Genomic DNA, 286620 nt, shown 5'->3' with positions numbered 1-286620 from the left:
GGTGGAGTAAGAAACCAGGCGCTTCAGGCTCTGGATGGCGCCGATGTCGCTGAACACCTTTAGGAAGGAGGATGGAGGAGGGTGCCTGCGGTTCCCAGCGGCCCCCAGACCTGCCCATTCCCCTCTCCTGTCTCTTCCCACCGAGGAAAGGCCCACCAACTGCCCCGGCCTTCCTCGCTAAGTCACCCCCAGTCCCCATCCCTCCTGAAGCGCATCCTCTTCTAAGCCCGTCGGCTCCCGGGATGGAGGCTGCAGTTCTCAATGTGGCCACCAGGTGGCAGCGGATCCCAGCCCCACACTCCCAGCTCCCACGTCTAGGGTGTTCTAAACCCTTAGTTCTTCAAGCCTGACCCTGGAGCCACCCTCCCCTAACCTTGGTCTTCCCCTGTAGGCTCTTGATGGCAGCCTCGGCGCACAGGTAAAAGGCCCCTATGCACTGAGCCTCCAAACGCGACGAATCGAGCAGCAGCACCAGGCTCTGCAGGTCCTCCGGGCCGCGACCCTGGCTTGTGTCGCTGGCGTCCACGAGGCAGCGAGCGAAGCGACCGGGATCAAGCGATGCCACGAGCGGCTCCACGAGCGCCAGAGTGCCGGAGTGCTCGACCTCGCGCTCCACCTCCTTGTTGGTAGCCAACACGGCCACCGCCAGGCAGGCGTGCAGCCGCAGCAGCTCGTCCTCCTTGGAGAAGGCGAGCGGGAAGAGCCACTCGGCAGCGCGCTTCTCCACCATGCACCGCTGCACCGTCTGGCCCCCGTGCAGCGCGCAGTTGGCCAGCGCCAGAGCGCAGTGGCGCAGGAGCGCCGGGTCTGTGCGGCGGCACCAGTACAGCACCGCGTCCAGGCCGCCGGCCGCCACCAGCCGCTGGCACGTCTCCTCCGAATGCTTGAACATATGCTCCAAGATGCCCGCCACGCTCCGCGCCAGCTCCACCGGCTCGCGCTCCTTCGCCAGGTTCAAGATCACGCCTAGGCCGATGCGCGCCACGCGGTCCCTGCCGAGCGACGGAAAGACAGTCTGTGGCTGCTGTCTCTGGAGAGCTTGGCTTTCTCACGGAGGCCAGGCCCGATCTCTAAACCTCACCAGTGTCGTAGAAGACACTGAAGACAGCATTATTACTCTTTCTCTTCCCACCCCTGACCCCTGTCTCTGGTTATCAGGGAGCTCCTACCTCCTCCTCGGCCTTCTCCCAAGCTGGGCTGAATGCTTTCAACTGTATGGGCCCTTGTGGGTCTTTCTTTTCTGCTTCCTAATTGCAAACATAGGACGCCTCGTTTCTCTACTTCACTTTCCTCATCTCATGAAGGGGAAAATAACGCCTGTCTTACAAAATTATTATCACGACTGACACGCTATTCCATAAAGGGGTTGGAGAGATGCTCAGCCATTCAGACTGCTTGCAACTGCTCTTCTAGAGAGGCCCAGACCTAAGTTCCCAGCACCTACATCAGGCAGAATGGCTCACAGATGCCTGTGACTCCAATTCCGGGGAACCTTTGCTCTCTTCTGGTCTTGGCGTGCACCTGAACACATCTGTACACACACAGACATCCACAGATGCATGATAAAAAAGAAAAATAAAGCCGGGTGTGGTGGCGCATGCCTGTGATCCCAGCACTCGGGAGGCAGAGGCAGATGGGTCTCTGTGAGTTTGAGGCCAGCCTGGTCTATAAAAAGAGTTCCGGGAAAGCCAGGGCTGTTACATAGAGAAACCCCGTTAGAAAAGAAAAGAAAAGAGAAGGGAAAAAGAAAAGGGAAGGGAAGGGAAGGGAAGGGAAGGGAAGGGAAGGGAAGGGAGTCCTTAAAAAGACAATTTGAAAAAGTGCTTGGCACAGAGCTGTCACATAGAACCCAGCAGATGGGAATTCTATGATGGATCATAGAAATACGGCATTCCTCCCTTCATATTCCATGACCTGTGTGTGCTTATTCATTCACTCAGTCGATACTTTTTGAGGACCTACTGTGTGGTAGGTCTAGTTGGTACTAGAGAGGCTGATGTTAGGCATTGAATAAGCCTGACAGTATCTTACTTAGCTCCAGCAAATAAGGCCAGTGAAGAAGAAGTAGTAACCAATGAACGCTCAAGTTCACAGTAGGAAAGCTCCATGCTAACGAACTGGATGATGTCATAGAGGAGGGAATGTATTTAAGGAGATTTCATCTGGGAAACAACACTGAGAAACCTGCTTGCAAACAGTTCAGAGAAGAACCTAATGAGAGAGGGAGACCAGCCAGGACAAGAGCTAGCATGTTTGAGGAAGAAAATGAAGGCCAGAGAGAAACACAGCATCTAACATCAGCCAGGAAAAAGAGAAAATCAAGAAGGGGTTTACTTAGGCATAGAGTGCATGGAAGTAAATACTCAAGCTAACAAAACGAGTCATACACAATACATAAAGGACGAAATACAAACTATTAGCAAGCATAAAGAGGCACCCCAACGTCCTGGCAGTCAGAGGAATAAACTTTGCCTGGCAGGTGGGTCAACACAGCAGGCTGCAGGGTTGTGAAGGTCCTGAGGCCCCATGACAGGGCTGCCAGCTCGGTCAGTTAATCTGGGGAGCAGGCACTCACTCCTAAAAAGAGTCCAACTGAGGGCACGTGTGCAAAGATGCTTGGCAAGGAGCTATTTGTCACACAAGGAAGTTGAAGCCATCAGTATCAGATCCCAGGGTAACTGGACAGGTACTCATTCACTGTAATGAATGATTGAGCAGATTTATAACATTGTAACATAAAAGATTCTTTTTTTTTTAATTGTTGTTTTTGTTTGTTTGTTTCCAGACAGGGTTTCTCTGTGTAGCCTTCACTGTCCTAGAACTCACTAGGTAGACCAAGCTGGCCTTGAACCCAGTATGTAACATGAAGGACCTTATAACCCTAACATGTAGTTGGAAAAAGAAACAGAATGTACTATATAACACAGCATGTTTTATGTAAATTAAAAACATCTGCACTCGAAACAAGTCTGAAGGTTTTATCATGTTTACACATTAACACATCCTCGATCTCAGCTACTCAAGAAGTTGAGAATTATGCCAGGAGTGGTGGCACACACCTTTAATCCCAGCACTCAGGAGGCAGAGGCAGGTGGATCTCTTCAGTTAGAGGCCAGCCTGGTCTACACAGAGAAACCCTGTCTCGAAAAAATTAAAACCAACCAACCAAACCAACAAACAAAAGAAGTGGAGAATTGAAAGCTCAAGGCCAGGGTTACATAGTGAGTTGTAGTCCAGTTTAGTCAACTTAGTGAGACCCTGTCTCAAACAGACAGACAGACAGACAAATGATAGACAGGCTGTGGATGCAGCTCAATAGCAATGTGCTTGTTTAACTGTGCAAGGTCCTGAATCCAACCCCTAGCACCATACGAAAAGAAGAGCTCACCAGATATATGGAATTATTTAATGGTTGCTTAGGGACTAGTTCAGAAGGATGGTTGGGACACGGGCCAGGAGAAGGGGATCTCACATTGCAATTGCAGGTGCATGCACACACAGGCTTGCAGCTTTTAGAGAGCTGGAACTGCTGGGGAGTCTACCCCACTAAAGCAGAGGGTCCAAAGAAAGAGTGGGGAAAACAGTCTTGCCGGTCTTTTTTGTCTGTCTGTTTGTTTTTGTTTTTTGAGACAGGGTTTCTCTATGTAGCCTTGGCTAGCCTAGACTTGCTGTGTAGACCAGGCTGGCCTCGAACTCAGAGATCCTTCTGCCTCCCTAAATGCTAGGCTCACAGGTGTACACCACCATGCCCAGCTGTCCTGATAATCTTTTCAGCTTCCTCAAGGCATCTGTTCTTTATCTTTGTGACAATCAGGAAGACATGGAAGAGCTTTGGGAGTTTCCAGTTCTGGTTTAGGCTTTAAGAAACCAGCCACTGCAGGGAGAATATGCCCAAGGCAGATCCTTTATGAAGACCATCAGAGAAGCAAGCAAGCTGCCACACTCCAGGCAGGGGTGAAGACTTCCTGTCTCACCTACCTTTACAAATGATAACCCCTAGTCAGGTTACTTCTAAAGACCAAACTGGCGGCAGAGTTCTTGCTCTGTGGATGCTGCTGTGACCATAGTACCTGGAATTTTGTGTACAATGCTGAATCTGGCTAAGCCGTGAACATGCTATAAGTTCAGCAAAGCTTTGCTGACCTCCCAGCTCAGCCTCTCTACAGCTCACCTCCAAAGGAACAAATGGGTCCAAAGTATCCACTCTGGAACCTGGCATTCCTTTTACCAACACAGAAAGCTCAGGCCAGAGAGAGGTCATGGCAGACCCAACGTCACAAAGTTTCTGAGAAGTGTTTGTCTCCAGAGTTCAACATCCTTCATCTTGACTTTGGATTAGCTAAACTCCTAGCCTATCAGGGCCTGAATGTGCTTTTAAAAATCATCTCAGGACTGGAGATGGCTCAGCAGTTAAGAGCACTGGCTGCTCTTCCAAAGGACCTAGTTTCAATGTCCAGAACCCACATAGTGGCTCGAAATCCTCTACAACTCCAGTTCCATGGGATCCAACATCCTCTTCTGACCTCCGTGAGGAACGGCACACAGATTACACAGATATGCATGCAGGCAAAACATTCATACACATGAAACAAAAGAAGAAGCCACTGCATCTAACACATTCTCAGAGGACTAGCCGAAGGCCCAGTGACATGACAGGCTTACTCAGCCTCATTGGACCCCGAAGTTAAAGCTGTGTGATGGTTGTGAAAACTGAATTCACTTCCCAATTCTGTTGTTTGATATTGTGGGTCTTATGGAATAAAAACGGCCACAATATTTGGAGGTACACAGGTCTAGTTTCAAATCCCAGTTCCCAAGTAAAGGACAATTATTTGTGTGTGTGTGTTTGTGTGTGTGTGTGTGTGTGTGTGTGTGTGTGTGTGTGTAAATGCTTGTGTATGTCCCATCCCCTCTGGGAGGATATACAAAAAGAAAGCTTGTTGGGTGGTTTTCCTCCACGGAAGAGCTTTTGTTGAGAACTGTTTTGTTTTGCTTTTGGAGACAAGGTTTCTCTGTGCAGCCTTGGCTGTCCTGGACTCCCTTTGTAGACCAGGCTGGCCTCACAGAGATCCGCCTGCCTCTGCCTCACAGGTATGTGCCACCTGTGCTGAGAATACAGGTCTATGCCACCCAACACGCCCACCCGGCTTGTTGAGAACTTTTAACATTGGGCAATTTTTGCACACCCTTCCATTTTTTAAATTTATGTGCAATAGTTTTCTTTCTTTATATTAAAAACATTTCCCTCTATTATTCATTCCATATTCTGTGGAAGGCCATTTAGCTTCCCCGCAAGGATATGCTCCCCTGGTGGGGTGTCCTGTGATTTTAGAGGGCTGTCAGTTAGATGCTGCCCTCACTGGACATTATGGGACCAGATAGGAAGAGCCCTACACTGTTGATAGTTCAAGGGGTAAGAGAAAGCGATCTAGGATTCTGGGAAGCGGCTGCAGCAGCACCCTGGGGAAGATCAGAGCTGATGGAATAGCAAAAAGAAGCGGTGAGGACGCTAACTGATGGAGGGAAAATAATCGTAAGCAGAAATCCTCCGAGTGTTCCCTTTCTCTCCTTCCCATTCCTGTTCCCGCTGAAAGATTGCGGAGCCCCTGGGCTTCTGGGAAGGAGCCTGAGGAGCAGCAGGACTTGTGCCCTGTCCTTGGTCCTGAAATGACTTTTGCATCTGTTTGGGGGACTTGTACACTAGATGGTGATTACTCAGCACTCTCCATAGGCGAGGACAGTCATTTTCATTTCTGAAAATATATCAGTACGTTTGCATCATGCTTCCTGCACACACTTTCCACAGGTACCACCAGTTCTAGTTTCCTGACCCACATACCACGCCCACACCAGCCACACTGGCCGCCAACACACCCAGCAAGCACCCAGCCCATTTTCCAGTTTCTCCATACTCATGGCCCGTCCCCATCAGGGCACCGGAGGTTACATGACAGAAATTAAGCAAGCAGAACCCCTACCTTGTATTGGGTCTCCCAACACAAATTGTTGTTTGTGCATTTTTACAGTTACATTATTTCCGCGTATCAAAGGTGATTGAAAACTCTAAAGAAAACACCCCTTGCTCATTCTCACAACAATTGTGAGGGCTGCGTGCTGGGAGTCACTCTTCCAAAAATTCTGAGCTGAGAACCTGAGATTTCGGCGAGGAGGATTAGAGGATTGAGAAAGTGAGCCCTCTGAGGGCTTCGTAGTTCAGAGAAGGTCCCAGGAGGTAGCCAAAGGAGAGGCAGCCAGGCTTAGCCTGCTCCCACACAGGGGAAGGGAAGGTACCTCAGTTTCCTCTGCCCCAACCCTTTCATGCCCCTCCCCCAAAGCAAAACAAAACAAAACTTTCTGTTCCTGATCAGAAGCTGCAGAATGAAGTCATGGCTGGCCTGGCGAGAGGGTAGATGTGCACCCAGATGCGGAGGAGAACTATGGGTTTGGAGGGATATCAGCAATGGGATGCTATCCCCAACCCCCTCCACTGCCCCATGCCCCACACCCCGCGGCGCTCTCCCTCACCGGTTCTCAGCCACCAGGATCTGCTCCAGCAAGCGCGCGGCCTGCACGCGGGTCTCCAGCTCCGGTGCCTGCAGCAGCCGCAGCAGCAAGTCCAGGCCCCCGTCCAGGCGGATCGCATCGCACAGACCCTGGGCCACCTCGCGGCCCACAGCGGGCAGCAGCCAGGCCTCCTCCACCAGCTGGAAGACCTCGGCGAGGCCCGCGCCCACCGCCCGCGCCGCGCTCGCCTGCTTTAACTGGGACAGCGCCTGCTGCAGCTCCGGCAGCGAACGCTCCAGGGCTCCTAGTACCTCGGTCCCCCCTGGCGACACCTCGCGGGACCCGCGGCCGCCCGCAGCCCACCAGGGGCTGGCGCCGCCACTCCGATCTGGGCCCGGCACTGTCAGCCGATCGGCGCCCGGCCGTGGGCCCGACATGGTGAAGAAGCGGCACAGTTTGTAGGCGGAGAAGAGCAGCGTCAGGACCATGGGCGCTGGGCAGCGGGGGACATGCCGTGCCTGGAGGGGCGGGGCCTGGAGGAGCGACCCTGGCCTGGGGAGGAAAAGGCAAAAATCAGGACCTGGCAAGGGCTCTGGGCCACAAGTGTAGAAGCGGAGGGAGGAGGGCGGCTCGGGGACACAGAGGCTGAGGAAGAGGATGCAAGGAGAGGGAAGGGAGAGACGCGGGTGCCCAGAACAAAGCGCAGCTCCAGCTCCAGCCTCCAGCGCCGCGGAGCTGAGATGCTCAACCGCAACCACGCCTCTGAGTAGCGGAGTCAAGGATTTATGCCCCACCTCTAGGCCACGCAGGCTCCGCCCCCGCCGCAGGCGCAAGCCCCACCCCAGGCCTCCAGCCCCGCCTCCTTTTCCTGGTCTTCTGCCCTTTGGGGTATGCAAGATGTAGTGGAAAGGGTTATGAAGAGCTGTCCTCCCTTTCCCACCGCTCGCCCGCCCGCCCGCCACCCCTCCCCACTCCGTGATGTGGAAGCAAGCTGGCTGAATGTACCTCACACGTCTGTAAGGTGTAAGATTTAGTGTTGGATTTTGTCGCTGAGGCTACTGAGGCCCATAGAGAAGGGGCACCAAAGGCACACTCCTCTGTGATTACAGAACAGAAAACTTGGGGGTTTCAGAAACATACTAGTGCCTGAAATGTGACACAAAACCTGGTGTTCTGTATCAGTGTGCATTTCCTTTTTCCATTCTTTTTTATTGAGACAGGGTTTCTCTGTGTAGCCGTGGCTGTCCTGGACTAGCTTTGTAGACCAGGATGGCCTCGAACTCACAGAGACCCACCTGCCTCTGCCTCCCCGAGTGCTGGGATTACAGAGGTGCGCCACCAAGCCCTGCTGAGCATCTTCTTCATGGAGGGATCACACATCTTATGTGAGTGCCCAATGAGTCCATTCTTTATGAAGGTGGGGCCAAGGGTGGTCCACAGAGGATCAATAGGTTAGTGGAAGCCTCAGTAATGGGACTGGAGAGATGGTTCAGCCTTTAACACTTGTTCTAGCCAGGTGTGGTGTCATACGCCTGTAATCCCAGCACTTAGGGATCAGAACTCTGTGAGTTTGAGGCCAGCCTGGTTTATAAAGCCAGTCCACAACACTCAAGGCTACACAGAGAAATCCTGTCTCAAGAAAAAAAACCAAAAACATCCAACCAACCAACCAACCAAACAAACAAAATTTGTTCTGGCAGAAGACCCAGGTTTGATTCTCGGCACCCACATTGCTGGTGATAACTGTTCAAAAGTCCAGTTCTGGGCTATCCGAAATCCTCTTCTGACCTTTACAGACAACAGGCATGCATGCGGTGCACAGACACACATGGGTGGACACTCATACACACAAAATAAAATAAACAAACCTAAAAATTACAAAAAGGAACGGACCCTGGCCCAAAGCGTTAGCAGCCACTGTTGTGACATGCTTGAGAGGACAAGGAGAGGCCAGACATGAAACTTTTTTTCTTCACGAGAAGAAAAGTTCCCCGCAGAGTGCTTGCCGGGTCTCCTCCCACCCCTCTTTCCGCTGCCTGAAACAGCCACCTGGGAATAGGGAGACGGGACAAACACCCAGCCAGAGATGTGCCTGATCGAACAATAGATCAATAACTGCTTATGGGAATGAGCTACTCCAGGCACCAAGTACTTGGTCTGTTCTAGCTCATGTAACCCCTCAACTCCTGGGGAGGCAAGGCTCCATGGTCCCATTTTATAAAAGGTAAGGGCTCAGAGAGATTAACGTAACTGGCTCAGAGGCTGACAACACGTGCTTTCTTTCTACCTTCCCAACTCACCATGCTATCCCTCCTGCCCATGACCCTACTGACTCCGGTCTTGGCGAGAGTTCTGTTTCCCAGCTCTCCTAGGGTCAGGGTTCTGGGAATGTGACCCTTTGCTACAGCTGTGTTTGGAGGAGGGGAATAGGGCTGGGCCAGAGGATGAGCAAATAAAGGCAGAAACGAAGAAAAATAGGAACTCCTCTTCAGTCTGATTCTTTTCCCAGGCAGGACAGTGAGGCTCCAGGAGCTCTGAGCCTAGCGTGCCAAGGCCCTCTCCTAGAGGCCTGCCATGGCACCTCTGAAGCCCTTTCTCATACTAGCCTTGCTGGCATGGGTTTCTCTGGCTGACCAAGGTGTGGGAGGGGGTTGGTGGACATCTAGGGCAATCCAGGGTGGGCAGGTGGCCTGGAGTGAGGTGTAAAAACTGACATTCCCTCCCGTAGAGTCATGCAAGGGCCGCTGCACCCAGGGCTTCATGGCCAGCAAGAAGTGTCAGTGTGATGAGCTCTGCACCTACTATCAGAGTTGCTGTGCTGACTACATGGAGCAGTGCAAGCCCCAAGGTGAGTTCAGAGCCCTGGCGGATGAGCCTGGGGTCACCTCAGCCGCCGGAAACTCACTACTGCCCGCTCTGCCTGCAGTGACACGGGGGGACGTGTTTACTATGCCAGAAGATGAGTACGGGACCTACGACTATCTAGAGGAGACCAAGAATGATACCAGCACCCCCCTCTCACCAGAGACCACGGCCACCTCTCTACATCCTCGACAGCAGCTCCAAACTGAAGGGACTTCAGAGACAATACCTCTGAAGGAACAGACTCCTACACTTGGGGCAGGCACCGGGGGGCCCGAAGTGGGGCACCAGGAGGTGCCTGGCACCACTGAGCAAGGGACCCCCGAGCTTCTAGAGGAAGAGCTGTGTAGTGGGAAGCCCTTTGATGCCTTCACGGACCTCAAGAACGGTTCACTCTTTGCCTTCCGAGGTGACTCTATGGACAGGTCTGGTGGGGGGGGGGAGTCTGCCCCAGGACTATTTGCTTCTCACACGGCATCCCCTGTTCTAGGGAAGTACTTCTACGAGCTAGATGAAACAGCAGTCAGGCCGGGGTACCCCAAACTCATCCAAGATGTCTGGGGCATCGAGGGCCCCATTGATGCTGCCTTCACGCGAATCAACTGCCAGGGGAAGACCTACCTTTTCAAGGTACCAGACCTAAGTCTGTGCGTCAAGGTAAAGGGTAGCATGGAAGGTGTGGGGAGCTGTGGGAACAGGGCAGTCAGGGGTTCCAGGAGCTGGTGACATAGGACATAGGACTACCTTTGTGCCTAGTGTTATGTCCTCACCCTTTCCATCTCTGTCCCTCAGGGTAGTCAGTACTGGCGCTTTGAGGATGGCGTCCTGGACCCTGATTTTCCCCGAAACATCTCTGAAGGCTTCAGTGGCATCCCAGACAATGTCGATGCCGCTCTAGCCCTTCCTGCCCACCGTTACCATGGCCGGGAAAGGGCCTACTTCTTCAAGGGTACTCAGGGTGGGAGGAGAAGGGGCAGGTGGCGGAGGAGTCCCTGTTCTCTCTTCTGCTTCCTCCCTGCCTTAGGGCTCCCCAGCCTCGGTCAGATCCACCCCCCTGATGCTAGCTGTTCTGCCCCTCAGGGAAGCAGTACTGGGAGTATGAATTCCAGCAGCAGCCCAGCCAGGAGGAATGTGAAGGAAGTTCTCCGTCGGCCGTGTTCGAACACTTTGCTTTCCTTCAGCGGGACAGCTGGGAGAACATCTTTGAGCTCCTCTTCTGGGGCAGAGGCTCTGGTATGATGGGAGGGCAAGTCTGGCTTCTTTCTCTGGAAAGTGGGTTTGGGATGGGGTAGGGCTGATAGTAGGGGCTCCAAGGGGAGGGACTGGAACTGTGGCACCATCGATCAAGAGCTGTTTGCTCTGGCTAGACTTTGCTTCTGTTGGCTTTGGGGGTGGGGCTTGGCTCCATTTGGACCCCATACCTTGGACTTTGCCTAACGCAGCAGGAGAGGCTGTGGCTGAGGGGTTTAAAAGGGGGCAGGGATACCGGGAATATAGCGGAAAGAGGACACAGGAAAAAGCATTGGGCAGGGAGTCTGAGGGCTGGGGGCTGGGTACCGAGTTGTGTGTCTTAGGCAAGACACAGCAAATGAGCTCTAAAGGTCCTACTGGAGCTGTGGTGGCAAGGCTTTTAATCCCAGCACTCTGAGGCAGAGACAAACAGATCTCTGTAAATTAAGAGGGCAGCCTGGTCTTCATAGTGAGTTCCAAGCCAGCCATGTGTACATATAGAGACCCTGTTTCAAAGAAAAGATAGATAGATAGATAGATAGATAGATAGATAGATAGATAGATAGATAGATAGATAGACAGATGATAAATGTCCTGCTGGAGAAATCCAAGCCTGAATCCTTAAAGTGCACTAACCCCCTCCCTGCTACAGATGGCGTCAGAGAACCCCAGTTCATCAGCCGGGACTGGCATGGTGTGCCAGGGAAAGTGGACGCTGCTATGGCCGGCCGCATCTATATCTCAGGCTCCACATCCCGCCCCGTCCAGTCCAAAAAGCCGAAGCGTAGGCGTGGAAGCCGAAAACGCTACCGTTCACGCAGTGGGCATTGGCGCAGCCGAAGCCAGACCCCAAGCTCCCGACGTCGTTCGCGTTCACTCTGGTTGTCTTTGTTCTCCAGTGAGGAGAGCGGGCTGGGAACCTACAACTACGATTATGATATCAACTGGCTCGTGCCTGCCACCTGCGAGCCCATTCAGAGCGTCTATTTCTTCTCCGGAGGTGGGGCCCTGCTCCCCTTTAAGCTGGTTTGCTTGTGCCTTTCCCGCAGGCCCGCGTACCCGGGTCCTGTGCGCAGCCCGTACCTGCATGGTGGACGTTCAGTTCTCTTCGGAGAGGAACCCTTGTTTCCCTCTGGGGACCAGTGGACAGGCCCAGGCAGAGTCTCACACACCTTCTTTTCTTTCTCTCTCAGACAAGTACTACCGAGTCAACCTCAGGACGCGGATGGTGGACTCCGTGCACCCTCCGTACCCGCGCTCCATCGCTCAGTACTGGCTGGGCTGCCCGGCCCCTCAGAAGTAGGCCCACACAGCAGCGCCTCCGGAACCCTGGCCTCCAGCCCTTCCTCCCAGCCCAATAAAGCCTGTTGGCCCGGAGTTTAAGGCTACTGTCCTGAATGGGGTGTTTAGGCCTGTCGCCTGGATGAAGGAGGGCAAGTGGGGCTCCCAGGACTCACTGAGGAGGGACGGGGAAGACTCACTGGGGCTCTTTCTAAACCGGAACGCCAGGGGCTTGTGAGGCTACCCTTCCTTCTAGGCTGTGTCCCCCAGTTACCCAGCCACCCCCTCCAGGTGAGGCCTCTTTGACCACGGAGTTAGACCAGGCCCTCGGAGGACACGAGGCGCAGGAGGGTAGAAGTCAACTCAGCTTTGCCGTCCACCGTTAATCTAGAACACAGTTAACTCCGGAACAACAGAGGGACAGACTCTCACAACACACACCCTAGTGGGGTCTTTTCTCTGAGGCCTCTGTCCCGGGCTTAGGTGGAGAGGGGGAGGGGAGGGCGAGAACAGGAAGAACATGGACCTTCATCTCCTCCCCCACAGTAAAGCGGCTCGGAGGACCCTCAAGGAAGGGAATGCTATAAAGTGAATGTCTTTGTGGCTCTAAGATCCTGGGTTTCAGGAAGCCTGCCTGGCCTTTCGAGGCGCCAGAACGAGTTCTATAGCGGCCCTGAGTGCAAGCTGGTGGCGGCATCTGTTCCTCAGCCCTGCTGACAGGAGGCAGCTCTGCCACAGCACCCTCATCCTAGACAGTTCACTGCCCAGTCCGCAGAGGGCGAGGCACAAATCCATTTTCTTCCCCCGGAAGGAAGCCAAGACCAGGCACGGGGGTAGGGGTAGGGGGAGAGGCAGGGATTATGGGGGCAGATGAAGCCCTGGGAGCTCTGGGAAAGTGGATTTCTGTGGTTTGAGGGAGGGATTTCACACAGCACAGGATTAAAAGCAGAGGCTGCTAGAGGCTGAGCTTTAAGGAGGGATGTGTGATCAGCTTCTTGGCCAAGCTGGGGGTGTTCATCAATTTGGCCCAACCCAGACCTCTATCAACCCCAATCTTGGCTGGGTGGAAGTTCTTGCGGGGGGGGGGGGAGGGGGGTTCCTGCTTTGATTCCCATCCTGGCCAACCGCCTGTACCAGTGGGTTGGGTCCCCATCGGAGAAAGAGGCTCACCTTCAGTGTTGGCCAGTTGCTGGAGCTGGAACGGGTATTTGCAGCTAGGCTCTATGCTGACATCAGCACCCGTGAGCACCTGGCTCAGGTAACTCACCTGCTTGAAGCCAAGATCCAGGCGAGCCATGATAACCAACTTCTGGGCTTGGCACACAGCCTCTTCTCTCTGGCAATCCTGAGCTCTGGTTTCTGTCCCAGATACCTTCATCTTCCCTATCAGGTGTGGTTCCAGAAGCGCCGAGCCAAGAGAATCAAGAACAGAAAGCGAGGAGCCCTAGACCTCAGGCTGGAGTTTTCCCCAAACTCTGGTTCTTTTCCAGACACTCCCCAGCAGCCTTGAGATCTGGAACACCAGGCCAGCCTCTACACCCCACCAGTTCAGCCCAGCATGCCCACAGATCTCCTGTGTAGCTCCCAGCTTGAGACTAGGGCAGAGCTGGACAGGGGCTAAAGCTACAGCCCCATGGGGGCCAAGTGCAGCTTCTGGGCTTCACTCTTCTTCAGAGCAAACTGCTCCTCAGACTTCACTGGGAAGCCTGTCTGACCTGATCTATACCTCAGCCATCGTCCCCAACGAGATCATTCCTGATTTAGGTATAGTACTTGTAAGACTTTTGGCTTTGGCTTGTATCCCACTCCATCTCTCAGGAGGCGGCAGGGAGGGAACCCCTGCCTCTCTCTGCACAGGGAGTGCTCTCTAAAGAGTTTAGCTCAGAAACCCCATGCCCAGCCTCCACCAGCCTAGCTGAAGATCCTGTGTAGTGACTGGAGCCTCGCTCCTATAACCTGGCACCCCTGTCCTTTTGGGGGCATATTCTCATCAGAAGGTACTGTTAGGGTAAGGAACCATGTTTTCCACCCAAGGGCCAGGCTTGGGTCCCCAACTCCTATTATCTTAGCTGATGATCTTTTTTTTTCCTCTAAAGAGGCAGCCACAGTCTAAGAGGGCCCTTGAGGACCTCACCTATGTGCCAGGAGGGAACGGCTCCTAAACTGGACTGCTGGAAGACCCACCCTTTTGTGGTTTAGGGCCCCACTGCCTGACTTCCTGCCACCTAGACAAAATTAACCAGAAATGTGGACTTGAAGAGTGATATTAACGTTTCAGAAATAGAAGCCTGGGTCTTTGGTTGATTGAATTTCCCCAAAGATCAGATTGGCTGCCCTCTGATATAAGCTGGGGGACAACCTGACAGATTTGGGGTGGGGGTGTGGTAGTCTTGGGTTTTGATATCACTGTCATGTGTAATACCAACTAATTTCCAAATAAAACAAAACTCTTTCATCTGGATTGTTGTGAGCAAATAAATGGGGAGTTTATCTCCCATCACCAAACCCCTAAGCAGGGCCGGGTACCACAGACTCCAAGCAGGAACCATGTGCAGGCTTCTGCTGGGATCAGAGGGTGCTTAATTAAAGGGCTCAGAGCTCTCATAGGCTCTGGGGACACAGGAGCTTGCTTGCACTCCAGGGTGTTCTAGTTGGCCCTACCTCTGGAGCTGCCTTGCTTTGGAGAGAAAAGCATGGAGACTGTGTGTGATCCAGACCGTGTTGGATTCGACCTTACCTCTGTTTATGTAACTAGGACTCTGAAATACCAACACTTACTTCCTGTCTCGAAAAAAATGTTAAGAACTTTATGGAATGACACAAGGTTAAAAACTCAGTAAATGCTAGTTCTGTCTGTCCCATACAGGAAGTCATAAGAAACTGGCAAGGCCCAAACTTCCTGTCCCTCTGACCACCTGCCAAGCACCTCTTGGATGCAGTGGTTTGGATAAAGTAGGGCAGAGACACAAGTGGCTGAGAGAATTCCCTTTCCTGTGTTGTGAACTGGCTACCTAATTCCCAGCACACTCTCTGCTCTGCCTGTGCACATGGAGAGGTCCCTGCAGTGTGGCTCTTTTATAATTACACAAGGCACGAGCTAGATCTCTTTACTATCTCCAGATGCTAACACAGTGCCTGGCCCACAAGACTGTTAGTAAGAGCTTGATGCCACACAAGCTTGTTGGCCTGTGTGGAGGGACTAGAATCTAGTGGACAATCCCTCCCAACAAAGACCCCAAATTTACTGTAGGATGCCCTAGGCTGGTCAAAGTCTGTTGGAAGAAATTCTGATGAAGTCAAACTTCTACATTTGGAAGGCTTTCAACCTAACTTCTGATACTTAAGGATATGTTGACAGCCTGGCATACAGAGAACAGGGAAATGGGCCACAAATCCCCCAACAAGGCTTAAAGCCAGGCTTTCCGACCGAACCGTCAACAGCCCTAGCTCTGAGACACTGTAAAATGCCACTTACATTTTCCTACACTTGACACTTCTCCCTACTAACAAGAACCGGTAAGCACAGCTGATGTCTACTGATCCAGTAAGAGTATATGAGACAAGCTGGGAAAACAGATGGTCCAGAGAGAGGGCTCACAGGTAAAAGCATCTTCTGTGCAGGCTGGATAACAGAATCCACGGAGTTGAGTATGATGGTGCATATCTACAGTTCCAGCACTTCTAGGAAGCAGACAAAAAAGGGAGCCTGGAGCAAGCAGTGCAACAGCAGAACTGAGAGCTGCCTCAACAAAAGACAAAATGGACTCTTGGAAGTTGTCCTCTGAACTCCACACGAAAACTCTGGCACACGTGTACCTGTGCTCACAAATTCAGACAAGGAATAAAATTTAAAAAGTGAAGAGAGGAAACAGTAGGGAGCACATCTAAGAAAGAGTCTATAGTTAAGAACAGAGAAGCTGGGTGTGGTGGTACACATCTTTAATCCCAGTACTCAGGAAGGCAGAGGCAGGCAGATAGCTGGGAGTTCGAGGTCCTACAAAGTGAGTCCAGGACAGCCAAGGCTACAGAGAAACCCTGCCTTGAAAAACCACAAAAACAAACAAACAAATAAAGACCTTGAAGGGCTGATGGCTCAGTGGTTAAGACCATTCATAACTCAAAGAGAACATACGTTCAGTTCCCAGCACATATAATAGCTTAACTCTAGTTCCTCCTCATACTCCTGTATACATATGGTGCGCATACATATAGTCAGATATACATTCAAAAAGAAGGAAGGCAGGCAAGCTGGCAGGCCAAAGAGACCTTGAGGACCAGACCAGCCATGGTGGCATATGCCTGAATCGTAGGACTCAGGAGGCGGAGGCAGAGATCAGCCAGAGCTGATAGCAAGACCCTGTCAAAAGCAATTCTCAGGGTTATGGAGGCTTTTGTGCTTTGTGTTCATACAGGATCTGAGATAAAAATACACTGGACACAATAAATATTTATTGGATACAAAACATCTTTCATAAAGTAAGATAATCTAACTTATCTAAGTTCTGCAAAGTGTAACATTACAAAGACAACAGAACAACTTTGCCTCCATTTGACAGAGGAGGGCCAACCTTTTCTGACTTCTGGAAAATGGCCTGATACCATTTCCTTTTCTAGAAAACCTTAGCTGCCCCGCTTCTAGTTCCACTACCCTGTATCAACTGCTTTTTCTTACTGATGCCTGCCTTCTGACTGGCTCTTCTCAGGCTCAGGCCTTCTGCTTTCTTAGTCTTCTGTTCTCCGTTTCAGGTCTTGTGCCAAAATGTGTGGATGAAGGACAGTGACTGATTTATGCACTTGGGCTAGTTCAAGGCAGTATGGCCCATTTCGGGGAAAGGCCTGGATTCTACTTTCTGATGAGAAATCAGGACTCAGCAGAGCGCGGAATGGACGGTGAGAGCAGGCGGGCATGGGTTCAGAAGTTACTTAGAGCAGTTCCTTCAGTTTGAAAGAAACATGCTGTCCCAATCTCCTCCACTCCTCCCAAGGAAACTCACAGCTGACTAAGAACTTGGCCTGGTCCTCTGACTAAGCACAAAGCTGAGTACAAAGAACATGATGGGTTGACTGAGAGTCAGTGATGGGCAATGGAGGCTCTCCAAACTTCTTCCAGACTTTGACAGTGAAGCACCAGTTACAGCTCGCCCAGTTCACCTTCCATGGCCCTCACCATGACGTACAGCTCTGCCAGACCTACCACGGAGGCGACGATCAATGCAGCCAGCACTCTCTGCAGGTGGGGAGAGCTAGGTATGAGGGATGTAGGCCAACACCTCTCATGATGATGGGGATCTCCCTACCCAAGTCTCTAAGTCAACGGTTCTCAACCTGTGGGTCACAACCTTTGTGGGTCAACAACCACTTCACAGGGGGGCGCGTATCAGATATCCTGCATATCAGACATTTATATTATAATTCATAACAGTAGCAAAATTATAGTTATGAAGTAGCAACAAAAATGATTTTATGGTTGGGGGTCAGCACAGCATGAGGAACTGTTGCAAAATTAGGAAGGTGGAGAACTACTGCCCTAAGTTATTGGGGAAAGGTGGCTCTTGGAATCGCTACCCCCTCCCATGACTATTTGGGAAGCTAAATGTGTCCCCTGTTTATTGCATAAATACATCCCACTAATTAACCTGTGCACTTTCACACACATCCTCCTTTTCCCAAGGGCACTTTGTCCTGCTGGCGCCTACTCACCGAGGCCATTTCCGTGAAAATATACTGGCTTCCTAGGTAAGTGCAGACAAAGGCAGCTGCCACTGTGACAATGAAGTTGAAGATGGTGATGACCAAAGCCTTCACTGACCTCACTTTGGAAAGCAGTTCAGAGAAGAAACATTTAGGTCAACATTTTCAGGGAGGTCCTATTACCTCATAGCTGCCTCCCACTTCTACTGGGTTCTCTTCAGAGATCAAGTTTGAACATCTTAGCCTTGATTCCATAATAGTGCAGTTGGAAGGAAGGCCATGACTAATCCCAGGGAGAGGTTTGAGCAGCCTGGGTTTCTGTCTCTCACCTTGCTTTCCCAGGTCACTGAGAGTCCCTCCACGCTGTGCATCCTAGTGGAAGAAAAACAACAAAAGCAGATGCTTTCAGAAGGAGCAGTTTAAAAATCCCCTTTTGCTAGCCTAGCCTCAGCCCTTTCTATTTCTCAGCAGATTAATTCTGCCTTTCCATGGGATTCTTTTGCCTAAGACTTATATGACACCTTCTAGATCTTAAGGAGAAAAACCCAGGCTTCCAGGACCTATATACTTTCCTATTTTATAGTTGAAACATGACAAAGGAGTCCTGTCAGGAAAAAAAAAAAAAAAAAGGCTACAGGCATACCTGTAATCCTAGCATTTGGGAGGCTGGACAAACCAGAATTCAAGGTTTACCTGGCCACAGAGACCTTACCTTGAATAAAGAGAAACGCTCCAAGGCTCATTGCCGTTTCTATGGCATTTAAGAATCAGTCACCATCTAAGCCCTGGGTCTCAGTGAATACACTGAAGATTATACTTGGTCCCTACAGAACACAGGGGTCTTATAGTTCTAGAAGAGTATATAAACTGAGTTGAAATTCCCTTTCTTTTCTTTTCTTTCTTCTCTGAGGCAGGGTCTCATCATATAGTTCTGGCTGGCCTCAAACCCAGAGATCCACTTGGCCCTGTATCATGAGTCCTGGGATTAAAGTGTGTATCACTACACTGCTTCTACTATTTTTAAAACTCTGTAGCCATTTCTGGTGCAGGTCATATACCGAGCAGTAGGCCCTTACCTGACAAGTGACATTGCGAGTGATCCGCTTATATTCCTCATTGGCTAGCTGTATCTTAATCTTCTCTAGCCGGGCGACTAGCTCTGGATTCTAAAAGCAAAAATAACCACAGGAGAAGAATGATATTCCTCTACATATTTCTTCCTACAGTATACGTCATAGTCATTGATTTCAAAGTGCACCGTACTGGCAAGGGTGCTGGGACACCCGTATAGTGTTTACGCTTCCACTGCTTTGGAAAATGGTTTACTGGATCTCAGCTTTCCAAAGTTGTTAGAGACGGTTTCCTTCCCTGATCTCAGATTCCAAAGTTACGTGTGTGCAGGGGCACAGGCACAAGCAGCATGCCCTGTGTGCGTGTCTGTGTGCTTTCCCTCCACTGTGTAGGTCCTAAGGACTGAACCCAGGTTGCCTGCCATGCTTGGCAGTAAGTGCCCCTACTCACTAAGCTATCTCACTTGAACCCCCAAATTCTATTTATCATTGGTGGTAGGAATTGAACCCAGGGCTTTGTCAAGTGATCTTGCACTGAGCCACACCCCAGCTATTCCAAAGAATTAAAATATAAGATTTCAAACCTGAAAGTTAATTAATAAAAGCCACACCCAACTCGGCACGCACCTACTCTCACGAACATATCCCTCACATACCCGGGGAGGCTTTACAACTTCTGGGAGGTAGAGCTCACTGCCTTCTAGGAGTTCATGAAGATACAGCCTGGAATCTGGGAAGAAAAAGGTTCCACATAATCACCCATGAAGCTGAGGATGGGAGACTAAGATCACAGAAATGGGTAGCCATAATTTTTATCCACATAAAACACGTCCATTCTTGTAAATTCATTCCCAGGATACACACACACACACACATATAATTTTGAGACTAGGCTTATCAGTAGATCTGGCTGACTCAGAACTCAATTGTGTAGACCAGTCTAACTTTAAGATCAAAAAGATACACCTGCCTCTCTCTTGAATTCCTTGTACCTCATCTAGACCAAAACTCACAATCCTCCTGCCTCAGCCCCTCAATCCTAGGTGTACCATGCCCAACCTCATCATTTTCTCTCTTTTTGTTTAATATATTTTTTTGACTCAAGATTAATTTTCAACTACGAAAAATCTAGGACAATTCCACGTAAGTAGTTGACTGACAGTTGACGTTAATGATCAGTCTTCAATTACCCTACCAAAAGTAGGTTATTTCTGTGAAAACAATAGATCTGTCCTAGACAGGATTCAGTCATTGATGCTAAACACTCGGAGGACACTCACTATATTAGAGGATCTTTTTCTAAGGTCCTCTCAAGTCCGAATAGTTGAGCATCTACTCTTTGCATTTCTGGCAAGGATATTTTAATTCCGGCAAGACGTGTTTCGTGCCAGTTTACCTTAATCCACCCCCTGATAGATAAGGGAACAGATCCAAAGATGAGAAATGACTTCTTTGAAAGGACTAGAACTAGATGCCACTCTCAATCCTGACCTTTCAAAACAGCTTTTGCCATTGTTTCCCAAACGGGAGCTGGGCCAGGGATCAGAATTCTATACCCTTGACTTTGAGATGGAAGGAAAATTACTTCTCAAACAGGAAGTTATACTATATGGCCCCAAAGTGGAGAAACTCAATCTGACAGGCAGTGCTGGGTTAGAATCTCGAGTTCCTAAAGACACTCAATAAAATCTGCACGAATTTTCACGGAAGATGGAAGCGGTGAACCTGGGGCTTATGGAGGAGGCTTTTGGACTGGCTAAATGAGAAGTCGGCAGGCACACGAGAGTGATAGAAAGAAAAAACAAGAGACAAAAAACTCAGGAGAGATTAGATCGGAAAATGAGGCAGCGACTCTTGATTGGGGACCCCTCACTTCTTTCTCTCAGGTGCTGATGCAGATCTCGAATCAGATGGAAGGAAACCAGGTGCTGGGGGCCGGTGGCGCTATCACCGGCCGCGCGTTTCCTCCCCAGAGCAGCCTCGAGCTGGGCACGCAGCTTCCGGGGCAGCTGCTCCCGTTCCAGGTCTCCGCCAGGCCCCAAGGCGCGAACAAGTCGTTCGCCCGCAAGCAACGTAGACGCCATTTCTATCTCACGCTCCGGTCAGGTGATCCCAAGTTCGGACTTCCGCCCACCTGAGCCGGATGTAGCTGGAGGAACCCGCGCGTCCGCGGGGGGCGGACCCGAGGGCCAGGGGCGGAGCTTAGGCGCGGGGCAGTGTGGGGCGGGGGCGGGACACCGCCCCGCCGCGGGTCGGGCCCTGTGTCAGCAGCCGAGCGGGCGCTAGGGCGGGACATGGCAGGCTGTGTGGCCCGGCGGGCCCTGGCCGTGAGCAGCCGCTGGTGGTCTCGCTCGCTGACCACGGCCCGAGGGTCGAGGCCGCTGTGTGCGGTCGGTGGAGCAGGGGTCCTTCCGCCGGTGGCCGCAGCGACGACACGAAGGCATCTGTCGTCCCGGTGAGGGACCGAGCGAGGGGGCTAGGGAGACGGGCCCAGGATCTAGGGAGCAGGTTCCTAGCCACTAACGAGGCCAGGAGGCCCGACTGTTTGTGGGCAACCGGAGTGCCACCTGAGGACGGGTCCGGAGCGGGGAGTCAACATGCGCTGCTTGGCACATGTGCCAGGAGCTGAGAGGGGAGCACGGCCCAGGGCCCTGTCAGTTCAGGGCAGCTCTGACGGAGAGCAAGTAATGCTTCTCCAGCGAATCTTGCCTCCCTGCCTGGGGTCCCCAGCACCTGTATTGGGCTGCCATTTAATACAGCTACAGGGATTTTGACTTTGATCCCAGCCTCTTTTGGGTTAATAGCTCTCAGAAGATGCTTTTAAGTGGGAAACAAATCGACTTAAATTTCTACCTTTGTGGGTCCTAGGTTCCTGGGTCTTCTTGGGGAGACTGGTTTTACCTATGTGACTTGGGAAAGAGAGTTCGAGGCTTGGGTATGGTGTAAACAAAGCCTTTAAAGGACCAGGCAGGATTGAAAAGTTGGGTGTGAAATTAACATTTCCAAAATGAAATCACAGTGCGTTGACAGGTCCATAGAAAAATTAGTCCTATTTCAAAGGGTAATTGATGGAACTGAACCCAATAGTGGCTGAGGGAGATATTTGCTATTTAAGACTTAAGTAAATCTGAAACAAACTATGTGGAGAGACCCCAGTACTAACTGTACTGTATGGTGTACTTTTGGTAATCTAGAGATGTTAAGTCCTGGGGTCAGGGTAAAGACTGTTACAGTTTACAGGGTAAATGGATTTGTAGAATTGGGAGAATCATGCTTTGTAGCCATGTTGGCCTAGAACTTGTGATCTTGTAGCTTCAGCTTCAAGAGCCCTGGGATGACAGCTGTGTGGAACCATGTTTGGTTCAGAACAGTTTTTCAAAGTAGCAAATGACAGGTTTACTGAGTAACACTGCTTGCCTCGGAACAAATACTTTTTGAGCACTTGTTACTAGGCACTATTCTCAGGGAACAAATGGTCTTTCATGGACTCAAGGCAGGGACACCAGTAGCTGAAATGCAAAGTTGGAAGGAGCGTTAACATGCTTCAAGTACCCGGGAGGGAGGGTGATGATGTACATTTAAACAGGATGTGCAGGCATGACCTTGGAAGTGCTAAGCAAATACAGGAGAAAGTAACCCTGGAAGACTGGGAAAGACTTCAGCAAGTAGGGGCCCGTGGCTGGATCTTTTCCTTCCTAAAAGAGGCAAAGCAGCATCCTTGTCCTCTGCTGTCATTTCCCTGGTGCCTCAGTACTCTGGCCCCTCAGTATGCTAGAGGGTTTTGTTTCTCTGTTTATTTGTTTGTTTCATTTGTCCTGATGGAGAAGGAATGCTGCCTTCTCAGTTCTTTACTTGCTTGTTCTTTTTCTTCCCAATCAGAAACCGTGTAGAGGGCAAAGTGCTGGAGACCGTTGGTGTATTTGAGGTGCCAAAACAAAATGGAAAATATGAGACTGGGCAGGTAGGCGCTGTGCTGGGTGGCTCTCACTCTCATGGGATGTTACATTTCTGAATGGAGCTAGATTTGGTCATAATACTGCATCTCAGTGGTTTGTTTTTGTTTTTTTTTCTTCCACATCCCCTTCCCTACCAGCCCAAGAGACAGGTGCTATGCTGCTCAATCCATCTTCATGTTTTGGATTCGTTTTGAGGCAGGGTCTTCTGTGTAGCTCAGTTTAGCCTTGAACTCATCCTATAACCCAGGCTGACCTTGAACTTCTCTTATTTCCTATGGAATACTTGGAAAACTTATGGAACACTTGGTTTACAGGTGTATGCAACTATGCTCAGCTCAGAATCACAAATTAAGAAAAAATTTTACATTGCTCTTTTTAGAGAGAGAGAGACCAAGAGAGCGTGTGTGTGTGTGTGTGTGTGTGTGTGTGTGTGCGCGCGCGCACATGTACATGGGCTCATGCATGGAGATCAAAGGACAGCTTGTAGAAAGTGGTTCTGTCTCCCACCATGTGGGTCTCAGGGATCAAACTCAGGTCATCAGGCCTGGCAGCAAGTGCCTTCACCCAGTGAACCCTCTAGCTGGCCCGAAAGGTACTTTACATTTATTTATTTCTTATGCACGCTTCTGTGTAAGTGTGTGTGCATAGCCATGTGCCATTAGAATCACACATCTTTTAAAGGCGAGACTTCTGGAGAGAGGTGTGTGGTAGCATCTACTCCCAGCGCTCCAGAAGCAGGGGCAGAAGGCTCATTTCAGTGAGGTCTGGTATGGAGATATCCTTTGATACAGAAAGAGGCCAGGGATGTGGCTTTACTGGTAGAGGCCCTCACTGAGGAAGCCCAGGAATAAGGCTGGCGGGAGGACGGATTCCAGAGCCATCCATCCTGTGACCTCCACACGCGATGGCACTTGTTCCCCATAATAATGTAAGTTTAAAGATTCTTGTTAAAAATACAAAGAGAGCCCAGAGTCTCAACAGCAGGTGTTGGGCTCTGAGGCACACCTGCAGCACCCAAATAAAACAATCATAGATGAAAAATATACACTTTCTAACATTAGAAACACGTGAAGTAAAATTTCCACATTACATATTGAAGAAAAATGTCAATGACCTTGAATTAAAATGAGGAAGGTAGAGATATGGCTCAGCAGTTAACAGCACTTGTTGCTCTTGTACAGGACCTGGGTTCAATTTTCAGTACCCACACAGTAGATCACAACCTACCTGTGACTCCAGTTCCAAAGGATCTGATGCCTTCCTATGACCTGCAGGCATCAGGCATACATGTGTACGTATGTACACACAGGCCAAACACTCATATACATAAGGTATGTTTAATTTGTATTTGAGGAAAGAGAAGGAGTAGAATAACAACAAGTTAAAGAAAAACAAAGTCTAAAATCTTAGTAATTAGAAGACTACATATATAAAGACAGACCCAAAGGGTAAGAGGAAAAGAGTACCCAACCATTTTATAAGCCTACTGAGGAAAAGAGAAATGGAAAATCTCAAAAGTGCTCAAAAATAAAACATACCAGCACTCAGAGAAACATTAAAGGAACCTTCCAGCAGAAGGAAGACGTGCCACACAGAGGCTGGGAAGAGTGAGTGCTGACAGTCCTGGCTGTGACCTGGGAATAGAGACCGGCAAAATATTCCAATGCTTTTAACCTGCCACTTACACACTGGTTAGGGAAACTGATATTTGTGGGCAATCTTCAATCATATTTTTTTTCATTGCAGTTACAGTGTTTTGAAAACCACTGCTCAGGGGCTGAGAGATGGCTCAGTGGTCAAGAGCACTGGCTCTTCTTCCAGAGGACCAGGTTCAATTTTTAGCACCCACATGGCAGTTCACAGCCACCTGTAACACTAGGATCTGACATCGACATACATGCAGGCAAAACACCAATGCACTTAACATTTTTAAAAAAATTATATGAAAAGAAAATGACTGTTCAAAGCAAGTATTAGATACAAACTATTAAAACAATATATAAATAACTGACTTACTACTTAATTCTAAGTTCTGCTGCTGACCGCACCAATTATCAAATGCGGAAGACTAATTCGTAATAGCTATTCAAGTATTAAAATACAAAGTTGAATCAGAAAAAACAAACAAACTCAAAAAACAAATCAGGTTGCTGGGCATGGTGGTGCCTGCCTTTAATCCAAGTAATTGGGAGGCAGAAGTAGGTAGATCTTTGTGAGTTCGAGGCCAGCCTGGTCTGCAGAGCGAGTCCAGGACAACCAGGGCTATATGGAGAAACCCTGTCTTGAAAACCAAACCAAAACAAAACAAAACAAAAAACAAACCCAAAAGCAAAAACCCAAATTAGGCTAGAGATGTAGTTTAGTTGGTAGAGTGGCTAGCATCCATGAGGCCCTGCTTTCCATCCTGCTGCATAAACTGAACATGGTAGCTAACTCCTATAACCTTAACACTGGGAAAATGGAGGATCGGGACTTCCAGGTCATCCTTAGCTACCTAGCAAGATTGAGGCCAGGCTGGGATCAAAAATTTCAACAACCTCTGAAACAAAAATGATGAGGTTTCCATGTTCTGGAAATGAGTGTACTTGATACGTCAGTAGGTTCTATTTCCTCGTTGCTGTGGACAGGGATTACTTAACTAACATGAGGAGAAAGCCAGACTTCTGCAGAGGCCCCTAAGATAGAAGCTGGTAGGAGACAGGAGAGGAAGCCCTTTTTTCTTTCATGATCACATTGAGAACGGTGCATCAGCTGTGGTTGTGAAGCTCTGGCTCTTTCTCAGCTTTGTTCTCAGTGCCCTGGAGTAGATTTAACCCATAGTAAATGATGGAAGCTGTTTGTTTGTATGCCTAAAATTTAACAGGTGTTGTGTGTTAGTGTTCTTTCTGTCTTGGACTTCACAGCTCCAAGAAAATGACAAAAATTTGGTCAGTAGGGGCTAAAGAGATAGCCTAGTAGTTAAGAGTACTTCCTGTTTTTCCAGAGGACCTGAATTTGTTCCCGTCATGCCTATCATGTTCACAACCGCTTACGGCTCCATCTAAGGAATCCAGTGTTTCTGACTTCCTTGGGTCCCGGCTCTCACCTGAGCACACAGTCAGATACATACACATAACTGAAAGTAAAACATCTTTTTAAAAAGACAGATATAATTAGTCACTTTATACTAGACTAAGAGTAGGGCAGGTCAAAGGAAACTAGAGGCCAAAGTTGACCTGAAGGGCGAGTGGGGTCAGCCCAGTATGAGTCCTGAGAACCCTGCGGTTGTCTGGGTTAAGTACAGAGTGCGAGGGGAAAGCTGGCAGCACTGTTGCAGCTGCCTCCGCCTGGGCGGATTTGCTACAGTGGTCTCATGGTGGTCTCTCTTTCCTCCTAGCTGTTCCTTCATAGTGTTTTTGGCTACCGAGGGGTTGTCCTGTTTCCCTGGCAGGCCAGACTGTATGACCGGGATGTGGCTTCTACAGCTCCAGAAAAGTAAGTGGTCCTTACTTTTCTGTGACTATCTCACAGTGTCCTCACGTGGCCTGGCTTGGGACAGACATACGCATTTGGGGCCTCACGGGTGAAAACAGCATTGTCTCAGGCTTTACAAATAACCCAAAGCAGCCGGGTGCTGTGGCGCACACCTGTAATCCCAGCACCCGGGGAGGCAGAGGCAGGCAGATCTCTGAGTTTGAGGCCAGCCTAGCCTACAAAGTGAGTCCAGGATACCCAAGGCTGCACAGAGAAACTCTGTCTCAAAGAACAAAAAGAAAGAAAGAAAGAGAGAAGGAGAGAGAGAGACAGAAAGAAAGAAAAGAAAAGAAAGAACAGAAAGCCTGGTGTGGCAGTATGTACACTTTTAATTCTAGTACTCGGGAGGCAGAGGCAGGATGATTTCTCTGGGTTCAAGGCCAACCTGATCTACATAACGAGTTGCAGGACAGCCAGGGCTAGGTAGAGAGACCCTGTTTAAAAAAACAAACAAAAGAAATAACCCCAGAGTATTTCTCTGGCACGCATACCAATGGAGACAAAAGTGCTTTATAGTAAGTATATATGCTCTCTTTAGGCCTCCCCAGAATACATGCCTACCCACTCTTTAGAGAACAGTTGTCTTGATTTATTTTCTTTCTTTTTCACTTCTTTTATTTTAAAAAAATATTTATTTATTTTGATTTTATATGTATGGATGTTTTGCTTGCATGTGTGTCTGTGCAGTGCTCAGGGAAGCCAGAAGAGGGCACTGGAACCTCTGGAACTAGAGTTACAGCCTGCTATGTGCCATCATACGAGGGAAACAAACCTGGGCCTCTGTTGGAGCAGATAGTGCTCTTTAACCACAGCCGTTTCCCACCCCTCCTCCTTTATTATTTATTATTATTGTTTTTGTTTTTTGATTATTTAAGTGTTTATTATTTATTTGCCATGTAGCCCTGGTTGTCCTGAACTCAGAGATTAGCTTATGTCTGCCTCTGTCAACTCAGTTCTGAGAAGAGCGTGTGCTACCACACCAGGCTCTTCTTGGTTCCTTCCTGCCTTTCCAAAGCTTTTATTTTCATATAATGTGGATGAGCATTCTGCCTGCACGCAGGCCTGTGGACCACATTCATGCGCTGCTCCTAAAGGGGAAGGATTCTTGAAACCAAGTAACAGACAGTGTGAACTTCACGTGGGTGCTGCAAACCAAACCTGGGTTCTCTGGAGGAGCAGCCAATGCTCTCAACCACTAAGCCCTTTTCTAGCCCTGTTTCTCGGTTTCTTGATGTCCAGTTGTAATCTTTCTGGTAATTGCATATCATCACTGGCGTACATTAAAAGAAGGAAGCCCCAGTGAATAGTCCCAGACAACCCTGGGGTGAAGCATGCCATCCCTGTGGCCTTGGGGATTCAGGTAGTAACTGGACTCTCTCCAGAGACTGGTAACTGCATGTTCCCCACAGGCTCAGTTGTCTGCCCTGAGTGAGCCTGGCTGGAGTGGTGCTGAGCAGCTACCAACCTGTGCCACAGCCCCTTCGGATCATGCACCAGCTTATGTGGAAGAGGAGGTGGCAGTTAGCTGGGCCAGGCACAGCCTCCACTTCTCTGGGTTGATCTGGGCTGCTTCTCACCCCACAGGGCAGAGAATCCTGCTGGTCATGGCTCTAAGGAGGTGAAAGGCAAAACTCACACTTACTATCAGGTGCTGATTGACGCCCGTGACTGCCCACATATAGTAAGTAAGCAAAGCGCATGGGCCTCAGGTCCCCTCTATGGGAAAGGATTTCACTCATTTAGGGTCAGAGAGGGGTCAGAGAGCACTCAGGTCAGCTCTGAGCCTCAAGGCCTCAGGACTGTGTGGTAGCCAAGAAACCTTTGAATCACCTTTTGCTTTAGTCTCAGAGATCTCAGACAGAAGCTGTAACCTTCTTGGCTAACCATGATGACAGCCGGGCCCTCTACGCCATCCCAGGTGAGGGGTTATCATCCAAATGGTACTTGAGGAGCAGGGGTCTGGTGTGTCCCAGGGAGAGGAATCTGACGTCCTGTCATCTGCTGGGAGGGATCATGGTCCTGAGGACTGTGGTGCCAGGGTCGCCTACCTTGGGCAAGGCCAGAAGGTATCCCTCACAGTCTATGCTCTGTGAGTCTCACCAGCTCTGCTTCTTTGTGCCAGGCTTGGACTATGTCAGCCATGAGGACATCCTCCCCTACACCTCCACGGATCAGGTTCCCATCCAACACGAGCTCTTTGAAAGGTTTCTTCTCTATGACCAGACAAAAGGTAGTCTCTCAGGAGGGGAAGACCCTTTCTTTAGAGTACCAGAAAGGATTGGGAAGGGGTTTCTGGAGAGACTGTTGGAAAGTGGGTGCTATGCCCAGGACTCTGGTCTGGGCTAACCTGTTCTCTCTTCTAGCACCCCCTTTTGTGGCTCGAGAAACCCTACGGGCCTGGCAAGAGAAGAATCATCCCTGGCTAGAGCTCTCCGATGTCCACCGTGAAACAACTGAGAATATCCGTGTCACAGTCATCCCTTTCTACATGGGCATGAGGGTATGTGCTAGCCTGGGCCAGCCTCGCCTAGCAGGACTAGGCCCCAGATTCTGTGTGGTATCCCTGATGTGACTGTTGGGGTGTGGGTGGAAGTGTATCTCTGCTTTTAAGTGCTCGTGTAGGGTGGGGTTGATACTGGCCAGCAGTATGACTTAGAGCAGGAAACCCACAGACCAGGAAGTAAGCAGTTCTCCATGCCAGCTCCTCCATCTCCCTTCTGCTAGAGAAAATCACGCAGCTCAGTGGTTAAGAACACTGCTTGTTCTTCCATAGATCTTCAGTTCAATTCCCAGCAACCATATGGTGGCTCACAACCATCTGTGATGGGATCTGATGCCCTGTTCTGGCTTGCATTAAGACGGCACTCATATACATAACATATATAAATAAATCTTACATACATATATATGTACATATATTTGCCTAAATCAGTGTGAACTGATTGTCACACTTTGTATTTAGTACTGAATATTTACTGATTTGTGTCTTTCCTCACTCTAAGCTAGGTCTGCAGATATGAGTATAAATGGAAGACTTGCTGCCTATTAGGACTCAGTCATAGGGATGTCAGCATTCCTCCAGGCACGGCAGTGAGAGTGCTGTGAGGAGGACAACAGGGGCCTAGGTGGCAGTGATGAGGTCAGGGCTGGCAGGGAGGCTGGTGAGAATGAGCCCTGTGGTGGGTTTCTGTTGGCATCCAGCTTTGTTGGTTTTGACAGGATTGTAGAGGGGGCAGAACAGGAAGGATGCAAGGAGGCTGTTGGCCATAGTTCTGTTACATTCATATTGGCTCTCAGACATTCACAGCATGATCAGTCTCTGCCGCCTTCCAGGGATATTTCATTTGAGATGTGTTGATTGGAACATACTTAGTCTCATCCTCAAACCTTTTCCCCCTCCAGGAAGCCCAGAATTCCCACGTCTATTGGGTGAGTGTCTCCCTTGGCAGGAGCTCAGAAAGGGCCTGGGGGTGGTGTAGAGGCACAGCTTTTGCCTCTTGGCCGGGGTTGATACAGCCACGCACGCTGTGGGAGCCCTGTTGCTGCTTATGGTCTGGAGTCTGGGTGGGCTGGCTCCGGGTTATTCTTCCTCAGACAGGAGCTCTTTCCTTACAGTGGCGCTACTGTATACGCTTGGAGAACCTGGACAGGGATGTGGTACAGCTCCGGGAGCGGCACTGGCGGATATTCAGTCTCTCAGGCACCTTGGAAACAGTTCGAGGACGAGGGGTGGTGGGCAGGGTGAGCATCATTGGGCCACTGTGGCCTGGTTGCTGGTCCTGTTAGCAGGCCTGGGAACTTTTGGTATGTTTTCTGTTATGGACAATGTGTTCCTTGTGTGAAAACACTGGGTTGTCTGTGGTTTGAAATCTTACAACAGCCCTGTAGGGCAGATTGTCTGTAACCTGTTTCACAGATGAGGAGTCAGACTTAGAAGCTAACTGATGAGACTGGGAATGTAGCTCGGTTGTAGAGTGTCTGCCTTGCATCATGAACTTGACCCAGCACTGCATTAACTGAGCATGGCTTTTGTGCCTATAATCTTAGCACTTGGGAAGTTTAGGGTCATCCTCGACTGCCTGGGATACATGAGTCCCTGTCTTGAAACACATACCTCTGGAAACCTGGTCCTCTGAACAAGCAGCAAGTGTTGTTAACTGCTGAGCTCTTTCCAGCCCCAAAGCTCAGGTACTTACTGTTGAGTGTGTCTTACTAATCTCTCCACCCTATTCCAACACTTGGGGTCAAACTAAGGGCTTGGTGCATGTTAGGCGAACACTCTAGCTACATCATACCGAGATGGCATGTCTTTTAAAACTGTGAATTTGTGGCAAATACAGTCAGAAGGATAAGAATTTAAGGCCATATTGGGCCACATAGAAAGTTTGAAATCAGCCAGATTACATGAGACATTATTGGAAAAAAATATGATATATATGTATACATATATATATATATATACATACATATATATACTGGCTGATAGGATGGCTCAGTGGATAAAGGTGCCAAGCCTGCTAACCTAAGTTTGGTCTCTGGAACGCACATGGTAGAAGGTGAGCACTGACTCCTTCAAGGTATCTTCTGACTTGTACACATAATAAAAGTTGCAGGTGTGTGTGCATGCGCGTGTGTGCATGCATGTGTGTGTGCGCACACAGAGGTAATTAATTACTTCTCCCAATAAGAAACAAAAGCATTCTGATTTTGGAACATGTACTTACTGTGTCATGTTTCTTTTTGCATTCATACATCTACTGGTCCTTGGAAAGATTTGATTTCATGTTCCCTGCCTCTTCTACCCTGTCTCTTGAGAGAGAAAGTCATGTAGCACCATTGTTAGAAGAGACTTGGAAAAGTAGGGCAAAAGTAAACAAGGCTTGGGCTGAGTGTATGGCATATGCCTGTAATGCAGTGCCCTGGAAACAGGCAGAATTGAATTTGAGGTCAGGTTGGGCTATGTGTTGTTTTTGAAAAAAGAAAAAAAAAAAAACAAAAACAAAAACTTAAATAGGGCTTGCCTTCAGATTTTAGCTATATACTCTATAACTCTGGATACTTTCTTTTCTTTTTCTTTTTTTTTTTTTTTTTTTTTTTTTTTTGAGAAAGGGTTTCTCTGTGTAGCCCTGGCTGTCCTAGAACTTGTTCTGTAGGCCAGGCTGGCCATGAACTCATGGAGATTCACCTGCCTCTGCCTCCCTAGTGCTGGGATCAAAAGTGTGTGCTACCATGCCTATCTTGGGCAAATTATGTAACCCAGTGTTTCTTGCTTCGAAAGTAGAGCTCACACATAGTACTCCATGGTCATCAAGAGAGTAACATCAGCAGGCAGAGGGCCTGCTGTTGTGTCTGGCACTTGTTCATGTGAGTGAATGTGGGGAGAGATGTTTCCAAAGTGTTCCCAGCGTCCTTCCCTTGGTCCCCCGTTTGTTTTTCCTAGAGACAGAACAAAAGGCTCAGGCCATTGGCCATGTTACATGAGGAAGAACTGAAAGATGGTCCCTGTAGATGTGTCTGCTGTCATGGTTGCTTGGGTGGTGGTGGTCAGCATATGGCAGTCCCAGGGTGCAGGTGGTTTCTGGGGCTTGGCCTGATCCATTTTGCCTGAATTCTTCTAGGAACCAGTGTTATCCAAGGAGCAGCCTGCATTCCAGTATAGCAGCCATGTCTCCCTGCAAGCTTCCAGTGGGCACATGTGGTGAGTGTATGCTGGAGGGCGTTGCTCAACTCCAGACAGAAAAGTGAGAGCTGAAGCTGTGTGGTGGTTGTACACCTGTAACTGCAGCACTTGGGAGAGAATTTTAGGCCAACCTGGGCCACATAGTGAGATCCTATTTCGGCTCATGCCAACTGCCCACAAGCTTAACTCGTCCTGAGATGAGCATAGATGGGTGCTAATCATTGCTGTGTGGGACTGTTTGGTTTTTATGACTTAGTTCCATACAATTTGTGGGTTAAGGACATAGGTCCCAAGACTTGGGACTGTACCAAATGGCTAGTGTAGTTGGGTTTTCCCTTAGTCTTGAGTATAGGTGAGCTGCTTATGTAGTATGTATCCAAGTGGCAGAATCTGAATAACTGTGTTTTTGTGCCCACACAAGGCTCTTGGATCTCTGGTTAACCCATCATGGGCTAGGTACATGATAATCCCAGCCTTCCCCATCTGTGGCTCTGGTCAGAGAGGACATGGGGCCACACAGATCAAGTGGGCTTTCAGTTCAAACCATACTTCCTCTAAAGCAGCTTCTCCAATCCTCAGGGGCACATTTCGTTTTGAGAGACCTGATGGCTCCCACTTCGATGTCCGGATCCCACCCTTCTCCTTGGAAAGCAATAAAGATGAGAAGACACCGCCCTCAGGCCTTCACTGGTAGGCCTTGAGTGCCTAGCCTGGGCTCTCAGAACAGCTCTTACCCATAACTGCTGCAGAACTCGAAACCTCTCCCTGTTGTGGGCCAGAATGGGTCTCTTAATTGTGGGATTCCTTTTTTTGGAGGTGGATCGTAACTTTTCTTGGAAGACCCACATAAGACTCCTCCAAGGTTGGCCTCTGCCCAGGCCCTGCCTATACCATATTCCAGCAAAACTGTTAGGGAACTGTTTCAGTTGTCACAGGCTTTCTGGAATGTGAGGTGTGGTCAATAAATCAGTGCTCACTTGGCCACCATGGCCACTTTTGTCCCCAGGGTCTCAGGTTCCCTTGCTGGCCCTGTGGGAACCTTTGGTTGCTTTCCATGCAAAGTTTCTTCTAGGGAGCTTCTGGCTCTGCTAGGGTGTGTCTTCCTCAGAGGCTGGATATCTCCTGGGGGCACTGGCTAACAGTGGACTGCACTGGACTAAGTTTTTGGTCTCTTCCTTACCCTTGGCCCAGTGCAGAGGAGGCCAGAATTTAGAGTTGGAGTGGCCTGACTGTGAACACTGATTAGCCACCAGCATCTGTAGCTTCACTAGGCCTGGAGAAGAGTGAGGCAAAACCAGTCAGTTTTCCTGGAGGTGTGGGCTTCTGAGCATTGAGCAAAAGTCTGTCAGGCATCCAGACCACAAGTGCGGGAACCCAGCCAAGAAGCAGCTTCAGTTATGGACAGTGACCAAGCCAAGCCGCTTTCTGAGCTTTGAGATCAACAGGAGTCAGAGAATTGGGCTGCATTTTGCTCCAGTTCTTAGGGTTCCTTCACCACTGTAGTCACTGTTAGAGGTTGTTCATTCTTGCATTATTAAATCTCAGTTCCAGTCCTTATGAGTGCTGTTCTTAATCTTCTGACAACAGAGGAATGAGTCTCCTGACATAACCAGAACACAAGGTCATGGAGGGAAGAGGAATATAAGAACTGAGCCGACAGCTGTGAGCTGGCCAGGCTCTACTCACTGGAAACATGGCTCAGCACTACTGCAGTGTAACACAATTTTATTACAAGTTAGTGTTTACTTCTATCATTTAGGGTAAGCAATGAAGGATTGCAGGTACGCCATAAAGGACACATTCTTTCATGCCAGAACCTGTGCTACCCTTTAGGCAGACAAGTCACACACAATCCAAGTTCAACAGAGCCCACAGCTAGTGTTTGTTAGCAGCTCCCAGTCTGACCTTCATCTGTGCTTTGTGCCTACTTCCTGGGGCTGCCTGTGATCAGAAAAACCCATCCTGCCAAAGGCCACTTTAGGATAGGACAGGGAAATCCCACAAAACCCCAAGCCACAAAGTCCAAGCAAAGAAGCTCAGATCACTTCAGTGTTAGTGTTTTCCTTAAACCAAGATGTTTTAAGTCAAGGAAGACAAATGCCCAACCTGGGACTTCTGCTACTGTGCTTTTCCAGCCCAACGACTAGATACCATTGAACAGCAGAGGACACGGATGTCAAAGCACCAAGTAGAGGCCAAAGGGGGTGTGGAGGTCAAGGAATAAACTGAAAATATGAGGACACGGATGTAAAAGCACCAAGCAGAGGCCAAAGGGGGTGTGGAGGTCAAGGAATAAACTGAAAATATGAGGACATGGATGTAAAAGCACCGAACAGGCCAATGGGGATGTAGAGGCAAAGGAACAAATGAAATATGCAGCAGGGAGCTGGGAATCTGGCTTCTCGGGGACAGCTGAGAAAATAGACTGGTGGCCTCATGCTGCAACATTCCAAAGTCTGTGGGAAAGACTCAAAGCCTAAACTCGGACAAAAATGGATTGTCATCTTATTTCCTGTGAGATCTGGAAGAACTAGTAGCTGCTGATCACCAAGGTGCCTGACTCAAGCATCTTAGAGCTATTTATACATTCAAGACTGTGATTAAGACAAAATGCTGATTGCTAAGTCACATTTCCCCTGCTCTATCACATCAAGTCAAGTCCCTGTGAGAGCCCAACCCTGGACCTGGCATCTGCCCGTAGGCTCTGAGAGGTGAGCTGTGTTTGGCAATCATAAGAGCAGTCAATGGATGCAGCTGACAACCCATGTTCCTTCCTGAGCACTGTTGATAGCCACACACTTGGTCAGCCTTGCAAACAGCTCCCTTCAGTGACTACATTCCTCTGGAAAGAGTCCAGTTAAGAGGGCCAAGCCCAATAGGGAGGGGAGGGGAGAATGGGGACCAAAGCCCAGAGGAATTCACAACCAGTCTAGACCTTGCTACCCCCATGGTCAAGTAACCCCCAAAAAATAATAATGGCCTTTCAAAGGCTTAAGTTGCCCTGGTTACTATGTATTTGGAGACTCATCACTAGGCAGAACCACCACCCAGAGCCAGCACATAAACCGAGATGTGATTGCCATAGGCTGGGCCACATCTGTGGGCACTGCTGGCAGCATGGGGCTCCAAGAGCTTGCTGTCCTTGGCTGATGGCTCCATGGCCTTCTGCTGCAGCTGGAGTTTCTGGCCTGCGTCACCGCTTTCGGCTTTATGGTTTGTGGGGACAGCGTGTCTTAGAGCTGAGCATACCCAAGTATGAGATGCAAACCAAACAATCCTGTTGCGTCTCAGTCAGTGATGTGACCCGACAATGTAGGGTGACGTCTGATCCCCATAGGACGTTACCAAAACCACAGTCTCAAACTGGGCATCCTTCTCTTGGTAGTCTTTGGGCTGGCTAGTCAAGCTGACTAGCCAAACCTGGTCAGTTTAGTTATTTTTTTTTTTTTCTTGAGACAAAGTCTCTCTATGTAGCCCTGGTTGGCCTCAAACTTGTGACCCTCCTGCCTTGGCCTTTGAGTGCTGGCATTACAGACTATGGCAGCCCACCTGGCTGTTAACTGCTTTATCCCTTCCCTCAGATTCTGCAAGAGGAGACTAGTGTCAGAAAAAACTGGGTCAAAGCAGAATAGAGTTTTCTGAATGCCAGTAATACAAAGTGCTTTAAAGATGGGACCTAGGGCATTGAAAAGGGTGGAGTATGTGTGTGGGAGTCTGCCTAGGTGGGGTCCTGGCATCCTGCAGGGGTTACAAATACTTAGTCCAAGGCTGTCCTTCATGAAACTAGAAACTAGTAATTTCTTAGATATTTTGTGTATGTGGCAGTACTGGGGATTGACTGAACCCAGGGCCTTACTCATGCTAGGTAAGTATTCTACTGAGCTATGTCACTAGCCCCCTTTTAAAATTTTTATATTGAGATAAGGCCTTGCTAAGTTATCCTGCCTCTGCCTCTCTATAGGTGGGATTATAGGTACGGCCACTATGCTAACATCTAGATTTAAAAACAAACAAAAAACCAGGTCCTACCTACGCTTGAACACTTTGGGGAAAAAAGAGGACTGTCCTTTCTTTTCAAAATTGGGTCCTAACAGCACCAGAAGCCTCCTTTCCCCTAGAACAAAGCTGTTGCTGTGGGCCTCAGCTGAGGAACTAAAGCTCTTCAGCATAAAAAAGGGGCCCTCAGCCAAGGGCCTGGGACTGTACTTGCCAGGAGCTGGGAAGTCAGCGTATTCACCCTAGAGCAGAAGTAGCTCCCTGTTGGCAGGAAGTGGGGTGGCATCTGGAAGTGCTGGGGGAGGAGGGCCAATGAGACAATGTGGCCTTTCCTCTCCCAGCCTCCCTGACCTCAGGCAGGCCTGTCAACTCTACATACTAGAGAAGGCTCCTAGCTAGCAGGAGCAGCACAGGGTGGCCAGTGGGGTGTGTACCACAGGGTGGCAGACAGGGCTTCTTGTGTCCTGACTTCCAAAGGATCTCATTAGTCTCGATGAGAGGACTGGTGGCCGAGCTGCCGGTCATCGTAAGTGCTATAGCGCTTGACATGAATGCGGCGGACACGGTCCCGAAGTTCAAAGGTATCCTCATCTTCACTGGGGGAGGCTTGGCTGCGGCTTCGGCTTGTAGCCTCAAGCAAGGAATTGTCAGGGACCCGAGGGGTCTCGTAGAGTAGGACATTGAGTGTCTCCTCATAGATACGGGCCTCCGGGAATTCCACCTGGGGAGAAGGGGACAAGATGGAGTAAGGTTACATTTAGTGCGGAAACATGTCAAGGCTCTTCACCTTGCCTCTTCCATGAAGCTTCCTAACTTAGAAGTCATGTGGCTGCCTGGCTAGCAAGGGAAGCATGAGGGAACATAAGAATACAGACTAACACCCCATGTATCCCTCAGTACCTTACAACTGAAGACTAGTACACATGGGTATGTCCAGGACAAACAACTCCATGGGCTAGGTGCCAGGTGTTGGGCCTGAGCTTTCTGGGCTGCACTTTCTATATCTGTAAAGTGATGTCAATGGCTATCTTTTGTTTGTTTTGTTTTTTTGTGCCAGGGTCTCTTTACATAAGCCCAAGCTGCCCCACACTCAGAATCCTCCAACTACCTCAGCCTTCTGAGCACTGAGATTCCAGGTACACCCACCACGCTGAGCTAACATCTCGAGAGTTATCAACATAGTAAGAAAGACATTCTTTAGCCCAGGAATAGCTGGGCTAAACAACCAAATACATAATAAAAAGCAGTTGATTAGCCGGGCTGGGTGGTGCCCATCTGTAATCCCTCCTACCTGGGAGGCTGGAGAGTTTGAAGCTGGAATACCTAGTGAAATCCTGTCTCAAGAAAGGGATGGAGGGAGCAGAGAGCTAGCTCAGCTGGTATAAGTGCTTGCCACAATCCACCAACCCTGACAGCTTGAGTTCAGTCCCAGGACCCAAAGGAGAGAACTCCAAGCTGTCCTGTCTTACACCCACCCACACAAATAGATGTGGTCCGAAAGAAGCAGATCTGATAAGCAGTGTCACTGCTCTTCTGACCTCAAAGGGCCACCCCTAGGATCAGTGGAGAGGAAAGAGAAGTTATCAAGATCCCAGAATTCTAGCAAATCTGTCACACTGAGCTGCTGCGCCTCCACCTCAGGTGGAAAGAATGGCTCCAGCTGGGCCTGTTGTGTAGCTGGGGTGTGAGGGGTTAGGAGCGCACACAGAAGGAAGGGAGGACCAAGGGAGACAGGCCCTGCCACCTCTGCTGCTGCTGGGCCCTGAATCCTGACTCCCCTGCCACAGCCCCTTAGCTAACTGCCTGTCTCCTCCCTCCCCTGTCCCTATACCCACTGCCCAAGATTGCCACCTCAAATAAGCTGCCTTTTGGACAACCCCCAGCAGCCCACTCAGCCTGAAGCAAATTTCTCAGATAATCTGCCTGGCATTCCACCCAGTAAAACCCTGCTGTGGCCAAGTATATGCTGGAGCGAGGGCACCTGCTGGCATCTGCAGACAGGGACAATCTGAGTCTACGCAAATCCTCTGGTCAAGTAGTTCACACAGCTGGTTATGCCTGTAATCCTAGCTCTAGTGGGCTGAGGCAGGAGGAATGCTGTGTGCTTGTGGCCAGCCTGGCTTATGTAGCAAACTCCTGCCTGAGCCTCAGAAACCCTGTTTCAAAAAGAAAAACTAGAAGGTGCCTTGTGTTCACCTGGCACTGTGATGTCACCCAGGCGCTCAGGAAGCCGGCTGACCACGAGCACCATGCTCGCCTGGCTGCAAGAGCAGTGTTTCAGCAGGAAGCCACACCACAGTTTCTCCTCTGAGTCGCACCTTTCCATGTATTGGCTATACTCAGATTCTCATTCTCATGTCTGCAAGAGGGGAAACTGAGACCAATGTGTTCGAGGGGGTTCCCCGAAGTCAGACACCTGAGAAGTGGCGGGACCAGAACCCGAGTTATGACAACTTCAAAGACCTGGTCCTTCCACAGTGCCATAAAGTTCCTTGCGGGTCAGTAGGTTTCTTTCTTGGCAGCTGGTAACAGTTTCTGGCCATCCTCCAACCCCTTTGTTCTTTCTCTGTCCTATCACGTTTGGGAGGACATGTGGCCCTTCTGTTGCTGCGGGAACAGTGCACTGGGGCAGCACCAGTTCTCCACCCTGGCATCTGTGTGATGTGTCCCCTGACAGAGGAGAACCCGTACATGCCTTGGTCTGCTTCTTCTCTGTGGCATACACGATGGAGGTGCAGCACACCTCTGCCAGCTTTCGACCCTGGCCATAGAAAGACCAGCAGCAGATCTCGTCGCCAATGACGTCCTTGATGAAGAGCACACGACCGTTGAAGCGCAGGGACAGCTTGTCAAACAGTTCAATGTTTTTCAGCAGGTGATCGTCAGAGTTGCTGAAAAACCACAAGGCCAGCAGGCCTGGAATGAGGGTCCAGCACAGGGGATTTTGCACTCCCTGGCCCTAGAGTGCTGAAATGAAGCCAAGGCAGAGCGATGGCCAGGAGGCAGAGAACACCCTGTGGGACTGGGGACCGTGAGGGAAAGGGGTGGAGCTGGCTCTCAGTTCCAGCAGAGAGCATCGAGGGAAAGAAGTGACCCCTTCTTAAGCCTGGAAGGAAAAGTCCCTCACTGCTACTTCAGCAGTGTTCCATCTTTGCCATGGGGTGATGCAGTGTCCACAGGGGACAGCCACCCGGGTCTGCCTAACCAGGGCCTGTTAGGAGGGCACAGTGAGAAGCACAGGCTTCAGGAGGGCTCAGCTCATGCTTCCTAGCACTCCTTTTCACCTACTAAGACAACAGGGATAGAAATCCCTGGCATGCTCCTCATATGACACAGGCATGTTTTACGTTTTAACACCCACATTCCAACCAGGCTCTGACAAATATGCCTCTCCCCTGACTTCCCTTCAGCATCCCTGTCCATCGTCCCCAGCAAAGGTGGTTCCAAAGCCCATGCTGTGTGTGTCGAGAAGCTGTGACGTGCCCGCTGCCCAGCACCCGCGCCGGCTGCTCAGCCCTTTAGCTGCTTCTGTCGCCCTCCCAGGGCCCCGGCACAGATGCCTGCCATACCTGGTGTATGAGTACTTGTTATTGCTCCTGTTGTACAGCAGCTTCACCACAGGCTGTGAGGGGAGAAAGAGTAAGGGCTAGACCAGGAGCCTGGTGTCCCCAGGCCAAGGCCCTCGGCGTGCTCAGTACCTTGGTGGAGGATTCAATGAGCCTGTCCTCCTCCCTCAGGGACGTGATGATGGGGATGTTGCACACGGGCTGGTAGGCATCCTTCTTGTCCTGGGCAACACACAGAGCACAAAGCCACCTTTAGGATTTTGCACAGGCCTTCTGCCCCAGTCACCCCTGCCTCGTAAGGAGGTACCATGACATTCTTGGTGAGACAGTCCCAGCCAGTAAGGAGCTCTCCACTGCCAGAAACCCAAAGCTCAGACATCTAGGCAAATGAACTAGATGCACAGCCTGCCTGTGCTGCCAGGCGTCACTCCCTAGCAGTAGTTTGCTGGGCCTGGGAGCTCCCCATTGTTCTGAATGGGTCTGGACTCATCAACCTCCTTTCCAACAGGAGCCAAGCCTCATGTCCCCAGAGGGACAACTCCCGACCTCATCAAACTACCCAAGTCCTCCCGTACCTGTAGGGCAGTCTGGCACATGTTTACCAGTCCTTGAATGAGGTAATATTTTGCTTCAGCCATCAACTCCTGGATTTCTTGCCGGTTTTGAGGGAGGGTGATGGTGTCATCTCGGAGGTAATTCAGGATGGTGCCAAAGTGCTTTCCACATCGGTCTATGAGGATCCAGCCTAGGGATTTAGAGGGAGCCCACAGGATTACCCTTTGCCTCCAGCTGTATCCAGCGCAGGCAAAGGCCATCTGAGAGAGGCAGGCAGCAAGACACCAGAAAAGGAACTATATGGGCAGAGTCCAGAGGCCAGGCCAGGGGTGACCAGAAGACTCTAGGCCTCAGGTCTATGCTGCTCTTGCCTGTCCTAAGTCCAGGAATTGCTGTGCACCTGAGAAAAACACAGCTCTTCAGGACTCTGGAGGATTGGATGTATAAGCTTGAGGGTACTCAGCCCACCCTGGCAATACAGAAACAGCCAGTCTCTGCTTACCTCTGCCCACTGCCAGGCTCTCCTGTGCTTGTGTCAATCTTATCCTATCTGGATACGTACTCATACATCAGCTTTTATTTGTTTGTTTGTTTGAGACAGGGTTTCTCCATATAGCCTTGGCTGTCCTGAACTTGCTTTGTGCCATCATTTTGGGATTCAAAGGTTTCATGTAGCCCAGGCTGGCCTCACGCTCACTATGTAATGGAGGCTGGCTTCAAATTTTTGACCTCCCTGTTCTCACCTCCACATGCTAGGTTTACAACGTGTCCTGCCACACCCAACCTGAATATTGTTCAAGTATGGACTTTTTCCTCGGGAGGATACATAAGCATACAAATTCTCTCAATGTACAATTTCAAGGAATTCTAAAGCTCGAAGACTTGTATGAAGTGAAGAGGAAAACATGCAGATTCTAGATCTGACAGGCTTAAGCTCTGCCCTGAAGTCATCTCAGGATGCCCCCTTCCTCCCCTCCCTTGCCAGCATGCCCGGATGTAACCGCTCACCTTCTTTGTCGGTCAGCACCTCCATGCGCCCACTGAACATGGCCTTGAGCATAGTGTCATGGCGGGTGAGGGCCCGCACTGTTGTGTAGTACAGGGAGCCGCCCACATTGAGCTGCACGTACTTGTTGCCCAGCCCACCTCCCTTGAAACCACTTATCTTGGGCTTGGCCCCTGAGGCTGGGCACAGACAGGTGTCCCCTGACATCTCCTGCTGCAGGTAGATCACCACACGGCAGGAGGTTGGCTTGGAAGGCTCTGCCGTGGTGGAAGTGGTCACAAATGAGCGGCCCGCAGAGGCCAGGGCCTCATACTCTCAGTGCTGTAAGCAAGAGGCACAGAGAACATTGAAGTCAGCAGAGAAGAGGCCACAAAGGAAGAGGGACAGCAGTAGGAACTCTGACACAGTTTACTTCCTAGATAAGCCCGTGTACTCCCAAGCAGAGGCTAAGTTCCTGGTGTGCTGGTTAGTTTTTTGTCAACTTGACACAAGCTAAAGTCATCTGTGAAGAGAACCTTGATTGAGAAAATGCCTCCATGACACTGGCCTGGAGTGGGGTCATTTCCCTGATTAATGATTGATGGGAGGCGGGTGGTGCCATCTCTGGGAAGGTGGTCCTGAGTAGTAGAAGAAAGAAGGCTGGGCAAGCTAGTTATGGCCAGCTTTCCTCTGTGGCCTTGGCTTCAGTGCCTACACTCAGGTTCCTGTCACCAGGTTCCTTCCCCTATGTCCTTCAGTGAAGACTCTGGGACGTGTAAGCCAAATAAACTCTTTCCTCCCCAAGTTGCTTTTGGCCACAGTGTTTGATCATGGCAGTAGAAAGCAAGAAGGACACTGGGCAACAGAAGAATGGCCCCCGTGCTGTTCTCAGAACATCAGGAGCCAGATCTAGGAGTGTGGCCTCCCTGCTCATCTCACCAGCTCCTCCAGGCTCAGCTCGGCTTCAGGTTGCAAGGAAAACTCTTAGCTCTAGCTAAGAACTGGATGAATAGGTTGCCCTGGGATCTACCACACTGACTTCAGAAAATGTTCTCCCAAGATTCCCAGGATTCCAGACTTCTAGACTAACTGAATTGGAATCTAGCCTGCCTAGGAGTTTCCCAGGAGCCACATGGACAGGATGCGTTTCCTGTCTCAGGGGTAGCCTGCTCCAGGACTCAGGTTAACACCAGCCAAAGAAAGTCTGGTTCCAGGAAGGAAAATGAGTGTGGTTCTAAGAGAGCTCAGGGAGGGCTGGCTTTGGAGAGGCTAGCCAGGGTGCTCAGTAAGGGGTCACGTGAGCTTCCACAGGTTTCCTGACCTTCCCCTTTCTTGGCACCAGCCTTGCCCCAAGTTCCTGTAATTGTCACCATTTTTCAAGGCAGAACACAGGATGGCTATTTTGCTGCTTTTTCCTGAGAGCGCTATCTCTCTTTTCTTCCTCCCCACCAAGAATGGGGAGAACAGACATGATGATGACTCTAAAAATGACTAACAGTTCAGTGACCTGTGACATGATTAAAGGAAAAGTTGGTTTGGCCTCCTGGTTTGCATTCTGTTTTTGTTTTGTTTTGTTTTTTTGAGACAGGATTTCTCTATGTAGTTCTGGCTGTCCTGGAACTGGAACTCACTCTAGACCAGGCTAGCCTTGAACCCAGAGATCCGACTGCCTCTGCTTCCCAGAGTGCTTAGATCAAGGTCTCATTCTGTTTTTGTTGATGCTCCTTATGTTCTAAATTCTAAAATTACAAATTGAAAGAGGTCGGAATACTAGATCCTAGCTAGGCAGTAGTGGAATACTGACACACACTTTTAATCTCAGCACTTGGACTTTCCGGATTATGTAAAGAGACCCTGTCTCAAACAAAAACAAAAAACACAGACTAGAAGACAGACTATTAAAAAAGGAACAAAGAAGCAGGCAGTTACACAGGTGATCAGTGTAACTCAGAATACAAGAATGATAGGAGAATTATCAGGTCGAAGTTTTGCCCAAGAGAAGATGACATTTCAGCTGAGGTCTGAAAAGTATATTCTAGACAGCAAGAGCAAAGCTCCTGTTTAAACAAGTTTTAGAGGCTGAAGAGATGGCTCGGTGGGTAAGAACGTGTGTGCCTCTTGCAGAAGACACAGGTACAGTTCCCAGCAGTCACATCAATAGGCTTGCAATAATCTCTAACTCCTATTTCAGGGGTCCTCCCCCTTCTGGGCTTTGCTGCCGCTGCATGCACATGGGTACACTCAGGCACACACACGTACACTTAAACAAAATTTTAAAAATAACAAATAAAAGTTTTATGGCTCTGGAGAGATGGTTCAGCAGTTAGGAACACTGGCTGGCTGCTCTTCCAGAGGACCGAGGTTCAAAGATCGAATTTCTAGATTAGCCCTCTTCTGGTCTAAGGGCACCAGGCACACACGTGGTGCACAGACACACATGCAGACAAAACTACCACACACATTCATTGCTAAAAAGGACAAGTTTTGGGAAAAGTAGTGACATAGTGGCTGCTATGCAGGTAGAAGGGGGAAGGTGGTCTGATAAAAGCCAGACAGTTAAGATCTGGGTTATCCGTGATTTGCGATACACTTTCGGAACTGACTGGAAGGCTTTAAGGAGGGGAGTGATGTGATCTGATTTATTTACAGTTTCCAAGTACACCTTGATGCTGTGTAGGACTGGCTGCAAAAGTACATGAAAGGAAGTGGGAAGAGCAGAGGAAGGAGTGGGCCAGGCAAGAGACCACAGAAGCAATTCTGGAGACAGAAGTAAACAAAAAAACACCAAAGTGGAACCAACCTCTTTAAATCCCAGAACACTGAGCGGCTTCCTGTTAGCCCTCATGTCTTACAGGTGAAACCCAGAACGATGGTCCTCAAGCATGAATGGCATATTTTTAAGTATTCAATATATATCAGCTTGTTAAGACTACAACTGTCCCTGAAAAGATTTAGGTATGTCCCTGGACTGGGTGGTAGTAGGGGTCCGGGGGGAGGGGTGCTAAGTAGCATATCCTTTTGGTGGCTTCTTATCTGCTTCAGTGGTGGAATATGGATGAAATGAGCCCCAGGAGACTGACAGTAAGTAACACTAGAATGGTAGAATGGTGAGCAATTGTCTAACCTCAAAGAAAAAAAAATCAACTCCTTAACAAGTTTTAGCAAGTTCCTCACATAGTTTGTATCCACCCTTATTTCCCTAGAATCAAGGAGGCACACGTTCTGCCAAATCAAAGAAACTCAACGACTAGACTTGCCAAGTGAGGAAGTCAAATCCGGAGCTAATCTATTCTTTTCCTACAATGCAGCCACTTTGAGTCCTAGATGACGTCAGTCCAGATTCCATCCAGTCCAATAAGTTCCAAGAGTCCAGAGGCAGGTGACGCCCTAGAAAGAAATTTCTGAGGATGAAGTTTCCACTGCTCTTCCCTCTGGACTTCGCCTGTGGATAGTAGGGTAACCCTGGGGCGGGGGACATACATGGATTCTAAGAGAACCTAGTGAGAAGCCAAGCAGAACAAAAGGCAAACGATCGCAGTAGGGTAAAGATTTGGGATCCTAAAGGAAGGACACGAGGAACGGCGAGGGGGTGGGAAGACTGATTTGGGCTAGAAACGCCAGCAATCGTGGGAGCGACGCTTAGGCTTCCCCAAAGGGCGCCCTGTGCAAACGGAAAAACATCCCACCCCTCTCGTGGCAGTGCAGGCTGCTCTCCCGCCACACCCCTCCTCTTCTGAGATAGAGATCCGCGGCGCCTCCCATCCCCAAGGGACCTGGACTCCATCCCCACGCGCTGTCCCATGCTTCTGCCCAGGACTCGGCAGCGCCTGTCCTTCCCCGGTGCACCGCACGTCCGGCTCTCACCGTCCGCGGGGGCGCTTCTCCTCTCAGCCGACAGGCAAACGGACTCCGTGCCTCCTCTGGCCTGTGGCTGCCTGCAATCTCGGCTGTGAGCTCATATCCTGCGCCGGCCAACTCCGGAGCTACAGCCTAGCCCTGCGGCTCGGGAAACAGACTACAAGACCCGGCATGCACAGCGCGCGAACAGGCCGTGGGGTCGCAAGCCCGCTGGGGTTTGGCTATTTTCCGCTTCCGGGTGTGAGAGCAAATCTACTTCCGCCGTCGTCCCCTCCGCTCCCACCCGGCGCAAAGGCTTCTGGGCTTAGTGGGCAGTTGCCGCTCCTGTTGCCTCTATTTCCCAGCAGGCACCGCGGGGTGGGCGTCTGCTAGTGCTTCTGGTGTCAGAGGGTGACGAGCTGCAAATAGGTCCTGTATCCGTGGCAACTACCGGTTGCGGTTCCTAGAGAGAAGCTTCCGCGGACAGCCGTTTGGGCCTCAGCGCGCCGGTCGGTCGGCAGGTAGGTCGTGATTTAAGGTCGGGGGATGTGGCGGACCTGGGACAAGAGGAGAGCGGCGAGGCCCGGGCGCTGAGGAGTGGCAGGCCCAGGTCGAAAGCGGCGGTTTCCCCCATTCGGAATTTTTAGGGAGCGAGTTTACAGTCAGTTCAGCCCAAGAGCGTAGCTCCCGACGATCTCACCGGGAAACCGAGGCTCGGACATTGCAGGAGGGTAAGGTTGTAAAACAGCCAGGTCCTTTGCCCAGTCCTTTCTGGGCAGCCTTCTCCACACCCCAGGGCTGCAAGTGTTCTCAGCGCCTGCGGATCTGGGAGAGCCAGGGAGAGTGGAGCCAGTCACAACCTTAGGACACTCAATCCCAGATCCCTGGGACATACTTGTCGTGGGTGTAGGTGTGGGGTGGGGTATCTGGTGAACCATTTCCCTGCAGCTCCTTACCATCTCCTTAAACTGCCCCTTTCAGCCATGAAGTGGGTTCAATCCAGATTCATGTCTGGCTCTTTTCTTCACTCCTCTCCAAAACGCTGCACTAAGCAGTCCATTACTAAATTCTCTCGACTCAGAAAACATCTCTGCTCTGAACTCGTGGTCAGCTTCAAGTCTTTTCTACTGTTCCGCCTACTGTTTCCACATTCATTCATTCCGCAGACATTACAGAGTGCCACTTACCTGCGGGCAACCTGCTTAAAGATGCTAGGCTCACAGTGAGGCGGTGCGCCTCTGTGCTGCCTTTCGCTGTCCCCTCTGGTGGGCCACGCCAGTGATCTTTCCACAGTCACTGCGGGAATCCACTGCTTGCTGTTACCATGATATCACAAGTTCATTACGCGGGCATTCGCAGCCTCTAACCATCCAGTTCAGCCAGTCCAGCCTCTTTGCTCCTTGCTGTTTTGATCACAGCAGCCTTTGTGTCAAATTCAAGCCTCGGGATCTTCCCATATGCCCTCTGCCCGAATATCCCTCTGGATTTTCTTGGATTTTTTTTGGCCATGTTGAAGTCTCAGATTGTTTTTTCTGGAGGCTTTTGCTGACCTCTCTGCCCACTGAGGTATGTTCTCCTGCAGTGTCTTCACCAAGCACTGAGCACTGTCCTTATAGTCTTAACAGTTTGTTTATATGCTCACAGTATGGGAACTTTGTGCTCACTCTGTCCCTGAGGCAGGGATTCAACTTTTGTTTTTTGTTTTTTTTAATAAATGCATGTAAATTCAGAAGGCTGTGGAAGTTCAGATAGTTTGCAACCTCATGTTACATGAACTGTTCTATAGCACCGGGTCCAATCCCTGGTAGCTCTTAAGTACTCAAACTGTCCAAACAGAACAACACAGAAAGACTTTTTTTTTTTTTTTTTTAAGACAGAGTCTTGTGTAGCATAGCCTGGAACTCAGTACCTAGCCCAGGTTGGTCCTAAACTTGTGCCAGTCCTCTTCTGACTAGTGCTAGGGTTAACTCAATTTTTAAAATTCACCCAGATGTTTTCTTTTACTTTTTTTGTGTCATTTCAGTGCATGCATTTGAAAAACCTTTTTGGGTACATAAATGGGGATTTATAACTCTGCTTACAGCTCACTGCCTAGGCCAGATGAGCCCAAGTGAATTGCAGTTTTATGTTATTTTTCCTCCTTGTTGCTCAGTGATATTTCTGTAAAAATCACTTAATGCCATGTAGTTTTTCAGGTTTACGTGTCTGTTTCCCTCCAGCCAAACTGTGCCGCTCCAGGGCAGGCACCATGCTGCACTTACCTTTACAGCCCAGCATCTAGCAGGGTCGGCATGTAGTAGGCACTCAAGAAATGTGTGTTGAATGAACGATGCCTGTGACAAGCAACTGGACTTTCTTCTTTCCTGACCCTTGCTCCTATGACATACCTCCTGACTGCCACTGTCACCCCTTCAAAGCAGCACTTCTCTAGGGAGCCCGGAAGGGAAACAGGTGAGGCTGAGAGGTGGAGGCAGAGGGAACGGGGACTCTGAGGAAGGCTCCACATTGGTATCTGGGGACTGCAGTGGGCTGGGGTGGAGCCTGGATTACGTTGGGTGTCGGGAATGCAATTCAGGTTGGGGCTGATTTCTTTGCAGCTATGGCCAAGGACATCTTAGGTGAAGCAGGGCTGCACTTTGATGAGCTGAACAAGCTGCGGGTGTTGGACCCAGAGGTTACCCAGCAGACCATAGAGCTCAAGGAAGAGTGCAAGGATTTCGTGGACAGTGAGTATCATTTGGAGATACAGCGTCATTCTGCTCAGAGCAGTTTCATCATCCCACTGCAACTCTTGTTCTTGGGTCCACCAGAATGAAGTTGCTTGCTCCCTGGGTTTTCATGTGTACCCAACCTTGTCTACTTGCCCTCTTATGCTGCCAGGGAGTCCATGTTTAGTGCCAAGCAACACACTGGACTGGGGGAGGGAGTGGGTGTTTTTAGATGGGCTGTGATTTTTTTTTCTTTTAACCTTAAAATTTGAGGTAGGAAATAGAATTATATATTCTGATTTGATTTCTTGGTAGAATAGTCATGGTGGCAGGGTCCGTGTTTGGAGTTTGAGGTGGTAATAGAGGTCTCCAGGAGCAGCGCAGCATAGTGGTGATCTTTGGGCTGCCAGTCTCCAGGAAGCCTGTTTCTAGCTGCTGAACCAGCCCAGTGCCAGCGGGAAAAAGCCAGATTAAGCAGCAGCAAGGAGCCAGGTGTTAATGGAGTTCAAGGCCAGCCTGCTTACAAAGTAAGTCCAGGACAGCCAAGGCTACACACAGAATCCCTGTCTCGAAAAACCAAAAAAAAGAAAGAAAGAAAGAAAAAAATTTGAGACAAGGTCTTATTATGTGTGTTGTATATTGGCCTCGGACTCATGATTCTCCCGACTTAGCTTCCCGAATGCTGGGTTTCCAGGCCTGTGTCCCACACTCAACCGAAGCAAGAGATTTCTGGGCCATGGTTTTGTGATGTTGCCTGTTGTCTATTCCCCGTTTAGTGGTTGCTGCCTGCTATGGCCCACTCATAAAACATAACGGGGTTCCAGCATACCAAGTGCATTGGGAAAGGGACACCAAAATGACATGGTTACAGCAGGTGTTCTCACACCACTGAAACCCAGTGTTGAGTCTGGCCGGTCCACAGGGTGTGCTTGTTTCTCAGAGTCCTTTCTGGGAGAGGTAGGGTTAGGTCCACCCTGGAGCCTATGTTCAAAGCCTGGTTCCGCCTCTTTAGGGTGGACCAAATTTTGTGATGCTTAGGTTAGTAGGCACCAGACTGCTGTAACACAGGGGCAAGAAATGAGACTGTTTCATTCTTTCTCTCAAAGAAATTGGCCAGTTTCAGAAAATAGTTGGTGGTCTAATTGAACTTGTTGATCAGCTTGCCAAAGAAGCAGAGAACGAGAAGATGAAGGTAAGATTAGCAGCTGGTCCTGACCAGGAACCCTGCAGGCCTCATCTCTCTTGTAGGGATGGTGGGGGTTAGTAACAGATGCTGGCCAGGTTAGCATGGTGACTTATAGACCAGTAGTTTAAGACTTCTATTTCATGTGAATGAATGTTTGTCTGAATGTATGTTTGCGTACATACATGTATCTAGAGGCCAGGTGTCAGATCCTCTGGAACTAAAATTAAAAATGTTTGGTTGTGAGCTGCCACAACCCAAGTCCTCTGGAAATGCAGCTAATGCTTTTAACAACTGAGCCATCTCTCCAGTATCCAAGTTTAGTTTTAAATTTACTTATGTCCATGACTATTTTGCATGCATGTATGTACAGCGTGTGTGCTTGTGCCCTTGGAGGTCAGAAGAGGGTACCGGACCCCCTGCTGATCCCCTGCTGAAGTTACAGATAGTTATGAGCCAAAACATGGGTGCCTGCAGAGCCAAACCTGGCTCCTAACCAGTCACCTCTCCAGCTACACCAGTACACGCTTGTCATTACATGGTAGTACTGTTGGGTGGTTTTCCCTCCTTTTAAAGATGAAGGCAGGAAAGATTGCCTGAGGTGACTTGGATAAAGGCACAAGGCTAAATGATGTCTCCCAATAGGCCACTGCATGCACTTGCAGGTGGACTGCTCTTGCCCTTTCCCACCAGGCACTTTGGGATCAGTAGAGTAACAGCCCTAACTAACCATTAAAACCTTGGGGCTCAGCTGGGCATGGCAGCAAATGCCTGTAATCCCAGCACTCGGGGATGCAGAGGCAGGCAGAGTTTGAGGCCAGCCTGGTCTACAAATCGAGTTTAGGACAGCCAAGGCTACCCAGAAAAATCCTGTCTTGAAAAACCCCAAAACAAACAAACATGGGGCCCTGGTCTTTTTCCCTCCCAAGTAGACTCTCCCTCTTGAAGGACTTAGGTGAGTTTGGCAATGTTTCTTAGGCCATTGGTGCTCGGAACTTGCTCAAATCCATAGCAAAGCAGAGAGAAGCCCAACAGCAGCAACTGCAGGCACTAATCGCAGAAAAGAAGATGCAGCTAGAAAGGTAAGAAGCCACACTGGGCCAGCAACTCAACTGCAGATTCTCCTCTTCCTTCTCCACCACCTTGTCTTTCCTTTTCTAATCCTTTCCCAGGTAGAGCGTTTCACTGGGCATTCTGAAGATTTTTAAAAATTTGATAGGAAGCAAGTGGGGATGTGGTTAATTCCAGATGCCCTCCTGTATTGTGAACTCTGGTTTGTTACAAGGGCTGAGGCCACTTCCTGTGTTGCCTAGGGTCAGCGGTTTCTCCTGGGTGGCTCGAAATGCAGCTGTTATTTCAATCTTGCCCCGACTCCATTCTCAACTCACCATTCTCTTGCAATTATTTAAAGCTCTATACTCTCAAAGAATTGTTTTTATTTCACTCTTTTCAGGGCTTCTAACAATTTTGTTTTTCAGGTATCGGGTTGAATATGAAGCTCTGTGTAAAGTAGAAGCAGAACAAAATGAATTTATTGACCAATTTATTTTTCAGAAATGAACTGAAATTTTCATTTTTTTTTTTATAGCACCCCAACCAAAAAACCAAAACCCCTGTACCATTCCAGTGACTTATGTATGTCATAGCAGGGTGTTGAGGCAGCAGCATTGCCAGCTGGGGCAGCTGGTAACAGCGCACAGCCACTGCTGGTGGCCAGGCAGCACAGGGCCTCACCTCTTGCATTCTCACCACTTTCTTTTTGGTAAATTCACAAAGTTCTCAAGGAAAAGCAATAAATAATTTTTTGCAAATGGTTCGGTCTCCTCTGGTGCTGTGTATTTCCAGCCCCTCTGAGAACTGAGTGTCCTACCCCATCCATGTAACAAACCAGGCAGTGATCAGCAGCTACCTTTATTTGGACCAGACACACAAGTCAGACAGTAATAACCACAGCAACATGGTTTTTTTTTTGTGAGCAAAAACAGCACTGCCTAGCAGCAGGAGAGCCAGTGGAGCAGCAGACACACACTGGGCCGGTCACACTCTTACCCCAACTCTGGACAGGAAGGGCCAGGCTGAGAAAGGACAAAGCTATCCAGAAATGCCAGAGTGGGGAAACTATGGACCAGTATCTGCAGAATTGAAAGACCAGGCAGTCTGTTAAAGATAGAAATGGAAGTGCCTTTCTTCCACCACAACCTATTTCAGCTTACACTCATGTGAGGCTATAATACACTTTTCTCCTAAGGTAGAGGTATGGGCAGGAAGATTTTAAAGAGGCCTGAAACACCTCAGTGCTCATTTGTTGACTAGAGTGTGACTTCTAGGTCAGGCGCCAAGCAGCCTCTCATCTCGTTTTTAGCAGTGCTTTGGCACCAATTTTGTTGTAACCTGGTGTGTTAAGCCCTTGGAAGGTGAAGGCTTGTCATCACTCTTGCTACTGTCTTGTTCTTGTTCTGCTGTTGGTGTGTTTCAAATGCTGCTGAAACGGGTTCAGAGCAGTTTTCTCGTCCAAAAGACAACTGTGCTGTGGGATCTTCCCAACCAGGCTAGTCCCTTATTTTTTCTTTCTTTTCTCCTCATACTTGTAGTAAGGGTTCCGCAGCATGAACAGAAGGAGTATAAGGGGGATTATTAAGTAAGGGGCATAGATGCCTATGAGGGTCAGTCGTTCGTGGAAAGTCTCAGGTCTTAGTTCTTTGAAACCAACAGCTTTGGAGAAATCCTCAAGTAGAAATGTGTAGAGGATTGGAATTAAAGTTGTTATAGTGTGAACTGCATACATGATTGCAGGGATTCGGATCCATCGGCAGTTTCCTGAAGCAGAAGAAAAGGGTGATTAGGTTAAGAGTTGGGTCTCAGACTCCAAGGGAGTCTGGGACATGCTCTGTCCTATCCCTGCTTGTTTGTTCCTTTCTGTTTAGTGGTTTTATTTCCTCTTGGTGGAAACTCACTGAGGGTGACAGTAAGCAGCAAACAGCTCAGCTGCTCTGTTCTAAACCCAGGGGAAGGTACCCTGCCTGCCCCAGCACCTGTAAAATGAGGGTGCAGTTGCAGTTTGATCCAGTGCTGCAGGATCCCAGTGGGAAATAAGTTTTTCCATTTCCACTCTGAGTTTAGTTTTCAAGGGCAGGCATGGCTACTTCATAGTCACTCATTATATGCTAACATGGAAGCATAATTTTTGTTTAAGTATTTTGCCTGCCTGTATTTTATGTGCAGTGTTCCACGAGACCAGAGAGGGTGTTAGATCCCTTGGAACTGTAGTTATGGAATGGTTGTAAGCTGCCACATGTGTACTGGAAAGCAGGTCCTGCAGAAGAGCAGCTAGTAAGGCTGGAGAGATGGCTCAACTGTTAAAGGCTAGGCTCAAACCAAAAACATAAGAGCAGACAGTGTTAACTGCTGAGCTATTTCTCCAGCCCCTGGAATAATTTTTAATTGAGAAGTTAAGCTCTTCAGGGATTTAGTTTTATACTTCCTGCTTATAAGGCAATGTACTACCCTAGCATTGTGTATAGTGGGTAATAAAAGGAAACAGCTTATTGGCCTCAGGTTTCTTATCAAGAGGAACTATAGCTGAGGCAGCCCAGCTTAGTGACATCAGCAGAGCTTCATTCAATGTTCCCCTGTGACATCTATGTTACTGGATACCAAATCCTTCAAGCTACAGGGGATCACGATTAGAGATTGTGGAGCAAAACTACACTGTACGAACCTTTGATAAAAGCATATGCTGCAATGGGAAAGAAAGGCAGCTGGAACACAAGCTCACAGAACAGGAAGGACTTGAACCACGCTGGAGGGTCCTGTATCAGAGGGTCTTTGAACTCCCTGGAGTACCACTTCAACAGACGGCTGACCTGGAAGGACAGGATCACAGTGAGTACTGCCACGTGGCCTGCACAGGCTCAGCGGCTCTAGTGTACCAAGATACCCAGAATCCTTTGCTATGCAGTTCCAGTGGCAGCATGGATACACCCAGCTGGCTCTTAGATCTACAACAGTGGTTCTCAACCTTCCTAATACTGTGACCGTTTAATACAGTTCCTCATGTTGAAGTGATCTCAAACCATAAAATTATTTTCATTGCCACTTCATAGCTGTAATTTTGCTACTGTTATGAATCACAATGTGAATATGTTTTCTGATGGTGTTAGGTGACCCCCTATAAAAGAATAGTTAAGACAGCCAAAAGCAATTGCAACGCACCAGTTGAGAACTGCTGGCCTAGATTGTCATTAACAAAAACTTACTAGCCGGGGCTGGAGAGATGACTCAGAGGCTAAGAGCACTGCCTGCTCTTCCAGAGGTCCTGGGTTCAATTCCCAGCAACCATATGATGGCTCACAACCATCTATAATGAGATCTGGTGTCACTTTCTGGCCTGCAGGCACACATGCAGGCAAGAACATTGTATACATAATAAATAAATAAAAATTTAAAAAAATTTACTAGCCATAATTCAAATGTTACCTTTTCTGCACAGCTCTTTCAATCCTGCTTTAGTGCTACTGTGCATTTGTTCGAGCTGTATCTGATAGCACAAGCCTAGGTATGTTACTGTACAGCTACAGTAGATGCCAGTAAGGAAAAGAAAACTCAGCCTGACACTTGCCCTTTCACAGCTGTACATCCACATCCAAAAGCTAGATACTTCAAATGCAGAAGCCAGTTGAATTTTCTTGGGGGGGGAGGAAGTAAATCTAACCTCTGTTACAGACTTATGGACATTTTGATCCTAACATTACAAATAAGTTTATTTGCATTCCTTATCTTCAAAAACATTTTCTTTTAAAGATCACCTGTGTACCTGTGAAGAACAAGTACACAGCATCTAGGCTGCAGATCCATGCTGACATGGTTACAGGCAGGGGAAGGCGAGAATTTGCGCTGCTCACTCTGTTCTCCAGGAGCCAGAGGTAGGGGCTGGGCGCTTCTCCTGAAGGTCTGTCAAACAGTATCCTGAAGCCAGGCTACCCTCAGCTGCATAAGGCTAACCTGGGCTACATGAGATCTTGCCTCAAAACAAACCAAAATAAAACGAACAAATAGCCTGGAGGTGGCACTACTACACCTTCAAAGCCAAGTGCGTGCCCAGACATGATTAATAAAGGCAACTCCAGGCTGCCTATCTTACAGTAGAAAACCTAGAGATGGTTTTTGTTTGTTTGTTTTCCAGACAGGTTTTCTCTGCGTAGCCTTGGCTGTCCTGAGCTCACTCTATAGAACAGGCTAGGCTTGAACTCAGAGATCCATCTGCCTCTGCCTCCCAAGTGCTGGGACTAAAGGTGTGCACCACCATGCCAGGCTTGTGTTAATTTTTAATCAAAGCATTAAAAGCTGTTAGCCCACGGTAATCCCAGCACTTGGAAGTTGGAGTTAGGAGGACTGGGAGTTCTAGTCAAGCCTAATTGGAGGCTAGGTCTGTCTCACAAATAAAAGCAAAGTAACAGCAAAGACAGAGGCTACTGTGAAGCGGAGGCCTTGTTACCAGGAGAGCTTTTAAGCAGCATCTGTTGTGCTGGGGTTACAGGCATCAAAATGCACAGCCTTTTGATGTGAAATTGAATTCTTGGCAATACCCTCTACTTCCTCTTTACATTCTTCAGGGCAGTTAGGTAGGGACAGTAAAAAGTAAGTCAGCCCTCTTCCCCATTGAGCAAGTTAGATTAAAATGTTTTCCCCCTTTGTTTTTGTTTTTGTTTTTTTTTGGGGGGGGGGGAACAGGTCTCTTGTAGCCGAAACTGGCCTTGAATTTCTGACCCTCCACTTCCTTGGTGGTGGGTTAGGCCTGTTGAAAAGGCGTTCCTGCCCATAGGAATGTCACTGTATACAATGTCTGCCTCTCAGACATGCTAAAGAGGCTGCTGCAGGGTTAGACCAGCAAAGCTGACTGTTCCACTCCAATCAATCCCGTAGGTATCTTCCTCCCACCTGCTGAACGGCCTGGACAATGAGGAGGTGGAACACAAAGATGAGGTCCCCAGCAGTAGGACAGCAGGAGCTGAAGGCCGAGGGCCTGGCTCTGGGCAAGACCCTTATCGACACCACACTATTTCTTCATCCAAAATAGTGCCGATGACCTTACTCTGTTCAGACGCAGTGAGATATATGAAGGCTCATTTGTGTGGTTAGTCCAGACCTGAAGGTGCTCCAGTTTAACATTACCAAATGCAGGCATGCAGCTGCTCATCACCTAAGCCCAGCACCCCTACCTGGAACACAGTCTTTCTGAACTAGTCTCATGAATCCTGCAGACCCTCATTTAGGGTTAGGACTGCTTTCGACCTACAGGCTGACACATTTTTCTTATTTTAACAGAAGTGTCTCTTTCAGCTGCAAGAGATACTACAAAATGTTTCCTCTTGTTTAAACCCAAATGGAAGTCTTTTAACTGTTTCACAATGGTTTTTAACCCATGTGATTTGATTCAGACAGCAAAAACTTTAGCTTGCAAAATTCTGCTCAAATGCTGAGGCTTTCCACACTTTTAGGGAAAACTCTAGATAATAGGTTTTAGCTTTTTATTGCTTTTTTTTTTGGGGGGGGGGGCATAAATTTGGGCTTTGCTATTTGTTTTATAGAGATGGTCCTGCTACATAGACAAGGCTGGCCTTGAACTTGCTGATGCTTATGTGTGCCACCAAGCCAGTTCTAAGTTCACACATCATTCAAGACAATCAGTGACTGCTTCAAGACACCGATTATTATTTTCTCCATGGAGAAACAAAGAGGGAACAGGGAATGGGTCTTCCAAGGCAGGGTGCCACAGGCACCTTCAATAATCAACAGCAACAGGACATGAAAAAGGCAGGACAAGCAAGATGGCTCTGTGGGGAAAGTGCTTGGTGCACAAACCTGATAACCACACTTCAATGTCTAGAACTCCTATAAAGGTGGAAGAAGAGAACTGAACCCACAAATCATCCTGTGACCCCACACATGCATTGTGGCATGTACTCGCACACACAATAAAACTTCAAGAAAGGAAAAAGGGGACCGAGATGAAGTGCTAGACATGAAACCCAGCACCATGTGCATGAGACACATGACCAATGCTACATTACTGGCCTGGATCCAGTATGAGATTGGGCGCTACTTGAAAACCAAAAAGAAATGGTTACGTGGTGGTCTGTATGCTGCTGGTCAGATTTTAGTTGTTTGGAGAGAGCTGAGCAAGGATGGGGACTAGCAGAAGACAAACCAGAAACTGCCAGGGAAGCAGAGGAGGCTTCTGAGACCAGCGAGACCTTATTTAAAAAAAAACAACAAAAAACAAAAAAACCATCACTCAGAACAGGTGATGCCTGTAAATCCTGTGCAGCTGAGTTGGTGAATGGTTTTGGTCTGGGGCTAGCTAGGGCTAGAGGGCTAGCCAGGGCTATCATGAGACCCTTAAAAACAACAAGGTCTGAGAACAACAGTTCAATAACCATCAAAGCCCTGGATCTTATCTCCATTTCTACCAAACCCCAAAGAATTGGTGGCTCCCTTTCTTCAGGCCAGCTAGTGCATTTTCCAGGCTCTTCTGTGGCAGCAGGCGAACAGCACTCAAAGGTATCATGTCCTAATCCATGTCCAACAGGACCGCATATGGATATAAGGGTATTCAGAGGTGAGATTTCCCGGGGTTACACGGTGGCTCCTAAAGGTGTTACAAGTGATCCTCTAAAAGGCAGAGACAGACTGAACACAGACAGAGTGACAGTATGATGAGTGACCTGCAGAGACTGGAAAGGGCCACAGCCAAAGAAAGGCCAGGAACTGTCGCTGAGTGCGCGGCAGGCTTGAGCGTGATCCTCGGCTTGGAAAGCAGGTAAGTGTCCCTTAGGGCCCTGGGACCTACCATTCTGTATTTCTAACCTCCAAGCAGCCCAAGAATAAGTTTGGGATAAAGTAAGCTACTGCGTTTGTAAACGTGTTAGAGCAGTGATGTCAGACGCATGCTGGCAAATGTTTTTACCAAGGAGCCACAGCCTTAATCCTACAATTTGTCTCTGAGGTTACAATCTAGCCTATGTCAGAGCTGTGGCTGCCAGTGGGACACACGTCACTGCCCAGCCAGCTGCCCTCTTGCAATGTACTCAACGAACTATTATTTTAAGGGGAAAAAAAAGTTGAAGCTATAGAGCCCTAAACATACCCACACACGTAGGCAGTTTTGGAAAAGCAAGTCCCCAGACCGCTTGCCACAAATGCGTAGTTTCCCGTGGAAAATAAGGTCAGAGGTCTTTCCAGTTGTGTGGCTCCACAAGCAACCCGAAAAGACTTAAGGGAATGGGGTGCGCTGCTGCTGTCCCTCCTAACCTCCTTGGGTGGGTGACACTCTTCCAGTGCCACGTCCTCTCAGACACACTACTGAGAACTGAAAATCCTCCGATTTCAGATTTAAAACTGCCTGCAAAGAAACATTTAAAGAGGATTTCAGAGGTCAAATCAATAGGTGGATGAGTCAGTCTTGCCTCCAATTCCAACCCGTAGATTGGAGAAACATGCAGAAATCCCGTGGTCCAGAAAAAGTGTGTGTGGGGGCAGGCAAAGCGGACCCTCAAGTTTGGGTCAAGGCATGCTCTCCAACGGCAGGGAACGGTAGCTCATCTCCAACCCAGTTCAGACAGCGGACTTAAAGGGCGTTCTTCAAGCTAGATCCAGACCCAGGAGGGACGCGTGAGTGCCACGCAGCACCAACCCGGGCTAACCCTTCAGGCAGCTCACTCTACTCGGGGTTTTTCTCTGGGTTAAGATCGGGCTTTCAGAGCCCATCCAAACACAACAAATTCAACAGGTGACAGACACGGGTTCATCCAGGCAACTCCCCCCAGCCGCCGACCGGAGATGGAACTGTGGGAGCGAAACACACGCAGACAAAACGTTAGCAAAGGTGTGGCGAGCACACAGGGCTCGCCCCAGGGCCTCCTAGGCATGCGTCCTACCACGGGGCTGCACCCTCCGTTCTGAAACAACAAAGCGCAGCTCAAAGGCTTGCGACACTGGGCTGGGGCCGAGCCTGGACGGCCACGTGCGGACTCCTGAGCCTCACCTCCTTCGGGTACAGTTCGGACGGCAGCACCGCCTGCAGGTCTATGAACATCGTGATGGGGATGTGCGAGACGAAGTAGAGGCCCAGCAGCCACTCGACGCAGCGCTTGGCGGCCACGGCCCCCATGTTGGCTCTCGTCAGTTGAGACGCTGCTGAAACGCCAGCGCAGGGAGCTCGCGAGGGAAGAAGCCCGGAGCCCGCGCCGTGTGCCCCGCCCCCGGCACGCAGCCCGTGCCTATTGGCCGAGGGGAAGAGAGACGCGGCGCGCGAGTGGGCGGTGGCCCTCGGGGCCCGCCCACTGCCTAGGCGGGCTGTGGGTTGAGCGACGGCCCACCAACTGTCCCCATTGGCTGCTGCGAGTGCCGCGCGACGGGGCGGGGCTCCAAGCCGTCCAGGCGGGCTGGTGCGCGAGCGGGGGCGGTCCCCGTGTCCCCTGACTTTCTTTTGCTGGCCGGTGGAGCCGGAGCGCCCCCCGCAGTGACGGTGCCGAAGCGCTGTCAGCCTTGCTGTTGTGCTGGCTCCAAAATCACTACCCAGCCCACAAATAATGATTTATTATCTGCCAGATCCTGATAGGCTTGGGACGAGATGGGGCTGCCATTCTCTGAGAAGAGGGGACACGGGAAGTGGGCTCAAGGGAGAGTAATTCAGTGTGTGCTTGCAAACAATGAGCAGGGTTAGGGCTTGGGTGCTACATATAGAGCACTCAAAAATTCCTGGGTTCCAGCTCCTTCACCATTTAAAACATACCCCCAAAGGGCCCAGCGTGTCCTCACAGGACAGCTAAGGCTAGAGAGAGCTGTCTCAAACCATGCAAAGAGACCTCAAGCAGGCTGCGGCATCTGGGTGAGCATCCCTAGCCAGCAGGTGGATGAACCTTTTCTGGATTTCTAACACAGCGTTTAAAGATGATTGAAGATTAGAGAGCAAAGAGCATTTTAGAGATCCTACAGAGGCTCCAACCTTAGAGGTCATGGGAGGAGACGGACAAGAGAATGGCAGTCACAGGGAAGAGTGCGGTAGCTGCGTTTCAGGTAACACTGAGTGGTGTCTGCCAGCACCAAAGAGTCAGAAACCATATGGCTGTAGCGCAATGAAAGGGGGAAATGGAGACAGTATAGGTCAGGAAGGGGTGCATAAAATGGATCCTGTATGTCCTTCTCTTTTGTATTTTTTGAGACAGCCTCTCACTGTGTAACCCTGTCTGGCTTTGTAGACCAGGGTCGGTAGCCTGGACCTCAGATCCATCCTGCGTCTGCCTTCTATTATGCCTAGGTCACGAGACCCCCAAGAGGCCACCAGGAGCATGAGTCCGATGCAAAACACACAAGGGTCTTTATTCAAGCTTGAGCTTGGACCGCAATCCCTCCTGCCATAGCAGGTTGGGAGAGCAACAGCCAGCTCCAGGGAACAGGGTTTTTAAAGGGAAAAACCCGCAAGCAGGGACCTCCAAGCCTTAGTGGCACAAGACTGGACAAAAGGTAAAAGAATGAAATGCATGTTGACCTAGTTGGTTATCAGTTCCTGGTCAGACCACAGAGAGGAGCAGCTTACCAAGAGGAGTGCTGTGACCCTGGGAACAACTTATGTTTTCTTAGCCAACCCTTCTTTATCGTTCTGCCTCAGTTGCTGTATCTAGCTGCAAGCTGCTGAGAACATTCTGTGTGTGTGTGTGTGTGTGTGTTTTTTTTAAAGGATTTATTTACCATGTATACAGTGTTCTTCCTGCATGTGCACCTGCACACCAGAACTCATTATAGATGGTTATGAGCCACCATATGGTTGCTGGGAATTGAACTCAGGACCTCTGGAAGAACAGCCAGTGCTCTTAACCTCTGAGCCATCTCTCCAGCCCCCTTCTGTGTTTTTTCCTCAGAACTTAAGGGTGGGAACCTAGGTACTCCAGGAACAAGCTGACCTTGGATGGAGTCTGAGAAACAACACAGAATTAGTTCTGCTAATTTAACTCTTTCATTCCCTCCTCTACTTGTAACTGTGGAGGCCAATACTGGATTCTTTAGAGATCTGATAATTGGCTATCAAGCTGTTGATATTGGGACCTCATTACCATTAACCAAATAGTTCCCAATCTCTGTCTAACAAAGGCAATCAAACTATTTAATATGCAGGAGCTGAGGGTAAGCACAAGTAATATCAGCAAGGGTTCTGTTAAGTCAGAGAACAAAATAGTAAACCACAGAGGAGCACTAAACCAAGATTCAAACCAGCTTTGAATCTTTTCATGTTTAGCCAGGTTTTCTCTAACCTTAGCCAAAGAGAACTATTTTACCAGGATTTAAACCATCCTCTGGATCCTCTCTTTCCAGTGTCTCTCCAGGCTTTTTGTTATTTTTGCTAAGGAGTTCCTAATTATCCCTGAGTGGTTTACATAAAAACAACATTTCTCTCTAAATAGGTGACTGAATTCTCAAGGCATTGAATATCTTTATCAATATCTGCCTTTAAGATGTTATAATTCCGGCTTTCTACATCCAGTGCTGCAATACCAGTTCCTGCTCCAGCTAAGCAGGTCCCCAAGATAATGGCTTATGTCAGGGACCCCCCTTTTAACTCAGCCTGTAAGGTAGGATAAAGAACGATGAATTGCTCTCTTCTGCAATTTCTTCAGGTTGACTTTGGGGTGGAGACATTGAGGACCCCGGGAAGGCTGAAAGGCTAGTCAAAGGCTAGGCAACTGGGCACCATCTAATTAGTGATCCAGTTGAAGAGACAGGGACCATCACATCGGCTAGACTGGTTTACAGCTTTCAGCAAGTCCAGATTTCAGTTTGCAGTCCATAGCTGATTCCTGAATGGAGTCTGTCAGCCAGGTGAAAATCTGCTGAGACAAATTCAGACCAGAGACAGAAGTTAAAATTTGTCTAGTAATTAGGGAAAGAGAGGAATCGCAGGACAAAGGGAAAACTTCATTTGGGGTCTGTTTGACCCACGGCAGATCCAGGTCATCGTCATCGTCTCCTCCTCCTCCTTCTCCCCCTCCTCTTCTTTTATGGCTGGAGAGACAGCCGTGGGTGCTGGGAACCAAACTCTTATATTTTGGTTGTAAGCCCAGCCTTTAATGGCTGAGCCATCTCTCCAGCCCAGATCCAGGTCTTCTGACGTTTTTGGTTTTCTGAAGCTCATATGAATTTTAGTTTACAAAAGGAAGTATATTAGCATCACCATTGTATTGAGATCCATACGTTAGAAAAACAGGTAACAGGTGTCTACAAGACAGCAGAAGTAGACTCGTGGCATTAAGATCCAGTAAAAGCTATGGCTTTTGGGTCAGATAAGCACATTAGACAGATATTTTTCGAATAATGAGGAGCACCTTTAAGTCTATCTCCAGAAGACAACCAAAGGGGAATTAAAATCTCCAGCTTGTGACTGGATAATAAGCAGTCAGTGCTCCATCAGCTTATCAGAACTCTATTGATCAATGTCAAAACTCTGAACTTCTGAAATCCTATAACAATAGCATAGAAGGAGGAGAAATCTGAACTATCTCCTATTTTTAATATGCCTTAAATTATTTTATATCATTATAATTTATATTCACATATATTAAAACATCTATTTAGACTTAGACCCTTCAATCTTTTAGATCTTTATAACTTAAACTTTCATATCCTCAGACCTTATATAAACTTTACATCTTTCTATCCAGTTATTCGCCATAAGTCACAGGCAATTAACATCAAGCTTGTGAGCAAGGCAAACCTCTTTGCCTTTCTAAATAAGATATCTAGTACCTAGTAGTTCTAACTAGCTAATAAATTGACCAACGAACTAACAGTGAATCTAAATGTCTGCTCTTTAGCTGCAAAGCAACTATTAGCTTAGCTTAGCTTAGCTTAGCTTAGCCATCAATGTGATCAGAGACTTGAGAAGGATAAATTATAAGCTAAATAAATGTACCAATCTATGTACCAATCAAAATGACAGAGATGACTAGTCAATCCACCACCTAGGCAGCTGTCCCTGGCTCTTACGGTCTTATGGCATCATGAACAGAGGCGGTTCAGCCATCAGGCACAGAGGATGAGAGACTGTTTCTGTGGAAAAGAAGAACATGAGAGACTGATCTCACTTCGCCTTCAGCAACGTGAAACAATGACTCTCCAGGGGTCCACAGCTCTGCCCAAAGTTTAGGCTGGGCCCTAGCAGTGGGCCAGCTGGGGCAGTCTTGCCCAGTGGTTAGCATACCACAATCCAGAGGTCAAAGTCACCTGTCATTGTGCTCAAATCTTCTTGGAGACCTGGGGGAGCTACTGCCAGGATTTTGGGACTCTGTCATAATAAGCTTACACATGTTAAAATGCCATATTCCACAGATCTCTGACAAGACTGAGGGCCAGCATATGAGTTACTATTTGTCTATCCTTAGTTATCTGCCCTAAACTGCATCCTGTAAAACAGAATGCTATAATCTCTGATTCTAACATATTCCTTAAATAAGTGTTTTAGAACCATATCTATTACAAGTAGATCTTACATAGACAAACTTTGTAGTTACCCATCCTAAGCTTAACCTTGAAAACATAAACAAGAGACTACGGAAAGCTCAGTCTTGTAACCAACTGCAGTCATTAGCATAACTTTAAATATATTTCGGAACTAAAGTCAAAGCAAAACTTTTAATTATACAGTTCATAGAGGGGCAAGCAAATCCTGCTGATCCTACCATATTGCATTAAGATTGAACAGCAAAAAGCTTAAAGGACAAAAGTTTCACTTAGCACTAAACAGAGAACTAAACACAGCTTGCAGCCCTCAGCAAAGATGGACCATTCTGGCCACAGCAAATCTATAGGCCAGAAAGAAACAGCATTAAATCATATATATAGGAACTGGCTGTCGGGCATCTATTTCATGTAATGGTTAACAATGACTTGAATACAACCCTGTATAATGCGGGGCTAACAGGGAGCTGCAGTCCTCTTCCCCCTTTAAAGAGCATAAGCAAACATTTTGCATTGAAGAATCACCAGCCTTTTAAATGAATAACAACATATTTTACAGTTCTTTCTCAAATCATATTTGCAGGTATGAGAAACCAAAGCAAATACAGTTCATAAGCCCTCTGTCTTTCCATTCATACTCTGACCTTCCGTAACATTCTATATACCTTCAGGTTAGGCTTTTCCTAGCTCTGCTCCTCTCATTTAATCAGACATTTTTACTTTAGATAAGCCATTCTTTCCACTATTTTTCTTTATTATCCCAGGCTCTTGCTTTCTTTCTTGCTTTTCAGACAACATAAAAACTTCATTTCTTTATTAAGTCATTCCATGGGTTTTTATCATCCTTCCGTGATACACTGTAAAAAAAAAAAAAATGCAGTTTTCCTAATTGGCTCAAACGGTATGGCTTGGTATCACTTGGAAAAATTAATAAAATAAATACCAAGGTCTTTTGACCTCCCCCAAAGGGTTGAGAAACTGTTCCAAGTTCTTTGTTAGACTGTCCAAGGTCATTATTTTAAAATACCTGATAAACTTTAAAATGTTTTATAGCCTTAAACATTTAAACATTCTCCAAAATCTGTTTTTGCAGTATTAAAATACCCAGAGTGAAATCATAGAGCATAACCATAGTTTTTAGACGTCAAAACCAAATGTTATCAGTGTAAACAATTCAGGCCTCTAAACTCAATCCCGGGTGTATTATACTAATGTTATAAACTTCGGCTGCCAGCAAGAAAAGTTCTTGTGTTCAAACACATGGAGGTGCAGCTTTAACAGCTCGTATAAACAGCATTTCAAACCTTATTTTAAAAAACAAAACAAAACAAAACAAAACAAAACTGGTTTTTAAGACGGAGAAGAAATCATGTAAAATCTTAACATACTTAATAACCAATAATCAGCAACCAAGACATACAAAACATAGTAAACTTACATATTCAAAACATACAGACAAAACTTATTTTTTACTTCTTTTAGCTGTAATTTCAAGGGAGGAACATCTTGCTACCTGTTGAATCCAATTCTTATGACCATAGAGGCTTGTAGCTTTCTTACCTGAGAAGCTGCTGTTGTCCCTTTTAAGAGCTGCACAGAAGCCTTTCTGCGGGTTGGCTGCACTCCCAAGCAACCCAACTCCAGGAAGACCTTGCCACCAGAGACCTGAGCATTGGCAGATCCAGGGCCTCCCAGAAATGGGCAGGAGTTAAGTCTAGGGAGTTTGAAGCAGTCTGTCCCATTGGGTCTGTTACAGTCCAATACAAACAAAGACACATAAACACAAGGAACAAAACAGAAATATCAAACACAAAGCAGCCGCTCTGCCACTGAAAACAGAAGTGGATCCAAAAACTCACAGACTCCTGCTGCGGAAACGGAAAGCAGCACAGAGAGGAGAGTAATTGATGGTGGGGCGCGCTCTCCTTCACCGAACCCCCCCAACTCATGGTGGGATTCCTCGTGCACCCCACAGCCAGGGACGTCTCCCTTGACCCCAGCGGCTGTAACTGTCCAGCGCGTCCTCTCTTGCCGCTTGTACAGACACTTCAAGGCTTTTCAGAATCGAGAGTAAACACAAACACAGACTCTACACAGAGACACTTACGCCCCTACTGGCCGGCACAAGACCCTCCATGTCGGGGTCCTGGAGATCTAGGGGATCCAGGATGAGACCCTAAATGTTGTGTGTAGGTCACGAGACCCCCAAGAGACAGGAACACAAGTTTGATGCAAAACACACAAGGGTCTTTATTCAAGCTCGAGCTTGGGCCGCAATCCCTCCTGCCATAGCAGGTTGGGAGAGCAACAGCCAGCTCCAAGGGAACAGGGTTTTTAAAGGGAAAAACCCGCAAGCAGGGACCTCCAAGCCTTAGTGGTACGTGACTGGACAAAAGGTAAAAGAATGAAATGCATGTTGACCTAGTTGGTTATCAGTTCCTGGTCAAACCACAGAGAGGAGCAGCTTGCCAAGAGGAGCGCTGTGACCCTGGGAACAAACCAACCCCTTCTTTATCGTTCTGCCTCAGTTGCCTGGCTTCGGCGCTTACAGGGAAGTTCTCTGGCGATTTGGTCGATGCACAGTTCCCTGAGAGGAAGGCGCGGGAGGGCAGAGTCCTGCCTTAACCACAGATGTGGCCTTGGGGAGTGGGGAGGCAGCTGACCTGGCTTCAATGAATGTGGAAAATGAACAGCTGTGCTGTGGGGAGTCTAAGCCCTGGGTAAGGCCAGGTGCCAGTTTCTGAGGTGACTGCCAAGGACTCGAAGGTCAGTGAGTAGGGAGAAGCAGCAGCAGGGGCAAAGTCTGAGTAGATGACCATTTGAGAACAGATTCCACTATCACGTTGGCTTGCCCAGGACCTCAGGGCCACAGAAGGAGTGTTCAAATTTCCAGAACCTTTTAGAGACGATCCAAAGAAAAATTTTAAAAGATTTACTTATTTATCATTTATACAGTATTTTGCCTGCATGTGTGCCAGCGGGTCAGAAGAGGACACCAGATCTCATTATAGACGGTCACGAACCACTATGTGGTAGCTGGGAATTTAACTCTAGGAAGAACGGTCAGTGCTCTTAACCTCCGAGCCATCTCTCCAGCCACAATTTTTCTTTCTTTTGTCTTTTTTTAGTGTTTCGAGACAGGATTTCTCTGTGTGTAGCCCTAGCTGTCTTGGAACTCTGCAAACCAGGCTGGCCTAGAACGCATGGAGATCCACCTGCCTCTGTCTCCTGAGTGCTGAGATTAAAGGCATGTACCACCATCTCCCGGCCAAAGTAATTTTTCTAAAAACAAACACCTCAAAAGGTAGGTGCCAAAGGCACTTCTGGCCACCTGAGGTGAGTCTGTCTGAAGTAAGGTTTGAAAGAAAAGCTGTCCCCTTGGCCCTCAGCTCAGGCCTCCAGTTCCATGTGTACAGCTTCCCTCTTTCCCATCTCTTAAACCATTCATGTGAATGTAAAATACCTGGAGGACCCAAAACTCATGAGGAAACAGGCTTGGAAGTATTTGTCTGGCTCGTGCAGCAACAAGGGAAGAGTCGCATCCTGTCATGAGCTCCAGCCTCAGACTCTTAATAATTGTGGGAGTGGTGTTTAGTTAGGTCAAGGTTAGTTAAGGACTCACAAGGTTGGCAGTCACCTCTAGACCAGGGCCCAGGAAGGCCTGGCCAGATGGGGTCACTGCAGCCATCTCTATTCAGAAAAGGGCCTGGCATAGTGGACCCTCTTCCCAGCACTTCTTCACAGATCAGCTCTGCGGAGCAGCAGTAACAGGAACTGTAGCAGGCGTGAGACCCTTGTACTCCACCCCAACTGTGGCTTCCGGCTTCGGAAGTGCATGGTCCCAGCGGGGATCTGGGAGCATGGCAAGTGTGCAGGTGTTATCTGTAGATACAGTTTCAAGGCCAAATGCTGCCCTGAAGTAGAGGAGAAGTAGAGGGCCCTTCTCTGATCTCTCCAGCTGCCGTCTTGGTTTCAACTCCTTTCAGTGGGAAATCAGATCTTTTCTCTTGTTTTTTAATTTTTGTTTGTTTTTTGAGATAGGGTCTCTCTCTGTAGTCCTGGCTGTTCCCTAGAGAGCCCCGGAGATCACTCTGTAGATCAGGCTGGCCTCCAGTTTACAGCCAGCCACCTGCTTCTCTGTCTCCCGAGTGCTGGGATTAAGAGGATGTTAGAGGTCCAGGAGGTACAGTTACAGGTGCTTGTGAGCTGCCCAGTGTGGACCCACGTGTTGTGATGCACACACAACTGTACAATGATGACTCATTACTCCCAGGTGTCACTCACACATGGCAATTAATGCAAATACAGCTCCAGCTTCCTGAAAACCTTGGGCAGGGGATAGCTGAGTAAAACAAAAGCTAGCGGAGAAGCAAACACAACTCACAGCCTTTACAGCTGATAAAACCGCAAGCCATGTTTCTTTCCACTAAATATGTCAAAAACAAACATCCCTGAAAAATATTATTTGCAGGCCAAGCATGGTGGTACATGTCTAATCGCAACATTTGAGAGACAGAGGCAGGAGGATTACGAGCTCAAGGGCATACATGCCTGGCTACGTGGCAGGTTCAAGGCCAGTCTAAACTGTATGAAATCCCACCTTTAAAAAAAGGTGGTAGCTGCCATGGACTGACCCAGTTGGGTCCCACAACCTCGGGAGAATCAGAGTTTTGGATATTCAGGAAGGCACAGTTTCGGCGATTGACAGACAGACACGACACCGAGGAGGCTTTGAATCTGCTGCAATTTTACTGAAGTCAAGCTAATAATTTTATAGTAATTACATAAGGAAACACCTTAAAGTTGGCATACTTCCCGGAACATTTAGACTTTTACCAAGAATACAAAGTTTACATTTTAACATAGGGCAGTGCCTGCAAGAAATCTTGGCCTGAGAACTTTTGATCAAAGCAGACAAAGGACAAAAAAACTTAAACTGAAGTTTCATTATTGCTAACTAGTGAAGAGGAAAGTCAGGAGCTGTAATAGTCCTCCGAGCCAGGTCGGATACCTGCCAAAATCTTTCTCTGCATCAAAGTCTAAATACACCTTTGTTAACCATCCTCCCATATGTCTTGCTAAAGATTTACAATCCTCCTTAGAGATAAGACGCCAAGGGGGACACGCTCAAGCCAGCTGTACTTTCCCATGCTATCTTTTTCTAAAGAGGAGCCCACTATTTTTTCGCTATTCTTGTAATGCTTTCTGATACTGAATCTGATTCAATACTTCTCTTAAGATTTTATTTTTCTTCCACTCTATTCTTGCTAAAGCTTTTAATAATCTATCAAAGATATGTTTCCTTGAATAGTTAATTGTGCTCTTCCAAGAGTCATAGAGAAAGAACAAAAGGCTCATTAATCCAACCCTGCAACCAAGGAAACGTAGGAATCTCAGAGTACGTCTTTTTGGCTTAGGTGGCCAGGGGCGAGCACTTTGCCAGAGACCTCCAGGAGCTTATTCCTGAGGGAAACGTATCTCCCGCCCAACAGCATGACCATTGTCATGCTACACAGATGATACTGTGGTAGATAGCCGGGCACTGCGGTGCACTCCTCTAATCCCAGAACTCTGGGAGTTAGGTGAATCTCTGAGTTCAAGGCCAGCCTGGTCTACAAAAGGGAGTCCAGGACAGCCAAGGGTACACAGAGAAACCCTGTCTCACAACAACAACACAAACAAACAAAAACAAAGAAAGAAGAAGAAAGGAGAAGAAAGAAGAAGAACGAAGGAGGAGGAGGGGAAGGAGAAGGAGGAGGATAGGTGGTGGTTGGACATGGCGAACTTAGTTGTGAGACAAACACTATCAGTGACCTCTGGTGGTAAAAAGGGAATTCTGGCATTGTAAGTACCCTAGGTGGAAGCTTGGGCTAGCTTGGCTGCCTTGCTCATTGACAAGCACAGAGCTTTCCTCTCCTCCCCACTTAACCTGCACCACCCCTCCTTGCCACCCCCAGGCTGCCTCTGCCACCTTGTGTATCCTAAGGCTTAGCTGACTGTCAGCCTTGGTGCCTCTCCTTGATGGTACCACCACCTGTAACCATGTGATACTCTGGCTCTGAGAGCTGGTCCCTGTCCACCTTGAACATGTCCGTGGTGCTTTCCACTCCCACTCGACCTTAGGTTCCTTAGAACCAGGCCGTGTCTTAGACATCTTGCCGAGTGAAGAGGAAAGTACCCCTTCTGCCATATGCAGACTGTCCCCTAGTACCACTGGGAAGGAACACGGTATAAGATTAGACTTGGCTCAAGGGGTTCCAGTGCCTTGAAAAATGGTGAGATCTGGAAAACTGGTGTGGCTCACACCAACAGATAGTCACACCTCAAAATGAAACCATGAGGCAGGCACTCACCAACCCCAAAGGACAGCCACCAGACCAAGGCTAGGCCTGTCAGTGCTGGAGGTTTGGCGTAGGGGCTGCAGGGAGACTTAGAACCATCTTCACAGCTCCATGGTTCTACCAGGCTGCTCGACCTGTGCTGCCTTGAGTAGTCACTTTTTGTGTCAAAGAACAGGCGTGTGTGTTGGGGGGGGGGGCAGAATGTCCAGAGGCTAATTATGAAAGACGAAACTATTTTGTTAGCTCTTCTGGAATTATGCTTTGAAAGTTGCACCAGCCAAGGCCTGGCGGTGCATACTTTTAATCCCAATAGTTCTAGCTCTGGAGAGGCAGAGGCCGCCTCTGGCCCATCAAACAAGCACTTTACCACTGGACACCACACTCCTATATAGCTCTGGCTGGACTGGAACTCAGTATGGAGATCAGGATGGTCCTGAACGCATAGAGATCCTGCTGCCTCCTGCATGCTGGGATTAAAGATGTGTGTCACCACACTGAGTTTCCAGCATTAGGCGTGTTTTCTTCCTTCCTTTCTATCTTTCTCTTTTGTCTCTTTCTTCCCCAGTTCTTCCAGACAGGGTTTCTCTGTGTAGCCTGGGCTGTCCTGGAACTTGCTTTGTAGACCAGGCTGGCCTTGAACTCACAGAGATCTGCCTGCCTCTGCCGCCCTGAGAGCTGGGATTCCAGGCGTGCACCACCACCACCCGACTAGGCATTTTCAAAGTAACATGTTTCAAATACACGTGGTGGTGGAGGTGAGCCACTCCTACTCCTTTATGAGCTGCCCTGCTCCCTCCCAACCTCAGGCCCCCCCCTGAATTCTAACTCTAATCAGGCCCACTGACTCTAATTTGTGATGACCATTTGCTCGTGCCTGTGTGCATCTGACCATTCGTACATACCAGGCAGGAGTCGCCCTCTTAAAGAAAGCCGACTTTCCTTCTCCCAGAAGCCACCAGCTGTCAATAGCTCCTCAGCAAGGGATGGGGGCTCATGAGTCCCTCCCCCTCCATGCTGGGAAGATGACCGTCTTGACTGTTTGCAGTCACAGCTGCACTCTGGTCTCCCCGACCTCTGGCTCATACAAGACTTCCAGCCACCTTTTCTCAATGATCCCTTGAGCTTGAAGGGATCCCTTGAAGGTGATGTGAGGGGGGAAAGGGATAATGAAGAGGGAGGTTTCATTGGGGAGGGAGATGGGAGGGTAGAGTGGAGGAGGACATTGGGAGAGGGTTAACTAATGCTAAGAGTGTTTGAAAAAACCACACAGAGCCTACTATTTTATAAGCGTCTTTTTTTTCTTTGGTTTTTTTTCAAGGCAGGGTTTATCTGTGTAGCCCTGGCTGTCCTGGATCAGACTGGCCTTGAACTCAAAGAAATCCACCTGTCTCAGCCTCCCAAGTGCTGGCATTAAAGGTGTGCACCATCACTGCCCGGCTTTAAGCTTCATAAACAAACATATATATTAAACATGGCATGCTGGCATATGCCTTCAATCCCAGCACCTGGGAGGCAAAGGCAGGTAGATCGCTATGAGACCAGCCTGGTCTACTTAGTGAACTCCAGGCCAGTCAGAGCTACAGAGTGAGACCCTGCTTCAAAATACAAATATAAATAAATAAATAAATAAGCAAGCAAGCAAGCGTACACACATTCCTAAGAGTTAAATTGCAGTTTGCACAGGGGATTAGAAGCCGTAGGTTCCCGAGTAAAAGGCCTGCTGCCAGGTGTGGGACGCCTTCCCTGGAGGCATGCCTTCAGGGGTGTCCTGAGACCTCCAAACAATACAGGCTATTTCCACTGTTCTCGGTTGCCCAGCAGAACTCGAGGGGAAGACTGCTGCTGAAGACACCACACGCGTTGGCCACAGCACATGGACTAATCACGTTGATGTGGCCGGGAAGCAGCCTCTTTACCGTCACACGACCGGAAGGTGACAGGCAGGCTCCAAGGGAGTGAAGGCGGGAGGCCATCAGCAGGCCTACCCAGCCGTGAGTCCTGTGAGCTGCAGGGATGACCAGTGCGGCAAGCTAGGTCAAGGCATACAACAGCAGCGTGCGTGTCCTGGGGTAGCTAACCCACTCCTTTCCGATTTGAGCTAAAGCCCGTTTCACAGGAAGCAGCACATCCAAGCACTGTAAACTCATTGAAGAAACCTGGTTGGGGATGCTCAGAGGCCCCAGGGGCAAACCTACTACTGTTATTCTACTAAATGGACATAGTATCAAACTGTGCTCTTCATTTGTATCACTATGCCCTGATCAGTGCAGCTCTCAGACCTCATCAGGGAAGTTTGTGTGTGTGTGTGTGTGATATTGGAAACCCTGAGGCCTCTGTATGAACAACCACGCCCAGTTTTTATTTATTCATTTTGCGTGTGCATGTGTGAAGGCTGATGCGTTCTTTCACCCACTGGACCCCGGGGATCCAAGTCAGATCATCAGGTTTGGTGGTGCATATTCTCACCCACTAACCTCTGGAAAGCTCCAGAACAGAAGTAATCCAGGATCTGTTGGACAATGTCCATCCGAGCTACTCTTCTGCACTGGGTAAATGCAGCCACAGGAGGGCCAATATGTCAATAAGGCCGTGTTCCGATGAAGCTTGATCAAAACAGTAGCCGGTTTCACCTACGGTGGCCATGTGCTCCTCGTGGCCAAAGTTCGGTGGCCATGAGGTAAAGGAAAAGAGAGCACGGAGGGGTCACATCGCAGTTCTAAGGCCTAGAAAGGGCAACACACCTCAGTCTCATTTCCTCAGAGGTTAAGATAGCTACTCACATCTTGCCACTAGGGGGCGTGAAAGTCCAGAGGAGCCGAATGCCTGCAGTCCACAAGCTCCTGGTAGGGGCAGTTTCCTATGCATAAATTTGTGTCTCTCACTATGTCCGAATCCGCTAGTTTTAGAGAAGGTGTGCAGAATGAATGACAACATTAATATAGATTATTTCCAAACCAGTAGGAAATAATGGGGCAAAGACCATCAATAGATGCTACTACTGTATGCCATTTGCTGAATAAAATGTGATCTCAAAAATTTTCTCTTTGTGGGTTTGGTACCCAGGTCTGTAATGCTAGCTCTTGGGAGGTAGAGGCTGGAAGATGATCGATTCTTGAGTGGGGCTCAGGTGTGTGCCATTTTAAGATCTTTCTAGGTGCTTCTAAAGCAAGGCCAAACTGACCTTTAACTGCAGGAACCAGGCGAAAACTTGACCATGAATTCTAAGACAGATTGTACTACATGGCAAATCTGAGTCCAGCCTGGACACAGGAGATTGTCTCAGAGAAGCCAAAACAAATTTCCTCGTTGGTTAGTTACCACAAGGGAAGAAGGGGAATGGAATAGGCAAGGAACTTGAACTTGGCTCTGGGAAGTGTTTTGATCCCAGGCTGCTCGCCCTGTACTCTGGTGTGGACGGAGATGACTTGGCCACCTGCCCAGGGGCTTCCCAGAGGCACCCTACATACCCTTCAAGCCTAGGCTGGGAACGCCACTTGAGATAGGACAAAACAGCCACCGGAAAAACCATCTCCAAGGTCTCTCAGGGAAGCCCAGACAGGTAACAGGACCTGTGCATCCACAAGGAGGCTGCTATTTTCAAGCCACTACTCGAGGCCGAGAGTTTGTCCAAAAATGTCTTAACAGGTATTTAAACCTGAGGAAACAAACTGATTATATAAATCCTTGTCTCATGACAGATGGTTCTCTGTTATTCCTTCCTTTTTCTTCAAGATTTGTTTATGTATGTATGTATGTATGTATGTGGGTGTTTTGTCTGCATGCACACCTGCACACAATGGATCCCATCGGACTTGTTACAGATGGGTGTAGCTGCCATGTGGGTGCTGGGAATCAAATGAAGAACCTCCGGGAGAGCAGCCACTACTCTCAACCACTGAGCCATCTCTCCAGCCCTGCTCTCCTCTGCCTTCCCTACTCACATTAAAAAGAAAACCAATGCAAGGTAAGACCCTTGATCCTGAATTGGGGCGGAACACCTCTGAGTGAAATTTGGAGGACAACTGGAGACTCTGAGCATGTAAGGTACTCAGTTACTGTGTTGCCTGTTAAATTTTTTACAATTGTGGAATAACCAAGGCTGGTGAGAGAGCTCAGCAGGTCAAGTGCCTCCACGCAACCCTAATGACCTAGTTTAATCCCTGGAACCCACTCTTCCTACCAGATGCAAGAGACAGGATGACCATAAGCTCAGGAAATCAGCCAGACAGGAAGAACAGCGGGATGAGGTGGTACACACCATTAGTCTCAGCACTCAGGAGGGAGGCAGAGGCAGGTGGGTCTGAGTTCCAGTCCAACTGGTCTCCATAGTGAGACTGGCTCAGACCAACAAACAAATGAAAACCAGGGTGGGGCTGGAGAGCTGGCCAGCCCTGAGCACGGACGGACGGCTCTTGCAGAGGACCTGGATTCCATTTCTAGCACCTCCCCCCATCAGCTCATACCATCTGTAACTAATTCCAAGGAAGCTGGTGCCTCCTCTGACCTCTGTAGGCACCTGGCCGGAAAGTGGTGCACAGGAATGCACACAGACAAAATGCCCCCCCCCAGGAGGAGGGTGAAAAAAGTGCCTCCATGTTGAGTACCTGCCTAACACATGTGAAGCCCTGAATGTAATCCCTAACAGAGTGAGGAAAACATGTAGAAAAAAAGTGTCCATGTGTCACCAACTCAGTTTCCTGTGTCAGCTTTCCAAGTAGGATGACAGGCACCACCCCGACTCATTAAAAAAACATTTTAAGTCAGAATCGTACTTTTTTAAAAGACAAAAAGTCTCATTACATAGATTGCATCTACCTATCTCTCTATCTCTCTATCTATCTATTGAGCCAGGGTTTCTCTGTGTGGCCCTGGCTGTCTTGGAACTTGCTCTGTAGACCAGGCTGGCCTCAAACTCAGAGATCTGCCTGCCTCTGTCTCCTGAGTGCTGGGATTAAAGGCATGAGCCATCACTGCCCAGCTGGCCTGTAAATTTTTATTTCTCGTTCTCCTCAATGCACTCTTTGTTGTTTTGTAGGGCAAGGTTTTCTAGGCCACACTGGTCTTGAACTCACTCTATGGCTTATTTCGCTTAGTGTCAAGTCTGTAAGGCCAGCCACCTCCTTGTCGCCTATCAGAATTTTTTTCCATTTTCAGCCTGAATAATACTCCTTTGTATGGATATCCCAGCTTATTTCTGTTACTGTAGGTAATGCCAGGAACCCCGTGTGCACGCGTGTACAGGTACCCTGGTTGGGTAGAGGTGTGGGATCTTTAGAGCTGGGTGGCAGGTGGTCGTGAGCTGACTGGGATGGGGGCTGGGGACTGAACTCAGGCCCTCCGCGAGAGCAGTCCTCACTCTCACCCACTGAGCTGTCTCTCTAGTTCTCACCCAGAGGTGAGCCAGCCCTGTGCTGGCTTTTTCAGGCTGCTGCACCAGCATTCCCACCAGCCATGCCAAGGCTCCCAGCTTCCTCAGATCCTTGCCAGCATTTTTTTTTTTTTGACATGTTTTAATCTTTTGCTTTAAATATATTTTGCTAGAACTTTTAGGCTGTGGATTCAGGCTATTTCTAATTATGGGAAATGTATACCAAACAAATGTAAAGTTCTCATTGGCTAGGGAGGCAATCAAAACAGATTTTCCATCTTTTGGAGGAAGTCAGCCTTCATTTCTACACACACACACACACACACACACTTTCCAGGCTTTCAGACTAAGCTGTGCCGCGCAGTCGATGCCCGAGTGGAGCTTGCTACATTTCCTCCCACTGCTCTCTTGCCTTTCTTTTTTGCAGTACTGAGGACAGAACCTAGGGCTTCGCACACACTAGGCAGGCGCTTTGCCGCTGACCCCACTGTCTTTCTTTTCCTCGTGGCCCTGAATGCTGAACCAAGGCCTCACAATGGCAGGCGACTGCTCAACCATTAAGCCCATGCTCCAGTCTATGGTCCTTAAGAACCAAACTATTCAAATTGTCCCTTATTTTGGCAACCTAGAACCTGAATATTACCCCACACATGCAAGACCTCTCTTTTTAATGTGGAAGAATGGAGATGGAGGAAAACTGCAGCAGGCTCTCCAAAGCTTGTGTTGAGGAGGGGCGGGGCAGCGGAGATGGCTCAGGGATTAAAGGTGCTTGCTGCTCCTGTGGAGGACCCAGGTTCTGCGCCCAGCGCGCACACACAGCAGTTCACAAACATCCATCACTTCTATTCCAGGGAACCCATCACTTTTTTCTGGACTCGATGAGACCCAGGCATACCATGGTGTACATACATGCGGACAAACTCGACAACACAAAACACTTCAATGAGCGAGTGTGGCTCCGCTGACAATGTGCTTGCCGAGCATACATGAAGCCCTGGGGTCAAGCACTACATAACCCAGGAGGACAGCACATGCTTGTAACTGCAGCACCCGGGAGTGGAAGAAAAGGATCAGAGGGGCAGCACTCAGTACATCCTTGGCTACATATTGGTTCAAGGCCAGCCTGGGCTACATGAGACTTTCTTAATAAAAAAAAAACAAAAAACAAAAAACAACCCACATTACCCATACCAGGTACTTCCACAGCATCTTTGTCATTAGGGTTGTTTGTGTCTTGGCTGAAATGCTACTCTGACTGTGGCAGTGCATACCTATAAATCCCAAACCTTGGGAAGTGAAGGAGGATCAGGAGTTCAAGGCTAGCCTGGGGTACGTGAGGCTCTGCCCTAAAAACAAACAAACAAACAAACAAAAAGAAGAGGATGCTGGACAGATGGCTCGGCTGTTAAGAGCACCTGCATTCCTGCAGGAGACCCAGGTTTGGGATCCTAGCATCAATAAGGTGGCTTGCCACCCTCTGTAATTTCAGTCCGAGGGGTGTCTAGTTACCTCATGATCTCCATGGGGGAACCAGATACACACGTAGCACACACACACACACACACACACACACACAAGCAGAACACTCATACACAAAACGTAAAATAAATGTCTTAAAAGGAGATAAAATAAGGGAGACGGCTCAATAGGTAAAGGTATGTACCACCGAGTCTGACATCAGGGTTTGATGTCTAAGACTCTCCACAGTAGAGGGAAGTAACAGATTCCCGCAGGCTCCTCTGACCTCTGTGTGCGCGCACACATTACTAGTCACGATACACTTCCAGACTAGCCTAACTGTCATCTCAGAGTCTTCACCCAGCAAATGATGGACACAGATGCGGAGACTCACAGTCAAACATTAGGAGGAGTTCGGAGAGTTCCATGGAGGAAGGGGATAAAGGATTGAATGGGCCAGAGAGGTCAAGGGCACTTCAAGAAAGCTCACCTGTAACAGATGTGCAGCTTTGTTTTCACGTGGGACTCCTAACAGCAGGAGCAGGGGCTGTCTCCACTCTGCTGCCTGCGTTGGGATCCCTTTCCCCTAACTGTGCTGCCTTGCCTAGCCAGAGCAGAAGATGGGTGAAGATGCTACTACAACTTGATACGCAAAGTCAGATTGATATTCATGGGAGGCCTCTTTTTTTTTTTTTTCTGAGCCTCTTCTAAGGAGAAAGGGAGGACTGGAGGATGGGTATGGGGAGGGTGGAAGGGAGGGACTGGGAGGAGAGGATGGATGTAAAATAAATAAAAAAAAGTAAAAAATAAAAATGCTGCCATTGGTCAGGTGTGGTGGTACACCCTTTAATCCCAGCACTTGAGAGCCAAAGGCAGGTAAGTCGCTGTGATTTTTAGGCCAGCCTGGCCTACACAGTGAATTCCAGGCCAACCAGCTTTTTATAACAAGATCCAGTTTCAAACTTTCGAAAGAATAATGTGCTGCTGTAATTTATCTTAGCGTCCCTACCAGTTCACTGTCCCATGCAATGTTTGCTTACTTTTTACCACTTTCCCTTGCCCCCCGCCCCCCGACAAGGTCTCTCTGTGTAGCCCTGGCTATCCTCAAATCACTCTGTAGACCAGACTGGCCTCAAACTCAAAGAGCTCCATCTGCCTCCCAGTCCTGAGCGCTGGGATTAATGGCATGTACCCGGCTGCTTCCAGTTTTCTTATATACTCATTGCTGGGCAGCTAACTTACGGCCTAGTATCTGCTAAACAAGCACTCCACCACTGAGCCACATGGCCAGGCTTTGGGTGTACCCAGTCTGGCCTTGAACTCACAATATTCTGCATCAGCTTTCCAATTGCTGATATTACAGGTACGTAACCTATCCAGGTGTTTTTCTAATTCTTCTGGCATTGGGGACTGAACCTCTGGCTTTGTGCTATCAGGGCAAACACAACCAATGATCCAGGCCCTTGTAAAAAAAAAAAAAAATTAAGTTTGACATGTGGTGACTTGGAACTCATTATATAGTCCACGCAGGCCTCTGAACATGACCCTCCTGCCTCAGCCTGCCTACTAGTTAAGAGTTAGAGGCTTGCAGCACTACACTCAGGTGCCTTTCCTCTGGAAATGATCCCATGATGGAGAATGTTAACTGTCAATTGGACAGGCTGTGAAATCTAGAAACAACCATCACAATGAAGAGGTTTTCTAGGACAGGTCAGGCTCTGGGCATGCCTGTGTGCCGAAAGACTCGCACTGAAAGTGGGCGGCACCATTCCCTAGGCTTGGGTCCTGGACTGTATAAAAAGAAAACACTGAGCACAAACACTCACTGCTCTCCTTCCTGTTGTGTGTGGCTTCAAGTTCCTGCTGCTTTGGCTTTCCAGCCACAAAGGACATAAACCTTTTCTCCCATTTGTCAGGGGATTTTTATTATAACAGGGAAAGAAATTAAGACATCCCCCTTCAGAACCACCTTGAGGGAGGCACAGTTAATACTAAAGATTTCTGCAAAATCTGTTGGCCTTAATTCAACTTTTATGCAATCTATTCTTCAATTTTTTTTAAAGACATTTCTCAGTGTATCCCTAGCTGTCCTGGAACTCACTCACTCTGTAGACCAGGCCTACAATTCATAGAGATCTACTTTCCTGTGCCTCCTGAGTGCTAGAATTAGAGACATGCGCCATTGCCCAGCTTCTTTAATGTTCTTATTACTCATTTTTATGCTGTTTGTGGGTGTCATAGATGCCCTGGAGCTGGAGCTACAGGCTCAGATTGTTAGAAGTAAGTTCTCTTAAACAGTAATCATCTCCCCATCACTGTGTAGCCCTGGCTGTCCTGGAGCTCGTTATGTAGACCAGACTGGCCTCAAACTCAGAGATCTTCCTGCCTCTGCCTCTTACTTGTTGGGATCAAAGGTGAGCACCACTGCTGCCTACTAATACCGATTGTTTTAAAATATAAAAATTAATTTCTTTTTATTTAATGGTAGGGGTGTTTTGCCTGCATACATATGTGTGTACTGTGTGTATGTGCCTGATGGCCTTAAAGGACAGAAGACGGTACTGGATCCCTTGGATCTGGAGTTACAGATGGTTGTGAGCCACCATGTGGGTCCTAGAAACCAAACCCGGGTCCTCTTCACCAGCCAGCGCTCTTCACCAGCCATCTCTCCACCCCAGAGACTTATTATCTTTAATTGTGTGTGTGTGTGTGTGTGTGTGTGTCTGTCTGTCTGTCTGTCTGTTCCTGTAAGTGCAGGCATCCACTGAGGTCAGAACCATGTGGTCCTCCTAAAGCTGGAGGTATAGGTGTTTGTAAGCCATTTCTAGTCCCTGATGTTTAATATAAACGTAACATTTTTAGTGATACACTATGGTGGAAAAATAAAAATTCCGAACAGAAGATTATCTCCAGGATCCCACACTGTCAATAACTGCAACTGATTATAGCTCTAATTGATTTGCCCATGCTCATTCTTCTAGAAGCTTTAGCAATTCCCAACTACTTTAGACAGACACCCAAAGCACAACCCTCGTGGATCAATAACCATTTCCCAGTAAAAATAAATCAATATGTTCTCTCTACTTGTCTGTGAAAAACTTTCATTTCAAATTAAATGTACATTTTAAATGCTCGTGTAGACCCCAATAGTGACAAAAGCCTTGAACCTGGTCCACTGGCCAGCCTGAGTTGGCTTCCGCACTGGCTTTTGTCACTATTGGGGACTGCCATGGTCATGCTGGTCTTGGTGTTAAATGCTCCAGGGAGGTAGCCACTGCCATCAAGGAGGCGAGCCATCACCTTGGCTGAGCTTTTCACTGTTCCTGTGTGGAGAGGCTACTGGGGGAACAGGCCACTGAGGCTCTGTGTTGGTGTCTCTCCTCGCTGCCCCCAGAGGCACCGGCATCATCTCTGCTCCTGTGCCCAAGAAGCTGCGGCTGCTTCCAGTGTTGATGACTGCTACACATCAGCCGGGGGCTGCACTGTCACCCTGAGCAACTTTGCCAAGGCCACCTTTGATGCCATCTCGAAGACCTACAGATACCTGACCCCCAAATTCCAGAAGGAGACTGTGTTCACCAAGTCTCCTTATCAGGAATTCACTGATCATCTTGTGAAAACCCACACCAGAGCCTCTGTTCAGAGGACCCAGGCTCCAGCTGTGGCATCCACAGAAGGGTTTTTATACAAGAAAAATAAAGTGAAGTAAGACTGTTAAAAAAAAAATGTTCTTGTGCAGCTGGGCTTGGTGGCTCACACCTGTTCTCTCAGCCCTTTGGAGAGAGGCAGGAGACTCTGCATGTTCGGGGAAAGTGTGGTCTCAGTGGTGAATTTCGAGTGGACCATGGCTTTAACAGAGAGACCCTATCTCAAACCAAACAAACCAAAATCAAGTATCAAGCTAGCAACAAAAGGTGAACAGCTAACTTTCCCATGTCTGGAGGAAACAAGCCCATTTGTTTTGTTTGAGCTGGGCCTGGCTTCCCAAGTCTGTAATCCAGGCTCCTGGGAAGTCGGGGAGGTCACAAATTACAGGCCAGGCTGGCAACACAGTCTCATCTCCAAATGGATGAGCCTGTACTTCTGTAGTGTGGTGCTTGCCTGACAGGCTTGAGGCTCCAGGTCTAAGCCTCAGTAGCACAATGAAAGGTGGAGGAAATACCACTTGTAAATTCAGGAACGCGTGATGGCGCGGGCTCGGAGCGTAGCACAGTTGGCGGTGGCTGACGGGCACAAAACCCTGGGTTCCACCACCAGCACTGAACTCGGGAGGCAAAGACAAGGCGGTCAGAAGTTTCAAGTAATCCTTGAATCCACACAGAGTTCAAAGCCAGCATGGGCAAAAAGAGTAATATCATATTATTTTGCCCAGCCTCACAAAGCCCGACTTCCCCTTCAGCTGAAGTGTCTAGAGCTTCTAGGGTCAGGGAGCAGAAATGAGGGAGGGTCACATGTCTTGATTAGTCCGCTTTATCCACATAAATAAGCCCACTTTTATTTCATGTGTTCAGGTGTAATATATCAGGGTGAGGACCCACATGAAAACAAGACATCCCATCGCATACACTTAGATCACCCTGTCTTTGATGCTTGTTAACTGAGCTTTTGACACATTCTTGGCAATCTTAAGTTTCTGGGAAGAATTAAAAATAAACAAGTAATTTCCTCAAAGATACGAGTGGAAATGGAAGCCCATGTCTCCAGGCTTTGACCGAGGCTGCGCTGAAGGGAAAAGCAAGGGGAGAGATGGAAATAACACAGCGACGTATCATTTTCAAATGTCACATTTAATGTTTTCACCACTGTACTTCAAATCTACATTGTACAAAGTGACCAGAAAGTGTGCCACGGTAATTGACCAACCTCTGAGATTGTACCTTTCATACCAGTGTCTTCTTGGGCTCTTTTGATACTAAACACGTTTCTCATTCAAGTGAATTGAAATGCTTCAGTTGGGTAGGTTCTCAGGAGCCTCATAAAAAAAACACAAAGACATTGCACCATCTTTGTTTAGTAATTCAATGTGTGTTTCTTTCACAGCAAATAATTACTTCATTGAAGTTAAAACTTCCAAACATAACTTAATAGTCTTCAAATTCAGCTCAGATCACTCAAGATGAAAATACTCTGCTAAATACAGATAACTTACAATAACTTTAACAGTTAATTGTCCATAACACACACCAAGCTTTTTCCTAGACCAGTTTTAAGACGATCCATTAGTACTCCTCGTACAGGTGAAAAACGCTCTTCGATTTTCTTGTCTTTTTATTTTTAATATAAAAGTTGGAAGGGACATTCAAGTTTCAAGTCTCCACATTGAACTTAAAAAAAAAAAAATAAGTCATCATCAGCGTGTGGAGGTAAACAAGCCAAGTTGTGTAACTCCAGGAGGTAGAGGCCTTCGATTGGTATTCGTATTTACATATGCACAGAAGTCAGTGTTCCAGCAGGAAAAAGAATTTGTCAAAAAGTAATAAGTTATTTACTACTGTGACATTTCAAGACTCCCACAGCTTTGCCTAAGGACACAAACACATTTGACATGATTCCCTATGTGCCTTTGTGGCTTTAGTTTTTTTTTTTTTTAATTTCTTTTTGTCTTTTATTATTTTTCACTGTCCAGTGCAGGAAAAGTCTCACAGAATTTCACAGACCTAAAATGTGCAAGCTAGTTCTCTCTATACAGCAGTGTTGGGATTCTTTTGAAATTAGCCCAGAAATGAAATTATTTACACACATGAAAGATGCATGCTTGGGTCTTTTTTTTTTCTTTATGTAAGAAAGAGCAGAAAAACTTCTAATAAAAATAGATAAATATATATATATATATATTTATACTGGGTAGGGAAAAACAGAAGGTTAGTCTCTCCTAGTCACAAACTCATTCTCTCTAAGCACAGCATTGGAGTTCAGACAGCACACACCGCCATCACAGCTCCAGTGAGGAGCCAGCGACAGGGCTTGGACATTAGGTGGCGTGCCTCCCGCCCCTCCCCCAGGCGCAGCCACCATCAGCTCACCATCAGCTCTGGATCAGTGGCTCCATGATTGGTCGCAGGCAAGCTTTCTAGATTCTTTAGGCTTAGAAAACCCCAATCTTTAGGAATGGCTCAAATATCAAAATGTATGACTGTCCTCTGTGTGCATATGTGCACATGTGAACAATCTCACTTCATTAAAAAGAAAAAAAAAAAAAGAAAAAAAAAGAAAAAAAAAAACAACCCAAAACATAAACCCCAAACGCCCAAATTTGGTTCAATTCTCGTTTCTTCTGAGGTGAGCCATGACAGCTGCACTGAATTCTTTAACCATGTGCAACTCTGGGTAAAATATTTTTTTTTTCTTCTAAAAGCACAACCACTTTACAAGATTAAAAGTCTAGTAACATTTCTAAATATTATTCATATCATACAAGTAGTGGTTGTTAATTTAAAACTTCATTAGTAAAATTACAGTACAGGCATGATTAACCCTCCAGAATTGCAAATCCCAGACTCCAGTGAAAGCTACATTACATCTTCAGTAGTACAGTCTTCCACTGTCACTCCCACACCAGAGGAGACGGCGGCATCTCAGACGGCTGAGCGACGGTGGAGCTGGAGGGAAAGGGAGAAGCCGGAATCAGTGGAATCAGAGTGGGGGCCCCGCTACCAGCCGAGAACCTCTCTCCGGAGCGGCCTGTGAAGAGCATTTGTGCTTCTACACTGAGTTGGTTGCAGATCGCTCACTTAAGCACCTGTTACCCAGAGTGAGGCAGCGTGCTTCAGTGGCCCACACAGGGATGAGAGAGGGCCGCGTTATTTAGTGGGGCGCAGGAAGATCCTATGGTCTACCTCAGGGTAGTAATGTAGAAGACAATGATATCTGTACAGTGCCCGCCACGGAGCCTGCTTCCTAAGGTCAATGGTGGCTGCCATAAACAATGGGATTCATATTCAATCAGGAAATGTCCTGAAGAAGTGGCCTCTCAAATTAGTGCCAGCAAGTGGGGACCTGTCTGAAGGGGCCTCGTGAGCATTACTGGTGCAGTATGAGGCAGGGTCCAGCACTGTTATCACAGATACGCTATACTAGGTCCCTGAGTTTAGGGTTGCTGATTAGAAGGGATGGTGGTCGCTTTCCCTCTCAGTGCCCAGGAGAACAGTGACTAGCACCTGCGCTGCAACACCTACTCGTCCCATCACCAACAAGTCAAAATGCAAGTTAATAACATCTTTCTACGTGGAAAAAAAATGGAAGAGGTGAAAGACAACTGATCTTATTAATTTCATACGCAATTCTTGATTTTGAGCCAACAGCTTCAATGCAGGGAAGGCCCTATTTCAATGTAGGGAAAGGCAAGAAACAGTAGGGAGCTGGGGAAAAGAAAAGGAGAAGGGGTGGAGCTAGCTTCACGGTCACATTGGCCAGCAGAGGGAACAGGAGGGCACTGCAGGCTGCAGCATCGGGCAGCAGCTTCCCTTCCTGCATCTGGCCCATCGTTGTCCACCCCAGCTCTTGCTAAGCTTCTCTGCGGACAGCATGCCTTTCTGATGGGCCAGTTCGGCTCACACCTTGGCACCCTTCCTGCCCGTCATGCCGTGTGCCCCTGCAGATGCAGGAGCTCTCCGAAAAGGCCCCCGGGGAGAGGCCCTCTGAGTTTACTTTCTTCCTTGTTTTTTTTTCTCTGTTGGTCCATACTGGGTTACTGCCTTTCTGCATTTGTTACTTCAAGACTGTCCCCTGCATCCGGCTCCCAAATCCACGCTCTATAGAAGTTAGACATCTCCTAGTTGACAATTCCTATCATTAAAATCTCCCTCCATTGTTGAAATGGTTTCTGTCTCCCACGTGAGGCTTGCTGGAATCCAAATAGACTCAGAGCCCCTTGGCTGCTCCTCTAGAGAGAAGTTCACAAGAGTCACTACCTCTTAGCTCCCCCTCCACAAAGATCCTGTCCCCCAAACAACCCATCCAAGCTTGCTGATCCAGAGGGCTCACGCAGAAAGATGACAAGGGGAGTGGCCTGGGCTGCATGGTTAGACCCCGTCACACAGAAACAGAAAAGAAAAATGAAACAAAACCTGTAAACATACAGTGAGCCAAGAGGGAATGAGGTGGGAGTGCAGGCCTTGATCACAGTGCTCCAGACACTGAGGCAGGAGGATCTCAAGACCAAGGCTAGCTTGGGCTTACCTAGTGAAAACCTGAACGAAGCCAACTATAATAAATAAACAATAAAAATCGAGCCCACTCCAGTGGTCTTGGCTGTGTTAGCAAGAGGGTGACTGACTGACGCTGAAGTCAAGACCCTCCACACGCCCTCGAGCAGCACAGTGGGAAAAACATAACCGTTAAGCTCACCACGGGAACCAGCCCTGGAATGAAGTTGGAGGTGTGACACTGACAGGGTCGCCTTCCTACTGAACTTTTCTTTCTTTTTTGAGGTGAGGTCTTAGCAGCCTGTGACTGAACTCGCTATGTAGACCATGCTGGCCTTGAGCTCCCTTCTTAAGTGCTAGGATGAGAGGCATGTGACCCCATGCCCAGCTTCTGTTGAGCTTTAAAAATCTGTACTGTATTATTCAAACAACAACAACAACAACAAAATAAAACAAAAACAGAAACAGGGCTGGGCAAGATGGTTCAGCAAGAAAGGGTGTTTGCCACCAAGCCTGATGACCTAGGTTTGATTCCCCAGGATACACATGGTGCAGGCAGAGAGAACTGACTCCCAGATACCCACATAGATGTAAAATAAGTAAATGAAAAGCCCCCAGAAATATGCTGCCTGACAATGACAGCCCCCTTTACTCCTGAGGTGGGGCTGCACGGAGACACGGTTACCTAATAAAGCTCTTGAAGGCCGCAGACTGCGGGTTGATGCAGAGAGGCACTCGGTTTCCCTTCTGCTGTTCCAAGATGAACTGGTGGATAATCTCTGCAGAGAAAACAAACACCATCCACTCCACTGCCCACATGCAGGCTGGCAGTGTGGGTTCCCAGCCAACGCAGCCAGCATCTGAAGACAGCTGCCTGCTGGGTTAGTTAACTCACACACACAGACCCTCTCTCAGTCCGAATCAAGGTCTACTTTTCCTGAAGCCAAAATGATGGCTGTTGCTGAAAATGGAAAAAAAAACTTCCCTGGAGATGCTACACAAGCCGAAAGCTCACCGGCGGGGAGAGGCTTCTCACCCTGAGATCCCCCCAAACCTCTACCCCAGGGAGCGATCCTCTACATAGTTTCAGAGGAAACGATCAGAATTCCCTTTTCTCATCACCAGTCTATCGGACTTTTTTTGAAAAAAATGTCATGTTATATGGAGAAGTCCAATACAGTTCATCTAATGACATTAAGTGCCTACAGATACAATATATTTTGAGTCACAGTCATTAGGAGTGTGGGCTACACTGGAGGAACAAAGATTTCACTCCTCTGGCTAATCTTCCCCTGAATTAAAGCTAAATCAACAGTCTCTCTCTCTCTCTCTTTTTTTTTTTTTCTGAGACAGGGTTTCTCGGTGTAGCCTTGGCTATCCTAGACTAGCTTTGGAGACTAAGCTGCCCTTGAACTTGCAGAGATCCGCCTGCCTCTGCCTCCCTGAGTGCTGGGATTACAGGCGTGCGCCACTGTGACCAGCTAATCGTCATTCTCTTAACACACATACACAGACACATGCACACTCGCGCACACACACAGCTGCGTGCAAAGCTGAAGTAAGGTACGGGGCAGCTTTGGCAAGCCTCTGACCTCGTGGTGACTGGGTGTCAAAAGGCACTTACCTTTAACTTGTCGGACAGAGCTGAGGTTCTTCTCAAAGGTGTCATCAAATTTGGGGTTGGTGACGGGCTCGAAGTCACTGGTGTAGACTCTCCCCGTGGAGGTGGAGAAGCAGCACTTACACATACACGTGTGGTACCGCAGCCGCCCCTCATCCAGGTAGGGGTGGGCTAAGGCATCCTTAGCGGATATTCTTTTTGACTGAAATCAAATTGTGAGACCAGCACATCAACACCACAGATAAGCACGGCTGTCCATGTAGAGTCTTTCGCAAGATTCCATTACATGGCTTATAGTTGGTATACACTTGTTATACAGAACATTCTGGGCAAAAGGGGACAACAGAATTTAGGGGGTTGGGAACAGAGAGTGGGCAGACGTTGATTACTGACTGTCACTTCGAAATGCTCTTCTATTAAACTATTAAAATTCTGCAAAGTTCCTACCTTGAGATACATGTATACAGGGACTCAAATAACAAATAGCATGACATTTATGCATGTGATGCTTTGCCTACGAGACAAAAGGCCACACTTTCTACAAGCGTGATTTAGAGGTGTAATCATGCTGGTGACTTCAGAAAGCCGCTTAAAACTGTTGTTCTCTTTGAAGAGACCGACAGGGCAAAGCACACCCCAGAACTGCAGGGGTTAGAGGAGGGAGCAGTCTGAGCGCCAGCTGAGACCAGAAGTGGTGGCTTGTCTTCAGCCTGTGGATCAGAACAGTTAACACACCAGAGTGCCAGGCTTACTGACCCATAAACTTTACACTCCAGCAAAAAACTAAAGAAAAATCACCTGTCCTCAGTGCTCAGTGGACCAAGAAGGGAAAGTAGATCTTACAGGACCCAAGGATGGGTTCAAAGGGAGGCTGCATGAAAATGACACTCTGCCCTGCCTCTAGAATGTGTGGCACTTCACACAACCTCAGGTCCTCAGGTCCCTGAGGCCACAGTTAAACCATCTCACTAGCCCACGGTCTCATGTAGGTAGGGTGGCCTCACACTCACATGTGGCTAAGAGGACCTTGAGACCCCATTTTCACCCTGCAACTGAAACTGGGTTTATGAGTACACACCATCATGCCTGGGTTGAAACCAACAACTTTTGCCCCTAACCGTTCCGTCTGTCTCTCTGACAGGGTCTTTCCACAAGGCCCTGGTTGTCCTGGAGATCACACCAGATCAGCCTTGAACTCACAGAGACCTGCCTGCCAAATGCTGGGATTAAAGGTGTATGCAACCACACCCAGCCCCCCTAATTATTCTTATGGTCCTTCTGAAGATAAGTTATGTGGATCTGAGAAAGATGTTTTTTCTCACCACAGAGCAAGGTAACCTTTCTGTCTGTAATTCTGTGGATTTTAATTCGTTAAATACCTATTGTGTTTTGTACTTAGTGATGTTTTGCATCTTGTCAAATACATTTTGTTTCTGCAGTTTTTCTGTTTGAATCTGCTTTGACAATAATTACTGGGACAGATATAAATGATGGATAATCTCTGGATAAATAAACAAATAAACAGATGCCACAGTGCAGTTTGTAGTACATGTCCAGGAGAATCAAGTCTAGAAAAAGAGGTTCAGAAAAGATACAGTCCCAGTCCAAAGAGTAAACATTTCCATATGCCATACAATGGGTAGTTTTCAAACAATCAAATTTTTTTCCCTCTTGATAAAACCTGATGTCAAACCCTTTTACAAATATCAAGATCATAAGAATGGTAACATCCTCTAGCTCTTTACCTAAGCTTTGCTTCAATCTGTGCATCAATACTCAAACATCCATGTAGCTAGATAGCATGGGGCCCACAAACCAGGAGTTGAAACCTGTCATTTCCAGTCATGAGTACATCACCAGTCTAGTCAAAGCCAGGGTGCTTCTCTTAGAATACTACTTCAAAATTTAGTTAAAAAACAAAAATAGGGGCTGGAGTGATGGCTCAGCAATTTAGAGTCCTTGTTGCTCTAACAAAGGACCAGGATGTATATCCTGGCACCAACATGGTGGCTCACAACCACCTGTAACTCCAGCTCGGGGGATCTGACCTTTCCTGACCTTTGAGAGCACCAGGCATTCACGTGGTGCACAGATATACACGTACATACAACATTCAAACACAAAATAACAGAAATAAAAACTTATATAAAAGTTAACACTACTTACTGGATCAAAGACCAACATCCTGCAAAGTAGGTGAACAGCTTCATGTGTGGCCTGACTGGACAGGGTGTAGAGTACGGGAAGAGATGGCTGTAGGAAGAGAAAAAAAAATTCAAATAGTCAAGCCTTTACTCATACTATATAGGTATTGAATTTAGTCAATTTATAGCAACAAATTTTGCCAGCTCAAAAAGATGTTGTAAGCTAGCTGTGGTGGTGTAGGCCATAATCCCAGAACTCAAGAGGTAGAGGCAAGTGGATCTCTGGGAGTTCAAGGCTAGCCTGGTGTACATGGTTAGTATCAGGCTGGTCAGGGCTACAAAGTGAGACCCTGTCTCAAACAAGCTTAAAACAAACAAACGAGTACAAATGTTTAAACTTAAAGGGAATGACTGGACAGTTCTCACCGATTTCCAGCAGTGTACCTGGTCAGAATACGTCAACAGTGCAATATATCAGATCACAAAAATCATGACAAATGAGAACGGAGACATTAAACAAGGCGGCTGCTCTGGCAAGAAGGGAAGACCAAACATGTGTAAGGGTGGAAAGAAGATTAAAAGACTTTAACCACAGGCAGAATCACGGGCGTCGAATGTGGGAAGTAACGTGGGTGTGAGTCTAAGCACAAGTCCTCATGAGTGTACTCCTGCTATGGTGGCCTTTGCCTGGCTGAACAGGTGTCCCTGGCAGGTGTTCCTTTAGTTCTCATCCAACTATCAAAAGGTTAGACTCTGGCCAGCAGCAGAGGCCCATGATTCTGTCAGCACGTTAACTGAGGGGGCAGTGTGTACCCTGGATAGCAGGATGCACTCTGGGGTCACAGTAAGGAAACCGCCACCTGAACAAACTATTACCCTCCGAGTGAGTCTGCTGAGGGTCAGACATGGTCCCTGCTGGAGACAGGACTGTCTTTACTAAGTTAAGCTTTCCTTTATCTAAGGTTCTGAGTGTTTTTGCTTGCCAAGAACCCCTGACTTACACTGAACCATTCTTCTACTCTCAAACCCAGTGGTTTGGTCGGCTTGAGTTCATTCTGCCAGTTTCACAGACAGGCACCTCACTCTGCTGAGTACCATTAGTTTTTGAGGACCAAGCCTGGCTCCAGAATAGATTATTCACAGTCTAAACCCCACAAGGGACAGGCAACGGAATGGCCAGGCCAATACACCCAACCTTTCCCCCAACCCTTACCTGACCTATTATTTAGAATAAGAAAGCTGGCTACTCGTTTTCCTCAGCCTGCTGTATCTACAAACTCTCCTGCCTCAGCCTCCAGAGTGCTGGGACTATAGATTGGCATCTCTATGCTTAGTTAACAAACGGAATTTTGTTTCTGGAGACAACGCTCAATGATAGGTGCCTAGCCCAGCTTTTCAAAAAAATGTCTACTGTCCACAAAATCCTGTGCAAGCTCAGCTTGGAAGGTGCTCACTCCACAACTCCAAATGCCTCTAGGTCAGTCAAAGCCTACATGAACTTGGAGAGGGATGCTCTGAACCTTAAGATGGTTGTCAAGACCAAATGAATGGACAAGGTCACCTTTGTCAACATTCTGACTAACCATGCAACGCGCAGAGACAGGACGCTGCCTTCATCTATCCCCACTGAAGTTAGCCTTATCTCACTACCTGGAGATGGCGATTTTGGGCCTACTGAAGACACCTGCGCAGTACGATGCTTCTGCACTGAAAGCCTCCATGAAGGGCCTGGGGACTGACTGAGGACTCCCTCATCTGCTCAAGAACCAACCAGGAGCCGCAGGAGATTAACAAACTGTATTAGGAGATATATAAGACCAATCTGGAGAAGGACATCACTTCCGGCACCTTGAGACTCCTGGAAGCTGAGGTTCGTCCTTGCCAAGGGCAGAAGAGCAGAGGATGGTTCAGTCAGTGACTGACCAGGATACCTGGGAGCTCTACTATGCTGGGGAGAAAACCGATGGAACCGATGTCTCCAAGTAGATAAGCAGCATGACTGTTGTGTACAAGAGCGATCGCCCTTACTTATGGCATGCTGGAGACCATCAAGAAGAAGGTCAGAGGAGACCTGAAAAATGTCTTCCTGAACCTGGTCCAGCGCATGCATAACAAGCCACTGTACTTTGCCGACTGGCTGTATGACTCTATGAAGGACAGGGGGCCCGAGACAAGGTCCTGATTAGAACCATGGTCTCCCAAGTGAGGTGGACATATTGACCATCAGGCTTGATTTCAAGAGGAATTACAGCAAGTCCCTGTCCACTATATCCAGCAAGACACCAAGGGTGACCGTCGGTGCTGCTCTGTGTGTGCAGGAGATGCCTGGAGGGCTCAGCATAGCGGAGTGCCCAGAAGGGCCTTACCTGTGCTCCCAACTAGCTGTCTAGAGAATCAGCTTGCCACTAATGAACCCCTGACTTTCTTCCTGTGGAGATGACAATAGAAACCCACTCCCCATCTTTGTTGGCATTTCCTTCATTCTCTCCTTTATATCAAAGAAATGAACATTCTAGGGAGTTGGACACGACATCTGTGATGAGACAATGTCATGAATAAACCATTTTTAGTTTAGAAACAAGAAAAAAAAAAGAAGAAGAAAAGGAAGAAACTTAATTTTGAAGACTGGCCTTATAACCTAAAGCGTATTACTCTTTCTTGGTAATCTTACTGCAATTTTGGTAATCCTCCATCTTCCACAGACAAAAAGGAATAATAGTAGTAATAAAAGTGCTTTTATGAGTAGAATATAAAAAGCATTTATGACAAGTCAGAACACATTCATAGCAAACTCATTACTATTAGCAATTATTACTAACAAAATAATGTTCATCGAACGTGGAGTAGTTGGATGAAAGAAGTGTGACTAAGAACTAAACAGGTTCCTGTGGTGGCTAATGTTGGCGGCCAACCTGACACACCTGGAAGGAAGCTCAAAGGAGGGACTGCCTCCACCAGACCGGCCTGTGGGCATGTTTGTGGCGCTTTGTTGACTGCTGATTGAAGTGGGAGAGCCCAGCCCACTGTGTGTGGTGACACTCCTGGGCAGGTTCTGGGTGGTATGTGATAGGTGACTGTGAGCCTGGGGGCAGGCCGGTAAACAGCATCTCTCCGTGGCATCTGCTTCAGTTCCTGCCTCTAAGCTACGGGACCCCTCGGCAATGGACTGTGTGACCTGGGAGCTGGGAGCTGAAATGTGCCCTTTCAGGTTGCCTGGTATTTACCACAGCAACAGAAAAATCAAGCTCAACAGTTTTTCTCTTCATAGGCCAAACTAAAACCCGCCTGTTGATCTGACTCTTTTTTGAGAAGCTCACCTCCATGTTCTCTGGTGTGTTTTGTCTCCTGATCCTCACACCTAACACTTAACACATTAAACTCTCTTGAATAACTTAAACACGAACAACCTGTATTGAGTTTTTAGGTATGTTCCTCAGGAGGCTGGTACCAGTGAAATGCTGGCCTTGCAAGCTTGAGGACGGGAGCTCAAACCAGAATGCTGGGTAGTGACAGGCTATGCTCTTTTAATGCTGGCACCAGAGAAGCAGAGGCAGAAGGATCCCCTCTGCATGGCAGCCAGTCCGTTTAGCCTAAGTGGTGGATTCAGGTCAATGGAAATGCTGTCTCCAATGAGGGAGACAAGAGGTTCTGAGGATAACATGTGAGGTTGTCTTCTGGCCTCTACGTGAACTCATACCCACATATACCAGCAAACACAGACCACGCACAGGCATACGAGCATTAAAAAGATATCCGAAATCTAAGTGTATTCTTCTATTAAATAACTTAGAGCAGATGTAATAAGATGCCGTTTGAAGACCTCCAGTCAGCGTAGGCAACTTCACTGAGTATAAGCATGAATCTTTTCTGAAAGTCAGCAGTGTGCATGCATTTGCCTTTATGTAACTACTGGTGTGTTCCATCTCATTCTGCCTTGTTCATTATCTTAAGGGGAATTCACCTAAAACTTCTTAGTAAACTTTTATAAAGACATTTTATTAGGTTAAGGAAAAAAAGATTGAAGCAAAGACTGTTTCTATATCAACTGAGATAACACAGCTTTCTTGTTTGTTTTTGTTTTGTTTTTTTTTTTTTGAGACAGGGTTTCTCTGTATAATAGAGCCTTGGCTGTCCTGACTTGCTTTGTAGACCAGATGGCCTTAAACTCGCAGAGATCCGTCTGCTGGGATTACAACATCTTTGTATTTCTAGTGATACTCTACTTGATCACTTTATTCCCCAAGACACTTTATTCCACCCTGTAACCTTGGCTGGCTTGGAACTTGCCATGTTAAAGGTGTGTACCTTTAACATAACCCAGCATAATACATTTGTTTGTTATTGTTTATTTATTTTTGAGATGCAGCCCAGACTGGCTTTTAACTCTTGATGTTTCTTCCTCAGCTTCCACAGTGTGGGATTATACAGACAGGCACCACTTTTTAAAGCATAGCCTTTTCCTACTATTTTTAGTGTTAATCTTTTTTCTTTTTCTTAAAAAAGGTTATTTGTCTATTTTAAATATGTGAGTGCTCTATCTGTATGTACACCTGCATGCCATAAGAGGGCAAAAGATCCCAGTATAGAAAGTTGTGAGCCATCATGTGGTTGCTGGAAATTGAACCCAGGACCTCTGGAAGAGCAAACAGTGCTCTTAACTGCTGAGCCATATCCTCCCAGCCCCTTTAGTGTTAATCTTAATAGCTAATATTTAGAGTTTCATATGTGACAGATACTGTTCTCCTTGCATGCATTGCTTCTTAAATATTATAATAATGTAAAAAGATTATTTCATTTTTTTGAGACAGGTTCTCTTTCTATAGCTCTAGCTGGTCTGGAATTTGCTATATTGACAAGGCTGGCCTCAAAGTCATAGAGAGTGCCTGCCTCTGCCTCTCGCGTGCTGGGATTTCCATACAAGCCCACAGCCAGATGACTTTATTTTGCTGTGGTTAAATGTATACGTTTGTATCTGTGTGGGCATGTGCACTTGAGGGCAAGGACACAGGGAGGCCAGAACATGGCCCTGGACTCTCTGGATCTGGAGATGCAGGTGGCTGTGAGCTGACAAGGGTGCTGCGAACCAAACTCGGGCCCTGGGCCGGGTCCGTATGTGCTCTTAACCACTGAGGCATCTCTTTAGCCCCAATTATAATAATTTAATGGTAGAAAAATAGTTTTTTTTTTGAATGACAAATGAGAAAAGCTTACTGAGAGGAAAAGTAACAGTTCCCTGCAGCCAGGAAGGTACCCAAAAATGTGGGTGGCCCTACTGAAACTAATTTTATTTTTATTACATTGTGTGTGTATGTGTGTTGGTGCCAAAGCACATGTGTAGATGTCAGAGGACAACTATTGGGCGTGAATTTTCTCTTACCACCATGTGGGTTCTGGGGACTGAAAGCGGTCCATCAGGGCTGGAGGCCATCCTACCATCCAGAGAAACTCTTTTTGTTCCCATTTTATTGAAGAATAAGTCTGAGGCTCACAGAGGTTAAATAATTTGCTCAAGGTCATACAGTAGGTTAGCAGGAGGGCTGGGATCCTTAAACGACCTGTCTATGTGGTAAGCCTGAGACAGACACCATAGCCTGCGCTCTTCATCACTACAATTCAGAGAAAAATGAGCTGAGTGTCCATACCCCGAGCCGAGCCGGGGTCAACTAAGCACCATGCGCTTTATGAAACAGCTATGACATATAAAACTACACAAGCTACGCATATCCTAGACACCAAATTAATTTTTTGAAGCAAGTACATAAACTGGGAGTAGTGGCACACACCTGTAATCGCAGTACCGGAGAGACTGAGGCAAGACAATTCACAAGAATCTATTTTAAAAACTCACAAAACAACTCAAATAACAACATAAGAAAAAAAAACAAACCACAAAACAAGAAACAAGGAACCAAAAACCAAGAACAGAAAAAAAATGTGGACGTGTCTAGTTATCTACATACCAAATAAGCTTGTGTGCAGCTGTCCCTTCTAGCCTCAGCTACAAGAAGTTAGGACCTTCCGTGAAGCTGCCAGGAGGCTAACAGGTGCCTGGATGTGGGTCATGAGACGGAGGGTGAGGGGCAGCAGGAGGGAGGAAGACTGATGGCTTACACAGGAGCTTCAAGAGCTTGTAAACTTGACTCAGAACTCAGTGATGGTGACAGCTCAACTAGCAAATGTACATCATTTAGGGGGAAAAAAAATGGAACCAATTGACTATATGCTATAGTCAACTGCCTGCAGGAGAAACAGCATATACTATGCAAACCACCCATCCAGGAGGCTGGCTGGCTCCCAGCACTGGTGAAGCCTGCCCAAAGCCTCAGCTCTAGGACCTCAAAGCGCAACTACCTCTGGGCAGCAGGATCTCTTAACTCCTCCTACCAACTCTTCCCTCAAAATTAAATATTCCGATACCAAGATTAACGTTTACTGTGATGCTCCCCTCAGACAACATAAATAGAACCTTAGACTTCAGGAGGTGCCACTCACTAAGAGGACAAGCCATGCAAAAGTGTAGAAGAAATTGATTTAACTTAAAAATTTTAATCCCCCCCCTCCATCTTTCAACTGAAAGATCTAGGTCCCTTCCCCGCTCTGCCAGGCAGGGTTTGTTGGTGTGGCCGTGGCTGTCTTGGCGCTGGCTCTGCTGACCAGGCTGGAGATCTAGGTTTTTAAAAAGTCCTTTTATGAAAGAGGGTCATGGATGGGGATCCCAGGCTAGCTGCACGCACAATCCTCTTCTCTGTTTCCTAAATGCTGGCATTACAGGACTGTGCTGCCACTGTTGAGGGCTCTAGACTTTTACAGATGCTGGGTTACACTGTTTTATGAGAAAACCGACTCACGTGTCCAGAATGGTCAAAGGAGCACACAGTGGTCTTGCTGCAGTAAGACATTTTCAAGCCATTTTAGACACGTCAGGAACACCTCAGGAAGGCCTGCCCTCTAGGCTGTTATTTAGTGACATAACACTTTGACAGAGGACTAATTAGCTGATAACTATTAGCAATAGCTAACACCTTTAGAGAAGGGAAGGTGATGCTGGAGTGTCTGATCTTCAAATTATTTCATAAACTGAATCAAATGCAACCAAAAGATACACCTTTAAGGAGGCTCTTTAAATATAAGCATGGCCAGGTGGGCCGCTGTGAGTTTGAGGCCAACTGGATCTACACAGTGAGTAAGAGATGAGCTGGGGCTACACGCTGGAGACCTACCTCAAAAATAAGCAATTATGAATTTAAAAAGCACCTACTCCTCTCTATTTATTGGCCTGATCTAGTGTTAGAGAACACTCTACTTACTGCCCATGCACCTGTGTGTGTGTGTGTTTCTTTTTCTTTTCTGAGACAGGGTTTCTCTGTGCAGCTTTGGCTGTCCTGGACTCACTTTGTAGACCAGGCTGTCCTTGAACTCACAGAGATCCACCTAACTCCGCCTTCTTGAGTGCTGGGATCACAGGTGTGCACCAAGCCCAGCTCTGTGCAGCTGTGGAAACAAGTCCTGCAGTCACTAGGACCAGAGAGAGGGATTCAGTGGACAGTGACACCTTGATCAACTGTCAGGCAGGCAATTTCAGGGGATGGGTGTCAAACTCGAGTCCAATCAGTTCACCTAAGCAATCAATCTGATCACCTAAAAGTCCAATTTAAAAGAAACTAAGGCAACGCTGGCAAAAACAGCCTTGGCTTGTCCTGCTCAAGCCTTACTGCCTCTGCTTGTTTCTTGTTCTTGGGAAAAGCATTCCCCCTCCTCACTCTTCACATCATTAAGTTTTCTGTAAAGGGGATTAGGAAGGCACTTGCAGAAAATACTGCTTAATCAAGAGAGTGGAGATGGAAAACCATCTTGGCTTCTCAGCAGTGATTTGGCTGGCTGCCAGTAATATTGATTATTAAGAATCAAGCAGCCCTTTATTCTTCTAGACACATTTTGGTCTGATTTGATGCTAGTGATAAGAGTACAACAGCAGCTACTTTATGTTTTTGTGAGGCAAAGTGGTACCAGTGATTTAGGCTCAGTATTTGGAGAGGGTATCTTGACTCAGAAGCACTGAGGTCAAAGCTTTCTCTGATAAACCAGGACACCAACAAGGGGTCACTTGTCACTCATAAGTAATGGTGCTATAAAAACATTCATTTTTCTCCTATGGGCATGGCCATATGTCATTTTCTATTACGGTCATATACAGAGAACAGGCATCTTATTTGTAGGATATGTTAGTGTACACAGACACTTAACCTATAAGCAACATCTCTGGGACAGAAATTCTTCCCTTACAGCTAGCTGCCAGAGACAGCCTGCTCCCCTCTTTACCTCTTTACCTGTTTATGAGGACCCCTGAGTATGTGTGCCTTAGCACCTTCACAAGCCGTCCTCATTGCTTCCAGCGATGGCGTGCCCAGCAGATCTGTGATCAGATCCAACTGTAAGGGAACATGAAATACAGGTTGACAGTAGCTCACAGAAACAACTTTTCATTACACTTAAGTTGAAGCCTTAGAAATGAGTGCCACACTGGGTGTGGTAGTGCAGGCCTGTAGTCCCAGCACTCGGGAAGGCAGATCTCTGTGAGATGGAGGAAAGCCTAGTCTACAAAGTGAGTCCAGGACAGCCAGGGCTACACAGAGAAACCCTGTCTTAAAATCCTCCCCCAAAAGGAATGAGTGATACCTTTTTTTTTTTTTTTTTTTTAAACCTTAGAACCACAAAACTTTCAAGTAAGCTCTGATAAGGGCCCTTTTACTTTAAGGCCTTTTTTAAAAAATCAGGTCAGGTGGTACATACCTGTAATTCTACCGCTTCGGGGCTAGGGTGGGAGGATTGTGAATGAGGCCAGTCGACTACATTCTATGGAATATGTAGTGTTCTAACACTTCCGAATCCTACCTGAATGCCCCACTGCTTTACAACTACAGCATTTATAATCTCTGCAGACAGTGGCTAATGGCTATTTTCAAACAGTTAATGAACTGATTTCAAAGGGATTCAAGCTCTTGAAGAGGCTAAACTACACATCAAATATAAGAAGCACCCGAAGAATTCACGCCTGAAATAAAAGCTAAGCACTCAGTGTTTAGACTGGCACACAGCCTTTACTGTAGAAACCTTACACCAGCAGGAACATGTGCAACAATCAAGCCCACACCTATCCATCAGCTGTAGGAGCCGGGTCTGTGGCCATGCTTCAGTGCATGCGGTCAACGCTTTCTCTACTAGGCTCCTAACTGGCAGAATGAACCTTTGCAATCTCCAACTTCACAACTTTCTGGCTTTTGAGTGAACCTAATTGACAAAAGTCAATTATGACAGTCTAATGAATAAACTCAAGATGAGTGCAAGATGATTTTCCATTCAAATCTATCGCAGGATTAAAAGCAAATAGAGCCATAAAGCAAAATCGCACCTGCTGAATGGGACTCTGTGCCTGAAACAATATTCTCCGGCCCAGTAGCTCTGCAAAGATGCACCCGACAGACCAGATGTCAATAGCGTTGCTATAATGACGGCTGCCCATCAGGATCTCTGGAGCCCGGTAATACTGAGTAACGACTTCCTGAGTCATATGACGGGATTCATCTAATTCTTCCACTCTGGCCAATCCAAAATCACAAATCTAAATAGAAAAGACAGTTAGGACATTATTATCAAGTAGACATCTACCTTCTTTTGTTCATTTTTGAGACAGCATTGCCTTAAGCTTGCTTTGTGGCTGAGGATGGCCTTGAACATTTGGAGCCTTCTGTCCTGTACTTCCCAAGTGCTGGGATCTTAGGCAGGTGCACCATGCCCAGTGTTCTGTTTAGATTTTGTCAGCTTGACACAAACGCAGACATATCTGAGAAGAGGGAAACTCGACTGAGAAAGTAGGCCCGTGAGATTGGTCTGTTGGTTGACGGTCCATGTGGAAGGGTGTCATCCAGGGTGGGCCATGCCATCCCCAGGCAGATAGGCAAGACACCAGCCCTCCTCCATGGCATCTGCTTCAGGTCTTGCCTCCAGGTTCCTGCCTGGGGCTTCTGCCTTGCTTCTGAGCTTTAATAGACTGTAATCCTGAACATGTAAACCAAATTAACCCCATCCTCCCCAAGCTGCTTTTTGTCATGGTCTTTATCATATCGTAATAACGAAATCAAATGTTGGTATAATGTTCTTGTGGAATGTGTACAACATACCCTTGTTCATTCCAATGCTGATTTCTCCCCCCACTATCTGGTTTCAATCTGGACATTGCACTGTGATGCATATTCTAAGCATCACCTGTCTCAAGTTTGTGTGCCATTTGTTCTCTGTTTATAAGTTTACAAGTTTGTGTAAACAACCAGCCACAATGCTGAGCAATGGAGAGGAGAGGGTGGGACATCCTGGTCTAGGGTGGGAGGATGAGGAAGGAAGCAGGAGAGGAGAGAAGAATAGGCAGGAGAGGTCTTGGAACCATGTGGAGAGATGGGACCGGATCAGGACCTAAGAAATGACTAAAAGCAAGTAGAATGGGTGGAATCTGAATGGTAGGAAACTATGCTGGCTTGGAGGTTTAGGATGGAGTAACTATTGCCCAGCACTAGGTTAACTAAATAAATGCTCTAGGTTAACTAAATAAATCCCAGTCTCTGTGTGGTGATTTGGGCATACGGCTGGTTTAGGACTACCCGCTGTCTAACTAAAAGATAAATAAAAGTAAATATTAATACCCACAACAGTCAAAGTAAATATTAATACCCACAACAGTCAAACCAAAAGACTAATCCAGACATGTACATTTAAAAAAAAGCAGCAGCAAAGAAATGCACATCACACACACACACAACCTTGATAGACTACTCATAAACTTTAAAAGTGTTCGCACCAAGCTCAGCCCAAATGCTCTCTTTTTGACTTAACCACTACACACGTGAACTCAGAGCAGCTATTGTCACATGCAGAAGACCTAAACTACATTAAACCGCTCAACAGAGGAGGGACTCATGAGGATGTATACTCAGAAAGGGCATTTCCTTCAGTTGCTGTTCATATAGCTACAGGTTACCACAGCACTAAAGATGATTTGGAAAATGGACTTCAGGTAATTAAAAGCACAGGCATGACAGGATCAACATAAAACTCCCCTGAAGGTTTCCAGCCAAAACACAAGTAAGAACTGGCTTAAACTCTCACAGAACTGATTAGGTATAAACAGGACAAAAAAATTCCTAATTATAAGATCTTAAAAATATTTTTTAACTAAGATGAGTTATGGGGATCCGGGTTTGGTCTTGGTCTACATAGTGAATTTCAGGCCTGTAAAGACTACACAGTGAGACTTTGCCTCCAAAGTAAATACAGTTTCCAGATCACAAGCCCTGTTGAAACATTAAGAAGCAGCAGAAGGAGGAACTCAAGTCATGCAGAAGGGACAACGGGGAAGACTCTGGGGCAATTGATTTTTCTTTAGAAAGAAGAATGAACTGTTATCAGCGACTTTCAGGGAAAACAAAAATAGCAAGTGCTTTACCCGCTGGGGTTAAATCAGGGACGGGCTCTTTGTGGATCTAATGAAGAACTTTCATTGACAGGCAGCACAGCCCACCAGCTTTTAAGGAAAATCGATCCACAGCTCAAAGAAAGCACTTAAAATAAGACAAACTTATTAATATATTTGACTTTAATATTTATTTAATGCCAACACTATGTAACACTAACAGTCTTCCTACTTTGTAAGTAGGCAACACTGAGAAGTTAGTTCTTTCCCGTTTTAACAGACCAATTGAAATGCTATGAATAATTGCTGCAGACTAGAGCACTGTATGAATTGGCCACTAGGGAAGTGAACTTATATTAGCTTACAGGAAGGTGTAATTCTAAGCCTTTGTTTCATATTCTCATTCTCTCTCTGTTGTTTGAGATAGGGTTTCCCTGTGTAGCCTTGGCTATCCTGAAACTCACTTTGTAGACCAGGCTGACCTTGAACTCAGAGAATCCACTCGTCTCTGCCTTCTGAGTGTTGGGAGTTAAAGGTATGTGCCACCACTGCCCAGCTTCTATTTTTCTTTTAAGAAATATTAAATTTTCTGTGTATGTATGTGCCCCAAATGTATACAGGACCCCATGGAGATCAGATGAGGCACGAGATCCTCTGAAACTAGAGTTATAAGCTTTCTTAACCACTGAGCCCACTCTCTAGGTCCTATCTGTAATTCCTATGAGGAGGAAAATTATGATGCACCTTCCACTGGTCGGGAGTTTGGAAAATATATTTGTGCCTTGGAGGGTTAATTACTGCCTGGCACAGGGGTCCACACCTGTAAGCCCAGCACTCAGGGGGCAGAGACAGGCGCATTGCAGCGAGCTGGAGACCAATCAGGTCTACAAAGCAAGTCCAGGACAGCCAAGGCTATACAGAGAAACCCTGTCTCGAAAAACAAAAACAAACAAACAACCCAAACAAACATTAAAAAGAGAGAGAGAGAGACAGAGACAGAGAGAGAGAGAGATGCATACTGTAGATTTTGCTATTATTGAATCTCTTTTAACTCTCAAAGGAAAATGACAAGTAGGAGCCAGAAAAAGTAGTAAAAAGGAAGTTGAGATTTGGGGGAGACTTGTTTTAGGTGTTTTTTTTTTGTTTTGTTTTGTTTTTTAACCTTCTGCCTTTATTTTTGAAATACTGGGTTCCCATCACACAAAAACACGAGCAGCTTTGTCATATTTTGCAACATGGTCTCATCCTGTTGCCTCGACTGAGATTTGGGAATTATTAAACGTAAATTTATTCTGTGGGGAGGGCTTGACTATTATGTTGGAGAAATGCGTCCACCGGGCGCACATGCCCTGTGCCGGCACTGCACCTGACTTGTAAGCCCGCCCGCGCTGCCTTCTGCCCCTGCAGCGCAACAGCGTATGTACAGCCATGCTAGCGCACAAGCGCAGGCGGATCCCTAAGCCACCCCTCGCTGTCACAGCAGCAGACATTTCCAGTCTACGCCTCCTGATAAACAATGTGAGAGGATCCGAGTTTCTGAAAGGTTGGCTGCCATTCTCTTTAGTGACATCCTAATTCTCATTCCAGGCGGGGAGGTGGCGGCCTTCACCTTAATCCCAGCACTTTGGAGGGCAGAGGCAGGCAGATCTCTGTTAGTTCAAGGCCAGCCTGGTCTACAAAGCAAGTCCAGGACAGCCAAAGCTCTACAGAGAAACCCTGTCTTGAAAACAAAAACAAACAAACAAAAAAAGATGCTCGAGTCAGACATTTGATTTTTCCCAGCTATTAAATAACTGAAAAGCTACCTTCAGAACACAGTTGCTGTTCACAAGTAGATTCCCTGGCTTAATGTCTCGATGTAAAATGCCAGCTGAATGGAGATATTTCAAACCTGAAACAAAGACATTTAATTGCAGATATTTAATTCCTTTTACTTTATTGATGATCATGAAAAATCTTAAATGAAAAAAAAAAAAAACCCAGAAGACTTAAAATCATTCCTAAACAAAGGCTAAATAGTATTATGAAAAGCTTGGCTCAGTCCCCTTCAAAACACTGTAATTTCGTTGCAGTAAAATGTCACAAGGTTTACACAAGCCGAAGACAATGTCTATAATTTAAAAGATTACATAGCTTGCAGCATAGGTAAATCTGTCAGGCCCATGAGCTAAGACTACCATGCCAGTACCCTTGAACTGCCTCTTGGCGTGGCTACTGGATGGAGTTCTGCTACTGATACTCCCCGACCTGTGACTCTGAACCTGCTCCAACAAAGACGTTTCCATTAACCTGCGGGAGGCCTTTCCTAGGATAAGCATTTCAGTGACAGGACAAAACTCAGGGACCTGCCCACATCTGCCAGCAGCACTTGCCACCACGGACAGCCCAGAGGGCACTTAATCATCTCAAAACATTTGTGACATCTGAAGACTGGTCTTCGGGACCACTGTAAGTCACAATCTTATGCGGACTCCTTTTAAAAATACAGTGTAGTAAAAATATTCCGCACAACTGTAAATGAGCCAAGAATGTTTTCCACTTCTTCCTACCACAGAATATTTACAGATCTACCACTGGCGACCTTGTTTACTGCAATAATGTTGCTTATATTGTCTTGATCCTCAGAAGATGTGGATTTTCAATTTCTTCGTAGATTTAATTCTATGAATACTGTGGAAATAAATGTATTTCACCAGACAAGAAAGCGGTTTCAGCTTTAAATAATTCTCCGTTTGCCATGGTAGCACTCTGGACACAGCTGAAGGCTAGAGGAGGAATTAATCATATTGGCCTAGATTGCTTCTCAGTCAGGTCTATTCTCTTCACAGACAGTCAGAGGTTACCTAGTTGCTGTCTCTGCTGGCCTTCTCCTAACCTTGGTTCTCCTTCTGCTCTGAACTTTAAGAGTCATTTTGAGTTGAGGGGGACTCAGCTATCTATGGAAGGCAATATTTGGACAAGCCTACCAATTATTGAAGGATGGATGTCTTCCATAGAAGACAGTCACTTTTTAATTTAGTTATCTGATGCCACACTCTGTGAAGAGCTAAAGACAGTGCAATTTTGTGGCAAACCACTGTTTACCTGCCTTCCCAGATTAATTCACTTGACTGCCTTCTGCGCCCTAATGAAAATTTAAAAAAAAATCTGGTCACTTTAAAAGCCTCTTGTTGACAAAAAAGATATGACTAACATGCTCAAGGATCCGTGACTTTAATACCTAGCACCTCTAACCCCCATGCCTCTTAACATCAAACACAAAAATAGTAAAAACAAACAAACGAAAGCCCAACTTTGGTTCAAACAAAAAGGTCTTTGGGGGGAAAAGGCTTGGGAGGCCAGGATAAAGTTCAAACGACTAACTTATACCACCACATTGTCTTTTTCTTGATAAAAAGAAATCTTACCTCGCAAAATCTGATAAAGAAAAACTTTGACATGGTCTGAGCTGAGTGGCTGAGGAGAGACGATAATTTTATGTAGGTCACTCTGCATCAATTCTGTGACAACATATCTTCAAATTGTAAGTTAAGGAGATGTCAGCGAGCTGGTCCCCAACCCCCCTCAGTGTCGTCAGAGTTAAAGACTAACTTCTGTTCTCAAGACTGGGAAGCTTGCAGACAGCTAGCTTCTAGACAGCAAGATAAAGGGGAGAATTTCACTGAGTTACTACGGGATTAAACAGTGCCTAAATTAAAAGAATTTACATGTTTAAGAGCTGAAGTAAACAGCCTCATGATCTTACAATTACCACACACAAGAGGAAAATAAAAGTAAATACTTAAAAACAAAAAAGCAGGCCACAGCAAAGTATGAAGATCTGTTAGTCTCAAGGTTTTGGTGAGTAACCAGAGTGTCCTTTAAATTCAAAAGGGGATTGGTTATCCCAAAATCTTAAACTACTAGCAATAGCAATCGCCATCCATCCATCAACTGTAGCTGGAGTACTTTACAAAGTACAGTACTGGCCAAGGCACACAACTTGGTTAATTCAAACCCAGGCTTCCGATTCAGAGCAATGTAACCTCCCACTTGGTTAACTTGGCATGATTACGAAGCCTGTTGCTGAGTGGCAAACTTGGAGTGCTCTGCATGCCGACGTGGTCTCAGGTTTTTGTTCAACTGACACATGGCAGGTGATCAAGAGCCGGGGACCGGAGAGCCACAGGGAGCTGGAATTCAGAATTTCTACCAGACACATGTCACAGACATTGAGAAATCCCTTTTTTGCTATATTTACACAAGAATAATAGGCTTATATTTTACCTGGTGTGTAGTTAAAAACTGCAACTTTTCTTTAGATAATCTTCACATACAGCTTTTAAAGCGATCAAGAAAAAACAAAATGGAAGTGGGGGAGAATCTGTGCTGACACATGACACACAGTTGAGAACTGCCCCCTTCTAGAGCTGCCTTCACCTGGCCAGGGGACACTGGGGGCTTTCCCGCTCTCACTGGCTGCTATCTCTGGCTCTTCAGTCCCTTTGCCTCTCTTCCCCTCTAAATGTTTCAACATTCCAGGCTTGGTCCTCAGCCCTTTTCTTTATCACATCCAAGCTACTCCTTTCCTTCACACCAGCAAACACAAACCTTCAGCCATCCTTGGTATCTCTCGCCCTCTTCCCACGAGAAAGCCCTGCTGGAATTTCCTGAGGTTAGCTACATTAGGCCTCTTCTGCTGCCATCACCCTGAATCGAGACCCAGATCCCTCACACAGCAGCCAGCACAAACTGTTTGTTTTCATGTACATGCTGGCACTCAGTTTACCGCACAGAAACTACCATGTCTGTTTCTGTTAGAGAACTCAAGCCCTCTCAGTAACCAGGCCTTCAGCAGAGAGGGCCGCAAGCTCGCTGGACTCCAGTGCTACCTTGCTAGGAGGTAGTGTGAGGAGTCATGGCTTAAAATCTTTTTTTGCTTCCAGAGTAATGGGGTTAACCACACCGGTGGCTTGAAGAGTGATATTAACCGAGCCCTATTCTACGCAGAGGACAACCACTGTCAAGCAGCCTGTTCCACATGCTCTCCTGACTGCGTCTGGAGAGTGCACATGATAGAAAGAGGGAAGCAAAAAGAAATGCTTAGCATAGAAGAGAATCAAGAGACTTAATAACCAAGTACAGATATGTGGGTTCCATTTAGAGCTTGGTTCAAAGAGAGGAGGCAATCACAGTAGATTGGCAGTAGAAACAAACTGATGTTGTGAGATGCCCTAATGGCGCAGACATTATGTTCTGATGAGGGTCCTCATCAGAAACGCATACTTAAGCATGTACAGGTTAAATAATGTGATGCTTGGAATCTACTTTAAAATACTTCAGCCCTCCCCTAAGGGGTGGGGCAGAAATAGACAACTGGAAAAAAAAAGATTAATTGTTGAAACTGAGCAATCCAGGAGTTACATTATCTCTACTTTTGGTGTATTTTTGAAGTTTTTTTAGATTTTTTTTCCCCTGAAAACAAAAGCAAAGCAAAAAAACAAAAACAAAACAAAACAACAACAAAAACAAATGTTCTTTGCCAAAATGAAAGATGAGCACTAACTAGGGCACTCCTCTTTGAACTAAGCCACCTTTTCTTCCTTTTAAGACAGTGGCCTTGGATTCAGCGTGTAATAGACAACCTTGAACTTCTACCTTCTAAGCATTGGGAGTACAGGTTTATGCCACTACACCCACTTCCAGAATTTTCATCTAATTAATCCATCACTGTTGAAAATCTAAGTTATCTGGGCTGGAGAGATGGCTCAGCAGTTAAGAGCATTGACTGCTCTTCCAGAGGACCTGGGTTCAATTCCCAGCACTCACATGGCAGATCACAACTGTCTGTAACTCCTGTTTCAGGTATGCAGGAAAAACACATAGAATAAAATTAAAAAAGAAAATCTAAGTTATCTTTACATTTTTTTGCTATTTTAAACAACCTTGAAATAAACATTATATACAGCTTTATGTGAATCTGATCGATTTCAAGCAGATTAGGGTACATCATTTTGAAGTTTAAAATACAACGAACAATCACACTATTCAGATCTTTTCTATTCCGTGCTTTTTACCTATTCATCTTCTATGCTGTGTCACGAGCTGCTCTTGAAGCTTATGTTCCTGCTATCAAAGGGCACCTCAATTATGTGTGGATCTCAGGTGAATTCGTTTTCCCAGAAAAGAGTCATCTTAGAAACACAGGCTGGGCTGCCAGGGTCCTGTGTGAGTGAGGCGAGGAATCAGACAGACGAGCATGCTGTGTCCAGGAAACAATCTTGTTCTCTCCTGCCGCCTAGAAGATGATGTAGTGTCCTGCTCCTTCCCCCACAGGCCTGTAATCAGTCCTTTGTGACTCATCTGCATCCCTGCTTTCTGAGGAGACACCTGATGCCTCCAGTTCTGAGCCTTTTTTTTTACATCCCATAAGAATCAACCTGTTTTGTGTTCTCACTAGAGCCAGCTTAGGTTTCTGCTCTTAGTCTGAACTTTTAATCATTTGCTAACATTTCAGTATGGCTGAAGTAAAAAATAATAGCCAACAGTTTCAGGTTGAAAACCATTTACATGTTTACTGGTCACAAGTCTGTGTGAGAGCCAATCTTGTCTTTTCCTAATTTTTCTCATAGGATCTCACACAACCCAGGCCGGCCCAATTCCATAGCTGATGGCGACCTTGGGTTCTGGTGTCCCAAACTCAGATTTTGCCTGCAGTAAACACTTTACCCTGAGCAAAAAAAAAAAAAAAAAAAAAAAAAAAATTTGGGGGGGGGCAGGCTCTCATGTCTCAAAAAGAAGAGCCCTCAACTCCCTATGAAGCGGAGGATGGAGGATGACCTTAAATTCCTGTTTTTGCCTCCATATCCTCAGTGCTGGGTAGAGGTGAGCACCATGCCTTGTCCATGGGAAGGGGCTTATACACACTAGGTGTGCTGGCTGCTTCACGTGAATTGTGGCACGAGCTTCTGAGAGGAGAGCCTCAATGGAGAAAATGCCATCGTGAGATCCGGCTGCAGCCAAGTCTGTAGGGCATCTTCCTAATTAGTGATTGATATATGTGGGTGGGGTGAGCCCACACTGGTGGCCCTAGGCTCTATAAGAAACCAGGCTGAGCAAGCCATGAGGAGCAAGCCAAGAAACAGCCCACCTCTGTGGCTTCTCCATCTGCTCCTGCCTCCAGGTTCCTGCCATGTTTGAGTTCATTCGTGAATTCCTCCCATGATGAACAGTGATGTGGAAGTGTGTAAGTCAAATAAGCCCTTTCCTCCCCACCTTGTTTCTCATCTTGGTATTTGACCACAGCAATACTAATCCTAAGACACTAGACAAAAACTCTTGCAGCTCAGCCACACAGCCAGCCCCTTTGCTATATTTTCACTTGTAAAGCTGCTTTCTATATTAAGGACATTAACCTTTGTGAATATACTAATTAATAAAAAATATTAATCACGGGACAGAAAGAGAAAAACACTGTAACTTTGCGCCAGGTTAAGCAGACACACAGAATTTTGAGACAAGGCCTCACTGTATGTAGTCCAGGCTTGCCTCCAACTTTCCTCCTGCTTCAGCCTCCCCTGTGCTGGGGTTACAAGGGTGTGTACCACAGCTCCGGGCTTCAGTCCCTAAGCAGTGCTGGATCACTAAACTCAAGGTATCAATTAAAGGATCAGTACATAGAGGAACCTGCCCAGATACCATTACTGTGTTGCAATGGTTTTAATGTTGGTGTTCCCCAAAATCTCCCATGCTGAAATCCTAACCCCAGAATACTGGAAGGGAGGGTCTTTGGGAGGTGATTAAGGTGAGGGCAGAGCCCTCATGAATGGGATCAGTGTCCCCATAAAAGAGGCCCTAGGGAGCTTATTAGTTGTTAGCAATGTAATCAGTTACAGTGAAGAAAAGACTCTGCAGCAGGAAGAAGGCCCTGGTCAGGCATTAAATCCATCAGGTGTATCTTAACTCTGAATTCCAATCTCTAGAACAGATTACTGCTTTTTATAAGCTATGCAGATTTCGGTATTCCTTATAGTGGCCCAAATGAAGTAGGACAGTTGTCAAGCTGAGGTTTTATTCAGGGAAAACAAGTCCTAAAGAAAGGATACACTGAAGCACTTATCTTTGTGGGATGTCTGCCATGTCTGCCGACTTTACTCACAGCTTCCTTCTCCAGCCCTGAGCACTCTTTTCTTGCCTAGGCGCCATCTATTTTGCCATCTGAACTACAGGACTGGCAGTCCAGCTGTGATAACAGGAACTTCAGCGTTGGTGTGACATGGTGTGCATGCAAGCAGAAGGGCAACAGCTTCATCTTCACGTTACCAGGGTGAAGGCATGGTGCCAGCACTTAGTAAATTTTCCATGAACTTAGAAAAGGAACAAACTGATACAAAAGCCAGAACAGAGAACAAGTGGGAAGGGCATTGCGTGACCACATTTTCCCAGAAAGGAGAGAAAGGAAGACACTGCTGGACCACAATCAGTTCTGCGTATTGGTGTGAAGGAGTGTCAAGTTCGTGCAGGTACTCATGGGAGCCAGAAGAGGGCAATCAGATCCCAGGGCTGGAGTTCCAAGCAACTGAACTATCAGATGCAGGTGCTCTAAACTGAACCCAGGTGCTCTTGGAGAGCAGGAAGCACCCTTGCTGAGCCATCTCTCCAGCCACAACAGATACTACATAACTAATACTCCTTATGAAAAATTTATGACACCTCATTCAGCATGACAGACCTGAGGTCAAGAGGAAGCTCACACTTAGTAGATTTGGATAAACCAGAATATTTGGCAACAAGAATTTCACACTGCCAACGATGACTTTAAACAAGTCTTCCAAACCATAATTTCATGTGCACAAGTCCTCACAAAGCATAAACCAGCAGGCACTTCTGCTAAACCCAAGCAGCTACATCACTCGGTCCCGGTCTTCAGGATCTGGGAACCTGAAGACCCTTCGAGCCAAGCTTCTAAGATGTTTAAGGAGGAATTAAAACAAATGCCTTGTTCATAAGATGACGGGCTGGGCAAATTCTAGCTAAGTAGAAATCTAGGCAAAATAACACAGTGCTCCTGTTGACTTCTGCGCTTTTCTGGTCACTTTGTGAAATGTCCTTACTCCCTTCAATTGCTTCCGAATGTCTAACACTGAAAAGCTTAAGATGAGGTTTTTAAAAATTATTAAAACAACAGAAAATGAATTTTTCTTGCTTTATGTTTAGCATAGTACATTCTAAAGAGAAACATATCTTTAGTGTATGAAGGGGGCATTCTTAAAAAAAAAAAATCAGACAAAACAATCCAACCACCAGGACAATGTTTAAATTTTTCCTTGGAAAACACAATTCCTGATTTTGAAAATTTAGCATTATACCTGCAAAAATCCAGAGGTAACACATACTTCGTTATGATAAGGTTTCTACTTTGCTCCAGCAAAATCCTCTGAAGTCTCAATCCCCAGCATAATGTTTCCCAGATGTCTAAACTAGTTGCCATGCCAACTAAAGGAGCTTAAATTAAATGAGGGCCTGAAAAGGCACCTGCATCACTCCAGGTCTGCTGCACATTAAATAAAGCTCTCTTGACAGGGCCTCAGAGGTGCCATTAACTTGAACAGCATCTATCTGATTATTGTTTGAGTAATCTAATGAGGAGCTCCACACAAGAGTAAAAACAGGGTGCTATTACCCTCTCATGGTCCTCCTAAATGGGACAGCCTCTCTGACAGCTGGTGTACCTACTGTCAATGACTTTGCTATGGTCTTTTAAGTTATCATCGGGCAAAGATGACCTGCAAACCAGAGCTTAGGCTTCCAGGAGACTATTAGCAAATTAACCATTTCCTAGATTAAAACCTGTCCTTAAAAATAAGATCATTTAAAACACTGTGCGTGGTGCACCAACCTCAGAGTGATTTGAACAGCCCTGCTATAAAATAAATTGCTGCTGATTGCAGCAATTAGTTAAGTAGTTCCATGAAATATGAATTTCAAAATGTACTGATTTGCTTCAGAAAAACGAATGACGCGAATGAACAATGACAACTGGATTTTGGAGCAGGCACTGCAGGCTTCCGGTGTGCAAGACAAAACACCAGTGCTTGGTGCTGCTAAGGAGTGCATTTCTTTTCACTCCTCTCTGCTTTCTCCCCTCTCTGTTGGGGCACCCCTCCCCCACCCTGTCTTTTTTTTTTCCTCTCCAGCTTTCATATGGGGGGGCGGGGGAGGGGAGTTAGCATTTCAGTTGGGCAGTGGTGGGGCATGCCTATAATCCCAGCACTCAGGAGGCAGAGGCAGGTGGTTCTGAGTTCGAGGCCAGCCTGGTCTACAGAATGAGTTCCAGGACAGCCAGAGCTAAAACAGAGAAACCCTGTATAGGAAAACAACAACAACAATAAAAACAACAACAAAAAACCTAAAAAAGGAAAAGTTAGCATTTCAAGCTTCTTTACTGCTTTCACAAATACTGGTTTACTGAAGACATCTTAGTAGACATACATATATGTGAGTTACTCAAGGTCACGCTTCCAGTCAAGATACATTTTTATTTTATAAGATTTATTTTTATTGCTATTTCTATTATCAAGTATTTATGTATGCAGGGTGGCAGTGGTGGTATGAGCACGTGAGCTGGAGCAGAGGTCAGATCCCACTGGAGCTGGAGTTACAGGTGGTTGGTGAGCCGCCTGGACTGGGTGCTGGGAATTGGACTCAAGCTCTCTGGAAGAGCAATATACTCGCTAAACTATTGAGCCACTGCTTCAGGCCACGATCTGAGATTTCCTGACTGCTAGCCCAGCGCTTTCTCCATACCTCACCAAGCTGCTTCCTACGGGAGCTTGCTTTTATACACCTACAACTTCACGTTGTTAATCAAGCATCGCCATGGTATGCAAAGGCTGTAGTTTGCTTTCTATTGCTGTACTAAAACCCCATGATGGCAAGCCTCCTACAGCTTACAGTCCATCATGCAGGGAAGAAAGGGCAGGATCAAAGCAGGAGCAACCCAGATGTGGGAAGTGATGCAGAAGAAATGCTGCTTACTGGCTTGCTCAACCCATTTTCTTACCAGTCCTGGGATGGCACCACCCAAAATGGGTTGAGCCTTCCATATCAACCATCAATTAAGAAAAATGGCCACCCCCACACGTTGGCCTACTGGCCAATCTTATGGAAGCATTTTCTCCTAAGGTTTCTTCTGCTCAGAAGACCCTAGTCTATGTTGACAGCTATGTTGGGTTAAAAGCCAACCCAGACTGAAATAAAACATAGCTAAATTCTGTACTTTTAGTTATAGGTTACAAGATGAAGAAAGTATTGTTATCATTTTAAAATGAAAAACTTGTATTTGCCTCTGTGTCATTTCATTTATATCTAATTTGCACTTATTCCTATTTACAAGTATAATATGCCAAGGCTGGGAGGGGGTAAGATGCCTGACACAATACTGCATTTAAATCTGTTCTAACGATGCTGAAGTCTGACTCTTTGCCTTTTCAGTGATGAGCATCAGGTTGCAAGCCAAATGATGCTACCCTTCTGCCAGTAACTGAAAAAGAACAAAGGTAAAAAAAAGTATCTCAGCAGACAAGTCTATTTCACAACTTCCTTGCCTATTTCTACCTCCTGAGTATTCAATGTCTCCAGCCTTATTCATTTGTCTTGATAGTCAAATTATAAAACAAACTCTTGACAATCCAAGAAATATTTTCTTTCCACCTATATTAATCATATGTGGTTATTTAAATCACTTCACAGTCTCTGTTACTTCTGAGAAACTAAAAGTGAGTGTGCCCTCCTCCCCCACAGATGCATGTACATATATATAAAGGACAAGGTACTCCAGGGTATTTTTAGACTGCGGTAAGACAGAGGGGCTAGTTATTGGCCCTTAATAGGAAAACAGAAAAAAAAATTATAAATTAGATCATTAGAAAGTCTAATTATAAGTTAAGCCCTTGATGAGAAGTTAAAAATTGAAAAAAATACAAGGTTGGGAATCATTAGATTTGACAAACTAAATCAAAGCAGGGTTAGGGATTTACTTTAGTAAAGAAGTGCTTGCTTAGACAGTATTAAAGCCCCAGGATTCTGTTGCCAGCAGTGGCTGGGGACAGAGAAGGATGATCACCCCTGTTAACTCTTTGGGCTGGGGATATCACTCAGTGATGACATGAGCTACTCAGGAGGTTGATGTTGTAGCAGGACCCCAACTTTGAGGCCTGCTTGTGCTACACAGTTAGTTCAGGCCCAGGCTGTATTATTCAGTGAGACTCTATCTCAAAATAGAAAGAGCTTCGGATATAGCTCAGCAGAAGAGCACATACCAGATCCTAGTCTCCAGGACCCAAACCCACCTAATCCAACAAACAGAAAGAAGGAAAAAGAAAAAAAAACAGCAAATTGCCTCTTTCATTTTCTATCAAATGAAATGTCACATTCGGAGTACTATTTGGCTACAATCTTGTATTTCTCTGCAAAAGATATTTACATATCATTTTTAAAAAAATCCCTTTATTGAAAGACAATCTTGGCATGAGAACTGGGGGCTAGAGAGATGGCTCTCCATTCCTCCATGTGTGCGTGCTCCTACACAGACGCCAAAGGAACACACAATTAAGTAAGAATCATCTTTAAAAAAATCATCAGTAATGGGTTAGAAACTCAACCCTATGACAGGACACTCCTTAGAATAATGCATGCTAGTGTGTCAGAGGCTGAGCTCTGAGTGCCCGGTGACCGAACAGCACTTCCTGCCAGGCTCCACAAAGGCTGCTTAGGACAGAATCAGAAGAAAGACCGAGTTAAGAAACCACCTGGGGACCAAGGAAATGAGGTGGGACAGAGAGGAAGAGAAAAAAGGAGGGGTGTTCAGAATTAAAAAACAGGTTTGTATAATTTTCTCTTATGTAGAAAAGATTATCAGAAGATTAGAAAACTAATCTAGAGCCTGGCAGCCCAAGACAAACACCTCAATCTTAAGCCTTCCCTGACCTCTTGCTCCAATTAAAATACATCTGAACTTTGATCAATATTTATTTAACCCAGCTCTAGGACAATACATCTGCTTCGGGAAGTAATTTAAGAATGCAGCATAATCAGCTTCATGCCAGAAATCCCGACTGCCCCAAATGTCAAAGATAATTCGGGGGGAGGGGGGAAGCGATATAATCACCACACAATAAATGCTGACATCAAAGTCTGACCTTCTATTAAGAGTAAGATGATTGAGTACTTTTCTGTTTTTAGGAAGTCATGATTACTCAAGAAGTCTCAGAGGCTGAAGGACTGATGCCAAGAGTATCTTCGTTTAACCATAATCATTGGCATCAATAAATACTGACTGGGTGTAGAGAGCATGCTAGCTCAATGATGGGACAGAGAAACAAGATGGATGAATGCAAACAATCAAGGGATTGGAGACAAACTGACATTGATATATAAAAATGAAGCAACAGGACAACAAGAAAACAGGATTTTTAGTAGCACAGACACAGATGCTTGATCAAAAGGGAAAAACAGTTGCTATATACTTGACATTTTGTTATATCTGAATTTATTTTGCTTTGTTCCCACTAACTCCAAGAAGCCAGTCCTACCATCACAATCATTACATAAAGGGGCAGGGGGGTTAGGAGGGTACATGAATGAGTCAAAGGTCATACCTAGCTCCAAGCAGACCTCTGGCACTAGAGCCCAGCCCTTGGTCTCCACCATACCCTGTTTGTGAAAAAATGAGGCAAACCCTAGAAATATAAAACCACATGACAAGTTAAGAACAAAATAATTACACTTCAGAAGAGGAAAGCCCTGGAAACTGATCTTTGAAAATGAGAAGCTAAACAGATTTAGCTAGTGGGAAGGTGATGGAACCAAAATGGTCAGGGTTACAATCTTGACTCTGCCATTTACCAGCTTGGTAACATTAGGCAAGTTACATAACTTTTCACATTTCTGTGCTTATAATATAGGTGCAATGATGTTCTTGCCAGGACTTAGGCAACTGGGTTTAGAATCACACAGTGTCTGGCACAAAGGGGAAAGGAATGAGGTGGCAGCCATCTTTCTCATTCTTACAGGGAGGAGGTAAAGAGTTTATGAAATATCAGTGCCAGGAGCTGTGCCACATGTTCTACATGCACACTCCGCCCGCCCTGTGAGGAAGAGGGCACTCTTCACGCTCATCCAGAAAAACAAGTAACCTTCTCAGGGCCAGAGGCTGGCAAGCTGGGCAGGATCAGATCCCTTGGGACCTGGGCTGTACACCATGTAGGTGGTGGGAATTGAACCTGGGTCCTCTGGAAGAACAGTAGGTACTTTTTTTCTTTTTTGGTTTTTTTTTTTTCAGGACAAGGTTTCTCTGTGTGTAGCCCTGGCTGTCTTGGAACTCTGCAGTAGCTGTATTCTTAGAGAGCTGGCTCATCTCTCTAGCGTCCGCTGTTCACATATTAATGTAGTTTCACTTAAGTTTTTCTGGTGCTGGAAAACATTATGTCTACCATAGGCATGCATATTCCTTTAGCATCCAGTCATATAGGACAAAAAGCTCTTGTGCCAGAAAAAAAGTTTTCAACAGGATGTGTCACTTTAAGAAGTAGGTCTAGATAGTTGGTTTCATACAAACTGAAAAAAGAGAATGATTCCAAGACCTAATCTCTATGAGAACTCAGGGAACTTCTTGTGTGGGTTCTGTAGCGGGTTCAAAGTGGTAACAACAGGCGGCATCTTGCAATCGAGCACCGCACACACACAAAACCAAACCCAGAGCTGGCAGAGCGGCACAGGGCGCAAAGGCGCCTGCGGCCAGGCCAACCCAATCAACTCCTGCAAGCGGTTCCTTGCCTCTGTGTGAGCACTCCTTCCCCATAAATGGATAAAAGTAATAATAATAATAATAATAATAATAATAAAAAGCTGGCCCTGAACTTTCTTTGTAGTCCAGGTAGGCCTTGAAGTTTCTCCTTCAACCTCCTAAATAGCTTTCACACCAAGCCCAGTACAACCTAATCCTATTTTCTACCATCTGGTTTTCTTGCTTCCTCTTAAGTATCAGTAAGAGGGAAAAAAAAAAAAATAAAGAGTTCCAATTAGATATGTAACATTAAACCTATGGCCAATTATGTGATCCAGGGGTATTAATATTTAACAACATGCATTGAACAAAGCATTAGAACCGGTGGCATAGAAATAAAGAGCACGCTGACAAAATACAGGCTCACGCGTGCTAGTGTGTTAGTTGGGTCTATTAGGTTTCCTGAGGTACTGCAGGAGACACAGCTGGTCTGTGAAGTAGCTGAGCACCCCACTGACTCCCCGTATCCACCGATTAGGGTGAGCCTGACGTATTTATAGTGACTCTGAAACCTCTAGGCCTCCACATAGCACATGCATCCTGGTATCTAGCAACCTTAAAAAATTAGAATGGAGTCACAACAGCAGGGGATGACAGAAAAGATCATATGCACACAATCCCGTGAGTCTCCGCAAACCCTCACACTTGAATTAAGTGCGGCAGGCAGCTCACAATCAAAGGTTAAGCAGAAGGCTAAGCAGTGTGGGAGATGAGAACCGGGTTCTCAGGCTTCTCAGAGGCTCAAATTAGGTGTGCCTTTGTAGATTTGATCCTCTAAAGTCGAGAGCCTGAGGCAGTTCATTCGCACCAGCTGGGGAGTTTTAGAGATATTTATATTTTAATAGAGAGGTGAAAAGACTAGAGTGGAGCCCCCTCCCCCCCACTTTCACCTGGAACCGAGGCGGTTCAAAGAGCTGGCATGGATATGTTGTTCCAACTATACTAAGGAGAGAAGGAAAAAAAATTCTGAGTCAGAACTTCCAAACAGCTTCCTTTAAAAATAACCTTACAATTCTGTCACAGACTAAAGCCTGGGTAGCCTTCCTGTGGACATGAAGGGCTGATAAGGGCCCTAAAGAGGATGTGACAGCTGTTAAGGTACTAGAGTTAGTCCATTCCAAATTAAGAGCTAACACCTTTAAATTTTTCTTAAAAAAACAAAAAACAAAAAAACTTTATTTTTATGACTATGGGTGTTTTGGTGCCCACAGACAACAGAAGACGGGGTTGGATCCCCTGGAACTAGTGTTATAGAATCAAACCTGAATTCTCTTGAAGAGCAGACATCGATCTTAATCACTGAGCCATCTTCCCAGCTCAAAAACTAAAAATCGTACTTTTACAAAATTCTACTCTATGGTTGGAAAGATGGCTCAGTGGTTAAGAGCACTGGCTGCTCTTCCAGAGGACCGGGTTCAATTCCTAACACCCACATGGCAGCTCATGCCTCTTTGTAACTACAGCTCACAGATATACATGCAGGTGAAACACCAATGCTCACAGAATAAAAACCAACAAGTCACTTACAAAACTTCTCCTCTGCAGCTGGGGAGATGGCTCGGTGGTTACTGCTTTTACAGAGAACCTGAGTTGATTTCAAGCACCCATACTGGCAGCTCACAACCACTCCAGGGTATCCAGTGCCCTTTTTGGCCTCCGTGGGCATTTGCATTTACATGAACATACTCTCCACATATACAGATAATTAAAAACAAACAAATAAACCAAAAACTCAGGGCTGAGATCAAGAACAATTGCTGCTATCCTAGAGGACTGAGTTTGGTTCCCAACACCTATGATGGGTTTCAGGGAGTGGGAAGCCCCTTCTGGCCTCCATGGGCACACACACAGAGACACAGGCACATAAATAAAAATAAAAACACATCTTAAAAATGAAAACTTAAAATCCTTAATACACATCTTAAAAATAAAAACTTAAAATCCCACCGTATTCAGAATAGACTTGGCATTTCCAGCCCTCTGTGAAAGACCATCCGGCACCCAAGAACCTGCAGCAGCCGTGGCTGCCTGCATGTGACCTGCACAAGATCAGGGCAGTCAGCTTTCCCGCAGAGCAGAGGAGTTATTTACAGCTGAGACTCAGCCTTCCTCGAGGATGTGGCCTCTGGTGGGTAGACTACACCCCAGTGGACGGCCCCAAACCCCTTAAATACGGGCAGCACACACTGGACTCCATGGGTCATTAAAAAAAAACATGAAAAACCTGGAGGACACAGAATTGAAAAGGAGTCGGAAGGTGGGGGTTGGCTGGGAGGAGTGGCAGGTAAATATGACCAGAATACAAATGCATTTTTAAAAAAGGAGGCCCACTTATGTCAATGCCAGACACCTGTGGGCTTCACACACCTTGCTACTTTCTTAAAGTTTCACTGAGTTCTAGCTCTTTGAGGCCTTCCCTGACGACTGTCTCAGCACTCACTGCCACACACTGTTGCAAATGCTCTCCTGCCCATCCGCCTCATTTAATCTTCAAATTAACTACTTACATTTTATTAATGAGGAAACTGAGGCACAGAGAGATTATGAAACATGCCCAAGATCTCACAAGTAGTAAGAGTAATATTCAAACCTAGGAGTCAACTCCAGAATGTCATAGCTTGTCACCAAAGTATATTTTTCTTCTTTGACCTCAAGCTGGCAGAATTCTGAATTAATCGTAAGGATTCTGAAATAAACGTAGCATGATGGTCTTATCCCTATTTCACACACGCACGCACACACTCTACCTTTGGGGGGTAGGTGTTGAACAGGGTTCATGCAGCCCACCCTGGCCTCGAAAGCACTATGCACTTATCATCTTGAACTCCTGATCCTCCTGCCTCTGTCTCCCACCGGCTGGGATCACAGGCATGCTCTGACACCAAGCTTCTGTTCCTATTTTATAATATGACAGTTACTAAACCCAGACATCTACTGTCAAGTTATAGAACTACTAAGAGAAGACAGAGTGGCAGGCAGAAAGAAAGAAGGCGATTCGGACACTGCTGTTAATGTTCTAATACCAAGGACACCCAATGGAGGCATCACCAAGAAAAGGAGATAACTGACTGGAAAGGATAGAATCAGAGTATTCTGGCCAGTAACAAAGACACATATTTTGGAGGGAGGAGGAGGAGGACTGCCATGAGTTGAAGGCAAGCCTGGGCTACACAGTGAGACATTGTCTCAAAAACAAAAACAAAAAAGGAACATTCTGGAAAGAGGGGATAAAGGAGAATTTTTCATATTCCCACATCTGGTTTGCCAGAACATCTTAGAATAAAGAGAAAACATGATCCAGGGCAGGGAAGGAGTGGAAAAGCACTTGTATGAGCATAAGGACGGGAGTTCAATCCCCAGCAGCCACAGAAAAGCTGCCTAAACATCAGTGCTAGGGAGGCAGAGACAGGAGGCTCCCTGGGACTTGCTGTCAGTCAGTCTAGCTCAGCTTCAGATTCAGTGAGGCCTGGTCTTTAAAAAACGCGGTGAAAGCCACGCGGGGTGCCAGGAGTCAAGGGCTGCTCTCTACCTTGTTCTGCTTTTTTTTTCTTTTCAGTTTTTTCAAGACAGGGTTTCTCTGTGTAAAATCCCTGGCTGTCCTAGAACTTGCTTTATAGACCAGGCTGGCCTTGAACTCAGAGATCCACCTGCCTTTGCCTCCCTGAGTGCTGGGATTACAGGCCTGTGCTACAACATCCCTCTTATTTATTGATTTTTAAAGAAGGGAAACAGATCAATCTACTTCCAGGTTATGCTGGGCATAAACCAACACTAAAACAAATTATAAGAAAGAGACCCTAGGATGTCACTTAAGTAGGCTTCACACTTTTGGCTGTTGGGTGAACTAGCAAACTTTTAGCTTTTAGACTTTTCCTTCTGGGATGTGAGCTGAGAAGGAAGGTCAGCTGGGTGCTTTTTCTCCTCTCTGAGCTAGCAGGTTTTCACCTAAGCATCTGCCTCCTGAATCTTTACTGGTAAAATGCAATGGTTGGGATTTTCACTCTTTTATAACATTTCATGTTAAGCCGGCTATAGCATTCTCAGAACTGAGAAGGCTGAGGCAGAAAAACCTCCAAGTTTGAGGCCATCCTGGGATACATAATAAAATTTCTACCTCCAAAAATCATCTTTTTCCAAATGCATACATATCTGCCTGACTCTGGGTCCCAAGTGCTAGGATTGAATTTGGTTTTTAAATGTTTTTAATAAGTCATTTATGGATTGGTCAAGAGTGAGAGTATGTGTCTGTGCGTGCATGCACATGCCACAGCTTGCCTTGGAGGTCAGAGGACAAGTTCTAGGAGTCAGTTCTCTCTTTCTACTATCGGGGCTCTGGGGATCAAGCTCAAGTTGTCAGTATTGGCTCAAGCACCTTTAGACAGTCTTTATCCTGATGTGACACATGTTGGATCAAATACGACAATCAAGTGACTTTTCCGAAGGACACAGCCAGTTCTTGATTTGCATTCTATAGTTAGTCAACCCTTCAGCCAGATTCTCCTATACAAGAATGACAGTTAGAACATGCTCTGATCCATTTAAATAGGAATTCTAAATTCTGCCATCCCTAGCTGAAAGAAAATTCCAACCATAAACACATGAGACTTAATGAATTCTTTCTTTACTTTCCCCCTTTTCAAATCAAGTCCACAGAGAAGGAGATTTCAACCTAGATTTCATCTCAAATGAAAGTGAAAGCACTAAACATATGGACAAAGAAACTCTGGTTTGTGGATATTGTCGATTTCAAATACTGCTTTCTGAAGAAAAACAGAAAGACAGCAATGTGCCAGTGTGAGCAAGAGAGCTATGTTCTCTTTTAACAAATGGTAAGCCCTAAACTCATCATCACCCCTGCAACAAAAAGCACGGTGCCTTTGCAGGCAGAGAAAAATCGGTGTGTGCTTCAATTAGAACCACTGACCTTTTCTGAAGCATGCCCGTGCTTCTCTATAGAAATCAATGGGATAAAAGGTCATTCTGTTCAAGCGTTTAAATGGCATCCCTTTCCCAGGCAAAGGCAAATTCCTTTGTCTTTTAAAGCAAACTAATTTATTGTTTGTAATGCCAGAAATAACTATCCCGATTTCAATTTAAAACTGACTTAAAAATCATGGGGCTGGAGAGATGGCTTGTTGGTTAAGAACACAGACTGCTCTTGCATAGGACCCAAATTCAGTTCCCAGCACCCACAGTAACTAAAGCTCCAGAGGAACCTCTGACCACACGCACACACACCTAAAACAAAACAAAACAAAAACCGAACTAAAAATTGATTCTACCACCAGAAAACAGCAAGGTGAAAAGCTGTCATTCTGCAGTTTGTTACAGCCCAGAAGGTTGTTGGCTGAGTCTGTCAGAATGACTACAAGCATATCTGTGAGAAGACAAGAGGACTGGGATGTGCCAGGCTGCTAACGTGCTTGCTCAGCTTGCACCACGCCTAGGCTCAGTCTCCAGCACTGCACGAAGCTGGATGCATACCCATAATTTTATCATTTGGGAGGCGGAGGGAAGAGGTCAGGATTTTAAGGCTAGCCTGGGATACACAAGGCTCTGCCTCAAAACTCAATAAAAACATAACAGGAAGAGCATCCCAGACACAGAGGAATTATTTCAAACTTCAGCCTTTACAAAGTACATTGGGGAAGACAAAAGACAGCTCTATGCCTGTCAAATGTGGATGGTGGGGTCTGATGATCACAACCATCAAAAACAAACACAGATGAATACAAATCTAGAGACTGAGAACCAAGCCTGGGTTATAGAATAAGATCTAGGATACCTTGGGCTCTCAAAAACCCTGCCTCTAAAAACAAACAAACAAACAAACAAACAAACAAACAAAAAACCAATCAACCAATCAAGAAAAGCCACAAAGACTGAAATAGGTTTTTTTGTTTGTTTGTTTGTTTTTTTAAAGGAATACAACAATTTTAAGAGCTGTAGATGCAGTGAGGTGAATGCCTGTCTAGCTTACAAGAAGCCTTAGGTTTAGCATGCCTGTATCCCAGCAACAGAGACACGAAGCCATCCTCTGCTATACAGCATGCCTGAGGCCAGCCTGGGCTACATGGGATCTGTTTCAAAATCTAAACACCTAAAAGGTGTCTTTAATGAGCCTCTATGTATACTGGGGACATTTTAGTGCTCTACAGTTTTCATTTACAAAAACTCAGTTATCTTCAATGATCTCTTAATGTATTCAGAGTCAAAAGTGAACACTACCAGTCCACAAGCTGTAAAATACATTGTGTTTTTTTTTTTTTTTTTCTCCTAATAGATATGAGGAAGACAAGTGAAAGTTTAGTAACCCGGGACCATGTTTGGTTTTGGTCATGCTCAGGCTTCTTCCCTCTTCTAATCTGAACTCCTTTACGGGGACAGACCATGCTCATAACTCTCCTCTCCAAACGAGGCACCCAGTTACATTAGAACTCTGACTCCTACCTGACCGGATTATGAATGCACACCTCTCTGAACAATAGTGTAAGTATCTCTACCCTAACAATAATCAAATTTAGCCAATTTCTATTTAAACATCTTTTCAAAGTATCTGGGTATGAAGACTAGAAAGACTAATCTGCCTGCAATGGTTTTGGGTGCATTCCCAGTAGAGCAAACTGGGTACCTAATCTGTGAGTCAAGAGAACAACCCAAACCACACCCCTTAGTAATTACTCTCCCCTCCCTACAAGCCCAATGAAAGCAACCCTCTGCCTCGAGAACTTTATTGTATGTGCCCGCTGTCTAAACAGTGTATCTCCCTCTAACCATTATTATCACTGTGCTCCGAGTACAGTCATCCTGCCCTGTTTGCATCTGTGTGAGCCCTCATTACCGGTTGTTTAGAAGGAGGTGAATAACCTGGAAACATTCAACCGAAGCCCAGAATGGACCACAGTTAGCAAGTGTAAATCTATTCTCCAAAAGCCAACAAGACCTCAAATTAGTCTGAGCAGACAACAGGTCTGAGAAATTTACTTTTGTGTCGAGCTAATTTAATTTAAAATATCATTCTGGAGGGAGGGAAGGTGGGATTGGGAGGGAATGAGGGAGCGGGATACAGCTGGGATACAGAGTTAATAAAATGTAACTGATAAGAAAAAATAAAATTAAAAAAAAATTCTGTCCAACATTTACTCCACTCTAAATTACTGTGAAACCCCATGCTGATCTTTAGCCAAACAAAGACTAAAGTTCGCTTCTGCTACTACAACTAGAATATCCACCTTCTTTAATGACACTTGTCCAAACTTCATCTTTGATGAAGATCTGAAACATTTGTTTTTTCCTGTCTGAAGCAATACCAGCTCGCCTCCCTAAAGTCTAATATCACATGTCTATTTTCCTTTAGCATATCACACTACATTCATTAGCTACTTTATTTCTTCCTTTTTAATTTTAAATTCTATGTACATGAATGTTTTGCCTGCATGTGTTTTGCATGTCTGTGTACTTCATGTGTGCCTGGTGCAGGGGGTGGGGTGTGGGGAGATTGGGGCAAAAAGAGGACATTGGGGCCCCTGGAAATGGAGTTCGCAGACACTTGTGAGTTGCCTTGTGACATTGGGGATCAAACCTGGGTCCTCTGCAAGAACAGCCAGCGCTCTTAAACACTGAGCCAAAGTACAAAACGGAAAATGTAATCCATTCAACAATAACTCATTAGTTTAGAAAAACACACAATCTTTAACAAAGTCCAATAATATAATTCCTATACTGACACTCCGTGTTAAAAACCGTGGTGCTGGTGAGGCAGCCCTGTGGGTAACCGCACATGCTGCCAGCCGGACCACCTGAGCTAGATCCCTGGAACCCACACGCTGGAAGGAGAAGGCTGATACCTGAAGGCTGTTTTTAACCTCCGTGTGTGCCGCGTGGCACGGGTGCCCTAGAGTCCACTCTCACACAATAAATAAAGTCACACTGGAAAGAACAGTAGGACTTGGTGGAACTTCCTACTCCTGCATCTGGTGTCTTCTACAGGCAGGTGTGGAAAGTTATAATCTAGTTACAGACCTATTTTTAGCTGCTTGAAGAAATAATCTCAAGATGCATACTATTTAAAAATATATAAGCAAAATTCCTGTAAGGCACCAATGTAAAAATTTTTATTAGTTTCAGTGATAAGTTTTATCAGTTTCTGGGAAAACAGATAATTAACTTTACAAAGCTATGTATTGATCCTGTAACCTGATTACATCAAAACACCCATAAAACTCGTGATATTAACTATTCAACTAGTTAATATCTTTAGAGGGAAGAGAGTGGGAGATTTGAAACAGGGTCTCATGTACTGAAGGCTGGCTTTGAACTCCTGATCCTCTACTTTTCCCTTTGCAAGTGCTAGGGTTACAGGAGTCTGCTAACAGGGCCAGCTTTCAACTAGGTTTCAAGAGATCTTCTGGTTGTAAAGGCTCATTTTTATAGGTTTTAATTACATGCCTGCATGTCTGTCTGTGCATATACAAGTGCCCATGGAGGCCACAGGAGAAGGATCTCCCTGGCAGACAGCTACACAGGTAGCTGGGACCTGAACTCAGGTCCTCTCAAAGAGCAGTGAGTGCTCGTAGCGGTAGAGCCATGTCTCCAGGGCCCCACGTTCTGGTTTTAAAATGTTTGTGTATTAAAACTGAATTATGTAATATAACACTGCAATTTTCCTGATCTTAAAAAAAAGGGTAACCACGAGGTAAATATATGTACGGTGGATTACTTCTTTCCCCTCACAACTCGGGGAACACATGTGTGAGCACATGCACAGAGATGAGGAAGATGGGGGCGGGGTCGATGAAACAAAGTTAGAGAAGCGGAGAGAGACTGACTCTAGCTATGAATGTCTTCAATTAAATACCTAACAAACAAACATTAAGTACAGCAATGCATTTAGAACTTGTCTAAAACGAGTCTCAAGTAGGCTTCAAACACGGTTTCTAACAGTTATGCCATGACCATATACAGTGTGTCCCTCAGTACCTGCATGAGGCTGTTTCCAGGTCCCTCATCAGCTACCTAAATCCTCCAAATACATGGTGTGTGCAACCTACACAGAATCTCCCATACACACTTTTCTTCAGTGCAGGGGATACTGAACCCAGGTTCTTGCCCATGCCAAAAAAAGGTTCTAAGTACTGGTCAGTATTGCCAGGTCCTCTTATTACTTTGACTTATACCTAAAATAACTTGCATATTATGTAAACAGTTGTTACACTGTTTAGGAAAACTGATAAGGAATTTGTGCACACTCATTACTGACGAATTTTTTTTTCACAAATATTTCCATCTGTGGTTGAATTTTAGTCACAGAACACACGAACTGAAGAAGGCCAACTGTACTTAACAGACAAAATATTACCCACTCTAAAATCCACAATGACATACCAACCCTCTGAAAGAGAAAAACGCCCCATTGTCTAAAATCACGTGTAATAGTATGTGTTTCTGAGATACCATACAAGGGGATGCTGACGTAGGCAAGTAATATGTTTGATTCTTATGGTAACTTGAAACCTTATTAATCTTTAATACATCTGTGTTTTAGGTAATAAGTTTTCTTATTACCCAATTGAAGAGAAAAAGAAAACAAAAAATTCTTTTGCTTTCATTTGTATTATAGAAAAACAAAAAAAAGACGACTCATTTTAGAATACTCGGAGTGTACAGAGGCAGGGTACACTGCTACCAAGGCATTTCCTTCCCATTCATCTGTCAGCTGTTCCACAGCGCAAATATTTAGTATACTGTGTTTCAAGTTAACCATGCCTTCCTGAACAATCTTCACAACTGTACAACAGTCACAGGTGTGGTCCTTCTTACAGTGAAAGCAGTGCTTTCCCAGGCAAAGGCTGGGCAATTTCCTTTGAGCTTCTGGAGTACGTCTCTGGGGCTGGTGCCACTGAACCCCTGGAGGTTTTGGCTATGCACACTAAGTTTGTGCTTACATTATGGTCCTGGCAAGCACCTGCTACCTGGCTGCGGCTTTGGGTTGAGCTGTATTCTTCTGCCTCTGGCAGGGCAGAGAAAGAAGGATGGTCTAGTGCATGGGCAGCTCCGTCCTGTGTAACTGACCCACAACACAGTCTCTCACAGCATGGCTCAGAGTGTTGTTATACATCACAGCTGCAGCAACTAAACTGAGTCCCCACGGTTCTACCGAGGGCGCACAACTGGAGCCCCTCACCCGCCTGATAAGCCTCTCCTTTGCTAATTTTATTCTGTAGTCTTTTGCTATAATACACTGTAGGCACAAGAATAACAGCTTTCCTGAGTCCTGAGTTCTTCCAGGGAGCCCACCAATCCTGAGGCTAGTCTTGGGAACCTCTGACACAAACTGCAATACAGTAAAATATATATCTGAGAGGACATTCTGATAGAAATGTTTGGTTTTAACAACTTCATTTCCAAAGAGGCAGGAATAGTACTTGAGACTGACAAAGATGCCTTGTAATATGTGGCTTTCCATCTCACCAATGAAAGGTTTAAGAAGGTAGCTCCTGGGCAAGCACAGAGGACACTTCTGCACAATATCTATCCATCCACCCGCCCACCCACTCACCCATCCATCCAAGATATAATCCAAGATATAATCTTAGGCTGGGCTCTGAATTCACAAGGTGGTCCGGGCTGACCCTTAACTCAAGAACCTGCCTCAGGCTCCTGGGTGCTGCGACTGTGGATGTGTGCTACCCCACTGGGCCAATTTTATGCTTTTGTAAAGAAGGACATGCGAGAATGACCCTCACCAACTAGGAGCTGGACAAAAGACAGCCCTTTCTTGAGAATGTGCACAGCTGAGGCACCTCAAGTGCACCAAGTTGTGCTGCAGGAAAGGATCAAGTTCATAACTGATTCATGGATTAAAATTTTGCCAAGGATTACAGCACTTAAGAGTCTGGTTTAGTTAGACTGAAACTTCCCGGCCACATGGACCACTACCAAGTCCACCACTTTTTAAGGCATCCCCATTCCCGAGCCAGCTTAACTGCTCTCACTTCCTTGGGAAGCACTTCCTCATTCCCATCTCTAAGGGAATCAGGAAAGACAACTGTCTAGGTTGGAATTACCTGCTGCTGCTCCCTGTGTAAGAGGGAAGATTTTAATTTATTTCAGTGCTGATCAGATAATTGGTTTTTTGTTCTGAGTAGCAGGCCTAAAGTAGCCACAAAACAAATCCCCTTTTTTAATAATCAATATAGTCAGGGCATCACCTAATCAGAGGTGGAATTCTCCCTCTCCACTTTAATGTGATGCTTCACTGGATTAACTGCATAATAGAAACTGGTGATACCCAGCCTTTGGCTGCCAGACGACCTTGTCTGTACCTCACTTTTCTTCATGTAGTCTCAGAAGCTGCTACATGCATTATTTTACTGCTCATTATTACTCTGCATATCTAACAAACAATCTTTAGAAAGCCTAAGTGGAGAAGAGATTCAGACAGGCAGGATTTGAGAAAATGATACTTTCCAGGCAGACTGAAGAAACATCAATCCCAACTCTTATTGGCTCTGTGAGCTTGGTCAGGTTTCTTACCTTCTGTGCCTCAAGTTCCTCATCTGTAAAAGGAGAATAAATATAGCACCTCACACAACAGATTATTATAATAAAGTAAATATTATAATAAAGCACTTAGTGTGTTTGACATCTAAATAAGTAACAGCCACCATCGCCACCATCATTTTTTTTTCATGGAACACATCGAACTTCACCCCACCCTAAGTATTAAATGCAAGGACAAGATTATCCTCTTGACAGACAGTTGCTGGATATGGCAAAGCCACCCATGGGGCTCCTGTACATCTGCAAAATGGGACAGTGATCACACAGCTCACAAGACTCCATGGCAACTAGGGATCTTCCCAGATGTCCATCTGCATCACCACACACACCGCTAATAACACTATATACCTGAGATTTCAAAATTACCTGGTTTTCATGTACCAAATCACTTCTGCAAGGATGAGGCAATACAATTCATGACATGAACCCTCAGAAGGTAGTAAAAGAACAGTTTAAACAACAATAGTTTTAATTTCCCCTTCTTTCACATTCCCTGGTTAGGATACATTTCTTCAAAATAGTCAATGTGTGGAGGTTGGAGTATGTCAAGGGCAGAGAGTACCTGAGAAAAGGAAGAAAAAAAAAAAAAAACACAAAGTCAAATTTAGAGAATGAAAAGGAAAACAAAGTTTGACACAAATGCAAGTAAATGCTGTTAACTAATGACATAAGGCTTAGTAACATCTGGCCCCTGAAATGAACTGTTTATTAGTTTAAAATAAAATAAAAGCACAATCCTTAAGACGGCGTCATAAACTTTCTCCCTAAGAGATGGTTCCAGCTGAGCTGAAATGGGTTCCATGACACACTACCAAGTGCTGCTTGGGGGAGTGGTGGAAAGAATGCCACAGTTGCTTTAGGAGCGCGCGGACCATCTCCACCTGTTCCTCTGCTCCTCTGTTCAGCAGATGCTCACTGCACCCATCCCACCTGCCGGACACCAGGGTAGGTTTTTAGGTTAGACATATGAACAAAACACACCTCTGTCTCCATGACTGGAGGAGACACACACACAAGACAAACACTTGCACAGTACAGAATCATGCCCACTATCACTATGCAGGGAAAACGTACGGAGGGCGGAGGGGAAACACCTCTCAGAAGCAACTTGAAGGGTGGATAAGAGTTGGTCAACTGATGAGCAGGCAATATGACAGTGTGGAGGCAGCTTATGGAAACAGGAAACGTGTTCAGTTATAGAACACAGTGGATCAGAGTTTCCTGATCCAGAGTGGTATGAAGCCCAAGAGGAAGGCAGAAAATCCATCATTTACAATCTCCGTAAGCTACACTAGATATGATGGGTTTTATTCAAAGTACAAGAAAAGAAGTTACTGGAGTAGGGAAACATAAGGCATCTGAAATCCCAGCACTTTATAAACCAGTAGAAAATAATATGCAGACTTGCTCCACAGCTGTCTAGCTATACCGTAAGTCCTGGCTGGGACGCCACACGTAATTTGCTAAGGAGCAATACTGGACTCAAAGGACAAGGTTTTCACGGACAGGCCTCCCCCCACCCCAACACACACAGGGCCGCACTGCGTAGCCCTGGATGGCTTGGAATTTTCTATGCGGTGATGTGCCTGCCTCTACCTCCCTGAGTGCTGGGACTGAAGGTATATGCCACCATACCAGGTCTACCAGTTTTTAAGGAATATTTTCTCTCGTGCAAAATTTGAAAATTTTAGAGGCAAAAAGAAGAATATCCATGTGGTCAGTCCACAGCCTCAGTTACTGGGAAGTTTATTCCCATCTCACCGGGAGCTCCTATACCCTCTACACTTGAAGCATCAGCTATATATGAATATTTCTATCAGAGAAAAACTACAAAAAAGCATAATTGCAGGATGTAAATATTTGATTGTTCAATTTCCACTCATTAGGTGATTTACTTATTACCATGCTGGGGTGGAGTCTAAGGTCTTATGCATAGGTTCTACCCATGTGAAAAGAACTTTAAATATTTATTTTTACTGCATAATTTAAAACATTTTAGAATGTACATTTAAAGATCTACTTCTTGTGTGTGCGCACAGGTCAGAGTACAATTTTTGGAAGTTGGCTTTCTCCTTCTATCATGTGGATCCCAGGGAATGAACTCAGATAATCACACTTGGCAGTAAGAACCTTCACCCACTGAGCTACCTTGATAGCCCCACAATGTCTTTTTAGCACTATCAAATATCTAGTAATTAATACTTTTCTTTCTTTCTTCCTTCCTACGTTCCACAACAGGCTGGCCTTCACAGATCCACCTGCCCCTGACTCCCCAGTGCTGGGATCAAAGGCATGGCTCACCACTGCTTAGCCAATTTTCTTATTTAAATAGGAAGTGTATTGTCTAACTCAGGTGCTGAAAAGACTAACAGCACAACTGAGTGTGGAAACTCACTTCTCCAATCCCAGTACTTGAGAGGCTGAGGCAGGAGGACTGTCATATGCTGGTAGTGAAACTGACCTGCAAGTCAAGTATCAGGTCAGCTGGGCCTATGGTGTGAGACCTCACAACTCACAAGAGACCCACCACCTTTGCCTCTGGGGTGCTGGGATTAAAGGATTGCTACTGTGTCCAGCTATGAGACTGTCTTAAACACACACACACACACACATCAAAAAAAAATAAACAAAACCCTCAAACAATGACTTATAAACTATGGTTTATAAGACTAAGGATTGAGCATCTTACCCAGGGGCCTCCTTATTGCTTGGCTTCTTTAGGTGTACAGATTTTAGTATGTTTATTATATTTTATATGCCTAATATCCACTTATAAGTGAGTATATACCATGTGTGTCTTTCTGCTTCTGGGATACTTCAGTCAGGATCATCTTTTCTAGTTCCCACCATTTGCCTGCAAATTTCATGATTTCCTTGTTTTTAATTGCTGAATAGCATTTCATTGTATAAATGTACCACAATTTCTGTATCCATTCTTCAGTTGAGGGACATATGGGTTGTTTCTAGATTCTGGTTATTATGAATAAAGCTGCTACAAACATGGTTTAGCAAATGTCCTCATTGTATACTTGAGCATTTTTGGATATATGCCCAGTAGTAGTATTGCTAGATCCTCATTCAGAAAGGCAAACGGGATAGACATTAGAAGATGGAGAAAACAGGGAACAGGACAGGAGCCTACCACAGAGGGCCTCTGAAAGACTCTACCCAGCAGGGTATTAAAGCAGATGTTGAAACTCACAGCCAAACTTTGGGCAGAGTGAAGGGAATCTTATGAAGGGGGAGATAATAATAAGACCTGGAGGAGACAGGAGCTCCACAAGAAGGAGAGCAACAGAACCAAAAAATCTGGGCACAGGGGTCTTTTCGAGACTGACGCTCCAACCAAGGACCATGCAGGGAGATAACCTAGAACCCCTGCACAGATGTAGCCCATGGCAGCTCAGTCTCTAAGTGGTTACCCTAGTAATGTCAACAGGGGCTGTCTCTGACATGAACTCAGTAGCTGGCTGTTTGATCACCTCCCCCATGAAGTGGGAGCCACCTTACCAGGCCACAGAGGAAGACAATGCAGCCAGTCCTGATGAGACCTGATAGACTAGTGTCAGATGGAAGGGGAGGAGGACCCCCCCCATCAGTGGACTGGGGGAGGGGCATGGGAGAAGAGGGAGGAGAATAGGACTAGGAGGAGATGAGGGAGGAGGCTACATCTGGGATACAAAGTGAATAAATTATAAGTTAAAAAATGAAAAAACAATTATGATGGACTAATGCAACCATCTACCACCTTAATTTTTTTTTAAACTTTTATCTGCATTTCTTTTATGCTGAATCTATTGCGATGCCATCAGTTTTTGTTTCTTCAGTTTCATCTATGTAACCTCCTCTTCTGGCTTTGGGACAATCTGTTCCTTTTCGGAGAGACCATTTCAGTGTGGCAGGGAGAGCTCATGTACTGGTTAATCGCCATGAGCTCTGTCAGCTCGATGATGTCTTAGGTGCCTTGTTCACCTGGGTATGTTCAATGACATCTACACCCTTGAGTTCAGCTTACTCTGCATTTTAAAGCATGTGCAGCAAAAACTCAGCACTCTTTTTTGGCCACCGACCCTGAGTCCAGTCCCACTGTTTGGCCTGGGGGCACCTCCTGACTCCAGCTTTATACCACCGGAATGGCACACACTGCTTCTTTCAGATTGAGCTTGAGATCTTTCAGATACTTGGCTTTTCAGATGTGTGTACCCTTGATGGCCTGGGCGCTTGCCCAGGTGTTCTTAAAGAGAGCTCAAAGATTTAAACCTCTTGATCTGCATGATTTTGGGAGGGTTTCTGGGTCAAGAGGGTAGCAAATGGGTCACCGCTGGCTGCTTTCAGGAAAAGCCACTTTTAAATTTTAATACAAAGATTTCTTTTTCATCCCTTTTGCAATTTACTTGTGCAAGAAACCTTGTTCACTTTAAAGATTGTCCTTTTTTCAATCATGTGTTCTTCACTTTCAAGTTGTATTAATTTTTATTTTTTTAATGATTTATTTTTATATGCACTGTTGTTTTGCTTGCATGCTGGAACTGGAGTAACAGGCAGTTGTGAGCTGCCAAGTGGGTCCTGGTAATTGAATCTGGGTCCTCTGGAAGAGCAGCTGAGCCATCTCTACAGCCCCACTTTAAAATATTAAATTAAGATTTGTTGCCAGGTAGAAGTCACACACCTTTAATCCCAGAACTTGGGAGGCAGGAGCAGCTGGATCTCTGTGACTGTGATGTTAACATGGTTTACACAAGGAGCCAGGTCTGCACAGTGAGCCCCTGTTTCAAAAAACTTGTTTTTAAGGCAGGTGAAGGTGGTTCACGCCTTTAATCCCAGCACTTGGGAGGCAGGCAGAGCATTGTGAGTTTGAGGCCAGCCTTATCTATACAGTGAGTTCTAGGAATGCTAGTACTACACAGAGAAGCCGTGTCTCAAAAAACAAAACAAATAAAAAAACAAAAACCACCAAAACAAAACAGTAAATTGTTTTCAATTAAAACCTTTTAAAATAATAATAATAATAATAATAAATAATAATAATAATAATAAAAGCCTTCCCTCAAGTTAAAGCCAGTTAAACATAGAGGCTTTTACATAGTTTGGATGTTTCTATAAAGTTTATGTATATTTTCTTTTAAATTAAAATGTTTACACTTAGAATTTTAATAAGCAGAAAACATTCTCCAGTTTCTTCAAAGTAAATTTTTATCACATGAAAATAATTATCCCATTTTTATGTATTTTTAAATTCCTTAATTAGCTAGTGTAGCAAATCTGTATAACTTCCTCACTTGTGGCTCACACACAAATTAACACGAAAGTCTCAAGCATGAGGAAGGTGATTGGAAATCAGCATGTTACTTACTAGATATCCTTTAGACTCTCAAGTCTGTACCTGAGCAAGAGACATTCTATCTTGGGGAAACAGAGGGGAAGAGTGGCAGTGTCTATTAGGCAAAACTATTTTGCACTTCAGATCTATCTGTGCTAATTAGAGGTTTCTGGTGGGAAGTGACAACCCTATTTTAAGAAGAATGATGCTTTCTTATTCCATATTTGATGCGACTCCAAGGAGAAAAGCCACAAACACTGTCAGACACTGGCCTACACCGTTTTGGCTGGTGACTGGTTTAAAGTTAATGCCTGTTGTTTTGTTTTAATCTAAGTGTTTCTCAAGCAAACAAAAGCAGTCTCAGACTAGCAGAAAGGGTCTAGGATCTCAAAAGCAACATGGATGAACCAGTGAGATGGGACACTACCAAAAACTCTCTCATTTAAACAGCCATGAGTTTCTCTTGACCCCATAATTATTCGGGGAAATCAAATAAAAATTAGCTTTTTGCTGTAAACAGAGACATTTGCAAAGATGCCTTGGAAGGAATCTAATACCGACTACCTCCCCCCGCCCCCCAAAAAAGGGGAAAAACAAAAAAGCAAGGAGCAGCCAAGAGTGGTGAGACTCAGGAAGAAACAGGCAAAGCTCTGTAAGTTCAAGGCTCAGCCTGGTCTACTTGCTCCAGGCCGGCCAGAGCTACATAATAATGCCCTGGATGAAAAACAAACAAAAGCAAAAGCCCCAAACCAAAGGCACCCCGGCATATTTGTCTACGTTTAAAAAAGGATGATCAGATGTGCGTATTCTTCAAATCTTTCGGAACTGGTGAAAACCTGTGTTCTAGGATTGTAATCTCCCAGTAGGAAGATTCAGGACAAAGTGTTTACATGGTAACCACACAGCTTAGTTTAGGCTATCCTTTTATCAGTGAAACAGTGATGGTGAATAATCTTACTTCTAAATATAAAGACAAAAATGTAAGGCTTAGCTGTGTGGCAAGCAACTGAGTAGCACATGCGAGCTACTCACGGAAGTGACAAATCTAACGGCTCACTCAGCAAACAAACAAGCGTTTCTACTCTGCCAAGGATGCAAAGGTAAGAGTAAAACACAAATAAACTAAGAGTACCTGGCATTCTGTTAAAGTAGAGAGACTACATGATTGCTATAGTTTTTGCAATGCAAAACACACAAATCCTAAGAGCATAATTTGATGAATTTTATCCACATACAGCCATGTAAACAGTGCCCAGATCAAGAAATTAATCAACATTTTAGAAAGTGCCTTCCCTCCCTTTTCATTAACAACCCTCACTTCTGTCATCACAATTCAACCTGCCTATTCTCCAATCTTAAACTGAATAAAAAAGCTGTATACTTTTTTGTGAAACTTATAAAGAAGGTATTCTGTTTTGTTTTTAACCACACTTTTAAGTTGGGTACGGTGGCACATGCCTTTAATCCAGCAGTCTGGAGGCAGAGGCAGATGAATCTGAGTTCAAGGCCAGCCTGGTCTACAGGGTGAGTGAACCAGACAGCCTGGGCTACACAGAGAAATTATGTCTCAAAAAAAAAAAAAAAAAACAAAAAAAAAAAACAAAAAAACCCAACAAAACAAAACAAAACAAAAAACAGCCCCTCCCTCCCAAATTATACTTTCGTTTATTTATTTTGTGTGTGTGTGTGGAGGGGGTGAATGTGTAGTCAGGGCATGTGTTGGGTCAGAGGTTGACTTGTGGGAATCAATCCTCTCCTACCATTCGGGGTCCAGGGCCATTAGGTGTCACAGCAGACTGACATGTTGTCTGCTGATCACACAGTTTCCTTTATTTACATATGCCTGTGAGATTTAGCCATGTTGCTAACCGGATTAGCAGTTCATTCATGTAGAATATGCCTTTGTACGAAATATACCACCGTGTACTTATTTCCAATTTCCAGCTATTCTAAGTTAAGATGTCAGGACTATTCTTGCATGAGTCTTTTGCTATTTGTCTCTTACAAGGGGCCGGGCAGCTGAGTCATCAAGTTGGGATAAGACATTTAGCTTTAGTACTATCTGCTTACCTCAAAGTCAAAGACATTTTCCTGTATTTAATTCTAAAAGTTGTTATTTAATTTTTTTACAGTTGACTCACTTCAATCAATTTATATGTATGGTGCAAAAGAGAGGTCTTAGGATGAAGGATCTTTGAGCTTGTTAAGCCTACAGGTTTCCACTTTTTCTTATTAAAACAATAGTTGGCTGCCTCCATTCACCTGAGAAGCTTGCAAATGTATGTACTGATACCTGGGCCTCAACCCTAAAGATTCCAACTTCTAAGTGTGCAGTGAGATCTGTGAGTTTGTTTACTGCATCGAGGTTTGGTTGTCCACTCTTCTGTCTATGTAGACAACATGGGCTGTCCTTCATTTAAACCCTGAAGCACACAGCCAGGCCTCCCACAGCACCTTTTCACAAAGAACATCATTCAATCACCTGAAGGTAGAGACTCCAAAGCTAACGTAGTCTAGGTACGTAGAATGTGCCCACTACATGTTTACTCAATTAGGGAAAATGGACCTATTTTTCACTCTGATCACTTAAATGACTTAGAAGATGTTAAGTCTTTGGTTTCTCTGTAAAGTGGGATTAACAGTCCTACTTCACAATATTCTTATGAGGTAAGTGAATTAGTGTACATAAGCATCTAGTATACTTCCCAACATACAGCAACAGTATGCAGAGATCCACCTGCCTCTCCCATTCTGAGTACTGAGATTGAAGGAGTGTGCTCCCACTGGGCTTTTTGCATCCTCTATGTGACCTGCTACTGCCCTTTTCCCACAGGACCAATTGTGGCTTAGCTACACCAAATACCAGTTGCCTCTGAAGTCTAGCATTCTACATATACCAAGTATGCTGGTCCTGAAGCACTCTGGAGACAGACCTGAAGCAAAGGATTAACCCTACTCACGTCCATATATGTGCCTCACTTCAAGTATTTCTACAGAAGTCACAGGCACTTTTCTGATAGAGCTCCAAAAAGTACTTGTGTATACTTGTCTGTATCATGAAAAAGCTTAATGTCTTCAAAACTCAGAGACTGTTATTTCTGCCTTTATCATGCTTAAACATTGCCCAAATTAAAGACACGTCATTAGAAAACATCAGAGGTGCAGTTGCTATCCAGCTCTGATCTTCAAGCCCCATCAGAACGGGCTGCAGAACGGGCTGGGTTTGAGCTGGGACAGTTTTCAGATGTCCATTTTCTTTCTTGTAGTACTCGATCTGGTGTGCCTTTGGAACTCAGTGACTTTATAGGAATGGGTTGTGAGCAAAGACAAACAGCAGCCTATAATACCACTGTTGCTTTAAGTCTCCTTTGGAAAAAAAATGTTTTCTTTATCATAAATACTGTCACTGGAAAGAAACACTGTGCAGCAGGTCTGTTCTATGATGCTGGAGTAGTCCTCAAGTAAATTAGGAAATAAACTAAGTAAGTATTAGATATCATTCTACATAATTTTATTCCCAAAATCTAGGAACCTTGACTTATAAAGAAAACCAGCCACCTGAATGGTATTTTGAAACTTATTCAAACTTAGAGCAGGGCTAGGCAGTCTGAAGAGACTACATGAAGCATTTCCCCCGGGATGGGGATTGATCAGCGCCTTGCCTGTGTAGGCAAGCCCTCTAGCAGGAGCCACAGACTCCTATCTAGCCCAGCAACACTTTTCGGAAAAATTTACGAAAATGTGATTCATGCCTGAAATTCTAGCCCTCAAAGGATGAGGCAGGAGGATTGTCATGAGTTTGAAGGCAGTCTATGCTAGACTAAGACCCTACCTTGAAAGAAAGAAAGGAAGGGAGGGAGAAAAGAGCAATTTCATGAAGGACAATTAATAAGTCAAAACATGTCAAGCCAAGCAACTTCCAGTGAGCCACACAATTGAGTTTATAGTCTGTTTAACCAAATAAACCTAAGCAAATTTCTTTTTTAAAGTAAGACTGGAACTTTGGCTGAAGTTATTAAGGTTTCTATGTAATCAAGCATACAGATTCTCAAGAAATCTTTTTTGATAGTTTTAATTACAGCAATTAAAATAGTTACCTACTATATGAAGAATGAGGAAACTCTTTTCACATGAAAACAAACAGTTCAATGCTAACAAAGTCCAAGCAAACTTTACATGAATCTGATGTGTAACTCAGGGTTAGCTGAGTTGTGGTCTCTCAGAATGTGGTTGAGTCTCACCTGTGAGTCTTCATATGTAAGCTGTAAGCAAACTAACTCTTTTATCCTTAAGAGTCTCCTGTCTTTATAGAAGAATTTGTTTTTCCTACATCCTAAGCTAAACATCAAAAGAACAAAACACTTAAAATCAAGAGTCAATGATTCCTTAACTTAAATTACTCATATAATTAAGCTTTATTTTTGTTTTAAACATTAACATTGTTCAACTAAAAACCAACATTTGCTTTGTTTTGCTTAATATTAATGTCAGTTTATAAATCTAGAATCCGCCTTTGTTCATTGTTCAGTCACAGAAAGGGTCTAATTTATAGTCTTAGCTATAGGTTTCTTTCGAACTTATGTTCTCCACAAATATGTTCCTGGGGGGAGGGTCTTTAAACTTATTTTTTTAAAGATTTATTTATTTATTATGTATACAGTGTTCTGCCTGCATGTACACCTGCACACCAGAACCACCATGTGGTTGCTGGGAACTGAACTCCGGATCTCTGGAAGAACAGCCAATGTTCTTAACCTCTGTGCCATCTCTCCAGCCCCCTTTAAACTTATTTAGTAGCTTAAATTTTGAATGAAAAAATGTTTTTGAATGAAAAATACATCCCAAGCTAGTTGTGGGGAGCACTTGGGAGGCAGAAGCAGGAAGACTCTCTCCATGAGTTTGAGGCCAGACTGGCTCTACAGAGTGAATTCCAGGACAGTCAGGGCTCAAGAGACAAAAACAACAAACAGTATACACTTCAGTTTCAAGCTAGCCTAGAAGTCAATGTGTGTGATATTTTCTAATTTGAGGTGAGGCCTTGTGTAAATCATTAGTAATTGTGGAGTATCATTTTCAAACCTCCAAGTAAAATTTAGCAAAAATGGACTCTGAAGTGATTAACACAATATAAAGCTCTAAACTACTGATCTCAACAGTGAAAATGTAAGACTCCTAGGAGACATAAAGGCAATCTATAAAAAAAAAAAAGCAATGAAGAAAATGTAACTTAGGATCTGTCGTTATCCCTTTGGTAAGAATGTGCAGAACAGGGCCTGCCAATGAACAGGTTTTCCCAATGTCACAGCCGCGCTGCTTTTCAGAGCTTGGCTTACACTGCAGCTGATTCCATCCCCTGTAAACTCACTGTTGTTCTCCACTAAGTCAGTGACATAGGTCTAGTAAATAGTTTCCCCCAAACACCAATTTCACTTACATTATCATGTTTAAAAAAACACAACATCTTCAATTCCCGGAAGACTCTTTTGCAAGAGACCAGATTCTGGAAGACGTTGGGCATCTTTTTGAGTGCTACTCTCTTTCCATCTCTTGGGTCTGTTACTGACCTAAAGAAGCAATATTTGGGGGAAAGGAGGGAAAAAGAGAAATCAATTCTAAACCTTATTCTCCAATGTTTCAGAGATCATGACAAATATTTTGTACCTTAAAACACTCAATATCAAATCCACATAATAATGCTAAAGGCTTCAGTGCAAAGATGTCAAAAGTACACACAAAGAGAATTCTAGCCACCCAACTCATCTGTCATGTTCTTAAAGAAAACCTTATCTGAAGCCAAATATTGTGACCCTGGTTTGTAATCCCAGAATTTAATGAGTCTGAGGCTGGAGGGTGGTGACTTTGAGGGAGACCCTGCCGCAAAGAGCTCATATAATCTTTCCCCCTCCCCCCTCCCGTCTACTTATCTACGAATGCTCTAAAAGATCACTTAATCCATCTGAGGTAGGAACATCAGTGGTAAAACTGTTTTGAAGACTTGGGGAAGCAACAGCTAGGACAACATGATAAAATAAAAATCTTGTTTCTTTTCTTTGAGAACCATTTTCAAGATTGAAAGGATGTTCAAGTATGGTTTACATGATCTGGTTTCTCATAGACCCATATCTGTAATTACTACAGTGATGCTCTCTCCTCAGACGTATGGTAGCTTGGGGGGGTCCCCTGGGCCCTGAATGGTGATGTTCTTTGCATCTACGCTCTTGCTGCATGAACTGTCTTTATGGTTACAGCCTCCTTAACAGTTCAGCATCCCCTTTCATCTCAGCCTTCTGACCACCTGCACACAAGCCCCTGCACTGCACTTCCTCATGTTGGAAACGGTTCTGTGAGGTTCCTGCCGATTCAATCTATACACATTAAACCAACTGCTTTCAGTCATTAATTGGCTATTTGGCAACAGATGTCCCATGAGCTGCAGCTCTGTCTGCCTCCACCCACCCAGGTTAGAATCCTGCTGATCACTGTCATGACCTGTGCTTTAGGCACTTCTCTTAGACTTGGGTAACTAAAAACTGAGACCCATTTGCCTTCATCCAAGTTACTAACTAAATCTCAGACCAGGACTGAGAGTTGCTGCCTATTCCTTTAGGATCTAGCACCAGAAACCATTCTTGGGACTGACAACCAATCAAAATCTTGAATACAGTTAACTGATTACTCATCCGATTGACTAAAATCACTCTAATTCCTTATCCCATTTATTCAAAAATCAAATGGCTATCAAATTCTGCCTTCCTGAAAATAAAGTACCCCACTATCTACCTACCTGAGGCTCGGACCTAACTCCTCCATCTTAGTGATCCCACTAAGTGCTCGTGAGGCTTTCAAGGGTGCGTTCTCTATCTGTAAACACAGCCACTGCTTTTGTGTCTACTGACTGAAAATTTGGTGAAACAAGCATGATCATTTTTCAGCTTCCTTTTTTCTAAACAGGGTCTCACGATGTAGGCCGGGTTGGCAGCGACCCCCCTGCCGCAGGCCCCTAAGTGCTGGGAGGACTGGTGTGTTCCACACAAAAGCTGTTTTTATCTTTCATTCCTGGAGATCAAAACCCAGGGCCCTGAGCATGCTGGGCAGGGGCCCCTCCACTAAGCTGTCTCCAGCCTGAGCTTCCAACAGCTTGAAGTGTAGCTAAATTAATCCAATCACTGAGATTGTTGCACAAATAAAAAGCAAAATCTACACCACCATTTAAAATCCATATAAAGTCTGAAAGTCAAATGGAAGAAACCAAATGTAAGTTACAGTCAGACTATTAAGTGAAAGCCATTTTCTCTGTCTCAATATAGTACTTTTATATCAAGTACAAAATGAAAATGGCAATAAATAAGAAAAGCAAATTTTGCATCAAACTTTGTACTTGAGTCTGTTCAGGTTCCTTTAGTCTAGGACAGTTAACGTCTTTGAGCTGCTGCCATTTTCAAAGACTACAGGTCAGTCACTTTGTAGACGGTCCCTCATTTTGTTTTTCTCTGGTATTTTTCCATTAGAGTCAAATTATACACTTCTGTCAAAGACGTGCCGTCAGAGGACACCGTACTGGGAGGCTGGCGGTATAGTTACTGGTGCTAACTCTTGTCACCGCAATGAGGTAGGTGTCTGCTAGGCAAAGCTCCTGTGCCTCATCAGACTTTAATAATTTTAGTATCTTCAGAAACGCAGTTCAATAAATGCTAGTTTAAAAATGACCGGCAAGGGCTTCGTATGGTCCTGCTTCCTAGCCTGACCTGTTCTACTGGACACACTCTTCTGGTAAGTAAAGCTGCTCTCAGATGAACCCATACTGTAAAACACACAGGCTCAAGCCCACTACTGTGCTTTGCATAAGTTTTAAGGTAAAATTCACAAAGCAGCATTTTACGCTATTTGTGGAGGAGTCAGTCAAGCCTGTGGCTGGTAACAACAGAACTCAGATGAATGTGAATGGCAGGGCAGGGTTCATGCCATGTTGAGTTTGTTCTCTTAACTTGGCACAGGAGATGCTTCCCTCCAGTACAAATACAGCAAAGCGCAGGTAAATGTGGAAAGACTATGTAGCAATTTTTGTATTTGCTCTGTTATTAAAGGCTTGCTGTACTTAATTTTTCTGGCAATGCCCTGGCTATTCCAGCTGCAACTGTTAATGACGCTCCACAGCTACAGAGATAACAAACACTTGGGGCACCTTTATTTTTTTTTTGCGGGGGGGGGGGAGGGAGGAGCCATTTTTAGAACTATAATTCTCTGAGTAGGCAGTCATTTTCCCTGTAAATTTCAGATGCCCTAAGTAGTGCTGGTCTGTTCACACGGCTGCCCTCCTAAAAGCATTCCTGTTATATCAGCAAGCAGACCTTCCTAAGTTTTAAATTAATATCTGATGTATTTATCCATTCATTCCTTTCTTCTCTCCCTCTCTTTCCTTCCTTCAATGGTCTTACATATCTCAGGCTAGCCTTGAGCTTGCTAAGTAGTTGATGATGACCTAGAAATTCTTTCTTCTCTACCTTCTGAGTACAGCTGTATGCCGTCATGCCTGGTCTATGTGGTTCTGAGGAACTGAACTCATGGCCTTGCACATGCTAGGCAAGCCCTCTATCAACAGAACTACATCACAAACCCAATACTTGATTTTCTAAGTACCATGATAAACATTAAAAGGTTGTGAGAAAGAATCATTCTTTGCACCTACCCAAATCGTATCAATCCTTCTCTGCACTTCTCTGCACAGGTTCAACTATTTTTAAAATATTAGAACCCACAAGTCATTCTTGAGAAACAGAGTTTGTGTTAAAAAAAAAAAAAGTACAAGCACAAAGCAGGAAGTTTCTTGGATCTGCTATGGTCACTTTGAAATAAAGTTTTCTTAATCCAGAGAACCTGGACATTGTCACACATCTGCTTCAGTGATAGACAAATGCAAAAGCTGGAATGAACCAAGATGAAACTTCTCCCTGGAGATACTCCCCCGGGTACCAAAATGCCACTTAGAACATTGTTAAACCAGGAAAACATCAGAAACTGTTGCTTAAAATTGGCACAAATCTCCAAAAATCTGTTATGCTCCTCATTCATTTTTATGTGAAGAACCTTTTTTAAAAAACAAACAAACAAAAAACATGGCACTGTTAAAGTTTATCTTTCTGATACATGTTTTTAGCTACTCAAATCAAATAATTTATAATAAAAATGCTTCAACTTGGATTAACAAAATCAAGCCCTTCTAATTCTACTCAAGCTACACTTTTATCACCAACGGACTGGTTTTTGCTACCCACACAATTATTCTGTCAACTGCACCAATACTCTACCAACAGTTTACATCCCCACAACAGAATCTTATTACCAAACTCTAAACATTTAGATTACTGCTTTCATATTGACTTTGAAATTAACTTATTTAGAGACTACTTTTACATAGAGTTGGATTAAGTCAACTTAAGAAAATAGCAAACTATGAGGCAAAATTTGACAAATCTAGAAGAGTGTATGTTTCACTTTAGTACTTGTTTTATATATTCAAGGACACAAGAAACATAAGGAGTAAAGAATTTATTCTTATGTCTCACTGTTCTTAACCAGAATTGCAACAGTTAAGTTTGTACACTCCGTACTAACGTACAGAGCTATGTGTTAGTGTGAAGACTAAACCCTTCTCAGATTCCAGAACTGTCTCCACAACAAAAAAAGACTCCACATCTCCCTGAGATAACTGGAATCTGAGTAGAAAACAACCCCTTTCCTGTTGTTAAAGGACATGTTATGATCACTTAAATTGCCAACTTATATTGCAAAGGAAAAGGCCTTCAGTGAGAGCTAAACTAAGGCAGAGAAACTGTTCATCTCCCGCCCCAACATCTTCGAGATATTACTGATTAGAAAACATCTACCTTTAAATGAGAGAGTTCAATGTGAACTTAAATATCCTCTAACTCTCTGTTTAAGTAAATGGCACTGGACCCTTCTCATCTGTGGCGAAATACCCCACCCCAGAGTACGAATAAGGAATAGGCAGGTCATCCTATTAGACTGTTATAATTATATTCAAATACTTTTACTAGTAAGACCTTTTTATGTTTTTTACTAGGAAAAAACATAAAACAAAGACCCCAACATATATAGAAGTCAGAGGACAATTTGCAGAGTCAGTTCTCTCCTTCCGCTATGTGGGTCTAGGGATCAAAGCTGGGTCTTTAGGGCTGGCCGCAATGGCCTTTACCTGCTGATCCATCCAGCTGGCCAACACCTTACTTACTGCTAATACTTCTTCAGATCCCAATCAGTAACACTGGTAAGTTAAAATACAACTAAGAACCATTTCATGTTAATTCCCATAGTCAAATATATTTGATTGTTTTTGAGCTCATAAATTACTTCCTTTCTTACTGCTTATGTACTATGTGTAGTCACTGTCAAGTCTCCGGGAGGAGTCTGTCTTGTAGCACGGAAGTAGCCACCCTGACTTTTCAATAGGAATCTCCTTGTGTCAGAGGGTAAATATGATCCAGGCCAGTCTGCCATGTCTAAGAAGTTTTCATGCCCTGTTAAGTCACTGTCCTCTCTTAGAAACAGCCCTATGAATATTACATGGGTAAGAAACCAGTTGCTGTGAAGGAAAGGTTTCTGGCAAAGCCAGAGTGGAAAATAATTCGTATCTCGAGTGCGCATTTCAACGCCTATGCGTAAGAAGGGGTCACAGCAGGCAACTAAAGTCAAAAGCGTGTCACACAAAAATGCACTGCTGTTAATCTCACAGATGGCTTCTTAAAGTTATCTGTTTAATAACAGTTTGGCATGAAAAATCCAAACAAAGAAAAAACAAAACCCTTAAAAGACTTTGCAATTTTTGTAGTATATTAGGTTTATAAAGACAGAAAATATTATAAAAAAGTCTTATTAATGCAGCAGGTTTACAACAGTATAATTTTGTAGACAACAAAAAAACTTAAAGTGGGCTGAGGATGCATTTCACTGTTAGAGTGATGACACAGGCACCTAATTGTTCAGGTGCACACAAACAAACAAATACAACAAACTTATCTCAAAATAAAAAATAGGAAAAAACTAGGGCTACAGTTCAGTAGTAGACAACTTTTCTGGCATGTATGAGGCACTAGGTTTAAGCTCTAACACCATTAAAAATTAAAAAAATAAAACATAAAAAAATATTATGAAGAATGCCCTGCTCTATACAGAGAATTATCAAGCAATAAGTTACACGGTATAATTCTGGCATAAGTATAGACCAATAAAAGCTGAAATATGACTTACAAGAGGACCCTGAGCACTTGTCAGCACTTGTAGTGGTGGTCTACCTGCAGCCCCATCACTTGAGGTGGAAGCAAACCCAGCATCAGCTACACAGTCAGCTGATGTAGCCCGAGGTTCACAAGGTGTTGTCTCAAACAACAAAGCCAGGCGGGCATCATGGCTCATGCGTGATTTCCCATCACTTAGGAGTCTGAGGCAGCAAAGCTGCAAGTCTCAGCCCAGCTACGGCTACAGTGTGAGGCTCTCACTGCAAGAAAGGCAGCTGTGCAAAGCAGGAGAGGCAAGAAGACTAGGCCAGCTGGGACTAACTATGCATACTGTACTTTGTCAGCTGGGTCAGAATCTCCATTAGGGAAGCTTTAAAGGGAGCCTGTGAGGACGGAGGAAAAAGAAACTTGGTCCTTCCACCGGCTTCCTATCTGTTTTGTTTCCTATAATGCTGTCCAGCACCTCCTTTCACTCTCAGCAGTAGTGGCTTCTGAGAGAAGCAGCTAAGTCCAGTTTACAGTTCCTGACCCTTGCCTAACTAACTTCATAACCAACTCCACTGCATCTTCCACCCCAGACAGCAGCACTACCAACTCCCTCAAACGGAAGTGCTGCTGCTGCTTGGGATTGTAAACTTTAATAATCTGAGCTCTTCCCCGTGGTTTCCGGCGTGGGAGGCAGACATTTCTGTGGTGTCTCAGTGTTCTCTTCTTGCCTGTTTAATTACCTAGTTGACAGCTTTCTAACTAATTAGCAAGTGTTCATGGGAAACTCTATTCAAATACCTTGTTTTTTGTTTCTTTCTCCTGACTAAATCCTGGCTGATGATGTACTTTGAAGACAGTGTTGGAAGTACCAACTATCTATTACTGAAAGACAAAATCAATCTCCAGCCTTAACCCAGACTACTTACATAGCTGGGCTGTATAGAAAATTACACAGCTTAAATATTTCTCAAATTTATTTAGTCTCCCCCTCCCCTGTCTGTCTCTGTCTCTCTGTCTGTGTGTCTGTGTGTGTGTGTGTGTGTGTGTGTGTGTGTGTGTGTGTGTGTGTGTATGTGTGTATAAGGTAGTTCTTTCCTTCCACCAGGTAGGTCTTCGGAATTCAACTCAGGTTGTCAGGCTTGAAGGAAAGCACCTCTACTCACTGCACACTCACACGGCTTTTAAAAGACAGCAATCTCTTCAAGATATTTGGGACAGGAAAAGAATTCTCCAATCTGATATCAAAACACTAACAATAACAACAACAAAAACCACTAACGTCTCTATCTTCTTTAAAAGTCTTTTCATGATGGACATGGTATCATATACCTTTAATCTTAGCAACCAGGAGGAAGAGACAGGAGGATCTTTGTGAGTTCAAGGTCAGGTTGGTCTACATAGAAAAGTCCTGGTCATCTGTGGCTACACAGTAAAAATCTTGTCAGAAAGAAAGGAAAAGAAGGAAGGAAAGAAGGAAAGGAGAGAGGGAAGGAGGAAGGGAGGGAGGGAGGAAAGGAGGAAGGGAGGGAGGGAGGAAAGGAGGAAGGGAGGGAGGGAGGAAAGGAGGAAGGGAGGGACGGAAGGAGGGGGGAGGGAGGGAGGGAGGGAGGAAGAAAGGAAGGAAGGAAAGAAGGAAGGAAGGAAGGAAGGAAGGAGAAAGAAAGTGGTCTTTTTGGATTGGAGAGATGGCTCGGAGGTTAAGAGCACTGGCTGCTCTTCCTAAAGATCCTCAGTTCAATTTCCAGCAACCACATGGTGGCTCACAACCATTTACAGTGAGATCTGGTGCCCTCTTTTGGTCTGCAGGTGTACAGGCAGGCAGAACACTGTATACATAATAAATAAATAAATCTTACAGAATAACAAAAAAAAAAAAAAGAAGAAGAAGAAAATGGTCTTTTCACACTAGTTCACATTAATGATAAAAATACAAGTCACAGCTGGGTGGTGGCAGCTGTGACTTCCATTTTTATATATGCCTCAGGAGGCAAAGGCAGGCAGAAAAATCTCTGCATTTGAGGCCAGTCTGGTTTACAGAATGACAGCCAAGGCTACACTGAAAAATCCTGTTAAAAAAACGAAAAGAAAAACAAGAGCAAGTCACAGGGAAGATGTACGCCACACTTAATGGAACAAACCACTCACTCAGATGTATATGAACAGGGAACTAATGAATCCTAACTTTTTAAAAAAAAAAATTATGTGTACAATGTTCTGCCTGCACGCGTGCCTACAGGCCAGAAAAGGGCACAGATCTCATTATAGATGACCATAAGGTACAATGTAGTTGCTGGGAATTGAACTCAGGACCTCTGAAAGAGAGGCCAGGGCTCTTAACCTCTGAGCCATCTTTCCAGCCCCATGAATCAACTTTTAAAAATTGGTAATACCAGCTGTTTTAATGGAGATATGTAATTGCAAATCTTACAGAAACTAGTAAGGGCATAAGTGGTAAATCATTTGGAAAGCAGTTGGTATTACCTATGGCACTGTCTACTAAAGATACATCTACTTGCTGACAATCTGATTCCTTGGTACTTAGTAAAAAGGAATGTGGACATACGCCAAAACATATAAGCATATGTTCATAGCAGCAAACTCTGTATCTTCCTTAAAAGTGAAACTAATTCAAATATCCACAAACCAATACACCAATTAAAACGAAGTACTGTTACAGGCAATAACATACATCACAAAAGATTTTGAAAGAAAGAACTGTACTGTAAAACTTCATTTCTATAATATTAAAACAAGAACAAAGTGGAACTCTTAATGCTCAGGGATGCACACTTGGGAAACAGGGCTTACGGAAGGAGTTACCACACAAGTTGGGACAGTGGTTGCTCTAGAGAGAGGCAGTGGTGAGAGGGCACAGGGGACGCTCTGATGCTGAAAAAGTCTCATTCTCACAGTGTGGGTAGCTAGAGATCTGCACTTACTACAACCTCGAGCCCAGCACTCTGTGTTACTACGCCTGTTACTATGTAACTAAAAATTAAAATTACTTTTCTTTGAGACAAGGTCTTACTATGTTGCTCTGACTGCCCTGAAACCTATGTAGAACAGGCTGGCCTTGAATTCAGAGATCTGCCTCTGCCTCCCTGGCACGGGATTAAAGGCGTGTGCCAGCACGCCCAGCCTGGTTTTCAATTCTTTGAAAAGATGTCTGAATGTTTTTCCTGCATGCGTGTGTGCACACCATGTGCATGCCCACAGAGGGCAGAAAACGGTGCTGGTCCCTTGGAGTCATGAATGGTGAAAGTTTCCATGTGGGTACTAGGAATAAAATCTGGGCCCCTGCCAGAGGACCTCTTAATTGCTGGGCCATTTCCCTTATCCTATCCCCATCCCTTTTAAAGAGACAGTCCCACTCTGTCATCCTGAACGGCCTAGAACTCACTATGTAGTTCAGGCTGGCCTCGAATGCATAGAGATCCGCCTGCTTCTGCCTCCCAAGTGCTGGGATTAAAGGCATATGCCACCATACTTGCCCAAAAAAGCTTTTGAAACAGACTGCCCAGTTTAATTTCCTAGCAAAAGAAAGCATTTTAGCTTGAAATATGCATAACGAATAATTTTTTTAAAAAGATAAGATCCATTAATTTTCTCATGTGCACATATCTACATTAGCCTGATGGATTTGTTACTTTTCTTCCTATGCTGGAGGTTCATTCTGCAGAAAGGATTAGGCTGCATCTTTTCTGAGTTTTGGTACAATTTCAAAGGAAATACTTGCTTTAAAAAAATGCTTCCTTAAAAAAAAATAAACATTTTCTTCATCATTACACAAGAACATGCTATTAGAAAGCATTCCACAGGAAAGCGCTGTCAGCAGAATTTAAGACTCCAGACCCACCCCTGATCTAATCACAATCTTCCAACTCTTCCACTGTGAAACAAAATGCTGAGGCAGCTACAACATACAGATGTGCTTCAGGTTTTTAATTAGTCTGTTAAAGATAACGGGACAAACAAAACACCACCGTAAAGACGAGAGGCAAGACCTCCAGCTGTGGCAGACTCAGAGGTCAGCATATCCTGGGCTGAGAACAAGTATAAAGCCAGAAAGCAACCTTGTCAGGGCTCTAGAAAATGGCCAGCATCAAGTGACAAATTTATAAGTATTTATGAAAAGAGACTAAATGTAAGAAAGAAAAGTGGGAGTCAGTGGCATCGCTGCATGGGGCTGCTCCGTGGCCACCCTCCCCCCAACACCCTTACAGAAGTCAGTGTGCTGTGTGAGCAGTGCAGATAGTGAAAACCAGCCTCTCTATTCAAAGGTTCTAAGGCGATTTTAAATGAAGGCTAGAAAGAGCATCAAGTGCCACTGAAGAAGGGCAGAAGGCTAACATCACTGCCAGCTCCCGGTAGCTCTTCCAACAGTTCAACCCAAACCTGGAATTTAACAAAAATAGTCTGCTTCCTTATCTACACACATCTGCGGAGGACTAGAGGCTGAGTACATGCTCAAAGGACACCAGAGAGGGCCCAAACTTTCCACAAATGCCAGGCTGACTCCAAGCTTCCTAAGTGTGAGATAAAAAAAGCAAAGTCCCAATCCCACACTCAGACCCAGAGAAAGCAGTAAACACGGGCTGGAGAGATGGCTCTGCAGTTAGCAGCACCTGTTCTTCCAGAGGATTCAGGTTCAAGTCCCAAAACCTACACGGAGGATCAGTTCCAGGGAATCTGATCCTTCTTGTGATTTCCTTGGGCACCAGGCACTCACGTAGTGCAGACATACATGCACAAAAAACACTCATACACAAAGAAATAAAAATTAAAAAGTAAGTATCAAAATAAAACCAAACAGGACAGGGCTCAGTAGCTAAGAGTACTGACTGCTCTTCCAGAGGACCCAAGTTCAATTCCCAGCACCCATATGGCAGCTCACAACTGTCTACAACTCTAAGATCTGACGTTCTCACACAGTCATACATGCAGGGCAAAAACAAACAAACAAACAAAAACAGATAAACACATAGAGGTCCACACACAGACACTACCAAGGAGGCATTATTAAGTAGCCAAGTTCTCACCAGAATCAAAGATGGCCAGATGGCAGTGATCACCTTGAGTGTCAGAAGGGACTTAGTACTCTTTACTTTTAAGCAGTGTCAAGACTGCGAGAGACTATGGGGCTTTTAAAGTTGGAGTAAATGCAGTTTGCATTATGATATGGTCACAAGCCTGTTGGGGCCGGAAAGTGGAGTGTGATGGTTTGAATGAGAATGGGCCCCATAGGCCCCCAGTCTTTTGAATACTGAAGACTAGGCCCCCAGTTGATGGAACATTTTGGGAAGATTAGGGGGTGTGGCCTTGTTGAAGAAGGGGTGTTGACAGGGTAGGCTTTGAGGTCCCAATAAGCTCTCTCTGCCTTGTGCTTATGGACAAGACGGAAGTTCTCAGCTACTCCTTTCAGCTGCTAAGCATGGAGCAGCTTTCTCCCAACCACGATGGTCGTGCACTCTGTTGGTGAGCTCCAAATAAATGTTTTCTTTATTAGTTGCCTTGGTTATGGTGTTCTGTCATGACAACAGAAAAGTAAGAAAGACAGGTTCCATCCCAATGCACAGGTGTGAATACATACTCAAAATCCACAGGTTAAAAAATATTGACAACACCCAAATAACTCTACATCTTACTACAGAGACCATATTCATTGCTATTCTATTTATAATATTTATAAATTGGAAATATCTAGATGTCCATCAATTAATAGATAATAAAATTGCATTGCATTTCATAATAAAATATTATTCATCAAAAAATAAATTATTAAATCTTCAGGTAAGTGAAAGAGCTAAAACCAACCCCAAGTGCGACATAAGACCCAAAACAATAAATTCTGCATGCTTTTTCTTGAATGTGGATGTTATATAACACCTGTGCTACAATCCAAATAAGTACAAGGTGAGGTACCTAGTAAGGGACTGGCAAGTGGGGACGGAATCTCACAAGGAAGTGGAAACAGACTATAGGTTATAGAGAAGTCAAAGGAGAATCCAGAATAGAAAGATTAAATGGGAGGAGGGATGAGAGGACAGGGTAAAGGAAGGATTATAGGAAGACATAATTAATACTACCAGCTTTAAAAAAAAAAAAGTCATATGGAAATGAGGCTTCATAAACTATAAAGGCATTTAGAGTCACCCTGTAATTTGAGAAAATAATGCCCCAACACCTTATCTAACCAAGTAAAACCTCCAGGACCAGAAATGGGTTACATCTTGCTGAGTTGCTGGCTAAAGGGGTCTAATACACTACAGTCCAAAACACTACAGGCCATTGCCAAGGCTATCAGTTACTCTCCATAACCTGATATTAAAGCCCCATTACAAAAGACTAGCATTCGTGGTGCTGGAAGGTATTTTGCACGGTATCATCCAATTCAAGGGAAGGGGGATCCTCTGTATTAATTACCATATACTGCAAGAAGCTTTTCTGATGACGGTTGAATGATGGATGCATTAACCTACAGGTACAGCAATATGTCATTAGGAATCCCTTTATTACTATGTCCTTTCTCAGGTTCTTAGCCACTTTAACAATGGGAAGGTACGCGTTTCATCTCATGAAATGGGCTTTGATTCTTTTTTTTAAGGGGTTGGTCACTCCCGTGTCATTTGTGCATTGCTGTACCAGTGTAACCTGCAGGCACGTCATTCTCATGGGTGGCAGGGTTTACTGTGTGATATTGATGATTACTTTATCCCTCTGGTAGTGTGGAAAATGCCTTCCAACATCATAAACACTAGTCAGCAAGGGTGAAGCTTCAATGATATAAGTGTTATCTTTTGGAGTTTTTACTTGGTGGCATAAGGTGCCTAGTTGGGGCAAGAGCACAACACTCTAAATGCTGAATTTCTCCAGCCCCTGAGCAAAGTAACTATTAATAGGAGACATCTAGAGATGATTAAAAATTAATACAAGCTATTAAAAAATGAAGAATAGGAAGAAAGAAAAAGTTAAAAACGGTAGAAGACAGGGCTGCAGAAATGGCTCAGAGGTTAAGAGAACAGGCTGTACTTCCAAAGGTCCTGAGTTCAATACCTGGCTGGGTATTAAATTCTGTTTATAATAAAAAGCAGGAAAAACAAATGCACTTAAATTTTAGTGAAAGATATAGCATTTATACTGCCTAGACTGGCAAAGAGAAAGGACTGGACACGCAGCTCAATGGGCAGTGCGAAGCTAGCCAAGCATATTTAAGTATGAGTAGTTAAACAGTTAATGTCTCCCGAACTGAAGTCAAGATTGAATGCAATCAAAATCCTTTGGGCTTTTTGAGGACATCAACAGTTAATTCCATATGAAAAGGCAAGGACCTAGAATAGGCAAAACAACTTTGAAGAACAAAGTTGAAGGACTTATAGAAATTCAAAACTTACTATGATAGACACACAGAGCAATACAAGGGAGTTAAGAACCTGAAAGTAGACCCACTCTTGAAATCGGCGTATTTCAAACAAGGGCGAAGGTAATTTGATGGAGAAATGACGGTTTTTTCAACCAGTGAAGCTAGACTAACAGGACGACCATGAAGGGCAAAAGAGGCATCGTCCTTGCACTACACACAAAACAGTTCAAAGTTGACTACAAACTCAAATGTAAGAGTGTAAGAGCTGCAACTATTAAATTTTCAGAAGGATGGAAAAACAAACAAACAAAAAAGCATAGATTTTTGTGACTTTAGGCTAAAGAAGTTTCTCAACCAGAATCCAAAGAGGCAAGGTGTGTAGGGGTGTGGGTGTGCGTGTGCGTGTGTGTGTGTGTGTGTGTGTGTGTGTGTGTACAAAGTGGGAGTTTTTAAGACTAAAAACTTGCTCATCCAAAGGTACTGTTAAGACAATGAAATGGCAAGCCAGGCGTGGAGGCCGATACCTACTGTAATCCCAGCACTCACGGTTGCAGAGGGAGGTGGATGGATCTCTGTGTGTCCAGCCTGGTGACAGCTAAGGCTACATAGAGAAACCATATCTAATCAAATGCTTGTATGCAGAATCACTAATATAATTTAAATGAGCAAAACTTTTGTACACATTTGTAGATGGTGAATAAACAAAGAAACAAAATCCAAATGGACTAGTCAGACAAACAAAAATTAAAACCTAGCAAGATTCTACTACATATGCACAAATTGGTAACAGTTAAAAACATTGCCTTATTTACCTCTCATCATACTATATCTGTGACTGTGGGTCCATGTTTCTCTGTTCCCAAAAGTCATGAGTTTGTACAGGGAAAAAAAAAAGACTGAAAAGTAAGTGGCAATGTGGATGTGGGGAATCTTTAACTTTCATGCATTGCTGGTGGGAATGTCAGATGTACAGACATTCTGAAATGCAGTATGGCAGTACTATACAGTGTTAAGCAAATCCATCCATGTGACCTAGCAATACAGTTCCTAGGTACTCACCCAAGAGCTATGACAACATATACCCTATAAAGACCTGTGCAAGAAAGAAGACACAAACTCAGCACAGCCCAGACACATCACGTAGCTGACAAAGTTCAGTACAACTATGTTATGGAACATAACCCAGTAACACACACAGCTGTCTTCTGTGCATGTGCATTTCTACATGACTGCAGGTGCTTTCCTGTCACTTGCATGTGGGAAGCTGGAGGACATCCTTGGCTGAAGACTTCACATCCCAACTGGTTTGAAACAGTATCTTTGCTTGCAGCAGTGAACAGCAGGCTGGCTGCTGGGCCTTGAGGGAGTCTCCTGCCTTTGGCTCCCCTCCCATCTCACTGCAGGAGTGTGGGAACTGCAGGTGTGCATTACTGTACGTGGTTTCCCTCGGATCTCAGGACCAAAACTCAATCACCTCAACTGTACCACGCATTTTAAAATGGGCCATCTCCCAGGGAGGGAGATGGCTTCCCTACCTTCCTTCTTTGTTTGCACAGGATCACACAAAGCTCAGGATGACCTTTTAACTTACTTTGCAGGCAAGAATAACCTTGAACTCCTAACCTCCCTTTCCCCCTCCTTCATGCTGAGATTACAGACCAGCTGCACAAAGACCAGGTTATACAGTGCTAGAGCTCAAACGCAGAGCCTCATTCCATGTCTTTATTGGGGTGATGACTCTACATTTATACAAAGCTACCAAAATTAATTATGCTATATACTTAAAATGAGTAAATTCTATTGTTTGTAAATAAAGGCTAATTTTTAAGAGAAGGCAAAATGAGGAAACAAAAGAAACAGTTCTCTGCTCTTTTAATAAAAGAAATAAACTGAAACTGTGAGCTATTTTCTCATAGACTTGGAAAATTTATTCTAATGATGGAAGGTGTTAATTAGCACAACATTTTTAGAGAATAATTTGGCACTGTATACCTAGATCCTTAAAAAATGAGTGGACCTTCTGACCTAGCACTTCTATTTCTGGGAATGCTAACTACAGAAACAATCAAATCAAATGAGACATCACAAAAGTGGCATTGAAAAGCTTTATCTAGTTGTGATAAACAGTTGAGAGAAAAAACCTTGCACGCCCAAATTAAATGTTTGCTTAAATAACAAGATATGTATCATCAACATCCACATGTCCTTGCTGAGGAATGAGGATGTTAAGCTTTCCTCAACTAGTACAGCAGGCCTTACAGGAAAAGAAGGAAGGAGTGGGCTCCTTATGAAATCCTAGGGAGTTTTAACCCTCGAAGAGGATCTTCAAACCCAGCACTAAAGAAGCTGGGCACAACTGCCCCTCTCCTGCATTTCTTTTCCCACTCAAGGGAGTTATAAGTAATTACTATTATAGCATACAAATTTACTATTAGAAGAAAATTCTTAATTCCTGTCACACACACACACACCCCATTAGCCTACCATGAACATACAAGGCTATAATTTCTGCTTCTTTCTTGCTTGCTTTTTTGAGACAGAGTTTCTCCATAGCCTTGGCTGTCCTGGAACTTGCTTTGTAGACCAGGCTTGCCAGAGATTTGTTTGCCTCTGCCTCCCACGTGCTGAGATTAAAGGCCTGCGCCACCATGTCCAGCTTCAGCTTATTTCTTTCGATAACTGATGGAGGGATTGTTAACCCAGGAGGCAGACTCAGGTAGATCTCTGTGAATTCCAGACCAGCCAAGTCTACATATGGAGACTCTTGTCTCAAAAACAAAAATAAAATTTAAGACTTTAGTCAAATGTCATTCAAGTGAACACGTTTGCTTTCCAGAGCACTCTGACCCACAAACTAAATTGTTTCAGTAAGTTACTCACAGTTATGAGTGAAACAAGCTGTGTATATACTTTTTACATCAGGGTTATCTGAACTGCAATTTATCTATGAAAAAAAATGTCACAGTGGTAGAACCAGTCATTTCTAGTTCTAAGGTCGATTAATTAATCTATTAAAAATCAGTGATTGTCTTTGAAAATTCTAGAAGTGAAAAATGTCAAGAACCAAATGTTGTCAACTAGCATAGCAGAGTTGTAAAACCGCTCTGTGGCTAAGGGATGGGTGGGTATAGGACCTTTATGGAAAATCTTGGTGGAAAAATATTGTTCAATTTAAATGCAGAGATCCAGTCCTTTAATCCTAGCACTGAGGAGGCAGAGGCAGGTGAATCTCTGAGTTCAAGACCAGCCTGGTCTACAGAGCAAGTTCCAGGGTGGCCAGAGCTACATAGAGAAACCCTGTCTTTAAAAAAACAAAACCCAACAAAGATAGTATTAAATGCAGAGAGCCATGGCTTACTCTGGAATCTGAGGCAAGATTAATTCTAGTTGGTTCAGGCCAGTCTAGGATACATAGTAAATTCCAGGCCAGCCAGAAAAGATAAGACAAATAAATAAAAACCCAAGTGACATTCACTATGAAACAAAAATGGAAACTCAATCTGTCAAGAAGACAGAGGCAACAGTCACAAGTGATCCAACCTCAATGGCTTCTTAGCTGCTAAAATTTAAAGTCAATTATCTTACTTGAAATACTGAAAATATGTACCTGTCATTATAACACATCAGCATCAGTGAAGATGCCAATACTTCTGTACCTTATATAATTTCAAGTAGAAAAGAAATAAAGTAGCTATTAGCTACTCTATGTAAAAACTGTCCTGCTTACTTTAAAACAGTTACCCAATACCACCAGATTCAGGATTTATATACAGTAAAGATTATTTATGTAAATGAAATACAACTGGGGTTCTATCTAACAATAACTAACCAATTTTCCCTATAACTTAGTTAAAATGACTCAATTAAGAAAATAAATATGCAAATACATATACATTTATAAGATAAAGATTTAAATTTTATTTGCCCATTGATAAGTAAACCAAGTTAGGTTATACACAAACATGAAAAGATAAAACTCATTAAGCTTTCTTAAATAAATGTATATATGTACATATATATATATATATTTAGGAACATGGCCATTTAGGAATATGGTCAATTGTAAATAGTAGTGTGGTTTAAATTTCTGCCATTACTGCATGAGCTATACGGTAAATATAACTTGTACGCTCTGTCTTGTTTCAATGTGACACGGCTTACCAGGAGCATGGGACAAGGGCAGGCCCACCCTGCTACTGTGTCTCCCTCCATAAGCAACTGCTGGCAGGAAAGATGTCTATTCTAGAACAGAAAGGACATGATTTTTCACCTGCCAGGTGGTAAGGGATTTCTTCAACCTTTGCCCTGACCACACCTGTATGTAGAAGTAGATTCATTTGTGCTCGTTTCTTTTCCTTTCAACATCGTAACTTCTTCTTGTGGGTGAGTGCACAAACACACATGCAATAGCACAGGTGAGGCCGGAGGACAGCTTGTCAAGAAGAGGCGGTTCTCTCCACCATGTGCGTTCTGGGGATCCGGGTCAGGCCATCAGGCTTGGCATCAAGTGCTTTTACTTGCTGAGCCATCTTACCAGACAGAGGCCTCGGCCTCATTTCTTTACTGAGGAAAATTAGGATGTTTCTCACACACACACACACACACACACACACACACACACACACACACCTCCCCTCTGTTGTTTGGAAATGGAAGGTGGAATAAGAAATTAGAATAGTGTCTCCTAGACCTACAAGGATTTTTTTTTCTTCTAATGTGTATTGATTGGTGTCTTCCCTGCATGGATGTCTGTGTACTGTGTGTGCGTAGCGTCTGTTGAGGCCAGAAGAGGGGGTCAGATCCCCTGCAATCTGAATTATAAAAGGCTGTAAGCGGCCGGTGGGTAACGGAAATCAAACCCTTGTCCTCAAAAAGCAGCCTACACTCTTAACCACAGAGCCACACCACAGATTTATCAACGGCTCATTAAAAGATTCCTTTTTGTTTCTTTTAGAGAGAGGGTTTCTCTGTGTAACAGCCCTGGCTGTGCCTGCCTCTGCCTCCCAAATGCTGGGATCAAAGGCATGCGCCACCACACGCAGCTGAAAGCTCCTTTTGATGCTCATCAGATTCATAACAGTAATGCTCTTCTATCCTTCTCAATCTAAATATCAATAGCAGACATTTCACCTCCTATAATATTCTTTGGATTATAACTTCCGAATTCCAGAAATCTGAGGCAATATACTGAAGGACTGAAAAATAAATTAAAAAATTTCCTTTAAAAGAAGTCCAAGTCAGCCAGGCCTGGTGGTACACGCCTGTAACCCCAGCACTCAGGAAGGTAGAGGCAGGTGGATTTCTATGAGTGCAAGGCCAGCCTGGTCTACAAACTGAGTCTAGGACAGCCAGGGAGTATCAAGTCTCTACCCTCTGCAAGGTTTTAGTCTCCTGTGTGTTCTCATGTTCTCAGCTCAATCACGGTAACCAAGACAATAGTGTGTAAAAAACTTTACACATAACAGCACGGATGTAGACACTTCCAAAATCCTCCTTAAAAACTAGTCCCTATTTCACTGACATCCACTTGCTACTTAAGGCAGATTTGCCTAAAATGTAGCCACTCAATGACTTTTCCAGAGCGAGTATGTAACTGACCTGTATAAGAACACCTGCACTGGCAGCTTCTGGAATGTCATTAGTTATTAAAGCACAGGCCACTTGGAACCCATGAATTCTCCATTCTGCGGAGAAGGGAATGCATGAAGGAGGAAGAGAGGCAGATAGGGCCTGGAGTGAATATGGCCAAAACAAGCATGTGTATATGGAAATGTCACAGGGAGGCCACTAATCTGTGTAATCAATAGAATTGAATAACTGTGATTTTAAAGCAAAATAAAACCTCATTTAATAGTCCTCAAAAAACATTCTCCATTCTGAATTTATTATTTTAACCTAAGTGCAACAGCTAGAATGCACAACCAAGATAAAAGGACAGGACTACATTTAGGCTTTTCTATTTCTGCCAGCTATTTCAGAAAATCCTAGAATACATAAAATGAGTGTCTCAATGCCATCTGGCTGTACTGTTGATGTAATTCTAAACAGCAACTTTAAAGATTTATGCAGATTTTCCTTTGTAAAAGCAGACACACTAAAGCTATGCCAGAGCCCAGGGTGGTGGCACACACATTTAATCCCAGCACCCAGGAGGCAGAAGTAGGTGGACTTCTAAGTTCCAGGCTAGCTTAGGCTACATGGCAAGAGCCTGTCTCCCATCCCACCACCAAATAAAATAAACTATGTCAGAACAATCCTGGATATGACATGCGGGGTGATCTAGCAGAACATTCATTTCAACTATATGTATTTTTTAAATTACAAGATACTATACATCTTTATCAAGAAGTGAATTCTACTCATGCCATGCTTTATTTTTTAAAATTAAAAAAAATATTATTTTAGCTAAGTATAGTAGCACATTCCTTTAATCCCAGCACTCAGGAGGCAGAGACAGGCATATTCTGTAAGTTCAAGGCCATCTTGGTCCACATAGTGATTGCTAAGATAGCCAGAGCTACACTGTAAATAAATATATAATTTCATGTGTATGGATGTTTTGCCTGCCTCTACATCTGGGTACCATCTGCATGCCTGGTGCCCACAGAGGGAAGAAAAGGGGATTGGACCCCCTGGACCTGGAATTATGGATAGCCGTGAACCTCCATGTGGGTGTTAGGAAAAGAATGCAGCCAGTGCTCTCACCCATTCAGCCAACTCTCCAGCCCTGAAACCTGCTTTATAATGAAGTCCTTGGCAATAGCAGAGTACAGTCACACTACAGTATGAAGTATTGGGAATCCTCGCCTCTATAAGCGGAAGCTAGATAGAGACATATTATCTTTTCCCATGAGATCTAAATTCCTTCTGTAACAATGTGACTTACAGTCTGAAAATTAAAAAGGGGGAGGGGCATAATACAATTCCAACTCACAAAGTGGTTAATCTTGAGTTACGAATGGAATGGACCTGACAATACTGCCAGAAAGGATTTTCAGCAACCTTTCCCCAGGGTCCAGAACACTATGCAAATCGACTTCTTCACAGCTAGAGGAGCACTGCACTGTAAAGAGGAAACGGGAGCCAAGCTGCAGCCGGAGCCACAGCAGCTACGCCGTGTGCCATCCCAGGCTCACTCCATGAAGACAGTCTCTCCCTGGCACCGATTCCCACTTCAGGTACTTGCCGCCTCTCTACTCAGGCAGTGTTCGTTCCCATTCGCTCCGCGAGCAACACTATCATATATTCCATCGCCCCTAAAAGACTACAACTACACAACAGGAGCCAGCAGGGAGGTCCTGGTCCTCTTTTGGTAAAGAAGAGTTGTGAAAATGTGTTGGAGCGCTTCTTGGTACACAGACAGTAACAAAATTAACACAGCTTGCAAATAAAGGAAACAAGAATCATGGTAATACCCAAGTTTTTGCATTTCAGTATATCTAAGGCTATATATCCACCTTCAAGTCTGATTATATGAATTAAGAGATTATGTTGCTCTTTTATAATCCAAGGACCAGCTTTTACACTCACCTTCATTTTCACCTGCACAAAAATGCTTTCTTGTCTTCATTCCCCTGCCCTCAGATTACAAACAATGAAACAAATTCTTGCTTTTAAGTTCCTAAAAAGAAAATAATCATACTCACAAACTATTTTGTTTTTCCTTAAAAATCTAAGGAATCACATAAAGTTCTGACAAAACCTTAAGTTCACCTCATATCAATAAGAACAAGGCATTTTAAATAAGAACAAGGCATTTCATTTCAATCTCTTCTTGGGGGTGTGGTGTGTGTGGTACACGTATGTAAAGGCTGGAGGAAGACTTGTCTTCATCTAGTTCGTTCTACTTTATTCCTTTGAGAGGATATCTCTCTCTGTTGGTCTCTGTCTTTCAATCCAAACTCACCATGGGTGCTAGGGATTTGAACTCAGGACTTCACAGTAATACTCACTGAAGCAACTCCTTAGCCTACAGCAAAGCATTCTGTGTTCAAAAGGTATTAAGGATCACTTGATGAAAATATAATTAGCACTGGCAAAATCTGTGAATCAATCATATGCTGGTAAGCAGCAGTCTTTTTGTTTTCCACTGCCCCTGTCATCCTCTTTTGAGAGATGCTCAGTTGAAATGCTAACATGTTACAATGCGGACCTCACCCTGATTCAGGCAGTCTGACAGCACAATGAGGCTTGACACAATGTTCATCAATTATTAACACTAGCAGAAACCATTAAGATGTCCAGCACAACACTAATAAATTTGCTGAACAAATGAAATGGATGAATAGTGAGGGCCTTGATGTGCAGTTTTCATGGCAAGGATTGTTACCTCCATTTTTCAAACTAGAAAACTGATGCACAAAGAAGTTAGCCAACTTGCCCTGGTCACAGAGAATGCCGCTGACTAGGGATTCGGTTAGTCTATGTGCCCTTTGTACTGCAGGTCAGTTTCTCTCTCTAACTGGGAAGGTCTATAGGCAGCAGTCACACAGCTTTCCAAGGACGTTCATGAGCTCTCTGACACAACCCCATTACCAGGAGTCCTCTTTTTATTGCAAGCGGTGATCCTCTTGGGGCCGGGGAGTAAGTTACAAAAATGCACAGCAAGGACATGCGGGAGAATTAATGGAGACATCCATAAAAGCTCTAGTTTTAGAAATGCCGCTAGACACAGAGCAAGCTACTTTGGAAGCATGCAATTTTGGTTTCATTCAGTATGTCTTTCCAGACAGGCATCTGATACATACTTATAATCCCAGCATTTGGGAGGTTGCAACAGGATGACCATAACTTAGAAGGCGGCTTAGGTAACACTATATAGTGGGCTATATAGTAAGACCCTGGCTGGAAGAAAAAAAAAGAAAAGAAAAGAAAGAAAGGATATATATTCTTCAGACTCAGAACTATACTTAAGAGACCCACTGTATCAATTTTTGCAACATGTGCTCACAGGAATATTTCAAAGAAAACAATCATTTCTTTTATTAAGGTACATCCTCTCCAACTCCCTTACTGGCCAGTTATTATTTATTTGTTGAGGTAGAATATTTCTCTGAAATCTAGTTTAGAAAAACTTTAAAGAAACAACAACAAAATATGCCACTTAGTTTCTCACCTGCTTCTACAAGAGGGCAGAATACAGTGTGCTTTGTCTTACTCATGAGTGCCTCCTAACCACTAATTACACAATAGTGTTTATTGAAAGGACAGCTTTAACAATTTAAGCCTAATCAGAAAACAGAAAGTTATAAAACACAGCTTACTTGGGGATGGAGGAGCCTATTAAAACTTCCTGCAACACTTTTCTAAAGATCCCACAGTTTACAAAATTAAAAATATGTATATGTGTGCTTGCTTTTGTGTGGATAGATACAGGTGAGAACTGGTACCCATGGGTGTAAAAAGTGTATGTGTATATGTGCATGTCTGTGTGCAGATAGATACATGTAAGAACTGGTTTTCATGGGTTTCTGAAGTGTCAGGTCTCCAGAAGCTGGAGTTACAGGTGATTATGAGCTTCCTGACGTGGGTGCTGGGAACTGAATACAGGCCCTCTGTAGAGACTGAACATGAGAAGCCATCTCGCCAGTCCCCAATAATGTTTTTAGAGGAAACAGAAATTCCCACCCAGGGCTTCCTAAAAGAAAAAAAACAAAATGGAAGGGCTGCCACATATTAAGTAAGTGTTCTAGATTTGTGTATGTGTGGCTTATTTATTTTGTTTTTATATTGTTAGTCTTTTTCAACTCAATCTATTTTTATTGGTTATAAAGGAATCAGTATGTTAGTACCTGCCTATAACTCGCAACTCTTAAAAAAAAAAAAAGACATAAAATCATGAGTTCAAGGTCAGCCAGATCTATACAGTAAGTTTGAGGCCAGCCTGATAAACACACTGGAACCCTGTCTTAAAAAACAAACATACAAGAACCAAAGGTGAAAGGCTGGGGATATAGCTCATGGCAGGGAATTTATCTAGCAAGTATGAGGCTCAAGGTTCAATCTCCAGAACTGCTGGAAAGGAGAAGAAAAGGCTTAGCCGAACAGTGGCATGCATCTATAGTCTTCGCACCCAGCAGGCTATCGTGGGAGACCACCCCTAATCCAACTGAGAAGGGGAGGAGGGGAAGGTTGAGATGCATGCCTACAATTCAGTGCCTGGGAGACGTAGCCAAAAGCTGGATGGAGCTGCAAAACCCAGACTCATACTAACAAAGGACAAAAAGACACACATACACACAGGCATGGGGCTGGCTTGTAGACTAGTTATGAAGCATTTGTGAACATGAGCAAGACCCTAGTTCAGTTCCCAGCACTGAAGAAAAATTTTAAAAAACGAAGGGAAAGAAATGTGTGTACATAGGTTTTCCAAAACAGCTAACATTTTAAATAATGCATTTCAATGACCTAATTTTTTTTTTGAGAAAAAATATTTTTTCTGTTTCCATATCCTCACTTAACCCTGTTCCTTTTTCCTCTGAGTAACACACTAACCTTGGTGCAGAACGGAAGACCAAACACAAGCTAGTGCCACAGGGATACTTACTCCTGCCCATTAGGAACGGAAAGAAAAGGCTAACGTGCCACATAGCAGCAATCCAAAAGGCCATGCCCTTTGGCAACACATGTAAGAAAAACCTGTATATTGTCAGCCCTAATGATTTCTGGGTCTTTTCTGATTCAACACGGGGCACCTACCTGGCAACATTTCAAAAGATGATAAAATGAAATTCAGAATACAGAAGCAAGCTGGTCATCCAAACAATAAAATAAAAATCAGATGACAGCATGACAAAGTTTTTGTCGTTTTTGTTTTGTTTTGTTTTGTTTTTGTGTTTTGGAAGGATACAGAACAAGTGTGTTAGTAAGAAGAAAGGGTTGGAGATTAAAACTGCCAGGATGATGTTTTACTTGAATTAAATGCCCTGAAAACTGCAACTTGTCTTCTGGGATACCTCAAAGTGCAATGAATGAGGGTCTCTTAACAGGAGACAGAATGGGCCCACAGAACAGTAGAACCCCCTTATCTATAGGTTGCTTTCTGATGTTTCACCTAATCATAGTGAACTGCAGTCTGAAAATATTAAGCAAACATTAATTCCAAAATTCAGCAAGTTATGTTTTAAAGGAAAGCTGCCTGAGTAGGATGATACAAACTAAGGTCTTCCCACTTGACTTCTCCTAGGACATGAACTACCCCCTCAGTCAGCACTTCACAGTTCATATACCACCCAGCCCCTTGTCAGTTTGCACATACCTGGGCCGTCAAGGCGTCACAGTGTTTGTATTCAAGAAACCTTTATTTTGCCTAAGAATGTTCCCAGAACACAAAAGTAGCGAAGGAGATGAGACAACCAGGCACAAAACTGGCAAGGACAGATAAAGTGTGGTACAATATAGCAACAGTACAGAGCACAAAGGGAAACCACAGTACATACAGTCTTCCATGGCTCCAGTACCTACTGTCGGGTGCTGGAGCATGTCACCGGAGGATAAGTGGCGGAACCATTGTACCATGAAAGCCTACAGAATGACTTTTTTAAGGAAACAGGCCTTACATTGATAGGAATTACTATTATTTGGTAGTTTACTACTGAAATGTAACTATCGGATAAAATTTATATAGGGTTATTTTATATCTAATAAAATAAAGCAGGTCATAATAACCCTTTTCTCAACTCAATGGCATATAACACTAAAGGAAGTATGTTTGAGACACATTTGCCAACAATAGAAATTAGTCATAGGCCACTGTACAGATAAGATGTTTGCCAAACCAGTATAAGACATTTTTTAAGATATTAAATGCTATCAACGTATCTATACATACCTGTTTTTGATACATAAATACATAAGAATTTAATAATAAGTGTATCTATAAGCTGAAAGAATGTTACCATATGAAACACTGGATCTTCACAAAGGAATGACAAGCACTAGAAAAAAGCATGGGAAATACTAACAATATAGTTGAATATAAACACCTTCCCCTTTATCTAAATCTTAAAAGATAGTCGGCTGAAAAAATAAAAATGTGAAACGTGTAATATGGGGCTTAAAACAAATGGAGTAAAATGTATGACACAGTGGCGGCAGCAGGACCAGGCAGATGACGGTAAAGTTTTATACTATACATAAAGGAACATAAGAGCAAGCACAGGGGCTAGAGAGACAGATCCATGGCTCAATGGGTAAAAGCGCTCACTGCCCTCATACTGTTCCCGGCACTCATATAAGCAACTACCTAGAAACATTTTTGATAGATTGGTAGTCATGAAATTTTAGAATATCTGCTCTTCAAAACAAGACAAACCACAGCTGAGCATGGACCAGAAGAGATAGTTTGAGGTTGGCCTGAACTATGGCCTGAACTACATACAGCCTGGACTGCAGAGTCCAGAAACACAAGCCACAAGCTACAAGAACTTGTTTCAAATTGTAGTTGGTTTGCAATTAAAAAAAAAAAAAATTCTGAAAGTTCTATTAACACACACACACACACACACACACATCCACTTCTTTCAAGTAGAAAAAAGACAAGTTATTTATCAAAAAAATAAAGATGGACAAATACTAATAGTAAAATCAAACCAAAACACAGTAAGATACCAACACAGGTATTAAAAATGTCTGAGTATCAAAAAAGGAAGTGCACATAAAAAGCTGAGTAAAGTTTAAAATATGTTCACTATATTTTTCAATCATCCCTCTCCTGCGTGAAATTCACGTACATGTCCATGGCTGCTTTATTAGTAAGATCCCCAAACTAGAAATGACCCAAATGTCCTTTGACAGGTGAATAAATAAAGAAAACCACGAAACAGTCCTATGAGATTACTACTAAGCAATAAAAGAAAAGGAATGACTATTCATTTTGGCAGCACCATGGATGAATCTCAAAATGAAGTGTAAAAATGAGATAATAAGAGTTCATTTTTATATAATCCCATTTATATAAAATTCTGAATAGTGCAAACTAACATACAGGGGGAAAGGCTTAGAAAAGGGGATGAGAATTGAGGAGGCACAGAAGGGAAAGATTAGGTGGGAGGATAATTTCATGTCTGTATCAAACTTATCAAACTATACAGATCAATGTGTTGTTTGCTTTATGGTAAGCCTACTTTAATAAAGCTGTTTGCACAACTAGACTTGTTTTTACTAATTCCAAGTGTGCTGCTATCATCCTGAGTGCTGTATGACCCGGGGGAGACTGATGAAGATTCACATACAGTTTTATCATCTCTGGAACCTTAAATGCCAGGGTTCCCAACATGTGAGAGAGCAGACAGTGTAATATCAGGATTTTAATCATTAACCCAAACTCAAAACACTAATATGAATTCTTGATAAAACCTTATCTTAAAAGATCTAGCCATGGAAAAGTACTAGGAACAATGACAACCCAAAAACATAAGTCCCTCTGGCGTCAAAAAGACCCTGACAGAAGTGACGGATTCCAGGTAAGAAGGCAATGTGACACACTTTGTCACATCTAGCCTTTGTATTGCTTACTAGGTTTATGACTTAAGGACTCAGGAGCCTAGGGGGCAGAAGAGTGTAATTTTCACAACAATATGAAAATAATTACAATGGAAGAAACTATCAGATGATTAAGCTTCTGTTAGGAATGTCACCAGTGGTTCCCTACCGGAGGAAGCTAGGAAATCAGCACATTTTAAGACTTATTTATTTACTGCGTGCATGTACATGCATCAGGGCTTGTATGCACAAGTCAGAGGACAACTTACTGGAGTTGGTTCTCTCCATCATGTGGTCTCCCAGGTTATTAGGCCTATGAGGAAGCGCCTTTACCAATGATCCACCTCATGGGCCCTCATTATTTTAAAACTGGAAAGTGGGAGCTGAAGAGATGACTCGGTGTTTAAGAGCACTGGCTGCTCTTCCAGAGTACTCAATTTAACTCCCAACACCCACATGGTGGCTCTCAACAATCTGTGACTCTAGTTCCGGGGCATCTGACAGTCTCCTCTGTCCTCCACGGGCACCAGGAATGCACATGGCACACTGACACGCATGCAGACAAAACACCCATGTACAAAATGTCGAGGGTAGTCATGGTGACACACGCCTTTAAGCCAGCACTCAGGGCACAGAGGCAGGAGGACCTCTGTGAGTTTGAGGCCACTCCAGTCTACAGTTCAAATTCCAGGAAGCCAGGGCTAGACAGAGAAACCCTGTCTTGAACCCCTCCCCACCAAAAATATTAAAGGCATGTGTCATCACATCCACTCTTGTTTTTTTAAAAAACAAAAATGGATAATGATTAAATAATGTACTTATTTTTTATCTTTTAAGCAAACTGTTACCTGTCAACAAATATCAAGTAGAATATGAAATAAAGTTCCACCTTATACAAGTTTCCTAGCTAATAAACATGGAATGGTATTATCACCAATGCCTACTAATATCAAACAGGAGAAACACTCCAATATTATATGCTTCTTGATTAGAGTACAGATCACTGCCTAGTGAGGTTGTGATTTCTACCCATCAAAAAACAGAGAAAGGACAACAGTAATATCCTACAAAATGTATGCAGCCAGTAAAGTCTATCTTGTGAGAAACTCAAAGAAAGAAAGAAAGAAAGAAAGAAAGAAAGAAAGAAAGAAAGAAAGAAAGAAAGAAAGAAAAGAGAAACCACCCAGATCCCACAAAATTAAACTCCATTGCTTTAAAAAGAAAAGAGTGCCGAGTGGTGGTGACATACTTTAATCCCAGCACTTGGGAGGTGGAGGCTGAGACAGGAGGACCTCTGTGAATTCAAGGCCAGCCTGGTCTACAGAGAGTTCCAGGATAGGCTAGGGATACACAGAGAAACCCTGTCATAAATTACAATTCTTAGTGCCTAAAGGAACCCTTCAGACGTCCTATCCTAATATCACCTAATACAAACTTCCTTCTTCAAAAAAAGGGAACAAAAAACCAAAAATGATAACAAGTGGCAGACATCAATCTCTGTGCGCTCCAGGCCAGCATGGTCTACATACTAGTTCCAGAACACCTAGGGCTATATAGAGAAACTCTCAGAAAACAAAACAACCAATTCAGACCAACAAAAAGACAAGCAAAGTCGGTCCCCACAGTTGCTTTCTAAATCAGTCTAGTTGAAAGAAGGCAAGTGTAAGACTGTAGTTCTCACGAGTTTGTTAGCCCACAACAAAGAAGTAATAATCTGCGGGGGTAGGGTGCAGAAAGGTGGGTGCATCTGTCTGAGGTGGCCAGAAGTCAGCCCAGCAGCCAACCCTCTTGTCCTTGGAGATAAGGTCTCTCCCTGGGACCCAGGGCTCACTGACTAGGTCAGCCTTGCTGGCGGGGAGCCCGGGGAACCACCTGTCTTCACTTCCCTTGTGCTGGGATGTTTCTGGTAAAAGGCAAGTACACACCACAAGCATCTCACCAGCTGAGCTATCTATCTTCTCAGACCTGCAAATAGTCATTTGGAAGGCAGCAGTACTGAGATAAATATTCCATTCCTCTGCATTTCTGTTACAAAGGACACGTTCCAAATTAGTATACGTGAGCACAGAACATATCTATTCTTATCATATCTATCTTATCTATTCTTCCAGAAAAAAAAAAAGAACTAAGAAATATAAAATGGGTGTTTCCCCTCTTAGTTGGGTGTGAATTCAATTATTTACTTAGAATGATGCTTTGAAAAATGGCCTCACTAGGGAGGGGGCTGAGAGAAACCTCTTTCTGCAGGGTTCAGTCAACTGTTTCAAGCTGACCAGCCACAAACATTTGCTAACAGAAAAGTGCTGTAGGGAGGGGCACACGCACACACACACACACACACACACACGACATAACAATCTTAACCTGATCTGATAAATTAAAAATCTTAAGCACTTGAAATAAATAATAAAGTCACTATTGCAGCAGCACTTTTTTCTGATTAATCAGATGCTGATTAATCACTGTGCTGAAATGGACTGACACAGCACTGAACAATACTGCAGAAACTACAAAGGCAGCGGTAAGCAAGACAGGAACATGCATAGCTCACAGAACTCTGGCCACTGAAAACCTATCCCATTACTGCCTCTTTGTTTTTTCTCCCCCCCCACCCCCTGTTGCGAGCTCAAACATCCACTAGCTTTCATATAGTTAATAAGATAGTATTTTCTTAAAAAAATTATTTATTATTTATATAGTATTCTGCCTGTATGTGTGCCAGCAGACCAGAAGAGGACACCAGATCTCATTATAGATGGTTGTGAGCCACCATGTGGTTGCTGGGAATTGAACTCAGGATCTCTGGAAGAGCAGTCAGTGCTCTTAATCTCTGAGCCATCTCTCCAGGCAAGATACTATTTTCTAATTTAAGACTTTTTTTTTAATCACTGAGCCTGGTGATTAAATGCCTATATTCCCAGAACTTTCAGGACTCAGGAGGCAGAGGCAGGAGGATCACAATCAGGAGCCATCCTGGGCTACGTAGTAAGACCACAGCTAGCTTGAACCCTGCCTTTAACTCATTACATTTAACTCCTGCAGGACTTTGCCCTCTCAAATGCTAAGCTAAGGGGTTTTAGGCACAGAGCTCAGTGACTGTATTTGTTTCTCTCACAACTGCTTAGTGTTAGCCAGGGACACTCCGTATCTAGGGGGGAGAAATCTGGGCACCATTCACTGTATTTTATTTTTCCATTTATGACCACTTATGTATATTTTCTTTATATATTCCTTTAAGGTCAAAGAAATGTTATGGTTATATGGCAATACGAAAGTCCTCTCTCTGAAAGAAATGGCTGCTTCTACTGAATGGTCAGAGAGAATTAAAGTTAATATATTTAAATAAATAGGAGATATGTGATCAAAACTCCATGTTGCAAAAAGAACAATTAATTGTTGTAAAGCTATCATACCATACAACATTCTCCAACTCTAATCCACAATAGGATTACTGGCAGAGCTCAGCTCTGTAATTCAGCACTCAAGAGCCTAAAACAGAAGACTGCTACCAGTTTGAGCGCAGCCTCATCTATAGTGTGAAACACTGTCTCAACAAAACAGCAACAACAACAAAGCAAGGCCTGGTGAAACAGCCCTGTAACCCTAGCTACTCAGAGGGCTGAGTGAGATAGGGGAACTCTGAGCTCAAGGCCAGCCTGGGCAACTTAGTGAGAGTCTGTGTCAAAATTCAAGAAACATAAAAAGATAGCTGGAGCTGGGTGTGGTGGCACAAGCACTCTGAACTCTGGGAGTTCAAAGCCAGCCTGGTCTACAATGTTCAAGGACAGGCAGGACTAAAGAGACTCTGTCTCAGAAAACCAAAACCGAACAAAACCCACCGAAGGACAGCTGGTGATACATACAGCTCAATGGCGGAGCACTCACCCACTGCGCACAAGACCCCATGTTAATAGCGGACAGTGAAAAAGAAAAACAAAACAAAATGCTTCTCTCTCCTTCCTGAGATAGTACGTGCACATGGGCAGGGAATTGGCATCTACACCCCTTTGGTTAGCAATCACCAGACACCTGGACTCTTACATTTATGGAGGAATCCAATATGGAAGTTTTTCCTTTCCAAATGTGACTTTCTGTTAGTATCACATAATATAATAGTCTCCAAAAACATTTTTTGATCAAGAAGTAATAAAGATCATTTGGAGGTGATGAAACACACCTTTAATCCCAGCATCGGGAGGCAGAGGCAGAAGGATCTCTGAGTACAAGGCCAGCCTGATCTACAGAGCCAGTCCAGGACAGGCAAGGCTACACAGAGAAACCCTGTCTCAAAAATAAAACAATCAATCAAAAGTAATAAAAATCTCTATATACAAATTCCTGTGCTATGCAAAAGGGGAGACACACATATCAATGTCCTTATTCAATAAGGCACTGTTAGGCATCATCACAACAGTCACCATCTTCATATCAAGAACAAAACAAACAAAACTAGATTCTAGAGATCAAGCCACTTCATTGGTGCACAGAATTCTGAAAACAAATAAGAACACAGCCAACAAGCAGAAGAAAAGACAACACAGCAGGGGGAGATTTAATACAACCTAGCGATGGTCTCCTCTGCTTATTTCTACCCACATGACTGCTGTTCTAATAACCCTAATACAGCTTTATGACCAACTAAGACACTCTTAGCAAGAGCCACAAAAGCTCACACTAAGTGACAGTGAACAGATCCTAACAGCTAAAAGTTCTTTCTTAAATGACTATTTACATAAACCTTTAGGATTAATGAGAAAATCCTATAAAAATGTGCCCTGCATTTGTTCTATTACTTAATCCCACAAACATGGTGTTCCTTCAGTGTTTACATTTCAAAGCTTTTGCAGTCAAATGCACTCTAGTCAATTCAAAACCTGACAACCTCTGGTAAAGACAAATAAACCTCTTTGGACCATCAACTTCAGAGGTCAATATGAGATTGCATTCTTCAACTGCAGTTCACGATCCAAACTGGTCTTCTGATAAGAGGGGCAGACGGAACAAAGGGGACTGTACTTTTCTTTTAACTCCACCTACCCTTTTTCAAAAGGCTAACCAAGTGTCCTAATTTCATATATAAGAAACTCATGAGAGTGGAATAAGTATGTTAGAAGAAACTCATATTTAAGTATCATCAGTCTTGTAAAGTTGCATTCTGCCAACATACTTTTCTTATAATTCAGCTAACACAAGCAGATTTCCTGTATGATGGCAAACACACACAGGTGCACACACACAGGCCCAAGGACAAATGTATGTACACATACACAAGCATGAACATACATGTGTACACACACACACACACACACACACACACACACACCTCTGAGTAGTTAATAATGGCCGAACATACAATATTACATATAGAAGTATGTTCTCTGGCCAGACTTGTCAGAAGAAGCTGCTCTTAACATGCTTCCGATGAAACACTGCTCCTTAAAGGTTTTCTTAATAAACTTTCAGAGGGGTAAACTCCCCTTTATGCCTAACATGCTCTGGCAGGCTGATTTCCTGCAGGACACAGATTTTGCTTAAGGAGGCCAATACCAAGTGCAAAACCGATAACAGGCAACTTGCAAATCACCGTGAAGCCCAGTTATTTATACTAGTGCAGGAGACACATCACGGTCATGTAAAGAGTTACCAACACTGGCCTCAGGCTGAAGCCTGGGTCTTCAGTCCAACGGAAGACTTGTCTTCAGTTCTTTTTGGTTTGCATGCAGTTATGATGTGAATTATGTTAAGAAGTGACCAACATGCTAATTAAAAAAAAATGTATTTACAACCTAGCGTGGTGGAACATACCTTTAATCCCAGCACTCAGAGGCAAAGGCAGTCAGATCACTGTGAGTTCAAGGCCAGCCTAGTGTACAAAGTGAGTCCAGGACAACTAAGACTACAAAGAGAAACCATGTCTTAAAAATAAAAAAAGAACAAATAAAGTAAAATATAACAAATTGATAGCAACTCAAGAGTACATGACAATTATCACAAGTTTGTTAAAACTTCACATTTAAAAGCTCCTTTAAAAATTAAACAATTAAAATAACACACACAGTAGGAATCTTCTCAAGCAACTAATGCTAACTTATAGGTGTTTCATTTTGTTTTTAGTGAACTTTCCAATAACCTGAAGAGATTACCACGCTGATCTGCCAACCTTGGTTATGAGAAACCACAAACCAACCAAAGAGCTAAAGTGGCTGCAAGAGACACTGGCCCCACCCTGGTCCTCACGAGGTTCTTCCACTTCACCAGCAGATGGACTTGCTCCCTTTGTCCCAATGGTCACCACAGTGTGTCCCAGTCAGGCCTAGTAATAATTTAAACAATAATCTCTCTGATGAAAATACATCCTTTCTTCAAACTGTGTACAAAACACCACAGACAATTTCAGCAGTCCAAAGGCCTTCTGAGGGTGCTGACCTGTGGGTTAAAAATCTGTAATAGTGGGAAAACTGAAAGACGGAAGCTGAATTATTTTAATACTACATTAAAACAAAAAAATCAACCACAAAAGGATTAAAAATCTAAATGTGAAATATAAAATAGCAAAGCTTCTACAAGAAAACAGGAGAAAGCTTTATAACATTAATTCTGGCCGTTGAGACCAAAACCAGACAATAAATAGGGCTTTATAAATCTTAAAATCGTCTACTCGGCAAAATAACCCACAAGGAAAAGACACCCTCAGAAGGAGTGAAGATATTTACAATCCATGAGGTTTATTCTCCATAGAACATTAAAAACAAAACAAGAGGCTAATGTCTTTAAGGAATATCTACAAAATAACAACAAAATAACCCAGTTTTAATAATTTCAACTGTCAACACAAAAAACCACCTGGGAAGAGGGACCCTCAACTAAAGAATTGCCTGGATCAGACTGGACAGTAGCCATGACTATGAGGCATCTTCGTAATTGCTAACTAATACTGGAAGGTCCAGCCCACTATGGACAGTATCATTCTGTTGGCAAGTGGGCCTTACCTGGAGAAGGGTAGCTGAAAGAGCCAGAGGAAGCAAGCCAGTAATCAGTGTTCTCCCTGGGCTCTCTTTCCTACCTTGAGTTTCTGCCCTTACTTCCCTTGGTGATGGGCTGTAAGCTAAAATAAGCCCCTTCCTCTCAAGTTGCTTTGGTTATGGTATTCCTCACAACAAAGAAAGCAAACTAGAACAGAAATTTAAAATGGCTAAGTATATATGCTTATGTACTCTTCAAAAGAGATACATAAATGGTCAACAGGCCCATGAAAGATGCTCAGAATCACTAACAGGAAAACACTAATCAGAACCTCAGTCAGACACCACTTCACACCCACTAGGATGCCCACCACCCAAACAACCTTAAACATAACAAATGCTGGCAAGAGTGTGAACAAATTGGAAGCCTTTTGTATTGTTGAAAAAGAAATGCAAGCTGCCCCAGTCATTACTGGAAACAGTACAAAAGTTTCTCAAAAATATTAAAAATTTAATTATCACATGTTCTAGTAATTCCAATACTCAGCAAGTATACAGAAGAAACGAAAAGTGTCTTGTTTGTCTGACACAGGATTTCATGTAGAACAGGCTGACCCTGAACCTTTCTGACTTTCTTGCTTCTACTTCCCAAGTGCTAGAATTACAAGAATGCAGAAAAGTGAGAGGCTGAAGAGACATCTGCTCACAGGATCATCTATCAGCCAGTGACTGGATGAAGGATGCACACACACAGGAGTGTGATTTGGCTGTAAGAGCAGGACTATGGCGACTGTGGCTGCTGTGTGCACCTAGCAGCAGGAGACAGACTGGAATGTATACTTTCACATCAAGCTGGCTGTAAAATTAAAATTATTATAAATATTATTTGTAGATCCTTGCATATCCAGCAAAAAGAAGAGAAAAGAAAAGACACAAAGATCAATGACTTTGTTTTTGTTGAGACAGGGTTTCTCTGTGTAGCCTTGGCTGTCCTAGAACTCACTTTGTTTAAGGCCAGGTGGCCTTAAACTCATAGAGATCCTCCTGTCTATCTCTGCCTTCCGAGCTGGGATTAAAGGTATGTACCACCATGCCTGGCCAAGGATCAACTGTTGTCAAAGTAAAGTTATTCTGGAAAAAAAAAGAAAGAAAACAGAAACCTACTTTTTTTAAAGTGGCATCTATTTTAGAAGTATTAGATAATTAAAGGAGACAAATATTTTTAAACAGTTCTGTCAGTCTGTGTGGATGGTTGTGTGTGCACCAGGGTGAGTGTGTGGAGGCCAGAGGACAACCTGAAGGGGTCAGATCTCAACTCCTACCATGTGGACAGAGATCAAACTCAGGCTGTCAGGCTTGATGTAAATGTGTTCCTCCACTGTCTACCTTACTGGCCTGGACCTCAAAGGAAACTGGAAAGCCATTTTTATTTCAGTGCTTGGGTGGCTGGGTGGGAGTCATGTTGTCATGTTCCTTCAGAAAATCTAATAATGAATTTTTTTTTTTTTTGAGTCAGGTGTCATTGTAAAGCCCAAGTACGTTTCAAACTTTTACAGTTGTGCCACCATGCTTGGATAGTCACTTTACTTATACTGGATAAGCACAGATCTAAACTCATATTTAGCTGCCTTCACTACCAATAGTTGTAGGTGCCTTCTGAGAAGACAGGAAAAGCTACAGTACAGCCTGGCTGCCACACTAACTATTAGCTGTCCCCAAGTGGATGGAGGCATCGTGGGCTCCAGTAAGTACCACTTTTTGTTGTCGTTTGTCATTTGACACCAAAACCTGAATCCAAAGGCACCAGTTGGTTAGTCATTTGCCACTGAAACGATGCAGCACTGGGCTGAAGCCTGAGAACTACAGGCAGGTTAACTGGCTACACAGTGCTATTAACACCACCTCCCCCTTCGCTTCCTGTTTGCTCTTCTTCTGAGTGCCTAAACATGTACCAATGCACAAGTGCATACATTAGAGTAGACCACCCTCCTAAGAACTCCAGTGGGTTTTTCCCTCACTTTATTTTTTGAGACAGTCTCAGGTAGTACAAGACCTCAAACTCACAATATTGACAAGACTAGCCTTGAACTCCTGATCTTTCAACTACTACTGGATTACAGGTGTGCAATACTATACCTAGCTTGTTTAATTTTTTTTTTTTTTTTTTTTTGAACAAGGTTTCAAAAAAACCTTAGCCCTGGCTGTCTTGCCCTGTAGACCAGGCTGGCCTCGAACTCATAGATCCACCTACCTCTGGCTCCAGAGCACTGGGTGGTGTGCTACCACCACCTGGCTTAGTGGAAATTTCTTTAAACTTGTATTTTCTTAAAAATAATTAAATTTTTTTCAAAGATTACAGGAAGCCTATGATAACTGAATGCCCCATAGACTCATATATTTAAGCTGAGCCCCAGTTGGTGGACTGTTTAGGATGGATTAAGAGGTTTTGTTGGAGGAGGTGTGTCACCTGGGGTGGGCTTTGATGTTTCAAAAGCCCAGACCAACCAACCCCACCCCAATCCCACTCTCCCTCCCCCGTCTCTCTGCCTGCTGCCTCTAGATCAGCTACTACTCCAATGCAATGCCTGTCTGCTTCCCATAGTGATCACAGACTAATCATCTAAAACTGTAAGCAAAGCTCCAATTAAATGCTTCCTTTTATAAGCTGCCTTGGTTATGTTGTTTCCTCAAAGCAATAAAAACAGTAATGAAATCATGATGTTATAAAAACCTGAAAATCTAAAGTTAGTCTATCATCCCTAGAATAAATAAATTAAAATACATCATGGTCAATGAAATGCTCACATAGCCTAATATTAACGCAAGTTTTCAGCATCTGTGGCATCAAAATGATCAAGACACCTAATTTTACGTCTAAATTAATATCTTAACTTTGAGATGGCACAGTTGTTATTTACATATTCTCAAACAATAAATTCTCAATAATGACTTTAACCTCAAAGGGTTGGCAAACAAGGAAAAAGAGGAGAAGGCAAGGAATGAGATCTGTATCTAGTGAGAGCAAAGCAGAAGACCTAGCGGGAATGACATCCAGCATTCAACTAGGACCATTTCATTTAGCTCTTGACTATACTTCTCATCCATAGTACAGCTGAGGAGAGATCAAAACGTGGTGTGATGAGTCTAACTAGAGTTCTAAAGATACATGTTTGCAGCCAGACCTTGGTGCCTCCTGTCTGTTAGCCAAGCACTCAGGAGGCCGAGGCAGAAAGAGTGCCATGAGTTTGAGACCAACATGAACTACATGTGAGATTCCATGTCAAAACCCAAAGAAAAACTAACAACAACGAAACTCCGATACCAACAGAATATACCACAACACAGTGACAGTTACCTATATGGCCTGCCACAGGGACATATATGTGCATGCCTGTAATCTCAGCACAAAGGAGGCTGAGTCAGGGTGACGGTGTGCACCAGGCCAGCCTAGATTACACAGTAAAGTGCAACCTCCACAAAAAAAGAAGAGGCCCCCAGAGAGCTGCCTCCCCGTCATAACCACGTGAGCACACAGCGTCTAGAAGCAGGAAATAGGTCCCTGGCAAACAGTTTATCAGCCTGAGCTGGTCTTGGACTTCCAGCCTCCGAGAAAGCTGTTGTTTACCAACCACACAGCCTATGGCTTTGTGCTAACAGTCTAAACAGAACTCAGTAGCAACTTTTGAAAGCATCCAAACTTTCCTTTAAATCCTTGCTGATTTTCTCTATGTGTCTCTGTGCAAGCGTAAACGCACAGGCCAAGGTGTGAGTGTGGAGATCACAGGGTGGCAGGGCCTGGTCATCTCTACCGTGGGAGTCCTAGGGGTCCTCATGCTTGGTGGCAAACACCCTCACCTGCTTGAGCCATCTTGCTACTCCCACCCTCACTTTCAATTAATCTGTAAAAGTCTTGTGTTTCTAGGTTAGAAATAACTTGAAAGAGCACACAACAGTTTAGAGAATCTCCACATGGAAAATCTTCTTTCCTCAAAACATCTAACCACATTTAAGACACAGGAAAAACAAACTGGACTTTTCACTTCACAAGTTTCAATTGCTGTTTTCACTATATGCAAAATCGCTGCTAAAACATAGATTTTTGTTTGTTGCTGTTTTTAGCTTTTATTTATATCCCACCCATTTCAAAACAGACGGAAGGTAGCTAAGAAGAAAGAAAGCACACAGAGTATGGTTTAAAGAGAAGAAACTGTCTGAGGAGAGGAAAATGGGTCAGAAAGATGAACTGAAGGTGAGGGAACCGTGCACCTGGCCTATACCAAAAACGCAAGCTTCCAAGTCCTCAATAGAAGAGACTGCTCACCAGTTCGGGCTTTGCAGTGAAAGCTCCTGAAGAAAGCACACCAGGTTTTAAGTTGAGGCTTTTTTTTTTTCTTTCTTTCTTTTTTTCCACAGAAGTGCCCATTTAGCAAACTAGAGAAGGAAGTCTGTGGGCTCAAATTATGTCAAAAATTTCGTAGAAATTCAAGACTGGAAACAGATGAAGCTGAGGCATAGTTAGAGACGTTGTCTAAGCAATGCCACGGAATTGCTGTCCATGCTGCTCTTGCCTAATAAAGAACTGGTACATACTTCATGAGTAGGCCCGAAAACAGGCGCAGGAAGGGGGCAGCTAGTCCAACCAGTGACTTCCTGCACTGGGTTCAGCGTTCCTGGCACCTACTACAGTCTGTTCAGCAGGAACTTGTATAAAAGCAAACAGCTAGGAAGGGCGGTAATGGTGCACACCTTTAATCCCTGCACTTAGGAGGCAGAGGCAGGAGGATCTCTGTGCCTGGCCTACAGAGCAACTTCCAGGACAGCCAGGGCAACACAGAGAGACCCTGTCCAAAAAAATTAACTGCTAGTTACACCTTAGAGATGCCTCTTTCAGAGTAACATGCATCAGCTGGCGGTCTGATAGTTCAATATTAGCTCAGTCTGTTTCTCCATGTTTTTAAAAATTGATTTGCCTGCCAGATCACAGAGTGTAAATACAGCCAATTCTCCTTATGAGTAATGTAAGATTATCCCATACTTCATTGACAAAGTCCCCACTGGTGAAAATGTCATTATTTTATATGCACTACCAAAAAAGAATATATTTATTAAATAACATGGTATATAATAAAATATTATAAAATAATTAAGAGTATTAATTAATTAATCTAAAGGATGCAAATGTCTTTAAGAAACATCCTGATTTGGGAAAATTAAAACAAAAAGATCCTTTTAGAAAAAAGCACCACGAGCCAGCTTGCGACTATGGTACCCGCATCTCCCCTACTTCCCCCTCTGAGCAGGCCTGTGCTGTCACCCCCTTTTGTACTGCTGCTTAGCTCATGTCCTTAGTGACATCCCCAAACATGTGAGAAGATGCTGAGGAGAAAGGATGTTTTAAAACACCAGCTTCTTCTATAATCAAGAATAAGACAGAACAGCCTCCGAAGGCTTTCATAATCAACACAGGAGGACTGACTGAGATCCAGGTAACAACAGACTTGTCCATTGTACAAAGTAATCAAGGTCATGGGGAACCCCCCCCACCCCCATTTTAAAAGAATGTAACCAGAACGGGGCTGGGAATGTACAGCTCAGTGATGGAGCTTGACCAGCGTGCACAAAGCCCCGGGTTACATTCTCCAGCACGACAAAGCAAAACAAAAAAGCTAACACCCATCAGGCGGCCTGGGATACAAGACCAGGTCTCAAACCCACCAGCCATCGAAAGGCAAAATTTTCACTCCACACAAAAGCAACAGTTTGAGAGTGAGTCCGGATTAACTGAAATCCTAAATTATAATAGCACAGGCCCTTTGCACAGTACAAGATAGATATCACTTTTATGATAACTGACATCCTTTATAGATGTTGACTGGTACAACTCAAATAAAATTACCTTCAACGTGCTGACTAAGCTTTAATTACTTTAAAAGCTACTTTCTCAAAACTAACAGCAAATTAAGTTACAACAATCCTAGCTAGCCAGGCATGGTGGCACACGCCTGTAATTCCAGCAGGCAGATCTGTGAGCTCCACGTCAGGATGGTCTACAGAGTTCCAGGAGAGCCAGGGCTACCTAGAGAAAACTTGTCTCAAAAAACAAACAAACAAAATTCCTAGCTAGGGCTAGAAAAATGGCTCAGGTCCCCAAACAAATTTTCTTTCTTTAAGTTTGTTTACATTGGTGTTTTGCCTGCATGTGTGAGTGTTGTCTCTCCTGGAGCAGGAGTTACAGACAGTTGTGAGCTGCCATGTGGGTGCTCAGAATTGAACCTGGGTCCTCTGGAAGAGCAACCAGTGCTCTTAATCTCTGAGCTATTCTCCAGCCCACAAATTTTCTTTATTAATTTCCAGAGTTGGTTATAAGCATTTTTGAGAAATAAATTCAAAGAATTTTGGACAATGATTTATAATACACAGGAGAATAAGAAATAAAATCCTGTATCTTTGTATCCACAAGGGTATCTTTCTTTCAAGGAAAAAAAAAAAAAACATACAGAAGTGTGGAAACAAAGAACGTAAGCTCCCATCTGGGGTATGGGTGAATGAATGATGACCTAGAAACCATACAAGCAGCACTTGGGAAGTAAGGGGGAGGAAGTACATACCACAGCTGAAGTGGGGCAAAAAACATTTCAGGCTCGTGGACAGGACTGAAAACACTCTCCCCACCCCACCCCCAAACACACATCTTGTCATATTTCAGAAATAGCTTAGAGGTTAACTCCCAAATATCAATTTTATGTAAACTCGGTTGAAATGTCCCAAAAGGCCTTGGCTAAAACTATGTGGCTGAATTTGGGGGCAGTGAAGTCCTAGTGGCCAGAGCAGGATGGTAAAGAGCTCATAAGCATGGGTAACACTACAGCTGAGTTTTTCTGAAGTTACTGGCCAGCTGTCAATAGATGAAAGTCTAGTTTTAATGGCTACGCACTGGCACGTCAGAAGACCACCTGGCCCCCAGCAGAGACTGCCTAGAAGGCTGCCCTATTGGTGGCTGAAGTAGGAGAAATAATACCCGGATGGAGATAATGGAAAGAGGGTCTCCACTGCTTTCGATTCTTAGAAAAACAGTCAAATAGAAACATGTTGCGCTGTGAATTCATTTCCCTCTTCTTTTCTTTTTAAAACTTTATTTCAATGTATCTGCGCATATTGATAGACAGGCTGAAACTAAGTAACTTACACTTCAAGATTTTGTTCACTGAATCCTTAGCCACAGATTTGTACCCTGTGAGGACAGACTTGAAGCAGGTGGTTTGCCCCAAGAAGCTCAATGTTTACTGACAAACAAGCGGGATTAGATGCAGTGACACACACCTGTTATCTGACCTCTCTGGAGCATGAGACAAAAGGATGGCCATGAGCGTGAGGTCATTCTAGGACCCAGATCATCTCTAAAAAGACAAACAAAACCCCTAGTTTCCAGCTTCAATAAACTACCAGAAAAAAAGTTCTAAAGACTGTGAGTATACAATGTAAAAAAATAAAAATAAATCACTCAAGAAAGCAACAAGTGCTTAGGTCAGAGCCAATGAACAACTACAGCCCATGTCAAAGACTGCACGCGAGAGGCATATCCAGCACAAAAATGAAGCATCGATCGTCAACATGCGCAAAGAAATACAATAGAAGGAAGATGCAGCAACTAAAACATTCAAGAATGAAAAGCTACACTAAACAGGTGTAGTCAACATTTATTTATTTTGGTCATTATTCCCTAAATAAAACAGTATGGCAATTGTTTGCAACAAATTTACTTGCTCTATAATCTAAAAATATTTTAAAGTACATAGAAAGCTAGGCAGAGTGATAGACAACTGTTATTTCAGTACTCAGGAGGCGGTGGCAGAAAGACCAGCCTGGGCTACATAGCGAGGCACTGACATATAACTATATATATATATATATATATATATATATATATATATATATATATAAGATGTATGTAGATTATCTGCAAATAGAATACTATTTTTATGTCCTATGTCCTGTCATGTACTGGTCCAAACCCTAAAACATACAAAGGAATTAGAGGTATTCATGACTAACATGAACGAATTAAATGCTTCACTTGAAAGATTATTAAACTAGACTTTACCAGAGACATAAAAAATAAACACACAGAAATGTTAAAAGTAAGAGCAGGGAGATGAGGAGATGGCTTAGTGGGTAAAGTGCTTGCTGCACAATCTGATGATCCCCAGAGCCCATTTAAAAGCCCAGGTGGAGACAGAAGAAACCCTTGAAGCTAATTGCCAGCTAGCAGCAATGAACAAGAGCAAGGTACAAGTCTAAGGTGAGGTCTGACACCTAAGGTTGCCCTCTGACCTCCACATACTATGTCATGTATGGGTATACACACATAGCTCACACTCACACACATGCACACACTCACGAAAAGTATAATAGGGAATGTGAAGAAGCCATTTGAAAATACTAAACAAAGAAAATTGGTTAGCCATATCTAGTTAAGATGAGGAAAGAAAACAGGAGACTTCATTTCCAAGAAAAAGACTGGGTATGCAACAAAGTCATAGCTTTTGTTGGCTGGCTGGTTAGGTGGCTGCACACAGCAAGTTGAGAGCTCAAGGGATGTAAATGAATGAACTTCAGAAAGACAAGCCCTTGATAGAAAACACTAACCCTTTTCATGTTTTAGAATAAGATTGCTAATAACAGGGAAGAAGGACTAAATCTGTGTGTGAGTGTGTGTGTGTGTGTGTTTTGTTAGGAACTGAACAAAGACAAGGCCTTGCACATTTTTAGCCCTTAACAGGATCATTTAGCTCAAAATGGTTGGCCTGATGCATTCGAAAGCCTACAGAGTCTTTCTCATGGGGGCTTCATGTAGAACACAACAGGACTGCTGAGACAGATTTCCCTCAAGAAACTAGACTTAATTGAGCGGAATATTGGGAATAAGCCGAAAGGTTTCCTCGTCAATGATTCTAGGGAGTAGAACTGAAAATGAAAACATCTACCTAGTAATAAAGTTAACAAAATGTGGGCAGAAAGGGGCTGAAGACTGAGACAGGACCATACACCTGACAGGCAGCACTCAGTCAGTTGGCCACATCCCCACTATCTAACAAAAATCCTTTAGCAAACTTTCATTCAAAGCTTTAAAATAAAACTCAAAAACACTGTCAAGAAATTTAAAGGCTAACACCAAAACCCGATTAACCAAACCAAACATGTAAAAATCAAACACCTTTGACTTTAGCAATCAGGAGGCAGAGGAAGGTGAATTTCTTGAGTTCAAGGCCAGCCTTGTCTACAGAGTGACTGTCCAAAACAGTCAGAGCTACACAGAGAAACTGTTTCAAAAAACAAAATTAAAAAAAAAAAAAAAAAAAACAACAAAAAGAAAAAGAAAGAAGACACTTAAAACTAAAGTCAATGGATATTCCATGTCTATACATTTAACATTTTCCTAACAAACATCCCAAACAACTTTTTTTAGAAACTGGCAAACTAATTCTCTAATGATATAGAAGGAAAAGTTTCTGTAATATTTAAAATCCTCTTGAATGAGAACAACAACAACAACAAAAAAGCTGGAGGAACTGCACCGATTTCCTGGGGTTACTTTGACCCCAGCAGCCCTCTACCAGGTCACTGCTGTCACTCCAACTGATATTATGTGGAGATGGGTGTTGGCTGCTACACCTGGAGAGACTATCCCTGCTAGGCTGGTAGAAACCAAAAGTGCTACACACTTTACAACGCTTCTCTCTAAAATTCTAAGTCCCAAATGCCAACAGTGCTAAGATTGAGGAACTCTATTCCAAAGCTATGAAAGTAAAGAAAACACCGTTTTAGTAAGAACAGACCAAAGGATTCATAATACAGAATAAAAGCATAGAACTACACCATGTCTAGTCAACTAGTTTTGCAAGCAGATCAAAGCTATTCAGTAAAAAAGTCTTTAAGTTGCAAAAATAGGTCACTGTTAAAACAAAACAAAAAGGAATCAGCAGCAGCAACAGACTCTTTAACCCTAACTCGATATGCAAAACTGATGAAACAGACACCGCCTTGAACATGAAAACTAATGCTACACAATTTCTAGGAAAAAAAAGAGAATACTTCCTGATCTTGAATACTTTCATGATCTTGAAGTAGGCAATGGTTTACACAAACCAAAGACACTAAGAATGAAAAATGGTAAGCTTAATTTCTCCAAAATAAAAATTTCTGATCATCAAAAAATACCTTAACAACATGAAAGGCAAATTAGAGACTAGGAGAAAATATGGACAAAAGACTGGTATTCAGAAAAAAAAGAATATAAGACTGCTAAAGTATAATAACCACTCAAATTTTTTTTAAGTTCGGCAAAAAAAAATGTTTTTTATAATAATAATAACAGCCAATTATTTTATATAACAGCCTAAAGCTGGAAACAATATAAAGATAGATGAATAAATTGTGCTATGTGCATACAATGATATATGATTCAGTACTGAAAAGAAAACATTGATTAATACAAGTGACATCGATGAATTATTGTAAAAACACACTGAACAGCCTGGTCCCTAAAAAATACACATCTTTATTGTGTGATTATTTATTAAAATTGAAGAAAAAAATACTAATCAAAAATGGCAAAACTCAAGTGGTTGCTTAGGGCAGAAAGGACACGCACGCATGGAGAAACTCACTGGAGTGCACTTCCTAAGGTGATAAAAATCAGTCTTGACGCGTTATGACTGAAATCTGATGGAAATGTGAATCTTAGAAGACCGCTGACTAAACAAACACTCATCAAATCTGTACCAGCCAGGCCTTGCCTCAAATCAACCCCCACCCCAACAGAGGGAGTTCAAGGTCAACCTGGGCAACTTAGTGACTTTCTCAACACAGAAAAAAAGCAGAAAGAGGGACACAATGCTCAAAATCTTGTTTGGCACACAGGGAGCCTTGCAGCTGATCCTCTACCTCTAGAAATAAAAGTGGCCATTGTGTTAATAAGGAATAAACTAAACTCCTAACTGTTTTAGAAAAGATTAGTATTAACAGGATCAACAGCAAGCGCCCATCGGTGAAGTGTAACACCAAACTTTGCACAGAAAATAGAGATCGTAAAAGCAACAGAGCGTTTGTAACAATCCATCTCAAACAAAACCATAAGCTGCACCCTGACAGATCTGAAGGAAATTACAGCGTAGGGGCCGCATATTCTCAACCAAACAAATTCATCACAAGGAGTAACTTGAAAATAATTCAGTTCTAGAGATCACACCTCTATAAACTATAAATTAAAGGAAAATGACATATGCATGCATATGGTCAACCAACTTTTTTAGAAAAGAGTAAGGGAAAAAATAATCAAGAGAAATAATTTAAACAGGAAATACAGACTGCAACATAAACCATTAAACCACATAACTTCCAGGAAAAAACAGGATAAATATTTATGTGCTGAGTTGGCTAAGAGATTCTAGGGAAAAACAAAACAAAAACAAAAAACACCAAAAGCAAAATATGTAAAAAAAAAAATCTAGATTTCACCAAAATTAGAATGTCTGACTTATAAAAGACATTGAGGAAAAAATTTAATCACAGTGTAGACATGGTTCTCCAGGGTCTATGATAAGTGCAGTCCTCAGCCCTCCCTCATGAAGGAAACTCCTCTTTGAGACAGAGAGAGACCATTACAGAAAACCACAGCCAATCAAAACACAGAGTTGTGGGCCCAGTCCCAACTGGTACATCTACAATATACCTCAGGAATCCTCAGAGATCAGTGATGAAGGCGTGGGAGATTTTAAGTGCCAGAGGAACAGAGAATTTTCTCTTAGGAATGTCAGAAGCTACACCTATAAAGTCTTACCAACATGTCTGTTAAAACATGAGCTGAACAAGGACTCCGAGAGAGACACTGATGTGGATGGGGGGGGGGAGGCCTCAACACGGCACAAAGAACTACAGGCTACCAAGGTTTGCTGAGAGTGGGAGAAACAGTCTTCCTCAGGGTGCAGCACACCAGCTGGTTATCCAATCCCAAACGATCAGCCCTGGAACATATATGTAACATGCACATTGAAGAGGCTGTGTTTAAGAACAAATCAATCTATCTATACACACACACACCACACTCATTTTATCAATTGCCTGTTTTATCAATGTTACATGTATGTGTATATATATATATATGTATGTATATATACATTCTTCTATGTATACATGTAACATTGGTAAAAGAGGGCATGAATTTGAAAAAGAGCAAGGAGGGGTATATGAGAGTGTTTGGAGAAAGAAAAAAAAAATAAATGATTTACAAGCCTTTAATTCTAGCACTCAGGGAGGCAGAGGCAGACGGATCTCTGTTTGAGAACAGCCTGGTTTAGAGTTGGTTCCAGGAAAACCAGAGCTACACAGAGAAACCCAGAGAAACCCTGTCTCAACCAAAATACCAATAATAATAATTATTATTATATTATATAATCTCAAAAAATAGTTTTTAAAATTACAGTATGAGAAAATGTTCATATACTACACGTCTGAAAGATCACTTGTATCTAGGAGAACGTTAAGGGCCCTCAAAACCTAGGATGGAGCTAGGAGTGTAGCTCAGGAGCAGAGACTGCCTGGCGCAAGCACAGGGGATGTCATGTACAGAGCCCTGGCACATGAGAGATCATGGTACGCTTGAGGCCTGGACTCAGTTCACTGTGGCCAGAGTAGGGAGGGGGCAGCTGCTAAGAAATGAGAATAAGACATCAGATTAGGAAGACGCTCATTTGCTGATGCCTCCCAATTTTATCAGAATTTAGGAAACGACTGAATAGATTTACACAAATGATTAAAGTGATCAGATTTCTCTTAAAAGGTGGATCAGAAAAACAAAATAAAATTTAAAAAAGGTGGCTCAGAGCTCTAACAGTCTACAGCAGTGGTTCTCAACTTGGGGGCCAAGTGACCCTCTCACAGGGACCTCCTGAGGCCATAGAAAATACAGATATTTACATTATGACTCCTAACAGTAGTAAAATTAGTTATGAAGCATCAACAAAAATAATTTTGTGGTTGGGAGTCAGCACAACCTGAGGAACTGTATTAAAGGGCTGCACAGCAGTAGGAAGGGTGAAAACCACAGGGGGAGGAACTGCAGATTGGGAAACGGGGCGAAAGCAGCTGTAGTGGTCTGGGTCACCCAGATTTTGTCAGATTGGCCGGGACATGAAAACATATATCCTATAACTTACACTGAAAATGTTTTATGATTGTTTGATGTGGTTCATAGTTTTATATTTATAATGGCTGAGCGGACCCTCAAAGTTCTCTCACGAGTCTTAGTGCAGGCTCAAGTTCCTTCTTTTCCTGACTGCTCACTTGGCTGTTTAAAGAAAGCCGTGCCTCTTTCCCTAGGTTCCTGCTCAACCTTTTCCTCACTCCTCGTGATGTCTGCTGCTCTCCTAAAGAGAAAATAAAGCCACAGGACTTGCGGACTGGCTAACTTTCTGTTCCACCCTTAGCCCAGTCACCAACATGACTGAGCATTTCTATGTCCTGTCTCTGGATCCTGTGCTCTTTGCATGTTCTCTAAGGGACTTTGTTCTACCTAGTATCATTTGGTCCTCAGTTTTCAACATCTTCCTCTCTAAAGTACTTCCTTTTGGCCTGTAAATCTGCCCAAGGCTTATCTCTCAAACCCTCATTTTTCTAGAGTACCAACCTAACTCCTTTCTTTGCCTTTACAGCTGCCTTCCTGGAAAGAATAGTAGTATCCTCAGCCCAGTAGATATGCCATAGCTGCAATTTATTTACAAACATTCAGGCGTTGTGTCAGGAAGGCCTCCTTGGCCTCACACACTAGACTATACAACCATTTCTACACATGCCATACCGTTGGAACTGCTCTAACAAAGGCCAGTAACTTGTTACCAGCAGGGAAAAGTATCCAATCCAGCCTTCAGTCCTTAGGACCCGTGTTACTTCCTCACATCAACAACAGATTCTTTCCATTACGTTTGTACATTGTTAACTTGAGATCTCTTCACCAACATTTCAGTTTTTTATAGTTTGAGCTACTGTTATTTTGAGACAGGGTCTCATGGTGTGGCCCAACTCTAGGTGGCCTGGAACTCACTGAGGAGACCAGGCTGGCATCAAACTCTCAGAGATCCACCTGCCTCTCTGCCTCCTGAGTACTGAGATTAAAGATGTGCATAGCTAGTTTTGGCTTTTACAAATAAAGCTGTGGCATTCACTCATATTATGTATCTTGTACAGACACCGAATTTCACTCCTCGGTGGTTAATATTTAGGAATGTAATGGCCACATCACATTCAAGTGTCTAAGAAACTGGCAAACTATTTTCAAGGGTGGTCTGCTCCACACCCTTGTACGTCTCTGGCAGCGGTGTTCTCTGGTTCTTCTCTTTAGTTACTGGTACTCTAATAGGCATGTCATATTGTCTTACTGCAGATTCCCCTGAGGACTGAAGATGTTTAACATCTTTTCAAGTGCTTTTCACCCATATTTTAAAATTTTTTTTTTTTTTTTGTAATTTTATTCAAGCCTTTGTCCACTTTTAAAGATTGTTTCCTTACCATTGTTTTCCCTTTGAGAAATGCTGGGGATGTGGCCAATTGTCTTGCACATGCTAGGCAGTCTCTTTGCTACTGAGCTATGTTCCTAGCTCAGTCTTAGGTTTGGAGTGTTCTTTATGATATTCTAGCTATAAGTGAACTTTCAGATGTGCAGTATACAAACATATTCTTCTACACTGTAATTTTTAAAACATTTCTATGCCCCTCATGCTAATTCAGCTATGAATGTAGCTCAACACAAAATCATAAGCATCATTAACCCTGAGAGGGTTTTCTGTTTTGTTTTGTTTTTGAAATTTGGGGGCGGGGGTGTGTGTATGTATACACTCAAATGCCCACAGAGGCCAAAAGAGTGTCAGACTTCTTGGAACTGGAGTTGCAGGTGGTTGTGAGCCACCTGATTTGGGTGCTGGGTTCTTCCTTATGGAAGAACAAGTGCTCTTAACCACTGAGCCTCACTTTTTGCAATTAAATTTTTTTTGGATTGCGAGGTTCTGAAGTAAGCTTTGTGGACGACAGTGTCATGCTGCAACATCAAAAGGTTGGATCAAAAGATGCCTGCATCACTTCATCAAAAAAATCTCACTGAGGTGTCAGTCCCCTAATCAAGCATTTAAAAAAAACCATCAGAACTGCCAAAATACCATGCACACCATGCTGGAAACATGTCCTTTTAGAATCGCCCCAGCTGAAGCCCTGAGTTCTTCAACCACGTCACTGTACAATAAGCATCCTGTGCCTATCTCTGAACTTATTCCATTGTGTGCCATTCAAAAACTAGGCAAACGCTTAACCACTGAGCTACACCCCCAGCCCTGGACATATACTTTAACTGCAATTTATTTATAAATATACTCCCAGTTAAGGACAGTGCCAGGAAAGTCTCACTGGCCTCATCCACAAGACTAGTCACCACAATCACTCTTTTTTTTTCTCCATAAAACCAGGATGAGGTACGCTAATAAATAATAGTAAAAAAGTTAATGTCTTGATGTTTACTATGAATAAAACACTGTAGTATTTTATGATCATTATTACACTGAATTTTCACAAAAATCCAAATGTCTGGCACAAAGATGGCGCCAAACTCAAACAAGCCCTTCCATTCAATGTCTGCCTGTTGATTCCCACCTGTCGCTTTTACGCCATGCCGAATAACTATCATCTACCATGTTTAAAGCCATCTCTCTTGACTCCCAATGATCCAAAAATCTGATAAGCTTTCTACATCATCCAATTTATCAATAAAATGTTACAGATTCCTACACTCGGGTTTAGAATTTTGCTTTAAAATCTTAAATCTGGACATTCACAAAACCATTTAACTGAAATTATGGCTATTTAAGCTACTTGCAGGGCTAAAAGACTAGACCTGTTATGTTAGTAGGGTTTTCCATAAAACAGTACATCACTTTACTTTTCTCGAGGCTTGCTGTTTTATAACAAGGAAGCAATACGCCCTTTTCCCCATTTCGTTCACACATTTCTTCGCTAAAGCACACTTCCCAGGGTTCTCATTTGGTCCTAATTCCTTTCTAATCCTCATCTGTCATAAAAACCCCAAGAATGAGAAAGAATGAGATGTTCCACACTACAAAGCGAACTTCTGTGACGACGACGGGGAAAACTTCATGAGTCTGACTCTGCAAACAGCATCCTTGAGAATTAGGAGCTTTACACAGAGGACAAACAGAAGCAACCTAAAAGGGCTTTTAGACTGCAATATTTTCTTCTCTTTAAGAGGTCATTTCAGCAAATACTTTTTAGGAAACAAATGACAGCAAGGACCGTGTCTGTTTTCTGTTCCTTGTACTTTTTTTTTTGTCTTCCATCACCGTCTTGGCTAAAAGTTTAAAATGTTCTGCAGCACCTTCATTATTTTTCCTAGCTAGCATGTTGTACATGTAGACGCGTGTGTGTGTGTGTGTGTGTGTGTGTGTGCGCGCGCGTGCGCACATGCACACGCAACAAGTGATCAATAAGTATTACTATTCTGGGTTTGGGGCCACCAGGCCTGATGACCTGAATATAATGCCTAGACCCACAGAGGGGAAGAAGAGAACCCAGTTCCGAAAGTTGTCCTGTGACCTCCACATGTACACCACAACGTAACCATATTCCCCAACGCAGACACAATACAATGACAAAATAAAATAAGGGAGTGCATGGTCTTAACTCTGGAGGCAGAGGCAGGCCAGCCTCTGTGCATCCCAGGCCAGCCAGGGCCACAAAGTGAAACCCGGTTTCAATCAATCAATCAATCAATCAATCAGTCAATCAATCAGTCGGGCCAGGAAAATGGCTTACTTGGTTAAGGGAGTTGCTGCACGGCTTATGACCTGAGTTAAGCTGCAGGCACCCTCACGAAGGAGGATTGTTGTCCTCTGACCTCCTTAGGTACACTGTGGTACTCATACACCCACATGAAATAAATAGCTAAATGGAATTCTTTTTTTTTTTTTTTTTAGAAACTTTGTTTATTTTTTTATTATTAGTTACATTTTATTAACTCTGTATCCCACTCCCTTATTCCCTCCCAAACCCTCCCTCCCTCCTTCCCTCATCTCCTCCCTGCCCCTTTCCAAGTCCACTCATTGGGGAGGACTACCTCCCCTTTCATCTGATCCTGCTTTATCAGGTATCTTCAGGACTGGCTGCAAAGTCCTCCTCTGTGGCCTAGCAGGACTGTTCCTCCCTTGGGGGGGGGGGAGGTCAAAGAGCCTGCCATTGAGTTCCTGTCAGGAATAGTCCCTAGCTAAATGGAATTTTTAAAATCAGTTAATTCAAGGATTATCAACTCTCACTTTTCTAAAGTGAAGTTTCTCTCAAACTCAGATTTAAGTGTTTTATTTTATTTTTTTGAGATAAAATCTCACTCTGTAGTCCAAGCTAGTTTAAAACTCACTTTTTCAGCCTAGGCTGGCCTAAAACTCTCAGTGACTCCCCTGCCACAGGCCATGCCCCCCAAACACAGACACACACACCATATACTTTTAAAGACCTAACCATTTATTTGTCTGGCAGCAAGTGCCTCTACCTGCCGAACCATCTCACCAGACCTGGATTCTTAGGCTTGAAAGCACATGATGGCAAGAAGGACTCCCTATGTGTGTTGATACTCTGTTCCTTGTACTTTTCTTTGGCTTCCATAAAAGTCTTGGCTGAAAGTCTAGGGTACTCTGCATTATTGTTCTTAGCATGTTGCTTCTTCCAAGCAAAACACCATGTTCCAGAGTAACAAGAGGCTGAATCTTGTGTGTTCTGGTTCTGGTTTCTATGTCTCTCCCCAACCCCAAGACAGGGTTTCTCTGTGTAGCCTTGGCTGTCCTGGACTCACTTTGTAGACCAGGCTGGCCTCGAATTCATAGAGATCTGCCTGCCTCTGCCTCCCTAAGTGTTGAGATTACAGGTGTGAAGCACTGTACCCGGCTTTGTTATCTATTAAAAGGGATTTGGACAACAAATTGTTAGACATTTTGTTTAGAGAGAGTGAAAGTTACAGATGCCGGAAGCTCTCTTCAGCCACCCTCTTAATTAGGGTTACCATTACTATAATGAAACACCAAAAACAATTGGAGAAAGAAAAAGTTTCTTCCACATTTCATCATCAAAACCAATGTGGACAGGAACTCAAGGAAGGCAGGAATCTGGAGGCAGGAGCTCGGGGAATAAAAAGTTCAAATTTAACTAAAAAAAAAAAAAAAAGTTTGTTTGGTAAAGAATGGTGAAACTGTGCAAATACTTTGCAATGGTGGCCACCACAAAACTTACCTAGAGAAGAAAAATCATAGGTATGCTTCAAAGGAGCACTTTTGTCCACTTATCTTGTTTTGAAATAAGGTCTCACTATGCTGCCCAGGCTAGCCTCGAGCTCTCACTTCTCAGGCCTCAGCTCTGAAGTAAGAGGATTACAGGAGTGAGCCATCACACCTGGCTCTCAAAAAGACACATATTTAGTCCATTTTGGCCCCTCCTCTAGCTTGAAGAGCTCAAGTACTTGAGTACTCATGCTGTGAAGTATTTAGATCCCTTAATCTTTTTCTAAGTTTTCATAACTTAATTTTTTGATTGTGTGGCATTAATATGCATGTGTGGCAGTCCAGAGATCAAACTCAGGTTGTCAAGCTTGTGTGCAAGGGCGTCTACCCACTCCATGGATTCATATGAATCTTGAATCATCTGCCTCCTCAAAGATTCATTAAAATATTGACACCAAATAAAGCAATTCCACTTCCATTCCTTATTACCTTTGCTAATTAGAAAAAGAACACGAAAGTATCAAGTTTCACAGACTCTATTTATACTTTCCTCTAAGCCACTCGAAGTAAACTCAATCTTTATATAAAGCTCTCAAATAAGTAAAATTAAACAACATAGTTTAGGGTATTTTGGTGGAATGACAGTAACAGAACTACAACTGGATGGTCATGATGGCTGTACAGTACTGAACTCAGTACTAAGTGGAAGAATTCTGTAAATAAATTATCCCTCAGTCAAAGTGCTTTTGAAATAAAACATCAAAAGAATGAGAAAACAAACCACAGACTGGGAGAATATATTTGAAAATCATGACTCTAATAGGACTAGCCTCTAAAGTACATAAGGAACACATAAGGCTATGCTAGCCTTCAGACTCTTCTAAGCACACCTGTGGACTACTGAGCGCCATCTGCCCAAAGTGCTCAGTGGCAATAAGCCACCATTTATGCCTAGGTTCATAAAACAAAAACGAGGAAATTAAAAATACAAGCTCAGAACTTAACTCTTTTCCTGTGCCGGCATCAGAGCGTTCTGTCATGCCACTGGTGTAAGCTGTGACTTTGAACAGTCTCTGTTTACTGGATCTCTCAAGATCCTGCACTGCACTGAAGGTGCGATTTCCCCTAACATTTCAATTTGTGTAGATCATAGCAAACATATAAGAAAGCGACGAGACTTCCTTTTCAAAAGAAAGGGCTGGTTTTGGGCTATCCTATTTTTAGATTAGGTTCTTACTTTAAAAAGACAAAAACAAATACACACAAAACAACTAGCATAGAGGCTGTTTACACACCATTCAAAGTCTCCCCTCACAGAAATCCTTCCACTGCACGAGGAGATAGGGACCCTGAAGTATGTAACAGCACTCTTCTTGAGAACCACCATCCCATACCATCTTGCACTAGAAACTTTCAACTAAAGAATAAACAATAAGCATCCGGCTGTGAGGAAGCCACCAAGATCTGAGCGTTGTCACCATCCTTTTCAGTGGAGCTGTGGGCTGAGAATGTGCTATGGTGGTTATCAGCCTTTAGTTTTCATTAGCATTGAAAAGAAAAGAAAAAAGGACAACCATTAGCTTTTATGTGTCTTCAAGAATGACCATCTACATTAAAAGAAAAAGAAAATGGAAGTTATAAGAACTACATTCTTGGTGCTGAAGAGATGGTTCAGAGCACTAGCTTTCTTACGGAAGTCCCGGGTTCAATTCCCAGCACCCACATGGCAGCTCACAACGATCTGTAAATCCAGTTCCAGAGGATCTGACACCCTCACACCTATGCACATAAAGTTAAATTTAATTAATTAGTTAATTAAAAACTAGAAGCTTGGGAGTTTTCTTTTGGTCAACAGCACCTTACTCTGTAGCACAGGCTGGTCCTGAACTTAGAGCAGTCTTCTCACTTCAGCCTCCTCTGCTCTTGGATTATAGGCGAGAGCCACCACACACCACTCCAGCCAGGGTTATCATGTGGCCCAGAGCAGACACAGCAGCTAGAAAACTCGTTACTTAGAGTTCATCCACCTACAGAGACAGCTAACATACACCATAACCTGCTAACCCAGTTAAACAGTCTAGTGTCCCTATTTAAATCTTTCCTGCTGGGGACTTTAGGTGATGTATCTGCAGGCACTGATGTCAACTGCATCAAATAAACCAGGGACTGTAGCCTATCAGAGTTATTTTTATTTCAACTTCAACCTACTTGTTCTAGACATTTGCGAAACTTTGTATTAATAGTGTAACTGTGTTGGTGACAGAAAACCCCTTTCACAACTAAACCAAAAGATTTCATGGTTAAAGTCTTGCTGTCAGCTCATTTCTGGTAAAGCTAGGATGTCATGTGGCCCAGACCAGACACAGCAGCTGCTCTTTCATACACACAGTTGTAGTTTAACCTACAGAATGATGACTTCAGTCATTCCTAATTATTAACTAATGTTTTAGACTGGAAAAGTTATTTCTTAGGGCTTTGTACTATATACAGAAATAACCATTACCCTTTGGGAAACAATGGCTCATTTACTGAAAATCAGTTTAACAAAGGAATTATTTGGTACTGAAAAATACAGAGCAGTGAGTTGGGTGACACAAATCACATCAGCAGCCGCTCATGTGACTGTGTTAGGCTGGCTTACTTTAAAAAAATTAAAACTATGGCAACTTAAAATTTAGCTCCAACCATAGAACAGTCTAAATCATGTCTTCTATCCCAAAACTGTAAAACTGGATCTTAGGATCGTATTTTGAAAACATTCTCTTACTTCCACAAGAAAGAACACCCTTGCAGAATGAGTATTTCTGCTCTGATACTTAGCTTTGACTGGCACATGTTTCCATCCTACAAATACTCTGAGCTGGATTTCATGCTAAGTGTAAGAACATAGCATTCCAAGGGTCACAGGCTTTAAAACTCCAAATCCTTCTCTAGTGGAAAGCTTGCCAAACTTATTCCATGAAACATGAATTTATGCAGTGACCAAAAATTTCTTAACATTTTAAGTATAAATTAAATTAAAACTTAATATCAGCCATTTCTGCAGAAACAACCTTAAAGAGGTAAAACCGAAGTTCACAAATGCTGATCTAGATAGATGACTGAGTAATTCTTTTAAATTTTCTGGGGCTTACAGTTTTTCAAAAAATAAAGAGAGGCTGGAGAGCTGGCTCAGGGGTGGACAGCACTGGCTGCTCTTACAAAGGACACAGGCTCGTTTACTAGCACCTACATGGTAGCTCACAACCACATGTAACTCCAGTTCCAGGGGATCCAATACCTTCTGGCTTCCTCAGGCAATAGGCACACACATGTTGTATACACATACATGTAAGCAAACACTCATACACATAAACAGCTCTTTAAAAACTAAAATAAGGGACTGGAGAGATGGCTCAGAGGTTGAGAGCACTGCTTGCTCTTCCAGAGGTCCTGAGTTCAAGTCCCAGCAAACACATGGTGGCTCACGACCATCTATAACATCATCTAGTGACCTCTTCTGGCATGCAGGTGTACATGCAGGCAGAACATTGTATACATAATAAAATAAATAAATCTTTAAAAAAAAACACACAAAAAAAAAAAAAACCTAAAATAAAGAGATGGGGGCATAATGCACCCAAAACAGATCTACAACACCATTACATTTAACAGGAAAGACTGAGCTGTCTCCAGCCCTGTGGTCCTTAGCTGCGACCCTTTAATATAGTTCTGTTCCTCATGTTATGGTGACCCCCTAACCATAAAATTATTTTCGTTGCTACTTAATAACTGTAATTTTGCTATTGTTTTGAATCAGAGTGTAAATATCTGTGTTTTCCCTATGGTCTTAGGCGATCTCTGTGAAAAGGTCTTTCGACCCCCAGGTTGAGAACCAGTCTCCTTAGTACTCTGAGCCACCTTTACCTGTAAGTTTTATTACTTGTGACACCAAACCAAAACTCAAGTTACTGGTACATACAAAACCAGTAATAGGTTTTAAACACTAGGGTTTTGCCCCTGGATACTTTTCCTGCAGATGTTATGTATCATTTTTGTTTGGTATGGTCCTGTTATGCTTCTGTATGAGGACCTCCTCCATTTTCAAAGGACATTAGCTGGAGAAGTATTACTGGCAAGAACTGCAAACAAAGGCCTGGCTCACCACTGGCTAGCTATGAAAATGAACAAATCTCTCAGCTTCTCTAAAGTATTGTGAAGCTACAATCCATCCCTTTCATAGAACTCTAGGCTTATAAGAATTTAAAGCTCTCAAAACAAATGGTTAAAAAAATGGGCGCAGTGGCACACACCTGTAATCTCAGCACTCGAGAGGCAGAGGCAGGTGGATCACTGTGAACTCGAGGCCAGCCTGGTCTACAAAGCGAGTACAGGAAAGCCAAGGCTACACAGTAAAATCCTGTCTCGAAAAAAACAAAACACCTTTATAATGTTGGTCAAACAGAATACAAAAATTGTGTGACCTGGATCCTAGCTGTAATAATCAATATCTCCCTCCCCATAAAAGCGCTGAAAATAACGCAACAACCTGCTGTCAGTGCTCGTCTCGGTGTCGCACACCACAACCATCTTTCTTTCTCTTTCGGCTTTTCTGTATTTCTGAGGGACCACAATAAACAATATGACTTTGCTAATGAGAGAATTAAACAGGCAAAATCTTCCTTTTATTCGCTAAAGAAAAGCCGGGTCTGGAAAGAAGTACTCTAAAATCGAAGGCCTTTTTGAAAAACAACTGTAAAAAAATCTCAAGTGGAGTCACACAGACACTTGTCAACAAATATAAAAAGGTGCTGAGTTGGCAAACTTTCCATAAGTTAGTAAGTCTGGGGAAATATATCACTAAAACTGACAGTAACCAACAGTTAACATTTACATAGCACCAGGCACAGTTCTAAGACTTTACATACATATTCACTTACTCCTTAGCAACCTACTGGCCCTACGTGTTACTTAGTTCGTGAAGACCATAAGGTACAGAGAGAAAACAGCCAATGAGGGACAGAGACTTAAGCAGAGGACAGATGCTAGATTCTAAGCCACACTGTTCCTCTGTATTAAATGCTGTCCTCCATTTGCTCTTGACTTAGGTTCTACAAGCTCTTCTACTTTTCCTAAACTCTGGAGAAAGAGTATGTTGGTAGTCAAACTGAACTTTCATTCGCTTAAAGTAACGATGCATTTCCAAAGCTACAGGGAATATGGTCCCCACACGTGCCAGTAAATGAACCAAACCGTATCACTGGGGGGTGAACCCACAGCTCGGAGGCAGAGCACCGCCCCCTGGAGCACATGTGAGCCCTGGACCAACCACCGGCGCTGTTAAGGACGTGCACACAGACACACGCAACTAAGCCATGAAAGGGTATTCTCTAGTAACTTTTACACTGGAATGTTTTAATAAAGAAAGGTGCTTTATTGATTGATATAATCTCTCATGATTTCTTGGAAACTGTCCCTAAAACCAATTGCTTGCTGAAATGTTTTAATCATATCATCTTTTTTTTTTTCAAACCACATCAATGTTTACTTCCAACGGTGGCTGTAGTGTACACCCAACTAAATTCACAACTCCAATTACTATAATGTAAAGAACCTGGCAGAACAAATACAGACGCCAACCAATTAAGCATTATTAAAAGTTCTCACATTATTCTGAGCCCAATCCAAGCACACCTGTGTCTGCACAGTGCCCACCCGCATGCTTACTGTTTAGCTTCTAGATTACTTTTAATAAGCTCAAATTTCCCCCACATTTGCAGTAAGTGTCCAGTCTTATGGAAATAAGAAGTCTCCCTACTGAAAAAATTAGAAAAGAGAGGAAGGCCAAGAAAGGGTAGGATAAAAGCAGCAGCTCACGGTTAAGTTCAGATGTCTGAGACAATCGCCTGATAATTGCACCCTTGGGTACCTCTAAACAGGTAAGGTGATACAGTGAAATAAAGTCACCTGATTTATTTCAATTTACTTACATAATTTGCAATTCTGTAGCTCTCTGCTATGGTACATTAAGAAAATTAGCATGTAAGGAAAAAAAAAAAACACCTGCTTATGTAAATTGGAGGATGATTTTTATCCATGCAGACAGAAAAGGGGGAAAAAGCTGCAATCTAGGTCAAATGACTAATTTTATCTATTTGTTCAAATGCTTCACTTCACCTTTCTCTGTAGCTCAAAGCAAGAATTTTAGGTCAAGGAATAGATAAGCAAAAGCTTCTACGTTGTTTATTCCCCACGAAGGAGTTGGCTGTCTAACACCACTGAGCTCTGTATTACTTGAGTTGAAGACAAAACTGAGAACCTTATCTAGATACTACAACCACAACACTACGAAAACAAGCAATCAACTGAGATGTCTGCTGTCATTGGGACAGAAAGTAAGCATGGCAAGGACCGGGTACCAGTTTTACCTTCTGCTACTTTAGAAAGCTTAAAGGGAAATACCAAGTAACTCAGGACAGGCAAGACTATTCTTCTACAAAGAACATCATTCCAGTTCTCTAAGTCCGACATAAATTCAATAAATGTGCTACCTTGGTCACTAATGACTGACTGCCTTTCCCAAATCCACTGCTGAGGAGTGGCTCTTCCACTTACTGCTGACTGCCAGGAAGGTGCAGGAGCGGGCCACTTTGTGCCAATTTTATGTGGGATCAAACCCAGACTTTGTGCTTCCCAGACAAGCACTGTACAATCTGAGCTACATTCCCAGGCCTTATTCTTCCTTTCAACTTTTTAAATAGCTACCTTTAACATCCTATCTTCATTAATAGGGATTGGTACAGAAGTGCATACAGATCCAGCAGGGGCCACAGAATAGAACTGTGCTGGTCAATGAGGCGGACGGAACATGTAGTTACTAAAAAAGGTATCCTAAAAGCGCCTAGTCCAAACTGAGACGTGCTCTAAGCAACTGGATTTTTGCAGCCTAAGTATGAAAAATGTAAAATATATCATCAATAATTTTAGTAGACAGTATGTTCAATATAAAGAGTCAAATAAAACATTACTAAAAATAACTCTACCTGTTTCTTTTCCTCTTTTTTTTGTTTTCCCTGTGTCTGGAGAATGTGAAACCACATGCATAGCCTTCAATATGTCCCTTCTGGGTGGCGCTGCTCTTTGCTGGGAGGGTCGGAAAGAGCTCCTTCTGCAGCCTTAGTGCTGGGCCATGGGCCATCTTCTGGCAGGTCCACCTGCAAATTAGTAAGCCCCTTACCCAACTTTAGAACCTAACTTAGACACACACTGTTGCCCCAGTCATCTCACTTAATGACACACCAAAAAGGACAAAATATTTATTATTAGGTTTTATTTAAAACTTGAAAAACCTGCGCAGGGCCTCATGTTGAATGAAAGCTTAAGGCGGGATGCTGCTGCAGTGAGTTCAAGGCCGGACTAGGTGACTTTGTGAGGCCTTGTCTCAGAAATAAAATGTACAAAGAGGGCTTGGAATGTAGCTCAGTAATAAAAACACTCATCTAGACTGCACAGGCCTGAGGCTCATTTCCCAGTATGCAAAAAGCAAATTAAAAAATCAGTACTAGCAATAGGGAACTAAGATGGGACATTGGGAGTTTTAAGCTAGCCTGGGAGACAATGGTGAGACCCTGTCTCAAGATGAGGAGGAGGAGGAAGTGAAAGAGGAGGAGGAAAAAGGAGTCATTCCAAATATTTAAGAGACTAAATAAAAGGCTGCAGAGACGGCACGGCAGCTAAGAGGCCTGAGGTCCTTTACCAGCATGCTGGGCAGATCACAACGACCTATAACCCCAGCTTCAGACGCCGCTGGCCACCAGCAGGCCCCCAACAAACACGTATATATACCCACACATAACTAAAAATAAGCATTTTTTTTTAAGGGTTGTAGTGTGGTTTAGTGGTGGGTCTAATGTCTCACAGAGAGGAAAAGAAAGTTTGGAGAGACTATTTTATTATCATTGTTGTCACTGTTGTTATGTTGGGGGGGGGCATGCCTGTGCCAAGGCAGGCCTGTGGAAGCAAAAATGCAACTTTGGGGAGTTAGTATGTAAGTTCTGGGTATTGAGCTCAGGTCATGAGGATCACATAGTAAGCACCTTTAACCATTGAGCTATCCCACTGGCCCCAAAGGAGGAAATCTAAAACACTAAAAGGTGTTTTACAACTACCTTTTAAAATAGTAACATCTAACTCCCCAAATCGGCAGGCGTTCCCCATAACTGAACATGTATAATCCTAACCAATCAGGCAGTAATAGGAGGGACAGAAATTTCTTGAACAACCAAGTATTTAAAATCTGATCTCAGCCAGGCAGGAGTAGCACATGCTCGTAATGCCACCTGGTAAAGGGGGCAGCAGGGGCAGGCAGATCTCTGAATTTGAGGCCAAATGGTCTACAAAGTGAGTTCCAGGATGGCCAGAAATACACAGAGAAGACCTTTATTTATTTCAAAAAAACATTTTAAAAATAAATAAAATCTGATCAATGGCTCGGCAGTTAAGAGCAACTGTTCAGCACTTACAGAGGACCCAGGCTCAGTTCTCAGCACCCATCACACCCCTGTGTAATTCCAACTCTTCAGACCAGCACACACACGATGCACATACACGTGTGAAAGCCAACACTCATACATAGAAATATTTTTTAAACCCATTTTAAAAATCTAAATTCAAAGCTGAACAATGTGACAGTTGTCTTACCTCCCTGACCCCAACACACAACCCAGACATGGTCTCACAAGTACCTCAGGGGGGCCTCCAACCCCCAATTCTATCCGTGTTTGAGGATAATCTTCCCAAATGCTGGATTTACAGGAATTTATCACACTGCCTGATTTCATGTGGCTTTGTGCACACCAGACAAGGCCTCTACCAACTGAGCTTCTCAGCTCTCACTCTTCCTCTGAGCTTTTGTAATAGTTACCTTTAAGGATTTCAAGAGTAACCTGTCCTGAAAAAAATTCTTGTGTGGTCACTGGCAGACTTTTCCTACCCACAAATAATGTCACTATGCCTTTCAAATATTAATGCCATTTTATAAAACTCTTAGAAAACAGAAGATTTTTATAAACAAGGAAACCAAGGTTCAAAAACTTACAATAACTTTGTACCAGAGTCACAGGACTGTTGATAGTTAAGTTCTCTGGTTTACTAAACTACAAACACAAACTTGGGATCTAAAAAAAAAGTAACAATAAAGAGCTGCTGATACTTAAAATATTTTAAATCTCCATCTCTGTCCTGTCTTTCTCTTTTACACACACACACACACACACACACACACACACAGGAGGAAAAAATTAAGATGCAATCATTCTTTCAAATGCCATCTATGATCTATCTCCTTGATAAATGCAATGGCCCTTTCTCCATGCTAATTTTCCTTGACTTTTAATGTGAAGCGACGATCACCCCTATTCTCCTAAAAGCCTTCTACCGCACAGGGCTGTCATTCTTGGTGAATACATTTCCTATCTGACTGAGCTTTAGTCTGACCTCCAGTAACTTCTTCCACCACTACAAAACATCCCCTAAGGCTCAGACAGTCCTTAGCAAAACTACCTTTTAATTTAAACATTCAAATAATTAAATCTAATCCATTATTCTCTTATTTTAATACTTTCAATACCTGTCATTTACAGGGTTTCAGCCTTTTTTCAAGATTTATTTTAAATATTGGGGAAGGAAGGGCTGTCCGAGTTGGTTAAATGCTTGCCACACAAGCATGGGGACCTGAGTTCAGATCTGAAAAGCTCAGATAATCAGGGCCCGGTGACATGGGCCTGTAGTCCCAGCACCATGGAAGCATAAACATGAGGCTCTCTGGGGCTTGCTGGCCAGCCAATCTAGGTTCTAAGATAAGGTGGGAACACGTTAGGTTATCTAAGATAAGGTGGGAAAAGATACAAGAAAACCCAGCACCAACCAGCAATCAAGTAATAATGTCTTGCTGGGTGGCACACACCTTTAGTCCCAGCACTTGGGAGTCAGAGGCTGGCAGATCTCTGAGTCTGAGGCCAGCCTGGCCTACAGAGTGAGTTCCAGGTTAGTCAGGGCTACACCGAGAAACCCTGTCTTGAAAAAACAACAACAACAAAAAGTAATAATGTCTTAAACCAACAAAAGTTAATGTTCTTTTTCTTGAGCAGGCTCGTGCAAGAGCACACACATACACAGAGAGAGAGAGAGAAAGAGAGAGAACAAAAGTAAAGTTTTTAAAATTTTCCTGTAACCATTCACCTTTTGAAGTTTTAATACTGTAGATACCCTGCATGCATAATGGTACTTTCTTCATGAAAAGATGACGATTCTTGTCCTCTCAGCCCTGCCACCCCAATAACCTCTCCTTCAACATGACATCCCGGCCAATCTGGCTCTAACTTGCATTTTCTACCGTCCCATGTGCAACACCTTCTGCAACCCCAAGCTGTGGTGTCTGGCGTCTGAACCCATCTACTACTATCCTAAAAACACAGTGCAAACTTACATGAAGAAACTGCCCATTTGCCAACAAGCTTTTCTTCCATGGATGACCTGACCTTTTAGGAGGCAGCACGCCTTGCACAGGAATGCCTTCTCTATGCTCCCAAGAATATCCAGCTGAGTTTAAGGCACTGAATTCCAAGGATCCACTTACAAATCTCTCTCCCACAGGAAGGTTAAACCTTTAGTTCTTATCACCTAGCACAGCAACTAGTAAACAGATAATGTGCACACAACACGCAGGTATTATGTGTGGTTAAAAACACTGCATTTGTTCAGGGTGTTGTTGGAGAGTTTTGTTGAATTTTCATTTTGGTTCTTAGATAAGGGCCTATTCTGAGCCCAGGTTAGCCTGGAACTCACGTAGTCCAGACTGGCTTTGAACTTACAGCAATCCTCCTGCCTCAGCCTTCTGAAGGCTGGGACTCAGGACAAGAGGCTCATCTTCCAAACTAGTTTCAACTATGAACTACCTGAGAGTAAGAACATAATTTTTCAAATTTCTTGGTTACAATAAACTCCTTCAAGAAAAGATCATGACCACCACAGGCAACAGAGATGACAGAAGCGACTTGACAGAGGCTTCCAGAATCAACCACAGAGCTAGATATCCTTACTTACTGTCTCTCAACAGTGCCAGTCCATAGCCAGCCCCAAGTACCAAAAACTTTCCCTGACAGTAGATGTAGCTAAACTAATTCAAAGTTCAGACGAAAACCCTTACCCCTATCCATGTCAGACATCCCTGGATGCACTACTCCCACACACACCAGTACAACGAACTGCTAGAAGTTCAGCCAGAGCAGAGCTCGTCCTTACAATCGTCTTTCCGCAGTTTCAGAGGGCTAGAATTTTTGCTACCGATTCTTGTCTCAGTACCTCTGAACTACCAATGAGGTCTATCATGACTTGTCACATGCTCACTGGCTGCACCACAACTGATGCCTCTGGCATGTTACCCCCAGCAGCAACAGGATCAAAGTGACAAGCTATTTTAGTTAGGAAATCATTGTTGATGTGCATTAGATGACCCAGTTAACAAATAATTCACTGGAGTATTGTGGATGCACAGGAAATCGTAACTAAAACCCCAACATTAATTTGCCAAGCAGCTTCATTCCATTTACTGGTTAAATGACAAACGAAAGAAATTTCTTTGTCCTTGACAATTTCCATCAAATAAAGTAAACCAGCGTATTAAGGAAACATGTTGATCCTGAAATTGCTAGCACAGCAATAAACCTGATTTTTTAAAAAAAACTTTCAAAACAGCAATAAAACAGCCATTCGATTACACCGCAGAAGTCAATAAAACTTGGACAAATTCAAGTCATAAAGAAAAACATTCCAGTACACTAGTAGAGGCCATTTTACATCAAAGAAAGCATTTCTTTAGATGTCACATTGTGCAGAAAAAAAAAACCAAACAAACAGAATCTATATTCAAACACATATCCAGTTAATGCATTTTATAAATATCCTCCTCTGGCATGGAAATGGGAAGGGCACAGCACCAGCCCCAAACCTGATGCCTATGAAGTCATTTAATCTAGATACACTGTTTTTACCTAGTTTGAAAGGCAATGTTTTTAAAAGTCCTTTTTTTTTTAATTAAAAGTCTTTTTTTTTTCTAAGTTGATATTCAATAATATATCATGAAATTAATCTCCAATAATAAGATAGGTTTACTCTTTGGTATTCTGTGGTGTTTTTTATATAATATGAATAATTTTCAGAGTTAAAACCTAAAATCACTTTGACTATTACAGGCTACAGGCTCTCGATCACCAAATAAACAGGCCCAGTAACACTAGACTGTAACTTTTTTCCTCCAGCTCTTCTTTATGATCACAAACCTGTGGTTTCTAACTGTACATTTATTTGTAGTTGAAATTAACAGTACAGATTTCCACACTGCTAGCTTCACAGGGATGCTCTGCAACCGTTTCCTTTCTATGGCGCCAGCTCTGCTTCTTCAAAGCTCTCCGCACAAAGCAGAACCCCTACCCACAGCCTGCTACTCTTGGCTGATGGTAAAGAAACTTCTCAACAATACAGATTCTTAACCTGGAAAACAGTTACTAACAAAATAGACTACTACTAAAAGTAGTATACTACTTTTTCTGGTGTAACTAAACCCAGGATTTTTCCCAACCATCCCAAAAGCATTCCCCTTCTTTCCTAATTTCTTAATAACAGAGTTAGAGGACCACGGAAAACACACCTCTAATTTTCACAAGATGAACAAGTTAGAAATGTCTGCCATGCATGAAAGTTCACACTGAATAATTTTTCATTTAATCACACACATTTCCCCACCTCGCAGGTATCATCTTTAGCAATTTACTTTTCATCTAAACCTAAGTGAATTTCCACTAAAGCAACTTAAGACAGCAGTGACATCCTTCACTTGTTTCTTGTGGTGTATAAATCCACAAGTTTGTACAACAGCACAGATGAGGACTGGAACACCTGCTATCCTATACCCACACTAGCTCTGTTCTGTTGTCGTTTTAATTGAGAGAACAGAAGAGTAGTTCCCCCTTGGCTCTAAATTTAACCTTCTTTATCTCCTTGGCATGAATACGACTGAGGAGGACACTATGGTATTTAAAGTCATGCTTCCTAAAAAAATTTGCATATTGACTTCATATGGTAAATCTGACAACCTAGGGAAACTCTTTCTTCACATTAATAAAAGCACTTTGTCCTTTTTTACCAGCAATAACCACAACAGCACCCACTGAGGGCTTACTGTACACTAGATTTATTGGCTTATAACGATCACCTCATTTAACTCCAATACCAATTCCGGGGTCAGCACTATGATCCCCATTCACGGATGAGGGACTGAGCGAGTGAATTATCAAGATCAGAGAGCTTAGTGATAAGGCACTGAGTACCACCACCGTGATGCTCAAGTTCTGAAATACAGATAAAAGTAACTTGCTAAAGGTATTAAAATAAAAACATTCAAAGCTTTCCAACTTTATTTGAAGTACAAAGACAACAGACTGATGAATCCAAGGATCTTTGATCTTTTAATTAACCAGACAAATCAAAAGCTGAAACATTAATTTTATAAAGCAGACGTTTTCCTAGACTCACTTTTATCAAGGCAGCATGTAGCATTAATTCAACATATATTTTATGTTGACAGTGTCAAAAACACCTGGGCTTAGCAGTCCCCAAACTGTTCTCATATGGTCAGCTTACTCCAATTCTTTAAACTATACACTTTACAAGATCCTGAAGCACTCTGTCCCAAAGTTATCACATTTTTTTCTCTAGCAAAGGTGAACTACAAAGGGATACATTTATATTGTCTTCACCAAGTGACAGAAATTACTGTTTATGCTTTGTTTTTGCATTATAAAATGTCCATATGGGCAAAAACAAAAGCACAAAGTCTTGACATCTGATAATACAGGTCAAATTATATGTGATGTTTTAAGAGCCAATAAGCAACATTTATCATTGGCAAGGAATGTATCTCAAGCTACCCCTGATCACATTACCAGGTAAGCTGGAACCCTTACTTTGAGATAAAACACAGCAGACAGTTATTAATGAAACCTTAATTGAACTGTCAAAGCACCATCTTTATCAGCAAGCTAATGGGTAAATCACTATTTTTACACAACTGTCCAAGACAAGTTATTCTACTAGTAAATTCAGCAAAAAAATAAATCAAGTCAGGTACATTAAGTTGTTTGGTGATAAATCTGAATGATAAAATACTGCATCATTTCTATGGGTATTTCTCCCAGGGTGCATTGAAGACTAGTTTCCCTCAAAATTATATACACTGGGTTGTTTTTTTGTTTTGTTGGCCATTAGTTAGTACCCCAAGGGATACATAAAAAGACAGGAGGGATACAATTCCTTGTCATAAGCTATGCTAGAAAAATACTCCCAAAATAACTGACTAAGTGAATCTGATACCCAGATAATTACATATTGTGTTGACTTTGAAAGATGCATCACTAGAAGGATTTCCTTATGCTCTCTTTAATCATTTTAGGAAATAATTGTCTCAAATGCAAAAAAAAAAAAACTTTTTAAATAAAAGGAAAAATCCTGTATTAGTAGGTTAAACAGTGAAAACCCTCACTAATAGCTGGAATTTCAGCACACACTGGCAATTCATTCTGGTCTGGTTATCAAATCTCTAGTTTTAGCAATCTTAGGTCACACAGCAGTTAAATTCCAAATAAGTAATTCAGACAGCAAGTCATCAATATGTAAATACAAAAATAGAAAAGCATTTGCATACCAAAAACACACACCTGGTACTCTTCCCCTTTTCAAACTAAATTGTATTTCACCTACAACAGTTGATAAAAACATTCCTGCAAGATCTAGCAAACCCTGACTGTGAAATGAAGATGGATCAAAAAAAAAAAAAAAAAAAAAAAAAAAAAAAAAAACAAGAAAACAAAAACACATTCCAGAACACAGCAAGATGGCAGCCATCTACAAACCTTCCTAAGCCTCCGAAGGACCCAAACCCACTGACACCTAGATCTTGGATTTCCAGCTTGTAGAACTGAGAGAAATAAATCCCTATTGTTTACACCAAAACAAAGTAAATCAAAAAAGCAGTAAGATACCATAGGTGCCAGAGGGGCAAAAAAAGTTCTTCCCTACCAGTGGTTCTCAACCTGTGGGTGGGTACTCCCTTGAAGATCAAACAACCCTTTCATAGGGGCCACCTAAGACCACTGGAAAAGATATTTACATTATGATTCATAACAGTAGCAAAATCACAGTTATGAAGTAGCAACAAATATAATGTTATGGTTGGGGATCACCACAACATGAGGAACTAACTGTATTAAAGGGTCGCGGCCTTAGGAAGGTTGAGGGCCACTGCTCTGGATTAAGCATGGTGCAGCATCTCTGCATTCCCAGCACTCAAGACAGCAGATCACAGCAAGCTTGAGGCCCACCGATCTATATAACTGCGTTAGTTCCAGACCAAACAGGAAGGGTTATGTATTGAGACTTTGTCTCAAAAAGTTACAAAAAAAGAACTTTGGTTTATAGTTCTTACGCTCAAGAAACTTACATTGTATTCATTAAGGGAAGGCAAATAGGAAGCAACAGAGGATGGTCAAGTTCACGGTTCTAGGGGCAGTCTGAATCTCCAAAATGGATTCACAACCAAGCACTTGCCGATTTTTGGGTAAGAATGATTCCTAACACCCACTATCATAATGTTTGCCAGATGAGGTGCTAGAGCACTCCCTTTTGATTTTTTCTACTCTCTACACAAACTACGTTAAAACTTCTACAAGTCCCATCACCTTTTGACAGAAAGGTAGTAAATTAAATAACCCTTTATACTCAAGAATGCTTAAAAAATGTTTCCTTTTCTGCAGCCTTAGTTTTCAGCATTGAACACAACCACATCTTAAAAATCCAGATACTCAAAGTTCGTAAAAACCATGACAAGAATTACGACAAGGAACCAATTTTCTCCTGCTCTCCTCCCACCCCCTACAGTTTGGAAATCCTCAAGGGTTAGGCAAGGAATGGAAGTTCATAGTGAAGTCCCTGGGGAGGGTGTTATGGAAGAGAAAGAGAAAAGCAGGAACAGGCAGGTCCCTGAACAGAGTGACTAAAAAGGAACCACTATGGCCTACACTTTTTCCCACTAGGAATCCCCACAGTCCCTGGAGAAGCAAAAACACAGCAATAACCTCCTTGCAGGATGAAAAAAACTGGACTCTAAGCTGTTGGTTTGTCACTGATGTTTTGTTTTTGATGTTTTGTTTTTGTTTTAAGAAGAATTAAGAGTCAGCTCACTTAGGTGCCGAGTCTATAAATTCTGAAATAGGAAGACGGCAAATGATACCTAGCTGAATTTTAGCCTTAAAAACAAAGACAAAAAGGAACCACTTAATGGCTAGTTTCCAAGAGTTGTTTTTTGTTGTTGTTTTTGTTGTTTTGTGATGGGGACTTTAACACTATGTTTGCATGCACTGAAAATATGAAATCATTTCTCCACACTAGAATTGTTAATCCTTGGGAGAAAAAAAAAAAAGCAAAAAAAACCCTCAGTTCATTCAATCTCCCTAAGAAGGGGAAACAGACAAGGGAGGATGCTGCACTTAGCAGATCTTTAGACTTTTAAACAGAGCTGACCTGCAAAAGTGAAGCAGTTTCATTCGTTAAAGGTACACTTCCCACCACAGCCACTGGCCAACAGTCAGCGACACGTTACAATGAATGTGGGCCACTGCACAGCTCCACTCTACTAACCTCATTTATGCTGCTCGTGTGTGGTGCTATATTTAATGCACTCTTATCACAAGGCCAAGCTACATACTTCCCAACTTCAGTTTTACGGTTTAAAACAAACTACTCAAGCGATGGCAGGTTCAGCAATCACACCTACCTTTCTTCCGAGAGCCAAGCTCACAGAATAAGGTATGAAAAGATGCGGTGGGCAGGAAAGTTGATTGTACTAAGTTCTTCTACTGGGGACTGTTACCAAGCTGGGGGTCCGTGGCTGACACCTGCTGTAACTGAGCAACCACTCCAAACTACTGCACATGAGAGGTGACCAAGGTCTTTGTAGGAGGGACTCAACACACTCAATTTCTAATCTTACTAACAGCCTTCAAGCTTGTGTCACTCGGGAGAAAGTGCTCCACTCCCGTCTGTCACGACTCGGTGGCCCAGGCCTAGAGAGCCAATCCATCAGGCCTCGTGACCAGTGAGCGTGGGCTCCTCAAGTTGAGTTTAGAAACTTGTCCTGCTTTGGCCAACATGGGGTAAACCAGGAAGCATGCTGGCCCGGTGAGAACCACGTGCAGCTGTGTTCTTTGATACTCACCAGACAACACCAAAGGCTCCGTATCCAATAGGTCTATCCGGTTCAATGTCCAGCTGCTGTTGCGGGTGATGCGAGTGCTGATGATGGTGCACCTTGACTGTGGCGGCGGCGGCGGCCTGTACCTGAGCTGGGGCTGCCGCAGCTGGTCCAGGAGCCTGACCCGGCGCCGGCGATGGGAAGTATGGCTGTTGTTGCCCAGGGTTTAACATGGCTGCGGCTGCGGCGGCTGCGGCGGCGGCCGCAGCTGCCGAAGACGTGTGCTGTTGGACTGGGTGTACGGCAGCAGCCGACCCCGGATGAAGGTGGTGTTGAGGGTGGTGGTGGTGGTGAAGGTGAGGAGGAGGAAGGTGTGGAAGGTGGTGGTGGTGGTGATGGTGGTGACCTGCTGCTGCTGCAGATGTACCGCCATTGTAAGCCGCCATCATTTTTGCGTTGGCTCTTGTGCCACAAAGAGACATTAAAAAAAAAAAAAATGCCCTTTGATTGGAAAGCAAACTGGGTCAAGCTGTCATTTGGCCATTTAAAAAAAAAAAATGAAGAGAAACCACTCACTCCACCTCAAAAAAAAAAAACATAGAGCGTAATTGGCTTTATGTCTTCATCAGTCAATCCAGACAAAGTTGGAGGATGTTGGGTGTTTGATTTTTAGGTGAGAGTGTGCGGAAGAAGGGTGTGGGTTGCCGAAATAAAAGTTAAGAACATAAAATAAGAAGGGAGGAAAAAAAGGAAAAAAGGAAAAAGGGCCCCTTCCCCCCAGGATTCCTGCCACAAGTGGGTACTAAAACTCCATTCTTAATGGGGGGGAGGTTCCAACTTTGAATGTGGGAATAAAGGCCAAACCTCCCGACCCCCTGAACTCCACACACGAAAAGGATCCGGTAACACACCACCCTTGTAATCTCCTAAGAGGGTTGACTCATCTACCCCTTCCATTCCCACATCCTTTTCTAAACACCTCCCACCTCCTCAAAAACACAATTTAAAAAAAAAAAAAAATCCCAACCACTCTAAGTCAAGAGGGCTGCGGGGAGACTGTCAGGGAAACCAGGTTCCTGCTTCCCCCCCACCTCGAACTCTCGGGTCTCCTACATCTCCCCTACTCCTAGCCTGGTTGACCTGACTGGGGTGAGGGGTGGGGGGGTGTACCAAACTTTCCTGGGCAGGATGAGCCAGGGAAGCAGGCTGCAGGAAGAGAGTGAGGAGGAGGCGACAGGCAGGACAGGAGAGGAGAGAGAGAACCCGGCAAAAGTGTAGGGAAGAAGGTGCGGGGAGGGAATGAAAGAGCGGTGGGCAGCGCTCGGACGCCCAGACACAGGGAACCGCCCCGGGAGGAGGTTAGGGTCCCGGGGCCGAAGAATGGGAGCCCCGGGGAGCGGGCGGGGGACGGTCGGCAGCAGGCTGGCTCCTGCCCCCGCCGCCGCCGGCTGCCGGGGCTGGGGAGGGCTGGGGGGGGAGAGCGGGTGGGTCCCCCGCGCGACGGCCCCTGCAGGGCTCAAGGCTGCTCCGTCTCCCCCCCTCCCCCCCACCCGGCTTCCGTGCCCACGGTCGCTTCCTCCACAGCCGCCGCAGCCGCCTTCTCTTCAGCCGCCGCCTTCTCAGCCGCCGGTGCCGCCGCGGCCGGACTCACCTCCCCTAGCAAAGCCGGATAGAGCGGAGCCAGCGGCGGACACGCGCAACCAGCCGCCGAGGCCCCGCCCCCGCCTCACACCGACCGGCCGCCCCAGCCAATCCACGCCCACCTGTCCGCGTCCGCCTCCAATCCCTGGCCGGAAGCCGCAGACAGGCGCACTGCTCGACCAGTGGCAACCAGGTGTGGGTCTCCTGGGGAAATCCCGCCCCCGGCTCGGGATGGGCAGGCAGCTAGACCAATCAGAAGGCAAACGTTGGCCTGACCGACAAGGCTAAAAGCCAATTAAAAATCAAAGATCTCCGTGACTTTTTTTTTTTTCTTCTTCTTCTTCTTTCGCCTCTCTCCTCTTTTCTTTTTCTTTTATTTTTTTGGCAAGAGCAGGAAGCTGCGTGCTAATCCCGCCCGCAAGATCTAGAAGAGAGGGGCGGATTGAAAAAAAAAACCAATCGTGAGCCAGGAACAAAGAACAGAGAAGCCAATCCTTGGGTTGAAGAGCAAGTGGGATGACACTGGGTGCAGATAGACATAGAACTGGACAAATGGGGGGGAAAGGTTGATATAGGTCCCGCCTTTCGCATATCCTATTGGGCAGGATTGTGGAGGATTTGCTGTCATTTCGCAGACGACATCTTCAGTAGGCGGGGCCAAGGGAAAGGGGTGTGGTCTGATGTGGGCGGGACTTAGGTGAAGAAGGCGGAGCCCAAATTATCACTGGTCCATTGATGGGAGCCATCTACAACTCTTTCTAAGGTGTAAGATATGGAAAAGCTAGAAGGAGCGGAAAGGGCATGTTTAAGCTACAGAAACTCAAGGTTCCAGGTTACTCAGTAAGAACTCAGTAGACTCAAAGGTTAACCTTGATTATGACCAAAAAGAAGCTTGATTTTCATCAGGCCCAAGACTGCAGAATTTATACAATTTACAATCCAGGAAAAAAAAAAAGTTAAAGCCCCAAATGGTCAAGTAAGTTCCAGTCATTGAAATTTTACTAGAAGAACATCACTCTTTGATATTATTTTACTTAACCTAAGTGTACTCTTAAATACTAGGCTAACAACCATTATTCTTATTAAAACTGTGTACCAAAAACCTAGAGGCCATCTTTGATTCGTCTTTGGCCTGTCTACTCCTCCCTTTCCTATTAAGAAAGTAGTCTTAAATACCTTGGAGCATCTCTTCATCCTTATTTCCCATTCACCACAGTATTACCCGAACTTAACACTAGTAGCTCTCCTTTAGACTAACGGCTGTTGAGGACATCGTAAACTTTTCCACTCTCATCACCTGTAAAAGGTGTTAGTACTGCCTGTAATTTGCTGGCTAAACCAAGAAAAAAAAACAAGAAAGATTTCAAGAGAAGCCGTGAGTCCGTGAAAATTTCTAAGAAATTCAGCATGGTTTTGAAATGTAAGGAACTGATTTGGACTGAATTCCAGAGAAGTTTGTCATTGACCTGTGTTCACATAAATATGTAGCCAGGCATAATGGTACATGCCTTTCATTCCAGCACTTGGAAGGCAGAGGCAGGTGGATCTCATGTGAGTTCAAAGTCAACCTAGCCTACAAAGAGAGTTCCAAGATATCAAGAGCTACATAAAGAGACCCTGTCTCAAAAGAAACAAATAAATCTGTATGATAATAATTTCTCAAACAAGGCTGATGGTGGACACCTTTAATCCCAGCACTCGGCAGGCAGATCTTAATCTTGATCTCTGAGTTCAAGGCCAGCCTGGTTTACAAAGGAAGTCCAGGACAGCCAGGGTTACACAGAAAAACTGTCCTTAAAAAAAAAAAAAAAAAAGTTTCTCTTGATGAATAAATAAGCAATTTAAAAACAAGTAAATAAATAAGGAAAATAATTCAGCTGTCTACTTTTATCTGAGGTTTTGGTTTCTATGATTACAGTTATCCATAATCACATGGAATAAACATGTTTTGAAAGGTGCACCATTCTAAGTAGTGGTATGACTTAGCTCTTCAGTCATCAGATCAACTCCCACAGTATTGCAGCATTTAATGTCCAAGCAGCCTTATGTGATGGTCCACCATCGCCAACCCAAGCCATTTCTCCTCTTCATCTTAGCACATTGTATCTTCCCAAGTCATCACAAGAAACACTGAGAGAATGGTTTTTAAAATCTGAGCCACACACACATCACTTGTATTACAGTTGCACAGAATACAACCTGAGCAACTTTAATCAGAAAATGCAGAACTGAAAACATCCCAAATCTAAAACTTTTCAACATGACACACAAATGGAACATTCTACCCCTGGCTTTCTGTGAAAGGTCAGAACCAAAATGCAGGTGCATTGCAATATCACCTTCCTGCTTGAAGTTACCTTATGGCTATGCATGTAAGGGTTATATGAAACATAAATGAATTTTGAGCTTAGAGTTGGGTCCCAGCCCCAAGATATCTTATATATGTAAATTTGTCAAAATCCAAAACAACACAAAAATCCCAAATCTGAAACACTTCGGATCCCAAGAATTCCAGCTAATGGATGTCCAACCTGTTCTAGTTTAGAATTATTGTTGTTTCTTCTTATTGTGCCTAATTTAAAAATGAAACACTTATCAAATACATATACGTACAGGGAAAATAATTATCTGTAGGCTTTAGCACTCTTCATGGGTTCAGGCACTCACTTGGGGTTTTTGGAATCATTTCCTGTGGATAGCAGAAAAGTATTCCACGCCTCCAGCCTGGAATAAAGCCAATAAGCATAAGTAGCCTGGGATGGGCTGGTCCTGTCTACTCCGGGGGCCTTCCTCTCACTTCCACCCTCCCTGTTTGAGACAGTCTAAATTTCCTTCAACTCTTCAGATGCTTTGATGTCTCCAAGCCTGGCTTATTTTCAGCTTAAAACATCTCCCACCTGGGCTGGAGAGATGGCTCAGCAGTTAAGAGCACTGGCTGCTCTTCCTAGAGGTCCTGAGTTCAATTCCCAACACCCACATGGTGGCTCACAACTATCTATAGCTATACTCCATGGGATCCCATGCCTTCTTCTGGTGTGCAAAGAAAATGTACACGCAGATAAAACATCTATATACTAAGTAAATAAACCTTAAAAAGAAAGAAAAAGAAAACCATCTCCCGCCTGTGCCCCACTCCTCTAATCTCACCCCTCAAGCTTCATGTGAATGTCACGCTCTCCTTTGGAAACTTTTTACTACCCCTCATCTAGGCTGGCTCTCTATGATCTATCTTCATGGCACTGCCTCATTCATAGCACTGAGAAATCTATTCTAGTTGCTTATTGAGTTTGACCAGAATAGAGAGCTTGTCTGTCTCACTTATGTTATATACCCAGTACATAGGATAGTACCAGAAATTTTTAAAAAGTGCAGATGAGGGAGACCTTCACGAATTACTGAGGTCGGAAGAGTCAATACAAACCTGAGCACTGTCCTTTCCTAGCTCCCCGATTCTGGCGATTTAACTGCCCTTTCTCAGGCTCTGTTGTCTCCATTGAAATAATGCTAGGTGCTTCATTAAGTTGATGTGAGGATAAGGTGACATATTGAAAAGTGTTTAGCAAGGAACTAAAGTTCCATATTTGCTAATTCTGTTCTCACTCTCTCTCAACGGAGTGCTTGGGGTACCTTCCCAGTTTTCCAGTGTGCAACGACCTCCTTTAAAGTGTAGTTTTGGAGAAGCTTCTTCTGTGTGCGAGTTCTCTGGCTCTGTCCAACTCTGTTGAGTCAGAATTTGGATGGGAAGGGGCTGGAGTCTGGTTAACAAACCCTTCAAGTAATGCTGCCCTGAAGTTGGCCCTGAAGAAAGGGACTTTATCTTCTCAAATTTGACTTTCAGCACCTGGCACAGGGACTTTTGAAGGGACTTCTCTGGCGGCCCAGCAGTTCACCAAGGAGCCGTACATCTATTTAGAACAAGAATTTTGGAGCGAAATTCCGAGCTCCAGGTGCTACACAAATGGATCCAGTTAGAAACCTGGGAGAAATTAGTACAACTTCCCATGGGGTATGGGAGTGGGCACCCTGCACTCAAGAAGCTGAGGCAGAATTATGAGTTCACCACCACCTTGACCTGGTGAGACCCTGTCTCAAAACCAAGAAACAAAAAACAACAAGACCACAAGAAATCATGGTAGCTTTGATGTAATTTAAAATGCCTGTTTGGAGCTGGACTTGGTAATGCCCATAATCCTGGCTGGCAGTCAGTAGGCTGAGCCAAAAGAATTACCACAAACAAATTCAAGGCCAGCCTGAGCTCCAGAATGAGACCCTGTCTCAAAAATAAATAAATAAATCAAATAAAAAAGCTAGAAGAAACATGTAAAATTATCAGGATGTGTTTTACTTAATCTGATGTACCCAAAATATTATAACTTCAACATGCAATAAAAATTTGAAAAGCAATATATGATGCAAGGTCTTTGAACTCTGGTATGCAGTTTCACTCACACCTCCAGCTGAACTAAAAGTTCAGTTTCAAGTGAACATGCCAGTAATCCTAGGTGTTCAGGGGGCTGAGACAGGAGGATCACTGGGTTTAGGCCATCCTAGACCACATAAAACCCAGGCTATATAGAAACAGCCCATCCTTTCTTCTTTCTTTCTTTCTTTCTTTCTTTCTTTCTTTCTTTCTTTCTTTCCTTTTCTTTCTCTCTTTCTCTTTCTTTCTCTCTCCCTCTTCTTTCTATTTTTCAAGATTCAATTCCTCAGACATTAGTCATCTTTCCAGTGCTCAGTAGCCACATGTGGCTAGCAGCTACTTTATTAGACAGCACAGCTCTAAACCATGGGTCTGAAATTTCGCTGTGCCCCTCCCTTAATAGTTACGTGACCTGGCAGATCCCTTAGCCTATATTAGAGTTCGTGCCTTTGTCTGAATAGAAAGGATCCCTGACTTCTTCATCTGTGGTGATCAAAGAGGCAATCCACAGAAAGTACATAGCCTGGGGCCTGTTGGCTCCTCATCAGTGGCGGTAGGTGGGATGGTTATTATTAGCATTACAATCCAAGGTCAAGTATCACAAGAAATACGCTGTGGGCTGGACTCAGCTCACAGCCCCAGCATTCTATCCACATAGGGTGCCTGTCCCCTTAAACATCTCACCAGACAGTACAATTTCCGGCCCTTCCCATCCTATTCCATTTTGAGGAGCTGAGCATGATGAACGAGGAGAAGTCGGAAGTGAGTCAGCAGGATAGCACTTAGAGCCCAAAAAAGCAAGCAGGACATCAGAATGCATAAGCAGGAAGATAATGTGCAGGAAGTGGGAGATGCTCTTCCATTTCTTCTAAGAAATGGCTCATGAGTTATCTGCAGCCTCTTTGTATAGCATGGGCCGTGATCAGGGGAATTAAGGGACAGCAAAGAGAGCCCTCCACCTTCCACAGTGCTAGTGCTCAACACCAGTTATCCTATGCTATATGTCCATTCTGCAAATGAAGAAGCAGACTCAGAGCCTTAGGAAAGCCCATCTGGCTAGTGGGTGACAGAGCTGGGGCTGGCCAGCTCCTATCATGCCTCCCTCCTCTCCACTGCATATCATAGTCAGAAGGAATAGCCAGTAGAGAAACAAAGCTGTGGAATAATGGGGTAAAAGAAAGGATATCCAGAAAGGGTTTTCATTTTGAAGCCTAGCAGCCTTCCTTACCAGGTACATGAAAAGTTAGTACTTTTGCTCACAACCCTCATTTGTGGGCAGATAGGAGCACCTGTGACCTTGTCACCCCCACCCTTTCCAGGTCATACTTCCATTCTGCCCAGGCTAGCCTTCTCCCTCCCAAGTTGTACTCACAGATCACTCATGAAGGCCTTCTCAGATATTAGGCTCTCTAAATCTCTTCCTTCCCTTGAAGAATTTACACAGTGAGCCCACAGTGTTGATTGGAAACACATACCGTGGCAGTTTTTCTAGCTTCGTGACCTTGGTTGTGATAACACTTTTAAACTTTCGTTTCCTCGTCTGTGTGGTGAAGAAGAGAGAACACAATACAGAGATGATAGTAACATCAGGGCCTGACTCAGCACAGGCAGATTCCTTCCTCACCTCTCTCCCTCATGTACTCCCCATTTTCCCCAAGCTATATCGACGACTCTAGGGCTCTTGGGTGTGTTTAGGGAGTTGGCTGTGGGGATGAAAGGTGAAGGTGATGCTTAGATTTTAGTCAGTTGTAAACACGTCTCCCTGCTCCCCTCATCCATTTTCTCACTTATCTTCAGGTCTTTGATCAGCCTCAGAACAGGGAGGTAAAGCTGTCACTACCAAAATAAAGCCGGAGACACTAGAGTATAAGCAAGGCATTTGACAATGCTGCAAGACAGAAGGTGTGTCCAGGACCAGCTACATTAAGGCTCCAGAAGAAAAGCCACAGAGGTCCAAGGAAGAATTTGTGATTGGCAGGAGAGATATGGATGGAGGCAGGGATGGGAATACAGCACAAAGTCATGAGGCAATAACAACTAGGACAGAGATGACAAAGACTGAGACGGGTCCATAGCAATGTGCTATGGAGACTGAGAGACCAAACAAGTCTCAGGTCATTGCTGGTTGGGCCTTCTTTGCAACCACAGCTAGCCCTTCACCTCCCTCAGCCACATGGCCTCTAAGTCCCTGCGCAATTCCTTCTGCATGTGTTTGAGGACTTTGGCCTCATTTTACCTCTCTCTACTTTTTTAGCCCTGCTCCAAAACCCAAGACCAAACCTTAGCGCCCCCCTCCCCAACACATGAATCTGCCAGGCCCCTACATTTCCTTTCTAGGTAAATCACAAACATTTTCAGTTAAAGTTACTTTTGTTTGTTTTGTTCTGCTTTTATTTTAGCTTGGTTTGGTTTTTGAGATAGGGGTCTCATTTTGCCCAGGCTGACCACAATCCCTCTATGTAGCCAAAGTTGGCCTGAACTCCCTGATCCTCCTGACTTTACCTCCCAAGTGCTGAAATTACAGGCTCTGCACTACCACTCTGCAGTTTAAAAACGAGTTTGGAGTTGGGAAGATGGCTTAGGTGGTAAAATTTGTGGCATGTAAACATGCAGAGCTGAGTTTGGACTCCCAGAACTCACATAAAAGTTGGATGTGGTCGTCCTTACCTGCAACCCTAGCACTTACTGGAGGGAGACAGGTGGATTCTGGAGGTTTGCTGGCCAGCCTGTCTAACCAACTGGGGAGCTCTGCAGTCATAGAAGTCCTGACTCAAAACACAAAGTAGAGAGGGATTAAGGAAGACACATGATGTCATCCTTTAGCCTACACACATACATGCACACTTGTGCATACACACATATAAACACAAGCGTAAGTACACAAAAATACGCGTATACATATGAATTAAAGTTATTTGTAAAAAGTAGTTTTAAAATATACTATGAAGTCATCATAATGGGCTGCAGTAGAGTGCTTGCCTGGCATATGTGAGGCCCTGGACTTGACCTCCAGCACTGTAGAACAACAATAATGATAAAAAGCAAATAAATAATAACAGATAAATAAAATCATCATATTTCACCTCTGTAGGTGTCCATTATTACTTTCACTTCTTAAATATTTTTTTCTTTCTTTTCTCTCTTTTTTTTTTTAACAAGCTTTTCTTTTGCGGCTGACCTTGAACTCAAGAGCCTCTTGCTTCTGCCTCTCAACAATAGAGATTATAGTTGTGACCCTCCACAACCAGTCTTAAATCTTAATAAACCAAAGTGTAGCTCATAAATATTAGACACACCAATAAAATGAGAGATGTTCATGAGGTAATACAAGAAATGTCTCATGTATCTAGTTTTCAGCTTGGAATCCAATACAAGACAGGTTTTTTGGTTTTTTGTTTTGTTTGGGGGAGGTGTGCTGGTTGTTTGGTTTCTGTTTTGAGATAGAGTCTTATCTATATACTATAGGCTGACCTTGAACTCACAGAGACCTGTCTGCCTCTTCCTCCCCAAGTGCTGGGATTACCGGAATGTGCCACCACACCCAGCAGAAGTCACAGTTTTAAACTACTGAGTCTAGCCTGAGCTGGAGCAACCAACGTCTCCAAGATGACTCTGAGCACTCTCTAGGCAAACACATTTGGGATTCCCAGGGTTTGGGGCACATTAAAGCCTCTGGAGGATCTTCAAAACACTGGTGCCTGGCTTTGGTAGCCTGCTGCCAAAGGTTTGGTAATCTGTGTCCTATGGCTGTAATTGTAGTCTTTGAGAGGCAGGGAGACACTGAGTTGTTTTTTGCAGTACTGAGGGTCAAACCCAGGTCCTCAGTGCATGCTGGGTAAGTGCTCTACTACTGAGCTGTATCTCCAGCCTTAGAGAGAGAGAGAGAAAGAGAGAGAGAGAGATCTGAGTTCATTGCCAGCCTGGAGTTTCAGGAAAACTAGGGCTACACAGTGAAACTCTGTCTCAAAAACTTGAAATGGGCATCTCATTAAATTGCCCAAGCTGGCTTGTAACTCACCCTATAAGCTCAGAAGGTTTTGAGCTTTGCAAACCTTCTGCCTTAGCCTCTGGAGTAGATGAGATTTAGACCTGTACTACCAGGCCTGGCTCCCAATTAGCTATTTAGGAAGAGGAATAAGAACAAGAAGAAGAAGAAAAGGAAGCGAGGGGGAGAGAAAGGGAGGAAGGAAGGAAGGAAAGAAGGGGAAAAGAAAGGCTATATTGCACCTGATATCCTGGTATAAAACATCCATCATGAATCAGGAATGGTGGGGCACCTTTAATTCCAGCACTCTGGGTAGAGAAGGAGGAGGATCTCTGTGAGTTCGAGGCCAGCTTGATCAGACCCTGTCTCAACAACAACAAAAAAAAAAAGTTAAACAAAAAAACTAACAACCCAGCATCTACTATGATAAGAGAAGGATGACTGCTGGGTGTGACTGAAGACAGCTGGCAAGAAGTGTATACAGTAGGTGCTCCAGAGTGGCTTCACACCCTGAAGCCGGTCACCCTTCTCCCTGCATTTAATAGAGATGAGGTGTGACGCGGGCATTAGAATTACGATGTGTAGCAAAGTTGGAGACCACCAGGCTGAGCGGGCTCATGATGAGGTCCAGAAGCAAGAAGGTCCCTTATTTACCTCACAGTGGCAGCAGTATTATAATCTGCCTCCTCTGGTGCGTAGCAAGCCTACCCACTAGAGAATAAGTCATCCACAGAAGGCTGCTTGGTGGCCATGATCCCAGAGCACAGGAATGTGGTTAGACATAGAGGGAAGGCTGACAGGAAACGGGGTCTCCAGGGTCACCACATGAATATAATTGTCTAACCAGAAATTCCTAGGGGTGCTGGAACCACTAAATTCTAACTACAGGCCATCATTCGTCTAGTAAAACTGCTTTTATTCTGACTGGGTGGCAAACGTCGATTTGCTTTCTTTTTTTAAACTTACTTTGTTTTAATTACATATATTTTTTGTGTGTGTATATGTGTACCAGAGTGCAAGTGTGTGTAGAGACAAGAAGAAGCCATCAGATCCCATGGAGCTAAAGTTTCAGGTGGTTCTGAGTCACCAGATGTGGGTGCTGGGACCCTAGCCCTAACTCCTCGGCAAGAGCAGTACCAACTCTTAACCACAGAGCCATCTTTTCAGCCCCAGTTTGCCTAATTCTCATTCATTATGCCTTCAGCTCTGCTGAAGGCTCTCTGCGCATTCTTTAAAAAGTGTTCCTAAGTGCCAGGTGCAGTGGTGCAGCCTGTAATCCCAGCACTCAGGAGGCAGAGGCGGTGGATCTCTGTGAGTTCAAGTCCAGCCTGGTCTACAAAGCAAGTATAGGTCAGCCAGGGCTATTATGCAGAGAAACCTTACCTGGAAAAACCAGAAGAGAGAGAGAAGTGTATCTCAGCTTGAATGAGGCAGAAGAAGAGAAGATGATGCTTTCTTCTGCATGTGGCTGCTGACCTCTGGGCTCCATAACTCCTCTACTTACATCTACACATGGCCTCATGGTTAAACATCTGCTGTTTTTGAGGCTCTGGGAACTCCCCAAAGGTAGAAACTGGGCTCCTATTTTAAACGTCCTGTGTCCATAGCACACAAAGTCAGTTCTTTTGTGTTTATGTTGCGGGCAGGGAGTTCTCTGTGTAGTTCTGGCTGTCCTGGAACACTCCTTGTAGACCAGGCTAGCCTCAAACTCATAGAGATCCATCTGCCTCTGCCTCCTGAGTGCTGGGATTAAAGGCCTGTGCCATCATGCCCAGCTCTAGAATCAGTTCTCAAACCAAGCTTTCCTAGTGTGTCATAAAGTATACTGAACTTGCTTTTTTGGGGGGAGAGGGGATTGCCAGTGCTGGGGTTCAAAGCCGGGAATTCACATGTGATGGGCTTGTAATTCAAATTTTCTTTCCAAAGCAAAGCTGGAAATGTGGCTCAGTGATAGAGTGCTTGCCTAAATGCACAAGGTTCTGAGCTTGATCCCCAGCGCCACCAAATAAAAATAAGCTATTTATGACTGTGTTTTTGTTTCTAAATTGAGCTGGGAATGGTAACACATGCCTTTAATCCCAGCATTTAGGAGGTGGATTCAGGAGGATCAAGGAGTTCAAGGTCAGCCACTGCTACACAGCAAACACAAGGATAGCCTGGTCTCAAAAACCCAAAATAAATAGAGACAACTGAACAATTTTGTTTATTTTATTTTTTTGAGACAGTATTTCACTGTGTGTGGCTCTGCCTAGTAAGGCACTCCTTATATAGATCCCCACCTGCCTCTGGCTCCTGAATGTTGAGGTTCAAGGCATGCGACATTATGTCTGGCTAAAAAAAAACACTCCCCCCAAATTTCTTTAATAAAAAAAAAAAATCAGTTTTCTATTTAAGAAAAACTCCCCTTGATCCTCACGTTTCTGGAACTGCTAAGGGTCAGAGTGTCTCTAGAATATCTTCATTCCTGCCAACCCAGCTACGATCCCAGGAAATATGAGCAGAGGACTAGAGCAGAGCGGAGAAGAAGGGAAGGAAGTCATTAAGGATATTTTTATCAAGCGTGCTGTCACTGTAGATGTGCGGTTTGAATGAGCAATGTTCCCATAGTCTCGAGATTTTTTAATACGTGGTCCCCAGTTGGTGCTGCTGTTTGGAGAGGCTTAGGAAGTGTGTTTGGCCTTGTTAGGAGGAATGTCACTGGGGTTAGGCTTTGAGAATGTAAAGATCTGGGCCATTTCCTGTCCGCTCTCTCAGCTGTGTGCTTGTAGTTCAGGATACGAGCTCTCAGTTTGCCATGCCTGCAGGCTGCCATGCTTTCCCGCCATGCTTTCCCGCCATGATGGTGATGAACTCTTATCCGTCTGGAGCTGTAAACCCAAGTAAACCCTGCTTTCTATAAGCTGCTCTGGTCATGGCATTTTTATCACAGCAATAGAGAAGCAACTCATACAGTAGGTAACCGGTGCTCAGGTCCATGGGGGACCTTTTGGAGCCAATGCGTTATGGGGTTTTGACCTCTGCTATGAAGGAGTGTGGAGTACTTACCCACCGGCTCCCATCTGCCATTTTCTGAGGATGCTTCAGAAGGACAATTATGCCCTGGTACTACTATTGGTCTGTGCTGCACAGGGGCAGGAGGGCTCTGGGACAAGCCAGCAGCTTATGGATACAGGGCAACTCATGGGTAAGCCATGAAGAAAGGATGCTGAGAGCTTGCTATACAATGGGTATGCCCCATGTCATGAAATCGTTTTCCATTTGAGCTGCAGGCTTTCCTAGCTTCTACAAACAAGTCTTTAACAAGTATTCCCAGCCATATCTTCTTATTCAAATATGCAAATATCCCTCCCCCCCCCAGCTTTTGGGAACTTTCTTTTCCTTCCACCTTTATCCTCTTCGCTCAATCGTCTGTAGAGGGACTCAGGCTCCAACCCCGTTGGTGGCCTGCGCTGTGGGAGCTGCTGAACAGTCCTCAGTGGCTGGCCATGCACTCCAGTTGTCAGTAGGAAACTTCCAGATGGGCACAGAGGGCATGTGCACACCGTCAGACCAGTCTGCTACCCTTGGCTGAGCAGCAGTGGACTCAGGAGTCGGCACAGTCATTGGCCCTGAAATTCCTCCTTGGTCATGGCCTTCTCAACAGCAGCCTGCTCCTCCTTCTTAAGCTCCTCTAGGTCTCTGTAGAAGTGAAGATCAGGCATAACTTCCCATGGTGCTCGCCAGACTTAGTGACACGAATATGGAGTGTTTCCGGGCCAGCATCCACCACATCAGGCCCGCAGCAGGGTGAGCTCCCTTACTGTTGCTTGGGATGACAATGTCCATGTAGCGCAGAGGAGAGTCTGTGTTACACAGAGCAACAGTGGGCAGGTTGATGTGAGAGGCCTCTGTGAAGCCAGGCACAGTGGCGCACTCCTGTAATCCTAGCGCTCTGGGAGGCAGAATCAGGCACATCTCTGTGAGTTTGAGGCCAGCCTAGTGTAGAAAGTTAGTCCAGGACAGCCAAGGCTACAGAGAGAAACCCTGTTTCAAAAGACAAAAAGCAAACAAACAAACAAAGATGCATCTGTGAGGGTCAGTCCTGGGATCGCTCACCGCTAGAAGCCATAGTTCCTTGAAAGCTGCTTGGATCTGGTTAGTGAAGGTCTGGTCAGCAATTGGAAGGGCTCCAGTGGCAGCAGCAAGCTTAGGCATGTCTCGTAGGCCAGTGTTCCGGCTCTCAACAGCAACCATAGCTGTGGCTGCAAGCAATAGCCTCTCCCGGGCCTCTTAAGATTTATGGCGTGGATGCCATCACTTTTCCTTTTGTAGACATACTGCTCCATCTGAAAGTCAAAATCCGTGCCTCAAGATGTGGGTTCCTGCAGCAAGGAATTTGAGGACATCCTCTTGCTTTGTCTGCAGGACATTGTGTAAGTTTCTCTTTAAATAATGGCCAGAATCAAGAACAATGCTGTATGCACCTGTCCCTGGGCAGCAGGGACAGGCACAGACATTCTTTAACGTAGTTGCCTGCAAGTGTCCATTACACTTCTCTCTAATTTACCCTCTTCAACTAGAGACCGTCTGAGTGTGGCCTCTAAATTCCCAGCCTCCGAATGTGAAATGTGAACTTTCTTTCACTCATCTATTTATTTATTTATTTTCATCTTTTTTTTTTTTTTTTTTTTTTTTTTGAGATGGTCTTTCTGTGTAGCCTTGGCTGTCCTGGACTCAGTTTATAGACCAGGCTGACCTTGAACTCACAGAGATCCACCTGCCTCTGCCTCCCAAGTGTTGAGATTAAAGTCGTGTGCCATCACGCCCGGCTCTTCCTCTGTCTTTCGGCTCAGCCCTTTTCAGGAATTCTTCTAAGACTATGAATTAAAGCCTCTAAATTACTTCCTCAGGCCTTGTGTGAGATCCACACAGCCTCTTTTCTTCCCAGAGGCTCTTCCTGTGGCTTTTACCCTGGTTTTACTTAAAAAGCTGTTGTCATGAGTAAATTCAAACTATGAGAAATACTGTTTTCAGGTAATAAGGCTCAAATTTTGTAGAAATGGGCTGTTTCCACTTGATCAAATAGTTCTCTATTTCCTTTTCTGAATGATAACTTCCAAATAAATCACACATTTTTAACAGTCTGAGCCTGGGTCTTGAGAATCTCTTTTATATAGTTCCTTGCTCAAAGACACAACTAGGAATTTACAAGAATTTTCAAAACTTTAAGGTTTTATTTTTAACTTTTGTTTTTTTGAGACAGGGTCTCAGGTAGTTCAGAGTAGAGTAGCCCCCAACTTGCTATATAGCTGAGGTTGGCGTTGAGCTCATGATCTTCTTGCCTTTAACATCGACCTTTTGGCACCATGGGCATGCAATACCATGTCTGGTTTGTTCAATGAGTTTTGACAAGCTTATGATCTCATGTAATAAGTATCCATGTCAAGATGGAGTATATTTCTGTCTGTTCCTTAGAGTCAGTCCTGCCATCCTGTACCTCATAAGAATCACTCACTTGCTTTTCATTATTATAGCATAGTTTTGAAAATTCTAGAGGTTTCTTGCACTCGAGATTTTTATTTTAATTCACATTGGTGTGTGTACTACTGAATCTTTTCTTTTAATTGTTGAGTGGTACCCCATCTTATAAATGAGCTCATTTGCTCTCTCCGGTTGATGGACACTGGGGTTATTTCCGGCTTTTGACAATCAGGACCAGAGCAGCTGTAAGCATACACGTGCAGGTGTATGCTTACACCTCTTATGTCTCCGTGTAGACCTACGTCGTCTTTTCTTTTGAATGAAGACCTAGAAATAGTCCTGGGTCATAATGTAACTTCATGCTCCTCAGTCATAATGTAAGTTCGTGTTTAGCTTCATAAGACAGAGCCAAGGGCGGGGAGTGTGGTGCTGCACACCTTTAACCCCAGCACTTGGGAGGCCAGGCAGGAGGATCTCTGTGATTTGGAGGCCAACCTGGTCTACACAGAGAGTTCCGGGACAGCCAGGACTGTTGCACAGAGAAACCCTGTCTCAAAAAACAAAACAAGACAAAGTAAAACAAGACATAGCCAAATTCCCATATAATGTCACCGTACAGCCTCGCCGGCGAACGTTCCATCAGCAAACGTCCTCCTCTTTATCTGGGGCTTTGGGGCTTCTTTGCCAGCTTATTCCACTGTGTGCTCCAGATTCACCTCGCCCTCACCGCAGAACCCAAGCTTACCTTGAACTCAGCCCCCTTTTGCTCACCTCTTGAGGGTTGGAATTACAGGCATGAGTCCCCAGGTTTATCCAGGACTGTGGTCTTTTTAATTGTAGCCATTTTAATGGACATTATCATAGTGGGATTATCATGTGGCTTTTAATGATCATTTCCATTGGTGCTAATGATGAAAAACATGTTTCTGGGTTTTAGTCATTTGTGTAGGTTCTGTTTCAGTATTGGGGTCGGGGAGGGGATCTAGGATCTTGAGCATGGTAGCACAGCCCTCTGCCACTGGCTATTACCCCTGGACTTTTCTCTATATTTAATTTTGACACAGAGTTCTACTAAGTTGCCCAAGCTGGCCTTGAACTCACTTTGTAGCCCAAGCAGGCCTTGAACTTTCAATCTTCCTATCTTGATCTTACTAGTAGCTGCAATTATAGCCCTGTACCACCAGTTTGGCCACTTCTATATATTCTCTTCTAACATTTCCTTTCCAATTCTTTGTCTATTTGAAAAATCGAATGGAAGTGCTCATATGTCTATACAGCAGCCCTTTAAAGCATATGTGTGCCTATTTATTTCTCAGTATTGCGCTTTCAAGGGTTGTATTGCCAGCGGGCATGGTGGCACACACCTGTAATCCCAGCACTCTGGGAGGCAAAGACAGGTAGAGCTCTGCGAATTCAAGGCCAGCCTTGTCTACAAAGTGAGTCCAGGACAGCCAAGCCTACACAGAGAAACCCTGTCTAGAAAAAACCAAACAAACAAAAAAAGAGTTGTATTAGATGGGGCTGGAGAGATGGTCCAGGTGTTAAGAGCAGTGGCTGGTCTTCTAGAGGACCCAGTTCAATTGTCCTGTCTGTATGGCAGCTCACAACTCTCTGTAGCTTTAGTTTCCAGGCATTTGACGCCCTCACACAGACACACATTTAGGCAAAACACCAATGCACACAAACTAAAGATACATCATTTCTTTGAAAAGGAGTTGTATTACAGTTTTAGCTGTACTTGGTAGCACTGTATTCCAGCATTTGGGAGGCTGAGGCACAAGGATGACAAACTGGAAACATGGTTGAGTGAGCTTCCTAGAGAGACCCCGCCTCAGAACATGAGCTGGGGAGATGGCTTGATGGGTAAAGTGCGAGCTGTGCACGCGTGAAGACCTGAGTTCAGATCTCCAGTAACCATGCAGAAGGCTGGATGTGATCACAGTGTTGTGATCACAGTGTTGGGGCAGGCAGAGGCAGGATGTTCCTGGGCTTGGAATTATCTATGGAATCTAGTTGGCTCGCTGATAAGTATGAATCTGAAGATAAGTAATCCCCCAAATTCCTTGACAAATCATTCAGCGGTGGATGGTTTAGCCGGGAGGAGCCTCTTGAGCTATTCCCCTAGCCGTCACTGGCTCTTGACAGGCCCACGTAGGCCTAGTTCAGGCAACCATGGTTGAGTTCCTGATAGCAACGCCCGCGCCGTGCCCAGAAGATAGCATTTTGCAGACCTCGTTCCCATCTTCCAGCCCTGACATTCTTTCTGCCCTCCGGTTTTATGGCATCCCCCAGTCTTAGGGCGGGTAGTGTAAATGCCCTGTGTAGGGCTGGGCACTCAGTACCTTGAACAGCTGTGAGTCTCTCTGCATTCAGTGCAGAGAAAAGCTTCTCTGTTAAGGCTGACGGTAGCATTTGTCTGTGCATATAATAAAAGCAAAAATTTAGAAGGTAATTTGATGAAGGGCCAGTTCAGCCAACCACATTGGGAAGGTTTCAGGTAGGGCCTGTGACCTCCCCAGTAGGTTTTTTGACCAGGCATAAATTCTCTTCTATAAAGTGAGCTTTAAATTCAAGGGTAGAAGGCTGGGTGTAGTGGTGTGTGCCTTTAATCCCAGCACTCTCGAAGTAGAGACAGGAGGAGCTCTGTGAGTTAAGAGGCCAACCTGTTCTACATAGCAAGCTCCAGGACAACATATAGACCCTGTCTCAAAAAATACATATGTTTAAAAATTATATGATATGAGTATATTTTATTATATATAATATTTTGTAGCGAGGGGTGTGGACAGAGCGATTGGCTGCCATTGGAACAGAAATGGCACCATTGCTGTTGTGGGAACACCTTTCGGTCATGTCTGCCTGCTAAGTTGGTACTTTGGTTTATGTGGTTCACAGCTGGGTGAGATGACCTCTTTCTTTTCTCCCCCAGTGGCCTGCAGAGCACTTTCTGACACTAGAAAAGCTAGCAAGGAGGGGTGGAGCCTCCAGCTCAATTCCAGCTTGGTTGGTTGGTTTGTTTGTTTGTTTGTTTGTTGCAATCTAAGTGATGTCTCCAGCAATGGGGGCTTAACGTCCGGTTCTGGTGGGCATCCAAGAGAAACAGCCTCCCTAACTCATAGGAGGTACTCCTACCTGGACGCAGGCTTTCCATTTCACTACCCGTGGCCTTTAGGAGCAGCTTCTCCAGCCATGCAAAACACCTCATCTCCAACTCTTTAAAAATAATCTTTTCATACGTTTTTACTTTGGTTAATCCTTCCCCTCTCACCCCCTTGTCCGCTCCACCACCCCCCCTTTTCTGTTAAATCTTCCAACCCTGCATTTTTCCTACTTTCATCTCACCTATGACTATGACTTCCCCCTCCCTTAAATTATCCCTACTCCATGGTCCCTTTCTAATTCTCTAGCTTCTGTAAGTGTTCTACGTTAAACATTCAACTCTAAAGTTCTGAAGCTGGGGCCCACACAAGCGAGAACATGTAACCTTTGCTTCTCTAAACCCAAGGAATCTCACTCTGAATGATTTTTACAGTTTCATCCGTTTACCTGCAAATTTCACGATCTCATTTTTCTTCGCAGGTGAACCAAAGTCCACTGTGTATACGTATATCACCAGATTTTCATTATCCAGTTGATCAGCTGATGGAGATGTAGGCTAGTTCCATTTCCTAGCTACTGTGAATAGAGCAACAATGATCATGGGTAAGCAAATATCTCTGCTGTAAGACAGAGTCCTTTGGGCATCTGCCTGGGAGTGGTACAGCTGAGCCATACAGTAGTTCTAGCTTTGATGTTATTTTGTTCTGTTATTTTGTTGGTGGTGGGTTTTTGTTGTTTTTAGACAGGGTCTCACTATGGAGCTCTGGCTGGCCTGGAACTCACTCTGTAGGCCAGGCTGGTCTTGAACTCACAGAGATCTGCTGGCCATGCTTCTGGAGTGTTGGGATCAAAGGTATGCTCCACCGCCCAGCTCAAGGTTTTTCTACAGTGTATTTTTTTTTTTTTTTAAATCAGGTAATGTGTGGAGTTATAATCTGAGACTTCTAGTCTTTTCCACTGATTTATGGCTCTGTTTTCGTATCAATCCATAATGCTCTTATTACTATGGCTCTTAATATAACATGAAATTAGGTATAGGAATGCTTTCAGCATCATTCTTTTTGCTCAGGATTGCTACCAACATTTGTGCTCCCGTATGACTTTTGTTTTGTTTTTGAGACAGGGTTTTTCTGTGTAGCCGTGGAGCTCAATCCCGTAACTTGCTCTGTAGACCAGGCTGGCCTTGATCTCAGAGATCAGCCTCCATCTACCTCAGGAGTGCTGAGATTAAAGACATGAGGCATCATGCCCAGCTCTTCCATATAAATTTTAAGTTCTCTCCCCCTAACTCTAAGAATAGCATGGGGATCTTGATTGGTGTTGCATTGAGTCTATAAATTACTTTAGGTAGAATGGTCATTCTCACATTTCTAATTCATGAGCATGGGAAACCTTTCCATCATCTAGAATCTGGGACATCTCTCCATCTTTTAGAGTCCTCCTCTATTTCTATTTCTTTCCTCAGTTTACTGTAGTTTAGTTGTCCTGTGACCTCACTGTAGATGCCCCTCAACACCTGGGTTAGGTTTAAGAATAGCAGTTTTGAATGGACTTGGTGGTAATATTACTTTCAAGACAGGAAAATCAGGAATTTGGTCTGGCCTGTATCAAACAAACATGCTTGTCAAATCCTCTACCACTGAACTACATCTCTCGATCTCTTATTTATGGTTAAAAACTTTTTGACTATATGTAACATTCTATATTACATTTATAAAGTGTTTAATTTTTTTCATAATTTTAAGTAGAATGGTCGTTCGACTTACTTTTCTAGTGATTCATTACTACTTATATAGAAACATATTTATATTCTATACTAACTTTGCAGTTTTTAGTCTTTTTAAATTCACTTATTCTAGTCATTTCTTATAGGGTTCTTGAGACTTTTCTAATCTTATTAATGTGTGAAGAAAACCCATTTTACTTTCTCCTTCTTAAAACTTGGGCTATTTATTATTCTCACTTTAATACACTTAATTTGTTGGCTACGGCCATCGGTGAATTGGACAGAAAAGATGAGAATCTTTTACTATTTAACCTTCTGCATTTATGATGCCACAGGCACATTCTTTCATAGGGCTGGGGGTGGGGCCACCGTGCCCAGGCTGGTTTTGAGCTCAATAAGGAGCTGAGGCTGCCCTTGAACTTTTGACCTTCCTATTTCAGTCTTCTAAGTGGTGGGGTGACAGGCATGTGCCGTCACACCCAGCTCGATGTAGGCTTTAAATTTACAGTGATGATCTTTATTTATCAAGTTCAAAAGTTCCCCTCTAGTTTTATACTGGGAGTATTTTTAGTTCCAATTGTCTGTGCTTCACCACGCTGGAAAATGCTGGGGCTGTGCATCTTGGTTCTCTTTTCCCCCCTATAATAGTATGTAGTGTGCCTTGTGTCAGAGTCAAATAGTCTTCAGTTCTGCCAACCTCCAGTTTCGTGACCTTGTTCAAGTTCTGCTTTATTGCTCCTCAGACCATGGAGCAAATGGTCTGAGTTCTGCTTGCCTGTGTCTCACACACGGCAGGTACTCAAAAAATACTGTTCCGCTCTCCGTCCCTTGTTTGGACTTTATAGTGATAATCATACCTGCCTTACATGCAGTTCAGGATAGGGAAGTTTCTTTTAAAAGGTGTTTTGGTCACATACGACACAACACAGTATCCAATCAGATCCTCTGCTGATTATAGACTTCTTGGCATGTATTGTCTCAACCATTAGAACTCCAATGAGACCCAACGACATCATATCCTCAGCTTTCAATTCAAGATATCCATGAAGAATGATTCACAAGTCTTGGCACCTACTGATACATCAAAGACTCTTTATTGTCAGACTATCTGTGTGCCTTCGAAAGTTAGATTCTCCAGCCCTGACACAGCCAGAGTCAAGAATACCGGCTAAGGATCTCATGTAAATGTGATGTTCTAACTCCCAGGGCAGTGGTTCCAAATGCCAGGCCCAGAGCTAATGCCTGATAAAGTGTCTCATTCAGACTCCTAGAGAACGAGAAATGTCAAAATGATTTGCAAGTTCATAAAGCTAAATCAAGCTAAATGTACAGTCTCTTCCTCTGTGATTGTGCCTCTTCCATCTTTGGGGTGTAAAATGTTCCTGCATGTGTGTGTGTTATTTGCGTGTATATTTGTATGTGTTTATGCACATATATATATGGAGGCCAGAGGTTGGTCTTGGGTCTTCTATCTCTTTCCACCTTAGTAAAAACTAAGGCAAGTTCATTTTCCCGAACCTAGAGCTTCTTTGTTACATGAGCTCCAGGGAATCTCCCTGTTTCTATCCCCCTTCCCCAAAGACTTGGAGTTTCAGATTCACCCACTCTTTTCTGAGTACTGGGGATCTGAACCCAGGTCCTCATGCTTGCACAGCAAACATTTTACCTACTAAGCCATTGACAGAGCCCCTCTATGTTGTCTTATGAGTAATTATTTTCTGCCCTTACTTGCTACAATAAGTTAGCAAACTTATCTTTTTTTTTTTTCCTAGACAGGGTTTCTCTGTGTAGCCCTGGCTGTCCCGGAACTTGCTTTGCAGACCAGGCTGGCCTTGAACTCACAAAGATCCACCTGCCTCTGCCTCCCAAGTGCTGGGATTAAAGGCATGCACTGCCATGCCCAGCTAGCCAATTTGTCCATTTTTAGAAAGATATTGGCTTGAAAATCAGTCAGGGGACTCCACGATGTCTAGATTTGTGCCATGGTAACAGATCACTTAGGACAGCCATAAACCTGTTTGAAGTCACTTCTGAACTCCAGCATTTCTCCCACACCAAGGGGTATTGGCTTCCACAGAAGACTGCCAAGGACTCTGTGCTGTGGACCAGGTCTGTTCTAGTAGACTGAGTTCATCCCATCTAGCTTGAAAAAAAAAAAAAAAAGTGAGATGAAGTCAGGTGTGGTGCTGATACTTTCAATCCTAACACTCAGAAGGGAGAGACAGGCAGAGATCTGTGAGTTCGAGGCCAGCCTGGTCTACATACTGAGTTCCAGGACAACCAGAGCTACAAAGTGAGACCCTGTCTTATACACATACACACAGTGGGAAATTGTTAATTCAGTTGGTCTAAACGCTGGGAAGATTTGGACAAATTGGAAAAAAACATAAGGATAGATAAATGCTGTTTTTAGTTTAGGGTTTCTATTACTGCATCGAAACACCACGACCAAAAAACCAATTTGGGGGCAAAGGTTCACTTGGCTTACGCTTACATATTGCTGTCCATCATCAAAGAAAGTCAGGCTGGGAATGCAAACAGAGACATTGCCTCTGGAGACAAGAGCCAATGCAGACACCATGGAATAGTGCTGCTTCCTGGCTTGCTGCCCATGGGGTGTTCAGCCTACTTTCTTATAGAACCCAGGACCACCAGCCCAGGGATGATACCACCCACCATGGGCTGGACCCTCCCCCATAACTCACTAATCAAGAAAATGCTTTATAGCTAGATCTCATGGAGATCTCTCTTCTCTCAATGAAGGTTCCATCCTTTCAGGCAGCTCTGCTGTGTATCAAGTTGACGTAAGACTAGCCAGCACAAATACCAAGATAGAGAATCAAGATTAACATGTTGACTCCTGGGGGAACATAGGATTTGTGGGCAGCCTGGTATAGGGCAGAAGCTCAGGAACTTGGCTGAAGCTTTAACCTTCTAAGTCTCTAATCGGTAAGGCTCCCCCGTCCTGGCTTCTCGGCTGTGTTTGTTTGCAGATAGACTGCTCAGGATGCTAAGTAAACCAGGGCATTTCACACAGATTTAAGAAGAGACTCTTTTACTCCGTTGACGACGCTATTTCCAAACACATGATGACTGCTCCAGGCACTCCGGCCACTGAGATGAGATGATGGAAATGTACAGGGCCTGTAGGCTAAACCCTGTCAGAACATGTTATCGCCACAGAAATCTGGACAGTCCCATTTTAAATGTCCTGTTCCCAAACCTAATGACTAGGCAGGAAGGCTCAGTTCTGGTCAGACGAAGGAAATAATGCGGGGTCAGAGGTTCCCAAAAGGACAGCCAGGGGCTATGTTGTGCCTCCCGATTCTGGGTAAATGTCTCTGACAGCGTTTGGGCTGCAGGACATGAGGGCATAAATTCAGAAGCTAGTATATATATAGACCTTCTTCAGCTACAGCAAAAATTTCAACCAATAATAAATGACTTTCTTAACCCAGAGGTCCGTGTTAGATGACATTCAGATCACAGTTGAACCCTTACCCCCTTTTTTTCTTAACAGGATCTCATGTAGCCCAGGTTAGACTTGAATTTGCTTTGTAGCTGAGGATGGCCTTTAACTTCTGATCTCCCTGTTTGTTCTTGAGTGTTGCAACTACAGGCATATGACATCACTCCTGACACAGTTGGAGGAGGTTGTCAAAAATAACAAACAAAGAAAAAAAATGACAAAAAGAACCTTTTGTGTTTTTATTATTTTACTTTATTTTGACAGGATCTTATGGAGCCCAGACTGACCTCAAACTCACAATGTATATGAGACTAGCTTTGAACTCTTGATCCTCCTTCATTTTCCAGGTAGCTAGACTATAAGAGCAGGCCACCATACCAGCTGAAGATTTTTGTTGTTGTTGTTGTTACTGTTTCCCCAGACAGGGTTTCTCTGTTTGTAGCCCTGACTGTCCTGGAATTCACTTTGTAGACCAGGCTGGCCTTGAATTCAGAGATCTGCCTGCCTCTGCCTCCCGGGTGCTGGGATTAAAAGAATGTGCTACTATGGCTGGCTAGAAGCTCCTTTTAAGGGACTAGGTCTGATGTCACTTGCTTATATTCCTGGCAGTGGGGAGGCAGAAAGGCAAGAGGGTCGTTGCAAGTTGGTGGTCTGACTGGGGTATGTAGGGAGACCCTACCCCCCCAAAGCCAAACCAAATCAAAACAACAACAAACAGAAACGTGGGAGCCACCCCAAGGAATAAGAGTGGAAAATAAATAAAAATGGAGGCAAAATGTTAGTAATATTCTCAGATAATCTGGGCTATCAAACTGGTCAGGGGAGAGATGCAAAGATCCTAGGAAAAACATGAGCTAGAATTTAGGCTGTGAAGTTGATCTTGGAGTGGCCTGGAATTCTATGAAAGCTATATGCTTGTATGTTCTAGTCAGTTCTCCTTCCACAGTGCCTGCAGCCATTGGGAGCTGGTCATTGGCTTCCACAAACTCACTTACGTCCACACATTCTACTCCCCTCTGCAGAGGGCATTCCACCATGCCCTCCTTCCAGAATTATTACCTCAGTTGTATCCTTCAAAGCTTAGGTCACTTGTTACTTGACTGGGACATCTAGCTTTGGGCTCTTGTAGCAGTCTTTGCTAGCTATTCAAACACTGTTTCACTTGTCTTGGACTTCCATAACAGCCTCCTTGAAAATGGAGTCCATGGGCAACACACACACTGCAGGAATTATGCCTTCTAATGCCAGGACCCCCTTCACTAAGCTAATGAAAGGACTCTGTACAGAACTTATCCCACCAATTCTTAATCAACACAACCGTGACTGCAAAAAATAATACCACTGAGAAGCAATTGTGCTATTAAGTAGACAAGTATGTCACAAGGCCACAGGAGGCTACAAAGCAAGTCATGTGCCGATTGGACAAATATAAACAAGTAGACAATTTGAAATAGAATAGAAAGCCTACCACAAATATTATCCTCTGTAAGTATCATTTCATGGCAGTGACATTTTCCGATCAATTAGGAAATAATGGATTATTCCAAAATTGATGGAACAAATTCCTTAAAGATTTGGGATGCCCAGACATAGTGGTGTACACCTTTGATCCCAGCCCTTGGGAGGCACAGAGACAGGTGGATCTCTATGAGTTCAAGGTCAGCCTAGTCTACATCATGAGCTCCAGGACAGCAAGAGCTACACACAGAGAAACCCTGTCTCAAAAAACCCAACCAAGCCAAACCAACCAAACAAAAACCCTTAAATCCCTTTATCACACCAACCAAGACGATCGAAGAAGAACTGAGAAAACACTCATAAAAGTTCACTATGTGCCAGGCCTGATGCTAACAAGTGGTAACTAACCTGAGCAGCAAGACAGTTCTAGGAGGCTGGAGTTGTGGGTTTTATTAATATTTTCAGATGAATAATTGAGGTTCAAATAACTTAGATTCATTAAGGCTTCACAATTAGTAATTAGAACTAATCCTACAGCTTTTACTCATTTTTATTCTCTCTCTCTCTCTCTCTCTCTCTCTCTCTCTCTCTCTTCCTGAGACAGCATCTCATGCAGTCCAGGCTGGTCTGGAGTCCATTAGGTAGCTAGCCTTAAACTTCTGATCCTCTCCCCTTTACCTCTCAAGCGCTGAGAACACATGTGTGGCCATGATGCCCAGTGTGTGCTGGGGAGTGAGTGGGGGCCTTATGGGTGCTAGGCAAAAGCACTTTACCAAATGAACTGCATCCTCCATCCTCACCACTAATTGATGCACCTGGATTTTTCTGTGTTTTATCCTTCTTTTAAATTACTGGTGAGGATTCTTTTTCTCTGTGTAGCCCTGGCTGTCCTGGAACTCAGTCTGTAGTCCAGGCTGGCCTCCAACTCAGAGATCTGCTTGTCTCTGCCTCCCAAGTGCTGGGATTAAAGGTACCTGCTCCCACCACCACCCAGCTATTATTTGTGTTTTAAATTGACAGATTATAATTGTATACATTTACGGGCTGATACAAACAAAATTAAATTAATCTAATTAGTATCTATCACTTCACATATCACTTTCATGGAGGAAATAGTTGAAATTTCACCTCTTGGCATTTTAAAATTTGCAGTCATTATTATGAGCTCTGGTAACCACACTGTGCAGCAGGGCCTTAAAAATCTACTCCCGCCCTCTAACCGAAATGTCGCGCCTTTCAGCTCTTACCCCTAATCACAATAATCTTTCCCATTAAAGGACTATTTGCAATTAAGCCACAGAAGAGTCACCAGTAGGAGGAAATATTTGGAGTCAGATGCGATGGCACAGGCCTATAATCCCCAGCACTCAGGAGGCTGAGGCAGGAGGATTAACAGGAATAAAAGGAGAAATCCATCTGAGCAGTGGCGGTTCCTCTCTCTCTGATTCCTGTACTTCACAGTGCCAGAACGCAAAGGGCTTAGCAACCTCAAACCAAACCTTCTGAAAACATGAGCCAAGAGAAGCCTTCTCCCCTACACTGTTTCTGTCAGTTATTTTAGTCACAGCAATGATAAAACTAGGCAGGGGGCCCAAGAGAGCATGATTAGCATGACTAGCTCAAATATTTGCTGCACTTGCTCTAATTGGCCACATCCTTTTTTTTTTTTTTTTTTTTTTTTTTTTTTTTTTAAGACTGGGTTTTCTGTGTAGACTTGGCTGTCCTGGACTCACTTTATAGATCAGGCTGGCCTCAGACTCACAGGGATCCACCTGCCGCTGCCTCCCCGAGTGCTGGGATCACACATGTGAGCCACCACACCCAGCTCTGCCACATCCTTTTTATTTTGGAGTATTTGCACATTTATAAAACTAAATGACAAATTTTTAGGAAGAAATTACAAACCTGGGCATGGTGGTATATGTCCACAGGTAGATATCTGTGAATTCCAGGCTAGCCTGGTCTACCTGGCAAGGTCCAGGACAGCCAGTGCTACACAGTGAGATGCTATTGCAAAAGTGGGGGCTGGAGAAATGGCTCTGCTGTAGGTGTTAGTTTTTCCAATGCTACTCTATTTGGGGGTTCCTTTTTTTTTTTTTAAAGAGTTTTTTTTTTATAATTTATTTAATTTTCATTTTATGTGCATTAGTGTGAAGGTGTAAGATCCTTTGGAATTTGTGTTAAAGACAGTTGTAAGTTGCCATGTGGGTGCTGGGAATTGAACCCGGGTCCTTTGGAAGAGCAGACAGTGCTCTTAACCACTGAGCCATCTCTCCAGCCCTATTTGGGGGTCCCTTAAAGCTTCTGCCTCCCTTCCAATCCCCCCAATACCAAGTAGGGGGAAAAAAAAGATTGTAAGAGAAATGGGACGAAGCCCTCTTTTCTTCTTTTTGCTGGGTAGGGTCGTAGGATACTTTTGGGGACAATACCAATCAATATCCATCGTTAGGAAATCCAGAAGTTCAGGTAACCAGCGAAGAGCGAATGTAACAGCAGGATGAAACAGCGGCAAGCAATCTTCCTCCGACGCCTCCAAGTGACAGCCTCTTCTTCCTCTGGGCTGTCATAGCTATACCTCTTAAAGTCCTCAGAATTCAACTAATCCCAGCTGGCATAGACCACACTCTGCACGAGGCAATTAACAGATGTGGACAAATTTAGACAGCCCACTTGGGATTATAACAAAAACATGTTTACGTGTCATAGATCAAACCATCCACAACATTGCACAGTTAAGGGCCCTGGCTGCTTTTTGCGGAGAACCTGGGTTCAGTTCCCAGCACCCACGTGGTGACTCACAACTGTCTTGAACTCCAGTTTCAGGGGATTTATCACCCTCTCCTTGCCTCTCTGGACATCAGGCATGCATGTGTTGCACATACACACAGGGAAACACTCATACACATAACATTGGGTTTTTAAACATGCACATTAACATAAATAAATGAACTACAAAGATAGGACAGACTTCTCAGATAATCCTCCTTTGGTTTCCCCTACCACTTACATCATCTATTATTATGATATTTTTTTGTTACAATTAAGGCATTAATGTGGATGCCTCGATACTAGATACTAATTGAACTCTATACTCTAAGAGATTTCCTGAGAGTGTCCCCCTCCCCAGAAAAAAATCCCATTTCCTTTTCTGTGCAGGACACTGTGCTTCATTTAGTTGTCATTTGGTCTATGACAGATTTCCAGACTCTTCTTGCTCCACAGGTTTTGAGAAATCTCAAGCAAGGCAGGATGTCTCTCAATATAGATTTGTCTGATGCCTTTTCTAAGGGCAAGACTAGCGCCATAAGTCTAAGGTGTAAAAGACACAAAAGTAAGGTGCCATTGCCATCATATCTCCAGGATAGGCTAGGAAGATGACACTTATTGGCTAGCCTGAACTTTCTAAATAGACCAGGCTAATTCTGAACAGAGATCCAGTCACCTCTGCCTCCAAAGTACTGAGATTAAATGTGTGTGCAACTACGCTCAGTAGTTTTTTGTTTTGTTTTGTTTTTTAAGGAATATTGGGGATGGAGAGATAGCACAGCCATTAAGGGCATACCTTTAATTCCAGCACTTGGAAGGCAGAGGCAGGCAGATCACTGTGAGTCAAGACCAGCCTGGTCTACAAAGCAAGTTCAGGACAGCCAAGGCTACACAGGGAAACCCTGTGTTGAAAAACAAAAACAAAAACAAACAACCAAAAAAAAGAGCACTTACTTTTTTTGCAGAGGACATGAGCTGGGTTCCCAGAACCTGAGAAGCTCACAACTGCCTGTAACTTCAGCTCCAGGGCATCCTATACCCCTTTCTGGCTTTCTCAGGCACTCCCATAATTCATATGTATACATACAGGCAGACACACACATACACGTAATAAAAATTAAAAATAGATATATTTTTTAAAATGTCAGGAAATAGCCATGCATGGTGGCACACTCCTGTAATCTCAGCACTCAGGATGACGAGTCAGCCTAATTCACATAGTGAGTTCCAGTTCAGCCGGGACTTAACCCTGTTCCAAAACAAATAGGCAAAGCCCAGTATCAGGAAAGACCAGCTGGACCTGGCCTTGAAAGATGATTTACTTACATCAAAATATTTAATTACAGTCTCTGTAATGTTGTGTGCTCTGTTAAGTGCTGCAGAGGCAAAAGCAAGCAGGACTGAGTTGCTTTTTCTTGGACTGTAATCCCAGCACTCAGGCGGTATAGGCAGAGAATCAGATGGTCTAAGTCATCCCCAGCTATATATTGAGTCTGAGGCCAGCCTGGGATCCATGAGGCCCTGTATCTGATAAACAAAATGGCTAATTTCAGGCTGGAATGGTGGCACACACTTGTAATCCTAGCACTCGAGAAGTTGAGGCAGGAACACAGAGAGTTCCAGGCCAGCCAGGACTGCACTTGTAAAAGGCTATTCAAAAAACAAACTACCTTGAAAACCAATAACAAATACAATTTCAAAAGAGGCCACATTTTCCCAGTTTCACAGATTGTTTAGACACTATCAACAGAACCTTGGGACTAACCTTTATAAGATACCAAATAATAACCAATCAAGCTATTTACTATACAAAACAATTGCTTCTAGAGCCAGGATGGCAGGCCAGCACTTTCTGTATGAGAAAGAGGGTTCGAAGATTGCTTGAAAGAGGAGTGGCATGAGGAATGATGGTTGATAGCCATCACCCTCAGGCAGCTTGGTATCTAACCTTCTCATGCAAGCTGTAGTTTTGCCAGGGACTGTGAAGTTCTGAGGCTCAACTGTTGGGGTTCCCTCAAGGATGGGTGAAGTGGAAGTCCCTGGTTTCTTTGAAGACTCAGTTGTGTCATGTGAATGTGTTTTTGTTTGTTTGTTTGTTTGTTTTGGTCCCAAGTGTGGCTGTGGGAGTGTTTTTCCACCTCAAAATACTGACTCGCGATGTCTGTTAACTAAAAACAGATTCATGAGAGGGCGCGTGATGTTTTGCTGGAAGCTGTCTCGTGAGAGGGGCATGGTTTTTGCCAGCTGAGAAACATCCTTGTGTAAACGCTGAGGAGCGATAAACAGAAGCCCACAGATAGCGAGATGACACTTTCTGGTCGCTAAGCTGTTCGGCGGTTCACGTCGCTTTGCTGGGCTTCGTTTCTCTACCCTTCACTTGGCGGAGAGAAACGCTCCAGTGACGCTCCGGTGCTCTCTCTGCTGACTGGTGCTGCTGCTATTGATTCAGTTGCTGTTTGACGTTGGCTTTTTGACTGGACTGCTGGTATCTGGACAATGAGGTGTGGGATCGCCCCAAGGAACTGTGGCTAAAAAGGTCAACAACCTCCTTTTCCTAGCAACCTTTCTCCCCTACCCCTGGTCAGCAGGTTGGGAAGGAGGTAAAAGCATTTAAGAACCCTAAATAAAGTAGGTTTTTGAAAAAAAATCTAAGTCTACAGATGGGCCCTAACCACGTGTGATCCTGTTATCTGTCTAGGCTCTATGTTTTTGTTTTTTTTTTTTCCAGCATCATATTTTTACTGGAGTAAGTGGACATGAGTATACAGGATACTTCGGGGGCAATCCTGAACTCTTTCTTTTCCTCTCCCATCCTTGAGAGCACTATCGCATACTTCAAGGAAACACTGACTCTGAACTTTGACACGCTTAGGTCTCCACCAAAGGACCTCTTCCCTTAGTCTGTGCACCCGGAGCTCATTGCTGTAGAAGACACTGGGCTACTGCTCCATCAGGCAGGTCGTTGCCTCTATTTTTGTTTCAGAACCACCCACCTGGCTGAGGCTTTCTGTCTCAGGAAAGGCATTCAGCACCAGAGTTCTCCCCCTAGAGAGTGGGAAAGACAGGACAATGGAAGTAGGAGCCTTAAGGCAAAAGAGGATATTTTCACCCTCTGGCTGACCCTGTTCTTTCACTAATGTCTTTGCACCAGAAAAGACTGACACTCAGGGAATTTACAGAAGAAAATGCCTTCACGAGCAGCCAAAGCACATGCCTATAATCCCAGCACTCAGGGAGGCAGAGGCAGGAGGATCTCTGTGAGCTCGAGGCCAGCCTGATCTACAAAGGGAGTCCAGAACAGCCAAGGCTACACAGAGAAACCCTGTCTCAAAAACAAACAAATAAATAAAAACAGCAATCTGGAAAAAACAAACAAACCAACCAACTAGTAACAAAAAAAAACCCTGCCAGCTCTGGGTTGGCTATCATGACTTTTTGAGTCTATATTATAATAGTTTTTTTAGTGGCTTTTAGTAGTAGAATTATTTACTTTTACTTTCTTTGACCTGCATATATATAGTCAGTGTTAGGTCTCAAAGAAATGTGGGGCAAACAGGTAATGGTGGTACCTATTAACAAATCAAAGCAAACTCAGGCCAACATTCCCAGAATCACTCAGTATCTGTGATTCCTCCCAGCCCCAGCACTTCTGACCCCATCCCTTATGCTAAACCTCCAATCCAGGGCCTGGGCTTCCCTTTCCCTCCCCCAGCTTCTGATCTCAATATAAAAGCCATTTAAGCTACATGCTCTCTTGGCTCTTGGCTCCTGGTCACATTTCTTACCCACCTCATTCTTCTCTTCCTCTCTGGTCTAACCCCTCCCCTCTCCTCTTACAGCCTAATTCAGTCTGAACTCTTCCATATGCCTCTGGCTGAACCCTCTCTCATATCTATAAGGTTTTCTCCTATCTCCTAGGTTTTACTAAGAGTGGTCATGTCCTCATTTCATTCAGTCAGAGGACAACTGGGGGGAATCAGTTTTCTTCTCCCACCATGTGGGTCCCGGGGCATCAGACTCAGGTCACTATGCTTGAAGGCAGGTACCTCTACCCACAGAGCTATCTTGTCTACCCAATCAGAATTTTAGAAAGATGCTTCGGAGCAATCTACCAGAGTCTGCCTAGTGATAGTAAAAACTGGCTTTGTCCCAGCCCTTCTCTCTCAAAGCAAACAGTATAGTGAGGGCATCATTCTTCTAGGTGGCCAGGTCAGCGCAGGCTGGAATGAGTGAGTGAGTGAGATCTTTGGGATCTTAATTTCCAAGATGCAGCAATTGATCATTTGGCAGATATGACCAAGCAAGGCAGGCAACCCTTGAGCCAACACACAGTCTCATTCTGTAGCCCAGGCTGGTCTGGAATTTGCCATAATCCTCCTATCTCAGTCTCCCAAATGCTCAGGTTTCAGATGCGTGTCATCTTGTCCAGCTCTCTCTCCTTTAAATCATGACCTTGGAAGATGCCAAGCCTGTATTTCTCCATGGTGAGGACTGACTTGGGCTGAGAAGTGACATCTTCTTGGCCCCGTAATTCAGAGCATATAGATTATGCTGCTGTACCCAAGACCATCTGATCTCAGTCTTCTTCTCAATGTGCTTTAGATCTCTCTAAACCCCAAAACACTCATAGGAAGAAATCCTAGACTCCTATCCAGAGAAGCGCAAAGAACTTCGAACCCACAACCCCTGTCTAGTTGTGAAGGAGGCAACGGGAGAGGTTCCCTAGAGATGACCTGTTCTCTTGGAAGGTACCAGATGGTAGAGAAGGTCATGGCTACTCAGTAGCCGTGCAGAAGTGGCTATCAGTCTCTGGGAAATAGGTGTCTCCTGTCCCCGTAGATTTGTCGCCTAGTCTCATGGGACCAGGGTAGTGATCTTCAGCTGAGATAAGTGGTGGTTGGAGAGCATCCCAGGCACATCTGCCGTCCTCCACGATTGAGAACTGTTGGCCCAAACAACTTGGGAGCCTCCTAAGATCCCTCTGGGCGATGCTGGCTCCTCGTTCAGAACTGCGCCTTGGCTCTGAGGATTGTTTATAGCAGGCAGGAATGGAAACCGTGGGCTTACAAGGGCTTCTGAAAACAGTGGCTTCCACAGTTGCCAGTGCCTCGGAATGATTAAAAAAAAAAAAATCTTAAAAATTTCAGATTTTCAGTCTCTGTTACATGCCTATGAATTAGAATATTTGGTGGGTTGGAGTCCAGATATTTGTACTCTTTGCATGCCTATCAGGTGATTCCACTGCAACCATCCCCACTTCACTGTGCTTGTAAGTCAACTTTTTCTTTTCTTTTTTCTTTTTGATTTTTGTTTTGTTTTGCATTTTGGTTTTTTTTTGTTTTTTTTTTTTTTGAGTCAGGGTTTCTCTGTGTAGCAGAACTCACTTTGTAGGCCAGGCTGGCCTCAAACTCACAGAGATCCTCCTGGCTCTGCCTTCTGAGTGCTGGGATGAAAGGTGTGTGCCACCACCGCCCAGCTAAGTCAACTTTTTCTAAGACCCCTTTATTAGCATAGGTTAATTATACAAAATAATAGGTTTCATTGTGACATCTACTATGTGGCCTAGATTGACCTCAAACTTGTGACAACCCTCCTGCCTTTGCTTCCTTAGTACTGGGATTATAGGAATGTACTGCCTCACCTGGCTCTAGCTCAACTTTTGAGAGGCAGCAGCTTGCGAAAGCTCAGGGATGCTGCTGAGCTTTCCACACTGAACGTGGAGCCAGCAACCTGAGAACCGGGACAGTCTCTGCTACGCTTCCAGGGCCTTTTCTTCACTGAAGTTTCCAAAGCTGCAGACAGTGGTTTAACGGCATGGTCTGGTGTTAACACTGACCTGAGTTTGAATCTTTGCTCTCTGCAAACGAGGTGGTCGTAAATCAGAACCCCTTCTCAAGCCTCAGCTCCCTCGTTGGTGAGATGATGACAGGAACACCAACTTTCCAGGGTTGCTGTGAGGCATCCTTGAGAGAACATGCAGAAAGAAAGCGACTGGTGGCGACTTGGGTACGTGGAAGTGATGCTGAAAAGGCTGCTTCACTTTCTTGGCCTGCTAGAAGCGGAGTCAGTATTCTTAGAGGCTGGCACCTGGAAATCTCTGCCACACACCCCAGTACTAGAGTGCCGAGTTCACTGTTGACCAACTTAAGGGTCTCCAAAACCCACTTCAGCTTGCCTTCTCTTTCTTTCTTTCTTTCTTTCTTTCTTTCTTTCTTTCTTTCTTTCTTTCTTTCTTTCCTTCTTTCTTTCTTTCTTTTCTTTCTTGTTGGTTATTGCTGTCTGTCTGTTTGTTTTCCACAACAGAGTCTCATGTATATCAGGCTGGCTTTAAACTCACTGTGTACCCAAGGATAACCTTGAACTTGATCTTCTTACCTCCCAAGCCCTCAGATAACAGGCACACCCCATCATGCCCACCACAACTTTGCCTTTTTTTTTTAAATTTATTTAAACTTTATTTTGTGCGCATTAGTACAAAGGTGTCAGATCTCTTGGAACGGGAGTTACAGACAATTGTGAATAGCCATGTGGGTGCTGGGATTTGAACCCAAGTGCTTGGAAAGAGCAAGACAGTGCCCTTAACCACTGAGCCATCTCTCCAGCCCCCAACATTGGCTTTTGACATTTCAGCAGTATAAGTTAAATTCTAAGAAACGGGTTGTTCATGTGTATAGGCTTTAATTCACTGCCCTTAAGCCAAGCAGAAACTACTTCAATGGACGTAGTTACCGTTCTCCTCCTTCCGCAGGCCATGCCTGCCTCTGGCAGGGAAGGGAGAGCAGAGAGCTACTTACGCAACATATTCTCGAGATTATTTAAACTACATAGTCTCCCTAAATGTGTCTTTAATCCCCTGGTAATTTGTGAAAAGCTGAAGCAGCTACATAAGCACTTTCCCAAGACGTGAAGAATAAAGCCAAGGAGAGCGAAACTCTAAGAGACATTAATTCTAATCCAGTAGGGACTTGTTAAAGAAATTTTTAAAAGTTTCACTGTTTGCAAAACACAAATGCTTCACCAGAACCAGCTTCTGTAGTTAACAGTGCAACATTTCCTAAGGACTGAAGTCAAGAGATTTGGGTTAAGAATGTTTATCTATCTAGGGGCTAGGGCGATGCCTATCAAGAGTGCCAATCACTCAAACAGGAGAATCTGAGTTGATCCCTAAAGCCCATGTAAAAATGGTAGCACACACTTCTAATTCCAGCATTGGGGGTATGAAAACAGGAGGATCTCTGGGGCTTGATGGCCAATCAGTCTTCCCCAGTAGAAGACCTCCAGGATTAGTGAGAGACCTAGTCTAAAACAGAATAACAAGGAAGCCAGGAAGTGGTGGCCCAAGCCTTTAATCCCAGCACTCAGTAGGCAGAGGCAGGTGGATCTCTGAATTCAAGGTCAGACTGGTTCAAGGCCTACAGAGCTAGTTCTAGGACAGCCAGGGCTACACTGAGAAACCTTGTCTCAAAAAGCAAAACAACAAGAAGAAGACCCGGCCTCTGAATGCATGGGCACAAATCTGTACACAAAATGCATACATACAGCACACATAGAGAGACAAAGGTATGAGAATAGAGCATTATTATTGTTATTGTTATTATTATTATTATTTATTTTGCTATTTCAAGACAGGGTTTTTCTGTGTACCACCTTCTGGCTTACTTACCAGCTTTTTAAATGTTGCTTAATCTGGTTTCTTTGAGAAGCACAAACCCCCCAGGCACTTTCTGAAATACCACCCAGATAAAGTTCTGACAAGAAGATCAAGAAAGACAGGGAAGTCTTGAGTAGAACCACAGGCAGAGAGACAGGTTCTGATAGAATTAAGGCAAGCATGAGGAAGGAGCTGTCCGTGAATTTGGTGCTGATAGCCGTTGGGTTAACAGCATGAGGCTATAGGCAGAAGTGGCAAAATAAGCAATCCTCGGGCCCTGGCAGGGCCTTACCTACTGAATTGATGTATGCTTAGATGGGAATGAGGACATATATTCATAATCATCTTCTCCAGCCAGCGAGATGGCTGAGGGGGTGAAAGTGTTCCCAGCAGAACCCTGACAACCTGAGTTGAATCCTCAGAATCCAAGGTGGAAAGAGACAACTGAATTCCTTAAGCTGTTCCTTGTCCTCCACACTCACTCCATAGCACGTACATGCCTGCACATCTACACGGTGATGATAAATAAGATTATAAAGGAAGTCATCTCCTCATGAGCCTTCTCTTGGCCACCTGTGTAAACATGATACCCTCTGCTGTGTGTGGTGGCCCATGCCTTTAATTTCAGCACTCAGGAGGCAGAGCCAAGGACAGCCAAGGCTACAGGTGAGTCTCTGAGTTCAAGGCCAGCCTGATATACAACCTGGTCTGAGTTTCAGGACAGCATGAACTACACAGAGAAATCCTGTCCTGAAAGACCAAAACCAAGCTGGGGCTGGTGGTACACACCTTTAGTCCCAGCACTTGGGAGGCAGAGGCAGGTGGATCTCTATGAGTTCAAGGCCTACAAAGCAAGTCTACAAAGCAAGTCCAGGACAGCCAAAGCTACACAAAGAAACCCTGTGTCAAAAAAAACAAAGAAAGAAAAGAAAAAGAAATGAAAAACCGAAAGCAACCAACTAACCAAATAAATATGGCATCCTCTTGAATTCCACTGTGTGTTCTTATTGCATCACTTTTCCTTCATAGTACTTATTATCATTACATATAAAAGGTATAAAATAGGGGCTGGAGAGAGAGCTCAGAGGTTAAGAGCACTGTCTGCTCTTCCAGAGGTTCTGAGTTCAATTCCCAGCAACCACATATTGGCCCACAACCATCTATAATGAGATCTGGTGCCCTCTTCTGTTTTGCAGGCACACATTCAGGCAGAACACTGTATACGTAATAAACAAATCTTGAAAAAAATGTATAAAATACATGGATTTTCCCATTGTGTTGGTTTCCACTTGGACAGGGCAAGTTTTCACTGTCTTCACTGCTATACCCTGGACTCAAGCTGGGGTGCAGCTCATCTGGAAGAGTGACAAGCCAGCATGCATGAAACCCTAGATTCCATCCCCAGCACCATATAAAGGAGTTATGGTGTCACATGCCTGTAATGCCAGGCTCAAGAGGTAGAGGAAGGTGAGTAAGAAGTTCTAGATTGCTAGAAGGTGGTGACTTAAGCCTTTAATCCCAGCACTCGGGTAGCAGAGGCAGTCGGATCTCTGTGAGTTCGAGGCCACCCTGGTCTACAGAGTGAGTTCCAGGACAGCCAAGGGCTACACAGAGAAACCTGTCTAGTAAAACCAAACCAAACCAAACAAAGTTCTAGATTACCCTATGTAGTGAGTTCAAAGTCAGTCTGGGATACATAAGACCTTGTCCCCCATCCCTACCACACACGCAGAAAGTAGATTTGAACATAAGTTGGCACTTGAGGGACAGCTTCGGGTGCACACAATCAGTGCAGTCGCTTGGGGCTCGTTCCCCAATGTGGGTCTTGCGTACACTTTGAGTTTAGTACTCTATGGCTGCCGCTTTGGTATGCTTAAGAATTCTGTGTTTGAGCCGGTCATGGTGGCCTACGCCTGTGATCCCAGCACTCTGGGAGGCAGAGGCAGGCAGATCTCTTGTGAGTTCCAGGCCAGCCTGGTCTACAAAGAGAGTCCAGGACAGCCAAGGCTACACAGAGAAACACTGTCTCGAGAAGAAAAAGAAAAAGAATTTCTGTGTTTGAATCTGTGTTTCATAAGCAAAATTTGACAGAATAAAGGCCAATGCATGTAGTGGTTTGAAGAAGAATGGCCCCCAATGGCTCATATATTTGAATGCTTAGTCTTCAGGGAAGACTATTTGAGAAGAAATGGGAGGTCTGGCCTTGTTGGAGAAAGTGTGTCACTGGCAGTGGGCTTTGAGGTTTCAAAAGCCCAAGCTGGGCTCAGTGGCCCTCTTTTCCTGCTGCCTGTGGATCAGTATGTAGAACTCTCAGCTACTTCTTAAGCACCCTGTATGTCTGCCTTCATGCTGCAAGCTCTCCACCATGACGATAACGGGCTAAATCTCTGGAACTAAGATTGATTAAGCCAGCTCTAATTAAATACTTTCTTTTATGTGAGTTGCCATGGTCATGGTATGATCCCGTCACACCCACAGAACACTATGACAATGCACCAGGGGCTTGGCACCTCAGTTCACGTGTGATTCTGCCTCCGCTGTCCCCTGCCTCTTCCACATAGATTTCATCTACTTCCTCCCCTCCTCCTCCCACCTTATACCTCAGAGAAGAACTGGGCATAGGATGGAGATGGATGCCTTGTAGTGCAAGTCTCTAAGACAGAGCACTGGGGTCCCGAGAGCCACTGTCAGTGTGCCCCAAAGATATTACACAATATTAAGCAAAACACCATGAAGAGAGCAGATAGACACTGGGTGGAAGGGAGAAGCTTCCTTTTGCTTTGGAACAAGGTCCCGCATTGTACAAACAAACAAGCGTACAAACAAACCAAAAAGAATAATGCCCCGGGGCCTGGAGCTGAAGGTGTAGTTCAGTGGTGGGGCACATAGCTGGACTGCCCAAGACCCTAGATTCAACCCTCAGGGCCTGATAGAAAGGGGGCTGTCGCCCCACATTAGACGCTCGGAAAATGTTTCCTTCCTGTTCTCTCACGTGTGTTATAAGCTTTGGGCGTGAGCCCCCTCCCTAGCAAGGACCCCTGGTCCCTGGCTCTAGCCTGTAGGATACACTGGTCCTGCTCCCACTGTTAGTCACCACCTCCCCAGTAGGTCCTCCTGACCTCAGAGAGGAAAGGGGGGAAAAAATCATTGTTTTGGTTCAAGTGTGATAAACAGTGATTGACAGGCCTGAAAAAGAAGCTGTTGAGTAAGGAGAAAAAAAGCCTGTAATTATTCTCCTTAACCTGCCTGTTATCCTGTCTATTCAATTCAGCTCTGACAACTGCCTCCCCCCCTCCCCTTCTTTAGCTGTTTAGGAATAAATTATCTTGAGGAAATGTGTTTTCAAATAAATTTGTTAAGGCTAAAATGTTGACATTTTGGATATTCTGTATTTTCTGAATCTGAGCTTTCTCCACCCCGCCCCCACTCCACCGAGAGACTGGAGTTGTTCTCACTGAGGAAATACTGACAAGCGAGGCTAACCGCCCAGGCTCAAGAGGAGGAGATGGCTTCTAGTCTGTCATCTTTTGTGCCTGAGCCCCCTGTAATACCTGGTCCTCTCAGCCCCAGCTTCCTCATCTGCAAAACACACACATCTTCCTCCCTCTTAGTACAATGGGCATTTCCATTTTGGAAATGGAAAGGATTATTTGTTTGTAGGATGTTCAAAATGCCAGTGAAAGGGCTGGGGACAAGGCTCCCTTGGTTCCCTGCCTGCTGCACAGGCCTGAGGCTCTGAGCTCCATCCTCCACACCCAGAAAAAAGCTGGGTGTGGAGAATCCACAATCCCAGAGCAGAGGGGAGGAAACCAAAGGATCCCTGTGGCTTGCTGGCCCAACAGTTTACACCAATTGGTGAACTCCAGGCTCAGTCGAAGACCCTGTCTCAACCAACAAGGTAAAGAATGGTTAAGACCGGATATCGCTCTCTGGCCTCCATATACACGCACACACAGACAAAAATTGTGTGCACTCATTTTTAAAATGTTCTGCTTTAATTAACAGCACTGTAGCAATCTAATTTTCTTACATTCTTGACAAATATGCTGTGTTAATGCTAAGAAAAACTGTTATGCACTCAACTATCTACAGATTTTCCATAAACATAAAATTCCTCTAAAGTGAAAAGCTTAAGCCGAGTGAGGTGGTGCATACATGTAATCCCAGAACTCGGGGAGGCAGAGGCAGGCAAATCTCTGTGAGTTCCAGGCCAGCCTGGTCTACAAAGCAAATCCAGGATAGCCAAGGCTACACAGAGAAACCCTGTCTCTGGAAAGAAAGAAAAAGAAAGAAAGAAAGGAAGAAGGAAAAGGGTGTTGGGACCAGCTGGTCACATAATACAACTTTCTTCTCTTCAAATACACGTTAATGTTCACTAAATCTTCACAATAACACCACGGCAGGTATTATTACTCCCAATTTTCCCAGTGAGGCTTACGATATTTGATTATTGGGGCACAGCAAATATAGACACGAAATTCAAAGCTAGGTTTTGATTCAAAAATCAGCTTTCCTCAAGAGGTGTGTTAGTGTGATGGAGGAGACAGGACAACAACTTCAGTGTAGGCAAGGAAAACTGTAAAAAGCCAGGGTGCTCTGATAGGAGGGGTCACCTACACCTGGAATTCCAGAAAAGGGCTTTGTAGAGGAGAAAAGACTTCTTTCTGGTCCCTAAGGAAGATGCAGCAGCTCGCTGGAGGAGTCAGAGAGCCAGCAGGCCAAGAACAAGGGAGCAAAAGACTGGGGATGTGAAAGCACGGTCAGGAGGTGTCAGGGTTGCAGGAGACAGAGCACCTATTTTTTGTTGTTGTTTTGTTTTTCAAGGCAGGGTTTCTGAGTAGCCTTGGCTGTCCTAGGACTTGCTCTGTAGACCAGGCTTGCGATAGTATCTTTTATTCACTTGATGTAATTGTCCTCTCAGAGGCTCACTGCCTCCATCTGCTAACCTAGGCCTCGTCCTGGAAGCTTCTAGCCTCCATGCAGTCTAATCTAGGCCTAGAATGCTTTCAGCCTCCCAGACTTACTGACTTATTGCTGAATACGCTCACCCTTTCTAGCTCTTCCTGAACTCTGGCTGGCTGGTCCAACTCAGCTGTTCTGTCTCAAAGTCCTCTTCAAGCTGACCGATTCCATCTGTCTTCTCTCAGCTTGTGACTTCTTGTTCTGCTTGGCCTCAAACTAACTTTAGCAATTTGTTCTAATCTTCTGGCTCCTTCTCATTCTCTGGCTCATCTGTCTTCACCTGTATCTAGCTTGTTCTCCCTACAACATGTCTCTGTAAAACAATCCTGATAAAACTGCTTTCTCTTTCTGTCTCTCTGTCTCTCTCTGTGTTGCTCCCTTTTAAGTTACCTCTCCTTCCTGTCTGTTCTCCAGAGAGCTGGGCAGATTCTATTCTGTCAAATCTCTCTTTCAATCATCACTTTGCCTCTCAATTAGACATCACTTTCAAACATGGCTGCTTCCTTCTACCAACTAACTTTACCTTCATTGTTTGGGGTTAAAGGTGTATCTATAGAGCAGCCATGTTACTACATTAAAATCCCTCTACACAGGCTGGCCTCAAAGAGATCTCGTAGAGATCTGTCTGCCTGTGCCTCCCCAGTGCTGTGGGGATCCAACTTTATCCTGTGAAGGTGGGTTCTCAGAGAATGACATATTTCAGGTTATAGCTGCTGCAAGAAGCCTAAAGAGGGAGGCGGAGGGAAGAGACAGTTTGGGATGCTGTGGCATCATGGTGAGACACTCAGTGTCTCATAGCAGTGAAGATGAAGAGAGAACGGATCTGAGACAGGTTAAGATTGGCAGTACCAGGAAGCAGCTGTTCCTGGGCTGCCAGGTAGTCAGTCAGTGGGAGCTGTGGGCGCAGCTTCGCATAGCCACTCTCTCGCATGGCTGAGCAGGGATTTAATCGCTGCCATGTCAAGCAAAAGGACAAAAACCAAGACCACCAAGAAGCGCCCTCAGCGCGCAACATCCAAAGTGTTCGCCATGTCCGACCAGACCCAAGAGTTGGAAGAGGCCTTCAACATGATCGACCAGAACCGGGATGGCTTCATCGACAAGGAGGACTTGTATGAGGTGCTTGTTTCAATGAGAGAATATTTGGATTTCACCATGTTCCTCACCATGTTTGGTGAGAAGCTGGGTGGCACAGATCCTGAAGATGTTATCAGAAATGCCTTTACTTGCTTTGAAGAAGCAATTGGCACCATCCCCGAGGATTACCTGAGGGAGCGGCTGACAACCACGCGTGATCTTCACAGACAAGAAAGCGGTACAGGGAGGTTCCCATTGACAAGAAGGGGAATTTGACAAGAAGATGACTGAAGAACTTCAGATTCCTGCCAAATGTTCCCTGTTGCCACTTGGGGTATTTCTGAGATTTTTTTCTCCCAGGGCCTGTTGCATGCTCTAGCTTTACTGCTTTTTGCCTTTCTTTCTTTTTTTTTTTTTTTTTTTTTTTCTTTATTATCAGCTACTTTGGGCCATATGTACCTTTAAAATAATACTGGAAATGGGACTTTCTTTCATTATGTGACTAGAAAGTAAGGTAATTTAACTTAGACAGTCTTTCCTGTGTAATTACTGGAGCTCACACAGTGTCAATATTTTTTTTTCAGAGAAAGTTATTCATTCAATTTTTTCTGAATGATAATTAAACTTTCTGATTACAAATCAAAGAATGGCAGCACCATTCTGACCCTAAATTTGGAATTCTCCTTACTTCCGCTTTGTGCTCTCCCACTACCCTCATTCAAGCCTTTTTATTCACTGTTTGTCGAAGCCTGGCCTCCAACTTTCGATCCTCCTGTCTCAGCCTCTCGAGCACTGGGGCGGTAGCCATGCACTGCCGCACAGGTCATCAGCGAATCCTACAGCTCCATCTTTAACCTAGATGTAGAACTGACTATTCATCCCCTTTACTGGGACTCCTCTCCCATCTCCACCAGCTCCCACTTGGATGAATGTGGGAGCCTCTTTGCACTGAAACCAGAGAAAAGTCACAAGCCGGGCATAGTGGCCCATTCCTTTAATCCCAGCACTGGAGAGGCACAGGCTGGGGGATCTCTGAGTTTGAGGCAGCCTGGTCTACATAGTAAGTTCCAGGACAACCTGAGCTACATAGGGAGACTCTGTCTCAAAGAAAACAAAAACAACCAAAAAAAACAAAAACAGAACCCAGACCAGAATGTGTTAGTTTCCTTTGGCTTCTATAACAAAGTAGCAGAGACTGGAGGAGAGAGGAGAAAATTTTATTTCCTCACACTTCTGGAGGCTACAAGCCCACAGGATGCAATACCACAAGCCCTTGAGACACCGAGGCAGCATGACTAGGAGCTCAGAGTTAGCCTGTGCTAGCTTCCTTGTCTCAGAAATCAGAAAGCAGTCCCGGGAACACTTGGGTGCAGTCTTTGTTTTTTCCTCACACCTTGTAGAAGCCAGAGATGGTTACAACCATCTAACCAACCTGGCTGGGCAGGGAGGAAGCCCAGACGCCATAGAGGGGAAAGGGGCCTGGGCATAGAGAAGCGGAGCTGTGCGATGAAGAGTGAGAGTCACTCTGAGAGGAGGCCAGCCTGGTTTCCATGGTGAGTTCCAGGACAGTCAGGGCTACACAGAAAAACCCTGTTAAAACAAAACAAACAAACAAACAAACAAACAAACAAGCAAAAAAAATCACAGCCTTTGAGGTCCTGGTTCCAGATGTACTTCAAGTCACCCTTCAGAGCAATAAAAGCAGTACGCAAGGGAATGGGTCCCAGGCCAGCTTGGGCTATATAGTCAGATGCTCAAAATACATTAAAGATATTTAAAAAAATAAAAATAAAAATAAAAAGTCAATGAGGTGGCTGTGGCTCCCTGAGTTGCTTTGTGGACTTTGTACAAGCTGGAGTCATCTCCAAAGCTGTAGCCCTGACTGAGCAATTGCCTCTATCAGACTAGCCTGTGGGCATACAATGGGGGCATTTTCTTGATTGACGGTTGACATTGGAGGGCCCACTGTGGGCGGAGCCACCCCAGCAGGTGGTCCTGGGTTGTCAAGAAAGCAGACTGAGCAAGCCCAAGGCTGGCGAGCCAGTAAAACAAGCTGCGTTCCTACTCTGGCTTCTGTTGATGATGGACGACTTTAACCTGTAAGCTGAGTGGGGAAAAAAGCCTTTCCTCCCCAAGTTGCTTTTGGTCAAGGTGTTTATCAGAGCAATAGAAAGCAAACTGCGACAGCAGCTCAGCAAGTACAGGTGCTGCCTGTCAGCCCCGTTTGTGGAGTTCATGGCCTGGAACCCATGTGTCTTAGGGTTTTATTGTTGTGATTAAACTGACCAAATCGACTCAGGGAGGAAAGGGTTTGCTTAAGCTTATAGTTTCACACCATAGAGCCTCTCTGAGGGTAGTCAGGGCAGGAACTCTAAACAGGGCAGGAACCTGGAGGCAGAAGCTGATGCAGAGGCCTTGAAGGAGTACTGCCTACTGGCTTGGCCCTCGCGGTTTGCTCAGCCTGCTTTCTTAGAGACGGTTTGCTCAGCCTGCTTTCTTAGAGAACCCAGGACTATCAGTCCAGGTATGGCACCACCCACAGTCAACGGAGCCCTCCCACGTCAGTCATCAATCAAGGAAAAGAGCCACAGGCTCACCCACAGGTCATTCTGGCAGGGCCACCTTCTCAACTGATGTTCCCTCCTTCAGGCTGACACAAACCAGCCAGCATACCATGTAAATGTGGAAGGACAGAGCTGACTCTCCAAATTCTCCTCTGACCTCTGCATGCATGCTATGGCACCCCCCACAAACTAATAATAAGTAAATAGAAACAATACATGCACACAAGAAAACCCCACAGGAAGTCAGAGTAAGTGAGGCCCTGGGTTTGATTTCTACAAAAAGCAATCATCCAGTAAACTGGCCTGGGCTAGGATTTTATTGTATGCAACTAAACGTTATTATTGACATTAACACATCTTTTGAGAAAATTCCTCCCTTTTAAGCAAACTTGATTCTGTAATTCACACTCCGAGGTGAGTTACTGGGACAAGGGACACATTATATGTGTTGTTTCACAGAGAAGAAAACTGAGGTCATAGAACTAGTGAGTCTGAGCCCGGGGATACATTCAAACTGTAGGAGTCACTTATTCTTCAGTATATCCCCTTGTATTTCTCCAGAAGATATGAGTAATGATTGAGGATAGACCATGAGTGTTCTGGCTATAAGACTCATTTGTCAAGTTATTGACAGCCCCTAAGCCCCAGCTTCCCTCTCTTTAAAGTGGGGCAATGCTATTCTACCAAAGTTCTCTTTCACAGGAATACAGTAAGAATCAAATGAGAGTCTCAGTGTCTACACGCAGATATTATACAGAGAAACAGATAGGAATACGCACATTGTAGGCTTTGTGCGGAGTCTGGCACTCAGAAAGCCCCCAGTAAAGGTTAGCTATTATTATGATAATTATCATCACTGCCATCATCATTATCATTAAACTCCTGGGCTTAAGCCTGAAGCCGTCAATCTGAGCCCACAATCCCTCTTGCTAGCAAAGGGACAGCTGCACTTGCCGTTAGTTTAGTCTCCAAAGGATCAGGATTTGGCTGGTGCCGGCAGAGCATTCTAATGTCTCAGTGTTTTCATCTTCTGTCATTTTGTTGTACCTGCTCCCCGAGGCTGCTGAAGCAGAGAGATCTTGAAAATGAAAATAAACTATGATGAAGTCCCCCTGTTGTTCTTTATGTCCGAGCTGGTTTTCAGGGTATCTTTTGGTAAACAGGACAAGCCTCGGAGCCTGAGGGATCGGAGTGGCCTCTGGGGGTGACAGGTTGGGCGGGTTGGGGTCAGTAGGCAAAGAGGACAACACAGGCAGGCTTGGCAGGGAGCAGCCAAGACAACAGTGCCTTGAGGAAACGGTGGGTTTTAAATTCACATAACAGCAAGAAGATCGCCCATCAATTAGAGCCACAGATATTCAGCAGCCAGCTTAGCAAATTAAAGATTATTTTTAACTGTGCACACCAGACAGCCGGGCTGGCTCCTCTGGCAGCTCTGTCAATCTCAGCAAATCTGAACTAGAGTCGTGGAAGATGACAGCCGGGGACACAGCGGGTCAGGGCAGCATCTCTCCTGGGTGTGCAAACAACTACAGAACAACTTTCCGATGAGGCTGACTGCCCAGGAGGGAACCGTCACCAGTGGCAAGAAGTGCCTTTCTGCTAGAGGTAGCTGTCCGGACATCCCTCCTGCCCTGCCTGTAACTGAAGGAACTTGGACCTTTGGTGATTTCCAAGCCCGGCCTGCGTCTCACAGTCCAGGTGCTGGCTGGAGTGTCGCCATGCACTGGTCTTGGGTCATCTGTCCTCCCAGTTCTGCGCTGGTCGGCTTCCCTGCTCTCCCTCCCTCCTCTTTCTCTTTCGGGCTCTGAGTCAGAAAGTGCAAAGTGAAGCCCGAGTACTTAAATTAGCACAAGTACAGCAGGTGCGCAGGTAGCACAGGAGGTCTACGGTCCAGATTCTTGGGTCATGACCCCCTATGGAGGGTCACGTGACTGAATGAGAGGGGGTTAAAATTTGGCAACAGTAAAAATGAATGCACGGTGTCTCTGGCGGCGCTCACCTGTGTCTTGTTGCACAGCTCGGCAGCCTTGGTTCTAGGCGCACAGAACCTGCGCTTTCTTTGCACACAGGTCTCATTCAACATGATACTAGTGAGCACTGGCTCGAACCCCTCGGCCCGGATTTGAGCCCAGTGGATGCTAGGAATCACAGTATGCTTACGAAGTTTACTTGTGCGCTGCTTTTACAGAAATATAAAGGTTTGGCTACAGAAAGACTTCTCGTGTCTCCCTTCCTTCCTCAGAGGGTAAGCACCAGGTTACTGTCTCTTTGGGTTGAATTGTGTCAGAATGTATGGTTCTAAAAGTTGTTACTTGTGGGCTGGTGAGAGGGCTCAGCAGATAAAGGTGCTTCTTGCCAAGCCTGACAACATGAGTTCAATCCCCAGGAACCAACCAACAAACAAAACAGCTCCTGAAAGTTGCCCTCTGACCTCTACACACACACACACTCATATACGCACTGAATAAGTGTAAAAGCCCTTTTAAATTGTTACTTGAGCTGCTGACTTGAGTTTCAGCTAGGGAAAATAGTTAAATGGCTTTGAAATTACAATTAGGGCAGAATTCTCAGCAATTTCTGAAATGGCACTAAGCAATATTTTTGCCATTTTGTACCGTGTGTTTTTGCAAAGTTCTCAGCACTGACAATTATAAAATTAAAGTATCAGTCAACTCTGAGATGTGTTGAAGGCGCTCTGTGTCCTGGAGCAGCATCCAGCGCTCAGCCATGATGCAATTCTTGTGTAAAAATAAATAAGCGCATTCATCTTCCTAGCATGCATTCATCCTAATAAGTGCTTCAGTTATGTGACTACTAAAGAATTGTTTAAAATAAACTTCTTTAGGGTTACTTTCAGCAATGATTTGTCTTTCTATTTATATCTTGTTAGTATGTATGTGTATATGTGCGTGCACCAGTGCTCTTATGTGGGAGGGGAGGTCAGAGGTCAATGTCAGGTATCTTCCCCAGTCACTCCTTGCCTTATCTTTTGAGGCAGAAGCTGTTTCTGAAGCCGGAGCTTACTGATTCAGCTAGACTGGCTAGCCAGTAAGCACCAGGGGTCCTCAGTTTCCCCCTCCCCAGTGCTGAGATCGCAGGAACCACTGTCATGATGGCTGGCTCTCTGTGTCGGTGCTGGTGCTAGAACTCGGGTTCTTAGGCTTGCATGGCAAGCTCTGTGACAACGGAACAGTTTCCCCACACCGCCTCTGTACACTTACATATCTGTAAGCTTACGCAGATGTTTTTTTTTTTTCCCCAGGGGAGAAAAAAGATTCCTGAGTGGAAAAGGGTTAAGAAGCCCTTATCCACAAATCATGCTGCAGACACATCGCTTCACTGGCTCCACAAATGTTCCCTTCGGTATTTTCATTACTTCTTCAAGGGCATTTCCTTCTTTTGTCAAGGCCTTTAAGGTCATACAGAAGATAAATACAGTTTTCAGAGATGAATGAAATATAGAGTCCTTGTGAAGTCCAGGGGCCACACAAGGGGAAATCTGATCTCACGTTCATTGATGAAGGGATTTATTTATTTATTGTTATTATTATTATTATTATTACTATTTGTATCATTATTACTATTTGTGTGTGTGTGTGTGTGTGTGTGTGTGTAAATGCCACAGCTCAAATGTGGCAATCTCTCCTTCTACCTTTATCTGAGTTCCAGGGATCAAACTCAGGTCCTCTGGCTTGCATAGCAAACACCTTTTCCAGCTGAGCTGTATCATCCACCCCCTTTTCTGTTTTAAAAAATAGCTACATTTTGGGATAATTTCTTCTACAGACCTAGCTAATATAGCATCTTTGCTGTGTGGGTTTTTAACAACCTTTTCTGATTTGGGTCTACTCCAAGGACCCAGCCTGGTGATGACTGGGACTGGGAAGCTAGGGGCTGTTGAGGGTCCTGGAGTCAGAGGAGAGTGCCTGGAGCAGCAGGAAGTAACTGTGATGACCTCATTGCTCAGAGAATGGTGGTGGAGGAACACAGGCCTGGAGAATAAAGCGTCTCTGTCACACAAGTCCAGCTGGCCTGAGCAAGTTCTCAGTGACATGCTTGGACTAAAAGTGTTAAAGACTGTGGCCCTCTCTTTGCCAGGACTGGAGCTCCTAGCAAGTTACAGGGACAGGATGAGATGCAAGAGGGATTTAGGGCAGCCACACCAAGAGACCTGTGATCCTGATCAGCCTGTTTTACTTTCTGGATAATCTCCACCTTGTTGTAAAATCTCTTTTGAAGGGGTTATTTTTGAAGATACATGTGATAATGTAGGTGAAGCTTTTTATAGAACTCGCTGAAGAGGCGTATGATAACGGTAGATGGAACTTTTTACGGAATGCACGTGAATGATCAATTTGTCATAATTCCTGGAAGAGGGCCAAGTTGAGGGTCTGCCTGAATGTTTGTGCTGAGATCTGGGTGACTAGAAGAGGCCAACAAAGTCCTCTAAAGCAGGGGTGTGGAGACCAATGGTGGTGGGCCTCTCTTCAAAATAAAAGACTCATGGGAGTTTCAGAGACTACCTCTAAACGGCACAGGAACCACAGAGAATTTGACTGCAAAAGTGCCTCTGCCTACTAAACATGAAATAAGCTCATTCCATCTTGGTATCTGTACTGCTGAAGTGGGACGGAGACACAGCTCAACTCTCATCTGACACAAAGACGCTCTTACAGACGACTTATTCCAAGAAGTCAATGAACAAAAATAGACCAACGTTCTCATCTGGAAGTCATGACTCATGGTTCTCCCAAGAAGTCTCATAGGAGCCAAACTCAGGAGAGTGGATTCACACCTCACTGATGTCAGCAATTTCACACTGAGAAGAACACTTCCGTCTAATGAGTTGAAAAATCTGATCATATCAGATGAGAAGCCACACTTCAGAAATTCTTGTAGAAACCATAGGAAATCCACGATCATAAAGGGTAGATGTAACTGGTCACAGGCAGGTAAAAAGATTTTAAAGCCAGGCATAGTGGTGCATGCTTTTAGACCCAGCACTCAGGAGGCAGAAGCAGGTGCATCTCAGTGAGTGCAAGGCTGGCCTGGTCTATATAGTGAGTTCCAGGACAGCCAGGGCTACACAGAGAAACACTGTCTTGAAAAAAATAATAATAAAAGAACACTTGTTTGGAGCTGGAGAGATGGCTCGGTGGTTAAGAACACTTGTTGCTCTTGCAGAGGACCTGAGTTCAATTCCCAGCACCCACATAATGCCTCATAACTATCTGTAACTCCAGTTCCAGGGGATCCAACAGGCACACTTGGTGCACACACATGCATGTGAACAAAATATTCACACAAAAGAAATCAATAAATGAAGAGAGAGAGATTTCAAAAGGTGCCAGGCATGGTTGTGGATTCCTTTAATTCCAGTACTTGGGAGGCAGAGGCAGATGAATATTTGTGAGTTTGAGGCCAGCCTGGTCTATATAGTGAGTTCTAGGACAGCCATGGCTATGTACAGAGATGTTGTAAAGAAATTTTTTAAGGTGAATAAGATTACTGATAAGAGCTTGTGTGATTACTTCCAAGGCTTTCAAGGGTTATGTATCTGAGTCCACCATGTTTTAAAACTATGCACACTTTTCAATTTAATTCCAACATAATTTAAAGATGGCATAAATTACACAGTCCTTACAGACATCCCTTTTGGAGATGAGGTTACCCATCACGATGGAGGCATTAGTTTATGATCAGTCCCTACCAGTAAGTAGAAGGAAAATACTTGTCTATTTTGTGACAGTGGATCAGCCCAGGATAGTTCAATTCATTTTGATTATTAGTATTAGTATTTTCCAAAACAGGGTTTCTCTGTGTAGTCTTGGCTGTCTTGGACACACTTTGTAAACCAGGCTAGCCTCACACTCACAATGATCCACCTGCCTCTGCCTTCCTGAGTGTTGTGATTAAGACCGTGTGCCACGATATCCTTAAATCATTTTGAAACGAAGGTTGGACATTAACGCCTGCTCCTCCTCTTCCATCTTCTGAGTGTGAGGATTACAGGTGTGTGCTATCAGGCCTAGTGTATACAGTGGACTAGGGCTTTGTGTTAGGCAAGCAGTCTACCAACTGAACTACATCCCTAGCCCCCAGGAAAGTGTTCAGTTAAAACATATACCTCAGGGCGGTTGGGAGGCAGAGGCAGGCAGATCTCTGAGTTCGAGGCCAGCCTTGTCTACACAGTGAGTTCCAGGACAGCCAGGGCTACAGAGAAATTCTGTCTTGAAAAGCCAAAAACCAAAAGAATGTTGGGGGCTGGAGAGATGGCTCAGCGGTTAAGAACATTGGCTCTTCAATACCCAGCGCCCACATGGTGGCTCACAACCATCTGTAATGGAATCTGACTCCCTCTTCTTGTGTGCATGAAGACAAAGTACTCATAATACATGTGTGTGTGTATTTGTCTTTAAAGTCTAAAAATCTTAATATGTCCTTTAATTATCCAGATGTAAAGTGCTGCGGTCATTTATTGTTCTTAAAGGAAATGGTGACATTTCTGTTAAACTAACTACAAATATTGATACTGTAAATTATGACTCTACAAAGTACCATTTTCGGAGCACTTACCAAGAGATCATGAAAACCACCCGAGATGTTCATTAAACATTCAGATTCTAGCTGGCAGTGGTGGCGCACACCTTTAATCCCAGCTCTAGGAACCAAGGACCTCTTGCATGCTAGACAAGCATTCTACTAATTGAGCTACATGCCTAACCTCTTCCTTATGTCATCAGCAAGTACATCTGTGTCTATGCTTCTGCTGTGCTTTTATTCACTTGAGCCAGAGCGGTGAACACGTGGAAAGCGTGTGGGGAAAAGTCTGTTGTGGGCATGAAGGGTTAAATGGCTCATGTGACCCTGTGGTCCTGCTCCCAATACTCCCTTTCCTTGCTCTTGTTTGAGACAGGGTCTCAGTCTGTAGCCAACGCTGGCCTGGACTCAAGATCCTCCTGCCTTTACCATGCTCAGCCTTTCCCCCTTAGCCTTCAAGAGGTTGATTACTCTGTTCTTGGTGCCATCAGCCAGGACAAAGAAGGCAGTTCTAACACAATTGTCTTATGCTTAAGGGAAGTCCATTACAACCATTATTATGTATTTAAACCCCCTCAACTAATTAGTATTTTGTCTACCTTGGTATATTTCTTTTAGTTTACGTACATTAGTGTTTGGACTGCATGTCTCTATGGATGTCAGATCCCCTGGAACAGGAGTTACAGACCGTTGTGAGCTGCCATGTGGTTGCTGGAAATCCAACCCAGGTCCTCTGGAAAAGCAGTACTTACAACTGCTGAGCCATCTCTCCAGCCCCTGTATATTTCTTTTTTGTAGAAATTATAGTGCATCTATAATCCTGCTATCTTTTATGCTGCCTAATATGAAACTTTACCCATATTGTCATAAACCCTTCATAGATGTTTTAGTGGTTGAAAACTCCATTTCATGGATGTACCATGCTTCATCGTCCATTTCCTTAATATTAATCATTTAGTTTCCAAAATCTCCCCTATTGTAACTAAGTAATACCACAAGGCAGACTTTGGTGCATTAAACTTTTCCCATATTTTATTTGCACAACCTTTATCATACAAAATAGGATTCTATGTTACACATTCATACTTCTCCAAATCCGGTTTTTGGAAAGTCCTAAGGGTGCAGTCCTATTCTTTAACTTTCCTGTTGAAGACCTCCTGCCGCACTTGCAATGGTCCATGCCTCAAAGGCAGCATCTTCTCAAAGGGCAAAAGCCGACGCAGCCGCTTCTAGGAAGCTGAATATGTCCTGCCCACATGGAGGCTCTTGGCACTATTTGAACAAGGCCTGCTGGGATGAAATGACAGCTTATCATCCCTCTGCTGGCACAACCAGTTCTCCAAGCGGAGACCTGCCATCACAGTAACTTGCTGGATACCCAGGCTGCCGATCATCCTGGTCTTTGGTCAGGCCTTGACCAGGGCCTTAGGGGATCTCTGTATCCATAGTATATATCTGAATGAGATCAGACACAATATTGTCAATGATTGGCTTGGTAAGGTCGTCACTAAACACCTGCCACCAAGGCTTCTCAGCCTCACCCTCCGCAGGCACCTCGACTCCATAGACCTGTAGGGCCAGGTAGAGCACTGCCACCGCTAGGTGCTGAGCCTGGAAGCGGAGGCACAGCCCCCCGTGGTAGCTATCACGTAGTAAGGCCCAGGCTGTCACAGAGATGGGGGTTCGCTGCCAGCTGTAACGATTCAGCCAGTTCTTGAGAGAAATCAAGTAGTGCAGCAGGTACTTATGTGGATGCTGGAAAGAGACCTGGAAGCGCAGAACTCGTAGCATAAGAAGCTCACATTGCACAATGCTGTCTCGTAGCTCCCAAAATCGGGAATCCAGCTCCAACGGCTCGCTGCCCGGGTTAAAGTACCTGTGCGACACGTTGATGATGTCACGAGTGCGCAAATGCTGCTCCTCCACTTTGCCGGCCAAGTAAATGGAAGACATGGCGACCAGGTAGAGGTCATAGGCGTCCAGGTTGATCTCGCAGAAGAACTTATGGTAAATGGTGCACGCGGTGGCGATAGGGATGGACTGCATGCCCAGCTTGACCCCTGCCTCCATGATAAACCGGGTTACTCGGAAGTGCACCCTCGCCTCGGGAGCCGGCCTCTCCTCGGCTCGCGGCGCCGCCGCGCCTCTTCCGCAACTGTCCGGACGAACAGCCTCCATGAGGCCCAGCCGGCCGCCCCGGAAGGAGAAGCGCTCCGGCGCGCCGAGGCCGGCTCCGGGGGTCCTCGCGGAGGGGGCGTGGCCGCGTGACGGCACGCCCACACCCGCCCTGCCGCCACACCCACCCTGCCCGGCTTTTCCCCTAGTTTAAAGATGCTATCTCAGGAGGAGCTTGCTGGAGCCGATGGAATGCTATTTTTAAGACGTCTGAGAAGCTACCACTTCTAATTCCGGGGACTTTCTCACTGTTCCTGAGAATCTAGGCTCTGGACAACCCTCAGGGCCAACCCTCGCCCTGGCATTCGCCTGTGACCTTGGGCACCTTGGAGACCTTGGTTGACGCCTCTAGGTCTCAGTTCCTTAGGTGCAAACTGGGATGGTTGGCTGTCCCCTCCTCGCGGAACTCTTGTGAAAAATGAACGAATGATGTAGGCAGATGAAGTATGCACCATAAGTTGGGCTTTGATTTTTGGAGACAGGATTTCTTCACTCAGCCCAGGCTGCCCTTGTACTCTTGATTCTCTTATTTCAGTCCCCTGTGTGCTGGGATTTCAGGTGTGCACCACCTCACTCAGCTCATGAAGTTTTAGTTTTGTTTTGATTGAAAGAAATCAAGGCAGGGTTTCTCTATGTAGCCTTGGCTATCCTGGAACTCACTCTGTAGACCAGGCTGGCCTTAAAAATCACAAGCGCTCCACCTGTCTCTACCCAATATTAAAGGCCTTTGTCACCACTGGCACCACCACCCAGCTTCAGCTCATGAACTTCAAAACTTAGTAATTTGTTTATCTTTGGTTAGCAACAAAGATGGACCTTTCACATATATATATATTTGTCTATATGAATTAAGACGTTTTACTTTTTTTTTTTTATATTTTGGTTTTTTGAGACAGGGTTTATCTGTGTAGCCTTGGCCGTCCTGGGCTCACGTTGTAGACCAGGCTGGTCTTGAACTCACAGCGATCCAGTGAGTTCTGCCTATTCCTCCCCAAGTGCTGGGATTATAGGTGTGGGCCACAGTGTCTGGCTTTATTTCGGTTTTTTTTGAAACAGTTTTTCTCTGTGTAGTACTGGCTGTCTAGGTCTCTCTTTGTAGACCAGGCAGGCCTTGAACTCACAGCAATCTGCCTCCCTGAGTAATTAAGATATTTTAAAGTGGAAAAAAAAACCAAACAAACAAACCTAAGCCATAAGGAACTGTAAAAAGAGCTATATGTATTAGACAATGTAGCAGATATGGGTTTTTTCTGAGGGTTCGTCTAGCCCCTCAAAAGTCCTAGTACCTCAAAATCTCTATACATTTCTCATTTGGCCACTATTATTTTCCTCTTTAAATGTTTTCCCTAAGACTACATTCTTAAGTTTTATTTTTTGTTTGGTTGGTTTTTGTTTTGTTCTTTTTGTTGTTTTGTGTGTGTGTGTGTGTTTTGTTTTTTGTTTTGTTTTGTTTGTTTGGTTTTTGAGACAGGGTCTCACTCTATAGTTCAGATCTGGAACCTGCTATGTTAACCTCAAACTCCAAAAGATCTGTCTGCCTCTGACTGAGAAGGTGTGGGCTACCAAATGCTACAGGATAAACTATGTTGTTGTTAGTGCTGGGGATAGAATCCAGCACTCTACCCATGAGCTAAATGCCCAGCCACTTCAGTAAGACTTATTATTATTATCATCATCATCATCATATCAAAGGACTAAGTTGAGAGGGAGAACTGAGCCATTTCCAGAGTTCTGCGGGTCCCTAACTTCTGTAGGAGCCCATTGGTAAATCGAGAGTGTCCATCCTGAGTGCTGCTGTCTGCCTTAGCCATGTAGGCAGGAGGGCAGAGCAGCCGGTGTCTGCTGCAGCTCCCCCTCCTCCTGAAAGCAGCTGTAAATCCATTTCCTGTCTTGTAATTATGTCTCGTGTAGTAATTAGCCCCTTCATATCAATGAAGCTGAATTTCCATGGGTAATGAAGCGAAGCCCCAGTGTGGGAGGCAAACTGAAATGTGGCATGGGCAGGTGAAGGCCTCCCAGATTTCCTTGGGGACAGAGGAAATAACCCTCCATATTCAAAGGCCACTGTGTGCCCAGCCTGGGGCTAGGTGCTCCCCCTCGCTGATTCCTGCGCCCCAGAGTCTACACTTGTCTTTTCTTGTTCATCAAACCACTTTATGTCATTAAGCAATCAGCAGCATCCTGGTGAACATGCAGCGGGGCTTTCCCGAAAGGAGGAACAATACATGTATACATTTCCCGAAAGTTCTGCTTCAAAGGCAAACAGATCTCTTTGTGTTCAAGGCCAATCTGGTCTACATACACAGTTTCTGGACAGCCAGGGCTACAAAAACAAAACAAAACAGAAAACCCTGAGAGCAGCTGGGCACGCCTGTAATCCCAGCACTAGGGGAGGCAGAGGCAGGCAGATCTCTGTGAGGGTTTTTTTTGTTTTTTTGTTTTTCTTTCTGTGTAGCCTTGGCTGTCCTGATTTGCTTTGTAGAGCAGACTGGCCTTGAACTCACAGCAATCCAGCTGCCTATGCCTCCTTGAGCCCTGGGGTTACAGGTGTGTGCCACTGCGTCCAGCTCTTTCTTCTTTTTGTTTTGTTTTGTTTGTTTGTTTTCAAGACAGGATTCCTCTGTTAGCCTTGGCCGTCCTGGGACTCAGAACAGGCTGGCCTCAAATTCACAGAGATCTGACTGCCTCTGCCTCCCGAGTGCTCGGATTAAAGGTGTGTGCCACCATGCCCTCACTACCCGGATTCTTTCTTTTTTAGAAAGATCTTACATAGTCCATACTGGCCTTGAACTCCTTATCTTCCTGCCTTTGCCTCCTAAATGCTGGGATTCCAAGCATGAGATACCACTTCCAGCTGGACCCTTTTTCTTTCTTTTCTGATATTTATATGTACTGCTTTAACTATGTGTAGGTGTGAGTGTGTGTGTCTGTGTGTGGGTATGTGCATGTTGAACGTAGGTGCCTGGAGAGCCGTAGGCATCAAATCCCCTAGAGTTGGGGTTACAGACTGTTGTAAGCAGCCTGACTTGGGTGCTGGGAATCAAACCCAGGTCCTCTGGCAGAGCTGTAAGTGTTCTTTACTGCTGAGTCATCCAGCCTTGAGCCTTCTACTGTCCCTCCTTCCTGGAAAGCCTGGCTGCTTGTTTATCAGGATGCTACGGATTGCTTAGTGACAATAAACGGCATGAGATGGTCTCACTATGTAGCTGGCCCCTGAACTCCTTCTGCTTCGTCCTTCCAAGTGCTGGGATTATAAGCATTTGTGACCTTAGCTGGCCTGGCCTTGAATCCTTGAGAAAGCTACTCAGCCACTGATTAAGTCTCTTAGATCCCTGATCTCAAAAATGAGGACAAGGATTACTGTCCTTGTTGGACTGAGGAAGAGGTAGGGAGTTCCCAGCTTCTCTGGGACATGTCTAGGGAAGCAAAAAGTAATAAGAAGTACCACAGGGGTCTTAAAGAAGTAGAAGTCCTCCAGAAAATTTCAGGCTAGATGTACGAACAGGCCGGAGCCTTGGAGCCAGAGGAGGAAGCATCTCCAAGGAGAAGATTTATCTCAGAGTTCCAAAAACTTACCTCAGAGCTAAATCTACATATGCATATTTCCTGGCTTTTGTTTCATCCTTTCTATAAATTGTAACTCTGCTATTGGCAAGGCTGGAAGAAGCTAAGAATGTCTCTCTCCCCAGCTCTGGCCAAAACAAATCCTTTCTTTTCTCAATTCCTGTCCCCCAGTTTTTTGGTAAAGTAGCAAGCAAAAACGCTGAGAGCTCCAGAACACTGTTACTTCCTTACTGGCTACTTCAGACCTGATCTAGACTGTGCACCTCTGCATTATTGTTTAACCTCAGAAATTCTATGAGGGAGGTATTGTTTGTCCTACATATAAATAAGAAAACTGTGGGTTTGGAGATGGCTCAGGGGTTAAGGTCACGGGCTGTTCTTTCAAAGGATCTGGGTTTGATTTCCAGCACCCACATGGTAGTTTACAACCATCTGTAATTCCAGTTCCTGGGAATCTGATGCCTTCTGGCCTCCAACAGCACCAGGCATGGACAGGGTGCACATGCATACACGCGGGCACTTGCAAATATAAAATAATTTATAAAAAAGAAGAGCCGGGCGGTGGTGATGCATACCTTTAATCCCAGTGCTCAAGAGGCAGAGGCAAATGGATTTCTGAGTTTGAGACCAGCCTGCTCTACAGAGTGAGTTCCAGAAAACCCATGTCTACACACAGAGAAACCCTCTTTCAAAAGGAAAAAAAAAAAGCAGTCTAATAATTTTAGAGCCTTTCTTGAGACCAGCATTAATGATTGTACTGTGTGTGGTATGTGTGCCTGTGTGTGTGTGCAGGCTAGAGAACAACTTTGTGTGTCCTTCCTCGGGTGCTGTTCTTCAGGCACTATCTACCTTTGTCTTAAGACAGGCTCTCTCACTGGCCTGAAAAGGTTAGGGTGGCTGGCCGGGGAATCCCAGGGATTCTCTTGTTTGTAAGCATGCACCACCACATCTCTCTCTCTCTCTCTCTGTTACATGTATGTATAGGTGTGGGTGTATGCATGTAAAGCCAGAGGTTGCTTCCTTGGTTGCCCTCCACCTTATTTTTCTGAGACAGAGTCACTAAATGAACCTGGAGTCCATCAGTTCAACTAGGTTGTCTGGCCTATGAGCCCCAGAGCCCCACTTGTGGCCTATGAGCCCCACTTGTCTTTGCTCCTAGCACTGGATGAAAGACACACTCTGTCTTTGTGTTTGTCAGGCAAGCACTTGACCAGCCATGATGGTTAGTTTTAATGGCGAAGATGACACAGTCTAGAATCCACTGGGAAGACAATCTCTGTTGTTGATTATTAATATTTAATATTGATTTATCTTTTAGTTAAAAAGTGGTTATTCCTAAACCTGCTGTATACCCAAATCACCAAACAGAGACTAGGATTTACTTTATTAACCTAGAGCACAATGCTCTAAACCTCCAAGTCCGCATAGTTTCCTCCTATTCAGATTTCACCTATTACACTTGCTTTTAGTCATATCTTAGGTCAGGTTCATCTCACCTCGTGGTTCCAAGTCCTCTCCTGCCAATCTCTCCTCCCAATTCCCTCCCACTCACTACTTTCTCCTCCCCTTCAGACCAGGATGTCCCACCCTATTCTCTCCATTGCTCAGCACCGGCTGGATGTTTAATTGACAATACAGAGAACAAATGGTGGCCTGTTTACACAAACTTGAGACAGATAATGCTTAGAACAAGCATCACAATGCAATGTCCTGATTGAATCCAGATAGTGGGGGGGGAGAGAAATCAGCATTTGAATGAACAAATGTTTACATTCCACAAGAACATTATACCAACAGTCTCAATGGCAGATTGTCTAGATTAAGTTGGCCCGGCTGGGGGTGCGGGTGGGGGTTGATTGCATTGGTTGATGTGGGAAGATCCAGACCACCTTGGGTGACACCATTCCCTAGGTTTGGGACCTGGACAGTATATAAGAGTAGAGAAGATAAACTGGATAGTAGACATGCATGCATTCTTTCTCATTGTTCTTCTCTCTTCTCTGTGGAAGTGACGGGGCCTCAAGTTCCTGCTGCCTTGACTTTCCTGAAATGATGGACCAGAATCTGGAATTAAAATCAGAATGAACCCTTTCTCCACTAAGTAGCTTTTTTTGTCAGGGTATTTTATCACAACAGAAATAAAACTAGGATACCAGCTAACCATCTTCCCAACCCTGGGTAAGCGGCTTCTAAGAACTTGGGCTTTGTTTATCTCACAGACACACAGTCTTGGATTCATACACAAATACCAGTTTCCCCAGCTTACCAGTGTCTGTTTCATTATACCTTTGACAGAAAATGACCTAATATTGAAATGAGTCAGCTATGACTCTCATCTCTGCAGGGCCCCAAGGGGCTGACTTCTCAAGCTGCCTCTTCAGTAACCAAACAGAGAAAACCTGAGTCTAGGCTGCAGCCTCAGAATGGGCTGTCGGGTCTCCTTCCCAACCAGAACACTTCTAGATTTTTTCTTTCTCTTTTTGCCAAAGCTAGTAGCACCTACCTTATAAAACTGTTGCTGATATTAAAATAAATATTTGCACATACAGGATGGTGCTGGTGGCTGGAATGTAATCCAGCTCTGTACATGTGTGCAGATAAGTAATATATCTGTGTGCCTCCACTTGCATGTACACAGCCACATACCTAGCAAGCAAGAAGCCCCGGGTACCCTTGCCAGTACCACAGAAAGCTGGTCTTGAGAGCACATGCCTGCAATCTTGGCACTTCGGAGAATGAATTTGGGGCCAGCCTGGGCTGCAAGAGACCTTGTCTCAAGCAGACAGTACTGGGTGTATACTAAGTGCCTGGTAGCTGTCATAAACCCCCAGTCAGCTATTTCATAAAGTGCTTTTTATGCACACAATTCTTTTTTTTTTTTTTTTGTTTTTTTTTGTTTTTTTTTTTTTTTTTTTAGACATGCTTTCTCTGTGTAATTTTGGCTGTCCTGGATTTGCTTTGTAGACAAGGCTGGCCTCGAACTCATAGAGATCCACCTGCCTCTGCCTGCCTTAGTGCAGGGAGCACACAATTCTCATTTAGGTGGCACAGCAGCTCTGTAAAGTGGATGGCAGCCTGGGCTGGCGGTAAGTTCAAAGCTAGCTTGTCCTGCATATTGAGACTGTCTCTTAATAAATAAACACACACACACACACACACACACACACACACACACACACACACACAAAGCCCCTTGTATTTTTATGCTTCTTTATGCCTTTCTGGGCCTTCCTAGGGAAAATCTCTGGAGTCTGAGGGTGGCAGAGGTGGCTTAGGGACTGGAGGAGAAGTAGGGGTGGGTGGTGCTGGCTGACCTTGAAGTGGATTTGGTGGGCCCTGTGATCTCTAGCTCTGTCTCCAACTAATGTTGGGAATGTTGTCTTTGGATGACTTGTAAATGGTCTCTTTCCTTTTGGGGTGTCAGGCAGAGTCAGGATAAGCTTTGAAGGGTTTTAAGGAGTAAAAACAGGCAGGGTAAAAATAAACGTTCACATTAATCCATTATCCTAATGATCGTCCTAAAGATAAGCCTGATCAGATATGAGCATTGCTGAGATTGATTTGCTTAAAATAAGAAACTCATTTGCATTTTTCTGATTTTCCTTTACTTCATTTAGCTACATTAAGGGACAGCTGCAGCTCTTGCCAAGGACAAACATTTGAAATATATGAATATTACCTGTGTGTATTTCTGGGGCTCAGTGTCCTCCCCCATCCACCTGTGGGTATTGTAATCTAGAGGAGAGGTGGTGGCTAAGGGAAGTTCAAGGTGACAGCTCCGGTTTGCTAATGCGGAGCGAGCTTTTGCACTTCCGTTTGATCACGTTGTATACATCAGCGGAGTCGGAGGGATGTCTGCTTCCAATGGCTTGGAGACGATCCTAGTCTGCAGTGCTCAATGAGATCATTCACACACCTCCTCTCATTAATCAGATCAACCTAAAGAGACATCTAGGAGAGATATTTGCATTCCCACTTACAGATGAGGGCACTGAGGCTCAGTGAAGATCAAGTATGTGGCTCTGGCCTCGTCCACAGCATCTGTGACATGGGGTCAGATGCCTAGAACAGCTTTGAGGAGAACACATTTCTCAGAGAGGAAGATAGGGTCTTAGGGATACATGTGACCATGTGGCCTCCAGACACGAATATATTTGTGAGTCCACAAATGGCATTTGTGTGTGCTTCTTGGCAAGGATGACTGTGGATAATAAAGACCCTCAAGGCCATTGCTCCTGAGTGTCATTGATCCTATTACTGCCTTCAGCTGGAGGCCCTGCTCCTCTGTAGCCGGCCACTCTTCAGTGTGCTTTTTGAGATTCACTTGAGGGGAAGGAACACAAGCTTTGGAACAAGGTAGTCATGGGTGGGGCTTGGCCTTGCTGTGAGGGTCAGCTGGTATTCTTGGGATACTTTCCATGGAGAACTGAAGTGATTACGTGTGCGGGCTAGTTTTATGTCAGCTTGACACATATAGAGTCCTTGGAGAGAAAGGAGCCTCATTTGAGAAAATGCCTCCACAAGATCAGGCTGCAGGCAGGCCTGCAGGACATTTTCTTAATTAGAGATCGATGTGGGACAGACCACCTCTACACCTGTGGTTCTGGGTTCTGGCAAGTCAGGAGGAGCGAGCCAGTGAGCAGCACCCTCCGTGGCCTCTGCATCAGCTCCTGCCTCCAGGTTCCTGTTCCGATTTCCTTCCATGATGACCAGTGATGGGGAAGCATAAGTCAAATAGACCCTTTCCTCTCCAAGCTGCTTTTGGTCCTGGTGTTTCATCAAAGCAATGGTAACCCTGAACGAGGACCACATCATGTTTAATTAATATGCCACTGATCTGACCCTCCTGCCTCCACCTCCCAAATGCTAGAATCACAGGCGTGTTGCCAAAATTCCTTCCTTACCTGCCCTCCTAAGGTCGCAAAGAAAAACCAAATTCCACCAAACTTCACTAGGGAACTGATGAAGGCGTTTTTTGTTTGTTTTGTTTTGTTTTGTTTGTTTTGGCTTATTTAAGATCGGTGACTCTTCCCTATGTCTTTCCCAGCTTGACACACTGTAGCTCCTCCCTGAGGCTACAGCAATTAGGGCAGAATTGCAAACAACTTGTTGGGAGGGGTGGATAGTGAAATCCTGTGACCTTCCTCAGCCCTCTTTCTATGAAAGAATGTCAATACACAGTCAACAAAATAGAAGTGAGGATCTTTTGACTCTCTCTTCTGGCCTCTGTAAGCACTCACCCATACACACACGGTACACACACATATATGTATACATACACACAAATAATAAAATTAAATTAAAAAAAATTAGAAGACCCTGTTTTATAAAGAGAGGGGTTGGGGAGAAAGAGAGCAGTTAAGCATCCTTGCCAGCTCATCTTTCAGCCATGAGTGTAGTGGGAATTTTCAAGTTTTGGTTTCTTTAAAAACACAGAAATAAACCAGGCAGTGATGGTACACGCCTTTAATCCCTGGCAGAGGCAAGTGGTCTACTAAAGCTAATCCAGGACATCTAGGGCTACACAGAAAAACCCTGGCTTGAATAAACAAATAAATAAATAAATAAAACCACAGAAATATTATAATATGTTTTCATTTTAATCCCAGGTACAGGGATATGGGGCTGTTTCTTGGCAGCTGACTGATTTACCTCGTGCTCTAGCAGAGGCATGGTTTTGCCAGCTGCAGATTGTTCCTGGGACTGTGTTACATTTGGAATTCTGGGGACTTTTCAGAGGGGAGATAAATGCCTAGAGGTGTGGTAAGTTGTTGTTTGCAGTTTGTTAAGTGGTTGTGTTCAAAGAAGAAAGCAGAAGAAAAAGAGCTGGGCATGGTGGCACACACCTGTAATCCCAGCACTCTGGGAGGCAGAGGCAGGCGGATGTCTGTGAGTTCAAGGCCAGCCTGGTCTACAAAGAGAGTCCAGGACAGTCAGGGCTACACAGAAAAACCCTGTCTCAAAGAAACAAAAAACAAACAAACAAACAAACAAAAAGAGGGGGAGGAGGAGGAAGAACAAGAAGAAGAAATTAGATATCCAGTTATCAACAAACTTGCCCCAAGAAGCTTGACGCCCCTAATTATCAGGAATAATGTCGCCCATTTTCCTCTCTGTCATTTTGTTCTCTCCTATCTAGTGTTAGGGGATTGAAAGGGTGGAAAAAAAGGGGTGGAGAGGGTGGAAATAAAAAAGAAGCTGCAAAGTATGAAAATACTGGCTACACCGGAAGCCTTGCTTTGGTCAGCTGCATGTGCTCTCTCCCAGAGATTGGGTGTGTGTATAAGCAAAGATACAGCTGTGCCATTCAGCTCCGTATGTTTGGTGCGTGGAGGGGTTAGCGAGTAAATCCTTTCACGGTAAGGAGATTTAAGGACTTGGCACTTCCATGCGTAAGACCACAGTCCCGTGTCTATGTGGTAATGTTGTCTCTATGTATCTACAATACAGGCCTGGTATGTTCAGTTGTTTGGTTGGTTTTTGTTTTTAGATAAACATGCTATATTCCTCTGCTTTGCCCGATTTTTATTTCTCTAACAAAAAGTACTCGACTCATCCCCTCGTCTGGCCAGCTCCCAGACACCCTTCAGGATGCAGCACCCATGGTCTCTTTGCTCTCTCCACTTGCCCTCTCCTCACTAAAGGTTATTTATTCGTTTTCTTCTTCACCCCCCCATACCTTTCACTTGTTATTACTCTATTACTATTACTTGTTGTTATTAGTTTTTGTGGTGCTGGGGATCAAGCTCAGAGCTTCGTAAACGGTAGGCAAGTGCTGTGCTGTTCAGCTGTGCTGTCCAGCCCCCGCCCCCATAGATAAGCCACCCATTTTCCACGTAGCTTGAAAGATCCCAGGAGGACATTCCTATTCCCTTTCCCTGACTCCCTACCCACCGCCAGTTTGAAAAACAAAACAAAACAAAACAAAACCCGAAAACCGAGCCAGGGCTACGTGTGCACTTGGGTGGTTCCTTGGCTCTGCTCTCACCTAACAATGCTCTCGGAGTTGTTTCCCGGCGGAGCATAAAGAAACCCTTTCTTCCCTTCCTACGGCAGAGTGCTCTTTGTGTGAGTACGCTATCCTTCCCGGAGCCAGCCTCCTGTTGGTGGACATTTAGGTCACTCCCAACCTTTTGCCATTGCAGACAATGCCGCATTGAATGGCATTGTCAGTGCGTCATTGTGCCCATGTGGGTGTGTATTTTCGAGATAAATTCTTCCAAGTGGGATTTCTGTGCGAAAGGATGGGTGTATTCATAATTTCAGGTGTCATTGCTGTATTGTTCATTTTCAGGGCTGCACCCGCCACTGATACCATGACCAGCTGTGCAGGAAATTCCTTCTTCTTTCTCTGTCCCATCTTAGGAAACATCAGCGCAACTCAGGCCTCTGTCTTCCCTAGGATGTCATATCTCCTCAGTCCATCTGCTGCTGCTATTATTGTTGTTGTTGTTTCGAGACAGGGCTTTCTCCCTGTAGCCCTGGCTGTCCTGGACTCACTTTGTAAACCAAGCTGGACTCGAACTCACAGCGACCCACCTGCCTCTGCCTCCCAAGTGTTGGGATTAGACAGCCTGGCGGTGCTGTTATTTCGTGTCAGTCCATAGCCCACATCATACTGCCTCTTCTTTGCTGACACAGCTTTCTGCTGCACTGGTTTCTGAAGATCCTGCAGGTCGCTGATGTGGATTACTTTACACAGGTGCTTGAAGTCTAGGCAATTGGGGCTTATCTCTGGGTGTCAGTCCAGTGGAATTCTGGAACTTCTGTTCAATTTCAGGGGGTTGGTAGTCCGGGCCGGACTCAAACTCTCTGTGTAGCCAAGGATGACCTTGAACTTCCAGATCCTCTTGCCTCTACCTGTCAAGTGTTAAGAGTTACAGGCATATATATCACCACAGCTGGTTTATTTGGTGCTGGGGGAGGGGCCAGGGACTGGGCAAGCACTCTGCCAACTGACCTACATCGCCAGCCACCACTCACGTTTGGAACTCTGGGGCCCTCAAATATCAGAACGCAGCTAAAAGGTCAGTGCCACACTACCCCGGAGGTACCCACAGCAGATGGCAGGGCGTCTCTGAGGCTTCGGGTTCTGCTCATCATCTACCCGCTCCCCCAGGAGTCTCATCTTTCACTGTTTTCCATTTTGTCTGAGCTTCATCTAGTGGAAAAACCCACACTGCCCTCCAACTCCACAAATGAATTTTTCAACCTCATGATTATTATTGTCTGGAAGGGTGGGAGCAGAACTGGGAGCAGAATTTGGCCCCAGAAAAGCAAGGGCAGCGAGGCAGGTGGGAGTAATCCCTGGTGCCCGAGGTGGGGGAGGGGGTGGCAGATGGCTCCCCAGGCAAGCCTTGAAAGCCAGGATTAAAAAGTAATTTTCAGCGTGCTGGGAACCGGACTGCAGATTTGGGTCACCACACTTAACTCTTTCCTGACCTCGGGGCCGAGACGAGGTGTCCTACCTCGCGGGTGAGGCTGGATGAAAACCCCCTAGTCCCCGGTTTGAAGCCTCAGGGACAGCACCTGGAGATTTCAGAAACTGTGTCAAGCCTCTTCGCTGGGACAAACTTAGGAGCCCTTCCTGAGTTCGTTTCTCCTCAAGGACTTATATCAAAGCCCCTAAATGACACCTCGTCCAGTTATTCAAGGTACAGCAGACAGTTGTCATACTAAAGGGAAGTTATGTCACTTCCTGCTCTGCTGTTCTTTTTTTCCAAAGGAGATCTTTCAGTATCTGGTCCTATTCCCCTTCTCCAGCTCATCCCTGCCCGCCTCATAGCCTCATAAGAATTTATTTATCCAAAAGCCAACATACTGAATTAGTTTCCACAAGGAATGATCCCTCCCCCTACTCGTGAACTGTGAGATTTTGACAAATAGTTTCCCTTTTTCTCTTTGGTTGCCAGAAAACTCAAAGCCAAACTTACCAATGAATGCCATCATCTTTATGAATGTATTTTCTTTTTCTATACACCTTGTTAACATATTCTAATTTATGTTTTCCCTTGGTCCTGGTTGTATTTTTCTGTTTGTATTCTGCTGTGTTGTTGAATGAATTTCCTATGTGTTGTACCAAATCCTTTGTGCGACTAGTAGAGAATGTAAATGTAGAAATACTTCCTATGCAGTATTCATTCATCTTCCCCCCCAGACAGGGTTTCTCTGCGTAGCCCTGGTTGTCCTGGATTCACTTTGTAGACCAGGCTGGCCTCAGACTCGCAGAGACCCACCTGCCTCTGCCTCCCTGAGTGCTGGGATGACAGACGCGCACCACCTCGACTGGCTTCATTCATTTTTAAGATCAGTGTCTGTCACATCCTTAATACTGTAGGAGATTAGTGGCTGACTCCATAAAATTTGTTTAACTATTTTGTTAGCTTTCAGACCTGGGACAAATGGCTGAGGTGCCTGTTTAACATACCAAAGTGGACCAAAGATTCATCAGGTTATCCCAGCATCCCTCAGCCAGGACCTGGGACAGGGTCCTCCTGACTGGCACACCCTGCCCCTACCTAAACCTTCCAGCACAGGGGATTTAGCTGCCTTGGTCCTGTATGATCCAAGCATTTTGGCTACCCACCCTCTTGGTATTTTTGGCCTCCTGGCTACTGCACATGGCTCCCCTACCTTACATGGTTCAGGATCGTCATTCTTGGACATCTCCCAGATGTGTCTTCCCCTGGCTATGCTCTCCCACAAATCTATAACACACTTTCTCCTCCATCATGCCTAGGACCAGTCATGATCTTTCCTTTCCTTTTTTTTTTTTTTTCCTCTTTTTTCACTCATATTTACTACCTATCACATGCTGGAATTATGCATCAGGCCTTTTCCATCATCTGTGCTAATGATTTTCTGACATAGATAATTAAACGAGACCTCACAAAGGGTTTGGCCCTGTCCTAGCTACTCTTTCTGAAGAGAGCATGCTGAGAGCAGGATCTTGACATGCAGCCAAGCTTATCCTTGAACTGGAAATCCCCCTGCCTTAGCCTCCAGAATGCTGGGATTGAAGGCCTGTGCCACTACCTCCAGAAAAGGTAGCTGTCAGCAGACAACACTAGTGTGTATCTGTGTGTACCTCTGTGAGTTTATGTGCACAACATGCATGTACGTGTCTGAGGAGGCCAGAGGACGGTGTTTAATCCCCTGGGATTGGAGTTACAGACGGTTGAGCTGCTCAGCGTGGGTGCTGGGAAACCCACCCAGGCCCTCTGCAAGAGCAGTAAGTACTCCTAACCACTGAGCCATCTCACCACCCTAGCTCTACACTGTGAAAGTTTAATGGACAAAACCAAACCAAACCAGAGCTGAGAGCCCGGGAGAAGCAGGTGGAGCAGGCGTTCCTTGATGCATTCAGTAACTACGTCTTTACCTCTAGATGGGAAGCCTCCCTGTTCTCTGGCCAGGCAAGTGACCCAGATAGGACCCTCAGTGCTCTGTATTCAGCACCAGTATTGGTTCATGGTGTAACATGTCACCCACATGGGCCCAACATGAAGTCCACGTGGGTGGCATGGGGAGGAGTGTTGTTTCCTAACTGCGGCGTGGGAGTCTGACCATATGTGTGACTGAAGTTCGGGCACCATCCTCCCACCCTGAACAGATGCCCGTCTGATAGGGGGCCGGCGGGGAGGAAGTAGAGTCTAGAGGCAGAGAAGAGTGGGTGACAGGTCCTGAGGACTTTTTATTTGCCTAGATCCAGCCATACCAGAAGCCAGCAAGAGCCATCTCAGGATGGGTGGACGGGTGGTTCAGTTCTAAGCGAGCAAACTCTCTCTCTCTCCCTCTTTCTCTCCTTCCTAACTGCAGCCACAGTGTGACCTTCCGCCTCATGCACTGCCACCGTGCCTCGGCCGCCATGACAGAATGGACCCTCAGTCCGTGAGCCAAGATAAGTTCCGTAAGTTGCTTTTGTCAAATGTTTTGTCACAACCATGAGAAAAATAACCACTAGATTAGTTTCTAATCCCCTACAACAACAACAAAGAAACACCCCAACCTCCACACACGTCTCCATACATTTTCACCCCCACTTACTGGACCGGCCCCGCATGGAAGCTAGTGAGTGGCGGCATTCACAGCTGAGGCCAGCTCTGGCTGCACAGTGCGTTCACAGAACCGCTCAGCTGGGGTGCCAGACAGGAGCAAATGAAGCCGGTGGATTCGGAGCGGCTAAGGATGGCTGGCCATTCTGTAAGACTCACACACAGGCGTTCCCCACCTCTGCTCTCTTAGAGGAGAAAGGTGCTGACCTGGAAGCAGCAGGACTCCATTGTCACAGGCTGAGGGGGGATAACCCGGAACCACTGTGGTGGTCTGATGGTGAAATGTCCTCCAAAGGCTCATGTGTCAGAACGCTCGGCTCCCAGCTGCTGGCCTCTGGAAGGTCATGGAACCTTTCTGAGGGGAAACCACGCTGGAGGACCTGGGTCAGTGGGACCAGTGTTGAGGTTTTGTTTTCTATTTGCTCTGCTTTCTGAGCGTGGCTGCAGAGTGACCACTCACCTCAGACTTCTGCTGCCAATCTTTTCCCTCCCTGATGGAGAATCCCCCACCCCCTTGAACTGTAAGCACCCCCCAAAAAAAAAATAAAACCCCTTCCTTCTTAAAATTGCCTGTATCAGGTATTTTGTCTCAGTCATGAGAAAAGTAACTAACACAACCACCCAGAGACCTGTCTGATCTGCCAACTGAGTGCAGTTAATATAAGCACTCAGAGGTTAGGGTTTGAGTAAGGGCTGGGGTTAAGGTTGGGGTTAGGGTTAGGGCTGGGGCTAAGGTTAGGACCTGGTCTGAAACCATGGTCCAAGAGGGTGCAGCTACAGCTTAAGCCGGAGCAGATCTTAGCATCACCCACGTGATGCTGGTTTGTCTGGCAGACAGACCGCAAGGGTTCCGAGGTCGCGGGAGCTTCCACTCAGAAAGGAAAGGAAAGACCTTTGGGGCCAGGCAGTGTGTGACGGAGTCCAGGTCCCTGCAGGCAGCCCCTAAGAGATCAGGCATGAAGCTGTGAAGATAAAGCCACGCGTTCGGTACACACCCCGGTAGGGGAACCCTGATATTTTCACGGCACCTGCAGGGAAAGAGAAGAGCCAGCGTGGGAGAGCGGTCACGTGGACTGCCAGCGCTTGCCTAGATGAGCGGAGCTGTCTAAGCTCACTGGCGGTCGTATCGGGACAGCGTGTACCAAAGGCCAGGCGTGAAGCTACAGCCTTTGAGGTCTCCCCTGGCGCGTTTTGCTCTTGCCTTTATCTCTTCCCTCCTTCTTAGGTTCCTGTTTCTTCTTTTGAGGATAAGAATTTGTACTCTGGCTTGATGGTGGGGGCCATTGGACTTTAATCCCAGCACTTGGGAAGGCAGAGGCAGGCAGATCTCTGTGAGTACCAGGACAGCCACTGCTACATAGAGAAACCCAGTCTCAAAAAACCAAAGAAGAAGAAGAAGGGGCGAGGGGAGAAGAAGAAGGGGCGGGGGGGGGGGGGGAGAAGAAGGAGGGAAAAAGAGAGGAGAAGGAGGAAGAGGAGGAGGAGGAAGAAAAGAATGTATACTCTGTGTCACTATATACTTATGTTTTACAGGTGCTCACAGATAACACTTTTGCTTGAGTCTCGGAGGAGACTTTGAACTTGAATCTTTAGATGGTATTAGAACAGTTGAGAGCACTGGCTCCCTTGAAGATGAAATGGTTACATGTTTCGTTATGAACTAAGGACCTTGAGCCCTTTGAGGACCCAGGCAGAAAGCATCGATTAAGAGGATGTGTCAGGGTGTTGGGGTGACAGGATGAGCTTGCAGTGGTTACTCTTGATTGACAGCATAGTTAGGCTGAGAACCGCCAAGAGAGCAGACCCTGGGTGTGTCTGTAAGAGTGTCACTAGAGAGCGGGGAGACCGACCCTAAGGGTGGGCAGCAGTCCACACCCCATGCTGCGAACTGCTCGGCTCTGCCACACCCTCCCCAATATGACGGACTGAGCCCCTCAAACCTGTGATCCTAAAATAACCCTTTCCTCGCTGGGGCATTTGTCATAAAGACAAAAAGTCTAACATACACCTCATGGCCCATCTCTTTGGCTGAGTCATCGCCCTTCCTGAGAGGAGCATTTTCACTGCAAAAGGATGGTGAAGTTTGACAAATGAGGTACAGCTGAGCTCTCTGGCGTCCCCGGACCAGCAGGCTGCTGCAGGGAAGCCCTTCTTGAGCAGCTGCAGGCCTGGCTCTCCCTTCTCTGTGGCCCTGAAAAGACTCTGCTCCCTGGGGCTGAGGCTCTGTGTTGCCCACACTGTCACCAGTGCCCACTTCTGGGCTGCCCCCCTGCTTGCTGTACCACTCCCCAACTTCTGAGAAGGAGGGAAGACCTGTGTCATGCCTGCTTTTGGTGCCACGGTAACCTTGTGAGCAAAGAGAACAAAGGTGAACTAATGTCCCTGGGTCTGCAAGTACGGGGCTCGCAGGGCATCCCTTTGACTCCGGGGGTACACCGAGTTACCTGGAAGAAGGAAAGAGCCGGAGGCCCACTTATGGACATTTGCATCAAGTGTTACAGGAAACACACTCGGGAGAAAGCTGCCCACTAGGACAGAGTTCTGTAAGACTTTGCTTAACTAGCTGTGCTCACCCCTGGTAAGACTTAGCCCAGGTCTTCAGCTAGGCTCGCCTGTTCAGAGTTTAAAGAGATGCTGAGGACAAGGTTTAAAAACTAGTCCTAAAGATAGGGAGATGCCTTGGTGGGTGAAGCACCTACTGAGTAGGCATGAGGACCTGAGTTCAAATCCCCAGAATCCACATTAAAAAACAGACATGGCTGGTATCTGCCTGAAACCCTAGTACTGAGGAGGCAGAGACAAGAGGATCCCTAGGGCTTACTGGCCAGCCATTTAGCCAAAACAGAAACATCTAGGTTCAGTGAGAGACCTTGCTTCAACTAAATAGATAACTTGGAGAGCAATTAGAGGAGGATGCATGAAGTTGACCTTTGGTATACCCACAGTCAGACACAGACACAGACACAGACACACAGACACACAGACACACACACACACACACACACACACAGAGGGGACAAGTGCATATACATGGATAGAAATTAATAATTCAAAAATTGCTTTAAAACACCAGCTCTCTAGAAAAACAAAATTCATGTCTATTCATACATAAGCACTTGTTATTGACTAAATATTTGTGTCCCTCCTCAAGTTTTACGTTGAGCGCTACATCCAAGTATCACCGTACTGCGATGTTTTAAAAAAAAATTAAGGTTAAATGAGGTCATAAGGATGAAGGCCTGATCCAGCAGAATTAGTGACCTCCTGAGGAGAGACGCTAGAAGGAAAAGGCTGTGTGAGGACGCAGAGAGAGGGTGAGCCATTGAGCCAAGAAGAACGGCTTCACCAGAAACCAACCCAGCTAGAACCTTCATCTTGAAGTTTGTAGCTTTTTTGTTTGTTTTGTTTTGTTTTTGTTTTTGAGACAGGTTTTCTCTGTGTAGCCCTGGCTCTTTTATAGACCAGGCTAACCTCGAACTCACAGACATCCTCCTGCGTCTGCCTTCCAAGTGCTGGGATTGAAGGCGTGTGCCACCCCACCCCCAGCTGTAGCTTCTCAACTTTAGTAATTTTCTGTTGCTAAAGGTACTCAGTCTGTGGTATTTTGTTATGGCGGCCTGAGCTCATGAATGTGTGTGCACAATAGGCAAAGAGAAGAATTCCAGGAGCTGGAAGGATGAGCCGGTGGCTAAGAGTGCGTGCCGCTCTCCCAGAGGAGCCGGGTTTGTTTCTCAGTAATGGGCAGTTTACAGCTGCCTATAACTGCAGCTCCGGGGAGATGGTGAGCCCCTGGCATGCACGGGTACCTGCAATTTGTGTGCATATACCAACAGGCACACACACACACACATACACACACACACGTGCGCATACTCAAAAATAAAAACAAAAAGTTTTAAAGTATACAGGTTTTTTTTTAAAGGAAAGAAATAAAAGTACATTATTTAATTGTAAATTCCACATCAGCAATTCAATCTTTCAGTACTTCTCTTGCCTGTTGTTAAACTGTTGGAACTAAACTGGTTTTAATTTAACCATGATTGGACAAAATTACACACACACACACACACACATCAGGGCCAATTGGTGCTTGTGCCACGGATGAATGAGTCTAATTCCAGCATGTTCAGCACTAGAGTGCTTTTTTAGCAGGAGTCCAAGCCTTAGCAACGAAAAAGGAAGCGGTGTTTACTAACAGATAACCAGTTTGTGGCCAGCCGGTAAGCCCAGCACTTGGGAGGCAGAGTCAGGGGGATGATGAGTCCCAGCCAGCCTCACCTATTTGACAAGACCCTGACTCAGAAAGCAAAACAAAACGCCACCACGGACAAAACAGCTTGCAAGTTTTTCTGAAAAATGTAGCAGCTGGCACCTGTGAGCCGTTAGCAGAACTTCACCGTCTTCAGAGATTGTTGCGCTGAGCTCCGCCTTTCAAAGCTCCATCAACTGGCCAGCTAATATCAACTGAGCTCTGAAGGCAGCCTCCCCTTCCCTAAGTGACATCGTTAGCCATGTCCTTGAATAATTTGGCCTAGTGTGGATCCCCGAGGCCAGTGCCTCTTAAAATGTGATCCCTGTACCAACAGCCTCAACATCACCTTAAGCTCTGTTCAAACGCAACTCTGGCCCACTTTGGACCACTGAATCCGGGCCTCCCGGGGACAGGGCCCCACCGGGCCGTCTCTGATGCTTCTGGTGGCGTTCAAGGTGTTTCTGATGCATCTTCAAGCTTGATGTTCCCTTCATAGGACGGCAGTTTGAATAGTTCTGCTCTTTGGTGGAACAGACATTGTTCTTGGCCCCTGCTGTGGGTGAGGGAATGTCAGCTTTAATATTCAGAACCCTTGTTACTACTCCAGGCCCCCCACACAGCGGTGGTTAGGAAAAGAGTTCTCATCAATTGGTCCCCAAGCAAGGCTTAACCTCTACCCGACAGGCTTTGCGAAACAGTGCCGGGAGTAGGGAGCTGCTGGTAGTCTCTGACCCGCGGGCTCATGCTCGTGTCTGTGTTCTCCGGCGCTGTGAACACAGCGGGGGCTGTTTAAGTGGTCGGCAGTCTGCAGAGGGGCTTCCTGCTTGGATTCAGAGCCCGGTGCAGATGCCCCACTTATTCTGCCCCGTGACCCACACTCCGCTCTCAAGGGAAAGTCGTCTTTTGCTGCAAATGAGCTGAAATCAGAGAAACGCTGAGTCAAATCAGCTTAAAAAAGTTGATCCAATATTTTTCACGAATACCCCCACAAACATGTACTTTTTTTTTTTTTTTTTTTTCAGTGCTGGGTATCAAAACCAAGCTCCTAGATGCTAGGCAAGCAACCCACCATTGAACCACACTCCCAGCTGTTAATAATTTTCATAACTTAAGTCTATGGCCTCCAAGTTCTTTAAAAAAAACTAAACAAAACAAAAAGCAATATTTATTTCTTTTGTGAGGGCCATGCCATAGTGCCGATAGAAATGTTGTGAAGGCAAGGAACATGGACGGACAGGGCGTGTGTGTTCTAGGAGTTTCCTATTCGTCGAGAGAGAAAGAATGACAAGAAACTGGGGTGGTGACCTCGGGCACCACTGTGACGCGCCTGGAGACCCTATGCTGGCGTTAGGTTTTTATCTAGGTGCATGGCGCCCCACCTGCAATTCCAGCATTCTGGAGGCTGAGGCAAGAGGATCGTGAGCTTCAGGCCAGTCTGAGCTATATAGCTAAGTCCAGTCTCAAAAAAAAGAGTCTGAAATATAAAAAAGTCTAAAGAGCAACAGCATAAACTGAATGTGATGGCGCACACCTGTAATTTCATCGCAGGGGTGGGGTGGAGAGAGGAAGATCAGGAGAGCGGTCATCAGCTGCTTAGTGAGTTCAAGGCCAGCCTGAGCTAAATTAGACCGTGTCTCAATAATAAGTGAGTAAACAGATAAATAAATAAATGTGTTTATCCAGATGAATAGGCACCTCCTGAGGAGTTTTAAGCAGAGTGCCCATGTGATCCTATTATTTCTGAAGGGTCGTTCAAGATAGAGTAATGGGCAAATAGAGGGAGTAAGACTGCAGGGAGGGAGACACCTCTGAGCCTGTCAGCCAGGAGGAGAAAGTGGTAGTCTGAACCGAGGTAGTAACAGGGATTGGAGAAGAGGAACCGGCCTTAGCAGAGCCTGTGCTAAGGTTGGTGAGGGAGGTGGTAGTCCCAGAGAACAGACACGTTGTGGTGGGGAGCCTTTCCCTGAACGGGACAGGAGGAGGTGTGGTTGGGGTTAGAAGCATCAGAGCTGAGCTGGCAGGGATGCTACTTGGCTCTTTCCTGGCTTTTTTTTTTTTTTTTTTTTTTTTGTGCCCTTGACTCCCCTCCCCACCCTTGCACACACCAGGGCAGCCGACCACATTTCCAGGCTTCCTGTCTCCCCCAGACTCCACCAAGAAACATAAAGCTGGAGCTGAACACTCCACACTCTTGGAAGAAATAAGATGTGATGAAACATGAACAGCAGTCTTCGAGGTAATTTTTGATTAATTGCTCCAAAGATTGTCACGCAAGAAAGATAAAACCACTCATTTGATCTCCTAGTCTACTGGGAAATGGAAGACTTGCAGAAAGATTGTAATTAGGGTTGTAATTGGGGTCTTTTGAATAAGGGTAAGGAGAACCTGGCTTAGTGGCTCATGCCTTTAAGTCCAGTACTCGGTAGGCAGAGGCAGGTGGATCTCTCTGAGTTCAAGGCCAGCCTGGGCTACAGAGTGAGTTTTGGGACAGCCAGGGCTACACAGAAAAACCCTGTCTCAAAAAAAGTGTACGCATGGTATGAGCCCCCTCAGGAAATCTAAACCTGGCCATCGCTGGTCAGCTTACACATACATTCATTCATGTTGTTGAGCTTGTTTTTGTTTTGTGGTGATGAAGACATTAAACAGTTGGGCTTTTGTTCGTTTGTTTGGTCCTGGCACTCACTACATAGACCAAGCTGGCCTAAAACCTGCAGAGACCCTACTGCCTCTGCCTCCTGACTGCTGGGATTAAAGGCATGCACCACCATGTCTGGCAACAATTAGGATTTATTTTTTTTCAACTGTATTTGTTTTGTGTGCCATGGTGGGTGTGGAGGTCAGAGGACGACTGTGGGAGTCACACACTCCTTCCTAATGTGTGGCTGGGAGCAGAACTCAGGTCTCCAGGGTTGGCCACAAGTGCCCTTCCCCACTGTAAGGACTGTTTAATGTTGAGACAGGGCCTTATGTATATAACCTTTAGCAGGCCTGGAATTCTGTATGTAGCCCAGGCGGGTCCTGAGCACTGGGATTACAGGCATGCAGCACCATCCCCACTGTCTTAGACGCAGGCATGAGCACACGTGCCGTTGGCCGTGGACATTAGCCTAGGACCTTCCCAGTGAATATGTCCGGCCTGAGAGAACATACCACACAAGATGATACAGGGCTTTATTATTTCACAGCTCTCTCGACCTGCCTTGGCCCACTCTGGGCCTCTTTATATCTGTCCCGATTTTTTTTTTTTTCTTAATCTCTCATTGGGGCTTTGTGTTGGACAAAATGTACCAGTTAGGCTGGCTCTGTTGGCAGTGACGACAGGCAAAGGCTGGTGCCTGTCGCGTGACTCTGGCTGTTGGGGGCGGAGGTGGTGTGGTGTCACCTGGGTGGGTGCAACGGTGTCGGGACAGGTGGATCCTTTCACACGCCATGCACTTGCGAAGGCGTTTGGTGCTAAGAACTGTTTGTTTCTTTGCCTCGCAAGCTGTCGGGTGCCTTCTCTCTGAAAAGCTCGTTCCCCGGCATGTAGCCCTGCTAAACACTGCCTTAGGTGCCTCTCTTCCACCCAGGCCCATCGCAGATGACTCCCACTCTCTCAGTTCAGTGTGTCTTGTCTAGCCGGAAGCAGGCAGGCAGGCAGGCTGCTGAGGCTTCTCTGATAGGGCTGCCACAAGTCAGGGAGGCGTGGAGTGCCTGGAAGGTCATCGGTTCAGTGTGAGGTAGGAAGCTGGCTCCAGGGACCAGAAGCGAAACCAGAGGCTCCCTCCAGGAAACTCTTCTTCATGGGTCCAGGCCCCTTGTGCTTCCAGCCTTGGTGGTACCTAGGCCATAGGTGTGGTAGGCTGCAGACGAGGCTACTAATCTGAGACCCCAGGTAGTATTCTCAAAGTCTGTTTTCGTAGACCATTTGCCACTGCTGGACCTGAAATGGCCTCTGTTTCAGGGGGAGCAGCCCGGGGGCCTGTCTGTCTGCCTGCTTCCCTTTATCAAAGGGTCTGGGATTAAATAAACCTGAGGAAGCTGGGCACAGTGGCACATACCTGTAATCCCAGCAGTCTGGCAGAGGCAGGTGGATCTTTGCGAGTTCAAGGCCAGCCTGGTCCACAAAGCCAGTTCAGGACAGCCAAGGCTATACAGAGAAACATTGTCTCAGAGAGAGAGAGAGAGAGAGAGAGAGAGAGAGAGAGAGCTCAAGTCCATACTTTACTTAAGAGCACTGTAAATTGTTAGAGAGGTATCCAACCTTTTGACATTGAGACTTGTTGGTGTTATCTACAAAGCTCACTCTTTAAAAATGGTGCAACCAAGTTACCAAAAAGTAAAAACAGCTCTCATGGGCTGGAGGTGAAGAGATGGCTCAGTGGAGGACCTGGGTTCAATTCCCAGCACCCACATAACAGCCCACACCTGTCTGTGACTTCAGATCCAGGGCTTTTGACACCCTCACAGACATACATGCCAATGGACATAAAATAAGATAAATGTTCTATATAAATTATTTAAGTTTGTTTGTTTACTTCCTGTGTGCAGATGCCAGGACATGAAACAGAGGACAGAGGAAGGCTTAGTTGGAGTCAGTTGTCTCCTATCACACAGGGTCAGGGAATCGCGCTCAGGTCATTGCTCTGGGTGGCAAGCACCTTCTGCCTCTGAGCCATCTCAAAGGCCTTCAGGATTGGAATTCTGGGACTTCTGAATTAGATGAGCTATTCCCTGAGCGCAGAGGACAAAAGACAGGGAAGAGGTGGAGCAATAGGGCCTGGCTTTATGGGAATGTCCTAAGGTTAGGAAAGGGGTTCAGATATTCCTCTGGCTACATTCTAGTATGCTTCCAGGGACCAATAAAGTTACACTCGGGAGGTGGGGTGGAGCTAGGAGCTTGGGGGAAGGGGAACTACCCTTGGGTTAGAGGTCAATGGCACTGACTTTGGTGCCAGGTGAGGTCCTGGCATCCCTGTCCCACCCCGAAAGTGGATGGCCATTTCTACTTGGCAAGAAGGGATAAACCGGTCTCCTCTTAGGTGAGCTGGGGACAAGTCTACTTGCTGCATAAACAGAAGTCCTCGCCCACAGCATCCCACCCATCCCCACAAACTTAATAAAAAACGACAGGGACTTAGAAATGAATCTTTAAAAAAGCAATTCTCCAGGAGGAAGCAGAATGCAATCTATGGAAATACATATGAGCCGGCTCCAGTGAGAAACAAGAAAAGGATCTGCCTGCTCCACCCCCACTGAATGAGGCAGAGATTAATCCCCTGAAATCAAGCGCATAAATTATACATGGATGGGAACTGGCTGGGGAATGAGGTGTCTGATAGGGTGCTGATGGAGATGAAAATGAGGCTTGAAAGATCAATTCTGCTTTTGAATCAGCTCCAAGTCCCACTGAAGGCCTCAGGGCCCTCTGCAGAAACACCCCAACTTACCACACCAGAACATGCCCTCCCCAAGCCCTTCATACATGCACCTTCCAAAAATAATTGCTAATGTTTTGAATGATATTTCCGTGTGTCACTGGGAATAATAAAAAAGCAATAAAAGTTTGAAGGCCCATCTTTTCGCTGTCCAATGGCCGACGTAAATCAGCTCCTGAGAGACAGGTAAGAAGTTTTATGGTGTGGCTTGTTGCCTGCCGAGGTAAGAGATGGGTGGGGATGACTCCGGGGACAGCCGTCACTTACAGTGTGGCCAATCCTGTATGTCCCGAAGCCTGTCCTTTAACCAGTCCGAACTTAGGGTTCTTCTAGTCGTCAGCCCACTCAGAGTTTACCTGTTCGTTGTGTGAACTGTTCTTACGGTGTGACCGACCCTGTTCTGTGTAGGTACTCAGGAAGTATTGGTGCTTTAATTCCGGCTCTCAGGAGACAGAAGGGGGTGGATCTTTGTGACTTCGAGGCCAGCCTGGTCTACAGAGTGAGTTCCAGGACAGCCAAGGCTACACAGAAAAACTCTGTCTTCTGAGTCAGAGAAACACAGCAGATGAACTGTAGGGCTGTGTCACCCGGTCAGTGTTCACCAACATAGGCCAGAAGGCGCGAAGGAAACCTGACAAAGGGGATCCTTAGCAATGATGATCTGGCTGGAGCTTCACGGTACACACTAGGAGCATCTTTAGGATGTCCTCTGCTGAGAAAGATGCAGGAGGAAATGGGCTTCAACCGCAGGCTGAAGCCACGGAGGCAAAATGGATCAGTGTGAGTGAATGATGGCTGAAGTAGCTCCTTGAGGTCAGAGACCTCTGCCCCCAGATATTTCAGGGAGTCTGGCTCAGAGAAAGCACTCCACACCTTAGCAGGGGAACGCACAGCAGTGCCTGGTCTGCTGTGAGTTCAGGGTAGAAAAGACTGTGTTGCCAAGGTCAGACTTCTGTAAAAGGCTGGCAGGAGAAGGGTGCGATCCTTCCTTGACTAGGATGCTGACAACTGGACAAATTAGAGCTGAATGACTCACTCTTTTTGTCGTGGTCTTTGTTGTTTTGTGGTTTTTTGAATTGTGAGGTGTGTGTGTGTGTGTGTGTGTGTGTTGGGTGTCAGGCCTCACCGTCCGCCTTCTTTGACAGGGTGTCTTGTTAGACTGTGTATCGTATGCTGGGCTAGCTGGCCCTTGAATGTCCAGGGCTCGCCTGCTGCTCCCCATCTCACTGCAGGAACACTGGGGTTACAGATACATGCGGCCCTGCCCAGCTTTCCATGCAGTCTGAGCATCCAAATTCAGTTCAGTCCCTTTATCGGCTGGACCATCTCCCCAGACCCTCACTCCTCTTCTACAACAGCATGGTTAAGCTGGGGGGTAGCTCAGTTGGTAGGGTGCCCACTGACATGCAGTAGGCCTTGGCTACTATACCCTACACAGAACAAAACCAAGGGTGGTGGCACGTGCCCATTATGCCAGCTCTTGGGAGATGAAGACAGGAGGGTCAAAAGTTCAAGGTTGTCCTTGGCTACACAGTGGGTCACCCTGGATTATGTGAGACCTTGTCTCCAGATACAAAATAAAATAAATAAATTGACTTATTGATTAAATGGTTTGGTTGAGGGTGTGTTATTATTGCGCACATCAAAAGTGCATAAATCCGAAGCACACAAATTGATGATCGTTTTTGAGGGGCGAGGCACAGCCCCATGCCTCCTCTCGGATCGGAATCTATTCTTGCTCTTAAAGCCTCCGCACTATCTTCCTCTGGCTTCTCTGCTAATTACCACAGCTGCTGCTCCCATCCTGTATATACGGGGAAAAAAATCATCATAATCGTCCTCACCATTCATCGGCTCATCGTTTTTTTTTCCCTACTGACATTAGAAGACAGAGAGAGAAGGCGCCTCACCTTGGCTTGAGGAAGCAGGCCTCCTCCTCACTATCAAGCTGTTCGGTGGACTCTGCTTGAAGAGCCACTGCATTTGTGTGTCTCTTCATTTTGTTCTTTTCTTTCGTGTGGGTTTGTGGTCTGTGTGCACATAGAAGCCAGAGCAGGACATTGGGTGTCCTGCTCTATCACTTGGCCTTTAAGGCAGGGTCGCTCACTGAGGCAGGTGACACTTTTGCCCTCCATAGCCCTGGAGTTACAAGTGAGAGTAGTCCTTTCATGCTGATTTTTTTTTAAATGTGTGTGCAAGGATCCAAATTCTTATCTTCATGTTTGTTTGACAACTGCTTTTACCCACTAAGGCATCTTCCTAGCTCTTGTTCTTTGCTTTTCTTGAGACAGGGTCTCATGGATCCCAGATGGCCTCTAGCTTTCTCTGTACTTGAGGAAGTCACTGACCGTCCTCCTGCCTCCACTTCCTGCATGCTGGTATTACAGGTGTGTTCTGTGGGGGCTGGGGACTGAGCCCAGGGCCTTGTGCATGCTAGGTACACACTCTATCACCTGAGCTACACCTTCAACCCTTGACTGCCTTTTATTTATGAAAATACTGACCACTGGTGAGCAGGGGCTGGGAGAGGAGGGAACGGGGCCTGGGTCAACGAACACAACTTTTAGTTTGCTCATTAGATTACGAAGAACTTCAGGAGATGGACAGCAGTGATGGCTGCACAACAATGTCCATATTCTTTTAATTAATTGATTGTTTGCCTGATTGATTGATTAATTATATCTGCATGGATGTTTTGTCCAGAAGAGACTATAGTAACCGATGGTTGTGAGCTACCATGTGGGTGCTGGGAAGTGAACTTAGGACCTCTGGAAGAGCAGCCAGTGCTCTTAACTGCTGATCGATCTCTCCAGCCCAGAACCTATATAAGAAAAAGCCAAGTGTGATGACACATTTTTAAACTCTCAGCGCTGTGAGAAACTGAGGCAGAAGAATTATTGTGAGCTTGAAGCCAACTTTGAACTACACAATAAGCTCAAGACCAGCCTGGGATACACAGCAGAAAGACACTGTCTCAAAAAAAAAAAAAAAAAAAAAGCAGGGGCCGAGGAAATGGTTCAGTGGATAAAGCGATTGTTATCTGGATCCCTAAGACCATGTAAAAAAAAAAAAAAAGTCACATGTGAAAACACGTGTCTATAATGCCAGTGCTGGTGTGGTAGAAGCAAGTGGATTCCAGGAGCCAGTCTGGCCACCCAGCCTAGCTTGATCAGTAAGCCCCAGGCCAATGACGGTTCCATCACAAAATAGGCGGATGGCAAAAAATAAGTGACATGTGAGGTTGCCTCTGGGTTTCACACACCCGCTCATGTGCACCTGCATACTTGAGGTGTACAGATTAGATGTGATGAGTGTAGTCAAAGGCTCAGAGAAGAATCCACTGAGATAGCCACTCCGTGACTGGAGAAGGTTTTTATTGTGGATGAGAGAGAGCATCCAGAGGCATCTGGAAGAGTCCAGAGCAGAGAGCAGAAGAGGCAGTGCAGAACTGCATCACCAGAACTGGAGGAGCAGGCTGTGGAAAACCATCCGGTTTATAAGAAAGATGAGTAGCTGGGGAGAGGGAAGCCCACAAACTGGAGCAGCCTCGGAGTTTAGGGTGGAGGAGGAGGTGAGAAGGACCAGGATGCTAGCGTGGGCTTTGAGATGCATAACAAGTACTTGTGGATAGGGCTGGAGGAGTCTGCGAGCTAGCGTTGGCTTTGTTGTGTGCTGTAGGCACACAGGGAGCCAGCTGCCTCATCTGCCAGAGCAAGGGGAGATAAGTAGCTCTTCCAGGCAGACAGAAACAGTTTTCCAGGTTCCCGTGGAATGCTGAAAGTATCTGCCAGTGTGAGCTGAGCCAAGGCTGTCTGTCCCTATGGACCAAGTCAGTGGGCCTGCGCTTCTGGGGTGCTAGGGGTTTTCCTTCAGACCTAACAATGGCCAGCATGAGAACTCTTCACAGCTTCTCCCACAGGGAGGGGGAAGTGCAGCCAAGAGGTAGGGACTTCAGACTCCTTTTTGATTCAAACTCAGTGCTCTGTGGGTAGTTGGGGATCCTGCTGGCTCCATCTTATTATCCAGGCTGTGCTCCAAATAGGGCCAGCTACACCTGAAGGCTCACTGCTCAAAGCCTTGGGCTGGAAGGCCACTGCAGAATAGAGGTGCTGGCTGTGGACGGAGTGGGTGCTGTGGCTATTTTGGCTCCTGCTGACAATAAGAATTCTTTCTCACAAGCTGTGTGGAGGATGCATCCAGCGTAGGGGGGCTGTCCTGCCTCCCCTTCAGGTCCCCGGGCTCTGGGGCTGCTGCAGCTTCCCAGCCTCCTCCCTGAGAGTACTAATGACATCCAATTAATTCAGCATAATTTGGTTCATG

The 286620-nt window shown here is 44.8% G+C and overlaps 11 protein-coding genes and 2 pseudogenes across 17 annotated transcripts in view; 5 read left to right on the top strand and 8 right to left on the bottom strand.

Moving 5' to 3' along the window:
• Positions 1–7290, bottom strand: part of Sarm1 (sterile alpha and TIR motif containing 1) — an 18159-nt gene extending 10869 nt beyond the window's left edge. For all 3 annotated transcript variants that reach the window (XR_009592906.1, XM_060387200.1, XM_021639818.2), the window contains exons 1-3: positions 6526–7290; positions 374–992; positions 1–57 (exon numbers count right to left, since the gene is read on the bottom strand). The exon at positions 1–57 is cut by the window's left edge and continues 156 nt beyond it. Coding sequence is in view for 2 of the 3 variants with exons in the window: in XM_060387200.1 (XP_060243183.1) it covers positions 1–57; positions 374–992; positions 6526–6992 (1143 nt within the window). In the remaining variant the exon portion in view is untranslated. The remainder of the gene's footprint in view (positions 58–373; positions 993–6525) is intronic.
• A 1679-nt stretch (positions 7291–8969) lies between these two features.
• Positions 8970–11985, top strand: Vtn (vitronectin). 2 transcript variants are annotated; one of them, XM_021639779.2, is made up of 8 exons: positions 8970–9142; positions 9233–9352; positions 9431–9775; positions 9857–9996; positions 10159–10315; positions 10447–10599; positions 11249–11596; positions 11790–11973. In XM_021639779.2, the coding sequence occupies exons 1-8, from the start codon at positions 9079–9081 to the stop codon at positions 11897–11899; spliced, it is 1437 nt and encodes a 478-aa protein (XP_021495454.1). In that variant the 5' UTR covers positions 8970–9078; the 3' UTR covers positions 11900–11973. The 2 variants fall into 2 exon arrangements, with proteins under 2 accessions (XP_021495454.1, XP_060243179.1); XM_060387196.1 differs by having other exon boundaries at positions 8980–9142; positions 11249–11985.
• Positions 11986–12985: 1000 nt separating this feature from the next.
• Sebox (SEBOX homeobox) lies at positions 12986–14290 on the top strand (the record flags this gene model as incomplete). The annotated part of the gene is given in 3 exon segments (XM_060388418.1): positions 12986–13388; positions 13391–13435; positions 13438–14290. Coding segments are annotated over 3 exon segments (759 nt in total), but the record flags the coding sequence as incomplete, so codon positions are not given.
• Positions 14291–16304: 2014 nt separating this feature from the next.
• Tmem199 (transmembrane protein 199) lies at positions 16305–20806 on the bottom strand. Its single transcript, XM_021639772.2, has 6 exons — positions 20512–20806; positions 19295–19368; positions 18645–18734; positions 17898–17940; positions 17578–17690; positions 16305–17104 (listed from the first exon to the last, which is right to left on the bottom strand). Exons 1-6 carry the CDS (start codon positions 20720–20722, stop codon positions 17009–17011), a joined length of 627 nt encoding a protein of 208 aa, XP_021495447.1. The 5' UTR covers positions 20723–20806; the 3' UTR covers positions 16305–17008.
• A 50-nt stretch (positions 20807–20856) lies between these two features.
• Positions 20857–33344, top strand: Poldip2 (DNA polymerase delta interacting protein 2). The gene is made up of 11 exons (XM_021639770.2): positions 20857–21093; positions 22518–22599; positions 25971–26068; positions 27692–27788; positions 27950–28025; positions 28230–28337; positions 28471–28607; positions 29510–29536; positions 29723–29848; positions 31726–31805; positions 32367–33344. The coding sequence occupies exons 1-11, from the start codon at positions 20933–20935 to the stop codon at positions 32479–32481; spliced, it is 1107 nt and encodes a 368-aa protein (XP_021495445.1). The 5' UTR covers positions 20857–20932; the 3' UTR covers positions 32482–33344.
• Positions 33345–33495: 151 nt separating this feature from the next.
• Tnfaip1 (TNF alpha induced protein 1) lies at positions 33496–44946 on the bottom strand. 3 transcript variants are annotated; one of them, XM_060387198.1, is made up of 8 exons: positions 44754–44946; positions 44147–44276; positions 40913–41231; positions 39925–40094; positions 39482–39571; positions 39353–39405; positions 38479–38674; positions 33496–36504 (listed from the first exon to the last, which is right to left on the bottom strand). In XM_060387198.1, exons 3-8 carry the CDS (start codon positions 41115–41117, stop codon positions 36268–36270), a joined length of 951 nt encoding a protein of 316 aa, XP_060243181.1. In that variant the 5' UTR covers positions 41118–41231; positions 44147–44276; positions 44754–44946; the 3' UTR covers positions 33496–36267. The 3 variants fall into 3 exon arrangements, with proteins under 3 accessions (XP_060243181.1, XP_060243182.1, XP_021495446.1); XM_060387199.1 differs by lacking the exon at positions 44147–44276 and having other exon boundaries at positions 44663–44946; XM_021639771.2 differs by lacking the exon at positions 44147–44276.
• An 88-nt stretch (positions 44947–45034) lies between these two features.
• On the top strand, positions 45035–50431 carry Ift20 (intraflagellar transport 20). 2 transcript variants are annotated; one of them, XM_021639774.2, is made up of 6 exons: positions 45035–45247; positions 46946–47177; positions 47324–47452; positions 48541–48626; positions 49596–49699; positions 50096–50431. In XM_021639774.2, the coding sequence occupies exons 2-6, from the start codon at positions 47105–47107 to the stop codon at positions 50175–50177; spliced, it is 474 nt and encodes a 157-aa protein (XP_021495449.1). In that variant the 5' UTR covers positions 45035–45247; positions 46946–47104; the 3' UTR covers positions 50178–50431. The 2 variants fall into 2 exon arrangements, with proteins under 2 accessions (XP_021495449.1, XP_021495452.1); XM_021639777.2 differs by lacking the exon at positions 46946–47177 and having other exon boundaries at positions 45096–45247.
• Positions 50432–50512: 81 nt separating this feature from the next.
• On the bottom strand, positions 50513–57873 carry Tmem97 (transmembrane protein 97). The gene is made up of 3 exons (XM_021639773.2): positions 57661–57873; positions 52336–52480; positions 50513–51434 (listed from the first exon to the last, which is right to left on the bottom strand). The coding sequence occupies exons 1-3, from the start codon at positions 57784–57786 to the stop codon at positions 51175–51177; spliced, it is 531 nt and encodes a 176-aa protein (XP_021495448.1). The 5' UTR covers positions 57787–57873; the 3' UTR covers positions 50513–51174.
• A 22188-nt stretch (positions 57874–80061) lies between these two features.
• Nlk (nemo like kinase) lies at positions 80062–206662 on the bottom strand. Its single transcript, XM_060387195.1, has 11 exons — positions 205039–206662; positions 135804–135933; positions 125556–125611; positions 102071–102177; positions 100469–100554; positions 96612–96821; positions 95530–95631; positions 87225–87311; positions 85062–85260; positions 84123–84216; positions 80062–81892 (listed from the first exon to the last, which is right to left on the bottom strand). The coding sequence occupies exons 1-11, from the start codon at positions 205494–205496 to the stop codon at positions 81838–81840; spliced, it is 1584 nt and encodes a 527-aa protein (XP_060243178.1). The 5' UTR covers positions 205497–206662; the 3' UTR covers positions 80062–81837.
• On the bottom strand, positions 125620–129358 carry LOC132655060 (large ribosomal subunit protein uL22-like; annotated as a pseudogene).
• An 11818-nt stretch (positions 206663–218480) lies between the features above and the next one.
• LOC110550147 (small ribosomal subunit protein uS2-like) lies at positions 218481–246582 on the bottom strand (annotated as a pseudogene).
• A 17-nt stretch (positions 246583–246599) lies between these two features.
• Positions 246600–247004, top strand: LOC110550148 (myosin regulatory light chain RLC-A-like). Its single transcript, XM_060388317.1, has one exon. The coding sequence runs from the start codon at positions 246609–246611 to the stop codon at positions 247002–247004; it is 396 nt and encodes a 131-aa protein (XP_060244300.1). The 5' UTR covers positions 246600–246608.
• Positions 247005–256840: 9836 nt separating this feature from the next.
• Ccnq (cyclin Q) lies at positions 256841–258081 on the bottom strand. The gene has a single exon (XM_021639806.2). It carries the CDS (start codon positions 258011–258013, stop codon positions 257261–257263), a length of 753 nt encoding a protein of 250 aa, XP_021495481.1. The 5' UTR covers positions 258014–258081; the 3' UTR covers positions 256841–257260.
• Between the last annotated feature and the right edge of the window lie 28539 nt (positions 258082–286620).

The sequence above is a fragment of the Meriones unguiculatus genome, chromosome 7 (genome assembly GCF_030254825.1).
Source record: "Meriones unguiculatus strain TT.TT164.6M chromosome 7, Bangor_MerUng_6.1, whole genome shotgun sequence".
NCBI lineage: Eukaryota > Metazoa > Chordata > Mammalia > Rodentia > Muridae > Meriones > Meriones unguiculatus.
The sequence above is the reverse complement of the archived record's forward strand: the minus strand, read 5'-3'. Positions and strand labels throughout refer to the sequence as shown.

Coding starts and splice junctions, on each gene's coding strand:
- Poldip2 (XM_021639770.2), top strand. CDS start 20,933: ATGGCAGGCTGTGTGGCCCGGCGGGCCCTGGCCGTGAGCAGCCGCTGG. Junction 26,069..27,691: donor GCTTCTACAGCTCCAGAAAA/GTAAGTGGTCCT, acceptor CTCACCCCACAG/GGCAGAGAATCCTGCTGGTC. Junction 29,849..31,725: donor GACGAGGGGTGGTGGGCAGG/GTGAGCATCATT, acceptor GAATTCTTCTAG/GAACCAGTGTTATCCAAGGA.
- Nlk (XM_060387195.1), bottom strand. CDS start 205,496: ATGTCTCTTTGTGGCACAAGAGCCAACGCAAAAATGATGGCGGCTTAC. Junction 100,555..102,070: donor TCTTTATCAGATTTTGCGAG/GTAAGATTTCTT, acceptor TCTTTGTTTCAG/GTTTGAAATATCTCCATTCA. Junction 81,893..84,122: donor GCCTTCAAGAGCTTTATTAG/GTAACCGTGTCT, acceptor CTTTCCCTCCAG/CTCCACCGTCGCTCAGCCGT.
- Ift20 (XM_021639774.2), top strand. CDS start 47,105: ATGACATACCTCCTGACTGCCACTGTCACCCCTTCAAAGCAGCACTTC. Junction 47,178..47,323: donor GGAGCCCGGAAGGGAAACAG/GTGAGGCTGAGA, acceptor ATTTCTTTGCAG/CTATGGCCAAGGACATCTTA. Junction 48,627..49,595: donor CAGAGAACGAGAAGATGAAG/GTAAGATTAGCA, acceptor AATGTTTCTTAG/GCCATTGGTGCTCGGAACTT.
- Tmem199 (XM_021639772.2), bottom strand. CDS start 20,722: ATGGCGTCTACGTTGCTTGCGGGCGAACGACTTGTTCGCGCCTTGGGG. Junction 18,735..19,294: donor AAGTTGTAAAGCCTCCCCGG/GTATGTGAGGGA, acceptor TTTTGCTTTTAG/AATCCAGAGCTAGTCGCCCG. Junction 17,691..17,897: donor CAGTGACCTGGGAAAGCAAG/GTGAGAGACAGA, acceptor TGCTTTCCAAAG/TGAGGTCAGTGAAGGCTTTG.
- Ccnq (XM_021639806.2), bottom strand. CDS start 258,013: ATGGAGGCTGTTCGTCCGGACAGTTGCGGAAGAGGCGCGGCGGCGCCG.
- Tnfaip1 (XM_060387199.1), bottom strand. CDS start 41,117: ATGTCAGGGGACACCTGTCTGTGCCCAGCCTCAGGGGCCAAGCCCAAG. Junction 38,675..39,352: donor AACAAGTACTCATACACCAG/GTATGGCAGGCA, acceptor GTGGTTTTTCAG/CAACTCTGACGATCACCTGC. Junction 36,505..38,478: donor CAGAGAAGAAGCAGACCAAG/GCATGTACGGGT, acceptor CCTTCTCCCCAG/GTGGAATTCCCGGAGGCCCG.
- LOC110550148 (XM_060388317.1), top strand. CDS start 246,609: ATGTCAAGCAAAAGGACAAAAACCAAGACCACCAAGAAGCGCCCTCAG.
- Vtn (XM_060387196.1), top strand. CDS start 9,079: ATGGCACCTCTGAAGCCCTTTCTCATACTAGCCTTGCTGGCATGGGTT. Junction 9,997..10,158: donor GGAAGACCTACCTTTTCAAG/GTACCAGACCTA, acceptor TCTGTCCCTCAG/GGTAGTCAGTACTGGCGCTT. Junction 10,316..10,446: donor AAGGGCCTACTTCTTCAAGG/GTACTCAGGGTG, acceptor TCTGCCCCTCAG/GGAAGCAGTACTGGGAGTAT.
- Tmem97 (XM_021639773.2), bottom strand. CDS start 57,786: ATGGGGGCCGTGGCCGCCAAGCGCTGCGTCGAGTGGCTGCTGGGCCTC. Junction 52,481..57,660: donor CCGAACTGTACCCGAAGGAG/GTGAGGCTCAGG, acceptor CTGTCCTTCCAG/GTCAGCCGTCTGTTGAAGTG. Junction 51,435..52,335: donor AGCATATGCTTTTATCAAAG/GTTCGTACAGTG, acceptor CTTCTGCTTCAG/GAAACTGCCGATGGATCCGA.